This window comes from Anarhichas minor, unplaced genomic scaffold, assembly GCF_050575085.1.
Source record: "Anarhichas minor isolate MPS153535 unplaced genomic scaffold, ASM5057508v1 ptg000014l, whole genome shotgun sequence".
Classification (NCBI taxonomy): domain Eukaryota; kingdom Metazoa; phylum Chordata; class Actinopteri; order Perciformes; family Anarhichadidae; genus Anarhichas; species Anarhichas minor.
Genome location: NW_027466460.1, coordinates 11,823,533 through 12,110,271, shown reverse-complemented (window position 1 = coordinate 12,110,271; position 286,739 = coordinate 11,823,533). Strand labels below are relative to the sequence as shown.

Below are 286,739 nucleotides of genomic sequence, written 5' to 3'. Positions count from 1 at the left end.
AGCGGCTGAGGGGACGCAGACGCACGGGGAGCCACCTGGTTAAATGTAACTTTACTTTTCCCGGTTATTAAAACTTCTGCGCCACATTCTTCTCTAATTCCCCCCCCCCCCCCCCCTCTTTTTTTCATCCACCCGAGTCCCGATTGACGGACTGAGTTTGGATATCGGCAGGGGGGAGGAGGCAGAGGACCAGCGGGTTGCTCTCAGATGGAGCACCAGGGCTCCAGCTCAGGGCGCACGGCGGACCCGGAGTGAATGACGCCGGTGGATGGACGCTGCACCCCGGTAAGGAAGGCAGTCAAAGTTTTTTTGTTTTTTGTGCAATAATATACTTTTGTCTTTGCTCTCCTGTCCCGTGCACTGCGCTTGGTGAATGCCCGTGACACAATAGAACATGTCCAGATCCTATGATGTCGCTCTTTGTCAATGGCGGTGTGTCCTCCTCATAAAGGAAGAAATTAAAATTAATTAAAATAATGTTCTCATAACCAGGTAAAGTGTTATAAGTTAATGGCCTTAATGTACTTTATGGTAGGCCTGTATATTTATATATATGTATACATATATATATATATATATATATTACATCATATAATATCACAAAAATTACTAGACGAATGCCGAGATGTTTGATTTTATATCATTCTACCGTTTATTCTAGGATTAATTAGACTATTTGCGTTTCAGTGTAATTCTGGGACATGCTGTAGCCTCATGTCGGTATCTGGAACTGGTTGGCCTTCAGGAGGATTTTTGTATATCACTGTATAACAATAATACTGAAAAGAAAATGTTTGAATTTATGGATATCTGTTGTTTACCCTGGTTTTACTGAGCATGACGCTGTTGTACATTTTTGGTTAAAAGATTAGGCAATTTATGCATTTGTGATGAGTGCACACTGCACAGTATGAAGGAATAATAAACTTAATGTGTTTCAGCGGTCTGATAGAGGTGTGAATATATTTTTGTTCTGGTAACTGGTTGAGAGGAGGATTTAATTTCCACATGGCCTGACTGTTAGCAAGGGAGGCTCATAATGAGTTTTTAAAGTCTTTTGAAAGGGCTCATCAGCAGGTTTTTAACTGTGCAGAAGAATGGCTTTCTTTTTTTTCAATGGTTGATTGATGTCCGCCCATCAGCTACTGTTGAATCACAACAAAAAGCCTTAAACTGTGCGGCCCTGGACCCCTCACTCAATTTAGGCAACGTGCCCATAATAAAAATACACAGGAAAGAAGGATAGTGGCAGATTCAATCTCATTATTTTCATCAAACGCACACACACAGAAACACTCCTGTCTACGCTATGAACTTGCATGCCAGCTCTCCTCTTGTCCTGTCTCACGGTAGGCAGAGTATAATGCCTGCACAGACTCGTGGTTGGCCCAGACTTCTGCTGTCCTGATTGTTCTTTATGTTCGTTTTCCAAATAATGCAGCTCTTGCTCCAACTTGACGACAAATTGGAAGCTTTGGAATACATTTTCCAGAATCTCAGGGGATCAATAAGCAATGGAATGAGCAGTGGGGAGTGTTTGCTGTGCACTCGAGACAACGTGGACTGTGTCACATGCTCCAACTCCCATCTTTTACTGCCAAACTCCACTGCATACTGTCCAATAAAGCAGAAAATGTGATGGAAATTTTAAACGGGAAATGAAAAGCCAAGAAATGAATCCGCTCTTGTGATCACGCTCTTAATTTAAACTGCGATTATCATTCAATTTGACATTTCCGACATGATATTCCAATGCTTCAAGAAATTCCTGTCAGTACTTATACAATTTAACCACAGGCTGTTGTAGCTCGACAAAGTCACTGCGTGTCATGAGATTTTATGTTAAATTATATAGCTCAAGAAAATATTATACCTCAGAGAGCTATAAGTAATCATCATGAGTGGAAAGTGATCGTAAATGCATGAAATACCCCACACTTTATTCACTTCACAGCAACATGTACAAGCCATCTAAGCTACTTTCTCTCACTGTCTGTCCAGATTGTTTAAAGCCAGTCTGGATTAAAAGCATCACCAGTAATAGCCTGTTGTCATCACTGAATTGTACAGCTGTAGGATTAACATTAAGTGGTCTAAGTGCTTCCTGTTGCCTGCGCTGACACTGTGTTTGCAACTTTGCTCACGTCCCTTCAGTTCATTCTGTTTAGGTTTTTGTAGATTTATATTTCCTGCACAGGACTGCTTGCTGGCTGGGATTCTTCCCCTGAAGGTCGCTTATTGTTTCAGACAAAAACAGAGTTTCTATGCTGCTTAGCTAGAGGGTAAAGGGTCTGATGGACAGGCTTGACGATCAGCGCAGTTTGTTTTGTGGAGCTGCAGTTCCATCCACGAGGCAACACAGCAGAATCATACAAAGTCACACGGACACACACAGACACATGCATCCATATGTCGCCTGTGTCCTGAACAGTTTGCCGTTGCCCCCTGCGCCTTCTTTTAGGTTCAGGCTGTTCACAGCACGGTGATGACGGGCAACCAGGACTCAGACCTGCATGAGCAGCACCGAGGACCAACGCAGGAGGAAGGGAATGAGGAGGAGGAGGGGGAGAAGGTGCATGTGTCAGTTGAGAGAGAGGAGAGGGAGCAGGAAGGGGAGGAAGAGGAGGAGGAAGAGGAAAAAGAAGAGCTGCCGTATCCCACTCTAGCACCAGTGGTTCTTTTGGCTCTGACCCAAACCAGCCCACCCCGCTCCTGGTGCCTTCGAGCTGTTTGCCACCCATATCCTTCACCGCCGGGAGTGCACCTGAAGCACTGAGAACTTGTGTGTGTGTGTGTGTGTGTGTGTGTGTGTGTGTGTTTCTGTTTAGAGAAAGCGAATGAATGTGAGAGAGACATTGTCTGTTTGTGTTTCAGCTCTGTACTCTCTCAAAGCTGTTGTACCTATAAGGCACCTCGCGCCGAGATGTTTACTTTAGCTTTAAACACAAGAGAGACGGGAAGAAGGTCAGTATTGTGCATGTCTGTGTGTGTGTGTGTGTGTGTGTGTGTGTGTGTGTGTTTGGAAGATCTCAGGTATTTCCTTAGACCCATTAGTTGTTGGAAAAGATGGGTAATATTTGTCCCTGATTGGAGGTTTCCATAGTGACAAGGCATAATGAATCTCCAGGGTTACAGCCGCCTGTCAGTAGCATTGTTACTGACCTCCATTTATACAGCAGGAGTCACAAACAGTAAGAACTCACGTCGCCTCCGAACCTCGCTCTGCTTCTGTCTTCATCCACTCACCTCCCATTCCCCTCCCTGTCTCTCACTCTTCGTCCTAACCTCTCTATCTGCTGATGACGTGAAGGTGTGACTGTGTGTGTGTGTGTGTGTGTGTGTGCGTGTAGTTATCAGCGCTGCAGCGCGTGTGTGTGAGCAGCTATGAATACTCCGAAGCGTGCATAAACGTCAGTAACACCTCAGGGATTTGTCAAGGGTTTCCAAATTGAATATTTTCCGCTGCTTATGACTCCATGTGTGTGTGTGTGTGTCGGTCGTTTGTGCACGTCTGTGGGTATCTGCCACTGTCAGCACTCTGTGTTCTCTATAAAATATAAATACATAATTGCTGAATAAATAAAATGTACACCAAAAGAAAAAGGGGGGGGGGAAACACTACAAATGCTATCGACAAAACTCGCCTGCTGTGTTGTTACCATGGTCGCATCTCAGATTATTGTACGCTCACTGTGTCAGCACTAACTTACTGGAAACACACTCACAAACACACACACACACACACACACATTCACGCACACACACACGCACGCACACAAACAAGCGTGTGAATGCCCTCACACAAACGAGGGATTCTCCCATGGAGAGGCACTTTAGAGGAATCACCTGGTTGCTTGGCAACAGCGTAGCTCTGCCCCGACGGCCCGGTTACTTCCGATTATTTGTTTGTTTTTGTGTCTGTCAGTCATCTCATCTGTTTGCGTGTCCACACGGCACGGCTATATTGGCATGTGTCCCATTATGTGATTAATTGTATATATGTCGATACGTTATACTTACGTGTGTGTGTGCGTGTGTGTGTGTGTGTGTGAGTGATCTGCGGGGGAAGTAATGTGGTTGGACGTTGTTCGACAGGGACATTAATGTGAGCACACTGGGAGGGGGGGCAGTCCCCAAGAGCTGCAAGTCCCATTTCTTTCCCGAGTTGACCCCTCCTTCCTGTCTGCCTTTTTGCACTCAGTACATATTACAAATTCATTTCCTATCTCATGTCCTTCCATTTCCTCCCTCTTAGAAACACAGTCATCCTCCTTTTGTGCCGTGTTGACAACATACTGTACATCTCTCCACGCTACAGCATGTCTATCTAACACACATTTATTTGGCACAGAAACAACGTTGGGTTTTGCTTATTATATAACAGTCTTTGTATTCCTTCAAAGCTACATTGATCTCTTTCATATCTCCTGTTTCTCTGGGAGGGGGAGACGTTAGATTCTAAGTGTGGAACAAGGTGCCTACTTTGTGAATGCTGAGCTTTTCCATTTAACATATGACACACATAGAAACACGCACATACATGTGGGGAGGTGCGTAGGCAACGCACACACACACACACACACACACACACACACACACACACACACACACACATATACATAATTTATTCAGCAGTGCATGAAACATTCAGAGCGTTTCCTTTTGTTCAAAGATGAGAAAAGCTGTATGTGTCATTCCTATACTAGTACCTTTCTCTGCCTGCCTTTCTTCTTCTGCGCGCTCTCTCTTTTCTTTTATTCTTTCTCTCATCCCCCTTTACTCAATATTAATCCCATGCCCTCCTATTTATCACTCTCTTTTCCTTTTTTTTAAACTGCCTCTTAATTGGGTTGTAGTGTGTGTGTGTGAGGGAGAGGTGGGTGAGACAACGATGGACAGGAGGAGGTCTCACTCAAAGTAGGGTGAGCTGTCATTTCAGCCAATTAACATGATTCCTGCACGTGTTTCCATGGTTACCAGCTGTCACACTCTGTGGGGGTGGAGCCAGAGGATTTGACAACTTCACAGTATCTTAACTTGAGCCACGTTCATTTCAGACACTCTCTCCCTCTCTCTCTCTCTCTCTCTCTCTCTCTCGCACTAACACACACACACACTAACACACACTCACACTAACACACACACACACACACACTAACACACGCACCCTCACACACACACGCACGCACACACTGCACATGACAGACTTTGAGCTTAACTAGGTTATGTTTAATCAAGTCTGTGTGTGGAGAGAGAGAAAGAGCATGAGGAAACTAGCGAGCAGGTTGCTCGTTACTATTATTCATACACAGTAGTTCACATTTTATGTTATTTCGATCAATAGGACCAATGGTGAAAGGGTCTATCAAGCCTAACCCGGTTCAATAGACCCTTTAACCATTGGTTTAGAATCGTATATATACCATTAAGATATATGATCATAAATCCAAATATTTGACTAATTAAACATTCAATGTAATGATGGTGCGAGATGAAAAGTCAGAGGATCACCATAGTCTTTAGCATAGATCCACTGGGTACAATTAATATGTTTACCAAATTGAATGTCAATCCATCCGGTAGTTGTTTAAATACTTTCAGTCTGTGGTGAAATGTAGTTCTTCTTAATGGTTTATAACTGATATACAAAGCTATAAAAGCTAGGGTGTCTTATTAGACAGTGGTACCACATTGAAAAATCTAAAAGCTTCTCAAGCCAGAAAATGTGGCCACATATTCTGTGTGTATCCAGATGGCCTGTGTGTCCCCATGGGTGATCCTTTTAAGTTAATGAACGTTGCATATGAAAATGTTCCAACATGCTGCTCCTAGCATGTGTATCCGAGCCAAGGGTGGAGGATGATGCCAGAAAGATCAGGGTGATGTGATCTGATTTGATTTATAATCTCTGCCTGACCTTTATTACCTGTGTTGGCACTCGAGGAGAGCGAGAGTTGGAGTGGGGGAGAGCACGAGAGACGAGGAGAAGGTGGTGGTGGTGGTGGTTCTTGGAGGCGGAGGAAGAACAAGAAGATGAGGCAATTAGGCAGACAGAGTCAGTTGTTTACACTTAAGAACTTGTATCGTCGGAGTGTTAACCTCTTTCATCCCGCTGTTCAGCTCTGCTTTTTTTTTATTTCCCCTGTTTCTTTCTCCACCTCCTCTCCCTTACTGTATCTACATCCCTATTTCTCACCCTGTCAGTCTCTCTGCCTCTCCATCCCTCTGACGATGTTAATTATTAAGTGTAGTTGTAGTTTATCTGTTGGCTGAGACTCAGGTTTATGCCAGAGAGACTAAAGCTCTGCCCAAGGGCAGTCCTTTGTGGAGATGTGGAAGGGCGTTTCTTAGAGAGAGAGATAGGAGCGTATGAGCACAAAAGATATGCAAGAAATGATACGGAATGAAGATTGGAAATTATACCGCGCTATACGAAGCAAGAGGGATACACGGAGATCAGGAGGAGCGGAGCAAAGAGAAAAATAATTGGGCCAAAGAGAGGGGAAAAGGGCTGTGGAGGAAAATGAGAGATGATAGAGGGAATGGTTGAGCGTGATAACAGATAAAGGAAAAGCAATGAATAGAGCGAGACAGAGGGACAGAGGAGAGGACGTTCCCACTGTGTCTCATCACTGATGGTGAATGATGGGCCAACACTGGAAATACTCCCGTCTCATCCATCACTCACACCTTGACCCTGCTCCGTCCCTTGTTATGCGTGTGTGTGTGTGTGTGTGTGTGTATCTCATAGACATTCATGGTTATGCAAGTGATGCTGTAACGTATACAGATGGAGCAGGATTAGATCCTCCTCAGCGTTGAGGAAATGAAGGATGGAGTTGCGCTGAAGGACATAATTTTCTTTTGTGTGTGCATGTGTGTGAGAGTGTTTATGTGTGTGTGTGTGTTTATGTGTGAGTGTTAATTGTGTTGTGTTCCAGTCCAGACAGGATGCAAGCAGTGAAACTCAGGAGTCAGTTCCCACGGTGAGATGGGGGTTCCCATGGCAACCACAGCAAAGGGAGGACACTGGATTACCCTCTCTCTCTCTCTCTGTCTCTCTGTCTCTCTCTCTCTCTCTCTCTCTCTCTCTCAGTCTCTCTCTCTCTCTCTCTCTCTCTCTCTCTCAGTCTCTCTCTCTCTCTCTCTCTCTCTCTCTCTCTATCTATCCTCTCTCTCTCTCTCTCTCTCTCCCCCCCTCTCTCTGTCTCAGGGGTGATAAAGGATTGTACTCTCATTAATTTTTCTGCCCTCTTGAGAGCAAAGTGTCCGGGCAGGGGACTCTATGTCTGAGCGTGTGTGTGTGTGTGTGTGGGTATGTGCGTGTGTGCGTCCATGTGGATGCTCCAAGGCTTTATTATTTACGCGTCCGTGGCTCTTGAATACGTTCCTGTCATCCATTCAGCAGTTTTCACGTTTGTGAGTATATGTGTGCATCTGTGTTTGTGTGACGCAAACACAATCTTTCCTTTAACTTTCTACTTCAGACTCCTTCCCCCTTTAAACCTCTCTGCTTTCCACTTCTGAGCTGTGCTCCTTCTTCCAGTTTGACAGCTACGAAGCAACACACATGCACAGAAACCCACCATAAGCAAGTTTATACTTAAACTGACTTTAAATGTCTTGCCAACTGTTTCATGGTAGCTGTCTTTCTTTTCTAGTTGAGAGTATTAAACATGTCAAAATGTCCTGTCAGACGTTGTGCTTATAAATCAAAGTTGATACATTTAAGCCTATTATAGCTAGTTTCCACCCTTATAGCAATCATTTTATGGTTTGGTACATTCAGTTCTGTAGCTTGCAAATTCGATTTCACAAGCTGTGAGGCGCAAAATTCAGAGTTGTGTGTGCTTGCTCACAGATCTTTTGTAAATTTAGTCTGGTAATGTTTTGTGCAGCGAAAGATAGACATGGCTGGACGTTTAATGTCTACCATTCAGTTTCCTCAGGGTTTCCCCTGGGTTACTGCAGACATTACCATTGGCTAGACACAGATGAATAAATGAGCAGGGAAACATAATATATGCAGACGATTCCACTCAGGGCACGAGGGTCACTGGATGGTTTAATGAGAATGAAAATGATCTGAATCATTTTCTATGGTCTTCACAGTCACCAGATCTCAATGTGATATTTTAGAGTGACATGGTAGACAGTGCTCTCCAATATATTTTGGAATAATGGTGTTTATTACTCCAGTAGAGTTCCCGACACTGGTAGAATCTATGACAAAGAGCACTGAGGCTGCCCTTGCAATCTAATCTTTAAGGTACGGTTCAGCCACAAATCAAAAACACATATTTTCCCCTGTACTACTTTTTATCAATCTAGATTGTTTTGGTGTGAGTTGCCTAGTTTTGGAGATATCAGCTCTCTCTTGAATGTAACAGGACTATATCGAACTTGGCTTGTGATCTGTTGATTAACTTGAGAAACCGGGTCATGATTTCGGTAAAGAGACATTGCTGTTTAGTTCTTCAAATTGATTGTCTTGTCACTTTGAGCACCACAATCCGAGTGCCATAGAGTCCCATTATATTTGAGAAAAGGCAGACATGTCTTTGGCCTATATCTCCAAAATTAGGCAACTCACACCAAAACAACCTAGATTGATAAAAAGCACTACAAGTAAGAAGAAAAATATGTATTTTTGATTTTCTAAGCGAGGACACCTGGGTGGAGCTGAAGTGGAACATACAAGCAGCAATCTACTCGGTTTGTTGTTGTTATGTCTCCTGTCAATCAACCTAATTAGCTAAATGCACCGCTCCATGAAATGTGCTAATATTGAATATTGCAAATGTAATCAATGTCCAATCTCTGCCGTGGTGTCGACCCTTAACCTTCTGTCACATGGTTTGAGCGTGTGAGCATTTTGGCCATCCTGCTGAACTGTGTGACTCTAGGGATGTTCCAGCCCTGTGACCACACACCCTTCCTGCTGCAGGTAACGCACACACCCGCACGCACACAAAATCTGAAATTACAAACTAATTATGTTCAGCTTTGAGACTTTATTATCAAGAGTCTGAAAAGTTTTTGCTTTAATTTTTTCCCCCCACTTAATCAGTTTACGCTAATCCTCTGTGTGTGTGTGTGTGTGTGTGTGTGTGTGTGTGTGTGTGTGTGTGTGCAGGCTCTGGATGATGGGATCTTTGGTTTTTTTGCCACGGAAATGGTAATGAAGATGGTGGCTCTTGGGGTCATAGGTCACAACGGTTACCTTGGCGACACATGGAACAGATTGGACTTCTTCATTGTTATTGTGGGGTGAGTGTTCAACAGACGCACACACACACACACGCATGCACATGTACACAAGCGCGTCTGACATTAAACATGAGCCAAAATTGTGTATGTATGTGTGTTTTGTGTAAAGCTTAGACACTTGTTTAATGCCAGTTAAATGTCAAGCGTGTGTGTGCGCGTGCTTAGATGAACCGGCGGAAAGTTGTGTGTGCGTGACAGCTCCGCAGAATGACAATGGCATCATTCGGTCCTGAGAGGCAGAGACCTCGGTGATTGGTAGTTAAAAGGCTATGTATCTCAGAGTCGGTGCACTGAGTTCTGCTGGGATCCCTGTAGACCGTCAGGGTTTGCCAAGGTCAGGCTGAGCCAGTGACACAGCAGTGGCTTTCCCTCTCCGCAGAATGCTGGAGTACTCGCTTGATGGACACAACGTCAGCCTATCAGCCATCAGGACGGTCCGGGTTCTCCGCCCGCTGCGAGCCATCAACAGAGTTCCCAGTGAGTTTTCATCCTTTTTTCTTCCAACATACACTGCACTCACAGAGCATTACGACCGTTTTTCATTGTCTTTCACCGTCTTGGCTTTGTACTCAAGTACACTGGCTTTTAAATGAAACAGTGACTGTGAGGGTAAAGTGCTGACTATGAACTTCTAGGAGTGTTCACATCTAGATTGGGTGAACAACAGTATAGGACTCAGCTAACTTTAAGACAATGCAGCAGGCCAAAGACTGTAAAGAGAAGAAGAGAAGAGAGAAGGCAATTAAGGGTTTTCTTTATGGCCAAAACGCATAACATTAATGGCTGCACAATTCACTGACCTGACTGCAATCCAACTCACTGTGTGTTTGACTTGGACCAGATTGAGACCCTAAACAACCAAGAAGTGAAGATGCAGTGTAGGCCTGGCAGAGCATCAGCAGGAAAGATGTCTCCTTAAGTCCAATAAACCTTCTGTCCCTTATTACGAAGCAGTACTGTATAAAAAGGGATTCAATTTTTACATTGTTCATCTGACATGGAAACACCTTCAGCTGAAAGTCAGCAATCACATTCATAGCCAAGACAATAAAAAATGTGTCACCGTCCTTGGCTGACCTGTAGATTCCACTTCATTTCATTGCTATTAGCGGCTCCTGCTTTCCTTTTGATGAATGCATGTTTAAAACAAATCAGGACACAGTGGACAAAGTCATGGAAACCATTGTGATTCTTGCGTTGTTCTTAACAGCTCGTTGCACAAACTGGCCAGCCAACTTACATTTTTTTACTACACTCTGTGACCTTAGCACAATTTACCACTGAGTGTGGTTGAAGTAGCCAAGTCTAAAAGCAGTAAAAAGGAAGACTTTGTATCTGTGCTCTTCAGTAGTGGAGTGGAGTGGAGGCCAATTATCACTATTTGAACTCTTAATTATTTGCCAGTCAATTAATTGCACTGCTCCAATTTTGAGCATTGTACATTAAGAAATTCCTCCTGTTTGGCCAACTCTTCCTGTGGCCGCCATTTCGCTAAAAAGTTAAGTTTACATGCTTGCTCGTATGTGCACAGTTGCCCATGGTGTTTATGCTGTATGTGTGTGTGTTGGCAGGTATGCGTATCCTGGTGACCCTCCTTCTAGACACTCTTCCCATGCTGGGCAACGTGCTGGCACTGTGCTTCTTCGTCTTCTTCATCTTCGGCATCGTCGGCGTGCAGCTGTGGGCGGGGCTACTGAGGAACCGCTGTTTCATGGGAGAGGATGTCAAGATGTGAGTTACTATAGTAACCGGCAGATGTCACAACAAGGGGGTGAATTGGCCTTTCAGAGTGAAACCATGTGTCAAAAGTTTGCTCACAACTGCTTAGCTTCTTTCACTCCGCTATTATTTCTAAGAGGGGATCGATACCACAAGATCTTGTTTGTTCTCTAATCAGCTCCGTCTGGGAGGAAGAAAATGTGCTTCTGGCTGGAACCTCCAGAATTAGAGATCACAAATCAAGGGAGTTAGGCAATTAGGAGGGCTAAGTGAATTTTTTGTGTCGCTACTCAGGGACTCTCAGTGGCTGTTTCAACACGAACCCTCAGAGTTTCATTGTCACTCCAGTTCTCTCCTACGTGATCCTTCATGTCATTCTCGATCACCATCGCCGTTACACCATCGCTACCGACCTCGCTCCTGCTCACATGTTCACGAGCACGATGGGATAATATCAGATAACATCAGACATCTGCATCATGTTCACCACCTGACCTCACATCTGCTCAACCATCCCGATTAGATAATAATCCCTGACAGTGGTGAATTCAGAGGTGGGGCTATGTCGAAACAGCCTTTATACTGTTGTACTGTTTGGAGTAGTCAAATAAAACGAATGTAGGTGCAGTTACTACACTAACTGAATAAGTACTAATAATGATAATAATAATACACTTTATTGAAATAGCATCTTTAAAAACAATATTTCAATATGCGTAACAAAGGAAAAACTACATTAAAACAAATCTGCTCCATGAGTACATAATTAGACATAAGTACAGTAAATAAAAAAAGAAAAATGAAACAGTAAAATAATCACATGAAATAAAAAATGTAATTGTAATTAGTATTTTATTGAATTGTCACATTTTGTTCAACAAATGAAATGACTTTATGTATGTATAAAAACACAAATCAAATGTTTATTCTTACAATAGTTTAAAAGCAACAAATTCATTCTCAGGCGCATAAAGAGTATGTAAGTGTTATGTACGTGGTGTGTGATTTACTTCAAGATTACATTAACAATGTATTCAAAGTATAGTCTCCCCACTTTGCCACACATTTCTCCCTCCTGTCCTTCAAGCTGAAAGAAATGTGTTCGTATGTTGCCAATTTTGCCTATACTCTGTGAACCGTTCATGGAATAAGGGCTCGTCTGGGTTCCTCCAGTATGATTTGCTTTCCCACCATTATAATGGTCTGAATAAAGTCTGTGACTCCGCAGCGAGATGTCATATGTGGATCACTGAGAAGATACAGCCTCGGGCAGAGCTCTAAATTGGTCCGGGTATTATTTATTATACGTTCATGAACCTTTAGCCAACAGTTCTGAATCATGGCACATTTCCATAGTAGGTGAAGAAGAGGCCCTTCAGAGTTGCAGCAATTCCAACAGTCAGCGTTGTCCCTGAGTTTAATCCTAAACAGTCAATAAATGCGATTTAGAATCTTAAATTCAATTAATCTAGAATGTCTCTTGATACCCTCCTAACGTTTTCACATACAGTACACTCACTGGCCACTTCATTAGGAACACTTGTACAATCTAATACAACAGCTCTGCCATGAATTCTACTCTTACGGAGCATATAATCATTCAGCTTTTGTTGACACGGTCAGAAAGGTAATTGTTCTACTTTATGTTTATGTAAATCAACTGTTATTGTCACACAATTGTGCACAGCACAGCACACAGTAAAATTTAGCCTCTGTATTTAACCCATCCTAGTTTTAGTACAGGGAGCAATTTGGTGGTCCGGTGCCTTGCTCAAGTACCTTTGGCACCTCTCCAGCTACCATTCCACACTCTGTGCTTAATCATGCAAGGACTTGAACGGGCGACCCTCCAGTTACCAAGCCACGTCCCCACGGATTAAGCTACTGCTGCCCGTAGTATTGAGGTCATAGTGGGTGGAGGTGTTGTACTGGGGTGCATTATATTGAAAGGTGATTCTATTATATATAGATATACTATATATATGTTAAATATGTACCTCTCATGTATGTAAATGGGGTAGCCAAAAAAAGAAACACCTCTCAATAAAGTGCTGTCAAGTTCAACACCACTGCAAACTACAACCTCAATAATAAACATGTAGTTAAATCAATATCTCTCAGACAGTTGCTAATCACAACTTTGTAAAGATATAATTTATGTATTCGCTCACATCAGATTCTACAAGCCTATTGAAGTGGCCGGCGAGTGTATATGATCGCACTCTTTCTCTGCAACATTAATGTTCAAATCTGCTGTCAGAGCATAAGATACAGTAACTGCCTGCTGCAAATTCATTGCATAATAAGTAGACGCCTCTTGTGCCAGACCCATAACCTTTATAGCCTGAGAGAGAAGGTCCCACTGTTGAAGTGGGATTCCGTTCCCCATAACATAGACTAGCAGGTGTTGGAGTAAAAAGATGGGGTTTAAAAAGTGATTGTGATTAAAGAGTGCATGAGCAAACTACTCAGTTATTTGGCAGTAATTCTCACATTGGAGAGCCGTAGACTCAAAGTAGTTCAGTTTATTATGACTGTAACACAGCAGTATGACAAAAACAGAAGCACTGCATTATTCTAATTGTGTCACTGAGGCAGGAGTATGTGATTGCATTCTAACATACGACAGCTGTACGAGGCTTTTATCTCATGTGGTCACATTAGCCTGCTGCAGAAGTAGCCAATACATCTTTACCCAGAGCTAATCCTTCTCTAGATTTCATTTTCAGTTAGCAATTTGGATTTTTTTCTGCTTCATAAACAAGAAAATGACCTTCCTCAATAATAAGTGAGGGAGTGCTGTTTCTCTGTGACCCTTCTCTACATCACAGATGATTGATTGCTTATCTCTCCACTGCACCCTCCCTCTCTCTTTTCTTTTTCCCCCTTCATCTGTATTTCTCTCTGTTTCCTCATTTCCTCCTCAAGGGAACTTATGTCTTTCTGTTTTTTTTCAGCAATCAGACCTTTTGTAGAAACAAAATGTCGATAACATTTTCTATCTTTCTAATAATTGTTCAAACTTTACCTGAATTTGTCCTGAAACATATTGTGTGTGTTTTGTTTTTGGCCGATTTAAGCAGAAGACCAATTCAATGTGTTCCTTATTGGACAAAAACCAACAACGAAATGATTTGAATAACAAGTATTATTTGTGCATCCAGAGTCTGATACAGCGTATTCCTCTGTGCTATAGAGCTCCATTGTTGTCCAAAATGAGTCAATCTCACATACATGGCCCTGTTGTTGTGAGTACCCACTAGTTCACCAAATGTCCAAATAATCCGTATCTGAAAATAGTCTGCAATAGACGTAATGTTTGCTCCTGCCTGAGTATTGACTGCCAAAAACAACAACAATGTCCAGCTGTTAATGCAAAAATGCAACTATATCTACATTTCTGTGATCCATTTTCAAAGATTCTTAAGGACTAAATGAAGCTTTGGGCTGAGTGCCCCAGACAGAAAAAAATAAGTTAAAAAGTTCTGAGAAACAGACTCAAGCATTGTTGGTTTTGGTCTTTTTGGAGGAGTTGTTGACAATAAGGATATACTTTTTTTTAATGTGTAATAAATAAAAGAATATATTTTTTTCAGGAGATATAACATCTCCTTCCTGAGTGGCTACTATCGGCCGGATGGCACCGAGGACCATCCCTTCATCTGCTCAATGGAAAGAGAGAACGGGATGCTTCGCTGCACTGACGTGCCTCGCCGCCGCGTGAGTGGGACTTCCTGCTTCCTGGGTGCTGAGGAGGCCCCTCCAGAGATGGGACTCAATGTAGATGAACAGGTGTCATGTGTAAACTGGTACCAGTATTACAATGAGTGTCGTGCCGGCGAAGTAAACCCACACAAAGGAGCTATTAACTTTGATAACATCGGATATGCATGGATTGCCATTTTTCAGGTAAATGTTGAATAATTTATATTAAGATATCCATCTTTAATCATTTCATGATGTTGCACACTGCACACTACATTCTGTGTGTGTGCTTTCATACAGGTAATTACTCTTGAAGGTTGGGTGGACATCATGTACTACGTCATGGATGCACATTCCTTCTACAACTTTATCTACTTCATCTTCCTAATTATTGTAAGCGATCACACACACACACACGTAAAAACAGCTAGACCACATACTGTATATCGTATACTGTGTGCTACAGCAGAGTGTAATGTGTACCTTGTCGTGACCAGGTGGGCTCCTTCTTCATGATCAACCTGTGCCTGGTCGTCATTGCAACCCAGTTTTCTGAAACAAAGCAGAGGGAACATGCATTAATGAAATCAGAGCAGCACGCCCGGCAGCTCCACCAATCAGCTTCCACGCTGGCCAGCGACAGTCAACCAGGAAGCTGCTACGAGGAGATGATCCGCTACATTGCTCACCTGGGCCGCAAGGCGTGGCGACGACTGTCCCGCTGCTACACTCAGAGACACACACACTTTCACTGCGCGTGCGCGTGCGGAAAGAACCGAGGAGGTGGAACGGCCAGAGGGAGCGGAGCAGGAGAAATGAACGGACTTGCCCACCGGCACTCGGGACACGTGCCCAACGACCTGTCGCACATTCATCAGCTTTATCATCACCATCACCAGCGTCATCACCAGCATCAACAGCCTCAGCTTGAGCCTGCTGTCAGAAATGGAGGGAATGGTTTTAATTATCCCTTCATATCGCCCCTCCTCAGTCACCTGGATGCAAAGGCCCTGGACAAGAAGAGGCTGGTTGCCAAGGAGGCCGTCAACAGGCTGCCACAGCTGGAGGTGGAGCATGGTGAGTACGAAGGGGTGTGTGTTTGTGTGTGATTGTGAATGTGTGAGTGCGAGTGCTGTCAAGGACATAGCTTGCCAACCTGGGCCTTACAGGGGTGGATGCTTAGATGTGGAGGCCCCCTGTATTCTAGCAACATTAGCAGTGATTTTCTTTAAATAAAAAGAGTCAACAGAGCTTTAATGTTCCTCTGTTTGTGTTTGTCAGAGTGATTTGAATAACTTTGCTTTATTCTTTAAATACTTTCTTAAAAGAAAACTAATCCTTGAGGTTCACTTCTACCAAATTACAACAGAGCGTATTTCTCCCACTCGCCCTCGGCAGCATTAAGACATGCAGATCACAGACGTCTGCCCCTCTGACGCAATGGAGGTGAATTTAATTTTTGCTTTTTGGTGCTCAAAGCATTATGATGAAGAAGAAGAGCTTCCACTTGCTAGAGTCTGCACATAAACTGAATGCAAGAACACTGTGGCGTATATTTATAATCAGGTAATTAGCCCAAAGGCAACACATCTGTCTATCCCTTACATAAGATCACACTTGGGGTATTGTAGTCACATGGGATTTGTGGACAACAAATATGGGGAATACGACGAATGAAGGGGAAGGGAAAAACACATTACCAGCAGCTGCATGCTACATAAACAAGGATGCTGTGGAAAAAAAAAACTGCTGAAAATGCTGTCATACCCCACAACACCAATGTTTAAAAAGAAAATGATGTCAAATAAGAGTGTAACCCTCAAGTCAAACTACTTATTCAAGCCTAAAGGTTGATGTGTCAACAATTGACAGTTGATCCAAGACATCTCTTTCAAACAACCTTTTGTCCAGATCTCCTCCTCTATGATTGATTCCCTGAAGTCTGAGTGGAGTTAAAGTTAGGCTTGGTAATCTTCTTTGATATTTTTGTTGAAATTCTCATTACATCCCAAAAAAAATCAATGAATCAAATGTTCTGACTAAAAAAGACATCTGGTATCTGTGGCTGTCGCAGGACTGTAATAAGCCAGTCCAATCATTTGGCCTGAAATGATTGGACTGGCTACCTGCCTGCCTGCCTGACTATATTCTGATGATGCACTCATTGGTCTTCACCAAAGTCTTCCACAAGCTGCTAGATTAACAGCTGTGAGTACCATGTTCATTGTCTAGGTTCATAGTGATCATGTTGGGGGAGCGCCTTTGGAGGGAGGCCTGAAGGGACGGGCTGTCATGTTGCCGACTTGATGACTTTCTTACTAGATTTAGGGACTTTTGGGGCTTGTGCTGACAGCTACTTTCATTGCAAAATAGTTGGCAACACTGGTCTGGGTTTTTCGTTTGGATCATTTTGAAAATCCAGTGTACTCCTGCTAGTTTCTCACGATTACCAACCTTAGCTTTAAGATGTGAAAGTTAGGAAGTGAGTATTCATTAAAATGATTTTCAATAGGATACTGAAGATAATGTCAAATTACTCCATAAAGGACTGCTACATGAAATTACTACATAAAGGACTACTCCATGAAATTGCACTTCCTTAAAATTGGGGGACTCACACTTCATGGAAACATAAAAGAGGATGGTTAAAATCAAAGCAGCAGATGCCAAGATACCCTGACTTTAAACCCCCGGTGTGCTCCAAAAGACCAACATGTCCTTCAAACTCTGTTTGGCTGAATACTCCCCGTGATAAGTGACCTTGATGTGTAAAATCGGTTAAGAGAAAATAATATAAAATATTAATACAATGCAGTTGTAAATCATAATTGTAGCTGACACACTTGCAACACAGAAACAAGAGAGTAGAAATTATTCAGTATGTGCTTACGTGCACTGGGCCAAAATGCTGAAAATTGAAGCTCCAGGTACATTTTATTTTTGCAGAGCAGAGCCATTTTCAGCAAGTCTGCCTGCTGAAAGTTTCCTTGCAGCTCACATTATCTGTGGACACACACCACAGAACGACTAGATTGGATTCCCTATATCGGTCTCCAACTAAACATGAATTTGTGATAATAATTGTGATGACAAGTGAACTGCCCGTGTTAGATTAGTGTTTGTTGGTATGTCATTGGAGCATTTCTCCCGAGATGCTTGCTAATGAATTCTGCTGAAATTTTACTCCCGCTTCACTCCACGCCCCTTCCCCCCAACACACACACACACACACACACACACACACACACACACACACACACTCACATCCCTGTTCTAATAAAAGAACTCACCATCTTCACAAAAGCATCCCAACTGCACAGTTGCTTCTATGTTATTGAATTTTTGTCTCCCAGAAATGAAATGAAGGTGCTCTCCTTTAGCAAGCAGAGAATACATGGAATGACAGAATGGCTGCAGGAGTGCAACATACAGAATCAGCTATTTACTGTTACCTTTGTGCTTGTATGATTTTTGTGGCCCATGTCTACATCACCTCCTCCTTGTGTCTGTGCAGGTGGGTGCACTGGGCACCCTGGGTTACCATTGCCAGGTGAAGTTCAAGGAGACTCCTCAGTATGCCCGTACTGCATTTACTACAACCAAATTAATGACAGCAAAAATGTTAATGAGCAGCCTGAAGACCAGCATCATGGGTACAGCAACTCATGCCATGGCAACAGCCCGTGTCATAGTAACAGCCCATGTCACTGTAGCAGCCCCTGCCACGGTGATGCACAGGTGTCTGAGCCAAGGAAAAGGCTGTGCGAGCGTTGCTGGGCGGGACTCCAAACTAAACTGGAACTCATTGTTGGCAGCAGATACTTCAGCAGAGGAATCATGATTGCCATCCTTATTAACACACTGTCGATGGGCATAGAGTACCACGAACAGGTATGTTTGTGTGTGTGTGTTAGCGTTAGAGGCTGTATGTTTGTGTATGCACATGCGTAGCCATGTGCATACCTCTTGCAGATTGGATGTGACTACAATTTGATTGAGAACGGATGTGCTAATCATTGTGTTTGTGATGGAGTCAATAAACTTACCCTTCAATCATCATTTACAGCACCGAGCATATGGGATCACGAAGTGTGTGTGTGTGTGTGTGTGTGTGTGTGTGTGTGTGTGTGTGTGACTGTGTGGGTGTGTGCATGCATGTGTCAGGAGGTGGAGAAACTCATAAGTCCTGAAGTGTTAATTAAAGCGTGACCCTGGGACAGAGAGAGTGAGCGGAGACGGGGCAGAGTGAGAGAAGAGAGCGAGAGCGAATGAGGAGGAAGAGGAGGACAGATCTGACATTGTGATTGGCTGAAAGGCAGGCGTAGACTGTGGGAGACGTGGGAAGATTGCGTTTGGCCCATTTCCTGAACAATATGACTGATCTGGATGGCTTTGACTTCTTGAATAACTAATGTTTAAGGATAACTCCAGCTTTATTTCATCCTTTTTTTACTACCAACAAATCCTTTGAAGAAATCAAAACCAACAGAGAAAGTGTACGAATGAATTAAGTGATATATGAATACGTTGCCAAAGCCCCATATAGCTTTTATTCCCTCTGTGCTATAGAAATCAATTGTCATCTAAAAACTATTAAGTACAAAGAGCCTTACAATTGCATTGGACTACATTCCCTCATTTCAGGGAAAGTGAAAAGTGCAGTTTAGTCTGAAACACCTCAGAGACTTCTTTGTTGATCTCTGGAGAGTAGCTCTGTGTCAGGCAAATGTCACCGAGCATGCTCAGAGGCATATAGTTACTTGTTTACAATGTTTTGTTGGTTTGAAGAGCTGGGAGAAGTAAACCACAATGTTTGTGTTCACTGTAATGAAAAAATGCCACCTAATGCGCCGGTACAAGGTGGCTCTTTTTAATACCATAGTTTTTTTTCCGACGACAGCTTTATGGTAGGGACTCACAAGATGTATTAAACTTTGGATATGCGGACAATAGACTACTTTTTCTTAAGATGTGTTCATAATCTTAAAAAGTAAAAAAAAAACTTTACGTTAGTGGTTCTCAAACTTTTCCCTGTCACGCCCCAATTTGAACTCAGAAGGCCTTTCAATCTTTCAACCACATTTTTTTTAAAGTCATTATCTAGAACTAAACATGAACTACTGTTGTGCTAATTGAAAATGTCTAGCTAAACGGGAACACAAGACACTTTCGCTTATTTGAAAGTAAACCTGCAGAGCAAGATTTTTTTAAATATTATCGGTGTTTTGCAGTTGGAATCAATCTTGATAACTTTGGTAGCACTCTTGTTGGACAAAAATCAGATTAACAAGCCTGCCCCTGCAGTTTGAGAACCACTTGTTTGAATAATATCAATAATATTAATAATAAAAGTGTATCACTCTCTCTATTCCAAAGGATTATGGGTAACCTGCAGCGGCTTCTCTCTCCATATCTAAGACTTCATTCTCCTAAACCTTCACTGTAGCCCCGATTAGCAATTCAAAAACTCCTAACATGTTGACTCTACTGCTCTCCTCACTGCCAGTCTGTCTGCCTCTGTTTATTTGTTCATTTTTGCTCTTTGCCTGTCTAATATCTGACCATCAATTTCTCCCCGTTTTCTCCCCACAAACACTGCTCCTCTTCAGCCGAAGGAGCTGACAGATATTTTGGAGATCAGTAACATGGTGTTCACGAGTATGTTCAGTCTTGAGATGCTGCTGAAGCTCATGGCTCTCGGGCTCTTTGGCTACGTCAAGAACCCCTACAACGGCTTTGACAGCATCATTGTCATCATCAGGTGGGTCCCTGAGGGGAAGGGGGGGGGGGGGGGGGGGGTCCTCTGACTGTAAGTTTACTCCAAAATAGGAATTCTGTTTATAGGTATTCGTTCTGTCATTTGAAAATCCTCACTGCGGTTACGTCTCCCAAGCTGTCACAATGGCTCTGCATCTGGTTGCAGTCTTAGTCCAAGGGCCCCTGTATTCACTCCATTGTGTTGTACTACAAGCTAAATTATGTATCTGTGCTTGAAGGGCTTTGCTTGTTTACCGTGCCAGTGCACACTGCTCTCACCTCTTTTATTGGCTGGTAAGTTGTAAACAGCATTGGCCCATATCTTCTTTTCAGAATCCACATTGTCGCTGTCAGAAAAATGACTTAGCACTTTTCCTACCTGGAAGTGAGGCTTTTTGTGGATGATATCAATGCTGACTTCAAAAGAGCTAGAGCTGCAGTTCAGTACATATTGATTCCTTCGGTTGCTTTAATGTGAATTTAACTTCGTGTTTATGATCTGCCTGTCATTGCTGTGTGTTGTAGTGTGTGGGAGATTGTCGGTGAGGCAGAGGGAGGGTTGTCGGTGCTTCGTACCTTCCGACTGTTGAGAGTTTTGAAGCTGGTCCGCTTCCTTCCCGCCCTGAGGAGGCAGCTGGTGGTGCTGATGAAGACCATGGACAATGTGGCCACGTTCAGCATGTTGCTTATGCTCTTCATTTTCATATTCAGGTATATTCTTTCTCTCTCTAAAAGCGATACTGCATACTGAGACAATCCAATCTGTTTTCTCAGCTTTAATTACATATTACAAGAATCAAAATCATTAGTTCTGACCTTTTTCTTACGTCGTTACAGGATATATTACTGCATGCATCATCACCTTTTGCACATACACAATTATTCACACAGGCATTACATATTCAAATTGAATCACCATTTAATGAAAGTAATATGTTTGCTCATTGTTTTGTTTGTGTGTTGCAGTATCTTGGGGATGCATTTGTTCGGCTGTAAATTCGGTTTGCGACAAGACAGTGGAGACACTTTACCTGACAGAAAGAACTTTGACTCTCTGCTCTGGGCGACTGTCACTGTGTTTCAGGTTAGACAAACACACCGACATGCACTCTCTCTCTCTCTCACACAGATACAGATATGAATGAGCAGACAAATAAGTACATTTCCCCATCGATTAATTACTGTTAAATGGTATTTTAAAATGAATTGGGATGAGATCCAAAAACAGCAGCTGCTGCTTTCACAAGTAGAAGCCTGGATGATGTTCTCTCTTATTTAATTTGCTCCAGTTTGGGAGTGCTCACACTCCATTTTTATTCCAACAAAATTTAAAAACTCTCCCAGTGGGCAGGTAAGATACGCTTCACAAGCAAAGTGAGAGGAAGAGTAATGAAACAAGCACTCCACAGGAGCTCATTCAACACTGATGAGCATAATTACCATTCAACTGACAATGTGATATTAAATGAAGAATCTGCTCCTATTCTTCTCTCTTCTTCTTTATCGTTCTAATCCCCACGTATCTTTGACTTCCACCGTCTCTTCCCATCTGCAGATCCTCACCCAGGAGGACTGGAACGCGGTGCTCTATAACGGGATGGCCTCCACCACGCCGTTGGCTGCCCTCTACTTTGTAGCCCTCATGACCTTTGGCAACTACGTCCTCTTCAACCTGCTTGTAGCCATTTTGGTTGAGGGCTTTCAAGCCGAAGTAAGGGCAAAGATGCTGTTTTATTTGAGCTACTTAGAGAATGAGGCAGAGAGAACGAGACTAATTGAGCTCTGTTGTGCTGATAATACCAAAGCTGCCTACAAGAGAATAATCTCCACCATCCTGCCTGTGTGGTCTCTCCCCTCTCTCTCTTTATCCATCACTCTTGTTCTTTCTCAGTTGTCCTCCCTTTCTCTATCTCACTCTCTCTTTCCATCCCCTTGTCTCTCTTTCTCTCCATCTTTCTTTCTCACTGACACGCTCACACAATACTCTCCAGGGTAGGATGTGTTTGATATCGCCTGCCATTCACAGCTGGTGAGCTTTTGTTGTTTAGTTTTCATCTTTTATCTCCAGCATCAGAGAGTACTTGCTTCCTCTCTCTCTCTCTCTCTTTCTCTCTCTCTGTCCCTCTCTTTCTCTCTCTCTCTTTTTCTCTCCCCCTCTTTCTCTCTCTCTCTTTTTCTCTCCCTCTCTCTGTCTCTCTCTGTCTCTCTCTCTAACACACACACACACATACAGAGAGAGAGAGATACCCTTTGCCAAAGCCGTCTGCCTCCATCTTTCTGGCGTGAATTTTAATTAAATTCTGTAAAGCTTTATTGGCGTGACTACAGGAGATCGCTGCCAAAGCCATGCACATAACTCAACTATAGAACACTGGAGACCCCCTTCGCCCGTCTGGCTTCCACTCTTTGTCTCTCAGTGTTTCCCTCTCGACTTAATCATATTTTTCACTTTTACAGCAGTCAACAGACAGTGAGAAAGGTGAAGGTGAGGCTGATGATGAAGATTATGATGATAGTGGTGATCCCAGTGATGTGTGTGTGTGTTTTTAGGGAGATGCCAACAGATCTGAGGCCGATGACGAGAGACAATCGCTCAGTTTCGAGGATGAGGAGAAGTTGAGAGAGCTGTACGCTGCAGGTACAAACTCTTAGATAAATTTACAACTGGACATGGAAATATCCACACTCACCTACAATCACCTTAAAGGATCTTTTTTGGATTATTGCAACTGGGTGCTATTGTTGTAGTTTTGTTCACCCTTCTTATCTAAACCCAAAATTGAGTCTCTGTCTATATGTGTTTATGTCTGGATGTCTCTCGATTTTCTCCACAACCGTTTATCCACTTGACTTCACACTTGGGTCGTCAGCACTTCCTTGCTGACGACCCAAGGAAGTGCAGTTTCGAGTGTGAGCCCTTGAGATCTATGGGACATAATTTGTGCTTTACATACACACTTCGTTGTGTTCTGAGAAGGGTAGGGTATTAACTGTTACACTGCCGAACGGCTCGCTCTCCGCTGTTGTATGTGTGTGCTTTTGCTCCTAAATGACCCATACATTTTTTAGCATTGGTCTGGGATACAACAATGTCATGGCACTTGCATTGCTCAGGACACAAAGAAGCGTAGTGTCGAGTATGAAGTTGTTTTGATTAGCGGTTCTGGAGAAAGCTGCAAGCAGCAATACATTCCGAACAGGCACATTTTGAATGGGCACGGCACTAGTGGCTAATAATAACATTGTACTCACCAAGTTCATTTCTGAGATCAGGGAAAAGCAGCTCTAAAAAGATGTTGGACAGGACAAGAAACACAAGCAACACAAGTCAGATGATCATGCAGGTTTTAAACAAACATGAACGGTAAATTTATAACCCAAACTGTCTAAACGTCACAGTTTATAGACCAACTTTGACCTGCCATACTTGTCATAGTTGTATATCACATAAGGCCAAGCAGCCCCAAAGATAATTTTGACGAAGCCCCAAAATTCTGTAAAATTGTTCCATAGTTTGTATTCAGTAATCATTGAAAAACAGCAGCCTGGGAGTACATTAGTAGCCGAGTGGTTACAGTGCATGCCATATATTTGCAGTGTCATCCCTCTCTCTCCCATTTCTACACTGTTAATTAAGGCGAAATGTCCCAAAAAGCAATCTTAAAAAAAACAAAAAACCAACAGCTGCACATCTCAGAGTTTCTCTCTGGGGATCTATAAGCTGTTTTCTAAGATTGTTATCTATTCTGCCAGGGATAGAAAATGTCAGTTGTTGAACTGTGGTATGTATTCATGGTTTTTTTTGGCCTAAAATTTACAACGTTTTTATTAAATAGTGTCTAAAAAATATTGGTATCTACATTTTAAAATTCCACTATGTGCATCTTTAAATAATAAAATGTAAACTGCACTTTAGGTGCTTAAATTCCAAAAACAAAAAATGTGGACATCACCTCTGTGTCTTCAGTGGTTGCTACAGCCCTGTTCATAACCAATACAAATGATGGCCAAAAATGAAAATAAAAAAAGTCCCAACTTTCAATAAACTGGAATCAACCTGTAAAGAAAGTTTGCATAATTGTGTGTGTGTGTGTGTGTGTGTGTGTGCGCCCGTGCAGAGCTCAAGATTCAGGCCATGATGCTGAGCCCCAATGGTCTCTTGAACCCCAAAGCCTCCATGCCCCATCACCTTCCTCCTGCTTTGCCGGTCATCACGCACACTGCAGCCACGCCCACCATAAACTACAGCCAGTCACGGCGAGCGAGCGGTGCTTCCATGGACATCCACAGCCTTGAGCAGAGGTCACCGGTGAGCCTTGGACGCGTGCCTCAACTTATATTATCACCACATTAAATATCAGTAATAAAGTTGATTAACAGAAGCACTCAAACTGAGAATGATGAAATATACTAAAAAGGAGACAAAGCCAGGCTGAGCTGTGATTTAGATATGATTGGAAAGAAGAATATCTACATTTTGAAATTGGGGATTTGTGATCGTTTTGCACAAGTTCAAAACCTACAAAATATCAGAGTTTTATAATCCATATGAGAAAATAAAACCTTCCGTGTTTCTCACAAAAAAACAACATCGTTGGCATTCTTAACACCTAACAAATTACTTGAATATATTTCCTTCCTCATATAACATTTGCAAATATCTTGCAACCAATATTTTCTCAGCCAGCCTGCTCTATTAATAAGTCATGTCTTGGGTCTGTGTGTCAATACGTCTCATACTCGAGTGGATCCAAGCAAAGTTACTATCAGCTCTGATCATGTGGCGTGTCAGAATCATCACAGGAGAGAAATGTGTGTTTTTAGGCGTGACAGAGAGTGTAACCTGTGCAGTGCAGAGAAAAATGATATGCATTGCTGCTCTTTTCAACCGCCGCTGCCTGTTAATTGGTGGCACGCTGCTGTCAGTGATGGTGTTCTCTCCAGCTGTGGATGTTTGAGTGGTTGGACGATGGGGATTTCCTTCAAGTTTTTTCCTGGCCTTTTGGTGACATTTCAGGTGGTTTCACTTATTAGCTTTTGCTTGCGAAATAACGTAGGTGTTTTTGACTGTCGTCACCCTCTTTGAATCTGGTTTCACACAGAACAATGCACATCATTTTTTACAATACTGCTTTTCTCAGAACTAGTGGTGAATGAATATATTTGACTTATTTAGATTAATGGTCCTGCTTTTTTTTTCTGTGCAGTTTGTCACATGGAGTAGCATTCACTTATGATTTGTTAATCCATCACAGAAATTAGGAGTGTTTGTTTTGATGCAACGGATTTCCCCGCTAATACAAACACGACAGAATTATTGTCACGTAAAAATGTGATCACATATAGGCCTGAATCGAGATCGTGATCGTATTTCAGTTAATCGGACAGTTTGTCCTCATGTACAGGCTGGTATTTGGTTCACAGCACTGCTACTGGCCAATAAATTCACAGAGCACCTTTAATCTGTTTAGAATTAAATCTTTATTTGCGCTTAAAGGAGTCCATTTAGAAATCCAACTAGTTGTTCCTGTTGTTTGAAGTTGCCTTCACAGGTTCCGTGGGACTGCGGTTCAGAGAGCCGTCGCTCCAGCTGGACCAGCATCGGCCGAGCCCCCAGCCTCCACAGGAAGAGTCAGTCAGGGGAGATGGAGTCCCTGCTGTCCGACACACACACAAGCTCAGACCTCAGCAGCAGGGAGCATTCGCTGGATCAATCGGAGTACCTGCAGGTGCCCATGCTCCACCCGCCCGACTGCAACGGCACCACCTTTCACCTCCCTGATGATGCTGCCCTGACCACGCTCTGCCACAGCGATCAGGAGGAGGAAGAGATAGAGGAGGTACAGCTCTCTGCTTGTGTTTTAGTTATTAAAATATAGATGTTTGTTTGTGTGAGCGGACCATGTTAAAGTTACAAGGAAAAAGCATTGTCATGATGAACCCCTTCTGTTATCTCCAGTTAAACCAAGTTGATAAAAAAAAGGTTTCGGTGTTTTCAGAAGTTCAAAAACTGCTGCTAATTATCTTGCGAAGGCATAAATTCCAACCATAGTACCCTTGGACTCTTATGTAACTTTGAAAATATTTAATTGGCTGAATTTAGATTATGAGCAGGGTGGAGGAAATTGATAAATTTGTTCTGTGTTGGAATTTTTGTGAGGTCACTACTGCAGTTTAATGTTTTACACCAAGTGAAACAATTTAAATTTCATTGCATTTATACAGCGCCTTTCTAGTCGTCCGACCACGGACAGCGCTTTACACTGCATGTCAACACTCACCCATTAACACACACAGTCATACACTGACGGCAGAGGCTGCCATGCAAGGTGCCAAACTGCCCATAAGGATCTAATCTATATGCTCATCCACACACGCACTCACACCGATGGCATAGCTTTCGGGAGCATTTTTGGGTTCAGCATCTTCGACATGTGGACTGGAGGAGCCGGGGGATTGTTGATCTTCTGATTAGTGGACGACCCACTCTACCTCCTGAGCCATAGCCACCCAATTCTGAATTATAACCATTGCATGATTAATGTAATGAGTGCACAGAAAATGTACTAACGTCAAAATAGTTTGTCAAAATTCTGATGCAAATTTTTGTCTGTATGTGTGTGTGTGTGCGTGTATGTGTGTGTGTGTGTGTGTGTGTGTGTTATTTTCAGAGTTTATGTAAGAAGCTGAAGAAGATTCTGGAGCCATATGAGCCTCAGTGGTGCCTGGAGCATGAAGAGTGGTCTCTCTATCTGTTCGCTCCACACAACCGGTAAATACACACTATACACACACACACAGACAAACACGCACACACTTACACGTACACACGCGCACGTACACACATAACACTGCCTCTAATATTCTCCTGAGTGGCCTAGGTGGCTTAAACTGCAGCGAACGGAAGCAGTTGATTGATGTCGAATGATGACAGTTGAAGTGTGAAGGTTACAGCGAAGGTTTAGTAATACAGTGATCACTTTTATCAATTAAAGCTGGCTGAGTTGAAACAAAAACATTATATTGACAAATGCAGTGATGTAGGTGATGTGTGATAAGTACAAACACTCATTTATTTCCCTCTCTCTTTCTCTCTCCAGGCTCAGGATGTGGTGTCAGAGGGTCATAGGTCACAAGATGTTTGATCATGTCATCCTCCTCTTCATCTTTCTTAATTGTATCACCATTGCACTGGAAAGACCTGACATACCGTCCAACAGCATGGTAGCACACACACATGCAAACACATACATTCACATGTTATTTTTCCGATACTTGTGGGGACCCTGACTGACATATTGCATTCCCTAGTGCCATCGTAGCAACATGCTTAACCCCAACCTTTAAAGTTACTGTGAGGAACTTAATTGGTTATGAAACAGTCTCAATTTAATACTGACCTTCAAAAGTAAACGAGACCATCGGCAAGACGTTTGACTATTTCTATAAAGTTAGTCCTAAAGTTATTCCCAGCGGGGCCTTTGGCAGCGGCCAGTCCGCTGCAGACAGACCCAGATCCAGCTTTGCTGCTGGCCGGAGGAGGAGAGCTCCGCGTCTCCTCCTCCGGCCGGGAGCACAGCTTTGCCTCGCTGCTCTGCCGGCCCCCGCTGGGAGCCAACACTGCCAACACTCTGCTGGAGGCCCAGGTCGTACTACTGGGCCCACTGGAGGGAAGGGTTGGCACGTGAGAACCACGACTATCAGACAGCTGCTGCAATAAAATGAGAGGTTTTATAAAGGGATTCTGGTCATCAGAAACACTACCACTTCTGTCCACAGGGACGACCAAAATCAGCACAAAATGAAAGTTCCTTGTAGTCGCTTTTAACCTAAACTTAATGGTTGTAATTTTGCACTGAAATTGTATTCCATGTCTGGTCTGGTCTATTTTATTTTATTTTATCAATATCATTTTCAATTTGATTGTTTTTTTTAAATGTAGTTTTTCTATTCCTTAAAAAGCACCGTGTCCGAAAGATGCAATACAAATAAACTGGCCTCGCCTTAAGCTAAATCTGATTATAACCTCAATGCTAACATCCAGTCTAAAACCCAAACAGCCCTGTAAAGAAGTGAGGACTGGCCTCACTGTCTTATATCTCATTATCCATCCTCACATAGATAGAAGTACAAGATAACACACACACCCACACACAACACAACGTAACACAAGCTGTTGATTACAGCAGAGTTCATGTGCTTGTTGCTGATGTAACAGCAGTTTGGCAGCCATTTTAAGAACATGTGCTGTTCTGTGCTTTGTATTTTTTTTATCATGTTGTACTACAATCTTAATGGATTTTTATTTCAACTCACTACATAACACGCGTGAGAGTACTAAAGCTACTGGGAAACGAAACCCTTAAATTGACGAATGCGCTTCTCTTTGTGTGTCTGTATATAAATGTGTATGTGTGTGTGTGTGTGTGTGTGTGACAGGAGCGGGTGTTCCTCAGTGTGTCCAATTACATCTTCACAGTGATCTTCGTGGGTGAAATGATGATCAAGGTAACAATAACAAGACACGTTCCCTGAACGAGCACTTCACTCCGGATTCATTTTCTCATCTTACTTGTTAAAGGGCAATTTTCTTTCTGAGTGGGGATCAGAATTGCTTTTTAAACCTTAATATAATAAACCTCATATTATTCACCTCATATTATTTTATTATCTCAGTCATTTTGCTCTGTGTGTACGTGTTAAGGTGGTAGCGATGGGCCTGTACTTTGGAAAAGGTGTGTACCTGCAGAGCAGCTGGAATATCTTAGACGGACTGCTGGTGTTTGTGTCCATGGTGGACATCTTGGTCTCCATCGCCTCAGCAGGTGGTAATCGAATCTTAGGCATCCTACGTGTGCTTCGTCTGCTCCGCACATTGCGACCACTCAGGTAGGGTTACGATATTTTCTCTTGTGTTTACTCCATTAATACTATCTGGTGTACTTGTGTAGCATGTGTGTGTGTGTGTGTCGCAGGGTGATAAGTCGGGCTCCTGGTCTGAAACTGGTGGTGGAGACTCTGATCACGTCTCTCAGACCCATTGGGAATATTGTCCTCATCTGCTGTGCTTTTTTCATCGTGTTTGGAATCCTGGGAGTCCAGGTAAACATTTATACTGTATATTCCCTGTTCACCCCCTGTTGGTTAAAGATAAGCTTCATTCTTTAACTTTTTTTGTGCGCAAACATCCAAAGCTTGTTGTCCTTTCTGCTGCAAGAAGACACTGATCATCATTGTTTAAAATTAACGAGGTACAACTCAGAAAATGCTTCAGGTAATGAAATAGGGTGAGAAAAATTGGGAGGAAATGCAAATGAGCAGATTATGCGCCTGGAAGTAATTAAAAATACAATGGTTCAACTACAGAGGGGAGTGTGCTGAAAATGTATTTTTTTTTAACTGGATTTCTATAATATTAATTGTATTAATCAATTAATGTTGTTGCATAGTAATTTCAGGCAATTTGGCCATTTTTATCATTTATTTATTTATTTAATTAAAAACAAACATAAAAACGTACCCAGTTCTACAGGATATAAACGGATCCATAAGATTATCATGTTATAAAACAGTGGTTCACCATCTGGGGGCCAGGACCCTCCATGGGGCCCACAGATACGAAGTAAAGTATTGATTAAAGTGTACAAAAATCATTTTATTTTTGACTAGTAATTGATTCTTGAGAAATACTGGATAGTTTCTTCTCTTCAGGCCTTGAAATCCTTCAAAGATCCTTCAAAGCAGAGGATCGGTGAGGGTAAAATGCTCTCGTGTTGAACTGCTTGTACCTCACTTACGCATCGCTTCATTTTAAGGGGCGGCAAGCCAAAAAGGTTTTTAAATATTTATTCCAATGGTATTTTGGAACTAAAAGTCATTCACTGTAAAGGCCTTCAGTAAACTCTGCGGCATTTGCTAGTTTCCATTTTGGGAAATATTCCTGGAAATATTCCAATGAATGCTTGCACAGAAAATGATGCTTGATGAATGGTGAAGCTAATCTTACCACACAGGCATATATTTCTCAAAAACACACTTCCGCTGAATCATCCTGTAATGAGGACACTCCATGCTGGAGTGTGTAATAGCTGTGAAGCAGACTGGACCAGATGGTACTTGGATGTCTTAGCTGCAACATACAGTATGCCTGCAGGCGCTCGCAGAGTAATTCACTGTACAGTAATACTCTACGAGCTTTGTTTACATTACCTTGAGGTCACGGTGTTGTTGTATGTGTTTATCTGTGTGCACACATCTGTCTATGAATACAGCTGTTTAAAGGGAAGTTCTTCCACTGTGACGGGCTCGATGTGAGCAAAATCACCAATAAAACGCAGTGTCTGGGGGCAGGATACCGCTGGGTTCGACGAAAATACAACTTTGACAACCTGGGACAGGTTTGTCACACACACAAACACACTAATAGGGCTGACGCCTACTCTTACAAACTGATTGACAGCGTGACACTGATTTATGTGTGTCTCACTCTTCCAGGCACTGATGTCACTGTTTGTGCTGTCATGTAAAGACGGCTGGGTCAGCATCATGTATGATGGACTGGATGCTGTCGCAGTGGACAAGCAGGTGAAGGGACACACACGTTCACACACACATACACACACACACACAGGAAGAGAGGGGTTGTGGGAAGTACAAGATAAATATCAGGGAGACATACAAACCAATCAGCCAGTATATTGTATTTTACTGTGTTTTGGTCATGTTTTTTGTCAGCCTCAGGCACCATCTGATGTTGTTTGTTTCAAGTGGAAAGGGGAAATATTTCAGGAGAGAAGAGAGGTGTAAGGAAAGACAAAAGGCAGATGGATAAATAGATGTGAGTTGACAGTGCAGTGCTGACTCAGGATTTACATTGTCTTCTTATTTATGCTCTCTCCTCTTCTTCCTCTCCACTGCTTCTCAACCTCTTTTGTCACTCCTCTCTTTGTCTTTTTGTCCCCATGTTACCTCTCGTCCTCCTCCTCCTCCTGTCTTTTTCCATTTTCTCTCTATGTGTCTCTCTGCAGCCAATAAGAAACAACAACCCCTGGATGCTGCTGTTTTTCATCTCTTTCCTCCTCATCGTCAGCTTCTTTGTGCTTAACATGTTTGTGGGCGTGGTGGTGGAAAACTTTCACAAGTGTCGCCAGGAGCAGGAGGAGGAGGAGGCGCGGATGAGGGAGGAGAAACGTCAGAAACGAATGGAGAAGAGGAGGAGAAGTGAGATAACGGGAGGGGATGGGGAATGACAGACGTGCAGTATATGGTCAGAAGTGTGTGGACGCATGAACATTACACCCGGATGTGATCATAATTCCAAAACCACTGGCACTGATATGCTTTTAAACCAGCCCCCACTAGGAAGGCTTCCTACAATATTTACGTATTTGCCTAGATTCATACACAAGAGCATCATTCCCAGTGTCCAATTTGTGTCCGTTCTGGCTACGTTGCAACTACCGGAGGCGATTTGCTGCCATTAGAACCAGTGTGTCAATGTCCACTGGACCCGTGACTAGGGCTTCTTACTCACGGCTTATGTGTGGTGTTTTTTATCTGCTTTGTTGTGCTTCAGGGCTCTGAACTGTGAAACTCATAAATGTCTATATTTATTGACAATTTGCATGAATATGACGTGTAATGATGCCTGCATTGGCGATTAACTTTGGTGATTAACAGAGATATCACACAAATGTTTTTCTTGTTTGTTTTATGTCACTTCCTCTTCAATGTTTGTCAAGGAGGAGAAGTAATGTTGCGTTTTTATCATTTATAATATAATACAGGCACAAAATGAAAATAAGACGGCAAGCTGTGTGTAATGTATTACAGCCTTAAACACTTCCACATGCAAATGTGAAATCATTATGCTTGTAAAGTACAACACAAACTATTTAAGTCAAACTGCTCTCAACAATATTGAAAAGGCTTCTAAAGAACAGACCATTTTTAAGACTCTCCCCCTTTGAAATGCTTCCAATGAACATTGGAAACGTGACGGAGCCGTGGCGCAACCAGAATATGATGCAGCTTCATCGAGTGTGTATCCAGGATTAGTGAGGTCTGGTATTGATGTTGGGCCATAAGGCCCGGCTCTCAGCTGACGTTCCAGTTTATTCTATGTTTCATGGGGTCGGGATCTGGGCTCTATGGAAAACCATTTCTTCATGGACCTTGCTTTATGTAGCAGGACATTGTCGGGTTGAAATCAAGCCTTCAAGAGTAGTTCTAGGCTTTGATGCAAATTTTATATCGTGGCCAAACTACCAAACTACCAAATATCCTTTCTGGGTCTGTCATGTGATGCCATGGGGACCAAAAATACTTTTCCCCATAGACTTACAACGGGAAAGACACTTGAATAGCCCTTATTTAAATCATTAGGTCCTACAAGTTGTAAAATGCACTGATAACCCGAAACCAGAGTTATTTCCTGAGAACAAGGCTAGACCGAGGGCTGGAAGGCACTGTTAAAGGAAACGCTACTGCCCTGCAGAAGATGCGGATAATTTTATACTCGGAAGTCAAGCGTTTTTTTTGTTTCATGCGCCACTGAGCAACTTTCATAGGGATGAGTGGGACGCTGCCTTCAATGCTGTTCCATTGTCTTCATGCAGCCAAGTTTGAAATAGGAAAGGAACTTCCTCAAAGTGTTGCCACAAATTTGCAATCACACTATTGTCTAAATGGTCATTGTAGGCTGCGGCATTATTATTTTTCCAAAGTGGGATCCCGAACTTAAACTTCGGGGCTAGGCCCCACCAAACATACAGGGACGTCCACATACTTCTGTCCATTTACGGTAGCTGTAATTTTAGACACACGATAAACCTCTTCTCTCCCCATACATATTGTACAAGTACATGGATACTTTCTGCCCATATTATGCTCAGATACACACTTCTACAGCACACACTTTCTCCCTCTTTCTCTACCTCATTTCTGTCTCACTCCGTCCTACTCTCTCTGCAGTGCAATCTCTAGTAGTGCTTTCCTCTTAGTCAGTTAACTGTCTGGCAGCAGGCAGCGAGAGTTTTTGCCCAAAGACACCTTGAGGTGCCATGCAGTGCGCCTGTGTGTGTGTGCGTGATGGATAGGATTGAATTCCTGAGGTGGCACTTTTAGTCCGAACACACATATGCTCACTCACACACACACACACACACACACATGTGCACACTCACATGCCACTTGGCATCCACTTCATCAGTGACTTCATACACCATATTATGCTTTTCTTTCAGAAGCATTTAATGACTGTGTGTGTGTGTGCGTGTGTGTGTGTGAAACGCAGGGGCCCAGGAGAAGCCGTACTACGCTGACTACTCCCCACTGCGTCGATCCATCCACACCGTGTGCACCAGCCACTACCTGGACCTCTTCATCACCATCATCATCTTCACAAACCTCCTCACCATGAGCATGGAGCACTACAATCAGCCTCAGGTAACCATGGCAACACCTTCTACCACCTGCCCTAGAACCATAGTAATGAAGCGGTGTGTGCGGTCGTACAGTACAGCGACAGTGGGCTTTGTTTAAAGTGTGTGTCTTGTGTCCTGCAGTACTTCGTGGAGATACTGAAGTACTGCAATTATGTCTTCACGCTGATTTTTGTCATCGAGACAATCCTCAAACTCACCGCTTTCGGCCTGCGCCGCTTTTTCAAAGAGAGGTATTCAAGCTCTCGCATCAATACAAAGACACTCACAAACACAGCTTCATCCTTACAGGAACTGAAATTGTTTGTTTGTGTGTGTGTGTGCGTGTGTCTGTGTGTCAAGATGGAACCAGTTGGATCTCGCCATTGTGTTGTTGTCAATCATGGGAATCGCACTGGAAGAAATAGACCTGAATGCTTCCCTCCCCATCAACCCTACCATCATACGCATCATGAGAGTCCTCAGGATAACAAGAGGTACACACACACACACAGTGACACAAACACAAACACAAAAACATGATGATATGTGGCTGATGAGAGCTGACACATTACAATGTTTCAGTGTTGAAGCTGTTGAAGATGGCGACAGGAATGAGAGCTCTGCTGGACACAGTGATACAAGCTCTGCCTCAGGTAAGAGGCGGCACTGCCGCTGTGAAATATACTGTGTCTCTTTAACTCTGAGCCTGGTTTCCAGATCTGAACCATTGCAGACAACTTGTTTTATTCAGTGATTTATCAGGCCTGGCACTGACTGCCCCCTTCATGATTTACTGACATTCCCCCAACAGACTGTTCAGTGACACTAAATAAACCGCCAAACAAGCGTGACGACATCCTCATGTTTAGCCAAAGGCTAATGGTTGATGCTTAAATGTATCAGTGTGGCTGATAAATCACCAGCTCAATCATTACTTTATGGCACATAACTTCATAGCTGCTTTGGTGCGATTGTTTTGCGACTGAATGTCAGTGAGGAGATAAAATATGAATCAGAAAGTCCCGTCTGAAAGCTTATCATCACAGAGACGCCGCACAGCAATTTATTCTCCTTTTAGGCAGGATTGTAAAACTCTGTCATGTTGTCACAGCAGCAATATTTCTCTCCACTTAGTTGCTTGTGAGGTAAAGAGTAAAATTAGCCACATATTCTATACCAGGTATGGATAATTGCATCTGGTTGGCGAAAGCAGAGCATTTCCAGGTGACATTGCTCTGGGATGCGGCAGAAGTGATTTATGAGGCCTGATTCAAGCTTCTTTTGTTGTCTCGAAGCCTCTACGATGTCTCATTCAGGATGCTGCTTTTTTGTTTTGTTGACACAGTGCTATTGTTGGTGTACAAGAGACTTCACAAGCAAGGACTAAACCATCAGCTGAGATACACACGTAACTGTCTTCAGACACATTTAATGGCTTGATTGCAATGTCGTTTGGTCGGTCCACCTTTTTGGTCCAGACTGAAATATTGCAACTATTGGATGGATTGTTATGAATTGTGTACAGATGAGCATTGTCCCAGGTGGATAAAGCCTAATGACTATAGTGAGCCCCTGACTTTTCCTCTAGCGCCAACATGAGGTTTAATATCTGTCCACAACTACTAGATCGATTGTCATGGATTTTGCTAAACGCATTCATGTCTCAATCAGGATGAATTGTGATAACTTCTGTTATTCCTTAACCTTTTATCTAGTACCATTATCAGGTCAAAATTTGAATTCGTCCAATATGTTGGTCCATGACCAAATACCTTCAAAACAATTTGACTATTTATTTTGTGTTTAGTGCTAACAAGCTAATGTTAGCATGTTAGCACACCAAACTAAGATGGTGAACATGGTAAACATTACTGCTAAATATCTTTTCACAGCATATTGAAATTAGCATTTAACTCAAGCTGCTATTGTGACTCTTAGACTTGTTTATATATGAAAATGTGAGAAAAGTAATTGGTGAGAATGATGGATGGGATGATGCGCTCTGGTGGAAGGCTTCAGGAAGGATCTACCACAGCTCCTGGGCCCAGTGGACCCTCAGGGGACCCTATCAGAAATGAGAGAGTAGAGAGGAAAGGGGAGGGAAGGTGGGGAAATGAGAACATTTATGCTGGGCAAGTAGACATTTCTAAACAGTTTGTGTTCTTGCTCCTGAAATGCAGCTACATTCTAACCACTTTAATTTTTTCTTTTAAATTTAAATGGGTAATTCCAAAATCATAGCACACGGAGCTTGACAGTGCTTTCACGCCTAGATCCCATGTTCATCTACGTATGTTTTCCAACAAACAAATCTCTAGTGCAGCAAAATACCCATGATCCTTCACTGCCTTCCCACACACGAATAATGCCAAATGTCTTTGAAGTGACGGATCATTGCAGGGGATTGAACCCAGGTCTTTGCACTGGTGTCCAAGTGAACTTCATCAATAGGTTTAGCCGTCATCTAATCAGACATCTCCATACCTCCCACCATGGCGGTAGGCCAGCCAAGTCCCCGTGAAAGGCTTTATTATTATATCATTTCTTTATTATTAGAATAAACAGGCGAGTTTGTGGTTCATGAGGACTGGATCCAGGGTATGAAAGTGCACTTCTGTTTCTCAAACTAAATGTTTAGGTATGATTCAACTCCAGGTATCATGACGGCTCCTAATGTGTTTTTAAGACGTAGGAAACCTCATTGCAATAAGGTTCAGCAGCCTCTGTCTATGGCCTCTCTCTATCTGTTTGCATGTTTGCGTCTCTCTCGGTGTATACTGTACATGTCCTTTTTTCTGTCTATCATACACTGTATATATCTGTGTGTGCGTGTAATATGTCTGTCTAGGTGGGGAATCTGGGTCTGCTCTTCATGTTGCTGTTCTTCATCTATGCAGCTCTGGGAGTTGAGCTCTTTGGAAAACTGGGTTAGTGTGTGTGTGTGCGTGTACGTGCATGCATGCGTGTATGTGCCAGCATGCGAGTGTGTGCATGCATATGTATCGATGTGGATGCACAGATGTGCGCGAGAGAGTGTGTGCCTCAGCTGACTCTGGTGAGCTATCCGTAGATTACGTAACATGCATAAATTTCATTGTTACATACATTAATTATGTCTATTCAGAATCAGTGTTCTAATGAGCGCTCTAATCTACACAAAGTTGTCTTTCTTCTCTTCCACAGCCTTCCTCTCTCACACTTCCTGCCTCTAAGACTCTTTTCCTCTTTTCATCCTCTTTCAGAGTGTTCCGATGAGAACCCGTGTGAGGGTCTTAGTCGCCACGCTACCTTTGACAACTTCGGCATGGCTTTCCTCACACTCTTCAGGGTGTCTACCGGGGACAACTGGAATGGGATTATGAAGGTTATTTTTCTTCCTCTCGTCTGTTTTTTTTTTTTTTTTTAAAGAAGATGGATAGACGAGAAAGTCCATGTTTGTGTCTGTGCATATGTGTCTGTCTCAAAGCACCGGTTCTAAGACAGGCATTGTATTAAGCAGAGAGAAGATCACTGTTTTTATGACAGAATAAGAGCTGCTGACATTAGAGGTTTAGGAGAGTGTATTATTCTTCTGTGACAGGCTCAAGGTCTGTTCACACTCAGACCCACATCTCCCCCTGTCGGAGAAGAGAGGAAATACAACAAAGTGCATGAATATATCTGAATATCACTTTAAATCACTTTATCTATTTTCATTTTTCAATATTGTTTAATAATCTCTATCCTCTTCTCTTACCCCCGGCGTCCAGGACACGTTGCGAGAGTGTCGCCCACAGGAACGCCACTGCCTCACCTACCTGCCCCTGATCTCTCCCATTTACTTCGTCACCTTCGTCCTGACGGCTCAGTTCGTGCTGGTCAACGTGGTCGTAGCCGTTCTCATGAAGCACCTGGAGGATAGCAACAAGGAGGCGCTGCTGGATGAGATAGAGGAGAGGAAGGAGCGGGAAGAGATGAGGGAGAGGGAGGAGGCCAGCCGTCGCCTCAGCACTGCGTCTGTGGGCGGAGACCTACTGCCAAATGTGGGCACACCTGCTCAGGTAACGGACAGAGTTTGTGTTTCTTATTTCTGCGTGTGTGGAGGGGAAGGACGGGGACAATAACGTTGACAGCGGTGATGGTCTTGTGTGGCAGGTGCAGGCTGAGGACGAGGATTGTTCCCATGGCAACCTGCTGAGCATAGGACGCATGCTGTCTCTCCCCAGCGACAGCTACGTCCAGCCACTCAGATGCTCCCCTTATCCTCCCATTTGCCATGAGGCGTACTCCGGCTACAGCTACTCAGGTAATTTGGTTGTTTATAGCCAATTAAATTAAGGAACATTTCACTCACTGTGCTACAGCCACTAACTGATTGCTGTAAAGGTTATTGCTTCCATAAATAGCAGAGAGGGCTGTTGAGAGCAAGAGGCACTATTATTACAGACCTTAGAGAGAGAGACGGTTATTTCAATATTAGTGACAAAGTGGTCGAACCAGCAAAACACTGAGTTTTATTTATGTGCACAATATAAATGTACCGAGATTGTATGAAACAGTGCTCACAATCACAAAGGTGCAATGTATGTAGTTTGTGACAAAAAACAAAACGCATTTAGAAAATATTCATTAAATGGCAAACTATTCCCCAAAACAGCAGGGCTACTTACTCGTACAGGAGTGTAATTGATGCGGCCTATTTTCAACTGTAGATTAATACATATTGGGTGCTCTAGTAGTGAGCATTTACAGCAGCAGGACAGTGTGTGTGTGGGATTGACTCAAAATATACTGCAGTGTTTATGTTCATAGTAATGAAGTCACTCAGGTGGCTCGTTGATGTATTTTTAATAGTTCTTGGACAACTGTGAAGCTCTATGGCACAGAAGAATAAATGATATCAGGCTTTGGATAAACAGAATGAACTTGTTAATAGGATCAGTTGATTTTTGGTCTTGTTTTGTGATTTGTTGACTGTAGGAAAAATATAGAATATCGCCAGTAGAGTGAATCTAGAGTGAATCTGTGCATTAGTTTGAAAAAGAGTCATTAAATAATCTGGTTACTTTCCGTCTTGTATGATTGTTGGATATACAGTATAGTATTTAAGTATATATTTGGAAAACATCATCATTTGAACTCTCGACAATTCACATCTTCAATAAGACTCCGCTCTTTAGAAATACTGTATTCTGTTTTTATGCTGCCGTCCTTCTGGACAATCCATTCTCTTGAACGTGATAACTCAGACCTGGCACAAACGTCCTCCTGGACTCAAGGAAGAACTGATTCGATTTTTGGTGGTCAAAGGTTAATGTCACTGTGAACTCACGCATGTCCCATTCTATTGATATCTCAGGAACGCCTCGAGCAAATTCCTTTAAGTTTGGCACAAACGTCTACTTAGATTAAAGGCTGAACTGATTATATTTTGGTGATCGAAGGTCACTGTGACTGAAAAGTCTATCCCAATCTTGTGAACGCCGTCACTCTGATGAACAATTAATCAGGCAAACTGCACTACTACCTCCATTCTGCACTATCACCTTAATTCCATGGACACTGTTGTTGTATAGGGTTATGTTCATATACATATATATATATATATTTTTTTTTTTCATGTTTATTTGTAAATTCTGTGTATGTACGTGGAGAGCAATGAAAAACCGGAGTCAAATTCCTTGTATGCGTATGCGTACATGGTCAATAAAGCTCATTTTGATTCTGATATCCCAGGAATACAGATAAAATGGTGACATTTTCGAAAGACATGGATATAAACTGCAACATAACTTTTTGGCAGAGGCATACAACCCAGGGTGGTTCTTCTAGTTTTCTTGTCATCAATGTATCCATGTGATCTTCGCCACATTGTTTTCCGTAGGCTCCGTGTCATCTCTGGCCTCCAGTGGAGGCGGCTCACTGCTGCAGGTTCCTGGGGCTCTGCCGGTATTCAGCCATGCCTCACTGGGGACCGGACGCAGCTCGAGGCCAAAGATCTTCCTCAGCACGTCTCAGAGCATTGACAGACACCCCTCACACAGACTCAGTCCAGCTGACAGTATTGAGGGCAGCAGGTTTAGTCCGGCTGACAGAATAAGCAGACACAGACTCAGTTCAGCTCAAAGTATAGATGGATGCAGGTTCAGCCCGGCCCATCGAATAAACAGACACAGACTCAGCTCTACTCGCAGTATGGACGGATACAGGCTCAATCCAGACCACAACACAGACAGACCTAAACTCATGTCCAGCCACAGTATAGACAGAAATTCCTCGCTGAGACTAAGTCCCACCCACAGTGCTAGCAGACGTCCTTCTCAGTGGCTCAGTCCTGAAGACAGTTTAGACAGAAACAAGCTGAGTCCCTCATACGTTCCAGATAGTTCAATCGTGAGGAGACCAGCATCCTTCCACACTGCAAGCAGACCGTTACGGAGACAGGTGTGTTATTATCACCGCTTCTTCTTCTCTTTTCTTATCTTCACACAGTTTTTATTTATATTTTACCAAGACATGACGAGGTTTGTATCTTCTATGTGTGTTTGTGTGCACGTCTTGTGTCTGCAGGAGGCCGTGCGCTCTGACTCTCTGGATCAGAGTGGTTCAGCTGACGATCTGGCAGAGTCTCACCCCACTGTGGCCGCTGTGTCTTCCACACCACCACGCCAGCGATCGTCCAGTGTACACACACTGAAATATACACACCCCCAGAGGGTCATCTCATGCAGGAGCCACAGCCGGAGCCCCAGTGAAACCACTGGGCAAGAAGATGTACCTGAGCAGGCCATCTGCGCTTCGCAGCCAGAAACAGGTGTCGAGACGAGGCCCGTCAGCCTGCAGAGGCTATCCAGTCTGAAGGTCCCCAGCGGTGAATCCGTCTTATCGGACCCAGGCCCCGAGTTGGACGACGCAGACGAGGAAGTCAGTCGTATTACCAGTTCTGTTGAGGCACACTCACACACACAGCTCCCTCCCAGCTCCTCACACAAAAGCAGACACCTTACCCCGAGCCCCGTGGAGCACAGGAGCCGCCCTAGTCAATCAGTGTCTCCGGTGTCGGGCAGGAACAGGAAGCAGAGGATGAGCCCGCCACCAGGAGAGGAGCCGGTCACTATGGCTACGCAGCTGATGGACAGCAGTGTTGAGCTGAGAAGGCGGACTCTATCATTTGATGCCACAACCATCTCTCAACCAGAGGAGAGTTCTGTGGACGACTAAAAGAACACAATGTCGGTGGATTGGTTATTCTGTTAAAGTGGAGGAATCTGATGTGCACACAAGAGGGGCGGGAGCCGCAATCCTAAAGCAGGAAGGATACCTGTTTTGGGACCTGCCCCTCACCTCGTCCCATCCAATCACAAGATTTTCACCGGGTGTTCGAGAAGAAATCCTTCGGACTGTGTGTGTACGAGTGTGTATGTGTTCAAAGACTCTTACCCGTTGTGCTATTTGCACACAAGATGCACACAAGAAGACGTTTCCTTTACTTCTATCATAGTCCTAGCTTTAGTTCAGACATAGTAGTCACTCCCCTGCTATATTTACTCAAACATTAACCTTCAGCTTGCTTGCTGTCTTCCCTCTGCCCTCACTCTCGTCCTTTTCCTTGCACCTCAAGCCTAGGTCAGAGGACAAGACAAATTGACCCATAAGTGCAGCACAGGATAAGTTACTGACTGATCGACTCATGTACAGACATCATGACAAAGAGATAACACAGCAGCTAACGTTTATTTTAGTTATTGAGTAATTTGCAGTTTATTTTCTTGATAAATCAATTCATTTCTTGGTCTATAAAACATTAGAAAGATTTTCAATTCACGATGATGTTAGAAAAGGAAAAGCCTAAAATCTCCACATATGAGAGTCTTGAACCATCAAACCATGATGATTGATTAATTGTCAAAACAACTGCTGTCTCTGTTCTGAGTCGAACCGTTTTTCCAGTTTGAAGGACAGCTTCTCATCCAGTCTTATAATAACTTTTTTATTTGCCAGAACTGTTTGCTTTTCAAAGATTCCTTATCATCATTCTCTGTGGTGCAGAAATTACAGTTTGTTTACAAATGAAATAGATTTTTAAGTGACAAATTCACAAAAGTTAAAGCTGGCAAAGACTTTTATATATAAATGCTTAATTTGTAAATGCACGCTTATGTAGATTGATGCAGGCACATTTTGTTCGAGAAAAAAAACCAAATTGTACAGCAGCTCGTTATAAGTGGAGCAAAATGAGAATGTTATGTCTAACAGAGTGAAAGTTTTTGTTTTTACATGTCACAAATTTTTTCCTACCTCTTAAACCTACAGTAAACTGCCACTGGAAGTTGCTTGATCATTCTCAGATTGCAGTATTTTCCTGGTCAAATCAAACATGGACATCTTTTTGATGTTTGAAAAACCTTCCCCGGCCTGAATCCAATCATCCCTGACAGTTGGTAAAAATCAATTTGCGCTTAGAGCCTCCAAGTTGAAATGGTGTAGTGTGACCTTGGCTTTAGTAGTTTCTACCTCTCTTTATTCCTGATCCCTCCCAATCGAATGTTCAGTCAGCTTGGTTTCTCACCCATCCAACTTTCCTTTTCTGTGTCTTGGTATTCTCAGGGTAGAGGTAGGTCACACGCAGGTGAGTATGAAGCATGTGTTCACAGGTCTGCAGAGTGAGATTGCCCCCTGCTGTCTGAAGGCAGAGCTGGCCCGTCTCACCTGACGTTTGAAGAGAGTTATTGTTCGGGTGCGGGGTCAGAAGCAGGTGTACAGAAGGGCTTATTCAGGTGATATAACGGTGTGTAAAACTTTGTAGAAAAAGCAAAGATTATATTTTATTAACACAGCAGCGATGATATGAGAACTACAACGGTGAATTTCTACATTTTTGAATGTCAATTTATCTGCTGGTGATGATGAGGATGATTGATGATGATGTCAGTGTAAGAGGATGTTGATGATGATAACGATGATAATGATGACTCTGGGTGATGCAGTTCATGATATTGTAAAATGTTCCTGCAGAAAGAAAGCAGGGAATGATATACAGTAAGCTCACCTGCAGTAACATGATTGGACAGTGCTGGAATAAAACCACTTCCTGTCTGACTTTCATTTGACTCCATCACCTTTCTTTTAAAACTGTCCTGACCCTCTTTATAAAGATATTTTAAAAAATCTAAAAACTATTGGGTGGTAAACTGGGTGTTTTAAAATGTATTAAAAGGTAATAAATCAATTTAGCAACAATTAATGCACGTAAACACCATTTTAAGAGGTATTACATTTTTGTAGCTTGTTTTCAATACGTATATTTATCCAAAGAGGTAGAATGCTAAAGTTTGCGTGAATTTAATCGTTAGGCATGTGCGTAGTTTCTGCGTAGTTTATTTTAGGAATCCTGCTAGATTTGACGTCATCTGAAAAGGACAACCCTTAGCTTGCTCACAAGAAGAAGGGCTTGCAGGCTACACGACACAACTCGCCCCCCGAGATAACGTCCAGGATTATCGTACTTATTTTAACCGTGACCCGCTTCCTAAACCTAACCAAGTAGTTTTTGTGCCTAAACCTATCCAAGGACTTTTCTGCCGAATTTAACCAAATTTCATATCGGCGTATCATATAGTCGGTGAGTCCTGTTGTTGACATGTCTTCAATTCGCCTACTTATAGTGTCATTTGACAGAGGTATATTTTTCAGTTTATCCGCTGCGGATTGATCCAACAAACACCGCTTCAGTTTTGACGGCTTCGCGCTTTCTTGTGCCAGAACCTCGCTGCACAAAACACATTGAGGTTTTTGCCCTCTTTTGTCCTCAATGTAAGAAAATCCATATCTCATGTAGTCGGTGTCGTACTTGCATTTCACCATGCACAATTAGCATATGAAAACAAACTTTGTGGGTGTTCTTCTATACCAGGGGTATTCAAGTATTTTTTCGACATACTGTACTATGACTTTTATTTACTGTTTTCAACATACTTTACTTTGACTTCTCGCGATATACTATACTATGACTTTTTTCGACATACTATACTATGACTTTTTTCGACATACTATACTATGACTTTTTTCGACAGACTTTACGATGACATTTTTCGATGTACTTTACTATGACTTTTTTCGACAGACTTTACTATGACTTTTTTCGATGTACTTTACTATGACTTTTTTCGACATACTTTACTATGACTTTTTTCGACATACTTTACTCTGACTTTTTTCGATAAGGACAAACAAGCTGCGAGACAGCAAATTAGCATTTCAATCCTTGCCATCCGCTCTACAGACTGACCCTAAGAACAACATGTGCTGTTGGCTATCCTCTGTGAACCTTCAGCTGCTTCAGCAGCTACTATGACTTTTTTCGACATACTTTACTCTGACTTTTTTCGACATACTGTACTTTGACTTTTATTTACTGTTTTCAACATACTTTACTTTGACTTCTCGCGACATACTATACTATGACTTTTTTCGACATACTATACTATGACTTTTTTCGACATACTATACTATGACTTTTTTCGACAGACTTTACGATGACATTTTTCGATGTACTTTACTATGACTTTTTTCGACATACTTTACTATGACTTTTTTCGACATACTTTACTTTGACTTGTCGCGACATACTATACTATGACTTTTTTCAACATACTTTACTTTGACTTCTCGCGACATACTATACTATGACTTTTTTCGACATACTTTACTATGACTTTTTTTGACATACTTTACTATGACTTTTTTCGACATACTATACTATGACTTTTTTCGACATACTTTACTATGACTTTTTTCGACATACTATACTATGACTTTTTTCGACAGACTTTACGATGACATTTTTCGATGTACTTTACTATGACTTTTTTCGACATACTTTACTATGACTTTTTTCGACATACTATACTATGACTTTTTTCGACATACTATACTATGACTTTTTTCGACAGACTTTACGATGACATTTTTCGATGTACTTTACTATGACTTTTTTCGACATACTTTACTATGACTTTTTTCGACATACTTTACTTTGACTTGTCGCGACATACTATACTATGACTTTTTTCAACATACTTTACTTTGACTTCTCGCGACATACTATACTATGACTTTTTTCGACATACTTTACTATGACTTTTTTTGACATACTTTACTATGACTTTTTTCGACATACTATACTATGACTTTTTTCGACATACTTTACTATGACTTTTTTCGACATACTATACTATGACTTTTTTCGACAGACTTTACGATGACATTTTTCGATGTACTTTACTATGACTTTTTTCGACATACTTTACTATGACTTTTTTCGACATACTATACTATGACTTTTTTCGACATACTATACTATGACTTTTTTCGACAGACTTTACGATGACATTTTTCGATGTACTTTACTATGACTTTTTTCGACATACTTTACTATGACTTTTTTCGACATACTTTACTTTGACTTGTCGCGACATACTATACTATGACTTTTTTCAACATACTTTACTTTGACTTCTCGCGACATACTATACTATGACTTTTTTCGACATACTTTACTATGACTTTTTTTGACATACTTTACTATGACTTTTTTCGACATACTATACTATGACTTTTTTCGACATACTTTACTATGACTTTTTTCGACATACTATACTATGACTTTTTTCGACAGACTTTACGATGACATTTTTCGATGTACTTTACTATGACTTTTTTCGACATACTTTACTATGACTTTTTTCGACATACTATACTATGACTTTTTTCGACATACTATACTATGACTTTTTTCGACATACTTTACTATGACTTTTTTCGACATACTATACTATAACTTTTTTCGACATACTTTACTATGACTTTTTTCGACATACTGTATTATGACTTTTATTTACTGTTTTCAACATACTTTACTTTGACTTCTCGCAACATACTATACTATGACTTTTTTCAACATACTATACTATGACTTTTTTCAACATACTATGACTTTTTCTTTTAAATTTTTCTATATACTGCACTGACTTTTTATTTTACTTTTCTTGACACACTCTACTGTAACTCTTTGCCTGTACTATACTAAGTCTTTTATCGACTTTTTAAAGATACTATACTGAGATTTTGACTTATTTGACATACTGTACTTTGACTTTTATTTACTGTTTTCAACATACTTTACTTTGACTTCTCGCGACATACTATACTATGACTTTTTTCGACATACTATACTATGACTTTTTTCGACATACTATACTATGACTTTTTTCGACAGACTTTACGATGACATTTTTCGATGTACTTTACTATGACTTTTTTCGACATACTTTACTATGACTTTTTTCGACATACTTTACTTTGACTTGTCGCGACATACTATACTATGACTTTTTTCAACATACTTTACTTTGACTTCTCGCGACATACTATACTATGACTTTTTTCGACATACTTTACTATGACTTTTTTTGACATACTTTACTATGACTTTTTTCGACATACTATACTATGACTTTTTTCGACATACTTTACTATGACTTTTTTCGACATACTATACTATGACTTTTTTCGACAGACTTTACGATGACATTTTTCGATGTACTTTACTATGACTTTTTTCGACATACTTTACTATGACTTTTTTCGACATACTATACTATGACTTTTTTCGACATACTATACTATGACTTTTTTCGACAGACTTTACGATGACATTTTTCGATGTACTTTACTATGACTTTTTTCGACATACTTTACTATGACTTTTTTCGACATACTTTACTTTGACTTGTCGCGACATACTATACTATGACTTTTTTCAACATACTTTACTTTGACTTCTCGCGACATACTATACTATGACTTTTTTCGACATACTTTACTATGACTTTTTTTGACATACTTTACTATGACTTTTTTCGACATACTATACTATGACTTTTTTCGACATACTTTACTATGACTTTTTTCGACATACTATACTATGACTTTTTTCGACAGACTTTACGATGACATTTTTCGATGTACTTTACTATGACTTTTTTCGACATACTTTACTATGACTTTTTTCGACATACTATACTATGACTTTTTTCGACATACTTTACTATGACTTTTTTCGACATACTATACTATAACTTTTTTCGACATACTTTACTATGACTTTTTTCGACATACTGTATTATGACTTTTATTTACTGTTTTCAACATACTTTACTTTGACTTCTCGCAACATACTATACTATGACTTTTTTCAACATACTATACTATGACTTTTTTCAACATACTATGACTTTTTCTTTTAAATTTTTCTATATACTGCACTGACTTTTTATTTTACTTTTCTTGACACACTACTGTAACTCTTTGCCTGTACTATACTAAGTCTTTTATCGACTTTTTAAAGATACTATACTGAGATTTTGACTTATTTGACATACTATGCTATGACTTATTTGACATACTATACAATTACTTTTGTAACATACTATAGTATTCATTTTCTCAACTTTTTTCAACATACAATACTTTTATGACATAATTTACCATACATTTTTTCAACATACTATACTATCACTATTTTCTTTCTTTTTTGACATACTATTCTATAATTGTTTTTTCGACAGACTATACTGAGTTTTTTGACATACTATGTTATGACTTATTTTCGACTTTATTCGACATACTATACTCTGACTTCTTTCAACATACAATACTATGACTTTTTTGACATATTATTCTATGACTTCTTTTTCAACATACTATACTATGACTTTTTTCGACATACAATAATATGACTTTTTTTTTTACTGTTTTCAACATACTGTACTTTGACTTCTCTCAACATACTATACTTTGACTTTTTCCAAAATACTATGACTTTTTTTAAACCATTTTTTGACATACTTTACTATGACTTTTTCGACATACTATGACTTTTTTCTTGGCTTTTTTAACACAATATACTATGAGTAAGAAAGTCGACAAAAACTTATAGTAAAGTATGTCAAAAAAGTCATAGAGTGACATTCATTTTTTACGCAAGCTTTAGTATGGCATACTTTAGTATGGCATACTTTATCAATTTTGTTTATCACACACATACAGCGTGTTGTTGAACGTAACCGGGTAAAACCCTGTGTAGGCCCCTTGACATTATTCGTTTAATCCAAAAATAAAGTCAACATACAGTACAGCTGTTGCCTGCTGCTGCTTATAAATTCAAGCACACTTTCTAATTATAGTCCTCCAGTAGATGTTGATTAATATGCATAACACATCGTTGGATCTAGCTCTCAATACATACTTTTACTAAAAGAAGTTTCTCACATTGCAAGAAGCAAAACGTTTAAAGTTGATGTGAACAAAAATACTTTCACAGCTCTGATAGTGGTGGCGGATAGATTTTATTTTTCATATTTCACTTTACCACTTCAGCATATCACAATAAAATATTTAATCACATGAATATTTCACACTGAAACACTATAGAATTCAGAATGCATTAAGCTATCCTGCCTTTGCTTTCTTGCCAAGAGAAATGTAACAATTTCTGCCAACCCCGCACTAGTTTCCTTGCAATCTATTGGTCAAGCTGCCATTCAGTCTCAATTTCATCTGATCGGAGGCCACATCTCTGCAGGGCAGCTTGTGATGGGTCAGACTGACTGAGGGCAAACAGAAGCAGATAAACAACGCTCCAGGGTCCTTCATATTTTCTTCACTAAAGACCTTGTATCCCTTTATAAGGCAGATGGAGCATCATCACAGATCTATATCTATGTTATTCTGCATCTCTCCACACAAACATGCAGTCAGGGTGCATGTGTCTGTGCTTCCAGGTGTGTGTGTATATATATATATATACACACATAAATGTGTTACATAAATGTGTTTCCACTTGTACACATATATATCCAGGTGTGAGTGAATACAGCTGTCTTTGCGTGCATCAATGTGTGTGTGTGTGTGTGTGTGTGTGTGTGTGTGTGTGTGTGTGTGTGTGTGTGTGTGTGCAGAAGAAGACAATTCTTGACACAGAGTTTCTACTAACTAAGCTGAGCCAGCAGTTGCCATGGTGAAAACAGATCATACATCCTCACATGACCCAAAAAGCCCACCAATCCCAGGAGAGGATTGAAAGCCACTAATCAGCGAGGCAGGACATTGTCTGTGCCCGCGTCGAACACAGTGTATTTCAACACACACCTCTTTCTGTCTGTCTCTAGAAGGCAGGAGCCACAGGTCTCTGCTGTGTGAGTTTCTGCGGGTCCAGGGTTTCAGTGAAAGGGGGCGCTTGATAGGGGTTGGTGGTTACTATGGTAGCTCCGTTTGCGATGGGGTACGGTGTAGCTCTAGCACTGCCGAGGGGAGGATCCAGGTGTTGCCATGTGAACAAGTTTGTGTTGCTGCCAGTTAGGAAGCGCCGCAGTGCACTCAGCGTCAGTACAACCTGTTAGTAACACACACACACACACACACACACACACACACACAAACAAACACGCATTAGCAGAGGCTGTTACTTACAAACTGATTTGCATTGAAGCCACTGTTACAGCACTTATTCTCAGCAAGACGAAGAATCTAGAGCCATGTGGGGAACAGCAGTTCTTTGAGCTAAATGCTAACATCAGTATCCTAACATGCTCTCAATGACAATGCCAACATGTTGTTAAGAAGGTATAATGTTTACCAGGTTCACCATCTTAGTTTAGTGTGTTAGCATGGTAACATTCGCCAATTAGCCTTAAACACAAAGTGCAGTTGGAGCTAATGACAATGACATTACATTTGGAGGTATTTGGTCATAAACCAAAGTATTGGATGAATGGAAACTTTGATCTGATTATGGCCTTAGATGAAAAGTCAGGGCATCAACAGAATCAGTGGGATTCATCCTACAGAGATTATGAATTTCTGAACAAATTTTATGGCAATCCATCAAATAGCAGTTGAGATATTTTTGTCTGCTATCACAGAAATCAAAAACGTATACAACCCATGATCCAGGGATTCCCAAAACATACATTTTTTGTAACCTTTTGAGGATTTGGTTCTGGGTCCACTGTATACAGCATTTACAAACTTGAAGTGTGGAAATACAAAAAAGCTGGTCAGTAGCCAAAAATAGAATCCAGCGTGTCTAATCACTTAGCGTTTTTTGCAATATTCTTCACAAGACCCAATGTGATCCTTAACTTTTCTTTAATCTTAGTTTAATCCTTCTAACCTTTTTCCCTGCACTGTTTGGCTGTGTGTTGCAATCACATTTCTGCCAGAAATCAAAGAAATCTTATGGTGCACCCTTTCGTTGTTAATCTCTGACTCCAGCTGTTTATGAACAGGGTTCTACATTTCTGGTCTTTTTTCTAGCATGATTGTCCTATTTAATACAAGGTTCAATGGTGGTTCATGTTATTGTGTTCGTTGTCCTTGTTGTGATGTAAGAACGCACATGCACTGACGGCAACTTCTGAGGGTTCCTAGAACTGGAGCATTTATTATAATCTCCTGAGTAGTGCCTGAATTGAGTTCCAGGAACTCATCCCCAAAGGCAACAAAACAGTAGAAACAAAAGCAGATACCATGATGATGTTTACAAGTTACATTACATTTTAGCAAGTTACTGCAGTGGAAAAGAGCTATTAACTTGGAAATGTGCACAGTTTAGTTAAAAGTGCTGTCACTGTGACGATTGAAGATTGGAACAGAAGGTCACTTGTTCTTTAAAGAAAAGTTTACAGATTTAGTATTATACTTTCATAACGTTGGAGGACAGAGAAGAGATCAAGGTAGCAGAGGCCAAGATATCTTGACTTTTGGTCCTTAGTGTGTTAAGATAATGCAGCTTGAGAGCATCTTACTGTATACTACTACTGTATGCCATCCATGCTTAGTAAATCGCCCTCTTTAAAACTCCATTCTAAGGCAGATTGTTGCTAAAGGTCAGCAGATGAAACAACCCTAATGCAACACTCAGGTAATTTCCTCAGTTGTTAGGAAGCCAGAAGACATTAGAAGCGAGGGTCTAAGGATAGAGGATGTTGTATGCTGTACAGACTGTAAAGTGTGATGTAGGGCTGTATAAATACCATTGACTTGACCTGACTTTATTTAACAGTTTTCACATGCTAAGTTGAACTTCTCATGACAGTAAACCAGCTTTAATGTGTAAAATCAGAAGGCTTCCCCTTAGAGTCCAGAGCCACAGTCACAAGAGCATTCGGCTCTGTGTCACATGCTATGAATCCTCTATGAAGAATGTTGGAACCAATTACCACAGAACTATTGGAGATAAATGATGTAGCAAGCTGAAAAAGGGGTCTTTTGCTACATACTGTACATATTTGACACAGTTACAGCTTAACCTCTTTACGCCCTCTGACAGTGAGAAAAATGGCTGCTTTTAGTTTGGCGATGAAATTGTTTTAGCATGGCCCGTTGAGTTGTCAATGGATAATAAATCTGCCGGTCTCTGTCTGTTCTCTGGCATTGCAAATGTTTTTATTTAGGTTTCGCTGAGAGCAGCTTCCTTTCAAGAACACTCTGTTCACATCCCCACCTCGAAACTGCCCAGTGGAGCCGCAGTCTGAACTGTTGGCTACTGAGCAGCTTAACTGATCAGTTGGGGGTTAAGATCCCTACTCAAGGGCACCTTAATGGTTGCAAAGAAGGACTTGCAAGCACTGCTCTTTCACTTTCCCCACCGACATTTATCCCTGCTTGTCAGTGGATCGAACTCAAAAAAACTCTAACCTTTGGGCCACCAATCTGTAGTTTAAATGAGTAATTCGAAGAAAACTGTACACTGTTTGTTTAACACATAAGAACAGTGGATCACAGCATCGAGCATCGTTATGATTAATACTGGAAAACCCCTACTCTGAATTCGCCAATTCTACTACTTAACTAGTATCCATAAGGGAAACCCGAACCTACATAACCTTCCTCAATATACAAGTGTGTGTGTGTGTGTGTGTGTGTGTGTGTTAGACTAGAGAGAGGGTGGGAAGGCTCTTTGGTAAGAGGCTTTGCTTGTCCTCCATGAAGGAAATGTTCTTAAATCTGTTCATTGCCAGCAAACACTGATAACCCTGAAATACACACACATACAAACAAACAAGATGATGATAATGATGATGATGATGATGATGATGATGAACACACACACACATGAATGTACACAAAAACAGAGGACAGGTTTTAGACAAACAGGTATAAACATACGCACCCAGGTCAGGATGGAGAAGAAGCAGAAAGCGATGGTGGCTCTGGCAGCGTCTGAGCCCTGGGCCAATGGCAGCTCGTCTGCTGAGGTAGCCTGCCACTGATTGGCCAGAAAACAGAAGCCAACAAACCACAGGAAGCTTGCAAGACCTGGAGGCGGGACACAGAAAAAAAGGTAATGTGCAGCACCAATCTCTCGCGCATACCTGTGTACAACACTGTAACATTGCAGCTGATAAATAGTTAATTTGAACTATATTTTTTGGGCAGCGTGTAAATTTTCTTCCAGGGGATCAATCAGGTTTTACCTTAATTTATAATATTACATCCTAATTTATTTGTAGATTATATTGTGTATCATTAATCGGACTCTGCAAAGTAACTACTTACTAAAGTTGTCAAATGAATTTTGTTCAGTAAAAAATAAAAATATTTGCCACTGAAATGTCGTGGAGTAGAAGTATAAAGATACCAGAAAATAGAAAATACTCAAGTCAAGTACAAGTACCTCAAAATTGTACTGAAGTACAGTAAGTGAGTAAATGCACTTAGTTATTTTCCACCAGTGTATCTGTGTGTATATTATGTACCAGAGAAGCCGAGGTCCAGCATTACAGCCCGTCTTCTGTCCTTGACGCTGCTGATGGAGGGGAAGTAAATGTCCAGGATCAGGAAAAAGATGCTGCCCACAAAACAGGCCACGCCCACGGTAACACCATAGTTACAGGCATCAGCGTTGTTGTTAAAGACGCAGAGCAAGCGCTCGCTGCCGATGTTGATGTAGCCCTCGTTCACGATGCAGCTGAACACCACCATGGAGAAAACCTGCAGGGGAAGACAAGACAAGTGAGCGGTTTTATTATTGTAACAGGTAGAAGAGAATGAACTCACACTGGTGTTTGAATGCCTTTCATTCCTCATACATACCACACACAGACACACCAGTACAAACACAGCTTCTGTTCAAGTGTGTGTGCTGTGGACTCGGTTGTTATAAAATAGTCATCCAGTCATCCAGTTTGGTGAACTGGGGATCAAGCAAGATTTCTTAAAGGGTCAGTGCACCCAAATTAGAAAACATTCTCCACTTGTTCTTACTGGTACAGGCATGCAGACAGTTTCAGTTTTATTTGCAAACATTTTGAGATATCCTCAAGTAACATTGTTTCTGTGAGGCCTCATTGCATTTTGAGTTTTTTAAATGTACAATAACAAAAAAAAAGGGGGCCTCAATGCCGAATGCCCTACCCTCAAGTTAGTCTAGTCGTAATTTGATAAAATGCTGATTCAGATTAAGAACTATTAAGACATCACATTGGGCTTTTTGGAAATCGTGAAGGACATTTTCCACTCTTTTTTTGTGGACTAATTGAGAACATAATTGGAATTTTAATTGATAATGTACACAACTGTTAGTTTTAGCCCTACTTGCCATTTCGGAAACAAAAAGCGGAACATATTAACAAATACATTTGCAGAGATGAAATTATCACAATAATATTTGCCAAACAGTGAACTTTGGGTCTTTGAGCAGTTGCCCACTTGAGCAGTTGTCATTTACCTCGGTTGTATTTGGTTGATAGCAGAAGTATCAGTGTCGGATGTCTCAAAGTCTTATTAAATAGAACATCTCACAAACCTCAATCGGCAAGTGTTTTGCAATTTGGGTGAACAGATTATTTTAGAAATATGACTATTTAATCCCTTTAAGAACTGGATGCCATGAATCAGACACCAACCTAACTGCACAATATGACAATGAAAGACAAAAACATTTTGATTTAACAATCTTTAGATATCTCTGTTAGAGCTGAAATGATTAGTCGAGTAATTGATTGAAAATAATCTATTTTATAAACCGATTAATCTTTTTAGATGTTATTCAACCAAAAACTGCTAAACATTTCTTGGTTCCTGCCTCTCACTTGTGAGTATTTGCTGCTTTTCTTTGTTGATTTAGGGCATTTTTTACTCTTTTCTCACATGTTGTAGACAAACAATCAATCAATCAATAGAGAAAACCATTCCCATTAATAATTGATCATGAAAATAATGGCTCTTCACAGCCCTTATCTCTACAGCAATTCATTTTAATGTATTTTTATTATTTATTGTACTGATCTGATCCAAGTTGTATCGGTTTGGGTTTGCTTTATTTTACTTTGTTTCATTTAAGGAGCACTGGCACTAATGACAAATAATGTTGAACTGCATTAAATTATGAAAACAGAGACTGAAAGAAAGAGACGGGTTATTATGGGCTTCTGTTAACTTGCTATGCCTCCTTTAAATCCAAATTGTTCCTTCAACGCACATGCTGTATGGTGACTCACAGCTGCACAGCATCGCACCAGAGAGACAGAAAGAGAGGTGTTACATTCTGGTTAGGGGGCATCAACATCCAAAGCGCTATCTAGACACAAAGAGGCTCCAGATAAATATATGGTAATCAGACGCTGGTCCTCGAGCTCCTGCCACAAGCTGCATCTCTGAAATCATTTCTATTTATGAGACCGAGCTGCACAACAGATATCTAATTCAAAGGTACTGAGCCTTTTACAAAACATTAAAAATATATATGAATCCCGACAAAAAAGACACAAAGGCAAAGCGCGAGAGACACAAACAATGTGGATGGGAGAGAGACAGGGGGGGGGGGGGGGGGTGCAGGTAGGCCTGTCCATTGATGTTAACCCACACGTTGCAGAGGAGGCTTACTCACCCACGACATCAGTCTGAGGATGGTCCGGGGATGCGTGAAGAAGGCGACCGGATCGAAGGGGACGCTGCCGGCCTTTCTGGCGCCGTACGCTCCCGCTGGCTCCATCCTTCCGGCAATGTGCAGCCTGACGCCCGCCGAGAGAACGAGAGGAGACGGTCAGAGAGCTGCGCGGAGCGGCGGCGTCCTCCTCCAGCCTCCGTGTGAAGTCACACCGCGTCACTGCGAGCGGATCAGAGCTGCACCGCAGAATTTCAACTCTCAATTAACATTGCGTTATTATGACGCGTTCAACCTTTTTTAGATGTTAGGCTGATGAAGAGGAATATTTTTTTTGTCCAAAAAGAACGTATAAAACAAACCTATAATTTCCCATATCAGGCTTTTGTTATGTGTTAGCGATATTTCTATTTTTTGATAGATGATGATACAACCATGTGTTATCGTTTGACAAACTAACGTGTTTAACCAACAGATGTTAAGCAACATTATGATTAAAAGAGACTCAAGTTTTTATTTTTAAACACGCAAAGAGTTTTGACCAATGGCATATCAGCAGGGCTGTAACCAGGTGATAAGCCAAAAACCCAACCCCATTTACAGATTATATATTCAGTTAACTGTTGAATTAAAAATGTCTTTAAATTTCCTCTACATGAACATTTAAATACTCTTTCAAAGACACTGTAAGGAACAATTCACTCTGGTAGAGGGAGTCTTTTTAATTCATTATTTCAGGGCCTGAAAGTTATTAAATTCAAATATATAATATCTAAAAATGCTGGCTACAAGGACAACACTAGTTAGAAGGATCAGTGTTGGTTTTGGTCTTTGGTAACTAAAACAAAAATATAGATTAACATTTACCATAAACGCTGAACATTAACAAATTACTGCTTTTATGTGTTTTGTGTATTATATGTTTTTAGTGTGTTGTTTTATATGATCATTTTAAAGTTGAGTTAAGTGTCTTGGAGAATTATGAAAATAACTATATAAATATAATTTTGTATTATTATCAATCAGTTTGATAATAGTCCTTTACTGCTTTTTAATGGGACCAAGATATGAGCAGCACATTTGTCAGCACTCTGGTGGACAAACACGGAACAGTCTAAAGTACATCGCATCTTTGCCATTTCTGTGCTGCAAATTTTCGTTACTTATTGGCCGACATCTTAGCAAATACGATATATCCGAAGATAAAATCGTCCGATAAAATCAACCATGGTGATGTGTCGGCCAAGCTCTATATTTGATATTACTAATCTACAGTTCTGTCAAGAACCTTTTTACTTGAATAAATAAAAAGTCATGTAACCATCTGAGTTTTTAACCAAAGACATTTTATTGGATTTGATTGGACAGTTAATGACAGCTTGGTTGAGATAAAACCAGATCTGTGTTTAGAGAGTACTGACTAAAAGGTATGACACACACTCTCTCACACACACACAGTACTCTTTGTTTCTGTATCAAAGCTCATCTTTAGTTTTGTTGGCGTTTTTTGCCTCTTCAGCTTTTGCAGCCTCGATGTACTCCCTCCTGTCTTCATCCTCCTGGAGACACCAAAGAAAGACGTTTATTTTTAACATAGAGATAAAAAAGGCAGCTCACAAACACACACACACACACACGCACACACACACACACACACACACACACACACACACACACAATCACACAAACTTAAAAACACTGCAGTGATGTTGTTGTTTGTGGGGCTATAATTTACCTTAACTCTGTATTTTTTGGCTTTCTCCATCTCTTTATCTACAAACTTCACCAGGTCCTTCACCTTCTTCTTACCAGTATAAACCACCACCTGACAAGAACACAGATATCACATACTGCACATTAATATCTCCATATATGTCAAGTCCACAGAGGGTAACACACATAATCCTTCATTTTCAGCAGTCATTCGACAATAATAATTAGGTTATTTTATGCATTAAACTCATGGGATATATTACAAAACAAACAAAGGAATCATTGATATGCTCCTTACTCTTTCAGCATATAGAGCAGGGAAGAGGCAGAGTGATGGGTAGCTGCCCTGTATTGACATGTTGATGTCATTGGCTGAGGCATCGATTCGAGCGACGACCACGTCCTCTCGCTCCTTCGTGGCCTCGGCCAACTCCTCCCACAGTGGAAACAGAGCACGGGACTCCGCACTGTAGGGAAGATCTGAAATACACAGTAAGTAGTAAGAGATTTATACCTATAAGCACAAAGAAAACAACAAAAGTTTATGATCTCAGTTGCTAGTTTCAAGTCTTCTTCAATACAGCAGGCAAGTGATAAAAAGTAGTGAGCAAGGAAGCATGAATTTGTTGATTTGAAGGTCTAATAACATCTATGTGCCAATTTTGTTTGTTGTATATTTAAATTTGCATTCATTTATTTTTTAAGCCACTGGGGACAACAGAACAAGCTAAAATCACAATATTCAGTGTTGATGACAGCAAATCAAAACAGTAAACAGCAATGAGCTGAAAGATGCTAAAATGCTCTCTGGAGTTAAGGGGAACTTAGATTATTGTAACTTTAAAGCTGGAGTGAGGAACTATAGTCTCCCCCTCTGGCAGTGAGAGTAATTACACAAAGCTGTGGATGCATGCTTCTGACGAATGCTTGAAGGTGAGCTTGCCATGTGATTCGTGTTTGTCTCCGCCATTGATCGTTTTTTGTTTTTTTAATACTTTAATCCTTAATCCGAATGCCGAGTTTCTTTTGATAATCTGTAGCACCCAGACACCTTTCCTGAACACTTTTGGGGATTTTTCCACCTTAGCTTCCACCATACTTTAGGTTCCACCATACTTCTAGCTGCTGATCCATTGCTATTGTCTCTTCCCCCTTCCTGCCCTCTTTACTAGCTCTGGCTGAGGTAAAACCCAATATTCACTGCGCCATTGCGGGAAAGTCGCCACAGACACCAGACAGCACATCTCTGGTATTCTGTGAAATACAGAGAGCTTTCCCTAGAGGTGATAGACCTAATCAGCCTTGTGTGAACTTGTTTGGCAAGGGATTGAATATAACAAACCTTCTTTTATATGTAAAAGTACCGGAGTCCAGCTTTAAATTACTATTAAAACAATGTTAACCTAAACGTTACGCTTTTAAACCAAATTTAGCCCAGAATGAACCTCCGTATCTAAGTGTCTATTCACCTGCAAATTCCCAAACATCAAAGCTAACTGGGTAGCTTTGAAATAAAAAGTGCATTTACATACAGAAGAGGACAAAAACAGTCTTGTTGGGGTTGAAGCCGACGTTCTCCAGAGTCATTCCCACCAGCTCCTTCACCGGCTGTTTGTCCCATCCTTCAGGTATCGGCTCACTCTGCATCTTAGGCTGTTACATTAACACAAACACGTTATTCATATCAGGCTGTTTCAAGCTGTTTCTCCAGTTCCTGTTATATGCATCGCACGCTGAATGAGAGTGAGCGTTACCTTAGCCTTGCCCTGCAGGTAGGACTGGCAGAATGTTTTTATGGTCTCTACATCCAGAGTGTCAGAGGGCAGGTGATAGGTCACATGGTCCGTCAGGTTGACCAGTCGGATCAGAGGAGCCTCGAAGTCCCGAACCCGGAAGTACTCCATCAGCCTGCCGTTACGAGGCTCATCCACGTCCACGCACACAAACAAAATCTGAATACACATACACATGCAAAGGTGAAGTACTCCATCGGCTTATTGTAATATTAAATAATATGTGTTTCAGTGCTGCTGTTTGAAATAATTTGTTTGGTTTCTACCTTCAACCTGAAGGCTTCTGCAGCACCATTAAAGGCAGAGTGGATCTCTTTAAAGGCAGCAGAGCTTTTGTTGACAAACAACAGGGCGTGGTTTAACACAGGGGATGCTAATATCTGAGTGGCTGTCTGCAAGAGAGAGAGAATAACATAAATACATCTCCATTAACAAGAGAATGTCATTTCTGTCGAATTAAATATCAGCTGCGTTGGGACACGGTGTCTTGCCCTGGGGAATTCAACTTGTTTCTAACATTTGGTAGCCTTACTTGTATGTTGCCAGAGTGGTTCTTCATAGTAAGATGAATGAAGACAAGGCCACAATATGTTATTTATGTCTACACCATAGTTCTACAGCAGTTTACATCTGGTTAGTTACACTGCTTGAATTCATGTTTAGTTTACAGTGGATTTCAATGGGGAAAAAAAATCAGTTTTAAAATATAAAAAAGGTCTACAGAGACCTCTCTAAGTTTCTTTAAGTGTGATCTAAACACACAAAAGTGTACTGAAGTTTTAGTTTACAATGATCCATCACAATTACATCCACCCTTCAGTCCAACAGGGAGTGAGCCTTTGATTATGAAAACAAAGATGTCGTACTACACTACACTACATATGTAATAGAAATATTTTTAATAAAAAATCTGCAAAATCAAGTGATTGGCCTTAAAAAAAGAGGTATTGGATCTGCACACGAACTGACAACGACAACAATTCTTTAATGTATTAAAAAGGTGAAGTAACCGATTTAATTAGAGTTTGAATGCAAAAAAAAACACAACCCCACAGAACATTTCCAGATTTGGAAGTAGAGCAGTTATACAGTATGTGTGTGAAAATGTACCATGCATCTAATACTCTACCTGTCCCGTGTACTCAGTGACTGGGTCCATCTGGTAGACGGTGATAAAAATGATCAGCATCTCTTTAGATGTCTCAGGCGTCATTTTGTAAGCCTGGATGAGCTTAGACTGCAGCAGACACACACACACACACACACACACACACACACACACACACACACACACACACACACACACACACAAACAAACAAACACAGGTAAGAAAGCAATGGATGAATTCATATATTCTACTAGCTTGATGTGATGGTTCAATTATTTAAATCCAATCCCTTGCATCCAAAATGCAAAGGACTGAGTCAGCACTAAGAAAACGCAGAGACAGACAAATACAGCCATCTGTCGGAGGCTTATGTTGTATTCAAAATACCTTTTTCAACATTAGTACAACGTCATGTGTGAGACCATATTTGGTGATAAGTTCATCGTTCTGTGTCACAGCAAAGTTTACATCAGGAAGGTTGACGGCTGCATTGTAAAACACCTGGACGTACTCGTGATTCAGCTCCTACACACACACACACACACACACACACACACACACACACGTAAAAGCAAACGCAAATTGTTATTCAGACAATTGATTGACACAAGTGAGAAGCTGGAAAATCAAACAGATGGTTTCACCTTAAAGAAGCCGACCACCGTCAGCTCCTCTGAGGCCTCTGATTGGCTAAGATCAGCGATGAGGTCAGCAGAAGACCCCGCTCTCCTTTTCAGCCAGGTTAAGATGGACGCCGAGCTCTGAGGAACTTCATCACAATCCAGGAAAACAAATCATTTTCATCCTTGATATTGAAGAAATAATCTATTGACATTTTGGAAAATCTGCATATTTGCTTTCTTGCCGAGAGTTAGACGACAATAATTGTTTCCCTCTCGTGTCCCTGTGTTAACTATTGAGCTAGATCCAATATTAGCTTAGCTTAGCATAAAGACTGGAAACAGGGGGAAACAGGGTTAGGGTTAGAGGGCAGAAGAATACGAAGCTCATTGGTTTACATGTTTTATCTCATTTGTTTAATCTGCACACAAACAGAAATGTGAAAACAACAAATTTCACATGCTGTAACTATTTCTTGGCAACCTGTAGCCAGGTGCTGCGACTTCCTGGAGTCTCTGTTGGTTCCCTGGAAACCTCACCTGACTAGACTCTAGGATTAAACAAACGAGAAATAAAATGTTAATTGTTGAGAGAGTCAGGCTAGATGTTTCCCGCTTGCCTTTATGCTAAACTAACCTAATCCTATCCCAGTTCTGATCGACGTACTACTCAGACATGAAAGAGGTTTCAGTTCTCTCCTCTGACTCTTAGCAAGTGTCAATGGCGGCGGGAGGGAGGGGCTAGCAGGGTCTTAAGCTCCCCCCCCCCCCCCCCCCTTCTAGAGTGCTATATGTGTTGAGTATTTAGACATACCAGGACAAGTCACAGGGTTGTGTTTATCGCCAGAAATGTACAGCCTGATCGTGGCGAGGCCTGTCACATTGAGTTCTTTGGCCAGGTCTTTCTCTTTTGTCACATCAACCACGGCCAGTCTGACCTCTGACCCCTGAAGCTCTGCAGCAGCGCCTTCGAACGCGGCTGAGATACGATGGCCTTCTCCAGACAGAGGAGCATCTACACACACAGAAACACACACAGAAAGTACATTCATTCCAGTACTACTTTACTTGTACATACGGAGCTTTTTACGTCACTACAATATTTTGATAACTTTAGTTGCTTTCCAGATTCAGATATATAATATTTTAATAATGCAAACTAAACACGCAAGTGAAATTTACAAGCTACAGCATACAGTTATATGTTGATAATTTACCACCTCCACCCGCTGCAACAATGAAGTGATGAACAAATAATTGCATCACTATAATCCAGTGAAATAATATATAAATATAAATATCATTCTGAAATGGGCCATTTTGCAAAATGAGTAGTTTTAATTTTGGTACTTTAAGTATATTTGAATGTTTGAATGTACTTTAAGTATATTTGAATGTGGAGTTAAGTCAAATTTGAAATGCATGATTTTTACTTTTACTTAAATTAGATTTCGGAGTACTTCTTTTACATCTGACGGTAAAAAGAATAAGTAAATAAGGATATGGTGAATTTGCTGCAATCCATAAGACACTTTTCAAACCATTAGGTAGCTCTTATGGTGTCATTGCTCACAGTCAATATATCAACGTGTAGGTCAAGAGCATGCTGTGTGTGTCTCTGTGTGAAACTTACAGAAGTGCACCAGCAGCTGCTTATATTTTCTCAGTGCCCTGTTGAAATTTCCTTTCTTCAGCTGTAAAACGTCATCCTCCTCGGGGGATGATTTGTCTGCGTGTTGCTCAGGTTGTTTGTCAGCGGCAGCAAACACACAGAGACAGAAGGCCGTCACCCCCAGCAGCAACAGCGTCTTCATGACTGTTCACCTACAGACTGACAAACTGGACACTCGAGCAACCTTGACACAAAGGTATGATGGGAGTGGTGAAATGAAGGGCTGATATGCGCACGTGTGTGTGTGTAGGTGTGTGTGTGTTTGTGTGTGTGTTTGTATGTGTGTGTGTGTGTGTGTGTATCAGTGCTGAGCTGGGAGTTGTGAATGCTTTTGTTATCAGCCGACTAGACCCACCAGTCTGTAGCTGATTAACTTCCCTATCTGAGCCCTGCTGTATCTCTGCTGTTGGCTGCCCTTCATATCAAGTATATCACTAACATCTAAATAACCTTTGCCTAACACTGTTAGCCTCAGCAAGGTCAAAATGGAAGCATGCACTCACCAAACACACATGCTCAAGCATATGAAAAACTCCACAGACGTTACGAAAATAAAACACCTTGACAGCGTCATCAAAGTAACCAAGACCATATTTATTTCCCTATCAACATGATAGAATGATAAATAATAATATGACAACATTTTGATTAAAAAAGAAAAGAAAAATAATCAAACTTGGCAGGGATACTGAGTGTCACACATTACTACAACGACAGGGAAAGCAGACACTTTAATCAGTCATTGCGTTGGAGTGCATAGACGCAGCAGCAGCACAGGCGCCACACATATCCTTCAAACACAACCCGGTTTTCACGTCAGGTCGATTTCACAGCATATATGAAGGGTTGCACTCCAGCGAATATCAATCAAACTGCATTTTGTGTTTATTCATTTTAAGAATGGCCTGTATTATATCAAGTCTATATCATTAAAGGAATAGTTCACCAGTTTAGGAAATATGCTAATTTGCTTTCTTACAGGGGTTTAGATGAGAAGATTGATACCATACTCTCATATACTGTAGTATCTGTCTGCTAGATATGGAGCTACAGCTAGGACACGGTTAGCTTAGCATAAAGACTGGAAACCGAGGGAAACAGCTAGCTTGGCTCTGTCCAGAGGTGACAAAGCCTGTCTGCCAGCATCTCTAAAGCTCATTAATTAATACATTATATCACATACAAACACTTTGTGTATCTCTGGTGTTAACAAACCTCAGAAATAACACAGAGTAAATCCATGACATGAAATTAAATTGGAAAAAAGAGGTTAGAAGATATAATATAATCAACCTGGAGCTGTGCATACGGTAAGTGATATACCAAAGTATGCATCGCAGCAATACAAACATAAAGACCCCCTCTGTATTTGTACAAGATACCTTTTAGGCACAGTGTACACAACTGAAGAATTGTGTGTTTCTCAACTCATCATACATTTAAATTATAAACCAATATGAGTAAACTTTACTGATGTAAACATTTTTTACAGCAACCAAAAATGTTGTTTAGTTATTGTCTTGTGTACCTCTTTGTATTAAAAGTTCTGTAAATCAATCTAAGTTGTTAGTTTCAAATTCTGTGTTAATATTTGACAGATTGTACCTTAAAGGCCCACACAGGTGAGTTCACTCCCTCTGGTTGATTAGACCTGCTAAAGCTGGGCAGAGCTGGAACTACATCAGGTCCACTGGCATGTACTAATAAAGTCTTATTTTAACAGTGTTTTAAGTCAATCACCTGTGTGGGTTTGTCTTAGATGTGCAGGGCCGTTAAAATTATAAATATGCAGAAAATTAAATTAGAGCATGTTAAGCCAATGGGTTTTCCAAAAGGCTTTGTTTGCGTCACCAAAGACAATCATGTCTGCTATTGAATTGAATTCATTAAAGTAAACATGAATGTAAGCTTCATATACATTTGGAAAAAGAGAAAGATTTTGTTCTTTTAGTATAAATATTCTATAGAAAATACAATTACATAAACACAACTATGACTTAAATCCCTGGGCTGGACATCATCATGTTCATCATAAATGTCCCCTGTGTTGTAATGATGTAAAGCATCCTGCACGCTGGTGCCGTGTGCACATGCAAGGATGGATTCAGTATTCTTTTAATGATGGAAATTAAAATCTTTCAATTTCCATTAAAAGATGGAAATTGTTTCCTTCATAGTGAAAAGCAGCAGCGGAGTTTGAATTCCCGCAGTTTTACAGTCATAAAATCTTCTAAAAACTTCTCAAACCGCATAAGTTACTCCTCTGTCCTATATCGATATATTTAGTGTGTACTGTATATATATATTAGATCACACACTTGTCATCACCTAAATACATTCTTGCTTCCCCGTGTAGATGGGTAGTGAGCTGTTTCCATTCCTAGCTTACGACAACATGTTATTTCTCCCTGTTGTGACAGAAATATGAGTGGTATTGGGACAAGAGGAGCCATATTAATCCTGACAGTGTCACCTTATGTGTGTGTGCAGTTGGTTTTTACACTGTGGGCAGGAATGATGTGCATCTTGTAGATCTTTCATCATCAACGGTATCAGACAGCAACCACAGATCAACCTGAAACAAACACAAACATGCAGATACACAATACAAGACGTTAAAGCTGGTTTGGCTCTGTGATGTTAAATACTCATGTACGTGTGTGTCTTTGTCTCACCCCATCATTGCGAGAAGCACACATGTGCACCAGGCGGCACTTCCAGGCAGGTATGTGACTTTAGTGGTGACAACTCTGTGGCAGTGTGGGCAGCGTACCACAGCAGGGACGTCTCCCAGATGTCTCGCAGAGACGGGAACAGGCGTCGGCTGCGTTGTCACTACTGCTGGCTGAGTTTGTCGGCTGCGGGCCGACGGTGCTCCACCAACTGGTATTCAGAAGGCACAGGACGGACAGAGGAGGATATCAGGGACAAAGACATAAAATATTATTTTCATCCACACAGTCGGTTTGTGTAATTAAGATTGATAGTAAAGATGTAGCTTTAATACTTTGTGTCAGTGGATGGATTATGGTTCCATAGTTGCGTGACGTCTCAACAGTTGGCACAGTCAGTACAGGAAAAGGATCAGGCTGGATTCTGACTAGGAAAAAAGAAATATGTCCACATTAAATTTGTAAAAGCATCTTTTTCCCTCACTCCAGATTAAGTTGTAAACTGTATGAAAACAACCAGACACAAACACAGTCTCTTCCCACAGGCCTCACTCTGATGAACAGCTATTCAGTCGTACAATGTCAATAACCCTCTAACACCAAAATATCTACTGCTGCCGTCAGAGATTATATCTTTACACTTTTTTTTTTACATGTTTATATAATCTGTGGCTTGTATGTAGATGTTTTATTTCTTATTTTATTGCTGTTCAATGGTGTTTTTTAAATATATTTTTATAATACTTATATATTCATCTATTTAAATAAAACTCTTTACGCAGCTTTATCAAGACAACCTCCAGAGCGTACGAATCTTAAAACTCCAATGTTTCAGGGGTAAACGGCGCAGGGAGGGCCGGGGAATATGAATATGTGTGATGTGTGGGATATCTGTGATGGCTCATTTTAATTGCACAGCAGTGCTGTTGTCATGAATCTGCATTTATGTTGATTTTGTCAGAAGACGTCTTTCTCGACCATGAAATAATGATTTGGTTCGGTGGGCTGTCTCTCCCACTGCTCACCAGATGTTTGCTGCCAACTGAAAAGAGGGCAAGGAAGAAGAGATTTAGTCGTTTCGTGTTGTTTAGGCGTTTCTCTATGGACTGACATCGCTACAAAATGTGGACGCAAAACATTTCCACACAAAAAAGGTGTTTTAAAATTGGGACAGATGGCCTGGTTACTTTGCTCATTCTCAGCTCCTTAGAGCTCCTTTCTGCCCCCTTCTGCTCTCTGCAATCATCTTTCATGCTTTTTAATTTTGAGATCTGAATACTGTATTAAGAAGGTTCAGTTTTCGGGTGAGAGAAATACAAATTTTGTGTGGACAGAGGGCCGAGACATAGAAACAAACGATGCATTTTCAAATTTAGCCGGCTTGGTGTGGATGAAATAAATGGGGAAAGAGAGATTTTATCTTACCTGCTTCTCTATAGGTGGGAGGAGGTGTTGGGGGTGAGTGCAGGGAGGCGTGGTAGTAGGGGGGAGGGAGGATGTTGAATGGTGCTGTGCCCAGAGCAGGAGGGTGTAGACTGGCCTCCTCATACGAAGGAGGTTCCATCAGAAGATCATCCAGTCAAACAGGAAGCTTGATAGAGAGGAGAGGCGGATAATTCACATGTGGTGAACCTGATGGTGTTTACTTTAGTAAAAACCTGTAGTTACATGTTATTTACCTGCAATTAGTCTTCATGAGGATGTTTTTTTACTTTTTCAACATCGTGCACAATATTACTTACTTTTCTATTTTACTTTCTATTCGGCAATGGTGTTAGTTTTACTTCTTATACACGTTTTATTTTCACTCTTGTTTTGAATTTTTTGTTGTTGTAATTTACTATTTCTATTTTAGTTATTTTTTTACTTTCTTTTACACTTGATAATTATTTCTCTATTGTTCATATATGTTTATATTTATATTCTATTGTTTTTTTGTTATTCTTCTGTTGAAATCTTGGCCGATGTTATTCGCTCAGTTGTCAAAGAGATTGAATTGAGACCGGAATTAACAGCTGTCTGTGAACAATGAAGCACCGCTGGTCACAGCATCCACTCGGAGTCAAAGTGATAAAGGAGTCAGTGGACGACCGGAGAAAAACCATCTTCATTCACCAGATACTGAACAGGGCCTTTGAAAAGGAGTTACAGGCTAGGAAGTTAAGATCATTTTGTCAAACAACAATTTTTGTCAAACATTTGTTTTTTTGGTGGTGTAGATCCAGATCCAGAATTATTTTAAGGATTTCATTACATTGTAGGGTGTCTTTGAACATTTTACTGCTTTCTAATGAAGTGTTGCACTCAGTTAACTGAAAACTATCACGTGTCACATCATGTAGATCCGGACTCTAGTTGCAGATTTTCTATTTAAGTGCTCCACCAAGTGGCGGTCGCTGCCATCTTTATTGAGCTCCTAAACTGGCAAAAACTGCTTCTGTTTACCAGCCCAGTGTATGTGAGGACAATGAACTAGGCAGCTCGATTCTGTTGTGGGAGTAACCGGTATCAACAATAGAGAGAGGCACGCTTGGGATCTCAGTGTGTTCACCGGTCTGAACTGGTGAGGTTTAACGTGACAGTGTCAAAACAACACAGCACGCACATGCGGCATTTTTGTTTCGTCAGTACGAAGACAAAGTAGACACCCAGTTAATGTTGTCTCAATTACTGAAATAAACATTGGCAATTTCATCTCCTCGTCTGGTGCCAATACTGTACAGACTGTTTTAAATTCAGAAACACTTTATATATACACAGATAGAAATGTTGTAAAGTAGATTCAGAGAGACCATATGTTTTACTCTCATTAGGTTTTCATTAGTTTGCAGTAGTGGAATGTACTGAAGTAAACGTAGTGTTATTTGTTACAAGTAGAAGTCCTGCATTCAAAATCTTACTTTAGTAAAAGTACATAGGTAATAGCATCAACATCTACTTTAAGTACCAGAGTACTAATTATGCAGAATGGACCATTTCAAAATAATACCTATTATTTCACTGGACTATTCTGCTGGGTAGCTTAATCCATAATAATACATCATCAATTGTTTGTTGAATCTACAAAGAAGCATAAAATGGAAATACTCAAGTACCTCAATATTGTACTTACTGTAGTTACATTCCACCACTACATTAAGTATTACTACTTATTATTGTATGTCATACTATGATCTTAACACAAACCAAAAGCTCAATAAAACACTCAATAGTTCAAAGAACTCAATGTTACAATAGTATGAACACAGTTAATGCTGAGTCATGCGATTCCACATCACTGCTTATCCAAAATATGCTTTAATGCCAATACGTCTCCTAAAAACAAAAGTATCAGTATGAAACTCACGTCAAACCAACAGTATCAGCCGTCAAACACACCTGCTGAATGCAGCCAAGTACATTTAGCTCACATGAGACTTTCTTTACTTATGCAAACAGAGCCAAAGCCGTGATCTGATCCAAACACGAGCAGACCTGCCTCTGTCATAAACAAACCGCCGGTTGTACGTGCGGTCGTACGTGTCCGCCGTCGCTAATTAAACAGTGTGATGTGTGAGATGTATCAGAGCAGTGGTCTTACCTTGGATATATGAGGACGCTCGGCTGAATCGTGTCCCATGTTGGTGACAGTCGTGACGGCAAAGCCTGTTGAACCTGTTCTCCTCTGGAATTAGAAACATTTGACTTCCCTGAAAACCAAACCCTGTTTACCTGTTTACCTTGGACAAACTCACCTTCTTTTCCTCATATGGATCTGCCACCTCATGCTCTGGTGGCACTTCATTTACAGTACAGCAATTACCAAGACATGATATGATAATACTTGCTTAGAATATTATAAATGGTTTACTAATAAATTAAATGGAATCAAAACTGTGGATGTAAAGGTATTGACAGGATATCTATGCAGTAATTGTTTGAAAAGCTACAAGTGAAAATAAAGAAATAACTTAATAGCTCTGTAGAAAACTTGAGTATAAACCAGGCATGTCCAAAGTCCGGCCCGCGGGCCAATCACGGCCCGAGGTCAGATTTTATATGGCCCGCACCTTCTGTCTTAAAATGCATTATTTATGTCCCGCCAGCACAGTCAAAACGGAATGAATAAATCATACAAATTCAACATGCAATTCCTCTTTTTACCTCATGGTGGCAGCACCACTCTGTAACTGTCTGGCTGTTTGAAATTGGCTCTGACCCTTGACCTGTCATGGCTACGGCAAGTAAAAAAAAGGAAAGTCGATAATGAGGGCCGCCGCTTCCAGGAGAGGTGGAGATCGCAATCATTTTTTCACCGAAAACCGAAACAACTGTGTCTGCCTAATTAGTCATGAGACTGTTGCCTTGTTTAAGGAATATAATGTAAAGAGACACTACGAGACCAAACATGCTAATGCTACAACAAGCTATCAGAGCGACCGAGCTAGAAAAGTGAAGCAACTCCAAGATAACGTGGCCACACAGCAGCGGTCCTTTTCACATGAAAACATCATCAAAGTAAGCTAAAGTGGCCATGGCAATTGCTAAACATGACAAAGTTTATCAAAGACTGTTATGAAAATAGCAGAAAACATAATTGCCCCGAGAAGAAGACCGAGTTTGCTAGTGTTTGCCTGGCTCGTAACACTGAAGAGCTATCATCAGATACTAAGAGACAACTTGATTTGTTTCGTTAGCCTGTTTCATGTGTGTTGAACTTAAATGTGAGACAACTTTTCATTACCCTCACTAAGTCATATTTAAGATTGTCTTGAGGTGAGAATATTGATCGGTTTCGATGTAATTAGCTTTTAGATGGCTTGTTCTTTGTGTTATCTGACTTTCAAGATGTGAAAGAAAGGCAGAATAGTTGTTGAGATGTGTTCATACATGAATGCTTACATTTAGTTACATTGCTATTTGCTGTCATTGAAAATAAAATTATTAAATAACAATGGATGTATAGGCTACTTGTATTGTTTAAAATAATGTCAGCAGGGACTGTTGGCCCTTGGGCATTTTGACATTATCAAATCTGGCCCTCTTTGAAAGAAGTTTGGACACCCCTGTGGTAAAATAACAATGTCAGGAAGTAAAGTGACATTTTTTTATCAACCTGACAAAATTACGTTCTTGTGGGAAGAAAAGAAAAGAAAAGGCAACAATGTAACTTCTTTACATTCTAATAGAATGTAAAGAAGTTACATTGTATCAGAATGTAACTTTTTTACATTCTAATAGAATGTAAAGAAGCTACAGTGTATAGAATGATTCTATTGAAGTTATTCCTTTTTTAAATGTTTTAGACGAGTCACTAATCACTTTAAAATAGTGATTATAGCTGATTTAACTTACAGACATGAGATTGATCTTCTCATGTCACTCTCTTTATACAACGATATAAATTCATCCCCGTTTTATCTACACGGCTACTTGTATTGTTTAAAATAATGTCAGCAGGGACTGTTGGCCCTTTTCACATTATCAAATCTGGCCCTCTTTGAAAAAAGTTTGGACACCCCTGGTATAAACCAATGATTACCTGAGTCTTTGCATTTATAGCGGCTACATAGTAATCACCAAATATTCACAGTATCTTGGTTCAAAAAAGGTATAATGGGAGTTATTTAACCTATTCTTTATGAATTGGTGTGCTAAAGACTTTTTTCTTTTTACATGGTGAAAGCATAAAAAGACATCAAAACTTCCAGCTCTTTACTTTAACCTCCCTTATTTAGTACGATGTAGTTATAAGCTGTGGAAGCCCCAAAGTCTTCTAAATGAAATATACAAACGGATAAATAAAGATTTTTAAAACTCAACTCATTGTGAATTGCAATTTCATCATTCTTATTTTCATAACAGACTTAGGAGTTCACTTCATATCAAAATAAAACATTTATTTTTATGAAAATGCTGATTTAACCGCCCTCTCACCCTTCAGGTCATAATTAATCTTTTTTTTCTTTGTCATATCATATAAAACGTGACATTTAAGAAAACTGTCATTCCCTTGTAACCATTAGATCAAATAGCATTGTGGGCCTGTTAGCATGCTGATGTTAGCGTTGAGCTAAAGGCCTCACAGAGCTGTGGACTCTTACAGTCTCATTAGACTGTATCTTGGTACTCACACTAGGTAGTAACGTACTTTTTGCTAATTACCATGAATACATATTAAAACTGTCATTTGTTTGTCTCTTCTTAATCCATGTTCGACAAGATGTTCTCAGAAAATGCGAAAATGCTCCGTTTTGCCGACGTCACTTGGGAATGAGAGACACAACAGTGTTTATATCCTTCAATCTACTTCCACCTGAACAAAGTCACTGACTGATTTTGAAGATCTTTGCTTCTTTTTCGTGTTCCACTCTCCTTCCATTTGTTTCCATCACCTTTTTAATCTCATCCTTATCAGCATATTTTCCCCTCTTGTTTGTTTTTCCACTGCTGACTTTCATGGCACATGTAGATGTTTCCGATTCATTTATCACAAAACTATCTTGTTTGTTAAACTTACTTGTGTTTTTCATCACTGTGAAAAGTCAGAAAGAGTCCCAGTCAAACAATGTCTTGATTTTTATTCATGACATTTAGAAAAACTAAATGTAATATTTACATACAGTGACGATTGTGCTGTAGAAAATCATGTCAAGTATCAAGACAAACCGAAACAGAGTTTGAAAGCCATTCAAAATAGTAATGAGTAGCTACATATTGATGTGTTTAACCTAAATTCATTTTTTTAAGAAAAATTGTAAGATACTGATTGGTCGAAAAAACCAAAGTGACATCACAGCTCATCCTTAGATGTTGTGTTGGTCGGTACCTCTGCAGACTCGGCAACCTCCTGAAACAGAGAAGAAGAAGTAAATACAATGAGAGACTGGTGAGTGGATTATAATAAAAAGAGAAATATATAAGGTAGCGGTAAAAATACAGACCTCATCACCACCACCTTCCTTGTCAAACTCATCTTCCTCCTCATTACTTTCAGTAGGCAACACTCCATCCTCCAGGAACTGAGAGAAGGTCTCCAGATCCCTGTTTCCAGTGTAGTCGACCACCTAACAGAGAGAAGAAGAAATGATCAAAAGCTCTTTGAGTCTGTATGCAGCGCTTGTGCTCTGAACATGTGTGTACGTTTGAACATGTATGCTACCTCTTTGCCATCAGCTGGGAAGTATTTGAGAGTTGGGAATCCCGAAATGGTTAACGACTCCACCTCGTTGGCAGTGGCATCCATCTTGGCTATGATGATGTCATCTCTGTCGGAGTACTTTTCGCCCAGCTGTTCCCAGATGGGAGTCAGATCCTTACAGTGTCCACACCATGGAGCATCTACACACACACACATATATTTATAGTGCTGTTAGAAGAAAAAATACAGGTAACAGTTTTCATTAACGTGTTTTTCTGAGTATTAATATTTATTCTCAGTATTGATATTTGTTCTCAGTATTTCCTATATTATACAAAGGCAGCACGAACACGCTGGCTGTTGATTTCAGATGCAGCCAGCGTTTCTTAATTAGATGAGTGAGTGAACACTGAGCAGGACATCATTTCAACTCATTGTTTAACTCAAGAGCTAATGGTTTCATGGTCGAAAATGGAGAGGGAGAATTTAAAATTCACAATAATAAAAGATGAGTTGATTTAGCTAATTTCCAGTTGAGTTTTTACAGCGCAGACTGACAGACAGACAGACAGACGAACTTACAGAACTCCACAAAGACGTTTTTGGTCGGGTCCAGAGCAACGGACTCAAAATTCTTTCCCACCAGGACTTTGACTGGTCCTTTATTCCAGTCCTCTGGGATCTCCTCAGACCGATAGTAAGGCTGCACCACAATGACAACATTATTAGTTATTGGGTCTAATGCTGCAGCGTGACTGAATATCAAACTCATGTGTGCTTGTTATACCTTGGCACTGCCGGCAGCAACATCCTGGCACAACTGTCTCAGTGAATCTATGGAGAGATCGCCGGCAGTGATGCTGAACTTCTTCCCTGTTTCCATGTCGATGAGGCGCACGGTGGGGGCGTCTTTCTCGGACACGCCGAAGTAAGTGAGCACATTATCCAAAGCTGCTGCTACGTCAATCACAACGAACAGCATCTACATAACACACACACCGACATAAAGAGGAGACAAAAAGGTTACATTGAGATTTATGTCAGCGACTTTCCTTCAAAGACACTTCCCTAGCTAGCCCCCCACACACACACACACACACACACCTTGCCCTTGAACTCTTTGGCAATGGTCCTGGATTCGTCCACCAGGGCTGTCTGACTCTCCACAGCGGAGTTGATGAACAGCAGGCTGTGCAGATGGATGCCAGAGTTGAAGATCATCTCTACAGTCTGAAAACACACACATACTGTATAATATCATTTTCCATTTAATTTGAAATTTGTAACAGTGTGTGTGTGTGTGTGTGTGTGTGTTACCTCCGGGCGGAATGAGATAACCAGCTCCAGGCTGTTTTGCTTGATGAAGGTGGTCAGATTTTCTGGGTTCAGCACTCCTTCTTCTGACAACGGAAAGTCCGCTCTGCCTTCGTCAAACTAAACACACAGTGAGCAAACAGTTGCTGTTTTTCCTGCTTTTCTCTGTTATATCCCTCCTATGTAAGACAAACAAGTTGTTGTGCATAAACTGAAGCATGACAAAGTATGAAACACAAACTAATTTAATAAATAATATATAAAATAATTCATTTCTATAGTAGTCCTGGCTATTTTCTGAAATTGCATTGACTAATTGAAATAATAACTGATGGATTCCTACATAATAATAATAATAAATCAATACAGTAGTGGCAGGCCTAATCTTTTTCTTTACCTTTGTTTATATGGCTAAATGTATCCCTAAACCTAACTTAAGCCATGTCAAGACTGTAAATCCTAAAGTTAGAATTTATTTTTTAAAGAAGTCAGAATCAGCAAAATATCCTCATCTTTCCATCCTTGTGAGGACATTTACTCCTCAAAAAGGAACACACTGTTTGCACTAGATGGCAGCAAAGCTAACATCGTCTCAGCTTCTTGTATCTTGGTTCAGTCTTTCTATAAAACACTTGACTATGTGCATCTCAGTTAGTATCACAACATTTTCGTACCTTTTTGAAGAGCACCACTGAGTTGGCTTTAACTTCATACTTCAGGAAAACCTCTGGACTCGCTGACAGAGCAAACTCTGTGTCATCAAAATTGAGAGCAAGCTCCTTGAACACCTTGGCCGCCTCACTTTCCAGGTTCTGATAAAGATACAAATGAAAATATAAATGTGAATGTAAACATAAATATGTGATCATGTGATTTATTACTAAGGATAGATAAAATAGATAAACGTACGTCAAAGAATCCTACAACAGTGACGTTATGGGACTCGATGAACTGAGCTGCAGAGTCAGCCGAGTCGAGCACCGGAGCACCGGGGCCTGCATGACGCTTCATCCACTGGATTATTCCCTCTTTTGACCTCTTACCTGGAAAACACACACAAACAAATTAAATCACGTCATAGTCATGTAACACATCAAGATGTAAGATAGAAAGAAAAACAAAAGGGACTGTGTAGCTGGAGCTACAGACTGGAAACAGGTGGTACCAGCTAAACTCTGTCCACAGTTCAAAAACACCTGTAAAACTCACTAAATAAGACATTTTATCTTGTTTGTTTACTTCTTGTGCAAACAGACATGGCTTACAGGGGGTTTGGTGCTGCTGGACTATTTCTTTGCCCTTGTGCCTCACTTTAAATAAGTTGCTCTGATGTTCTTAAGTGGACACAGATTTATGTGTCAAAAAGTCATTCATTTTCACATTTGTAACCCTTTAAATACTTTGTTTGTTTACACAATGCCACGAAAAAGAACTTCTGTGTACTAAATGATATGGGGATTTTTTTTTTAGATTGAGAGTCTGATATAAGAGAATATTTGACTGTGTACTGTAATTGTGGTTTTAATGGGTTTCAATGGGGACATGTTGTCCTTAAGTCTGGGTGTCTGTATTTTGGCTACACAGTTTATTATTGACATAAAGGTTGAAACTTCCAAAAGTCCAAAAAAAAAATATGCATTAACACAGCCAAAATGATCCAACAATTAAAATGTTCCTAGTGAGGTGCAATGGTTAAATGTTGAGTCCCCAGTTCTACCTGGGCCATGACAATTGCTAAAATTTACAGTTGATAGGTAAACTTTCCACACTTTCCACTAAGCTAATGCTCTCCTGAAGCTTCACAGTTAACACACAAACATGGGAGTGGTCTCAATGAAAATAAATAAATTATCAAATTTCCCCCCAAAAAAATCTTTAATTAGATGTGAAAGGAAACATAAAATGTAACTAGATGAAATAAAATACAGTTGATTTGCTCAAACATTAAAGGTATAGAAAAAACATTGATCCAATCAAATAACCTACGGTCATTGTGCGTGTGTGTGTGTGTGTGTGTGTGTGTGTGTGTGTTTACCAGTGTATTTGATGGGTTTCTTGCGGTCTCCGTTTATGAACAGTTCCAGAACAGGGAAGCCTTGGATCTCAAACTCCAGGGTCAGCTCAGCCTCCTCTGTGGCCTCCACTTTGGCCAAACGCATCGCCGATCCCTCCTCCTTCAACATCCCAGCAACCGCAGCGTAAATAGGCTCCAGCTCTTTACAGTGGCCACACCAGGGAGCATCTACACACACACACAAACACAAACATGTAGTTGATGTGTTTATACAGCATGGAATAAATACTGAAAATCAATAATCAAAGCAGTAGACATGCAGCTACTCTGTTCTGTTCAGTTCTCTTTTTGGTGCCATCGCATGCAAAGATACACATGTAAATAAGCTGCTGATAGCAACTGTGGCAGTTTGGCTCAGCCTTTATATCTTTTCCTCGTCCAGTCCTCTCCACTGGCAGGGCTGAGCTCAACTGTGGGAGAGTTAAACCAAGTGAGCATCTGGACAGGAGAGGCCACGTGTTTGCACGTTCTTAAGATAACGCCTCAGTGCTCATGAGGGCCAGAACAGAGAAAATGACATTTATACTGTGATAAATACTCTAAACTCAAGCTCTGAGCTCTTCCTGAAGCTTTCAGTTGTGACCCATGTCCTTCTCCAGCTTCATTTGTGTTCCCAAGGATAAACCTCCATGTGTATTTTAATCAAGTTGGCACCTTTTAACACAAAGCTGGTCAATGACGGTCCACTTTAGCCAAACATGATGTTTGTGCTAAAAAGCATCACAAACGTAATATAAATGTGACTACTTACAGAATTCAACCAGTAGATATTGATTCTCGCTGAGAGCTCTGTCAAAGTTGATGTTGTGGAGAACCATCACATTGTTCTCCTCCTCTATCTCCGTTGTTTTCTCTTTTTTTGTTGCCTCTTCGGTTTCCCCCTCCTCTCCTGGAGTCTCTTCTGTCGTCTCCGTCTCCTTCGATGAGTCTTCTTGTGTTTCTTCTTCTTTGGATTCTGTGTCGCTTGCCTGGGAGCAGGAGGCCCACAGCAGCAGGCCCAGCAGCACTACGGTCAAAAGAGTGTGCGTCCTCATGTCTGCGTTTTCTCTACCTTACTCTGGTGCCTCCTCACATGTGTCACTGAAAGTTTGTACCTTTATGTGTCCAAGATGGATGTGTGTCAAAATGTCACTGGCCTTCCCTCTCAACCAATCAGATGGTGCGCCTGCAGGGGACTCATTCCAGTCTGAACCAATCAAATACTGCCCTGTCGATTCAGAATTGGGAAAACTGACTGAGCTCTTACTTTCTGGAACTCTTTCTCTCCTCCCACTTGATCTTTTTCTTGATTATTTTTCTTTATTGCATCTTTAGCTTTCAGACCCCGACACCCGCCAGATGTTAGCATGTACAGGTGTATACTTCTTTAATTTGTCACTCCTCTCTCTGGGCCTTATCAGACCCGCGTTTAACTAAAAGCATTGAGAGCACATGTGGATTTTTATCTCTCCCTATTTTACATGTCTCTTTTATCTCACTATTTCTGTTTTAAACAAAGCAAACACTTTCACCTCTCTCTTCTCGTTACCGCTTAACAGAAAAGACAGGACTTGAAAAATCCAGACTTGAGGGCTATTTGGAAATGAGCAATGAAATTGTAAGCAGATTCATGCTACATGTTGCTCCAGGGATGGTTATGTATTTTAATCCCATTTAAAGGGTCTGTTAACCCAATGTAGTGGTGTCTGGTTGTGCAGATTGTTTTGGTTGTGCAGAATGTGCTTAAGCTTTGAGATATCTAGCTCAACTGCCCACACTTCAAAACAACGGAGGTCAAATTAATTATATTTGTGCTGCTCAATACAAAATGACTGTAAGAAATACTTGAAACAAGTTGATTTCAATCAAAAAACTTGGTGAAAACAGATTTTTCTTTTTCTACTTATTCTAAAATTATACATTTAAAGGAGTACTCCATTGTGTGCGCTGGTGGCCTAGGGGGGGTTCAATGTCCTGACCATAGACCGTCCCCGGCTTGACAGTGAGAAAGGACCTACTATTTATTCTCTAATTTAAGGCATAAAATGCCCTGAAATGGTTTTAAAAACAGCAATTAAGTATTGCACTTTGAGAGTTGGGGGAGTAACCGGAGGCTGTAAAGGGTTTCACTGCCCTCTCCGGTTGAGCCTGTTTCCCCTCTGACCACGCCCAGCTTTACTGGTTCTTCACAGAAAACCTGTAACCACACCCGACTGTGACGTCAGGATGTCCTGAAGTACACCTGTACATCACAGCAGCAAGGTGGGAAGTTAAAGCACTGAGGTCAGCAAAAACTAAAAAGAATAAGGCAATTTTCAATTCCTGAAACAATTAGATTTTGCTTCAACAGCGTTGAACTGTCTGTATGATTAAAAACAACTAGAGGTAAAAAAGAAAACATGTATTTTGTAATTTTGGGAAACTGATCGTTTAGAATAAACATCAGATAAATGATAAGCTGCAGTGACAAGCTGCCAGAAGAAAAATGAGCACAACACATATTGATTTGTTTCTGTTTTTTAAAACTTTTTTATTAAAATGTTTACAAGTATCTATCAAAGTTGAAAAGGATGTGAATAAAGCCGTTGTGTTTAATGCTGCATGTGTGTGTTCTCCGTCAGTGTGTGTGTGAGCTCTGGGTTTGGATCCCAGTATGCCAGCAAGTCACTGAAGTCCAGCTGAGTGTTTTCGAGTGCGTGTGTGCTGTGATGCGGGATCGGGTTGCAGTGCGTGTGTGTGTTAGAGTCTGTGTGCGTGCTGTCCTGTGCAGGTGTGTCACCGTGTGTGTGTGCGACGTCAGGTGTGTTGCTGAAACTGACCAGAGAGCAGCAGGGGATCGGCTCAGTCCAGAAACTGAGCGGGAGAAGCCGCTTGATCATCGGTCGGCTGCGGCCCTGACTCTGGCCCCTTTGGTTGAACAGTTCAGCTAAGGGCCCCAAACTGCTGTTGCCCTTCGCAACTCCAACTCCTTGGTCGTCAGCACAAGTCACCGCGCTGTTTTCTTGCTCCTCTGAGCTTCCCGCTCTTGCAATTTTCAGCAGGTCATCATAGTAACGCAGGCGCCCACTGGTCGTGGCGGAGACCGAGTCGCTGTAGATGTCACAAGCTTCTTGATCACCAGAGCAGCGGCCGAAATACCGCTGGACGTCACGGCTGATGAGATCCGCAAACCTCAGCAACTGCTTGGTCACATCCAAAGCGTAGTTGGCAGGATTTAGGAAAACCTCCAAGCATTCCTCCTCTTCCTCCTGAGCTTCAGATTCTTCATCCTCCTCCTCCTCCTCCTCCTCATCTACCTCTCTTTCTTCCTCATCTTCCCTCATCTCCGGTTTTTCCTCCAGCATCTCCGCATCTTTGTCTTCCTTGCATGGAGAGTGCTGAAAAATCAGGGGGAAGTAGGCTGGAGTCGGGGCCTGAATGAGGAAGTTTCTAATGACGCCTGCCGCCATGCTGGCTTCTCAACACTGAAGAGTCAACTACAGAAGAAAAAAAGTAATAATAGTTTGTTGTTGGCAGGATAATGACTTAAAATTGGTCAAAAAAAGTTAAAGTTGTATTACCGTAGCTGCCAGGTTCAGGTGAATCTGTGTTGAAGTCCGAGGAAAGGTCTGTCCTGGGTCATTGATGGATCCACTTTTCTGTATGTGTGTTTGCATATGTAATACTGGACCGTCAGGCTCGCCACTGTATATATACCTCAGCACACAGCTGCAGACGTGTGTGTGTCTCTCGTAGGATGAGGTAGCTTCCAGAACAAACATTTGCATGCCGGATTGGCCAAACACACTTTGTTTACTTTATCACTGGGCAACCGGGGAGGGGGTCCAGGGCTAATGGATCCTCTGCTAGGAGATGATGGAGAGTCGTTACACACACACACACACACACACACACACACACAAAGATCATTGCTTTTTTCCTTCCCTGTTATCAGGCTAGTTAAAGGATAAAAGAGCGTGAAATCAAATCATATGCTGTTTTGACTTCTAAAGGGGAACACTCTGAACCCACATCAGCAGACTGAGATACGGTACAACCTGGTCGGACGTGGCTCTCCTCAAAACATGACGCACTATAATGTTCTTTAAGTGGGAAGCATAACGACACAACATCAAACAAGGGTCAACCACGTCACCCTTCCAAAACTGACAATCCTCGTCTTCAAAAAGAGGATTGTGTGCTCAGACACACTCGTGGCTATCGACTGACTTGGAAAAACTTGAAAGGGCTGTTCGAAGACAGACTCAGGTGCCGTTGGATGAGGTGAACAAAGTGCCCTCGAGCAACAAACTGCTACGGATGAGCAGGTTAAAACTTTGCATGGCAGGGCGGGTTGCATCATTTTACTTAAACCCATTTAGCAATAGTGAAGGGCAGAAAAAAAGTTATTTTTATAATTGTTGTTTTTGTTATTGTCAACCATTTTTGTTAATGATACCAAAACCTTAAATGTGTTAGCCGCCCTCAGCACAAAATCCAATTATTTCAGACTGAAAAATCTTAAAAACAGGTGACAAATATTTAATTTTATCTTTTAAAAAAAGGCCCAACCATTTCCTAAAACAGGTGGAGTTTTAAGCAAGCATTACTCAAACAGGGGTACACAGTGCATTTGTTGGGGACTACTTTCAGCCGTGGAAGAATACACATTTGGCGCTCCAGTGAGTTTTTACAGAAGCAAGACGGCGTGTGTGGGATCGACACAAAATAACAGTGCCTGTGTTTTTCATAATGAAGGAACATGTCACTCATCAGAACAGTGTGGCATTGCTGTGTTTTTAGTTTTAGTGTTTGGGCAATAATAGAGATCTATGGCACAGAGGAATAAGTTCTATCAGGCTCGCTCTCTCTCACACTCACACACACACACACACACACACACACACACACACACAAAATACGTAATAATAATACTTTTTTTTGCTGACAATTCGAAAAATAAAGAATGTCACCTTTATCATTTCAGAGTCGTACAATATGATGACAGGATTTCCCAAAAACAAGACACGGTTTTGCCTTAAAGTTATAGCTTGAAAGTTATAGAAAGACAAATAAAATCTTGACATTTCAGGATTATAATATTTCCAAACAAAAAAAAGAAACTGACATTTCGTAGGGAACTTTACAAGGACAATTTATTTATTACCAACTAGCGGGGAAGGTGTTAACATTTTCAATTTATTCTATTTTTTGTATACGTTTTGGGTGTATATTACAAGAAAAAATATAGACAGTAAACTTCCCAATAATTAATAAATATTACCTTTTATTTTAACAGGTAGAATTAAGTATAGTGGATTCAGATTCAAACTTGAATTTGTGTTGTCAAATATTTGTAAGTGCCATGTTGCTTTTGGGAGATAAAGTCATGCTGGTTGACTTTACTGTAGATAACACAGAATAAATTAAAGTTAGTGTGTTACTGTATGTACAACACGTAAGTGTACTTTTATACAACGTGTCAATCATGAAAGCAATGATTTAATGATTTTATGTCTCGCCGATTAAGTCCTGCACTATATCAGATTTCAGCAACCTTCACAGACATCTGTAACTCTGTAAATATGTGCATGTGCTTCTGTTTATATGTGCATGTTGCGCATTGATTTGTGTTTGTGTTATCAGGACACCCTGACTCCCTTGGCCTGCCTGTCATCAGTATCCAGGCTTCTGTGTTGATTTTAGGACTAAAGATCAATAGCGGCAATATGTCAGCTCTCAAGAGCCTGACAATGAATTACACACGCTTTTAGGCACACAAGCACATGAAGACACACGTGAACACACACACACAAAATGAAATTCATCATATAAATACGAGAAAAATCATTCCAGCTACAATAGTTAACCAACATTTTGAAATTTTTGAATATAGTTCACGATGTATAGTTCCTCAGACATGATGAGTAATGTATACTTACAGAACAAATTCAGTTTGTGACGTTATAATTTAATCTATTAAACTAACTTTTCATATCGACCCTTTTTGGTTAACTGCTGTCACACAAATTGTATACGTCATCAAAACGTTCATACGTAAATACATAATTTCACACTATAGGTACTTTGTTCAAGGGCTTACTGACGTGAACTCACTTTTGCTTGGTCATTTTAGATAAAAAGTATGCATTAACTGTCCCCAGTTAGAGCATATAAGGCTTGTGCAGCTGTAAAGCATCCCAGTAAATCAGACGGATAGGCAAGATGTAGCTTATTCCTCTGATGTTAAACAGGATAAATATGCCCTGAACTTTGTACACCCAACTTACACCCTGAACCACCTCCCTATGTCACGGTGTGCATAAATGTAGCGCTTCAATGGCTAGAGCGAATCGCTCGGAGTTCCTCACAAAACCTAATTGACAACACAACAAATTAAATGTGCAGAAATGTCATTTTTAGAAGGCAGGGTTGCCGGGGAAGTACGCATTGGGGAAACCAGGACGGGATAATGGGTTTAAAGAATAAATGGATGGCTACAACAGATATTGAGCAGGCCCAATTTATGACCAAAGACATTTTATTGACATTCATCCAACTGAATTTAAAAGTTACAGATAAAAAAAAAAAAAGCTGCAAAGTAAAACTTAAAAGTCCACATTGTCAAAGCGTACACAGTTCCCATTATCAGGCCTTTTAATAGCCGTTTTCAAGCTGTGCCAGAATCTGGGGATCTGGTCGTCATCATCAGGCCACTCCAGGTACGTCCGATAGTTCATGAGCCTCCGCAGCTTGCAGAACTTTTTGGGAATTGTCTCTTTATCAATGGGCTCCAACAGAATCAGCACAACTGTGTCGTCGTTTTGGTCAAACACTCTAAAATGGGTGTAGTCCAGCTCATACTTGCACCATTCACTGCTGACAAAATGCGGAGAAAGGACAAACAGAGTTCTGTGACTCTTCTCTATGGCGTCCATGATGTTGTCCAAGATCCAGCCTCCGGGAACAAAGTCTCTCTTGTGGAGGCAGAGCCGGAGAGGTGGCTCGGTCTGCTCCAGCTCCGGGACCAGATGTGCATCCACCCAACCAGAGTCCATTTCACTGTAGGACACAAAGGCGTCATACTCCAGCTCTCCCTTTTTTAACTTTGGCTTCCTCTTGGCCCTCAGCCAGTACCAGGTCATCTTCAAATACCACACAACGCTGAATTTGTGACACAAACCTGCGACGAGCAGAAACACCACCAGGAAGCCTGAGCAGAGTAAAGAAAACGCTAAAGCCGTGTGGCACTCAAACACTGACAACCTCGCTTCTGACACACTCTTTCCTCTCACGGCGTCAGGGGAGTCACAGACGTACGACTTGGAATCATCTCCAAATATGACTCGAGAACTCGTCATGAACGCTACAAAGTCACATGAACAGATGTACTTGTTAGCACCAGCCTCCAGACTCTTCAGACTATTATAATGATTCAGAGTTTTGCTGCTGAACGTCTGTAAGTCGTTGTTTGGAATGGAGAGAAACGTGAGACGAGGGTATAAAACCCCGTCTGGCAACGTAACGATCTTGTTGCCAGAGATGTATAACTCTGTGAGAAAAGGTAGTTTGACGTTGAACACGGTCAAGTCATTGTCTGATAGGTCGAGGATTCTTAAACTCACCGGCAAACAAGTGGTTACTTTTAGTAAATGTGTTGATGAAAGGTTTAGGAACTGGAGACTTGGCGGCCAGTAACAAGTCTCAGGCATACTATGAAACGCATTTCCACTCATGTCGATGTTTTTAAGCTTACTTAGTTTGGTGAAGAGCTGGCTGTTGATCGACTGAAGGTGATTCCTGCTGACATTGATGGTTTGCAGAGTCCAAAGACCACCATTACCATCGCACATCATTTCGCCGAAGGCCAGATCACTAAGCAAGTTGTCACTGACGTCCATATACTCCAGATTTGAGAAATCAGCAGAGTACTCACAAGGCCAGAGGAAAAACTTGCAGTTTAGCAGTGACACTCTTCGCACCATGCCCACCAGAGGCCCCAGGAAAAAGACTGGGAAGTTGTAAAACTGAGGGACAGCAACATTTTTGAAGACAACAGCCTCCAAACGGTTAACGTGTTGGGGATAGTCAATGCTACCCAAAGAACTTAGGAGGAATTTAGTATCTACAAGTGCCAACTTAGTCAAATTAGAGTCCGACATAATATGCAGAAATGCCATGGTAGCCAGAACGGTCATAGTAACATCTTTGAAAATAACACTTGTAGTTCCGCCGCGGTGGGCCATTTTCAATGGGAGGATTTGATCCTCTGTGTAAAACCATGTGTCAGTGAATGTCAGGGTTGTGTTTTGGTGTACGACATCAGACAGTATAGCTTCTACGAGCGGTTGATTTCTCCAAAATGGACCATTCAGACCAAGTGTGACAAATTTGAGTGGCCCAATTTGTCTTAAACTTCCTTCTTCGTAGTACCGCAGATTCTTTCCATCAAAAACAACCTCTTCAAGAACACCGAGGCCAGACAAGTCACTTTTTCGGACAGATTGAAGGTCAGGGCCTCCAAAATGTAAGGTCCTTAATCTCTTCAGCGGCTGGAAAACGTTGCCTTGACCCAACATTTTATATTTGTTCCCCAAAAGATTCAAGTGACGAAGAGAAAAAAGGTTTTCAAACCATCCAGCAGACAATGTTTTCAGTCTGTTAAAGGACAAGTCCAACTTCTCCAAATTAGTCAGCGGGAAAAATGCTTCGTCGTGGATCTTTTGGATTCTGTTGTTATTCACGATCAAAGACTGCAGACGGGAAAACGCAACAAAGTCATTTTTCACTATCGTCTGCAGTCTGTTGAAGGAGAGATCGAGTTCAGTGATGAGCGTTGAAGGAGCCTCGGGGACCGTCGTCAGGTTTTGTCCCGAGCAGTTGCAGGATGTTTGCTCACAGCTGCGACACTGTGCTCTGGCGAGTGAGAAGCTTTGATGCATTAGCAGCAGGACGAACGAGAGAAATGTCAGGATTCTCATCTTGAGTTCCTATAAAACACAGAAGAAAAGAAAACCGACCCATCAGGCCTTTCCTTGCATAGTGTTGTCCCAACACACTCTTAGAATACAAACTACAATTGTTGACTGTGGCTAGAACTGACAAACTGTCCACGTGGTCATATTTATCAAACGGCCCCTCCATCATCTGAGATACATATTAAATAAAACACATCTAATAAATGACTTCCCTCCAAAAGGCATTTTGGAAATTAAAAACAAAGAAAAGCCATATATTTTGGGGGGAAAAACAGTGTTATTCACTAAATTATAGGTGTTTTTCACAGCAGATATTTTCACCTGTCATAGTAGGAAAAACACAGGAGCTACCAATACCATTAATGATGGCTCTGTGTCCCAGTAAGCCTCGACAGTGCGACAGTGAGCCAACATGCACAATACCAGGACCCTAAATAGAATCCAGCAATCATTATTTATACTATGCACACCTGGGCTTTTCTTACTGCGACATTTCAAAATGTCGTCCAGGAAAAAGACCAATTATTGAGTGTGACTGAAGCTGTTTTATGCTTTCTCAGTGTTTAAGGGATACCGACATGTTGTACGGTCAATTATATCGACAGAATTTAAATTTAATTTGTGTTTATCAATGAAAAGGTATTCATCTATTATATAGTACTTGTTGCTCAAATAAAAGACCCACGAAGGTTCTTTGAATGCATCCTTTTAACTCAAATTAAATAAATACATTTTTTAAAAGCCATTAAAGTACATCACCTATTCAAGAAATCTTATTATTACTCCAGCAGCACACTCCATAAAACATGATATAGGATTGAAATTAAAGAGAAAATACCCTGAGTCTCGGCGTGTCACAGCTGAAATCACTTCTCCCTCTTCACCGTGGCATGACAGAAAGATGCATTCACCAATTTAAATGTTTTCACTTCTCTACTTTGCTAAATACTTCCCACATCTTAAAATATATTCTGCCACGTTCAGAAATACAGCAACAGTAATTATGGGAAGTCGTCTCTTTTATATGAACTTATTTGTCAAAACGCTCGGCGAAAACAATGTAAACGCTATTGTATCGAGGCTGAGAGAGAAATAGTACCAGCCTCACGAGATGCATCAAGTTAGACTCTTAGCTGTCTGTAGTTGTGAATATGAATTTGTCCATACGTGTTTTAGGACTTGTGACCTGTCCAGAAGGTACCACCACCCCTCGTCCAATGACAGCTGGGGAAAGCTGCAGCACCCCTTTGACTCTGCACAGGGAGAATAATTATAAAGCATCGACTGATGGATGTACACAGTATTAAGATACTATGGATGAAACTCGCTCTCTCCGATCGGATTGGTACGAGCATTTTCCCACGCAAACGTCATTTGTTTGCTAACGAGGCCTAAGATTAGTGATGTCCGTCAGTCCAGAACGAGACAAAGTATCTGAACCACTTTCCTTGACCAAAATGTATCTGGACAACAAACAGCCAGTTTGCTATGAAATTTGCTGTTGATATTCCCCTGAGGATAAATTACTCCACAATCATCCCTTTTACACATCAAGAGCATTTCTGATGTAATGAATGTAGTTTAAAAAACACGGCCTTTCACCAGGCAGAGAGACGGTTCTGAGCAACATTATTGAAAATCTTGGCTCGAGTCTGTGCTTTTTGGTTCTTATTTCCTATTTAGTTTTCTTAATATTTACATACATACACACAGCCAGTGGTGGACTATAATTACCACCTTGCTGTTGTACCAGTCAAGTTGCAGCTGCACGACAGTCCAAAAAAAGGTCATCATTTTATCTAATTACACATTTGTGTGAAACTGTCAGTATGAGCATATTAATTATTGAGTTATGGCCAAGTTATGTGTGAGGTCACATTGACCTTTGACCACCAAAATCGAATCGGTTCATCATTTAGTCCAAGTGGACGTTTGTGCCAAATTTGAAGACATTCGTTCAAGGCCTTCCTGAGATAACGCGTTCCTGAGAATGAGACTGACGGATAAAACAACCGGAAGACATAATGCCTCGAACGCGCCGAGTGATACGAAGGGCACTGGCTGCATGCGGTGTGGCACCAGCGAGCAGAGCGTTTTCTATCATGTAGGGCAGCCGACATGGCACTACGTCACGTCTTCTCCACTGGAAGGACAAGGGTACAAGCTTTAAGCCCGTTTTCTGTGGAAAATAAAGCAGAGGATGAAACTAAAACGACGACACATTAATGGACTTGTGGGCTCTGACAAGTGATTGAAATGATCGAAGAGGTCAGCTAAGAAAGAAAAACGGAGACGTCGGTAGACAGATAAAGTTAAATGCTACATTAACGTAATTAAAGAAATCCTGTTGAAGTACAAAACCTTTTTTTTTATTTTCTATGATCAAAACTGCAAAACATCTAGAAAAATATACAACAAATGCTTAACCTTTCACAACATTTAACATTTGAAAATGGGAACATAAAAGAGAAGGAATATTCACATTTTCCCCATTAATGATAAAAGAACATTCATTTTTATTTCCTTTCTTTTACATATCAACGTTTTTTTATATGTTTGCAATTATCGTTATGGTCTGCTGCTTTGTTATTTTTTTAATTTTAAACATCTCCACAGTAGCCAGAGTCGTTGGAGAGTTGCGAGTTGGAGCTGCGGTTGGAGGAAGAGTTCCATATGTCCAGGTTCATGTGGGGGCCGAAGGGGTGGAAGCTGGAGTACTGGATCGGTGCGCACGTCACCTCTGGCTCCCGGGAAAAGGGAGATTGAGGCGGGGTGACGGGGGACACGGGGGACATCGGGGCTGATCGCTCAGGTTGGAAGTGGCTGTGGTAGGGCTCGCTCTGAGGCGTCCAGATGGACCCAAACAGACTGGACATGGGGGAGAGGCTGCGGGTACCCGAGAAGTATGGCTGTGGAGGGCGGAGAGAGAGAGAGAGAGAGAGAGAGAGAGAGAGAGAGAGAGATGATGTTAGCTGTTCAACCACTTGTTTTCCCTGATATTTGGAGCTGCTTTGTGTGCTGTCCAAAGTTGTATCCCAGTATTGGACATCCGTGACATATTCTGACCTTACCTGTCACTGGGCTCCGCTACCGTGGGGCCACTTGGCTGTCTGTTCCCTGCAGTGATGAGCTGGCTGTCGTTGCTCTGCTTTTCATTAGCGTCTCTCCTTTTCAGCTAAAGTAAAATGACCTTCCCGCTCTAGTTTCCCTCAATCCTCAGCAACAAGAAAAAGGCAATCTCTTCAGGAGTCGTAGTGACTCGCGGTTAAGACGCATGCCGGGTAACGGCAACGTCTCCCGTTTGATTCTGGCTGCAGAGCTTTGGTTTCCTGTCTGTTTCTACACTTTCTAACACACACAAACACAGAAATGTCTTTGTTGTAAAGACACTATAAGTAGATGTTACATGCTACTGTAACATTTGGAATTCAACAAAGTATTGTCTTGAGCAGTTGTTTTATGAATCTTTGGATAGAGGTACTCGCTGATCGTGGTTTAGTTTGAGGTGTGTTTTTAATCACAGCACTACAACTATTACTTCATGGTATTAGGATTCAGCCTGTCATTTTAAGACCAGTATTTGAGAGTAAAAAATTCATTTTTTTTTTTTTTTTTTTTTAAATCTGACATCAGCTACCTTTTATTTAACACGATCCAGCATCCCTCAATTTTGGTTGAACTGATTTTTTCCCGAGACAGTATATTTTAAAGTTGTCAATAAACTTCGACTGAAGAAAGCAACAGTAAATATAATACTTCATTTTGAAAACCACACTGAACGAGAAATTAAGACAGAAACAGCAATAAAAAATGCAACAAAAATGTATTAGAATAAAATATAAATAATCAAAAGGTACTGTAAAGGTCTGCTTATAGGACAATCATGCGCTGCAATTTCTTTTTGCAAATGGGCCAACGTGCACACCGATACCGAGCGTGTATCTTTAAACAACAGTTGCACAAAAAGGAGAAGCAGCAAACGAAAGAGAAGTTTATGGAAACCCACTTTCAGTCAGACCGAGTCGATTAAACCGGACGATTTTGTTCCTCATTTCTGCTCTGACAAGTAGAGCAGAATGATGAAAGCACAAGAGGAAATTACTTCCTTCTAAGTCTCAAGAGAGATGCCACTTTTGTCTTTGTGGTGTGTGTGTGTGTGTGTGTGTGTGTGTGTGTGTTGCTGTTCAAAATGACACAACAGCAGATGGAAACATCCAGTTTTACATTAAATGTGAATCACAGGTGCTCTGGTGCTCAATAACATTCTTTGATTGTAATCACAGGTTTCCGGCAGCAATCTGCTCCCTGATTGGCCCGGTTCATGTTGCACACAGCTTTAAAGTAAGACCAGTGCAACTTTTAAAGATTGTTATTTCACTGTGTTTCTCCATTTACGTGTAAACCCACTGCAGGGATTTATTTCATCACACAACTTTAACCGCAAGTTAAAGTTGTTGTTCAGAACATGCAGCCTGTAAGACCAGCAAAAGTCATTTTACCTGCGCCACAACATACTCGAGCTGCAAAGAAGCTCGGGTATGTAAAATTAGAGCAACCAGCAAGAGTATGCTAACTCTTTACCAATTAAAGTAGCTAGCAGACACTGACCGCCCGACCCTTCAGGCCTCCCCCTAAAGCCACTCCCCCAAAATGATCTGGCTGACATGCCAGAATGACATGGCTGTTGTTAGCGAGCAGCTTGTAAAGAGACTCTGGTGACCGGGCAGAGAGGGCTTTAGAGTGCACGCAGGCCGCTACACCGTCACATCATTTCATTCTGGCTGAATGAAATGATTATTACAGTTTTCCTTTTTTTTTTTGTCAGAGCATTTGATTTATTGCTTGCTGTCAGGATGTAATGAGAATTTCAACAAATTGATCGACAGAAAATAGATCTGCAATTATTTGAGAAATCATTAATAATTTTAGCCTTATTGAAGAAAAAAAAATGCCAAATATTTGGTGGTTTCAACATCTCAAATGTGAGGATTTGAAGAATTTCTGAGTCATTGATGATCGTAAACTGAACAGTTGAAAAAGAGAAAAGCTTGTATTTTCGAGGGCTGAGTGCTGAGTCTTTTCTACAAACCCGTTATGTTGAACTGAATATCTTGAGATTTTGAACTGTTGATCGAACAAAACAAGATATTTGAAGATATCCCGAGGGTTCTAGCAAATTACACTATGACTATGATTGTTATTATTCAGCTGCAGCAGGAGAGCAGCCAGACCACTTGGTCCCGATCAACCCCATTTGAGTTTAGTGTTGCGACTCCTCACCTTGCTGCCCACACAGGCTGCTGTGTCCCAGGTCGAGGTCGATTCCTGCGGCTGCTCCTCACTCCAGCTGGTCTGATTGCTGTGTGCATGCTGGGCCTCCTGACTGGGAAAACCACTCTGAAATGTTCCATTACCTGCGAGATGAGTAGAACAAACACATGCTTGTCAATGCTTGTTCCAGTAACCCAGTGAATACGTTTTAATTGCACCGAGTGAGAGAGGAGTATATAACTGGACTACACAGAGTGAGAGAGGAGTATATAACTGGACTACACAGAGTGAGAGAGGAGTATATAACTGGACTACACAGAGTGAGAGAGGAGTATATAACTGGACTACACAGAGTGAGAGAGGAGTATATAACTGGACTACACAGAGTGAGAGAGGAGTATATAACTGGACTACGGTATAAGAAAACTCCACGGCATGACTTTGTACCTATGTAGTTGCTTTCCTCACAGTAGGTGTAGGGACTGTTGCAATGGTTGTTGGCACTACTCCAGGTAAACCTGCGGGGAAACAAGGAAACATTTGATCCAACGGTTTCAACAGGGAGATAAAAAAGCTATTTTAAGCAGTTATAAAGCTGTTTAGACAGAGGGGGGAAGTGGCATATAAGTAACAGAGTTTTCAGACGACTGCACACAGCAGCCGCCATTTGTATTTAGGGGATTCATTTTGCACCAAAAAAAGAGGAACAATGTTCTGTCCAGTTGTTGAACACTAACACATTCTCCTCCTATGATAAGATTAGATTCTTGTTTGTTGTCATTGCAGAGTAGTTATAATCGTATAAATATGGTAAAACAAACGAAAACCAGAATTCTTCCCATACAAACATCTTGTCCCGTTGCCGACAAATTCTGCATTGAAATGCAGATATCTGTTTAGTGAGACAATATATACAGAATAAACAGCTGCAAGTATGATAGGAATACGGTGTATACACTATAGGTCAGATATACAGAGTATAGGCAGTAGTTTCTATATGAATGACACAAACAGTGAACAGTTAGAGTTTTAAACAACGTTGTTGTGACTAACAATTTCCTATATTCATATCTAGCAGACACAACAGCATTAGTATTCATGCACGCAGGCAGGAGTCATGTTTCTGTCCAGCGTTCGCTCTCTTATTAGCTCCGTTTCAGTCTCCACCCCCTTCAAAGACAATATCTGACCTTTCAGATCATTTAATGTCCAACTTTCTTCTGTTCCGAACATGCATTTGTGCAGTTTGGTGATGAATTTCTCATTAAAAACCACCCTTTTCACATTACAGATCGTTATTTGATTCATTGCCAATATAAATAAAAATTGTTATGTTTAGAATTTGAACAAATCTGCATTTAAGCACTGACCCATTGTACGACGCGGTGGTTGCTGGCTGAGGTATGTAGGGCAGCGCTTCGGTGGCGTTGTATCTGAACTCGTTGGTGAGGGGGATGGATGGAGCTGACCACGTCTCTTCAGGCAAATACTGACCCGTCAGGTCTGAGGAAGCAAACAACAACCTCTCGTTAGAAATCAGACGTAATGCACTAATACTACTTGTTGAAGACGTGGACAGGTGTTTATTTTAGACTCATAACGTATGTATTCACTATGAATGTCTTTACCCATGTTCCGTTCTACTCCTGCAGCAACAGCAGCAAAACTTGGGGCAAAGCTGGACGCTGTGGGATCGGGGCTTTGGCACGTGTCTTTGCGGTACAAACTGTTCATGCTGAACAGGAAAAAGGCACAAGTTACAAGTTAAACAGGGAACAGATGAAAAGTTCTCTTCAAACAACACTCATCATAATCTGACATTTCTCATTAGTAGCCTGACGGCGGTGCAAAGTGGATACACAGAAACATCAGATTTTACTCTTTTATACACAATGTTAGTCAAATCTAACACCGACACCATTTTGTGGAAATAGAAACACTAATAGAATAGAATGAATACATAGTTGTGTAACATATGACTGTATAATTTTAGAGCATATGTTTTGCTGAGGTACCTGAGAGCCTTGTAGTTTGTATTCACGGTCTGGTAGCAGTCTCTCTCTACTGGGTAGACGCCGTACTGCATGGAGTCCCCTGTAAAAAACAATAAAACAAAAACCTGTTTGCACCAATGTCAAAATAATGTAGTTGACCCTTCTTATCTGTGACAAAACTACAGCTACAGTCTGTTAACCATGATGATTATGCACAAGGGTCCCTTACTTTTTCTGGATGAGGTAGTGCAGCCGTGTGTTCGGGCATTGGGGTCTTTGTCTCCCTCTATGCTGCTGGCGCTGCTCCAGCTGCCCCAGCTTCCTCTGCTGGCCCGCACACTGCCTGACGAGCTGCCGGAGTCCGAGCCCGACTCACACACTCCACCACCGCGCCGCTCTGTAGCACACTTCCGGCGAGTACGAACAGGACACACACCTGCCGGACATCAACACGGCCAGTGAGATTAAAATCAAGTGCTCGGATGTTGGTAAAGCTGCAGAGAAGTGTGTGACGGGTCAGGGTTATGCCCACCGTTCTGCTTGTGAGGGCTCTCAACACACAGTCCAGGCGTTGGTGCTTCCGACTTGGAGCCGATGCAGCAGCGGTTCCTGTTGCGGGGTCCACTGAGGTTACGGTCCCCTGTTTTCCATTCAGGTTCTTTCTCCCTTTCAGGTATCACTACCACATTGTGCTCAGGAGCACTAGGGCAGTAATCAGACACAAACAATTATAACACATCGTATCTTACCGTTTGGTGCTTTATAACAGCGTTGGTCGCAGTTAGTTTCACTACAGTTCAATGCTCTTTGCTCACTTTTTAAACAATACAGAACAAAGACCTGAATTTTAAGGTATTTTACTCTGAAGTATCAGAATAGATATGAATTGATTCATGGATGAAAATATAGGTAGAGTGAGGTCTACCTGGAGACATTTTCTGTCTTCCTGCGACTCCTCTTTCCCTTATTAGTTCCTGATGCAGTGCCAGTCTCTGCGCACTGTGCTTTCTTTTTCTGGCCTTTGCCATCTTCTCTCAGCTGGAGACAGAAGAACATTAAGTAAAGATGGTCATTAGGATAATTAGCTTTGCAAAAGACATCAAATCTTAACGAATACAGGCACGGTGCATTTCAGCACCTTCCTTACCTCCATTTCAGATCTGTCCCTTTTCTCAGAGCCGATCTTCTCTGCAGAGTGCTCAGTGCAGCTCTTCTCTACAGGACTGCACAGTAACAGGCCTGGTCTAGGTCCTGGACCCACTATGACGTTATCTGGGAAACAAGCAGGAATTTCCATGGGAAACATAACTGCTGCTGGCACTCTATCTTCTACAGTGCTTATGGGGTCTTCCTTAAAGTCTGCGGATGTCTTTTTATCCAGCACACTGATGAAAGCTGGTTCGTTGTTGTTGCAGATGTCAGGGTCTGGGGTCAGAGGAGGATCCGCTGTGAGGTCTTCATGGTCTTCATCCATCATCATAGCATCAGGCACTGCTGTGGACGAGCTTGCCTTGTATTTGGTGTAATAGAGTGAAACCTTGTGTTTCTTTTGCGGTTGGGACAGGGTGATTAAGGAGCCTCTCTTTGAGGATGGTTGAGGACGAGGGGTGGGGATGTTGGCCAGGGCTGGAGAGCCACGCCCTTTACCTTTGTCTGAGGTGTGACAGATGTCCACATAGCTCTTACAGCTGCCCTTTGCTTTACTGCACAAACAAGACACAAAAATTACAAATTGAAGTTGTTTAATCCACTTGCAATAGTTGTCTTTATGCAAAGAGTTTCAGTCTCACAATGTGCCTAATACTACTGAAAGACACTTGGACTTACTTCACTCCATTAGGTGCCATATTATTGACTGGACCGTTATCCCGCGACAGGACAGAGTTGTGGTTGCTCCTGATGGTGGGTGTGGAAAACTCACTCAGGATATACTGGGCCTGATGGAAGGCCATCAGACACACACCAAACAGGGAGAAGCTGAAACACAAACAGATACAACAGACAATGAGTTACACCTCCGATACGTACCCAAAAACTAGAAAACATTATGACTTATTACTGTGGATAGCTGTTCTAAAATTTGAATAATCTAATAAAAATAACTGGGACCTTAATCTGGCCCCTTCTTAAAACAATACTTCTGATTGATATGTGATGGCCTTTGACTATCACTTTTCTTCTTGAGTCCAAGTGGATGTTCGTGCCCTCCAGGCATTCCCGACAGACAACCTGAAAACATAATACATCCGGCCACGGATGTATTAAGTAAAAATGACTTAAAAGGTACTAACCATGTGAAGATGAGGGTGATCATCCAGAAAGTTTCCTCCCAGCTGGGGCCAGGAACCACCTGAGCGCAGAGCGGCAACATGTGGTGGGGCAGCGTCACGTTGAGGGTGAAAGGGAAAGAGGTGCCGCGTGATGTCACCAGGGTGAGGTCCCGGATCACCCAGGATGAGGTGAAGTCTGGGGTGAAGCTGAGGACACAGAGAGGTAACCAAAAGTAAAAAAAGAGACATAACAACAAGATATAGAGGAGGAGGAGGAGGAAGGTATAATGAGGAAGTAAAAGAGGAAGAGAGAAAGCAGAATAAGAGATAAGAGATGTGGGGACTGCCTATGGTTGAATTATATATATAATACTAACAAACAGCCAAAAAACCTTTTTCCATTTGAAGTCATTTTCCATTTTATATATAGCAATGAAGAAGTTAACTGACATTATTCAAACACTAAGTGACAACTTACGCGATGGTGATCTCAGAGGAGGTGTTGTGGTCCAGGCTGAAGGGGCGACACTGCAAGACCTCAAAGCCGAATCCCTGACACTTGTACCCGTTAATATTCATTGACATGACCGTCAGAGGAAGCTCTCCTGCATTCTCCACCCGGAAACTCTTTCTGATGGCGAAAAGCGGCTTGTTGCTGCGCAGGCCTGGGAGAGACGAGCAGGAACGTTTTACTTTTGTTCGTTTGTTTGCCTTATCTTTCTGTTAAAAGTGACTATGTACCAATAAAGTTTATTACTAAACAAGTCGTGTAGTGATATTAAGGTTAAACATTAATCTCACCGCCACTACATTCCATTAGAGTTGATTGAGGAACATTGAAGCGCAGAGAGGCTCCTGGGCCGGGCAGTTTGCCTCCAATTCTTAGCAGCTCTTTGGCCCCGTGGCCCTGCACCGTCATCATGTCAAACACTGTTAGGTTGTTCCTGTAGCCGGGTTAAAAAGGCAAACGAAGACCATGGTTCACAGAACATTGCACTCAATATGCTTGATAAAAACATACGTCAGTAACAAAATGAAGTGTTCCAGATATCGCAAAAAGCCCAACATATATTGGTGATGGTCATTCCTTTACAAATCCCATTTAGCTGCTTTAGTTTCACGGTCCTGGTGCTGTGTGTTCCTGCTCGTTGTCATGGCTTACTGGGAAACTTGAACAGAACAGAGCCATCGTTACAGCTCAGGTGGGTAATGTATTTAAAAAATAAATTTGGGTTATATTTGTTAAAAATCTCATTACAACCCGACAGCAATCAATCAAATCAAATGCTTTGACAGAAAAGCCATCCAATCATTGGAGCCGAATGAGACGTTTGGACGGCCCACCTGTCCGTCTACCTGCCTGCCTGCACACTCTGCTAGCTAACAGCTGTAAGTACCAACAGTAGCCATGTTTGTTGTTTACGTCCATTATGACTATTTTGGGGGAGTGGCTTCAGAGGGACGCCTGAACGGACCGTCTGTCAGTTTTGACCACTTGGCAACTTTCTTGCTAGATTTAGGGACTTCTGGAGCTAGTGCTGCTAGCTACTTTAATCGGAAAAGAGTTGGCTACACTTTCTTTTCAGCAGGAAAATGTAGTCTACTTTTGCTGGTTTCTTTCATGTTACCGAACCAAGATTTAATGTTATAAGTAACACCTGTGCACGATGACACCTCAGTCAAAATGTCTGCCGTTAAAAAGGTATGAAATTCACAACTATTGCGAATATCTCTTCCAAAGTTCCAAAATCCTCCGCCAGTACATAACCTAAATACAAATATGAACAAACTCATCCTACTAATATGAATTAGTACCTGATGATGAGAATGGTGGTGGTGGGTTTGTGTTCAGAGGGAGTGAAGACCACAGCAACTTCTCTGGCCTCCCAGGGCTGCAGCAGCAGACGCAGGACACCCTCTCCTGTTATGGCCTTCATGTTTTCCCCCGCCTGCACACAAACACACAGAAAGAGGGGAAAAAGGTTGAGAGGGAAAGCACAATAGGCAACACTGAAGCACAACAAGAATGCCAAGTAAGATAAGGAGCCAAAAACCAATGAGTAAATACGAAAAAGAGCACCAGACAAAAGTGGCACAACTTTATTTCCCGGGAACATTCTCAGGACTTACCTTGGGGGGAGAAGCCAAGAGAGAAAACTCTGTGGTGCTGATGTTGACAGAAAGGGGGCTGATATTAAACCTGTCGATCAAAACAGAGAAAGCAGTTTGACAAATCATCTCAAGGGATGTGCTGGAGGAACAATGGTACAATACTACAAACAACCGAGGCACAAAACCACTGTGGTTGAGCGTACCATTTGGTTAAGAGGTCCAGAGCCTCCAGCGGGGCCGGGTACAGGGAGAGGATCCGAATCTCTACAGAAACCACTGAAGACGAAGGATTCTTCAGCATGAATGTCTTCACCTGAAACAGAAACATTTTTATCTTTTTGCTGCAGAAAAATGTTCTAAATCCAGCTTTAAATATATATATGAACATCATTTTTAGTGAGGAGTCATTACGTGTCACCCACCTTGCTCTCATTGACGGGTGTAGCGCCAAAGTCCAAAGGAAAGGACGTCTCTACGGCGAGTCTGGGCAACCTGAGAAGACAAAAAGATTTACAAGATTAATGATGTTAATGGTGTGTAATGATGGAGTATAATACACATAATGGCGTGAAAAAGGAAGCTGCGAGTTGCGTTTAAGACTGACCTGCAAGACAGTTTGTCTTTGTGGCTCTGCCATCGAGAGCAGAGCTCAGCAGCCAGTTTGCTGTCTACGGCCCAAGACGAGGGGGAAAAGTCGGGGAGGAGGGTACGCTGCCAATCTGAAAGCCCTGATAGGATATGACGGAAAATTAATAATTAATATATGAACACTAATAACGAAAAACAATATGACTTTTTCTCTCAAAACTCAAGTGGCATCCCACCTGTTTCAGACAATCTGACAGGGCAAGGACGTCCACAGTCAGGTTCACCCTCAAACACCACTTCCCCCTGCTGACAGAAACATCATCTGTTACCACATCTGATCCTGCATACTGGTCCACAACCCAACACACTACAGTGGAAGACCGCTAACTGTGATCACTGTTACAGTGATCAACCGCTTATATGGATTAAGAAGCTTGGAAGAGAATCATTCCTAAACAAATGCTGTTTAAATAATTTGCTTGTAGTAATCAAGTAGTCCGCTTACACAAGGTTTTATGAATCTGAATAGTTTTTGGTGTACTTGCATTTCCTCCTTTGAACGTACACAAACATTTAGTGTGGACCCTACGCACTGTTTTATAAATGGGACCCCTGATCACTATAATCTGTTTCCACTGTACTAACTACTGTAGCTACTGGGGCTGGTGTTTTACCTTGAAAGGAGAAGAGTGGAAGTAAAGGGGAATGTGCAGGGCTGTGCCCAGGCTGGTGTCCAGACTCAGGGTGAACACCTGGTTGACGGGCAGGGCCCTGCTGAGCAGCTGGAGGGACAGGATACGCCAGCAGCCCTGAGGAACCGTCAGTGGAGCGCTGAAGTTCATCACCTGACAGACGGGGGGCAGCAGAGACATTCGTGTCAAGTCCTGCTCTGAACTTGGGATCCTTATAATAAAAGGGTGACGTGTGCCAGAATACACTTAGCATAAAGTAAGAGAACATTAAATGATCATCATTTTATCATCGTCTAATCAGATCTGCTTCCTATCATTCTTCGAGGCAACGATGCATACCTTCATTACTCCCCGCAGGTTCTGTGAGAGGCTGACATTCATCACAGTGACGGGTAAGAGGAGGGAGTTGGTCAGCCACAGATCCACCTGCTCCGCATCTCTTTGTTTCACCTGGAACAGGCTGAAAAAATCCCCCACGGTCCTTCTGCAGAAAGAAACAACAAAATGATACCCAGTATCACATGTTAATGGCTCTTCCCGATCATTTACGCGTTTTAACTATTTCTGTAACGGATTTATCTTAATTACTATGTGGACACACCTCAGACAAAAGGTAAGGGGCGTGGCTATCCAGACAAAAGTTGTCATTGGCTACAGCCACAGTGTTTTCAAACAATCAGGCTTTGGCAGTCAAGCTCGGCTTTAATTCTAACAGTTTCTTAGCAATACTTGCGTGTGAAATGACATTACCTGTGTGTGATATGTAGTCCAGGGAAGCTGTAAGTTGTCCGGTTTCCCAGAATCTTTAAACTGATATGATTCATGCATTTCCCGTCATGGCCCGGCGATGCACCTGATGTATGAAACAGAACTGTTGTTGACAAAAAAATTCCTGGGCATTTAGGTTAAATGCAATTACCTCCACCCACCATTATAAATGGTAAATAGACTGTACTTGTACAGCGAGTTTCTTGTCTTCCGACCACTCAAAGCGCAACGACACTACATGTCATCATTCACCCATTCATGCACGACCATGCAAGGTGCCACCTGCCCATCAGGACTAACTAACCATTCTTACCAATTCATAAACCACGGGAGCAATTTGGAGTAAAGTGTCTTGCCCAATGACACATCGACATGCACTAGCAGAGCCATGACCCTGCTGTACCACCGAGCCAAAGTCAAATTATGCTAATTGAGAAGAAATTATTTGACTTGAAATGACTGGTCACCTCTGCAGGAAAGTGTCGCCACTTCAGTGAAGTTTTTGGCCTCTGGTCTCAGAAGAACCTGATTAAATTCCAGGCTGGCCTCCACTTTTGATAGCACCTGCATGTCCTGGGGAGAAAATAATCCTGTCAAAGCCTATAAATTGCTACCTATAAACCCCATAATATAGCAAAACAATGAAAAACATCCCACCTTTACACAGAGCTTCTTGCCTCCAGAATTTAACATATAAACTCCTATTTTTGGTTCCTCTGTAAAAAATAAAAAATAAGTCATACAATTAAAAAGTGTACATATGTGCAGTATGACATACTAAATGTATGGCTTGGTTTACACAGTTATATCTGATCCTGATGTATGTACAAATCTACATTTCCTAGTATGGAAAGGTCTCCCTTACATCCTTCATGAGTCATTAAGAGAACTTGGCAGAGACCGATTTCTTGAGCAAAGCTATGATAAAAAAGTGAAAATTAAAAATGACCTCCATGGTCACATAGTTTAGCAGAAAGTTATAACGAGACGATACAACAAGTCACCATCTGCTGCTGACAGAATTAGCCTTGTAAGAAGCAGCAATACACTAGTGTCAGCGCAACACTGGCACCTTCCCACAGCTAATTTGCTTTGGGTCAGACTGGTCAAACCAACCCACCTACTGCAGCCTGCCCAGCAGTGGGGGCCATCAGCAGCACCGAGATGTGCTCAATGACGTAAGGCTTGAGCTTGTCCAGGTCAGTGGGCCGGTCACCGTGCGCAGACAGATTAATCTGCAGACTGAGGCGCTCTTCGCTCTGGAGGCAGGACCCCTGGGACGGGACAGGAAAGACATACCAGTCATGCACCAAACAGAAGGACAAGCATGATAACAGAAGAGGAGTCGTTTGAGAATGAAGAAATTCAGTAAACAGGGAACAGAAACTAACAAAGATAAAGAAGACAAACACACAAACAAAATGTGTTGTTTAAGAGACAAAGAAGAAATACATTTTTTTTTGTGTGTGTGGAATAAACACTGGCCGCCAGAAGTGTAATGTATCTGAGTTGGTGATTGACTGAGTCACAACAGACTACAGCCAATGAATAAGCAAAGATGTTTCCTCTACGAGCACTCTAGCACACCAGAATAATGGGAGATATCCAGGCGTGACTCTAGCCTCGCTGAAGAAATACATTTTACAAATGAACGAGTGGTTGAGGAGACGGTGGAAAGAAAACAAATAGTGATGGAAAAACGATTTCTTTTTTTCTTTCTTTGCCGTGACAGACAGAGTAACCAGATACCTGCTGTACATTGACAGACAGAAACACGCAGGCAGTAACTTACTACTACCCCGCACCCTGTGACTAACACCCTCTTTAAGCTCACAAGTCAGTACTGGCAGAGTGAAAATCTCCCCGAAAACCAGGGCTCATCTCAGTGGACGAATCAGCACTTGACGACCTGTAGACGGATACCCTGCCTTGGTGCCACCGGGGCTCACGGATGCAATAACGACCCTAATCCCTTGAAATCAAGCCCACTGCTAACTTCCTATAAGGCTCATTTAATCTGAGAGCAGTATCGACACACTGACCAAAGGCCAGTTCTCAATTATACTAGCGTCGTCTTGAACATTAACGGAGGAGCAGGTGTTGATCTTGGATACACTCATGCAGCACAGCGGCAGAATGATTTCAGTTTGTATAATTATGACAATATCGTTAGGTTGTCTGCAGCCGCCTTTTGCATCATACGATTGCGCCACATGAACACTGGGAGCCCTGCATTAATTATTATTTATTAATTATGCGTCTCTGGAGAGAGCAATTAAAAGTCTGGCATGGAATGTCACCCTCTTCAGGGGTCCTGGAGGAAACCGAAGGCGCTCCCGATGACAAGCCCGGCTGTCTGTTTAAGTTTCGGACTAGCTGGCCTTCTGCTCAGAGGAGAGGGCGTGACGACAGCAGCGAGAAATAATCACTACTCACTACAAAGTAGTAACGAGCCGAAAACTGTTTCAGGATCATACATCACAGAAAATAATCTGATTAAATGCTCTCCTTTGTACTTCTGTGTTTTTCCACCAAGTCTACCCTCTGCCCGTCCTTCTCATGCTCCGACTGCTCACAAAACGTTTCATTAACAAGTATAATTCAGAGAAATTAATACAATTCTTGTTGTTACAAGACTGTGGAGCATCGAGGTGAAATAGTTCCTCTCTGTCTCAATGACATCACAACTAGTTTGTTAGCCAATTGTGGTCCAGTATGCAACTTACCCAACTTACCCTTCAGTGCACAAACACTGAGAATTGACTTTCCAGCAAAGTAGGAGACATATTGTGTGCAGCAGCTAATATTGTTGAAATGAGTAATTGTAAGAATTTTCATGTGACATTTTTGGGTGTCAAAACCATATAAGACACAAATAACAAGTCCAAGCAGAGTATTTCAATACATCATAGAACAACTTTGAATAAGTACCTGAGGAATGTTGAACAAACTCTTCGGTAAACTGCACTCCAGGAGGAGACCCAGTATAGTGATGTTGGAGGCATCTTCCTGCAGGAGAAACAGCATGACAGACCATCGGGGGTTTAAAAGATTAATGAAAGCATTAAAGAACAATATATATATATATATATATACACATCATCAAGTTGGGTGGACATCTTATTCTATTATATACAAGGCCTTTAGTGATCAGTAGCTATTACAAAGCCACACATGACTGAACTCTAGTGGTGCTAGCCATGCACTACAAATTATAGGAATACAATGAAACAGCAGCTTTGGTCACTTATTGGACAAATTAAAAGAACCAGAGTAGCATCTGTCTTAACTCACAGGTCTGCAAACACAGACCACAGACCACTGGACACTGGGGGTGTCAACTCCTGCAATTTTTAAACGTGGTTTAAATACTGTGCAGGGAATCCCTAGTTCCAATGCGGGTCATGGTGGACCTCGCAAGGGGGGTATATTGGATTCACATTCAGTACATCTGCATTTAAACTGGCAGGCTGTCAGGTGTAACACTAAAGTCTCTACCACATCGACAATAATTCAAAATTCAGTAACATCTATTAGTAACAAAATTAAATGAAGTGCTGAGTTTTATATGAAATAAAACCCCACAAATGTACATGACTGCACTTTTATCAGTCAGTAAATTAAATGCTTTTATACACTATCTGTTGATTCTGGTCCCATTTTATAGCTATTTTCTTCTTCGCGGAGAAAATACAGTAATTCTGTTTGCTCGACCCCCAAAAAACATGCAGCAATTCATTCTAGATATGGTCTGTGGTTATTATGGCTGCTCAGTACTTAGTTCTAGCATAACTGACATGGTAAGTATGTCTAAAGTAGGTTGAGCTTTCCATTTCCCCCTTTCGTTTTGAACTGAACACCAATAGAGGGACTTCCTCTTCTTTCAGCTTCATAGTTTGATCACACATCACAACTATTTTATAATAACTTTAAAAAAAGAAATCCTACACACAGACAAAGCCTCGTCATCAGCCTTTGTGGAATAAAACATCAGAAATTATATATTGATTCAAAATATATGTTTAATGAAGCAGAAATGTAAAGATGACAGAAAACTGAAACAGTATAAATTTGGAGAAAGTGTACCAACTTGATCATAAGTATACTGTAAAGGTGGAGGACGTTTTGTTGACTATATGTTGAAACACGGGGAGCGTGGTGAGATGACTAAAGACTGCATTCAGCATAAGCAGCAGTCTGAGTGAATATGACAGCTACAGTCTCCCTGCAAGCTGACATTTTGCAACTGCCAACCGTACTTCCTGTTGTGGAGGCGAGGCCTCCTTTCAGACAGCTTCTCACACTTTCAGTGCTTCTCAAACCGTGCACGAGTTTGTCATTGGTGTTCAGTGTTTTTTTGCATGGCTTTGAAACATGTGTGCGAATGAATCATTGTACAAAGCATGAGTCATTTAAAATGGATAGTTGGTGGTTAAAAACAAACATTTACATTGTTAAGCATGAAAAAAAAAAAGGGATTGTTTGCGTGACTTCCTCCATGCCGACTGCACACACATTCAGTAGATCGACGACAGCAAGAGCTTGTCAGTGTGTATCACAAAGCCTCTGTGTGTTAGTGTGCAGGCGTCTGTTTATCAGGACGGCAGGAAAAGGGAAATCAGTTGTTTCCAATGACGAGCTGTTAGTCGCTACTATGCACGGACTGCACAAACAAAGACGTTTAAATACATACCTGAGTTTGGGTCAGCTTAATGCTCTGGATGTGAGGGAATACTAGCTGACTGTCCTTTCTTTGGACAGACTTTAATGAACCCTGGTGAAATCCCACACCAAATACCTGGAAAAGGAACAATTCATGCTTAGAAAAAGGATTCTCAACAGCATGCACATAACAAAAGTAGTAGTGTTGTTTAGTGGTTCTTAACTGAGCAGTTCGTAACATGGAAGCAGATATTTTGTGATTATGAATGAAGTAAAAGTAGGTAAGATGCTCATAATGTAGCAGCAGAAAGGATTTCCCCAAAAAATGCATTTGACTGGTTTTCATCTGCTTTTTAAGGAAAAAACAAATAGAGGGTGAAGTTAGCACATTACAAAGGACTAACAAATGCTACATGGGACGGGAGAAATTAAAAAGAAAAAAAAACGTTTTGCACCTTTTAACACTAGCATGTCAGAGTATGGTGACGAAGAACCATACTAACTGTATTCAAGATATAAACTGGCCTGCATTTAAGCTGAATAAAGCATAAATGGCAGACATTAGGCCCTACAACTCTTGCTTATTCATGTAGCTGATCTTTCCTCAGCCATTAGCATGTGTCTCACCACAGTACTGATCACAAAATTCAATTCAAGCCATATAACAAGGGGTTTATAGCGCATTTATTACAATCGTGCAGAAAATGGAATGGAAGGAAAGATAATGACTCTAGTCTATATGCGTGTTGAGAAAAATGCCCACAAGATTTGTGTTGTTGGTTTCATTGGCAACATAAATACAACAGGCAAATGACGGAAACATTTGCATGTCTTTGAGGCGCGTGAAGGGAGTGGCACTGCTGGAGTCCAAGTGTCTGCATGGCTGGCCGTGTTTGCTTGCCATTTATAAGCTCTATGTGAGAAACACTGTAGTGCTCGTTGAATGCGATTGGCAAAACTCACCACGACAACAAAATACACAATTCAACTGTATTTGGAGCAAATCTCTACAGCTAACGGCTGAATAAGATAAACTAAGTGGTAGCACAACCAGCTAGGGTTATGATCATGCAGAGAGCATGAGAGCAAGGGCAGTTCATTTACATGATTTACAAATACCCTAAACAATGGCGTTTTTTGACTTCCTTTCTTTATGAGTTTGTGCACGTGGGATTGAAAGTGAAAACAAACATGGTGGATGCCAGCTATGTCCTGAGCAGCAGTCTGGCATGACGCTATTTTGGATCACAATAGAAAATAAATCAAAGTTTGATGCGATTAAAGGTTTCTTTTGTAAACTCTCGTCATAGCAAATTGAGGCAACGCCTCCAACATGCGGGTATCTTTCACTCTAGTATCTGGAGAGAAGAAGGACCACGAGGTGGGATTTCACCACATTATCCCAACAGAACGTGATCCGAGACTATACAGCAGGAGATGTATTAATGAAACTGACCTGGTATGACAGTAGCCCATGGGCCGATGTGTTTATAAATAATGTGTTTTCTACATTGCCCTCCTCAGACGGGAGGAAAATTAGTTTTAAAGATGCCTTCCCTCTGGGTGGGATCACCTAAGACAGAGAGGAAAGAGTTATATCAGACATTTCTACAAGGACCGAGGCACACAGAGAAATAATACTTGTGAATATACAGTATAGTGCAGCTGCGCACACACACGAATGCATACATATACACTTACTCTTCTGTGAAAGAAAGGTATGTAAAACTGACTGCTGGATGTAAACATTGACAGCAGCGTCACAGGAACTTCCTGGCTGGGGTTGTGTACATATATGGTCTCAGCTCTCGGCAGCCCCAGCGGCCTGTAAAGAGACAGAACAGCATTATAAATAACGGGCGCTCAACGCAACCTTTACCCATGAAGCACCACGGCACGCTTTGAAGGGAACCATATTGTAAATACACAATTATCTATGAGTTCCCTTATTCATGAGGCATCCAAGGAGCTTATACCAAATTGATTAGATCCTTCTGCTGCTCATCAAGACCGCAGTGGTTGTGGTGGCAAAAAATTACATAATGAAACTTATATCCACCTTAAATCTATCTTTGTGTCAGTGTTGAAAGGTTGGAGATTAGCAAAGTAATTTGCTCACTGCAATACATCATCCGAGTCACTGAATAACTAGTGTTTTGCATTATGTCAATATTCGAAAGCCAAAAGAGGAAAATCAGACACTTGCCTCTTTGTCAATAGATGGGAAACAAATGTAAAGTTAATCTGAGAAAGGCCCCAGTGTCAGAAGTGAAACCACATATTCAAATAAGGACATAATGGAGGCTGTGATAAAGCGTTGGGTTACATCAGCACACAGATTAGCTCTCTGGGTTTGGCCACTGCTGCTGTAATCTTTGACAGTGACATGTTGCCACTCAACATATTTTGCCTGGCGACACCCAAACTAACCTCTGGTCTAGACCGCAAATGTCATGTCAGCGCCGCTTTCGAGTAACGACAAGCGCTCACGCAGCGCTGAAGCAACGGCCTGTACCCGTCCCGTCTGGTCCGAGCATTTCAAAAGAGACAAACAGCAGAGGAGCCTTTCTGTGCAGCGTGCACTTTTCTTGAGTAAGGCAACCAAGTATTACATAATCTGCACATACATTTATGATTTCATTATATTTCCAAATCAACTAATACATCTCTTGTGTTCTCGCACAAGGGGAATATAATAGTTTAAACGAGTGCCCATGATTATGAAGGGTGTTTTATAAAAGTTATAATCGCTAAGATTGCTTCCCTTTAATGTGGAGTACGGTCAGTTCCATTTGGAGATCTATATATAGTTATCCACAATGTACACTGTACAACAGTACACTGTAGAGTGTAATAATCTGAAAATAAAATTATATAAAGATGCAAGTGCAAATTTCAGCTGTAATTTGAGAACTTTATTTAAATAATTGGTAAACCAAAAAAACTTAAATTCATAAGATCTACAACACAACACATTCTTGACATTTTCGGTTGAGGTGCCTCAACTGATGCTTCTTTCACTTCCTGTTTTGTCTGTGAGACTTTCACCTTTCTTTCACTTAAAGCCACAGAGATACATGCTCACCAGAGCAGAGCAAGAGATGGTCTAAGGTCTTAGATCAGAGGAGTCTAATCAATACTTTCTACTTTATAGTTCCCAGCTATCAGTCTGGTCGAGTGTGCAGCGTTGCAGAATAAATGTCACACTGCATCGCTTCTGCCTAATCGGCACAAACACATTTTTGGACATGAGCAGGCAGGATCTGTTCTTAACCACATCATAACGCAGTCTGCTGCAGATATCATCTGTAAAAGAACTCAAAAAACACCAGCAAGCCAGACCGACACAGTGGTTTGCTGTACATTTAACTTGACCTTTCATACAGGTTTATTGTGTAGTGTTTAGTTACATACATCAGCTGTATCATTGTAGATCTTTTAATATTTAGTTTTTTATTTCTATATCCGTGTTTTTCAATAAATGGAACACATGAGACACTTCAGTCAGATCTTCAGGATTACATGTATCATATACTTACTGCTCAACACTTCTGGTGTAGTTGAATAGTGTAATAAGACTGCTCACGTAGGCACAGAAGAAAGGAAACCACAGACTGACGTGGAGGATGTTTATATTCATATTCCTGTTTTGAGCTTAACTGCAAATGTCCTGAAGCTGTATTACAGTCTCAAAACATTTATCCAGTAATACGAGGAGTGTTGGGGATTAGCCTGCTTTCTACGTTCCAAATGTATGACACAAAGTACTATAATAGGAGCTCCTTGTGTTGACTGTTTGGAGCAACAACTGCAGTCCAACCACAGTCTGATATTCTTTCTGTTTTGGCAGTACGGTGGCAAACAGTGACATTCTTAACCCTTCTGACTGGGGTCAACCCGCTCCAGTATGTGTCTGGATGCTGGGAAAGGGAGCGTACTGCCATACTTGGATATCCTGTCTGTTCTTTAAGGCGGAAGGGCCCCTTGCTTTATGAAACCTTCCCTTTCTGCGGCATTCATCACAGCGACAGGTCACTCGCTATGACGCCCGTCTTATTTTAACTCAGTGGAGTTTTCCACATCACTCCAAGACAGAGATGGTGAAATGAAGTACATTTTGTTAATGGGGCATATAATAAAGGGTTTCATCATTTCCAGGAAACGAACAACACCTATGCTTGTTGAGGCTCGACATATTAAAACTAGGAAGTGAGAACAGAACTTACTGCGTCCCAAACTCCAACGCTGGGGGCTGAAAATGCAAGGGCCTCCCATTCTCCCGTGTATATAGAGAGGAGCTGGTGGAGGAGAGAAAGCACAAAACATGAGTCCAAAGGAAAAGTATTTGAATGTCATCAGTTTCATTATGAGAAGAAAAAACATCTGTAACACCTTAATAAGACAAGAACAGTGTGTCCCCTTTCCCACCCAGCATGTGACAGTGACGTGAGACGCAGCCCGGGGAAGGAACAGTTCTGACTGTGAACTAACCTCCCTAACAAAGGGACGACGATCATGCCAGCACAGAAATGAGATAACCATCACACAAAAAGGGGAATCAATAATTCAAATGAAGCCTTTGCATATGAAAGTTATTACAAACTTGCAACCACAAACAAATGGCTCAATTTTGTTACATAACACTTAATTTGACACGATGACTAATATTGAACAAATCATCAAACAAGGGTTCAAGGGGCCGGCCTCAACATAGTATGTCATCATTTGATTTTTAACGTTACATAAATACCCACAGCGAAATACTGTCACCCTTCTACATTTTCTAAAAATGTTTGCATCATGCCTACACAGAAGCGCAAATGACTGTCGGCAAGTTGAGGCGCTGCCAAATGCCAAAGTATTAATGCGAGGCAGTGACTCTCCAGAGAAGTCAGGTAAGAATTCTGCAGGATATTGCTGATTCACCGTTTGCATGCTAATAAAGTAGCACGCTAGTCAGCTCAGAATTTGTGTGCAATGCTTCTTGCGGCCGACACGAGCAGTCTCCGTGTATGGGTGCTCAATCCAAGACAAATAAATTAATATTCAGATTTCTTTTTCTCAAAAGGTCTTGAAAAGGGGGTCTGGATAAACGCCTCAATGACTGTTGACAACATTGATCAGACCATCGGGGCAGACGTATCTGACCCGAGGGGACCAGAGCTGTATGAGCTGGTGTCTCAGTTCATGATGCATGGAGCCTGTGGGACACCCAACCCTCACTGTCCCCGTGTTGTCAGTGGCATCTGTTCCAACTTGGAAAGGTTGGAATGGTTTTCAGGGAAGATTTGCAGCTGCAGCCAAAGACACGACATTGTTGGACTTCTTCAAACTCAACAGCAGTGAGACAATATCTCTACATGGAGATTCCACAACACTGTGGACTATAAACAGCACAGAAGAAAACCATGCAGATTGAGAAAGGGGTTATTTTTAATGAGTTATGAGTTGGATGTACTTAACCCAAAAACAGGCTGATATCACTGTCATCTAAGGACCTCCCACTGTGGACCAATATAGCAGGTGCATATACAATCTATGCTGCTGTGCACAAGATATAGGGAACGCTAAATACAAGCAACCAACCACAAGTCAGTGTTAAAACAGGAAACTCTCCTCTCCGATGTTTCTCCAGCAGCTACTTTTGGAGCTCCACTGTGTTTTATTGGTGACTGTGTGTGTGTGTGTGTGTGACACATCCTGCGCTAATGAGCTCTGGGAATTGGTGCCTTGAAGCAGAGAAGCAGCAGCTGATTCGAGGTTTTTTTTGTGTGTGTGTGTGTGTGTGTGTGTGTGTGTGTGTGCGTGTGTGAAAGCAAGACTGGACCGAGTTGACAGAAGACTTGCACAGCTGTTGACCAACCGACGAAAGCAGGTTGGAGGAGAACAGCTCAAGAGTTCATGTCGCCATCTTTCAGGGGATCACTTTTCTGTATGTCTTCACTAGCGCTTCACAGGACTCAATTCTCTGTTGTGTTATATTTCATTCTATTCCTCGGAGCCTATATCTTTAAATGGCTCCTTGCCCACTTCGACAGCGACAGCCCAGAAAAAGACAACCTATTGTAAAATTAAAGAATGAATCAAAACTCAGGATTATCAATGAAACAATCAAGCCAAAAAGAATCTACACCAAACTATCATCTGAAAAAGGACTAAAAGGTTGATCAGCTATAACGTTGAGCTGTTTTGATAACATGTTGGGTCTTATTGTGGCCTTCTTAAAGTAACTTACGGGGAAATTGATTTAATTCAAGACAAACTGACTGACTAACATTCCCAAAACTAAGACTCTGCTGCTAACAATTAAAAATATACCAGAAGACAAAACCAAACTGGGTTTATAAGTGAACGGGAAAGAGAACCTCAGCGCTCAAAGACTTAGTTCGGCTGTAAGGCCACATACAGACTTTTAAGTGATTAGGACTCCTGTCAGCATTAACTTCCAGCTCTGGATCAAAGCATCATACCAAGTATCAAGTTAATCTTATTTACACAACATACAAACTCCATAACAAATTGCAGTGAAAGTGCTTTTTGTTTCCCTCATTAGACACAAAGCGTCTGTTGAGCGTTTGGTAACATGATATGCAAGCTGTGTAGGCCTAGTCTTGTAAGCTTGCATGATGACCAGTAATAAAGAATTTTGTTCAGAAGCCCTAAAGGGCCTCACTTTACACAACACATCTAATACATTGATTAAATATGCCTTCTGCCTGATGTTAACCCTACCGTGACATATCCAACTTATATTTTAGTTTTGTTTATTTATTATATTTGAAAATCAGCTAAATGTGACTATTCTTATGGAGCATTTTACAGTTTCTACCATGAATATAAACGATTCGTGACACGTTCTCCCGCTGCTGGGGACATGTCTCATAAAGCAATTCCTAATAACTGGAAGGAAGCAGCTGTTGGGATTTGTAAGACTCTAAATGTGAAACAATGAATCTGTTATCGGACCAAGCGCAGTTAGCCGTGAGCTAACCAGTGGGGCACGCTCACGCGCACTGAAAGGTATGTACGGCCGACCCGGCCGCGTCAACAAAACACAGAGAAACCCTGATTACAACACACAGAGGGAGAGCGACTTCATTCTCTGCTCAGGTGGACATTACTCCACTATATCTTTACGTCGTTAACAGTTGTTTGCTGCTATATTGACGCTCTAAATGTCGAATACAGAACCTTTAACATGCACACACAACACAGAGGAGTACGATACAATAGTGTACCTTTCCTGTTACGGCAGCAATCTAAATTTGCCAATCTTATTTACAATATTTGTTGTGGTTTCCCAGAAATAAACATTCTTACGTATAATAACCCTGTTTGCATACATTATATAACAGACAAGAGCTTGATAATAGCTGATAGATAGTGTGAAGTCAATGTGCAGGATATCAGACTGATCTCAGTTCAACCTGTGAACAGCGGGGACAGCCAGTTTACAGGAAGGTCTGACGGTGTTGTACAGACATGTATTTTCTGTGTTAGTTAGTGCTTAACTCGCCTACAGCTGGGAGATAAAATTAGGAACTTGACATTCTCAACGGTTGAAAGAAATAGGACGCGTCAAGCACAATTAATTGTGTACGGTTCTGTAAACTACCAAAGAGGACACTTTCATTAGTGGTGGTGCAGGTTTCAGAGGAGAGATATTTCTGCAGAGGAAAGCTAAAAATGGCGACAGTTTACTGGTTGTATTTTCAGTTAACTACACATAGTTAACTCACCACCTGTGCCAAAGCTCTACTGAACCGAATCACTTTCTGAGCAGCAGATCAGCCTATGTGGTAAATTGACTAGGAAGCAAAAAAAAAAAGAAAAAAGGGGTCAATGCTGAGTCAGCAGAAATAAAAAAATAAATGAAAAAGGATTGACAAAGACTAAAAAACCCCCCAAGCAACCCTTTATCTACCTTCCAATCGGGCCAATCAATGCTTCAGTGTCCAAACAAGTATCAAGATAATTAAGAATTAACAAGTAACAGCTTCTCCAGGGTATCTCAGTTAATTGAGGTTGAATCTAGAGTAAGCATAATTATGACAGACCGGTAGATCACACAAGCAGTGTAGAAGTAAAGATGCTTTTATCTGCTTGTTTGAGACGGATGCATTTTAAATATTTGATGACATTTTGCTCTTATTCCTATTAAAACTGAATAAAAACATCAAAATCCTTTGCAGCATCTACGCTAACCTCTCCGGGAGCCGCCATTGTTGTTTTGAACAAACAGTCGCCTCTCTGTGTCGTCTCGCACACACCTAGCTCCTAGGTTACTTATAGCCTGACACGGTGGGTTTTTGTGCGATAGGCGATTCCGCTGAATCCAGCTGCCGGGCAAAGCAAAGTGAACTTAGCCCATGATAAGAAATGCAATTCTACAACACAAAGAACAAATAAGCTGGCCGTGGTGTTTGATAAGAGAGACGCTTTTCTATTACACAAGTGCTTCAACTGGTGAGCGTATGAGGGGTCGAATGTGAAAGGGGAGATGAGGTCGTCTGCCTCTGCAGAGGTGTCCTGTGTGATGGCACACAGTAAATAAAAGCAGATTTGGCAATGTTTGAAATCGAAGGTCAGCAGTTTTAACATCACATAAACACTTATCTCAGTCAAAGTAGATTATAAATAAAAGACAGCATACAATACTTCATTTGGATATCCGGTGTCAGGTTTAAATGCAGAAGAGGGCTTTCTCTGAATTCAACAGCAGCTGGCCTTTCTGAAAATGTTTGCCTCAGAACAAGCATGCCACTGAGCTGTGGTCCAAGGGGTTCTGTCCACAGGCACAGCACAAAAATAACAAGTTATGTTTGGCGCTATTTGATCCCCTGGATCCAACTCAAATAAAGTCAATGTCAGCAGTGACCTCAGCCGTGCTCCGGGGGAGAGTTAAGGTCAACTGGTTTCACCAGCGTTTGTGGAAGACAAGGAAACAATAAGAGAAACTCTGAAATTAACACCATATGTGTCACAGTATTAACACTAAAGAGTAAAGAGGTGTGTGTCAGGTAGATATTCTTTAAAGCAGCAGAATGAAGGAACAAGGAATTAATTTGGTTGAGATTAAAATAAAGAAAAGGAGCTTAAAAGAAAAGTAAAGCCAAGACATTTTGACAGAAGACTAAACTCAGACAGGGATATCATGAACCTCCTGTATCTGCTTTGCTCTTTGGGCTGGGTGAGAGTGCTGGCAGGCCTGCCAAGTGCCTGATAACCCTGGCAGGAGAGGCCTCACAGCCCACAGCTCTGGAGGTCAACCGGCACTACGAAGCCTCCTTCTGCCTCTCACCTCCTTAAAAATAGCCGTATTCCCACACTGTTCAGCAACAGCTGGCTGCATGTGACCCAGATGAACTTCATATCAAGACTGAAAGCTTGCCACTTCAGAGGAGCACTCTGGCAATTTAGTATTGCCCTTTCATAAAGTCGGGGGAATAACAAGAGACAAATGTAAAAAAAAATGGGTCACGCTCTAAAAACACTGAATGCTACCTTTCCCATAATAACACAGCTTAATATCACATTCATAACTGGCTAGTAAACAACCACATTTTTAAACTCTGCACCCCTAGATTGAAATGCGGGCTTTCTGTCTCCAAACCCAAATTAAGATAATCCATTATTTTATTCAGACTTGTTCAGTCTTGGGGTAACACATTAGTAAGATACCATTCAAATCAAGCACAGCAATATGAGATTGGGAGCATTTCTATTGCCTCTCAACATGGCGACGCGGATTGTAGCTAACGAGCGGCCAAAGTGCTGACAGAGCTCACAGTGTTTACCTGACGGGTGACATCGTTATAAACTGTAAAGTATCTGGATGTGGGCAGTGCAGAGCGGCGGCACACGTAGACAATACTCCACTATATCTTTACATAACAAATAGTGGTTTGCTGCTATTAATGCTCTGAGTGTTGTATATTGCTCCTTTAAAAGGGTATGAACCTCTAGGCCAGGAACACTTGAGTTTTGGGAACATATGGTTTAGGTATTTAAAGGGCTGCGTTCTTTCTTTCCATTACTGACATCGCTTCTCCAGAAAGATAAACAAGGAGCAGAAGAAAGTACAAACGCTAGAATATGTGTGCCTTAAAAAAAAAAAAAACATTTAATGATGGATAAGCAAGCCTTAAAAGGTCGCTCTGTTTCTGAGCAAGCTTGTACTAAATAACACCATGAATTCTTGTTATTTTGCTGCAAACGTCTATTTTCCTAACAATTTTTCTGCTGGAACAAAAAACAGCTGGGGAGAGAGACAGACCGACCCTCCTTTTTCTTTCAAGGAGTTCTAAACTTAGTCAGGAATTTGGTTCTGTGCCTCTCTAACACACGCCCCCAGAACTCTATCCGTCACACACCCCCCCCCCCCCCCCCCCCTCACTCACTCACCAACACAACATTGCCTGCATACAGGGGAAGACTTTTAAAAGCCTTTTTAGAAACCTTCAGTCCCATTAACCTGAAACGCCACCTCTCCCTTTGTCTGTGTGAATACAGAAACATGCCACCCCACAGCTACAGTTGTGCACATCCAATAAACCACTTACCAGAGCTCTACTATAAGCTGTAGTCTGTTGAATATGTTGACATGAAATTAAAAACTTCTTGTCTGTACTATAGCACACAAGCCCACGCCACAGCCCTGCTTTCATTCCGTGTATTACAGTATAATTGTAGTCTGCACTATACACGAGAACACACTTCGGTATGATGCAATCCGTCTGCTGGTTTGGGGTTTGTTGGTAATTATGTGGCTTGGTGGAAAGTCTCTACGAATTCCCATCCCGTGTGCCGCTCGTGAACAGGTGGAAACCTTTCATTAACTTCATTCAACTCTAAATAATCTTTTTGAAACTGCTTGATTCACGCGCGGCTTTCTCTCTGACCACTATTTCAACGAGCAAAGTGAGGTTTAAATTCCACGACACCTTTTCATCTCGGCTTGCTGTCATGAATGTGTAATACTTTACAAATGTGTGACAAACCTCAGCAGAAGAGAATCTGTTTGATGCTTTCACCACAGAAGAGTTATAAACTAAAAAAAAAAATAAGAATATGCTTACCCGTCTTCCAGCGGAAGAACGTCTTTTCTTCGTTCCTTCTCCACCTGAAATGAAAATAAAAATACTCTTTAGTCAATATGTTCAAAACAGCAAACTGCTCCCTATTTATTCTGCACTCACTCTGTGGCCTAGAGAGAAGAACACCAGGAGGCTCTGTGGGTTGCAGGTCTACTGGTGTGCCAAACTGCCTTCTGACTACTACGATGATTGTAACACCACCAACTGCTCTGATACGCTTCACTGTGCATCTGCATTTTATGTTTTTGAAAAAGTCAAAAGGTTTTATTTAGCATAAAATCGAATTTCACTGTAAATAAACCAGGGAATCCAAGCAGATAAGTGGAACAGCCTTGGGAAACTCAAACGGGCATTTCATCATTTCCATCCGGACTCCACGGGTTGGACAGCAAGCAGCGACTTCTGCCAGTGTTGGCGGAGTGTCTCAGAGTAAAACATTCCGTTTGTTGTACATGATCTCAACACTGTGCATCGAGGATTCCTGACTGAACATCAGTGACTACACAAACAACTTGCTGTAATTGGTATTCAGGCTACAATTTGCACCGCACTAGAAAACGTTGATATGAAATCTGTTTTTTTTTAGGTACTTTTTATGCACTGTATATAGTATGTTCATTAGTTAATGATATAGTAGTCTGCTGGTTATGGTGCTGTGAGGACAAGAACTCCCACAGCATTATTGCTATTATTGACAACTGACTGATTCATTGCCACAAGTGCGTGGCTTGGATCAAACCCTGATTTGTGCGATAATGGGATGTAAATCTTCTCCACAGTTTCGTAATAAGGCCGGTCTTCAAAATGAGGAAGTCCTTTTTAAACATTTCAAAATACACCCACCAGCAATACTGCATCAAAACCACAACCAATGAACACAAACACAGCTTTTTACTGAGCGTGGATTACCGAGTAAGTGACTAAATATTACAATACAACAGTGCAAACACTGTTACCCACGGTGCAGTCGGTTATGTGCACCATGCATGGTCTGCAGAGATAAGCTTCGGTCTCTTCACATGCAGAACATACAGTTTCCATAGGAACAACCTGGGGCCTTGTGGCTTCATGATGATGCAGATTTGTCAACCAGTGAAGATAAGATTGTTTCTACAAAAGGCAGCGACTAACTCTTAAATGTCATTGGTTGAATTAAGCCAGTGCAGAACATGGCAAAAGTTACAGGTTGTAACTGGTGTATGCTTGTGTTATCCTGCGTCATATCCTGCATTTCCCCCAGCAGCTTAAAAGCTCGGTATGCTGATGGCTTAATTGAACGAGACAAAATTGATTTTCCAGCTAATTAAGCACAACAATGACAGAACATATGCCGTTGCCGCAGGTGAGCCATAAAAAAAAAGCACAAGGAATATTCAAAAGCAGCACCATTTGTAAATGAATTGGATTCTAGTTGCAGGGACTTTAAAAACCCATTGCGGGGATTTGAAACACGATACAGGGGCCTGTATACAAAACAGGATGCTCGAATGTGCAGAAGAAAGAGATGAAAACCTGAACTACAGTAATCTAACAATCACTAGGAGACTGGAGTTCACATATTTAGACTTGCAGCCACATGATCCTCAAATCAAAAACACAAGTAGGAGGCATGAAATGAAGATGGCAACAATTACCAGCGTTAGTTATGCACACGACATCTGCTCAATTAGGATTTCTGCTGCCCAAATTTGCTATCTGGATTTGTATCTGTCTCCTTCCTCACCACTTCAGTGTGCCTGCAGCAACATACAGCAGACTACTTATCCAACTGACCCGGCAGCAGCACTGGGATGCAGATGAAAGACACCCATGTCATGCTCTATTTCACACAGCCCATGTAACTGAGACAGTTACTCCATTCACCACTGCCTATCTAAACATGACACCTAACAATGTCAACAATTCTGCCATCTATCAATTGGGCCTGCAGTGTAGAAATGAGTGGGGACAAACAAAACATGTCCAAACACTGGCATTTCAACCAATCCGACAAATAAGAATGATCTTCGATGGTGAATCCACTCCTCGTGTTATCTCTGTCTGGGCATGTCTGTGGTAATTACTGCTGTGGGCAGATTGCAAAATAAGTATTTCAAAAACTGGGCGAAACATAGCAACGGAAATAACAAAAGTATTTTTGTGGAAGGCAAACCTGACTTTTATATATATATTTTTTAAAAAGCCTACCATTCATCACACTATACTTTACTTTACTTATTGATCAAACCAACTTTGGTGAAACATGCATCATTATATATATATATATATGCGTTTACTTATTTTCAAAGTAACCTAACAATCAAGCTGTTTGTTTACAAAGGACTGCAGACAATGCCACACCCCCCTCAGGTAGCATGACAGCCAGCTGGTGACCTCATAACAGGTTATCAGTAGAAACTCCTACTGTTTGTGTTTGTCTCGCGCCATGACTCACAGCTGCCTACCTGAACATGTTTAGGAAATAACTCAGATCTGAAAAAAAAAAAAAAACATTAAAAAAAAAAAAGCATGAAACGCATAACATGCAGGCTAAAGAAGCTGGAAATAATTTAAAAGTAGTATGCAGGAAAGAACTCCAAAGTAGTACTAAAATACTTCCTCGTTCCTAGCACGCGCTCAGTGTGTACTACAGACTTAACTGCACAATGGACACCATGTACGAAAGAAAATAAGGAGGAGCCACATGGCAGGTGGCCTCCCGCTCTGCTTTTTACTTATAAACTAGTTCGATAACTACAACATTTTCACATTAGTATAACCACAATAGTCGTGTACATTCACTGATATTTCCCTCACATGTAACAAATGTAATATGCACAACTGGCTGCAAAGTGGAGCCAAACACAATGGGGATGCACCAGCCACACGTGCTCCATACATATCTGGCACATAAATCCTCCTCCATACAAACAGCAAGACATGAATTATGATTACCTGAAGTTGGACTAATGGATCTGCATCCTCCGCTTGCCAGACCTCGACCACGCTGGTGGACATCTGACTCAGGGCTTTGTGGGAGCAGAGAAATACAATTTTCAATGAGCTGTTGGGTTGGAAATTGGGCAATATGGGGGGGGGAAACAACAACCGCTTGCAAATGCACCATTTTTTTTTTTTTAAAGCAAGAAAACTACCAGTCTCCCGTTTTTACTACGGGTTATAACAAATTAATGGACGACAACCACACAGACAAGTGAGGAAATGACTTCGCCTTGGCTCACAAAGGCTGAGTGCTAGCTGCTTCACTAGCAGGAAGGTTAGCTCAGTGGCTAACGAACTTGGAAAACATCTCTGCTGCTGCAGCACACACGGCACAGTTCACCCAGCTCACAACAACGTATAGCTTCACTGCAGAGGCAGCTGGAACCGGGAAGTGTTCCCGTTAAAGCCCCGGTAATACGCCATTTCTCCCCCTGAACGAGGTATTATTTGGTTTAACCAAACAGCAGAGGGAACTGAAAGCTAGCATGAACTAGCAGGCTGACAAAACATTACCTCTCCCATGTTGGTAAAAACATAAATATGCCTCGAGTCGCTATTTAAAAAAAAATGCATTATTAACATGTTCCCCCCCCATTTAAAAAATACAAAATGTGTACAAATTAGCTTGTGCCACTGTCTTGTCAAGTCAGACATATTTATTTTTTCCGGTCGCGTTAACGTTACACCCCCGAAGCGGAGAGAAAATAAAAAGGTAAAAGCACGAACCTTGCAGCTGAGCCCCTCCGTGCTGTACGCAGGGTAAAAGTAATTGCAGTATTCCGAGTAGTACGTTGATCCACGTTTTCCTGTGACAGTGGAAGTCCTGAAGCCCCGCCATGCTGCCCTCTCAGCCTGCAGCCTGCCTTGTGTTTCGCTGTGCTGGTCTTTCTTTCTCTCACCCAGCAGCAGCAGCAGCAGCAGCGCCCTCCCTCCTCTGTCCCTCCCTCCCTCCCTGCTCACACACATCGGACAGGCAGCACAGGCAGCACTGACACTTGCAACAATGCTGCTATCGTGTCTGTTGCTGAAGGTAAAACAAAATAAAGCCCCATCATGCAAAGATATACATGTAATGTATAACGTACCCGACAGTGGTGGAAAGTTACTGAACACTCAAATGTGAGGTACTTACTTTACATGAGTATTTCCATTTCATGGTACTTTATACTTTTACTGTACTTTTTACTCAAAAACACATTATATGCCTGTATTATATGATGCATTACTACCTACTACCACAAGTACAATTTTGACATACGTGTACTTTCTATTATATGCTACTTTATACTTGTACTCTACTACATTTCAGAAAGACACATTGTACTTTTTACTATAACTTTTTCTTAGAATAAAGGGTATATAAATACTTTGTTACAGTAGTATAAGTCCTCCATAAAAAATGCAATACAAACATAGAAATAACTTAGTTACTATTACTACAAGTCACCAATCGGATAATTTATAGTATCAGTACAGTATCTCATACTTGAGTAAATGTACTTTGTCACTTTCCAATACTGCTTAGTTACCTTTTACATATATGCTACTAATAATCTACATTTGCACTTTGAAAGAAGCCATTCTGCATCATGACTACGTTTACTTTTGACACTTAAAGTACACTTTGCCAATAATAATTCTGTACTTTTCAGGAGTGTTTTTAGACCATGGTGCTTCTGTGTACTTAAGTAAAAGATCTAAATACTTCCCCAAACAACAGCACCCTACAGACTTGAACACAGTGGTGGAAGAACGCAAGCACTTGTACATTTTGCTACTATTTTATAATCTTATCATTATCAGACACTTGGGCCCTTTTTCTGCAGGACCAGTACTTTCACTTTTGATATTTGAAGTACAGTTTGCTGACAATACTTTTACCAAAGTAGGGTTTTGAATGCAGGACTTTTTCTTGCATTGTTGTATTGGTACTTATAATATACTTATCATTTTGTAAGAATCTGTATTTACCTTACTTGAACTCGGAGTATACCTTGCATGCAATATGTATGCACCAGTTCAGTGTAATTTAATCATACGTCTTTCCTTTAGGCCTATACTTTAGGCTGGGTGAAAGTCTTTACTTGGCCTAATGATGGCATTGTCGATCCCAAGACACGTTCACAACCCTCTAGGAGCGCTTCTAACATTCAGCATGTCAAACACATGAATCAGTGAGGACAGGTTGGGCAGGTACACACATGCACATACACTCGGGTTGCTCTCCTGTGGGTGGGGCAGTTACAGCTAACAAAACTGCAGGTAGGCATTTTCAAATTGTTTTTTTTCTGGATCATTGTTGCTCCAGTCACCAGAACATTTCTAACAACATGTAAGAACACTGCACATGTTATCAGTAGATTATCCTTATCCGGATGTATAACCGATCTTATGCATTTGGTAGCATTATAAATACTATATACATGCAGTATGCTTTGATGGCCTGCAGATAAAAAATAACTTGCGCTAGGCAACATCATAAATAAAAGAAAGTCATGACTCAACGGTAACTGGTGAGTAAGACGAGAAGAGCACATTTGAAACGTAAATCAACAAACCCAGACACGCTGGCCTTGTCAACTAGGTTACTGAGTAAACACTCTGCATTGGGATCTGGTTTGACGGAGAAAAAAAAAGGGAGGAAAATAAGCGACGCAATAGTCATTCTCGACAAGTCATGACAACAGTTTTCCTCTTTTTGCCCACAGTGCGTAGCTCTGAAAAGAATGTGCCTTTGTGACACATTTGGTGATGTTTCAGTGGTCATTTCTAAAGACTTGAAAGCACAAAAGAAAGGAGGCCTGGTGTAAATACATTTGTAAACACAGTAAGTTTTAGAATGAACACAACTGCAGAAAACGGCTTGTACAACTCAAAAGGGGACATTTTATTTGCGGCACCACAAAAGAGGTTCTGCAAAAAAAACGTAAACGTACTTTAAATATTTACAGCATTTGTACACATAACACATCCTGTGCAATTTAATTATCCTGATCACTTTTTGTAAACAAAGAGGACTGGATGTTGCTTAAAAAGCAGTTTTTCCTTTTTCCTCCCAGAAAAAAGAAAAGGTAGAAAAAAAAAAAGAGCACAAGGATTTGATTCCAAACCATCTGTTTGAGCCATTTAAATTAGACCATTGGCTACACAGATGTGTTAGGTGTAGATTACCTTCCATCATCACAGTGGGGCTCTCAGTTTTCATGCCAACAGGTGTCCCAAAAGTCAGGCTTACTAGGTTGTGTTCCTCGCAGAAGCCCTTCACCCTTCACAGCCACTCATGCTTGGTGCTGCTCTTCTCCGGTTGCACCAAAGCAACATACCGGCTGATAAAGTCCATCTGCCACGGCAACATTACGGATATCCGTCGTTAATCAAAGCCCATAAAAAGGCCTGGTTTTCACTCTAACACACAGAACATAAACTATGACTGCTGAGACCAGCTACACTGGCTTCAAACTGAAGCTTTAACACGTATTATTCAGCTTACTGAAAAAAGCTTTTAGTCCATGTAGTCAAAATCCTCCGGGATCCCAAAGGCTTTATCGATGCGGCTGTCGTCAAAGGAGAACTTCTTCTTCGTCCATGACTTGATGGCAAAAATATTGTCTGAAAACAGAAATGAAAATCTTTGGATGCAGTGTTACAGTATCATAGATAGAAGCGTCAGTCCGGGACGGTTGAGTCAAAGAAGAAATCCTCGGTCTCGTGGCTCATTTGGTGAAAGCCGAGTTATTTTTGACTAAAGATTTGATTATTGCTTTCTGAACACGGGACATTTCCCACCAGTGACCATTTAAAGCGATTGGGGGGGGATTGTGGTCGAAGGCCTAAACGAGATCGGGGCATTGGATACCAAAGCAAAGTGCACCAGTAGTTTGCATTAACATCGTGCTCAGTGCAGACTTGATGCCGTAGATCTGTCAAAAGAGAAACTGAACTGTTGTGTGTTGAGAAAGATTCCTGTTTGAGACTTAATTGCTGTTTCATTTTCTTTCTTTATTCATTTCTTCAGTTTCTTTGATTCAACCAATATCCTTGATGATGAATGCATGTAATCAGCCACGGCTCTTTCCTGATACACTGTATGAAGTGTGTACAAAGCAGATCATTTAGAGTACAATATTTGTTGAATTTGATGATGTATGACGGTGAATTTACCTCGATGTATCCAATATAAGTCGAGTCATACAAGCATAAAACTTCAAAACACAGTGTATTAAGTACATAACCAATCTCATATTTCAGTCTATCAAGTCTACAAGTAGCCTAGATAACCTTCATCGTGGCTGTAATCAGAAATAACGCTTTGTTTTACGATCTAACACGAGTTTCTCTGCCGCGAGTGGAGAATCAGGAGACAAGCGGAAAGCTGTGGACGCGTCACTCGTTTAAAGAATAAATCAAAAAGCTTCCTGTAGGTTAGCACGAGTCTTATCAAGATCTTAAGTCAATAGACTCTGAATTACGCTATTAGTAATGCCTTTCACTTGAGTCCTGTTGGATCACTGTAATCCAGCTTTGATATGACAAAATGCAGTTCAAGTGCAAGTGATTAACTGTGTGGGTGCTTGTGTGTGCGAGCCTGTCTGTGTGGGTGTGGGTGTGTCTCAGTGCGACGAGGCGTCGGGTTAAAGCCGCCCAACTTCATTTTTTAAAGTTGCAGCCACAGGCGGTTCGATACGTTTAGTGGGGCTGTGACTCAAAGCCTGCAGAAGCTGAAATAACACCAGCTACATAGCAATTATAGCTGTGCATGTTTAATGTTTTATATGAAATCACACAAAGCCACTCCCTCCAACATGAACAGAAGATTAAGCTTTGCTGTGTTGATTTTGGTGAGAATGCACCAGTGTGTTAAAAAATGCAGCTGATTGACACACAGCGGATGCCATTGTGCTTTTAGTGGTAAGTGACAGCTGAGGACATTACAGCTTCTACTAAAAGAAGTACACATTGTACTTGTTCTACGACAGCTGTTGTACAAGGTGCTGTTAGGAAACACTTCTTGTATTTGTAAAGTCCTGTTCACCCTTAGACGAGGGAAGTACAACTCATGGAAGAGGCAGAAATGACTCATACTTTCTTTAAATGAGGATAATTCTATGGAAGTGAAGCAAACGTGCCAACGGAAACTGACAGCGTGACTTTGTGGAGCAGTTAGAGGCAGGGTTGACCCTAAAGAGTCAAAACACCACAGGCCCGGCTGGTTACCATGATCCCCAAAAGGTCAGCTGTCTTTAAGGTTGCCGCTCAGGTCAATGAATGCACACGGGGCGCCCGCGTGTTGCAGGGAGGTGACATTTTGGACACCGAGTGCCCTTACAGCTCGAGTGCTTTAAAGAGTAATCGATGCAATAAGACCTGCCAGCGCTGAATATTCAGAGGCAACAAGCCTGCAACTATTGATCAGAGCGGCGAAGATCATTAATCAATTAGTCCATCCACAGAAAACTAATTGTTTGAGGTTCGTTCGCAAGCAAATATGTTAAATGTTCACTGGTTCCAGCTTATTAAATGTGACGATTTGATGGGTTTGTTTGTCATTTGTAATACTAAACTGAATATCTATGAAGGAATCTGAAAACGTCATATTGTTTTCTCTTTTTGACATTTTAAAGCCAAAACGATTAATTGCTTCATGGAACAAATAATCTGCAGATTAGTTGCAGCACTAGTAATCATTGTTTAATCTGCCTGAATAGTTTCTTGATTAATCAACTGTTTGGTCTATAAAACAACAGGTAACAGTAAAAAATAAATATATATTGATAACATCAAATGTCTTCTGTTGTCTTTACGACAGTCCAAAATCTCAAATTATTCAATAACAAAACTAGCAAATTCTCACATTTGAGAAGCTGAAACCATCAAATGTTTTGCATGAGAAAGGATTTAAATGATTAACCGGTAATAGTTGCCGATCAAATGATTGATTAATTGTTGCCGCTCGATTGCAGACTCATTGAAGGTGCTTTACAAAGATAAGAGGACTCACCTGTCCACCTGGAAACGGCTTCTTTTGCTACAACATTTGACTTTCCTGCAAAACAAAACGTATGATCAATATGTGCATTATACAGTCTGTGTGTTCACGTTGCAAGAGTGAAATATGATTTTCACCAATGGACGGAAAAAGACTACAATTAAAATGTTATGGTTTCTTTCATTTGATCAGGTAAACGTACGGTCAGGTTTAGATTAAGGCATCGACTCAGGTCTGTGATTAAAGCTTAAAGACTCCTACTGGACAACGAAGCCCTTTCAAAATATGAACAGTAAAATGAGTTGCACTAAATTCCGCCGTGTGTGTAAAGACTGAAAAGAGTCGTGTTACAGATGAGAGAAACAGAGAGTCAACGTCCATCTTGTATGGCAAATATACAGCATGTGCGTGTTTATGAAAGAAGACCTGCATGCTGTGCGAATGTAAAAAAAGGCCAAACAAATAAGCGCTTAATGTGAAAGCCCAGCTGACAGTCTGATGACCTCAGAGAAGAAAATATGTTCTTGTGTAGTAAACTGAACACGGGACAGAAAACACACGGGGAGAGTGGACGTAAATGAAGCAGCAAACAATATCCTTTATGGAGGGAAGTGACGTGATGGTTGGGTAGCTACAGCCACACTGGATGAACATGTTTACTGTTAAACTCAAGTGGACAGTTTACAAAGAGCCCATCGAGAAACCTCACAGAGAGCCGAACAACGCGCTCTGACTGGATCGCTCTCAAGTGATTAAAGTGACCCTAGAACAACAGCAGGTAACAAACAAACAAGTTGCTAAGCACCTGGAACAAAAAAGGAAATAACGTTTATCAACGGACAGTTATTTGGCTGCTTTGCGACAAAGACTGGGCCGCCGCGTCCTAAAATCTATTTACAGCAGGTTTGGCAGATTTCTCCCCGATTTGTCACTCAAAAACTACAACCCATACATCACAAAGGAAGCATCAGAAAGGAAGGAAAGGAAAGACGATCGCAAACAATGTTTCCTTTGGTAAACAAGTCATGTAAGAATTCTAAATGCTTCCTCACATAGTGTCATACCTGCCGTGCACATGCCTGTGGCTGAGTGTTTTTTTAACTCCACCGTTTACCATCACCAGCTTGTTGGTATCGATGGGAGTGGCAGCCATCGTCAAACATTTTAAACCTGATGAATCCAACTTAAGTCACTCGTAGGAGCGAGCGTGACTCGAACCGACTCCGTCTGCAATGGCTACGACCACATGGAGTTTAGCACTGATGAGGATTTCCTACCCGGCTATTGGGTTAACGTGTTATTATGCATCACTGTTTGATATTTCAATGTCTGTAATTTCAACCCCCCCCCCCCCCCCCAATTCTCCTGGGGTTGGACTTTGGAATCCAACAGCTGTTGCAGTGATTACGCTCTGCAATAGGTTGATCACAGGCACCAGAGCTACAGCAGAGGGTCTGACAATGTGATCATGAAGTCATTTCTCTGGTGTTTTGGCACCGAGCTAAAAAACACAAAACATTTTTTACATATCGACCATACTGTGTAGAGAATATTTAGTCGCTACACATGTGGCAGCAGCTGTAGTTCACTTTCCATCTACACCTAAATCAAAGTCAAGACGTTTTATGGCTAAATTCTATGAGAGATTTTGGCCATAATAATATAGATGTACCGGGACAAATGCTCAATATACTGGATCCTTAAGTCCAGCTGCCTTCAGTGTAGTACTTACATAGTGGACTATAGAGGAGTCTTCATAGACTTATTTTACCATGTAAATTACCTGTAACATTTATCTTAACTTTGCCTACCTGAGCCACAAAATTAAACTTTATTTCAACTTATTTCACAAAGCCCAAATATCTGACTTGGACGACAGGAATTATTACCTTCATGTCGCCGTGATTGTCAGGAGACAAACAATATTCACGTTATGTTGGAGTGGACGATAACAGCAGAAGTGTGTACAGGCTAAATGCATACCTGGTGTAACATTAGGAGGTGCAGGTAATATTGTTTTATGACACCACACATGTCACATGTGTACACAAAGGTCAGCTGTCACATGAACTACAGGATTGTTGTGATACCGCTCCTAGCTGTGGGGCGTTGTGTGCGCATACTGAAGAAGAGGCGTGTCAATAAGTGATGGCCAGTGGCCTTGCCGTCGTCTTTTTATAAACTTTAAAACTCAAAACCCTTGAAGCTGAGAGGTCAGAGGTTGCACGGTTAACTTAGACCGCAATTAAAACTGACATGCGAGTTAAAGAGCACAAAAAAAGAACCGCGTCTCTGCGTGTCAGCAGGAAGGCTCGCGCTGTTCACACGTGCCGCCTTCTATCAACATGTAACCAGTGTGTGGTTCAAGCCGCCAGTTTAAAAACTGACACAGCAGCGCCCTTAAATGCATCTCCAGTGACCACTTGCGATAAAGTTTGCACTTCCTCCATTTGATTTGAACCGTGAGAAACGAGGACTCACGAAAATCATGTCCCGACCTGTGAGACACAAATGAACTATGTTCTCATTTTGCATTCACGTGATGACACTACATTATATGTGTGGAGTCACATGTTTTTAGCTAAAGGAATTGGACCCCGGCATCTCTTTATTGCACCTTATTCAGAGCTGTCTAAACATCCAAGATAACATATGAGGAGGGAGTTTGAGGCTATTTCCCACATCCTGCTTATGTTTCTTTTTTAGCACTATGAGAAGGTGATTTTGATTGGTGGCCATGTTCACTGTTTTACTGGTTCTTGGGAGGTTTTCCTGGTATCCTTTCCATTCATGTCCCTAGAGTACATGCATGCCAGTGCTGGATGATTAATGTGCTGCATACTTTATTTAAAAAGAAGAACGTTAATGTCGGCCTTGTACCCACGTCTTATTTTTATCACTCCTATATTTGACAGTTTGTGGGAGGCTTCACTGAAATAGACCAGCTCCTAATGCACAACTCTGTATTCATTATCGGGTGTGAAACCACACATTCAGGGTAGCTTGAGTCACGCTCAAGATTGTTTGTTTCTTGGCCGTTTGTCCAACTCTTTCCTCTGAATAAGAGATGTCACCATCTGCCTTTGTGAGCCACCTGATGTTGGAGTCCGGACTCCATCTTTTTCATTGACGAGTCTACCACTCTAAGCATTCAGCTACAGTCCCAAACTACAAGCTTACCGTCAGCTGACTCTATCGACTGTCAAAGCCTCAAACAAAACACATGTTACAGAACAAGCTTGTAGGTCCAGCGGCATCAATTGATTCCACCTCGTTAGATATGCACGAGACTAATGGTAATCACTTTGGTCAGTGATCACAGGTGACTTTGATGTTGTATCTGTACTTACTCATGTCCTCGATGACCTCGGGGTCACATTCTCTGTACTTCTCCACCTCGGCCTTCAGCTGAGTTCGCTCCTCTCTCAGAGCCTGCAACTCCTTCAGCTGAGAGCTTCTCTCCTTCTACACACAGACACAGATCATCTACGCATTTTATCGGTGTAATTAACATGGATTTGTCATTTTTATGTTTTATAACTTAATGTTCGAGGTGTGGAAGCATGTGAGAAATATTCTTACTGTATCTTGACGTCCCACTGTCGCTTTTTCAACCGCTTTCTGCACGGACAACTTCCGCTGCTTCGCTTCAGAAATCTTTAAAGTAAACAAGTCTTACACCAGTCAAAATGTAGCAAATGGAGGCTTTCCTGTATTCTCCCATAATGCAATGTTTGAAGGGAAAAGTGTTACAGTTACTGACAACTAATAATCTCCTGACCAGAGAGCAGAAGCCATCTTGCTTTTAAAGCTTAGAACTGCTTTATGCAACCTTAAAATCTTAATTGCTCACGACTGCTCACCGGTTCATTAGAGGTTATTGGTTTATTGACATTAAAAGCCAGTTACAGTGCAGTAAAATGCACCGTTAAAGCACGCTCTATGATTAATATGTCAGAAAGAAAGGAAGCTGTGTCATTCGTTTGTAAATTACATCTATAGAGCCAACAGACCGAAAGTAATAACATTCATTGATTCAGATCTACTTTGCGGTGTTAACAGGTGATATAATGTCAACCGTCACATTCCACCTGAGGACTCTACGGTTCATCCGATGATCATCTGCTGTGGCTCGTCCACTATGACTGTATATTGTAATGCGTTTGGTATTATCACACATCAGATCGCTGCTCTACATCATTTAGCTTCTGTCCCAGAAGTCCGGTGGCCGCGGCTCTCTGAGGAGTCGCCGCCCTCTCACCATCTGTCTGCCACCGAGAGCAGCGTCTCTCTCTGTGTCAACTCATCTCTCACAACACGACATGAGTCTCAGTTGTAAGCTAGAAATAGGGATCACTGTTTTGTTTTTGTATTTGGGAATGTCTCCGTTTATTTTGAATATTCAAAATGTGAAAATCAAATGAAAAGTACATCTATAGTTGAACCAGTAGCACTTCCCATTCTTCTCTTGGCTTTCTATTACCAGAAGCCCTCTCAGATCCGTGCTGGCCTCATTTACTGTAAACTACAGCGAGCCGTGTCAGAACAGAAAGAGAAAACGCAGCCTTTGGTGAAAATCTGCTTAAATCTGTCTGTCATAAAAATTCATCGTCCGCTCTGGAGAGATGCTGTACATCACGGGCTGTTCAGAGCAACACGATCTGCATCGAGCGTGTTTTCTTTGGCAACATCTGCAGCTGGAGTTTGTCACCTGTGTTTGCAGCGCCTCCAGTTTGTGCTTGCGAGCGTGCAGAGCCTTGCTGGGAAAGGCCCAGTAGTAGTTAGACGTTCCCACTCGTTCACAGTCCACCATGTTGTCGTCCACCAGGCTCTGCAGCACGTCCTTCACAGACATGGGAGCTTAAAGCGGCAGAGAGAGAGAGAGAGAGAGAGAGAGAGAGAGAGAGAGGAAGAGCACACCTCCTACATTAAACACCCACAATCCTGCAGTTGCTATTATTACACCTTGCCTTCCCAGCAGTTGATGCCATTTGTGGATTATTGATTTGTGCATGACCGATTCATAGTAGAGGTATGATTGTTATAAGCTTGGAGGACTTCAGGCGATGTAAAATGCATCTGGTGTTGGATACAATATTGCATTCTACTTAGGATCTAAAAACGACAAGTCAGCATCGGGTCTCATCTTTACTGGCAAAGCGTAGCACTCGAGCACACACACATCTGCAGCCTTTGTGGCCGTTTCATGCTCATCTGAGAGAACGCTGCGTGAGATGATGTAATAGAGCAGGAGCTCCATCTTGAACAGTGTCAGCGGTGAAATGTGATACTCCCACACGCTTTGCTCAGCCGGTCCACTGTGAAACTGAAAGAGCTTCTCTGCTGCGTTAAGAGCTGAGTGGAGCGGAGTCCTGAGAGGATGTTTGAACAGCAGCAAAATGAAAAACACTCTGGATGGATCAACCAAAGCCTGTGTGTGTGTGTGTGTGTGTGTGTGTGTGTATGTGTCTTCAGTTTTTTTTAATGGGATTCAAATAGCTTTTTTTGTCCATTTTCAACTTGGGCCTTCTAATGGCTGCCAGTGTGTTATTACGACTCTCTACTTCATTTAGCTGAGATCACTCCCACGGCCCCTTTTCCTCACATGTTCTCCTCTTCGACAGAAAAATGTGCCCATAACACAGATCTCTTGTCCCCCCCCCCCCTCCCCCCACCACTCAGTAACTACATCATGCCCAAGTAAGGGGGACAAAAACATGTGCTTCTAATCACAGCAACACGATCCAGTTTCTCCTGATTAATGTTATGTCCACTTTAAAACTAAAAAACCTTCTCAGTCCCCCCCCCCACACACACACACAGCTCTGTTCCTCTGAGGGTCTTAAAAATCCACATTTATTTATATAAATGTTCCTTCAATACTCATAATGTCTCCACGTTGACATCGAGGGAATGTGTTTGCTTTGAAACCAAAAGCTTTCAACTGCACTGTGAGATTTCTGCCGTTGACATGTCTGGTTCTGCTTAAACCGACTAAATACAGTTAAGATGGCAACCAGCTAACCCTGGCTGCCATGGTCATGTTGCAAGCATGTCACCACAATGTTTTCAAGAATGCAACAGTGTTGACACCGACTTTGTGGTCTTTGGAAATAAACTGATGGTATTTTATTTAAAAGACCATCGCTGGTATTCATCAACGTTTTACACACGACGGTTCTATTCAGAATGTTCTGAAAACAAAATCAGACTTTTTATTTCTATGAATGTTCACGTATTGAGGCAACACAGCTGTGTTTATTAGTCCTGAATGTTTTTATTTAGTTCATATCCTCTTAGTCGATTAGTAGTCGTTGTTTCATGCTGAATTACTTATTTCCAAGAAACGTATAAGCACATCTCTGGTGAACACAAGATTTAAACTGGTTCTTTTGTGCAATGTTAGCTTGGATTGAGCCCTTCATACCTACATGTGGGTCTTCTCCACGGAGCCCGCCGGGTTTCAACAGTAGCCCAGAATAGGCAAACCAAACACTGGCGCTAGCAAGAGCCTTTAGCATTTCTACATCACCTGAAAGCCACGTTAGTTCTCCCACATGCTTGGAAAGGGAAGCGTGAGTGGACGGGTATTCAGATACAATCTGCCAGCTCACCACTAGATGCCTCTGAATCCTAAACACTGCTCACGACTGTCAGTCGTGGCTGACACTTCAGGGTGTACAGCTGCTGACTTTTCAGATTAAAGTTCATGTTCAACAACCGACGTGTAGCAACAATAAAAGGCACTCAAACTCAATGACATGAGACCAGTGTGGTAAATGGGCTAAAACTGCAAGCAAAACAAAAACATGGAGGGAAAAAAAAGACTTTTTATTGCATTATGCTCCTGTTCAGACTCAACTCCCACATTCATGTTTTTCTTTTCTTAAAATAGAGAGATGTCTCTACTAACCTTTAGATTTATTTAATATATTTAGTAGAAGCCAGTGAGGGAAACACACAAAAAGGCCCATATTTGTTGGGCAGCAAACCTGAACACCGGATGCGCTGCACACAAGTTAACGGAGCATTTAAAAATTCTTGATGATGTGTTTCGACTAAAACGGTTGCTCATTACTCACTTATTCCCTTTGTTTTAGGGGCGATCTTCTCAATGTCTTTCAGCTGAAACACATCTTTCTACAAAGAGAATAGGAGAACAAATTAAAAATATATATTTATGTCTTTATCATACAGAAATAAACTATTTAACTTATCTCTAATCATATTTGTAAGTCTGTAATGGAATGCCTTTCCAAGTATTTTTTTATTCATTACCAACCTAAAATAAAATAAATAGTGCATTTCTGTACTTTTTAATTTTTGCCTGATTTTATCTAATTTTAGTGACACTTAGTGAACACTTTTTAACTTAGTTGTATTACTAATATGTTGTTAATTGATCAAAATGACTCTCTCAAGCATCAAGTCATTACAGGTATGTTTATGTTTTAGTAGTTGTTTGCATGTTAGCTTTTGTCTCCCTCACAAAAAGAGGGCTGCCTAATATAATATAAATATATATAATTCAATATTAGTGACATTAAAATCAATGCTCTTTTTTTTTCAAAGAAAATAAAATGCATAACAATACTGACTAGTGGGTATATTCATTAGCTTTTTAACCACAGTCACAGTGTAACCGACACAGCACAGAGGGGACATTGAGGCCTAACATTATGGTTTATATGGTTATTTTTATTATGGTTCCTACTTCAAACCTTCAGCTGGTCTCCTGCAGAGGGAAAACTCACCGTTTCAAAGAAAATCTCCATCATGCGAGTTCTCTTCTCCTCCAAACTAAGTCCTTTCTTCTTTGACTGTAACAGATTTAAAGTAACAGAAGGCCTGGTTAATGCCACTATATCACACAGCAATATAAACATGTGCACGTGGCAGTAAACACTGTGTGAGGGGTTGATTTTCCTAGATTTGCACGTCTGTGCTTCTACCTCATTGTTGTTGTAATACAGCTTCCGGCCACCAGAGACAGCACTGAACAACAATGTACTCGGCGAGGAAGATATTACATATATTGTATTAATATCGATACAGATCCTGAATTACGGTCAATATTGACCACGTGGCACGTAAGTGTATAACTCTAAATATCAACTTGGTGACGTTATTTACGGTTAGCAGCTAACTGACGCTAGCATTAGCTTGGAGCTAGCTTGGTAATGCTAGGTTGTCTGTGAGAGCACTATCACATCAACAGCGGGTAAAGGTGAACGTCTGCTTACCATTGTATTGCGTTGGCTGTGCCAGCAACGTCCACTGGCATGAATGGTTTGCTTTACAATATGTTTTATAGCGCTGTTTGTAATCCAAATAGGAAAGAAATAATTCGTCCAGTACTGAAATTCCCGCGGAAGACTGTCACGGGGCTTTTGCTGCCTTCAGTGATCCTCGTAAACTCCACAGCTCTCGTGTTGAGTATGGGAATGTAAGTTTATAACGAACATATTTTGCCACGGTGAATGTGCTCAGTTTAAATATTTTAAAAGCTAATAAGCACATATATTATTTGTGCTGAAATGTTCTGTAAGAGGGTAAAACAGTCACGTTTGCCATCGTTAGTGTCGTGTTCGCTCGAGTCATCATAATTTCCGACTGCAAATGAAGGCAGCATTACTTTAAGGGGGAGGAGCGATGTTTGAGTTCACGTCACGATTTTCTGATGCCCTCTGCTGTGTAATAAAAACATTGTTTAAATAGGGACATGACATAACAAAACCCTTATTATCGTATTCATTCAAACGTGATTCAAAGTGATAACTTTTTTTTTATCTGCAATTATTTTGAAAATACTGATTAATCATCACTGCAGGGAGAAATACCAGAACATGCAAGTTGCATTTCTGATATGATTAATGTCCGTCTTCAGATGCCATCTTTATTTTAAAAAAAAAGAAAAAGAAGCAGCTTGATATCATCTTAACCAATGCAGTGTTTTCAGCAGCTATGCAAGCTAATAATGAATGAATCTTATTATAAGATGCAGTAAGTACACAACAAAATCAACTACAATCACGATAGTCTTTCCTATGGGCACTTTAATTCCATTTGGCATTACAAATATAAACAAAACAATGTAAAACCAATCATTATTAAACAGGATCGTGTAGAAAATGGATGACCAAATTCAGTACTTGAGGATAAACACATTTTGAATTCTAACAGGAGCACAGTGCATTTTTTACAACACACACACCTCAACTGTTGAACTACATTTTGCATTTTTTGAGGATAGACAAATAGTTTGTTTTTTCACTGAAATACAACTCGTTAGTAGTTTTAATTTTCTTTTGAAAAGACATACGAGCATGTGGAAAGGGGTGAAGGTGATAATGGAATAAACCTGCATTGCAGCATGATGAACAAACCTTTTCACTGATGTGTCCGACGATTGACTTTATTTTCAGCATTTCTGCTGTTGAGATGTTTGCACATAATCACACCAAATTTTTAAGTCAACATATCAAGTGGCTTTTGTTTGGTTCCCTTAATTGAGCACAACACAATCACACTCGTCTTGCACACACAAACGCACTGTGTGGTTTTAGAAAAAAACAATTAAGCAGACGTTATCAGCTTACTTTATATAACCACAAGTTTATTCATTTAAATTGATGACGAATTACATCGACCAGTCATTTTCACATAGTAGATTCAAAGTTTCTTTAAGTGATTTTGTCAGCTTAAAACATATTCATATATTGTGCACAGCAGTATTTCTGGTATTTATTAGTAAAAACAACATGCATAGAGATGCCTAATCATGCTCTACAATACCCTGCTACCTACAGTGGGTGGAATATTTTTCTTTAATAGTGAACAGGCAAAATGTGACGACTCTCAAGAGCATTTAACAGGAAGCTGCAGTCACTGGAACTAGAATTCCCGTTAATTTTCAGGTGACTTAGATACGTCTTTACTTAAATTTCCGTCTCACTTAACAGTGTCCAACCGGGGATTTTTAGGAACAAGTGCAATAGCTTTGTTTTTTCCAGTTTTCCTGCCACATCACAGCAATTAAAAAGGTCTAACATATGTACAATACTAAAGCTTTATTTTTTTAAATCAGTGTAATTAAGATGGAATGTGAACAAGGTTATGAATGACCCCTCAAAGCACCAGTCAGCAGCCTCCATCTGTGAATATGATAGATCCCCTCACTTCATTCAAACCACAATTATCTCTAACACAATCACACAGATGGCACAACGACAGCATGATTCAAGGGTGAGTGGGTGGGTGAGTGCAAATCTGCCGGTCGCTCCATACTAATGAGTGCACGTGTGTGTGTGTGTGTGTGTGTGTGTGTGTGTATACACTGTACAGTTTGTGCGCTGAGAGAGACAAGGGCTACTGCAAGTAGCGGTAGACTTTGAAGCAGTGGTTGCCAGAATCTGCAACCACAACATGTCCGTCGGAGGTGAGAGCCAGACCCTGCGGGCCGTACAGCGGGTCTGCTGATGTGTTGATGTAGGACAGGAACGAACCGCTGCCATCAAACACCTGAGAGAGAGAGAGAGAGAAAGAGAAAGTCAGTGTTCTCTTTTTAATTTAATTATGTACAAAAAATAGAAGTGCATCAACTTCCATGTTGTTGCCAATCATTGGCATATTCTAGGCTGTGAACACTTTTTTTTTTTTAAATATATATATATATATATATATATATATATATGGTCGTTATGATCAGGACTGAAGTTAGTTAAAAGATGAAACTAAGTGAAAGTAGAAAATAATATATAACTTAATGGTAGTTTTTTTTAAAACTCATTTTTGTCCTCTATGGACATCAGAGCAACTTTTTAAAAAGGCACAAGAGTTAAATAATAACTAAATTCAAATGATATTTGTATGACATCACATTACACATGACGGTCTGCACAGTGTAGAAATCAGCCATAAAGACGCATACTGAAATCCAAACAACTGTGAATGCAGCAGGGAGGAAAAGTCTACCTCTGCTTTTCTCAATATTTCTTCAGGCGAGACCTTTTGCACTGACCTGTATCCGGCTGTTGCCCCAGTCGGCCACTATGATGTTTCCATTGACATCCACTGCCACTCCCGTGGGGGCGTTGAACTGGCCGTTGCCCTCGCCGTTCGAACCAAACTTCAGCAAGAATTCCCCTTCTGTGTTAAACACCTAGATTTTGGTTTTCCAAAAAAAAACAAAAAAACAATAGTGATACATCAACTAAATAATTGTGTTGATAATATTTTGATCAGACACTTAGAGGGGAAAAAAAACTAAGAATTTACAATAGAAGAGGAAAGTCTGAAAAGTATCATACAAGCCACCATTTCTAGTACTACAGTATGAACTAATCATCGTCTTTGCGTACTGTAACACACTTCCACCGCTCTGATATTGCACTCACCTTGACTGAGTGGTTGTGGAAATCTGTCACAATTATTTCATTGTTGTTGTTGACAGCAGCAAAGTGAGGCCCTTAAAAATAACAGACGGTAAAGTCTCAGATTTGTGCCGTTTGTCCAAATCAAACAGGCAGTTCGGTTTCGGAAACAACCTCGCAGTGAATGAATTTTGTTTTTGACATGCAAATGAATTATTTCCCATTTAATGATAAAACAAGACTAAAAATATTTTGTACCATGATCAATGTTAGAACATGCTTTTTTTGAGTACAGTTGAGTTATTACTATATTAAAGTCTATTATATGTTTTTAAGTAAAACCCCTCAGAAGTCAAAGGATAATGGGAACTTTATGGTTCCTGGTTCAGCATTCGTCTTCATTCCACATGCAGGTGTGAGCTGGTTGGAGTGAGACTGTAGCGGGGGAAGTGCACATATTACCATTGAGTGTACCTGCAAACTGCCTGTCGCCGTTGCCTCTGTTACCGAACTTGGTGACCAGCTTGCCGTTGAGCTGGAAGATGAAGACGCAGCAGGCCTTGTTGTCCACCACGATGATGTGGCCGTTTCTGTCCACCGACACGCCTTTAGGGCCCATCAGCTTCCCCGAACCAATCTTGTTCTGGAGAAGTCGCGGATTTTACATTTCTGTTTCAAGTTTTTTCTAATTCACATAGTTCATGGTGGGAAGCTCAGGGAGTATGATCGGAGTAAATGAGTATGTTGATACTTTGCTTTTCTAACTAAACATCAGATATTATAACACTTTGTCCTATCGACAGTCTTAGTATCAAATGAAGATGAAACATTCAATCCCGACTTACCTTGAACTTGCCTTCACTTGAAAAGATGCTGACCCACTTGTTGTCGTAGTCGGCAATGATGATGTCACCGTTTGGGTGGATGGCCACTCCGGTCGGCCGCTGCAGCTGACCCGGAGTCCTGCCGCGCACGCCAAAACGACTTTTGAACTGGCCGTCGTTGGAGAAAACCTGCATCACACAAAACATGTTAAAGATGTTGAAATAAAAACAAGAGATGTTAAAATGCATCCGTTTGGTGTTCATTGTTTTAAAACTAACAAGGCTCTAGAAAAGGCCTACTACAGTTTATGTCCAGTGAGATGGCAAAGTGCATAGGAAGCACTGAGTAAGGTAACTGAGCATAAGTTATAGTGCTCCACTATACATACAACATGCTGCTGTATCTGTAGGCTGAGAGCAGCTGCAGCACAGTTGTTATTTGTACCTGGACACACTGGTTGTTGCTGTCGGCTATCAGCACCTTTCCCAGAGAAGAGGTCGCCACTCCCTGCAGGTTAGTGAACTCCCCTTTGTTTCTTCCTTTTGTGCCTTAAAAAAAAAAAAAAAACATGAAATATATTAGTGGACTTACGGTAAATCACAGACTAGAATATATTCATGAACTCAATCAAGGTGCAATGTTTTAACCGATATGAATTTGTGCATACATGTCGATTTTACAGTGTTTGTATTGGCGTTTAGGTGAGACTGTATGTTTGCAGTTATTTAAATTGTTGGATATCTCTTTTGACACTGTATATACTGTTTAAGCTGTTCGTTCCTTTATTAGACTGAAGATGTGACTTGTTGGTTTCGAACTTAATGTCAAGCTTATATTAAAAATGTAGTTTTAGTTAAGTTACTTGCATGATGCAACAGTATGTAAAGAGATAAAAGTGACAAAATGCTTCATTTTTACACAAGCATCTTTTAGTAAACTGACTCAGTCATGCCTCTTGTCTGTTTGTCAAACCTGTGCTTAAAAGGCCATGAAAAACATTGATTTATTTCTGAAAAATTGTGTAGTGAAAAGCTGCAACCTTTTTATCCTTTTGTAAAGTCTACAAAATAGACCAAGAGTCCAGAAGATTTTAAATTTACAATGATGGAAGCCAGTTAATCCTCACATTTTAGAAGCTAGAATCAATAACAAGATTGCTAAATTTGGCAAAACTGTTTAAGGGCATGGTTTGATATTATTTTAAAGGATTTTAAACACACACAAACAATATACGAGTCCATATTTGACATTAAATATTTCTTACCGATTCTGAAGATGAGGTCGTCCTCGATGGGGTTCTCTTTCCTCCTCCCTGTGCTGTACATGCTGGCCGGCCTCTTGATGGCCTTCTGCTTGACGTGTCCACTGCCCGGAGACTTCAGCCTCTTCTTGACGCCGTCTGAAGTTGACGACACATCTATGGATTTGGTGGCCTTTATCTTAAAGGGGCTTCCTTTGATATGTTGGTCATATAAACGCAGCGATAAGTTAAAAGTCCCCTCTTTAGGGGCCGTGAACAGGTACTCGTAAGTGCCATTCTTGTTGTCCAGTATGTCCCCTTCACCTTTGCTACCATCAGGTGAGGACAATTCGGCGGTGATGACCGCGTTGCCCATTTTGCACAGCTCTCCGTCTTTGTCCTTGGTGGTTATGGTGATGGAGGTGGGGACGCCCACCACACTTTGTCGTAAGCCTTCACCTGTCGCCACGGTCTCAGAGGCCACTGCGTTAGTCGTTAGAATGGTGCCCAGGTTGTGGATGGACTTCTTCAGTCCCTCCGTCTCCACGTTGAAGTCCAGCTGGTCGTTCTCTCCCGGCTGCAGAGGAAGCTCCTGGCTGGCCAGCTCCTTGAGACGCTCGCTCATCTGCTTCTTCACCAGCAGCACCTCGGCCTCGGTGCCGTGGCTCAGGGCCTGCTCTGTGAAGTTACAGCTGCTGTTGATGCCCTCCTGGCCCTGCAGCAGAGTATCCAGCTGGGTTTGCAGCACCTAATACACACATACACACACCAGGGGGCAGCAGTGTTAACTTGTGCTTAGAGACACTGACAAAAAGCACCTCTACAAACAGGCAAATCAAGTACAGACGGTAAGTGAAAACAGGCAGATCAACAACTGCGTAAAAACGAAGCATACTGCATGACTTGGCACCATTACAGAAAGAGGGATCTGAGCTCATTTGGTTTTATGTTGGCGTAAACACAACTTCATGCGATTCTGCACGACTTTCAGCTGCAGCAGCTGCCCATGAAGACAGATGAATATCAGATATTATTATGCTATCCTGTGTTGACTTGTAGAGATTTAACTGTGAAATTACTGTTAGTTACCGGTGTAGTAGACACATTAACCAATGCACAAAGTAACTCATTCATTGATGATCCATTTAGTGTCAACTAATCACACAAACTCATAGTTAAATCACCAATTTATAACATTAGGAAGTGTTACCATTGTAGCTAACAATGAGCTAATACAAGCCACATTTAGATCATTAAATCTCTCAGTATGTCATACTTCTGGTATTCTTTGTTGCTAACCCTTTTTAAGCAGATTATCATTGTTCCCCCTCATTACTGGGACATCACCACGCCCTCTTTAAAGCACCAAAACACACTCACCCTCATCTGACCATCCCACTCCTCTTCTTCAACAAGAGAGGCCATTGAGCCACTTATCCCTGGAGTCAAATATTTCCCCTTCACCTATCTCGTTCTCTTTACACTCTGAAGCTGTGGAAACTGGCAGACTGTCCGTCCATACTGTGAGAATAGAGCTCAAGCTTCAGAGGAGGAGGAGTATAGAGGGTTTCCCATGAAGAGCAGAGCTGTACGCGGTTTCCTCGCTGCACATGACACACCCAGAGCGTGCATACAGCACACTGGCTCCATCTAGCTACCAACCACAACACAGCTGAAAGTCACATATCCGACTTTCCCTTGGGCTCCAGTGCTTTAGCTGCGCACCAGCCCGTGAATTGGAAATCATTAGCAACCCATGTGATGGAGCTGTGATGGAGCTGTGATTGGGGGGGGGGGGGGGGGGGGCAGCAGCAGCAGGCTCCTGACCAGGCTGGGTGATTGGTTTGTCTGGATGGGGGTGGTGCACCAGCTCCCCGGCCCCCCTACTGCCTATCAGACCGGCTACTGATCAGCAAAACCAGCCTGATGAGTAGCCTGTAATGGGTTAAAAGCTTTCCAAAAATGGATTATAATCAGGTTAATGGTCATTTCTATTGTTTCTTTCTGTATTATTTCCTTTTGTTATATATTCAAAAACCTCTTTATGAGAATAAGAGGTCGATAGTGACCGCATAGTGCTTGACGCCGAATAGAAAACTCAAACACTTATCATTTTAGGGACCAAAGTCTAAACCAAACATAAAAAGGCGCGACAAACACTCTGCATGTGTCAGCCGAATTACTTAGTTTCAGGCCGCGTCACCTCACCTTCTGCTTGAGGCCGTAGTTGACCTCCAGCTCCATCAGTAAAACGCTCTTGCGGACATTCAGGGTCTTCTGCAACTCGTCAAAGGTGGTATGGATGCCGTCCTCAATGGAGCCCTTTTGATTGGTCAGCTGCAGCAAGATCTCTGACAGCGTCTGCAGGGCTGAGTCGATCTCTGGCAACCTGGGAGCAACGGAGGAACGAGGAGGCATTTTTCACATACTGAATCAACAGTCACATGACGGAGCATGCACATAAAAGAGGACAGTGTTTGTTACGATGGCTGTTACTTGGGTGTAATGTGAAGGAAGTCGACATAATGCTGCTGTTGTACCTCTTCTTGACAGCGTCTAGCTGGACCTGTAACGAGGCCTTGTGTTGCTCCACGACGTCTTTAAGAGGCACAGTAGGGTGTTCTCCATGTTCACCACTCGTACACTCCTGACACATGGCCGTCTCACAGGGCGGACAGTAAAACTCCATGACCTAAGCAATATGACAAATGAAAGATTAGACTTAAATATTGGGTTGAGGCTGATGCCAACATTGGTCGGTCTACCACTCTGGTCCAGACTGAATTATCTTAACAACCACTGGATGGGTTCGGGTTATGCAGTGTTTGTGCGTTTAACCTAACGTCCAGCCATGTTCTGCGAATACCCAAAAGCCTATAAACATGTATACTTGACAAACAACAACTGGATGTTCAGATGTGATGACTGTGTACGAGTCTTACGTTGCCTCCATGGTTGGGGCAGGAGAGCAGTTGGCCTGTAGCCACAGCGGTGATGTTGCTGAGAGCGGCGGCCTCCTGGCTGCGGCTCTCCGGCGCCCGCTGCAGCACGTCCATCAGGTTGGTGATGAAGAAGTTATTCTGCAATGCCGCCACACCCTTCTCCGGCAGGATCGAGGTCTGGCGGCACACGGGGCACGACAGTGTGAGGCTGTGGGCCGGGATGTAATTCTGCAGGCACCTGGAGGAGGAGGAGAACGGGGGGGGGGGGGGGGGTTATTAAAGAGTGAGAGCATTCTGCAGAAATTTATGTGAAAGACACAGCCTGGAGAAAGGCGTGGGAGGTGTACAGTAGTGTGTGTGTGTGTGTGTAGGTGTGTTGCATTGAGAAGATATATAAAGTGAGTGATAATGTACAGCAGATATGCAGTTGTTACTCACAAAGCAAGTTAATGTTAATTTATCTATTTTTGAACAAGGAAGCCTCTTTTTTTCACAAGATACTTGGTCAGAATTGCAGCTCTTCTAATTTTATAAGTAATCTATTTACACAACTACCTTTAAAAGGAAAATAATTGAACAAACGCATTACACAATCTACCAGTTCATTATCAGTCATCATCACAACAAATGTTCTCTGTTCGGATCCAAAGAATTAAATGTGAGGTATGTAATATAACCATTTTCCTCTTTAACACTTCGGAAAAGTAAAATTATACTATAGAAATGTATGTGTGAAACAGATATAGCAGAAGAGAATCCGACAGCTCAATGGCTCTCCAGAAGCAGCCAGCGACAGGCCACAGTTTCTCTTTTGTGTCAGAAACAAAAGGCCGGTTGTCAGAGAGGATGGCACCAACACACCCAAGTTAACAGCAGAGATGCGCGTCATGTGAAACAATACTCAAATTTACAAAAGCATTAGACTATTGATTGAGTATTATTGCTGCATCTACTACCAGCAGCATCCCTTTCTCGCAGAAAACATGCTAATCGTACTTTTGAGTTTGAGACCTGATCAAGTTACACATCATTCACAGGATTAAAACAAATACATTTCCACTTAAAAACATCATGGTAACTCCACTCACCTCTCACAGAAGGTGTGCAGGCAGGGCAGTACTTTGGGGTTTTCGTAGCGGTCCAGACATATGCTGCAGATCAAGAACTGCTTGTCAATCTGGCGGACCACGGGGCTGGGAAGAGTGGAGCCTTCAGTGGCCATCCTAAAACTCTGACATAGGAGTCCCTCTTCCTCTTACCCAGCACCCTGCAGAGAGAAACAGAGGGAGGATGAGACAAAGCGAGGACACAGCCACAAGACCCGACGTATGATCAAACGCGCAGGGGTGAGCTGTGGAGGCGAGTGGAAATCTGTGTGGTTGTAAAGATCAAAGTTAGAAGCAACACGCCTTCCTCCCTCCGTCCCCTCACCGAGAGAGGAAATGCCAAACGCACAAACAGACGCACCGATCAGCGCCTGTGACTACAGGCTTCAACTCAAACTCATAAACACAGACGTATTAAAGTTAGAGACAGTGAAAACAACCCTTCAAAACAAACTGCTATGTTTTATTTAAATACTATATTTTACTCTCATCAGTCAGCCTGGGAATAGATACAACATCGGAGAGGTTGTGAAGAGAGTGAGAGGTCAAAACTTTGAGATTGAAAGTCCATTCTTGATCTTTGGAAACAATAATCTCACCCCAAAGTCTTTTTAGTAGCCGTCACCCAATCTTTACTCGGCAGACGGATTTCCATTCCTCTGAAAACTTTAAAAGGACAGACTGCTATGTCCAGTGTGTCCAGAGATGGAGCTCTTTTAACAGAGGATAAAAGGTTGTTCCCAAACTTCTTGGCTCATGGTGATTTCACTAAAACTGGTACTCTCGCTATCATGAACTTTTAATCCATTGAGAACTTCCCCAGAGCCTTAAAAAGATTTCTTTACTAGCCTGACGTCATCCCGACTCTACAGCTGTACCAATATCTAAAACCTGAAAACGTTTTTTGGCTTATACTCAAGCGAGCAAGTGATTGGCTACCATTTTATGCCTTTATCTAATAGTGGAGGTGGAGAGAGACATGATATGTGGAGAGAGAGAGAGTAGGGGAAGGACTCTCTGCTCAGGCCTGTTTGGCCCATGCTGTATGAGCCCGAACCACTCGGCTAGCGGTTCGCTCCTGACCAACAATCTTTCACTCTCGTATCCAGTTAAAAGGTTAATATATTGCCACCGTACAGCACATAAACAACAAAATGCAGTTGTAGTCCCCTTATGCTCCACAAGAAAAACAAAACTATTTTATGATGGAGTGTGGAGGATGAGGTGGAGTGGAGGAGTCTCGCAGCCTGAGGAAAAACAATCCTACATGACAAGAGGAAAGTCTGTGAAAATAAACATGGCAGGATTTATCTCGCTTGGCTCTCGACCCCGATGTCGGGAACCAGCACAGTAGCAGACAGCCGGAGTAAATCAGAGCTGCAGCTGTGGCTGGATGCTCCTCATGAAAAAGGCACTTTGAGTGATAAATATTTGATTATAAAGTGAAAGCCCGGCACTCTGTGTTCAGCACTCATCAGTGAGAGGCGGAACACTTAACCTACTAAACTAAACACTTTAATACCACCATGCTAACTCGCTCTCCGGTTTTATCTGAAACATCCATTTAATGGCTCCTGTATTTCAATGTCGGACATTTCTGTAACGTTCTCTGGCAGCTAACTTAGACACAGAAAGTCTGTCAGTGCTTTTATTGTCTCTTCGCATTCAAGACAGGCACAGAAACAGGCCACCTCTGCTGCTGAGAGGAAAGCCCTCAGGGACTGAACTTCTACGGTGCATGCTCTCACTCTCCTCTTCTCGCTTTTCTTAAAATCTCTTTTATACAAGCATCCTCCTCTCTTTCACCCTTTCTGAAAGCAGATACGAGAGCCTCCAACTACAAGGTTGTCATTTGGAAAGCCTGAAATTAGAGCGGTGGATAAAATTACTGTCATAATGAAGCTTTGATGCCGTCAGCGGGTCATTACCAACGTTTCCAATATGTCACATGGCTGGTATGTAATGTGTTTGCTGCTGCCAGCTGACAAATAGTTATGTGTCGAGCAGCTCAGGTCCGCTTCATAAAGCTGGAGAAGCAGAAACAAGTTGCTGTAGTGGCAGAGTAATGAGTTAAACAAAACCCCAACAATCACAATCTAGCCTTACATTTGAGCAGCACACAGCTAAACACCACATTCATAAATGTGTCATAAATGAGAGATTTGAGTGACAAGATGTAGCTGTACGTCAACACAGACGTGCACAAGCTCAGGTCTCAGGCTGCATGTCAATAATTCACCAGCTCCACGGGGCCAGATCAAGCAGATCAACAAAGCATCAAATACGACACCGATTATAAAAGTGAAATGAACAAATCCTGCAGACAGCCACAACAGAAGCAGCCCGGTGCCGACGGTGCAGAGGGCTGCAGGCAGCCTCACAACGCTCTGCTCTTACATAATCAGAGCCGCTCCAGCTCAGCGGAGCGATCCCTGCTGGATGGAGCCGTCATCCAACACGCAGCGGGGGAGACGTGAAACAGGCAAATTATGACTGGAATTGTATCCGTTTAGCATGAAATGACTCCAAGAGAAAATAAGTTATAACCATGCAAGGATTTTAGCTTGAAACAACACCAGATATTCCAAATATTTGGCTCATAACAGTATTAATTAAGACTTACAGTGCTGCATCTATAGGCCGATCAACAGGCGTCATCCACTCCAGTACGCAGACTGAACCATTGGCTCCACGTGACTGAAACACTCACTAAAATCCCTCTGAAACGATGCTCTGCTCCAGGTAGCAGCAACGAACCAAACGGATGTGTGTGAGAGAGACGGCTCCTCGGTGTGTGTGTGTGTGTGTGTGTGTGTGTGTGTGTGTGTGTGTGTGTGTGTGTGTGTGTGTGTGTGTGTGTGTGTGTGTGTGTGTGTGTGTGTGTGCGCACACGTGAGAGTAGTTGAGGAGGGGCGATTTAGCCAGATTGTGTTGTCAGTTTTTACATCATCTCTTCCAACCCCTCCCTCCTTTACTCTCCCGTCATTCTTGGCTCAGTCAGTCTCATCTCATCCATCCCTCTCGGTCTGAAATAAATGCTGGCTCACTGCAGTGCAGCGAGCATGTGCAGCATTAGGAGTGTTCGAGCGAGTGCTGGCTGACAGATGGTGAGCTAGTGAATGGAAAAAAAACAAAAAAAAAAACAGGGAAAAAGATGGGTCCCCGCCACGACCAATATAGTTAAAGCCAAAGGGATCTTTCTTTCTGAGTGCATGTTTGTGTATGTGTGTGTGTGCGTGCGTATAATGCTGACTCAGTGTACTTGCAGTGACAGAGCAAAGAAAAAAAACACAAAATATGGAAAGCCAGAGGCTGAATTTGAAAGATTAAATAGAAGCATGATTACGGAGTATAAGGTAATAAAGGAAGATCTGCAAAAACCAGAGGCACTCTAATATGTGCTGGCAGACGCACACACTTTTCACCATGTCACTGTGATATATCATACACGCAAGTCTAGTCTTAACAATATCGCACGTTGTTCGTCCTTAATAGTCTCTTGACATATCAATGAGGTGAAACTCTTTTTTTTTTTGATTAAAAGATAAAGATGAAGGCCTCACATCATTTTTCAGGATCTCAATCATCACACTGCTGACTCTATAACGCTTTCTATAGATCAGCTAAACAATGAAACAACAGCTTTAACCTTCAGACAACAGGGACCTCCTGATTGAAGCCAATTGTGTATATTTTTTGCATCATCCCAGCACACTATGCGCTGTATGGACACGTGTATGTGGTGGAGGCTAGTCAACCAACTGACTGCTTTAAAAAGTGCTCCGTTTGCACAATTCACTGTACATGAAAATACGGCCTGTTCTCATTTCCAGGGCGTCAAATAATAAATATGTTTACTCTTAATGGGGAGAATCTATTTAAGACATGAATGGCTTCAATAGTTAGACATTTCCAAAAACTAAAAACACATTTTAATTATATATTTAGTTCAAGAACAATCTGCTCAGAATCTTAAGTGGTTGTAGGGAAAGAAAGTAAAACATATAACTGGGATTTCTGCTGTTCTTTAATATTTCCTTCATGAGTAACACCAATGACCTCCTGACATAATGTAATTAAATAGGGTTTTTGTCCCACCAGTTTCTGTTTGTTGTTACTTGATTTAAATGATCTTATCTTTTCATAACGCTGAGTAAACGTTCTTCTCCATCCATCAGCGAATAACATAGGGGGAGTACTCGGATTCTTTTGATGCGTTTATACCTTTTCCATTTAAAGAATAACCTCAGTTGGTCTTGACAGAGTTTTTTTCACACATTTCATTATGCCCGGCAGCTTCGAGGCTGTTCCAGTGATCTCATGTCAACGCCTGCCAAACTCAGAGCGTCAGTCAGAGGAGAGGGACACAAAACAACCGTATGAACAAAAAACTAAAGAAATTGCTTCAAAGTCCACAGGATGCTCCACAGGACACCTTTAATGAAAGGTTACAGAGGCCGCCTTTAATTTGAGTAATGCAAAGAACAGAGCAACCAGCTTCTATGACACAAACACTTCTTCATCACGTTGTTTGTGATTGGTTAAAGGCACAGTCTGCAATCAGAATGTGAACTAAATTCCACCAAAAGATATCAAAACACAGGACTGGAAGCTGCTTCGACTTCCAAAAGTTGTAGCAACTAGATCACAGATATTAATATTTTCTGATGCTGTTGAAGGTTTTATTTCTTCAACAGTGTTTACAAAATAAAATCTCTTTTCCTGCTTTGTTTATATTAAGTTATTGTCAGTTAAGAAACAAACTGCTGATTTAGTACTTCATTGATTCAGTTCACATGCTGCTTCACTCATGTATATAAATGCAATTAAACAAAGCTAAGGGGTCTGTATGAGGGGCACACACACACACATTAACACACTCTGAAGAGTAAACGCGTCACTTTGTTGCTTCACTGTTCACACCGACATCATCACTGATGCATGAAGACACTTCAAAGACTGCAGCAAAGGCAGCATTTCCAACTGACTTAGTCGCTGTAATAGAAGAAAAACAAACGGCTCTCTCCACTCATCTTCCAACAAAGCAAACACACCGTCAACCAACATTAAACTTTAACTGCTGTCTGTAGAGAATCTAGGGCAAGCTGTCATTTTTTAACCAGCTCATTCCAGTTTTTAAAGCATGCTTCCATGTATATTTTGGTTTACATTGTGGCTGAAGTTGTTTGTTACTCTGGGTCTCCCTCTGGTGTCCATCCATCTTTCCAGAGCACTGACCTCAGCTGTTTTCACCAGCTCTCTGTTTCTAAACACACATAATGCCACGTCACTTTGGTTGGTGTCAACCGAGAGTCGAGTCACAGGACAGTTTATTGCTGCTCTTTTCACGCAGCTGCTTTGTTTTTAATCAGCAATTTGAAGTCAGATTTTATTGTCTGTGTTTTTTTTATTGTTTTCATTGCACTTTTATACATTGCTACGTGTAATGTTTTTGTTCTCCTTTGCACAATCGTATTTAATGAAGGCAAAACTCTTAGAGACGGGAATATTTTCAGATTGAAGACCTTGAGCAAATTCAAAGTAGGCTACAATGTTTGTCAAGGTAAGTTACCACAACATACGAGGGACAAAGACCGATGTGCTGAAAGGAATAGTTTGACCTTTTTAGGAAATATGCTTGTGTGTACCTATTGTTTTGGCAACCCATCCCACAGTTTTGTAGACATTTCACTCAAAACCACAAATGTTAACCTAGAGATGGCAATAGAGGAAAAGTCGTGGGGGGGTCACCAAAGTCATTATGGATTCATGCTAGGGAACCATGACTGTCTGTCCAAAATGTAATCCGTCCAGTATATTTCAGTTTGGCCGACTGACCAACAGACTGACGTTGCCGTCCCTCGGGTCATTCTGCTGTCATGGCTATAATTTGTGCTTCCAGAGGTTAGCCGGGTGCCGTTTCCTCCTTCCAGTCTTTATGCTAAGCTAGGCTAACTGCATTATTTAAACTTAAAAGCACAAGTATGAGCGTGCTATCGATGTCCTTATTTGTTCACATTTTACAGGCATCAGAGAAAAAAGGCTGCACTCTGAATGAATAAAGACGTCAATGAGTCACTTGGCTGTATATCTGCCAACCGTCCATTCTGGGTGCACAAGATTTATATTACTTTTTACATCAGGCAACAGTCATTCATTACACATAAAATCACCATAATCAGGAGAGGACAACATGAACTGCATGCTGCACCGACTGTGTTGACACTAAAGGCTAGAAACACTATATACACACATCATTATAACTGATGCAGTTTGTTTGTTTTCAGCAGTTATTGGTTTTTAAAATCCTCTCAGCACCTAAAGCCAGATGGTGCGGCTTATGTCCATGGTGACCCTGGTAATCGCACAGTCTCATCAGCGCTGAAACAGTTTCATAACAAAATACTTCAAATCTGAGACTACCATCCTCCAGATGATGTAATTATTTAGCAGCAGCTTCAATAAGTTACAGCTAAACAATTACCAACTTTAAACAGTAGAGTGTATATGTAGCGCCTTCGCATGCCTATAATGCTGGAGAGGGTGACATAACCCCCTCTCCTGAACTATACAGAATTCCCTACTATTCTTGAAAGTTTCATGTTTCAGAGAAAAAGGCTGTTCTCCGAGTGAATACAATTAATGTCACTGCGTCACTGGGTTATATATCCGTCAACCGTGCATTCTGGTGACACAAGATAAGGCAATGTCCTGTCTGGGTGCCTGAGTGTGTTAGCGCATGTAAGGCCAACATGTGCGAGCGTAGCGCTTTCTGTCAACCAACTAAATTGCAGTGAAAAATTGTTGCTGTGTTTTTGACTCAACAGCTGTAATGCAGTCAGTAGTAGAAGAGTTACCGGCGTTACAATAAGATAAATATGTCAATGCATAACAGTTTAATGTTGTAGCCATCCGTCATATTTCATCAGCTGATCATCAGCTTTTTATTGCTGTTTATTTTACCTCACACTGATAAATAAGAGACAAACACTTGATATGTACTGGATCAAATAACGGCTTTTTAACCACATCGAGGGTCTCCTACGGTATGTTGTACACATGTTAAAGCCCTTGGAGAAACATCTATGGGTTACATAATAAGCGTGACTTGACTTGGTTTCAAGACAGACCAGCTGAGGCCACTGAGCATGACCAACAGACAACAGGAAATGAGAGCAAAGCAAATATTTTCTTGCGAGCATACAGTGAAGAAAACACCTGCACTGTTAAAGCACACCTGCGGGGAGTTTTTCCCTTCAGTATGTGGACACATGAGACCGTGAACTAACCTGTATTTCTAGTATTAGCTCACAAGACTTCAAAGGTTATATAACCTGGAACATCAGAAGCATCTTTTGAGAAGAATCTTTTCCTGCTACAGGAACAGACTGAAAATAAAATCAATTCATCAACACTGTACTCTACGTAAGGACTTTCCCAAAGCAACATCTGTACAGTTTCCCCCTTCCTTTAAATATAAATCTTTCCTCATGTTATTGTTCCATCTACTACTCACTCTTTCCAACCCTCTTCTCCATCTTTAAATCCAAAACAACCCACTTACTTCAACTCCATGGCTGCTCCCCTCTCCTCCTCTCTTCTCTGGGGTGAAAACAAACGCTGCTCTCCGTTACCTAATCCTTCTCATCTCTGATGAACCGTAGTAATGTGTGCAGCGGGCAGAGAGGGCAGCGCATGAGAGAGGCCTGAGCTGCTACAATAATCCAAACAGACTGACTGGGAGCCACTGAGTGAGCGGAGACGGAGAGGGGGGGCTCTATGGTGGTGTAGAGGGGAAGCTCGGACCAATCAGAGGGCTTAGTGAGGCTGGAGGAGGCGGGGCCAGTGAGGGCAAGTGTCCCAGAGGCACAACAAGGAGAAACAGATAAGGAGTGACGGAGGATCACACAGAAAGAGAAGAGAAACTTTTAGAGAAGAGGAACTTTCCAAACAGGAGCCAAATTATTTTGTAAAACAAGGATGGCTGAAGTTGAACCCTGATGTCATGGACACAATTTTTATCTCCATTTCCAAGAAAGGCCCCAAGTGCTCATGAGCGTTTCCCTGCAGCGAGCTGCAATGACGTAATGTTTTAAGAAGGGCATCGGTCCAAATTGTCAAAGCCATTCCTGAGAGTTGCCGTGAGAATTAAAGAGTCGGCCAAAGTCACAGTAATTGAAACAAGATGGTCCACAATGAAAGCCACAATAACCATAACAATCCTTTGAATAATGAGTCATTCACAGAACACGAGAGTTCAAAGATTGAAACTGCAGTTATTCACCAGCTAAACAAGCATGTTACTGTCCTGTTCGCCCCCGGGGGACTCGGTGCACTGAAGCAAAGCTGGTAAACAAGACAGAGATGACGCAGCAGAAAGACTCCAACTACTGCTACTACATTACCCACAAATCACCAGGATAAACCAAAAACAACACTTTTTTTACATTTACTCAGAGAAATATAAGCATGTTTTCTACAAAAGCCTTTTAGCGAGCAGCATGGCTCTTTGGATAGAAATGTCGGTCGATCCACCACTAAAATATCACAACAACTATTGGATGGATCGCCCTGAAAGTTTGTACAGACATCCAGTGCCCCCAGAGGATGATACCTAATGGCTTTGGTGATCCCTTCAACTCTTCATTTAGCTCCAAAGTGAGGTCAACATTTTTAATTTCCCTAACGCCGAAAAAACACCAGGCAGCGACCAAGTGCGGCAAGCTGCAATTATTCCATTTTTCTGCGGCTGTGTTCTTGTGTTTAAGGCAGGAAGAAATTCTTTGTAACAGAGCTCAACATCTCACAGGAGTCACAGGACTCTGTATACCGATTGGCTGCAGGTTCTCTCGGACCATACTTTGCTGCTCAAAGTTAAACTATTCCAAACACACTAACCACCGCTTAATATCAGCATGTTCACATTGCCATGTCAGCTTGCTCAAGTTCGCTCAAAGCACAGCTGTGCCTAAGTGCAACCTAATCAAGCTGCTATCATAGTCCTGTTATAATCTAACACTTTTCTACAATGTTAATTGTACTCTTCAAAGGCAGTCGTGTTCTCGACCTTGGAAACAGCACTTGAGCAAACAATTTCACCAAAAAGGTCCAAGTGATTTTATCTGAGCACTTTAAAACAGGACTTAAGTGCTCACAACAATTCCACAACAACTGAGCAAACAGTGAAATGATCAAAAGCTCCAAAACAGCTTTTCACAACTGGCTGTTTATTAACCTCAAGAACCATAAGAAAAGAAAACCAAAAGAAAGAAAACGTCAACATTTCAATAATATGCTATGGACACATCATGTCAGTACCAAAACAGTATTGAAGTTTGGGCCTTTTTGCAGTATTTACAATAGTGTTCATATCAGTATCTCATTACTGAATGTTTGTAGACTCGAGTTAAAATATCTCAACACATGACGGCAAAATGAACATCATGTTCCGACACCTGCTGCCAAGAGAGCAGCCCTCCCCTCATTACCACATTTTTCATACTTCCATCTTGGCAGAGAAACAATAACAAAATCAATCAGTCTGTCTTTTAAGGTTGCTTACACACACACACACACACACGCGCACACACCTCGAGAGTTTCCCCATTTCTTGAGAGCTTTAATCTTATTGGCAGGCCACAAACAATGTTTGAAGTAATTATCCAAATGCATCCGTTTTCCCTCTCTACATCCACTCCCACTTAACCGGATTACTTACAGCATAGAAAATGGCTCCACGTGGACACAGGCCATACTATCAATCAATTATTTTTAAACTTATCTTTATATAATGCGACTGTCATTTGCGTAAACGTAAACTGGCTGAACATCTCCCTCTCCATTTATATATACTGTAAATATAATTAACTATACAACTATTAACCAAACTAATGATGCCACTTCGATCCCTTAGAGCATGAACAAACTAAAAATGAACAGAAATGTTTTTATAGTGCCTAAATGTGATGTTTTATGCTAAATTAACAATCCAGCAGGAGATAGTGTGATTAAGTAAAGGGAGTCCAATCATTAACAGTAGTTCAGTGTAAAACAAGAATACATTTGTGGATTTGTTAGTGTTGTTATAACTACTACTTCTCTCGTTCCCTTGAGCAAAGAAACCGAAGACAAGTTGCTCGACCTTGATGCAAAAGAACAGACATATCAGAGAGAAAACTGAAATGCAAACAGAGGTCAGCCTGGACACAAACACACTGTGCACACCAATGCTGGCTGTGATGAACAACCTGTTTGTGTTTGTTTTTAAATAAAACCAATCAGCTGAAAAAAAGTCATCAAAATCTGGGTTTGCTTCAGAAGCATCGTCGGTCCTTATGGTAATTATTTGGGTGGGCAATGTTCCTTTTGTGCAACGCTGATATCCCCTGCTGGCTGGAGCACGACATGCACTTTACATCGTGACGGTGCTCGTTAGAGAATGCAGAAACACTGAGCCGGAGCTGTGACGGACAGCACAGGAAGTATTTGTTGCTATAAAAGGAAGTCTCAATTTAAAGCCAATTTATCAGAACTCGCATAATCGCAGCCTCAGTCCCAGACATTATAAAGCTGGATGTTACAGAATAATCAGTGTGTTAGTGTGTGTGTTGAGAATTTGCTGCTTTTCAATGAATGTGAATATTTGAGGGTTTTGGAAATTGTACTAGCCGATTTTCCGCAATTTTACATTTCATAGATTAAATGATTAGTTTAACATTTTTGGGAAATACACTTATTTCTTGCCAAGAGTAAGATGAGAATATCGTTACCAAGTAGAGAGCATAATACAACCAACTACTACGTATCTCGTTTTATTTAATGTGTTGCAGAGATTTCTACTTAGATGAGCATGCTAACCAGCTAGCCCCGGACCGTCCTGTCTTGTAATACTACTTTTACCTCGAGAGGCAGCAGTTAGTCGAAGAAGTAGAGCCGTCCCGAGGGCTTGTCAATCACGTTGGAGGTACAGGGTCTGTGTACGTTTTGATGGTTAGTTTATTGGATTAAATACAAAATAGCAGAAAAAAACCAAACAAACTTGTATTATCTTTCTGCCCTCTCCACAACCAGGAGACTACTTCGGTGGGAGGAGGGTGGGCGGAGACTCCGGGAGACAGACCTTCAGTTAGCGGTTAGTTATAGCAACAAATTTTAGTTTTTTTAATAACCGATGACTATAAATTTTGATTGTATGGACCCAGTAGTAGAGATGAAATGCTGCCCCCCAGTACATCTTTAAACAAAAAGAGAACTGACTTACTCTGGCACTCTGTTTTAATCACACTTGTGAGTTTTGCTACAGTTTGTGCAGTATCCACCAATTAAACAGCTGTCTAAGTGAACATGTGTCAAGCCCTGAAGTTCCTATTGTGTTTTGCAGTGAATGTTACAACCCTTAACACACTGTGGCTTCTCCAAACACTTCAGACACTGAGCTACTATTCAGTCAAGCGTGGCTAAACTGGCTGATGACCAATGCTAATCGATTAGCTTCAACCAGACACACGTCGCTGTAGAGCTCACAGCACCGATGCCCATTGATCCTGAGAGGTTAAAGTGTCACAGGCCAGTAAGGCGGCAGGCCCTCCAGTCACTGGACGAGCTGAATGAAAACATCAATAACAACACCAGTCGACATTTGCATTTGTTGGCAATATGTCAGAGAAGCCTCTGACCAGATACAGTTGGTGGTGATTATTGGACTGGAGGTGTTTACTTAAATAACCTGAGCAGCCTTTATGTAGGACATGTAATGCATTGTGACAAATCAGCCAAGTATTGTATGCAACAGTGAGGGGTAAATGTACATGTTGCATTACTTCAGTGCAGTGAGTCATCTTGGCGGCTTCCTAGATTAGCAGGAGAATACTCCCACAGTTGCAGCGCTGCAGCTGCAGCACAGCGTACTGCAGTGGTGGGAGAGCTATGCAGCCTTTACTGAATCACCTCTACTTCCTGTTAGCAGAATCACTCACTGCACTCAAGCACCTCTAATGTCACAATGACTGAAAGAAACAGCTGCGGTAGGAAGACGAGCACTCAGACATGAAAAGGAGGAGACGGACACTCTCACACGCTGAGACAGAGGAGGGAGCAGTCAAATGTAATGAGACGTCAATCCACTTTAAGTTCATCCATGAGGATGAATGGAGCCATCTAATTACGTGAATATGGCTCGGTGATGTGCCAACAGTGCTGCAACTCAACATTATCTTTATCGAGTGATGCATAAAGAATTGTTCCGATCAATTATTCATGGTTATTGAATAATTATCCAGTCTAGAAATCATCTTTGCGGTGTTCACTTGATAAAAGTGTTCAAGCTGAAAGTTAACAGTTCAGCATTTTGGTATAACTTGCAAAAAGTTAGATGAGAAGGCCCCACTTTCATATTTAACTACGAAGAACCAGGAGTTGATTAGCCTGCCTTAGCAGACAGACTGAAAGCAGAGGAGTGTATCATCCAACGTGTCTACTAATTCCTGTAAACAGCTTTTTAAAGCACTGGTTCCTAAACCTTGCTCACCCTTTTGGAACGGAAGAGATCCCCTGCTGAGACTAAAAACATGACTAGCTGACTTTGATTGAATTAACATCATCAAGAACATGAGCAGCATGTTTATTTTGAGGAATGTTTCGACAGTTTTTACAGAGACTGCTACTGTATATTGATCGTTAAGTCAAAAGCAAGATACAGACTTTTTGAATGTTTGTTTGTTGACGAGCATCAACTGCCTTTCCTTTCTCACCTGTCAAGTCTGTCGATGTTGGATTATACATGACAGACTTAGTTTTGCTGGCCTTGCTAGAACCAAAGCACTTATTTTCCAGAATGAATCAGACTCTCAGCCGACAGTTTGACCCGTTGTTGCCAGAAAAAGCAATTTAGCTGCCACAAATTCAAGCATTCAAGTAGCTCAAATGCAATAATTATTCAGATTATTTCACTTGTGTGGAAAGCTGTATTCAACTTTAATATCAAATCTAATTGCACTTACTCAAAAGTTGAATTAAAAGTAATAAAATCATCACTGAAGACTAAATATCCCTTCTTAAATAGCAAGAAAACATACAATTGCTCTACTTCCACCTTATTTGCACAAGTAACCTTACAGCTGAAGTCTCCTTTTGTGACATTACATCTGAATATTTATCGACACCGAGTGCATATGCACATGAAATAATGCATATAAAACAAAAAAACACCAAGCCATGTGACGCACAAGATCCAGTTTGACTCATAAGTCATGAAGTGCATCAGTACAGAGGTCCATTCACGTTTCTACAGATTTAAGATGCTGACACACACACACACACACACACACAAGCCGGCTGCTCATCATGCTGCAGACATGTACCGGGAAAAGACCTGCTGTTGCTGTAAATTGGATGATTGAACTCCTCAATTTGCACACAACACAGAAAGTGTAGCACTTTGTACGATTGGATGCATATTTAATGTTAATCCAGAAATGTAATTCCGCATTTTTTGTTTTAAAGTTCCTTCTGGCATGTGCATTTATCCAAAAGTCCCGCATAGAATCAAGTGGACGTGCATTCAGTCTCAGGTCACGTTTTCTGAAGAAAGACACGCATAACGATGCGATTCACTCACCTAAATGTTATTTTATCCGCCGGTGTGAAAACTACAACGACGCATGCGGATGTATATCAGATGACAGGCGGTGATCCTTTCTGGACTTTTCCCAGTTGAACTGCTGTGGTCGTGTCTTCCTCCGCCGTCCTGTCTGCTGCTCTGCACACACAAACTGAAGCTGACCTGAGAGCCGCTTTCACCTCACTTATTAAAGGGATCCGACCCGCCGACAAAATAAAAGGGAAAGGCACCCGCAGCCGGATGCAGTTAGAGCTAATCCAGTCACGATAAAAGAAAAAAAAAGCTCATCAATATTACATCCACGTGTGAAAATAGCATTCGTAAATTATTTCTGTTTTTCTCCTTCAGTGGTTTTACAGGCCGTCTGTGTCATGTCCTGTTTGATGAAAGAAAGAGACCTGCTGATGTTCAGGTGTTGTGTGTAGTTAGAATTTGAGAGAATTTAGGATTTCTCCTGTTTCTGAGGTTTTGCTGTTATATATTTAGCGTACATTAAGTCTTTTACCCATTTATAGTCACCACTGATGTTTGGCCTTTTGTGCACGTCTGACCTCTGACCTCTGTCTGTTGATCTTTACCTCTTACCTCTTTTTACCTCCAGGCTAGCTAACCCACTGGATGATTGTGAACTCAAGGTGAAAATAGTTTTCGTCTTAGAAATTCCAATCTCCACCACAGACGTAGAAATAAAAGATCAGAGTAGAAGAGACTCTTTGATGCTGCTGCCGTGTGTATTGTATCGTTTATGTGCATGCTGCAAATATGAGTCCATTGTTATTATCATTATTCAGTGGGTTTTATTTTCCATTTTATGCGTTCTATGTATTTTATTTCGTCAAATTTTTTATCTTATTTACCCAATTTCTATGTTCATTCTAAGTATAGTTCTAAGTATATTTCCCCTTATTGTAAAGCACTTTGTGCTGCATTTCTTTTATGAACGGTGCACTTCAATAAAGTTTATTATTATTGTTGGTGTTCCAGACAGTGAAAAATAATAGTTCCTAAAATGTCAAACTTTAGCTGAGAACAGACGCACGGTGTATAAAAAATATAATCACAAAAATATCTTTTATAAACAAGAACAAATTATATTAAAAAAAAATCGTTTAAAATTACAAAAATTGGTGAAGATCTCTACTCCTGATGGGACGTCCCAGCACCAGTATAGTAACTGTGGTTTCCAGTCAAGCCCCTCCCCTAGCAGGGAAGATATTGCCATGACAACCCTAGATTATGCAGCAGTCCATGAAAGACTCTTTTCAGATTAAAAAAAGAAAAAGAAAAGACATGAAAGACAGAAACAAGTTATTTGCATTCCTTTTCCATTACACATTTCGTCTGATAGAAAAAAAGGCGGTAAGGTCTATTGTTTGGACGTGTGGGGGAGGGAGTGATCGAGACGCATCTGAAGGCCTCGCAACTATTTAAGAAAACTAATGTGTGTGTGTGTGTGTGTGTGTGTGTGTGTGTGTGTGTGTGTGTCACAGTCAAAGGACACCTGCTTAGCATGCAGTGCACAATCACAGGCTCGGTGCAAAGATTTCTTTTTTTCTTTAAATAACTCAACAGGTACTCTGACTGCTATAGAACTCAAACTTAGAGTCCAATCAAACAGCTTAGACGTGCAGATGTTTGCTCTAGTTTAGAGGATTAAACAAGATAAATGAAGCTGTGAAGAGACAATACACATATGCTTTAACTTCAAAATGGGAAACAAACCAATGATGTATTTTGCCTTGAGTGAACTAGATGAAGAAATCACAGCATCAAAGAAACAAGATGTAAACAGTCAATGACTCCTGCACCTCAAGTTTCACAGATGTGTGGTGATCCTGCAAACCCGGCTCCGACCTACTCCAGAGTTTAATTAAGGACAGAACCAGAATATTCAGAGCATAATTTGAACATCATTTCCTGCTGCTCCGGTTGCAGCCGTCTGCAGCTGCTGCTGTCATTAGTCCAGCCGAGCATGGCGGGATTAGCAGAGAGAGTCCTGTGAATGGCTGCTGAATAATTGACCAACTTCTATTGTCTCATTCATGCCGTTTTGATTGAACATATGTTGACAGCCAAATCGCAATGAATGTTTGATGTGGGAATGGCACATTACAGTGAAACAGTTATGAGGAAGGCTGCTGGTAAATGTACAGTACTACCTAAATGAAGCGACTGTAACCAGGAAAAACTGCAAAATATGCAGTTTATTTGAACTAACTCTACTCTTAATTTACAGTGATGCGATGTTCTGATAGCAGAACAGGAAACTATATTTACAGTAACACAACCTTTGTGCTATATATGAGACTTATTATAAAATTGGACCTTGACTCAGAGAATGCGCTGATACGGAGGCTTTTTACCTTTTAAAAATAATTGCCGTGTCTAAGAAGCTTTTAAAAATTCAAGTATAAAATAAATCATGTCTTCAAACCGTACACTGGCTCCTATGTGCTTTCAGAAACCACTTGTGATGCAATTAGTGGTACTTTAATATTCCATTTAAATAGCAGCAGTGATAATGTGTGGAATAAACGGACAATAATTTGACTGTAAATCTCAATATTAGAGCTAAAGCCAACACTTATTCTGATTATATGCTGATTATCATATTGTGTATACAACAAAAAAAATTCAAATTCTTAATACAGAACCCAAAGATATGGCACATAAGCAGCAAGTGATTACATTTCTCAAGCTGGAGCCAGAAAATGTTTGTCATCTTTGCTTAAAAAGGACTGAAACGATTATCAAAATAGTTTAAAAAGCTGCAATAATTTTACCAAACTAAAGAAAGAGACAAGATTTTCAGCTCTGTAATCCAACATAAGAAAGAATGTCCAAACAGGAAAGGGAAGCAGTTCATCACATGAACTTTTAAATACAACTGTATGTGTCTCACCCCATGTCTACTTCCTCCAGTTGTCTCTTTCTGTCTCGTGTCTCTCTCAGCGTCTCTGGGGTCAGTTCAGTGTCCTCCTGACTCTCACCAAGTGTTCATGTCATGTAGATCTGAAGACAGAAGGAAGAAGGCGTGGACAAGTATTTTGAAAGTGCGTATCTTTATTGGATGATTTTTAAAAGGTACAGTCTGCACAGTCCTCTACAAATAGCCCGTTGTATTTGAATTGGCTGCTAATCTCAGTGGTCTTTTGTTGATCTCTCACTGATAATCCCTGTAGCTGTAGTAGAATGAGTCCAAGAAATCCCAGCATGTTGGCATGTATTTATGTATGTGTATAGTGTACTTTAAAGGTCAGAGAGATTTGATGGGACACTCTGTCCTTTAAAGCGACAGGGGGTTAAGGTCATCAGTGGGACACTGCGGTACAACTCTGAATAGAGTGTCACCTGATGTTACAAAGCAAACCATCTCTGAAGAGTGAACTCACATGAACTCAAGATTACAGGCTTACAAAAAAAAAATGCAGTAAAAGGTCAGAGTCTCATTTTCAGGGGCCATAATTTAATTTTACAATTTTGTATTTTGGTTGCAAATACGCAAACGTTCAGAGCAGGAGGATTTGAAAGGGACCAGAAAAAGATGTTCTTTTTTGTTTCTAAACCCTCAGAAACGAACTGCTGTCGTGATAATTGCTCATAAAACAGACAGAAGTTGCGACTCACTCTTTCTCGGAATGCTGCTGCTGAGGCCTCCCTCCTGTCCACGTTGTTGTCCGATCCCACTTGTCTGCTTCATGCCGTACTTGACGAGCAGGAGAACATGCTCGAGCTGCTCTTTTATCCATCGAAATAAAAAAAAATAAAAACCAAGCAGATGTATGTTGTGGTTGACGTGTAAAAAGGGAAAATACCCGTGAAAGTAAAGATCCTGCTCCTCAGATGTCCGGTTGAGCTGCAGGATAAAGAGGGATTGAGAGGAGCATAATCCCTCACACACAGCAACTTTGATCTGGAGATAAACAGGCCGAGTCACCAGACCTTTGGCATCTCATGCTATACATTACATGCTGCTCAATGCCTCTAGCATATAGCTTATATACAGTAGACATATCATACAACAGTATGCTTGGTATTCTAGCTTTTTGTCCATTATATTAATCATTTATTTCTACTAGTTATCAAGAAAGCACGTGTTCCTTGAGGTTCACTGGTCTAGTTGTAGTTTAGTCTCATTGTTTATATGTGATTTACTCTCTCTCTCTCTCTCTCTCTCTCTCTCTCTCTCTTTCTCAGCATCTGTTGTCTGGTGCTCTCCGGAAACTTCAGTTCTGCTTCTGGAAGAGAAAATCTCAGAGGATTTTATTAATTCAGAATGAAGAGATTGGCCTCGACATGGCTGAATGAACCAGCTCAGGAGAGAATGAAAAGGACAAAGGTATGTCCTGCAATTTTATAAAGAAACTGCAAAAGGCCAGAGTGACTTTTTTGTAATTGAAAGTGGTTAACTTGTCTGTAATGACATATAAATATAGAAGGTGTGAAACTCCAGATCAAACCTTCAAATGCAGCTAAAGTCACATCTATCCATTCACTCAGTCCAACATGATGATATTGAAAGCCTTATGTCAAAAACTGTATCCAAAAACAACTAAATTACATATTATTGCAAAGTATGCAGCTGCTAAAACTGCATTTTAAAACCTAAAAACAAATAAGAGAACAGGATGAGGGTCTTTAACGGGTCGGCTGACACTCGAGATACTCTGCTGCACCCTGGTGGTTTCGAGGCCGAGGCTCAATAATCAAAGTGGTTTTGTTCTGTTCTGCTGTCAGAACCTGTTTTACTATAAATAACTCTACCGCATACATTTGGTTTGTGTCCGTCACAATATCAGATTCATGCTACCGGATTATTATGGCCAAAATAATTAATGATAACGATACTATTGTAATATCTATAGGAAATTAAAAATTTTAAAATCAATCAAATTCATCTTTAACTAACTGCAGTATGAATTATACTCAAAATAATGAATGACATATTTATTTAAATTTTACATATTCATTATATACATTACACTACTTGTGATTTGAGGCCATTATAGTTTGTCAAAACATGTCTATAGTCAGACAACATTCAGGATAAAGTAAAGCCAACAAACAGTTTTCTGTTTACACAGCGACATGTGATTTTTATTCATTTCTTAGACGTCATCATCAGAGATACAGAGGAGCAACGTCACCATGTGCAGCGCTGCGGTCTGGCGATCAGAGACGATCGTAGCGATCAGTGTTTTCTTTTTCATGGTGAGACTTCAGATTGTAAAGGACCGAGCAGAGCGGTGGAGTATTTACCTCAGGTGTGAAAACTACAGCGGACACGACAACCTTTCTCCTCACAGAGTAAAATAAAAACGAGTCATTCCTTTTCAGTGTACAAAAGACTTGCTTGGGGATAAAAGAATGCCAACAAAAGACACATTTAATCATTGGGTGAAAGATAAATGGAGGGAATACATGTTTATACTACTAGAGAATCAGACGCTCTGCAGGTAATGATTGAAAAAGATTCACTCGAAATAACAGAAAGGTTTGAGTAGAGGGACGTGAAACAATATCACGTGACAAAAGTTTGCGGACGCCATTGACCTTTCAGGTTTACAGGGCCTTCGGTGAGCAATGGTAATTGATGTTTGGACTGCTACCACAGTAACCATCCCGTAACAAGGAAGCGGTGGTGAAAAGGGTGAGTACGTATTCAAATTCCTCAGCAGCTCTACTGCTGCAGGCCAGTCAGACGAAAAGTAAAAGGGCAGCCATTGTAATGCTCGGGGGGGCTGTTAAAAAGGTGGCAGCAGGGTGCATTGTGGGATACACAAAGGAGGACTCTGAAGAAGTGCAGAGGAGCGACATTTGTGTCCAGGTTGGAGGAACAGCATCTCTACAGCTGTTCAAGTTGCAAAATAAGGTGGTGTGTGTGAACAGCCTAATGCAAGTGATCCAAGTGTAAACAAACGTTGATTCAAGTAACTAAACCTTGAGACAAATGTTGAGGAATTATTCCTCGGTTTGAAATGATTGTTTATAAGATTTATAAAACTGTTAACAGAGTAGATTATTTTCAACAATCTTTGTGATTTTAAGAATATTTTGAATGGGTATCACAGTCTTCACTTAAGGTGCACTTACGAGCTCTTAATCGTGTTAAACGATTAAATTTATTTCAAGCCAAGTAAAAGTCATTACTTCAGAGCTGAATCAGAGCTGTATCAATTAGCAGAAAGAAAATTAGTACATTTTGACAACATCAAATCTCAAATGTGCTTATAAAACCAGCAAATTACTTCCATAATGAAAAATAAAATGAACATATCTTTGGGTTTGGACAAAATAAGCATCTTGAAAATGTCTACTTGGGCTTCAGGATGTTATTCTGTGACGGGCAATTTTCACTATTGTTTTTGCAGAATCAGGACCTTTAGGCCACACACACACAGTGGCATGTCACACTGGGCCTTTTGTGTCATCGGCTCATCACCTTCATTTGCATCACAAGGAACAGGAAGAGATCCGCCGCATGTCAACACACTCCGATAAAAGATACGGATGCTCGGACCATTTTAAAACATCTGTGCGCTCGCACACTTCAGTCTTTTACTCTTCATCTTTCAATGCTATGTAAACATATTGATAGTCAGAAAAATACTATGTCTTTACATTATGTACAAAGTGTAACAGGAGTTGCTGCTTCAGCTCCGTGCGATGGAATGTAGTAACAGTTTCTACTCTCCTTTTACAATCGAGAAGTTTCTACTGGTGATGGGTCGGCTACATTAAGCTTTAAGGCGACGCACTGTTGTGAGTGTTGCTGCCATCAAGGCAATGGCACAATGCAGTTTGAAAGGCAAGTGGTGTGAAATGATCAACAGGGCTGAATTTCAGCTACAGTTTGTGCCTCTCGTGTCAAACCATAACATACGAGTAATGGAGCTGAACATCTTTACAAGATAAATAATGTACATTTCTCATCCAGGTAGCAGGAAATGATAATAGCTCTTCCTCATTATCAGACTTGGGCACAGCGCAGACATTGCACATTTGTGTTCGCACACCAGAGTCTATTTTATTTATTGTTTTGGTTTTATTTTATCTATGTCTTTATTTATTGTGAATATTTAAATTTATCTTTCACATTGCAATTCCAATTTCTTCAAGAATTAAATGTTCATTACATCAGTGGCATAAAATAGTCTTAAAATGGCAATCATTTTGTTTATTGCAAATATTTCTGGGACAATATATCGTCCAACAACACAGTTTCCGCGAGAGACATAAACCAGTTATTTTGTATGAAAATATAAAACAATACGATGTAACATCAATATGCACAAATATAACTGATAATACAAAAATTCAATTTCCTGCTACCATCTTTGGATTGGGAAACATTTACGCAAATGTATGCGTTCATGCCCAATTTGTACGAATCTATAACCTTATTTTCATACAAAATATCATGTTAATATAACTCTTTAGTAATTTCCAGCTACCTGCATAGGAAATGTTTTTTTATCGTGTTTTTAACAGATAGATTCTATTTTCCTCCACGTGATTATAAGAGAGTCTGGAAATACCTTTTTAAACAGCTGTAAATGTTGATTGTTTTCAGAATAACAGATGTTCTGTGACTCATATGTAATGCAGACACACGAGAGACAAAAGCTGGGGCTACCTTGAAGTATGACCAGTTATTGTTGACCTGGAGAAAATACGAGACGACGACATTCACAGCAGACAGTCAAAATAATCACATGACCGATGATCATCTCAGTGTTGTTTCAGACGCGTTCGCTGCTTTTCCCTCAAAGCATTAGCGTTGATCGTGTATTAGCCTACAGCATACAGGAAACGTTTCCTACGTGCACGTCTACCCCGTGATATTACGGAGGAGTTCTAACACATTTACAAGCTACTGACACTTACATACAAAAGGTACAACAAGTACCACAGTCGGTATACACTGGCTTATAATCTGTGACTTTATATATTGTAGTAATATTAATATACCAGGGATTTGTAAAAAGTGACATTGCAGTTTAAACCAGATCTACATCTTCATCATGCAGAGCCAAATGAACTAACTCTTAACTCTTCTGCTGGTACAAGGCCACTGAGATCTTTATGAGGTATCAAGCAAAGGAACCAAAAAGCGAACAGAAGCGATTCTCTGCAGGAGAAACAAAAAGACATCGTAACAGCAGCAAGATAAGGTACAAACAAATCCTGTAACCCTGAATGAAACGGACACTGAAACTCAGTCTCAAATTGTCGGCGCTAATTAGCAGCATCGTATCGTCAGTGGTGTTCAACGACAACATCATCACAGACACTAGCGTATACAGTTACTAGACAGCTAAGCAGGCTAAGAGGCTCCTGGGTAAAAGCAACAATTTGCCATTTGTCAGTTTAGTTAATGCCCCCCCTTTGATTAAAAAAGGGGAAGATGTGAAAACAACAGCAACAAAACAGGAACATGTGGAGCAGTTCATTGCATCTTGCTCTTTGCAATATATACAGAATCTACTGGAGGAACCTTTAAGTGTGGGAATAGCTTAAAACTTGTTTTCAGATTCCCGTCTTCTGCACGATATGAGAGGATACGTCTGCATCGTAGAAGGCGAAGAAGAGCGGAAAAAATGTTTACATCACAGTGTCTCTTTCTTCTGGTCTGTTTCCACCACGTTGGCTTCATTTCCAGCTTGGTTTAGCGCCCCTGCTGAACGTCACCAGGTCTCTAGAATGGACGGACTTTTCAGAAATGCTACTAGTCTTACGAATATCTTCCCTTGTTGGAGGTGGTGGGGGAGTCCCGCTGCGGTAGGCGCTGCGACTGGTTGCTTTCACGCTCTGCACCCGTCGCAGGCTTGTCCCGCGTGGCCGCTCCTCGCTGGTTGGAACCGTGGGCGCCAACTTGTTCTGCTTCGCCGGGCTTTGTCGACCTGGAAGCGAGGGGCTGCGAGACGGGGTGGAGGGGACGGACGGGGCCGCCAGCTCTTTCTTGGTCCTGGAGGTCGAAGCCACGGTGTTGCGGGCGAAGCCGGGGACGTCGGATGTGTTCTTTGAGCTGAGCGTGGGACAGCTGCTGTTCTCGGAGGAAGCTCCCCCCTGAGCCTGAGCTTGGGCCAGCGCTCTCATGGTGGAGCGGCACATCTTCTCCTCGGGCGCAGGCTTGGGGATGTTCCTCAGGGGTTTGGCGCTCGGCTTGTGGATGGACGCCTTTCTCGGAATCGAATCGCGTGCCCATCTCGAAACGCCGCCTGTGATGCTGCTTCCCCTCTGATCTTTCGACTCATCCGGAGGCAGACTGGAGTGTCGAGGAGGTCTTGTGGTCCTCTCGCTCCTTCCTCTCGCTGGGGTGCTCTGGTCACGGAGAGGCCGGCGCGACCCTCCACTGTCATGCGCCAAAGGTCTCTCCGCTGCCTTGCTGCCACCTGTCCTTGTGAGCTTGCTGATGGGCACAACTTTCCTCATGCCCTGGGTCTCGCTGCTGGTCAGCGTTCGCACAACGTGACCTCCGCTGCTCTTCGGCGCTTTGTTGGCTTTGCTCTTTGTATGCGCTGGTTTTCTGCTGCTTCTCTGCGCATCTTTATCCGCGCCTTGTTTCCCCTCAGCCGTGTCACAGCTCTCCGAGTCCCACTCTTCTGTGGTAGCAGACGGGGTCATGGATGCTGCGTCCACAGATTTGGGTGCCGAAAGCTCGTTGGTTGAGACGGACTGGTCGTTGGGCGACATGGACTGGCTCTCCGGATCGGTCCTCCTGCGGCCAGTCGTTCTGAAATGAAGTCCTTCTTTCGTTAGAGACGAGCTTTCAACCTCAGAGTAATCAGAGGTGACAGAGCAGTCCGTTTCTGTGCAGTCTGGTATATAAACCGTTGGTTTCTTATTGGATACAGGTGGATCTAATGGGAGGGGTGTATCGCAGGTTGTTGATGAAAATGTGCTGTTGTCCTCTTCTTCTCTCTCAGGAAAGACGCCAGCCTGTGTGGGAGGATCTATTTTCCCTCCCCAGGCCACCTTGGGATCTGCTCCTCTTTCTAAAACGCTATCATGTAGGAGGATGTCCAGATTTACAGGAAGGGACAGTCTGTCCTTTTCCAAATCAGTCACCACGACATCCCCCTGGTTGACAAAGTGCATAGGATTACTATTGTTGTTTGGACTAGGTAGGTCGAAAGCTTGAGGACCTCGAACTAAAGCGTGCATCTCTACACTAACGTTCATGTGGCCGCTAATCGTTGGGTTGGGGAGATGGGAGGACTTCTGAAAAACACAAAAGGGACGAGGCAGAGCGCTGCCCTCTGACACAGATGAGTAATTATTGCTGTATGGTTCATTATCACTTAGCCCAGAGGAGGAAAACCTGGCCAGCGGGCTGATAGGCTCAGTTTCAGCACGCGGAGACGTCACCTGTCTGTCGCTGTCCAGCTCGCGGTTGTCGTCCTGGGCTAAGATCCAGGGGGTCGTCCTCCGCTGCATGGCGCGGCCCGACCGAGGTAGGCTGTTAAACTTGGAATAGTCAGTGGGATTCCCAGAGCCTCCGAATAGCTCCAGGTATCCTTGGAGTTCTCGGTCCGCTATGGAGGTCATGGTGTGACGGTGGCGGCGGGCGCTGGCGGAGCGTCCCAGCGGACTGTGTGGACTCTGAGACCTCTGCTGGAATAACTCCAGCAGGCCTTCCTTGGTGAGCATCTCCACGTCGTTCTCGCTGCTGCTCCGGCCAAATCCACCGCTCTGATCTGCCCCCGACCAAGCGAACCGCTTTTCCTCCAACTCCCGCAGACGACGCTGTCTGGCCGCTTCCTTTAACTCACGGTCCGTGTTGTCCTGGGAAAAAGAGGAACGTGGAGAAATGTTTACAGGCGGGCAAGAAGACAGGGATGTTACTTTCTATTCATCATATATTTATCATAATTATAGTTTTCGCTGTGGAAAAGTTGGTTTTCTTTTGACTAAACAAAGCCAAAACATTTTGTTTATAGCCCGGCTTCCTATCGTCTACGTTTTACTTCCTGTTGAAGTGGAACAGTTCGGTTACAACGCATACTTTGGAAAAATCCAACGTATCCGTGATCCGATGGCCAGCAAATCCAACGGCCACAAGGGAGCACTGGACCGGTACAGTACGTCGCTCAACCTCCATTGTAATAAAGTACTTCTAGTCTGTTAGTCCGACAATGTGTGTATGTGTGACATAATGGCGAGATCTGGGAACGACGTCACAACAACAACATCCAACGAAGTCTGATTAGACAGGTTGTAAATAAGTAACACTTTAGCCAGTATTTAAACCACGTCATTTGGAATTAAAACCTAAAGTGAGCCCACAGGAAATGTCAGTAAGTATCCGTAATTGCACAAGAAAATCTATTGAATGAGGAAGTAGACCTCTTTTTACAATGCTGTGTTCCCTGATACAATGTGATTATTACCCGCTAGAATGAGGCACGACTCTACAAAAAGCTGTAAACCAATCCAGAATTATCATGTCACTAAAACTCACCTTCACAGCCTTCTTGAACTTGATGCAGAAGTCCTGAAAGATGCGGAAGCACTCGTCCAGCTTAAAGGTGTCCTTGTCTTCACAAAAGAAGTCGATGAGAGCGTTCCCCTCTTTACGCAGATCCAGCCTGCGCCTCTTCAGGTCCTGCAGCGTCCGCGCTGAACTCTGAGACATCAGGCACATGCATTTTTTTTTATCATTACACTTTTATGGGTGTCATTATTTAAAGCACTTGAGTCAGCAGTGCCAGAAATGTACAGTAGCCTGGATCCAACTTTCTGTGTCTGTGTATATAAAGCATTTCATACTGCTGCTGCTGCTGCTTCACCTGCAGAAAGGGTTCCAGCTGCTGCAGAAGCTCCTGGTCTTCTTGAACTTTCTCCTCCAGGGATTTAATCCGAACATATAAGGAGGAGAACTCCACCTCGATGTTTTCCACTGAGATTCTACATGAAAACATTACAGCAGGGAAATTCAAATCAGGAAAAATGTGCTTAGAGACAATTCTGGTGATTATCACACGGCCCTTATAATACTGCTGAGCATGGCAATATTTGACGACTTTTTCCTGAACCCACTATCAGAATGTCATCCGTTGAAGGTGAAGATATGACCACAGTGAGAAAAACGTTCACATATCCTGAGGGAGGGAGGGAGGGGTAATCTGGTGCAGGAGCTGTACCGTCTCCACACAGAGACGACCTTGTGAAGCTGACGTAGCCCGACAGCCACCAGCATCACACTGCCTTCTAAACATGGCTCTCAAAGTACTACATGTCCGCGTGTTTAAAGAGGCTGGATGTTGTTGTCACTTCAGCAATAAATACAAATGTTAAAGCTGCGGTTTTGATCAAACGGTTGTACGACTTTTGGCCACACGGAAATAAAACATAAAATAACTATAGGTACTTAAAAAGGTACTTAAAAATTCAGGTTACTGCATGTAAAAACATTAAAGAGAGGGTATTATGGAGAATATAATTAATCTAAACTTACTTACTGGTGTCATTAAATAGTACATGAAGCTGCTTTAAATGTGATGGGTCGGGTGCAGGACGAGTCGTGCGGCAAGCTAACCACAGTTTTTTAACGATACCACAAACCAAATTAAGTTTGTTGAAATTAAACAACCTTTGGGGGAAAATATTCTAAACTTCACGGTCATAATAATGTAATGCCATGTAATGCCTCTTTTGTTACGGCTACGTTTGCGACTGAGTCTGAAGTTTACCTGGCGGCGCTCTGGACATCCTGAAGTTTCTCTGGAAACTTGAGCAGCTTCTCGTCCTTTTTCTTTGCCTCCTGCGTGGAGAGAGGGAGTGAGACAGATCACACAGTTTACATCCAAACTGATTTGTTGCCGAGCATGATGACTCGGCATCATTGCATTGTGAAGGCAGGACCGCTCTTTGTTTGGTTATGTAAGTGCCTGGCCAGCCTCTCTTGGCTCTGATTGTCTGTTTCCTGTCACCATCTGCTGTCCACTTGACCTCCTGCAGTCTGTTTACTCATCTACCACTGCTGAGAAAGATTTATACAAAATAACTTATTTGTGTCTGACAGGTGACTATTGGACTAAAATATGTGTCTCAATTTACTTTGATTTCACACAATAGAAGGTATGATATTCAATCTAGTAAAGTATATAGAGTAGAGGTTTGACTTAATGCATCCCACTAAATGAACCTGCAACAATCAATAGCGTTGTAAAGCTTTCAATATTAACTTGTATGTTGACATTGTTTGTCGGAGAAGTGTTTACGTGGTCATTTTCTGACGTCCCACTTTGCCGTATCGTCTTCGGTTACAGACGATAGTGCAGCTCTTAAAAGGTATTGTGTGCGTCATATTGTATAACTGAAGCCTTCACTAACCATGGCGACAAAGTGCAGCAGGTTCATGCCCGGCTTGTTGGCCTTGGTGTCGGCCAATGAGAGGAGGGATGACAGCTTGAAGCCCACAGCATTGCCTGCGTAACCGCCCTGAGAAGCACAGAAGGACCAATCAAAGATCTCACAGAGACACAAGCAAGACGATGAAGGAGAAGGCTGGTGATATTCTGTATTTCTTCTCTGCGACAAAGATTACATTTATTTAAAGGAATAAGTTGATATTTTGAGAAATATGCTTAATTGCTTTCTTCTCAGGAGTTAAATATATATTTCCAGCCTAATCCTTTAAATCAGGCCGATAGGAGAATGATGTTAATGTATTAGGTGAACATAACTAGTGGACTCACAGCGTTCATGATGTTTCCAGCTTGCAGCACCAGATGCAGGATGGCATGAAGCTCCTCGCAGCTCATCAGCTCTATATGATGAGATCAATACAAACTCACTTAAAGAGAATCCAGAGCAGATCTCAGCAGCCCATCACACACTACTTCACGTTAGCAGCTCCACACAGAACGACTGTCAGCAGGAAGAATGACTCCTACTCATAGAAAGACGACATTAATGTAATTTCGACCAGCTGCCCTTTTAGGACTATCAGAAAGGGTAAATAGTACATACCGTTGAAAGTTTTAATTAAATGGTGTCACAAAAGTTGAACTTAATTTGTCCCATGCGGTGTTTAACTGATGGCTCTGCATTGCAGGGAAAAGGTCACAGTACTGTAGAAGAGGGTTGAAGAAAACTCCAATAAACCACAGAGCGGCAGGACAGTCTGACTCAGCTAAAATTACACCGGCTCAAGGAATGGTTGCAACAAAAAGGCACTGTTAAGTATTTCTAACAGTTTCTTGGTCAGTTTATAAACATTCAGAAAATGTTTGAGGGTACAGATAAAGTTGTGTGTGCTCTCTGTGTGTGTGTGTGTGTGTGTGTGTAAATGTGTGTCATTTTACTGTAAATTACAAATTGAACAACACATGGCATTTTAAGCATGTTGTTGTAGCTCAAGGGATGCGATGTTAGTCGGTCAGACTGAAATACAACTATCAGACGGATTGTCGTGAAATTTAGTTCAGACGTTCAGACTGTACTTTGGTGAACCCTTAACTTGTTATTCAGTGCTATCACCGGGTCAATAGGTCCAATACTTTGGTTTTACCAAATACCTGCAGAATGAATAGCATTCATATCAGCATTAGCCGTTAGCATACTAACATAAACTCAAACTGGTGAACACAGTAAACATATCTGCTGAACATCTGCATATAGAGACACGTCATACTGTGTACGCCCCCCCCGGAGGGGAAAAACAATCAGCGCCACAATATGCAACCAAGGGCTGCTAGCATGGCTGTAGACTCCGAGTCTTGTTGGGTCATGTTTAATGTACAGCATAACATTAGCAACGAGATTGATAAAGACTGAGGTAGTGGGGAGATTTGCAGTATTACAGCAGATAGTGCTAAGAGGCATCGGTAAAAAAACTAAAGTATAATAATTTAGAATACAAACTGTTAAGATATAATAAATAAGTGTCGTAGACAGAATGATCAGACCGAATGTATTATTGATAGGTATTAAAAAAATCAACAGTACAAAGATGACACAGCCTCGTCTTTCCATTCTGTCCCCACATCACTGCATCTCAGGTGACCCATTCCTACTTCTTGTTAAGCAGCTCAAATATCTGGGTCACCTGTCTGAGCACATGTGACTGTGTGTGTGTGTGTGTGTGTGTGTGTGTGTGTGTGTGTGTGTAGGCAGCAGAGCCGTGTGTTATTACCTTTAGTGGCGACGCGGACGACATCGATCTCGCGGCTCATCACAGCACAGGAAGGGACGAACTCTTCGCGGAGGACAATGGCCTCGATCCGAACGACGAACCTGTCGGAGACAAAGCCGTTAAATCTGTGATCTGAGGAACTGGCTATGTTTCTGCAGAGAAGCCTCAACATTATTTCCACTGTTACATTTCCAGTATGATGGATGGGGAAACAGGAGGGAACATTATCTACTCGGGATTTTCCAACCTTCAAACTTCATGCCCTGTTTTTGTTTTTGCTCGGATGTATTTTAGGAAGCCTTTTGTAACGCCTTGGCCAGGGACTACAGATTAATTAATAGCCTTTCATGGCATTTTTTTTTTTTTTTTTTACCATGTGTATTAATCAATTTGCACTGTTCCTTCTCTCAAATGAACTAAACTAAGTAAATAATAAAAGTAAACTAAGGTCAGTGGAACTTTATTTTAGGCTAAGTGGCAGTGGGAGCTGATGGATGCACCTCCTGATACTCATGACTCATTTAAAAAGTAGTTAATATTATTGTATTACTTCTCAATTATTCACCCCCGTAGTGACTACAATTGTACTTTAATATGTTATGTGTTGTTGCAAAAAAAAATGTAAGTAACTTGGAGAGACTTAAATCTTTGCAGGTAATTGTAACGTTTTGGGAAGAGCTTACAAATGCCAATCTTTGCTAATTCTGGTGCATTACAGTTTAAATGCACTGTCCCAGCTAAATAAATGCATACATACAAATACAAAACTTTTGTATGAACACATGTGAATGAGGGACAAGTTCGTTGGAAAGTTCCCACAAAATGCAAATCCTTACTCCCAAAATTTACACTGGAACCCCTTTTTTCCCTTTGACTGAATGACACTATGTACACACCATTTAAATCAACTTACCGAGGCACCTGGATCAAGAGGAACATAAAGGAATCAACCAGTGTCAGCTTGTCCGGGTCTCCTTTAAACGCCTGAAGTTTCTTGATCTGTTGCGGGTCGATAGAGAAAGAGGAAGCTCAGCAGGCTCTATTGTCTTCCATCTACATTCACAGTCTGTTATCACCAGGTTTGGTCTTTTGATTCAAAAAAACGTCACACTATTCAGAAGTTGCTAAAAAGCCACACAGACATTCATAAACACAAACCTCCTCTACGTCAGGCAGGAGCTTCAGCAGGTCTCTGAGCAGCTCCGCTCCGTAAATCTTTCCCTCTCCTAGTCGTATGTCTTCAACAATGGAGCGGTTGGACCTGAAACACATTCACGTTTATTTCAATTAAACTCACTGATGAACAGCACAGGTGCTCTGTGTTTACAAAGGGACTAAACAAATCCCACAAAATACTGACAGCGACAATGTTCAACTGTATATGCGAGCATTTCTTTGCTCCTTCTTACTCCACGATATTCACAGTTCAACACGTATTTTCAACCACGTCTCATTATCTGTAGTGACATTGATCTGTGACACACCCAAGTCACCAGTGCTGCAACACAATTCCCAATTACATCACTGCTATAAACAAAAAAACAAAACAATATCCAGTAAGCTGACACTTCACAATATGACGTAACCCGATGCGGCGGCTCGGTGATAACCTTTGAGGCTCACAATATTCAACCCTTGTTGTGTCAGATACATGTTTATCCAACTCTTCAGGCCACAGTCGGACTCAACAATCATTGTAGTTGTAACTTTTGGACACTATAGATTCTCAAACTGGCACAGCACAAAAACTCTTTTGTTACTACATAAGAGTTGCAGGCCGTGTGTTATTTTTGAGCCTAAATACAGGGATTGTTGCATTATTGATTCTCATGAACTGATAAGAGAGAATAAGATATTAATATTCAAGTAAGGTGATTGCACACTAATGAAAACAGTCATGGATATTGTATTCCATTTCTGCCGATAAACCCCCCCTTAATCAACACACTGCTGAATGGCTGGAAGAAAAATGTATTAAATGCTATATGACGAGTTCTGTACTTTGAAATGACATCGTGAAAACTGACTCAAAGCATTAATAGGATAGGATAGGGGATACATATATAGGAAAGAGGATAAATGCATATTAGAGATCTACAAAAAATAAACACTACTAGTGATGAGGTGCTGACTCGGTGCAGTATGGCTGATATTCAAATGTCATTAAAATACAGTGGGGAGCCATGCAAATACACCGCCATGCAAAAAAAAAGATACCGAAAACACTTTTTGTTCTCTGCTCCACACGACAGACAGAAAACACAACGATCAAACACGTCTCCAGATCTCCAGATCTAAAATACCTTTCTGAAAACATTTGATGTGAGATTTAGACAATGTAGTAACAAAACCGTTCATTCATATTTGATCAGCGCTGCAGAGTTTGATAGTTTGATCGGAGTTCACGATCAGTGATTGACAGCTGCGTTAGAGACTCCTCGGCTCTGATTGGTTGGTTTTCTTCGGGGGCGTTAAAATCTCAAGAGCACTGAAAGGAGGCAGAGGAACCTGAGTTCAGTCGCATGTACTGCTGTCTGGATGTAGTGACAGGTTTAAGCAAAAATGCCAAAAAGTAATTTTTATTGAAGTTAGCTTTAATGTTTTTTGAGAGTTTTTTTTATCTCATCCTAAGCGAGGGCGTCGCATGTTGTACAGATTGTAAAGCCTGATTTGTGATATTGGGCTGTATAAATAACATTGACCTGACTTACGGGGGAAACAGAACAGTGGCATTTCCCATCAAATTGATAAAGCGCACTCACATTTCAGTGTTCAGACAGTCACCGGGTAAAATTCATTCATGAATAAAATGAGGACAAGCGATCGACAGGGTGTGCTGCATGTTTTGGCTCTTTCACAGTCAAGAGTTTGTCATCCGACACATCTGCCCATACGACTTCTGGAGCATTATTTCCAGTCATCGATGCGTCAACTTTACAAAAGTCAAACTGATCATATTTGCTCTTCAGATCCGCACAAACCAGCAACTGCATGGTCATCAACTGACATGCGGGAAATAACACAAAGCTATGCGAAGCAGTCTTTGGAAAGCACTCTCCACCGCCATCATTAAAACACCAGTGAGGGAATAACAAGTCTTATTAGACTCCAGAGAGAATCCATAACAAGGAGCATCACAGCTGCTTGAGGCTTACTAAGACATTTAAGGCTGCGTTTATTTTAATTTGCCTGAAATCTGTAAATACTCCACTGAGCTTTATGGAAGCAGCTCTTCCGTCAGGTAGTGAAGCAGGTGGAAGACTTACTTCTTGAACTGCTTCAGGAAAATTCCCACATTCATTCCCCTCTTGGAGTCAAGGATGCTGATCTGAAAACAAATGAGAGAAGTGATTCAGGAATGTGCCGCAGTTGTGGTCAAACACCCAATGAAACACACATATGAACCCACACCCCTCCCTTCTTTTAACCCCTCCTGATTGTTGTTGCTTGCGTTACCTGGAGTACATCCACCACCACCACCCATAGTCACACTATGGGACACGGAAATTCCACCGGGCCACACTTGGTTCACGCCTCCTTCATCAACAATGGCAACAGGTGACAGTACAGTATGTACATTCTTAAAAAAGGCTCCCTCACAAGACATAATTAGGGCTTTTAAATAGTAATTAGAGACTTTTGTGGTTTGAATGAAATATGATAAAGTACAGGTGAGGAGGAGGAAGATGAGTGAAGAAGAATAATTAACTTCAACCTAAAGATATGTAATATAGAGCTGAAATGATTAGTTGATTGACAATAAATCAATTGCCGACAATTTAAACTGTTGTATGTTGTATGTACATAAACGATAATATAAACAATTCATTTTTGAAGACATTTCAGTTGGTAGACCTTCATCAGGAGAGATTCAGGCCTGACTGTGACTGATTTCTGGTTTCTTCTCAGTTTACAGAGTTTTCAAGAGACAATAAGGATTAATGGTGTGCAAAACCTTTTAAGAATTTTTTTTTTTTGTTATATATTAGAAGAAAATAATATAAAAACTAAATCTGGAAAATACTTTCCTCGAGTTAAGCAAGTAAAAGAACTTGTGAAAGCATTGTCACACATCACAAATAAGAGCACTTGTGTAATAATCTTATTGGTCTGAAGTAAATCCAGGGAATTATTTACCAGACATGGGCCACTTTAATTCTCAGAGGATTGATGTATAATCACTGTGTCAGCACTCTTAACTCCACCGTCACCTGTCGTCTTTGGTCATGAACATTTTTTTTCAGTGTTGCTGGTGTCAGCACACTCACCTCATCCTTGCTGCTCTCCTTGAAGGAGCGAGTCCTGGAGACACGGGTTGAGGTTCCAGAGGCCGGCGTCCCCCCACGTGCGCCTGTCGCCGTGTCCTCCTGCTGCCCGAACAGCTCCTCCACGGAGCGAACATCGATCTGATACTGCTGCTGCCGCACCGCCATCGTCCAGATGTTGGGCTTCCCGCGAACCTTCTCCTCCGGTATCGGCTTCCAGAAGAAGCTGCGGACGCGGCGCTTCTTCCGTGCGTTGTGGTTGGTGAAGGTGGGGGGTGGGGGCGGAAGGGGAGGAGGTGGGGGAGCTTCGTGCTTAGAGGTGTGAGGGGCATCGCCGGCGGAAGGTAGGGAGGTGTGAGTGTGTCCAGACATAGAGGAGGGGTCAGAGGTGGTGATGGAGGAAGTGGTGCAGCTGCTTCCCTCGCTGCTGCAGCTCTCCGGCTCATCGGTTACGGATGGACAACTCATAACAAGCATCACAGGGAGAAGCAGTCAGCATATGAGCTGTGGTTCCTCTTTTTTTTAAATTATTTCCAAAAGATTTCCTTTTAACTGCGTCAATTTGCTCTGAAGAACATCAAAATGCTGCAGTGTACATCCCCTCACTGCCGGAAGAAGGTAGATGTCCCTTCATCTGGTCACAATGAAGGGAGCACATCCTTTGATTCTGTCCATCTCCATCACTCAGCTGGTCATCCATCGTGCTGAGCAGAGCCTTTGAAGGTTACCCTCCCAGAGGGAGAGGGCGGGCGGCAGCGGCGATGGCCATGGAGCTACGAAAGCTAAAAAAAAAAAAGAAACAGCATAGGACAGGATTATACAGAGGTAGTCATGCGTGTTGTCATGGACAATCTGAAATTTGGGGGAAATGAAGGGGTGAGACAGATCAAAAGAGAAGGGGTACACAGTCAAAGGGGCTCACAATGAGGGAAATGGCAAATCCTATTTTTTCCTATTTTTGAAGGGCTTTGAAGTCGGGCTCTGGTGTGTGTAATGGTCAAGAGACATTACACCCACAGCTTAGCTTCTGTTACACAGTTTGGTATCATTTTCATTCTTAAGGAGTGTGGTGGACAAATGTTGTACCCGCTTTGCGTGACTCTTTTGATGCTGAAATAAAGAATACCAAAAAACCAGAGGTTCTCTATTGTGTTCAATCATCACAACAGAATGCGTATAGTCTCAGTGAGGAAGAACCAAGAGAAAAGTGAACGCGCTTTCTTTATACACAATGAGCAAAGATGGGGGCCGATGGCCAATGTTACAGACATTTCGGTCTCAGACTGATAGGAACAACAATGACAAACAAACGGCCAGCAACCACAACAAGCGGCCCGAAGGCCTTGGTGCTGGAAGATTCTCATACAACACTGTTAGTTATCTTTGTGCACAGGCAAGGGAGAATTCTTCTTTTGCACAACAGAGACACGGTGAAGTTCAACAAAGTTATATACTAAGTAAGTATATACTACGTAAAAACAATACCATTACAGGAGTTCTCATGTAGCGGGCCACTAAGAGAGATAAAAAAGTTATTGCAGGTTAAAACAAAAAGTCTCATTTAAAAATGTTATGCAGCACAAAGGATCTGTACTGCTCTTGCAATAAAATGTCTGTATGTCTGTTCAATTATTTCTGGCTGTTTAGTGTTAATCTAATTTATTTCATTAATTTATTTCTCGCAGTATAAGTGTAACCAAGTGAAACCCAACAATTACTAAAAACCAAACCAGACAGATTTACTGATTTAAATCAGAGGAATGGATACTGGTGGCCATTCAACATTCAGGACTGACTGTAGTTTAATGGGAAACAACCAGCGGTCTCTTATGTATTCAAACCATCTGCTGCCATAAGAGCCTGTCACGTATAGTAACACCATTAACAAACAACACAGGGCACCAGAAAAAAAAGTTGAAATTGAGTCGAACTTTGTCAGATTGCTCTGCAGGGTCACCCTTGAAAAGAATGTGACAGCAAATCCCTCCGAAGCAACTGAAAAGGACATTTATGTCTTGGTACCAGGCCAGCAAACAATAGCACAGCTTAATCTGTAAACTGCACACTATTAGAAGATTAAACCTCTAAAATGTGAGTCATTCTACAAAAAAATTCTAGACTAGAACAGTTTTTCAAAAACACCAGAGGATAATTTATTTAACTGGTTGTTGATAATGTGGTAAAGGACAATGGGAGAACACAACCAGTCTTCAACCTCACAGAACAAAAGGAAAGGAAGTACTTCCCCTCTCTCTCTCTCCCTCTTTGTCAACGGTTGCCCTGTAGCTCTCGGTTGGAGGGAAACCGATTCTGTTTCAGGACCACGCATCACTCACTTACAGTGATCTGATACTCTTCTTGGCCTCAACAAAGAGATAAGTGGTGCTTCTGACAAAAAAAAAAAAACAGGAGATAAATCAAAGGCATGGTGGTGGATGGGGCGATAATTGCTGTCAGCAGGTTAACAGAAATAATTTGGTCATTTTCTGTCTTTGGGATGCGTTTAGATAAAAAATAAATAAATAATTGGTACAAAACACTGCATGCATGACCACTTAGTGGTTTCTAGAATCAACTCTCATCTTATAAAACGTGGTAATATCTTAGTAGGAACCTCCGATTCGGTAGCAGCCTTTTCCACCTGATACCCAAGGATGATGAATAATTAAGAAAGCACACGTCACATATGGCCTCATGTTGCTGACATCAGCCTGCACACTCAGCTGTCCCGTCCTCAGAGCTGGACCACACCGTCGCTCATGTCTAATTCATAAGACTGTGTGAGAACATCTGACCTCACACTGAGTCATCTTCTTCTGTGGTGCTATAAAACGTGGCTACATCTAACAGATGCAGATGGACATGGAGAACTAAGGAACAAAGAGTTAAACTGTCCCGTCTCTTTTGTTACCTTTTTTCCTCATTATTCTGGTCCTCTCAGCTGCTTTAACAGAGGAATAGTTTGACATTTTAAGGAATAAATGTATTCGCTGACACTCTCACACACACACTAAATAGAAAGCTACAGCTAGGGGGTGGTTAGCTTAGATGAGCTTAATTTAGCAGGCTAGAAACAGTGTGAAACAGTAAAAAAAACAAAAAAACATCTAGTTTACTAACATGATTTATCTTGTTTAATTAATCAGTACAATAAATCAAAGTCTTGAGACTCCAAAGTCACTGCGGCTGGGCAAGAAATAGTCCAGCACTTAACCATAAATGTGCCATAGACGTGCACAAATGCTAACTCATCTCCGGGTTTAAGGACTCATTCAATGCAGCGCTTTTGTGCTCAGGCTCCAGGTACATTAATCCTGCCTCTCTAAAGAAATCAGCTCTGTGACAGTGAGGGATTTGTGGTATTTCACAATTCATTTAATTATATTTCAACCAACCAACAAGGCTGTACCTGACATCCTTTGCCTAAAATGATTTACAGAGGAAACACACCTGTCAGTAACTCTATACAGAGAAGCCCTGAGGGAGAGGAAAGCAGTCAGTGAGTCCGGATTCCCCACATCCACCTGCTGCCGTGAATGAACATAGATTGTGGGGCTGAAGGCCCACCTGTCGTCGACCCCGAGGCATTCCCTATCAGTCTTCATTAGTGACAAGAGATAAGCCCAGATCAGCAGGTCAAAGGTAACATTAATGTAGAAATGGACAGCAGTGGTCTCAAGGAATCAAAGACAAATCCAAGGTCGAGGTTCTGTCGGGTACACTTACTGAGACCAAACCCAGGACCCAAGACGAGCCAGGAGAATTATTGTGTCTGGTTAGGGGACCTTTCTATTGCTGTTTGTCTCGTGTTGTCACATTTTAGAGGTTGAAACCAAATTATTTAAAATGGTTCGCAGATTAATTATCTGACTATCAGCTAATGAATAGGTTGAGGAGTATGAAAATTATGCAATAGCTTTTGGAGTCACCAGATCTTAATCCACCCATGTGAGATTTTGGGTGGACTTGTCCAAAAGCACCTAGTGAGCAAATATCTTTTAAAAGAATGGTGTTCATCCCTCCAGTCGAAGTCTAGAGACTTAGAGAATCTATGCCAAATCCACTTCACGCGGCCTCGTACTTTCATTTGTCACCCGTCTTTAGTTTCATAATAAACAAAAAGTGACGCACAGAGACCTCTGACTGCCGGCCGGATTATTTTCCTTTTCTTGTTCTATAAAAAACTCCATTCTGAAAAAGTGATTTTAAACCGGAGGTAACTGTCAACAAGGTTCCAGGGAGCCACCTGGTCCAAAACAAATAAAATCCGCTCTCACTCACAACTCTGTAATGCTGAAGGTCGAGGCGCCACCGGCTGCTCTAATAATCCCCTGCTGCTAACTTCCAGTTCACTTTGCTGAGGGTCAGTGAACACCCCGCAGAGCCGAGGTCTTTCACTGACCCCGGAGGGGCGAAGAGGTGCGTTCGGTAGGAATTTGCCCAGTCGTGCTCCATCATCATTACCATGGGAACGCTCGTTAGCAGAGAGACGTTTTGTGTGGGGCTCAGTGGGTTGTCGATGTCAGACCTGTTTGTTTTTGATCTCTACTTGTCCAAACGGTGGTGAGGGGGGGTGGCACTGAGATGTGTTTCAGTGCCCAAGATGACATTCTCAATTGTCTTCTTTTGTCCAAAATTCAAAGATGTTCAGTTTAAAAAGAAAAATACAATATAAAATATTAAGACAATACTCACATTTTTTGATTTAATAGTTGACAACTAATGGATGAATCGTTGCAGCTCTTCTTCACAGCGCTGGCTTATCTCTCTGATTTCCATGTCTTGTTTACAATAGAGAGGACACACAATAGAGAGACAGAGTGGAGCATATTCTCAGCAACAAAACACACACACAGCCACTATTGCTCAGAGACCAAAGACAAAAGGACCGTGCTGCCAAAAATGCTCTTTTCACACACAGAGGATATGAAATGACACCTTTGAGGTGCGTGTAGCAAACAGAGCCAAACGTTTACAGTACAGCGGTTCTAGGCAACAGCAGAGGGACTGCAGTTCACCATTCAGAAGGTGACAGACTGCAGCACTAATGTCTTCAAGCCATATAAATCTGGTCTGTTCCATAAATCACATTTGGCTCCCGGCCTCTTCCTCAGACACGGTCAAATAAAGTGGACATTGCTTCTGTGTAAAATAATTGGACAAAATGTGCTTAAGTAAGCCACTAAATATCAAATATCTGGTGAACTGCAGGTCACTCATTACCTCGTGCCACTGGTTGTGTAATGCACCACACTGTACCAGAACAAAACGCAGCAGAAAAAGTAGTCCAATCGGGAAACGCTGTGGACAAGGAGCCTATTATTCAGGTAAATCCTGGATTTATCAAATATTTTGAGAGATTGAGCGCTTGGTACCGTTATGACTGTGTTCTCTGAGTGAACCCTGGCAAAACCTGACAGAGTAAATTATTCACGTCCCCATGAATAAAGTAAACCCCTCTCCGAACTTAAACGCTGCTGTCCTGAGCAGAGACACACTCAATGGAGCTGACCCAGGAGCAAGTCACCTGTGTGTATTTATGGCTTAGTGTAATATTTATGACGCAGGAAGCAACCTGTTGTTGAAGGGTAAAAGAAACTCAACTTCTGGGTCTTATCGCTAGAAAATAGACATGTTTTCGGCTGTGTCAGGGTTTCTGCAGGGTTCAAGACCTTAAATTGAAGACTCTTACATGATCATATACCAGTATGACGATATGGATTAAAACCAGTAGGGGTGATATGACCAAAGTCTTATACACACCGTGTGTAGGTGGATATTTAACACATACGGACTAATTAGCTCCATATCACCTTTTAAGGGATGAGTCAAAACACTTAAGCTTTCAGCCGGACTCCCTTGACACAAAGCAATCACGTTTTGGACTATTTGAGCAAATACATCAATGAGCATGTCAGTCCTCGGTCTACAAGCCGTCAGATCAGATAATCCTCATCATGGGAGTCTCCTTCATTTCCTCTACTCACTGCAACCAGTGTGCTTAGCTTTCAACTTTTGTTCAACCATTAGAGTTCAAGTCATTGCTCCTCCCAGGCTCTTTGTTTCCTAAACCATCCCTAATTTAATCCATGATAAAAGCCGGAAGTCATTATTTAGCACCAAAGAGGGAACTCTGGTTAAATCTACAGCATGTGACGTGTAACTTCAGACATGACGCTGCAGAATGAGTCAGGCTACATCCAAAAACAATGATACAGTGGGCTCGACATGGGGGATTAACGTGGCTCGAGCTAAACTGAACAGTTTCTTCACTCTCAAATCTGCAAAACTGGTGTTAAGGGGATTAGTACATGGTGTTATGTGTCTAGAGTGAGGAGGCCAGGGTGCAGTACTTAGCACTTCATGCCATGTGAAACTAAAGCTGCCATATTGAAGAACATGGATCTCTGCATCACAGGTTTGTCTGCTGAATGTCAGCAGAGGATGATCTCTGTCTGGCTTGTCACCAGTAAGTTCATCATTGTAATTGAATGAAAAAATGCTCCTTAAAAAAGTGAGACGTCTCCTGCAAACAGCATCTTTTTAAAGTCTGCAGTGCGCTGGCCTCTTAAATTAGTTAAAAAACAATTAAGGTGATCTTGATCTAACTTGATCTTCAGAGCAATTACATTTTCCTTAAAACTGTCCCTGATGTTCCTCTGCCTTGGTCTCAAAATTGGCACACGATTCACAAGCGTTACTATAAATAGGCCGCAATCTCCCTTCCATCTCTCTCTGCAACAAAGTCCCATTCAGTGTGAGAGGAAGGCCGTCAGCTGGAGGTGACAGGGCTGTCTTGTCAATTCGGAAAGTTTGGTAAACAGCAAGATTATCTCCAAATCTCAATTATCTAGTTTGTTTTTTTACTGTAATCCAGCAAACGATGCTGGAGGATTAAAATAAACGACCCCGTGGGTATTTTTAATTTTTTTTTATTAAGGATAATTGGACAACACTGACTATTTTCTAATCAAGTTGGTAGAAACTTTAACAACAGAGTTATAGCCATGAGTTCTTATGGCAGCAATGTGGGTTTCTGGGTTATGTAGTGCAGTCTGGAGAGTAGGAAACACTTAGTCGGCTATTTGGGGCTTTTAAAGTTCTGATTAATGATCATGTCAAATAATTATGGCATTGTGTTCTGCTGCTGCACTGAGTCCTGTTGAATGAGTCATGAAATGCAACCGTTTCATCTACTGACTGAGCTCCTCTTCATGGGAATGACGGTGCTCTCAACTTAAAAATACTAAATATAGTGTGTGATAAAACTCGCATGATAATATGCATTTAACAGTAATTTCTTAATTAAACTTAAGGTGCCACATCATTTACTGCCTTAGTATTTAAGTCTTAATCGCTAGTTTTCATATTATTTCTCTTGAGTTTATTCTGACTTTTAGTCTTGCAAAATTCTATCGTTGTCTGTTATTTATTTATTTTATTTTATTTTTGTCTGTGCCGTTTTAATTTTGCCCTTTAAAGGACTTTGTGCTGCATGATTGTATGAAAGGTGCTAGAAAAATAAAGATGAGTTGAGTTATTTACTTTATCTTATATTAATAATATGAGATGTATTGGAATTAAAAGCTGGAGATCGGCTGAAACACAAAGACTGCCAACACTGTCACAAATCATATCATATCTTACATCAGCTCTGCATAGCACCATGTAATAAATGCCGAACAATCTAATGGAGATGCATATTGACAAAAACCCTTGACTTCAAAAAAACACCCCAAACTGTCTTGTAAGTGCAGTCGCTTCACTCTGCCTCGTCTTGCTGCACACACACCTGCAGAGCCAGAGAAGGAAGGATTTTGTAAAGACTGTGTGCAGATGCAGTCGCCCCCAACACAACATATCCCCCAAGCTTAGCATAAATCTGGTAATAACAGCCTGTGTCTGAAATGAGGTTCTCAGATTTTGAAGATTAAAGCTGCCAGTTTGCAGAACACGCGATGCTGCTCCGGCAATGGCTGTTTAAACAGGCTTAGGACGGGTTGAGCTAAGACTAATATTGAGGACTATCTCACCTGTAACACCGGTTACAGTCAGCTAACCTGTAACTGAGGAGGGAATTCATCTAATCATAGAACCAACAGTTAAACCTTTCTAAACCTGATTCAAACAATCAAGGAATCTGTACGTATCCTCTTAACGACTGACCAGGCAGAAAAACGTCTCACTCGTTACAGTTTTGTTGGTGAACAGCTGATAATAACAACCTCAAACGTACTTCTATTAGGCAGAAATGTTAAACATTTGCTGGTTCCAGCTTCTCAAATGCGATGATTTGCTGCTTATCTCATTTTTTCAGTGTCGTGAGCTGAATATCTTTGTGTTTGGGGCTGTTGGTCAAACAAAACAAGCGATTTGAAGACGTCACCTTGAGCTCTGGCACATTGTGAATGGCCCTTGAAACTATTTTTCTTACATTTTATCGTCTTGCCGAGTGAAGGAAAATGTATGCATGTTTTTTTTAGGTCTAAACAAACGTCATCAGACTTTATAGACTAAACAATCCAGCCATGAATACGCAGGTTAACTGATAATGAATTCACTATGGTTGGGCATGAGGATCTATATACCATGAGACAGCATAAATGTGTCAATTGTCAGACATTTTGCTACACCATAGTATCTAAACTCAGTGGCCAGTTTATTAGGTACACCTGCGTAATACTGAGAGGTGATTCTAATACATCTTCCATATTTATATCCATGAGAGTACTCTGAATATTACAGACTAGATATGAAACACCTGATCATGAAGCTGAATCAACACCTCTCTCAGTTTAAACAAAAGCTGAACATTATATCCTTCATGAAAGCAGTGAGATCTTTCACAGGACTGTTGTATGAGACTGCATTTCTTTTGGCTATGGAGTCTTGTGGCTTTGAGGAGAGCGTATTACTTCTATGTTTTAGTATTTTAGTTATCATATATTCATTACAATGCGCGTCGCAGAGCATCGCACCAGAAAACCGCCATCGTTTGTCCCAGAAATGGTTATAACATTTGCTACTAAAGACAAAAAGCCAGATGTTTGGAAAGAGGCTTAATACTATTGGATATGTTAATAATATTGGAAACAGAGTGTATATCTTAAAAAGGTGTTCTGACAGTCCGTACCGCCTCCCCAGCACGACAGACTGACACAATTTAGCATTTAGTCGCTAAAGAGCCAGATATTTCCCACAGGTGTTGGTGGAGACCAAAACAGAGCTAAAAGGAGTGAATATTTAACTCCAACTCGTCAGGTGGACACAAAGAGTTTACTTTAAATACTGTTATCACAATTAAAACCAACACAGAGGAATTAATCCATATGACCCACTTCTAATAGGAACGAAACTGTCTCATACATACATTTTCCAGAAGTAATTTACGCTTCAGATCATAAAACAAACACTGAATCGCCTGATAACAAAAATACAAAAGGCATTACTCACCCAGAGAAAAAGAAACCCAGGTGAAACAAAACCCACTCAGGCGAGGAAATGACAGGAAGGAGGGATGAGATGGGACAGAGTACACCATCTGCGAAGCTACGGATCAAAAACAGAGCTTTGACTCTTCTCCCGTTTGTTCTTTTGTGAACAGGTGATCGGTGTCTGGCCTGCAGCACACCACTGCGTCTGCATCGCCTCTGCCTCGGCTCTGCAATTGTTGCTCCAGCAATCTGAGCCCGGTGCCAAGATCAGCCTTTAGGCAAATCTCGCCGTACCTCTTGTGGCTTTCACAGTCTTGTGCAGCATTAAAGCAACGTCTGCCACGGAGGATTACAGATTAATCGCACAGTTTGCATCAGAAGAAACACGGTTTACTTCAAACTCGCTTAAACCAACAGATCCTGATTAAGGTTAGGACGATAGGTGACAAATAAGGCAGGTGTTCAGGTCACCATGGAGACAACAGCAGGGAAATGCAAACATGTTTACATGGCGGTGGGGAAAAGTGTTTGCCCAAGGGCCCAGAGACACAGCAGGCTTCATTAAAATACAGTTTAATACCTACGAAATATTACTTACAGGCACTCAGGTCCCATTGCAGACTCTCGCAAAACACAGGAGCCACTAAGCAGTGTTCATAAATCCCCAAAACAACATTTATATTTCTATTTTTTTTGCCTGAAAAGCTGCGTCAGGTGTCGACACTTTTCTTACGCTTTATTTTGGGCTTTATTGTCTTTATTAGAACGTTTGTAGCTGAGAGATCGGGGTGGTAACAGGTGGGAGTTTGGGGTGTGACATAAGAGACAGGCATGCAACCAAGATCACTTTGATTCTGTTCTTCTTTTGTTGCATTTCTTTTTTTAACCTCTTTTACTGCTTTTTTAAGACAAGGACAGATTTTTCAGGAAATAAAGACCACTCGAGTTGACCCAAGTTGGCGACAACTATTTAGCACTTCTCCTGCTCCCACAGAAATAAATCAAGCCCCCCCAGAATCTTCCTCCCCGGGGGTGACGTCAGAGAATTGAGTTTTCCGTGTTACTCTCGGCTTCCACAGCAACCGGGGGGGTGGGGGGTGACACCGCCCACACCGCCCTCTCCCTTGACCTGACCCGGGGAGAAACCCTTTTTTTTTTTTCCATAGGGGTATTGTTCCCAACACTTGAATGGACTGCCCTCTAATTCATCTCAGCATGTATAGTAGTGTACAAAAGCCAAGGAAGCCGGGGTCTGAGGTGCAGAACAAAACCAACAGGGGCAGAGTTATAAAGCCAGACTTGCTGAACTAAAAGGGCTGTAAGTTCCGTTAGTGAATCCACAACAACCGCCACCAACTCTGAAACACTGCCTCTTACGCCAGCAATCGCTTTAACGTGGGATAGAAATGCCCATCGAACATACAGAGCTGCGTTTAACCTTTTGTGGCAGCAAACAAAATCCATCTCAAGCAACCATAAAGTGTCAAAAACTGGAAATTAGCAGCAAATGTCTCGATAGATCAGAACACAGAGTTTTGTTGAATTATTTCTTGGTCAGATAGTTCCTGAAGTAAACTGTTTTATTTAGGCAAAGTTCTCGTGTGATTGGCAGTGAAAAGACATTTAGAAAGTGAGAACTTTCTAAATGTCTTTGGATTAATTAAAACAAAAGATTTTTGTAGGAAAGTATCGGGAAAAGTATCACATTGTTGTCAAATACCAGAATATATAATGCAAATATTGAAACATTGAAAAGTATATCCAGCCAAAATACAACATGTATGGATCATGCCAAACATAAAAGCTTCAGTCATCTGCAAAAAGAGACTCTTTATAGAAACTGTTACTCCAACATGGAAAACTATTATATTGCGAGTATTCTGGCAATGACGTGTTGTCTTTTTCTGTTGATCAGTGTGTAACACAATTAAACATGAAAACTCCCAAAGGAGATTATTCTAGGCACCATATATCTTTTTCTTTGTGCGTTTACCTATTTTAAGTTACAATGTGGTCGCTTGAATGACATTTACACCTTTAGGTTGAAACAACAACAACAAACCAATGTCTCCTCTGTGTTTACATTGCCAATGTACAATAGTGCAACAGCTTCAGGCCTCAAACTACACTAAATCTTCATTATGATGTAATTTTGGACCTCGACTGCATTGCAGGACACCTTCTGTTGTCCCCTTTAGCTAAAAGAGACAGTGGTAGGAAGGTCAAATGCTCTGCTTGGATAAAGATTGAACGTGCAGACACCACTCTACAATGACTTTTCTTTGCACAGTTGCAGCAGGTCGTTACATAGCTCACATACACGCACGCACACACACGCGCACGCGCGCGCGCACGCACATACACACACACACAGCGTGATGCGGCGGTGCCGTCCTGCTCGACTTACCGGAGGGATGAGAGGGGCTCGCCGGGACACGTAACGCGCTCCGACACCGTAGGAGTTAGTGGTCGATACTTTTCAGAGGAGAAAATCTGCGCTGCGTTCCAGGTTATCAGCCGGTCAGGTGAGCTGGTGCTGGCGTCCTGCAGCACACACGGGGCAGAAACACTCAGCAGCAGCAGCAGCAGCAGCAGACGGCGGTGTTGTGAGCTTCCTCGTACGTGATAGGGCCAGGTGGAACAGGCGCGTTCACGTGTCCCATGCGCGCGACCGGCTTGTGACCACTGGTGCAATCTTAAGGCTAGAACCAGTGATATTAGGTGAGTTCATGTATTAAGGTGCATTTAATAAGGTTTGAGAAGTACTTTTACTCAAGTACAAATTTGAGGTACTTGTGCTTCCAATTTATACAACTTTACATTTCTACTCCACTGCATCTCAGAGGGACATATTGTGCTTTTTACTCCACTGCATTTATCTGGCAGTAGTTCAGATTAGCTCCATCTTGACCAACTGCAACAGTAAAATGCTGCGTTTACGTTAATGCATCTGTAATATTAATCCAATAATATATATAAAGTATAGCTACCACTCTGAATGGGGCCGATGTGCATAACGCATGCGTTTCACTGTTGAATGCACAACTTAGACTTGTAACAGTAGAATTACTCTGTGCTATTGCTCTTTACTTCAGTAAAGGGTCTGAATACTTTTTCCAGCACTGGTTTTGAGATATTAGCATTGTACTTACATTTTTAGCAAAAATCTACTTTTATTACGCCACATTTCTGAGAGAAATATCGTACTTTTACCACATTTCTCTGAAGGTTATCCTTTAGAAAAACAGCCTTGTTTCAGCTCGATGACATCATGCATTTTAGACATCATTGCGAGAGGTTTGGACTATTTTACATTTCTTTCTGTCTCTCTTTATTTTGTCCATCGTTATGTTTATCCTGCTGTTCTTTCCTCCATCACGATTTTGACATCCCAAAAATCCATCCAAACTTGGAGATAAAACAGCAAAATATTGGATACTTGAGAACGTTTTACTGCTTAAACCTGTTCACTTTTAACTAACAATTTCAATTTCTAAAAATCGCTACTTCAGTTTCTAAGGAATAAATGTTGTTTTACACGAGTGACAGAAGGATGTTGATCGCTGCTTAAATATCATGATTTAACAACTGATGATTTTTTGAAGTCCACCTGTTGATCGGCTGGAGAAGAGGGGGTTCACATATTTGCCCAGTCTTCTAAATCTTGTAAGTAAATAGTTCTATTAAGTCTTCTTTTTGTATTTGATTTTGCATTTGGCAGAACCCGCTGATTCTGTAATTGATAAATTATCATTTAGCACCATTCTGATCCAAATAAAGCTCAAAATGAGACAGATTAAGTTCTGCTGGTATAAAATAGATTCACGGTAAATCAAAGAATTAAACGCTGTTAAAAAATTATTAACTAGACAAATAAAAAACTAGATTTAAAAGTACATCAGAACTTTTTCTTTTCATTCACATATTTGGGACAAAAATATACATCCTCCCAATTTCTGCACAAATCACTCAGCTACAAAATAAGTTTAAAACAATTAAAAAGTGGAAATAGTTATGTTACTGAATTAAATGCATTTACTAATAAAGCATTTGCATTTTTAAATTTCAGTTTGACTTGAAAACTTAAGACTGCAGCGCTCCGTTCATTTCCACTGAGAAACATTAACCTGCTGCTGCAAGTCTGGTTAAAGGAAATCTATTTGCTTTGCCAGATTTGATTGACAGAGTGAACGCATCACCTTGTCTGTGACCAACATCCTCAAGGCTTTTCTGAGGATTAACCAGATCCTGTCAAGTGTATACTCGAGGGGTGTGGTGGGTTTGTGATTATGACAAGCTAAAGGGAAACCTAAAAGCACCTGGGCTTAAGTCAACACAAGTCACTTTGAATCCACGTCAGCAGATTATAAACCACTGCTGACTTTCTGGACCGGAACAAAAAACAGGATGAATGCAGAAAAGGTTTACTCGAAATATAATTGTAAAATGTCATGGGGCGTATCATAAGCTTTTCTTGGCCCCTCAGTGAGAACGTCTGCATCTCTTTCTGCTGTAGCCTTCTGGCTTCACATTTCTTTGTTGGCCCCTGGTGGTGACTTCTCATACGAGCTGCTACTACAAACACCACGAGATGATAAAGAAAAGAAACTTTAATCTTCCCAAAGAGTTTACACAACATTCGCAATCCTTTTCTTCACCCAACATTTGTTAATGTTTCATCATTACAAAGGTAAAAGACCCACTAGCACATCAGCCCGTAGGTCTTCAGGAAAAACAGACAAAAACAAAGCCAAATGGCAGCATTGGTCGTAAACTACAAGGTGAAATAGAGAAAATTACAAATATATATCCATCTATTTCAGGGAAACAATAGATTGTTGTACAAGATTCACACACTCAAACTGCTATGGTGAGCCATAGGAAAAGTACAAATCAACAAAGTGAGGACGCGACAGCTGGTTATCAATAACAGCGTACAGTATGTCCTCTTTGAAAAATATACTTTTATGTAGCCCAATGAAACAAACTGTGAGCAGCTCAGACAAAAGATGCTTCTTTCAAATTTACAAAAAGTTAATCGTATTTTGGTTTCCCCCTCACATATCATACAGTTTTATTTAATTAGTCTCAAATGCATAAATGTGCATATGTGCAATATGGATAAATATCTTTGAAATCAGCAAGTCTTAAAACATATTTAGACTTTCTGAATGTTACTGGAGTGTGTTTTTAACACAGCTATCGTGTGTGTGTTGTGTTGAGTGTTTAAACATGTACAGTTGTACAGGCTCTAACTGTACTGTCCTCAGAGTGTGTGTGTGTGTGTGAGAGTGTGTTTGGTCCATTCTCTTCCTTCAAGAGTTGGACCTCAAAACTGGAAGTGAAAGCACCTTTTTCCAACAGCAAGATCAAATATTGAAGCGCGGCGGGGAAGAGAAGAACAAATTCAAGAATTCAAGGCACATTTAGTCACATAAGGCTGCTCCTTCATTGTCTCTGGAATCGAAGAGAATCAAACACTTTTACCCATTTAGCCAAATGCCAAACGGAGAATAATATCGATTAAATATAGCATCCTGTCAGCATAATCACTTCACAACATTCAGGATTTGTTGTGAATAGATGGATGAGGAACAGACAATAGGATTTTAACATATCAATTTAAAGAAATAGTTTTACATCTTGGGAAAGACTCTTATTTGTTTTTAGGTCGAGAGCTAGACGAGAAGATCAAAACCATTTTCATGTTTGTACGTTTAATGTAAAGCTACAGCCTGCAACTGGTTAGCTTAGCATAAAGACTGGAATCAGGGGGAAACCGTTAGCCTAGCTCTGTCCTAAGGCACATAACCTCCTTTAAAACCACATCTTTTTTTTTTTTACACTTTGTTTTTTTTATATTAGTGAGGTTATGAGGTGCTGGTAGGCTGAATTTTGTTCACCTTTGGAGAGAGCCAGGTTACCCTGACCGCTAACCGTTTTCAGTCTTTACGCTAAGCTAAGCGTCTGTCGTCTTATATTGAACAAACTCTCAGCAAGAAAGCAAATAAGTGCATTTCCAAAAATGTCAAACTACCACTTTAATCAGAGTTTTCTGGCCAGTTTGCATGCATGATCCATAAATCTGAATGCTGCTTCCTGATTAGATTTATCAACTGATAAAGAGTAAATTATGTGCAACAGGCAGTCGTTTTGATCCCGAAGCTGTCCTTACAGAGCCAACAAGTCTGCCGTGCTGAGATACAACATTCATATGCTGGATTGCAAAAGGCCATTTACAGTTTCCAAATGTGTTTACTGCAGCAACTCCTGTTCATCAGATGTATCAAACAGTTCAAAAGTGCGTTTCCTATGATTTCAAATCACTGCAAGATGAAAACGATGATTTAACAACAAGAGTAAAAGGATTGTAGGAAGTTTTTTTTCGATTATTTTTTTTTTTTTCATTTTGCGTATTGAATTAAAAGATTAACAATTGTGAAAGTTTGAAAGGCAGTGACAGTCGAGTTGAAAAGGGAAAGGGAGGGTCCTGTAGATTTTGACATTTCCTGTCAAACTGAGCCACTGGGGCTTCAAACGGAGTGATTAGTGCTCTTCCAGCCAAGATGGACTGTCCCCACCTGGCATTTTCAACTTGATGTGGAACTGCTCGAGTGTCTGTTCCAGCTGCTGTTGGTTTCCGGCGTAGTACGCAGCGATGGCATTGTGGAACAGGATGAGCTGGTTATGCAACACCTTCACCTGTTTGGGGATAAGAAATAAAGAGACGGTGAGCACACTTGGAACGTAAAGCCGTTATGTGGGTGTCGAGCAGAACAACTCTGAAGCCGACCTTGTTCTCTTCCAAGAACTTCAGCTTGACGGAGACGTCGTTTCGCATCCTCTCGTACTTCTCGCGGTAGATCTGGAACTGCTGCTGGGAGAGCTCGATCTTGGGCATGGTGGTGGCATCACGTGGCCCCAGATTCAACTCCTCCAGATCTGTACGGTACGCGTCATACTCAACCCTAGACGTGTGGTAATCAAAACGAACATCACTACAGCTTTAATATGCATTCATTCACATGTATGCTTAGAATATTTCTGTGCTGAAGTCACTGCTTGTATGAGAGTGGACATGTTAGCTTGCATTAGGAGTTAGTGGGCCTTCTTATTGTGAAGAAACAGCAAGTTATGTTTTCACATGAAGCGTGTAGTAAACATGGCGTTTGCCACTAAAGCCGTTAAATTGAAACATAATATCAACGCCTTTTCTTTATCACAAATAACACCCTTTGCAGTGCTTGAGGTAAGGACAGTAGAGTTACTCTGGAGGTCTTTAATCTGAGAAAAGATCCAGAGAAACGTTGTCTCCAAACGGTTAGATGACATTTTGTGGTTTGGAGATGGTGCCCACACATGATCATGCATTACCTACCTGGCAAATTCATACTGTTTGATGTTAACCAGGGTGTCTTCAATTGTTTTGTCCACGAGTGTGTTCACACTGGAGATGAAGGAGTTGATGGCACCCAGCAGAGTGTCTCCGTTTTTGGACAAAAGCTTTTGGGTGTCAGCGTTGTAACCAAACTCCTCCTAAAGAACAGAGTCAAACTAGTTTTAGTGAATTTTGCTTATTTGGAGCCGTTGTCTGCAGTGGCTACTGCAGGTGCCAACATCATACGATATATTTTACAAATATACAGAAGTGATGGTGGTTATCAAAACTATGTGTGAAACAATGCTTGCATCAATCAAACACAAACATTTAATCTAAATGGATCAATTCCTGGTTGTTTTCCTGCACAGGTTTGCATCTATGGCCGTCAAAAGAAGCGTCATCACTTGATCATTTTATCCCATTAGACATTTGTGTCAAATTGTCATAATTAGTATTTGAGTTATGGCCATTTTTTTGAGGTCACAGTGACCTTTGACCACCAAAATCTGATCGTTTCATCCTTGAGTTCAAGGGGACGTTTATGTCAAATTTGAAGAAATTCCCTTCTGGTGTGCCGTGATATCGCGTGCACAAGAATGGTCCGGGCATATGGACAACCCAAAAACATAATGCACTCACTCAAAAATGAAAAAGAATGCACTTGTTATTTGAATAATGGAGCAATAAAGATAAATCATCTAACACAATTAGAGGACTCAGAGGAAGCGGAGAACCCAAACTTGAATTATGCAAGACTCTTTACTGCCTTTTAAGCCATTACCTTGTGATGCTTCAATAGAATACAGATTAACAGTAATCTAAGGGATCAGAGTAGATGACCCACAAGTCAATACTGCATTATTTTATGACTCTTTGCCGGGACGCTGTGCGAGGATGATAACACGCCCCTTCCCGTTTATCCAACCCAATCTGATTGATTACAAGGCATGGAAATATATGGACTCACGTGCAGTTCTGGTGACTTGAGGCTGAGGTCGGCGAAGGCGTCGCCCAGCTGCCTCTGCGTCTGCATTATCTGGGACAGCTGACCGGACAGAGTCTGAGCCAGCTTGATTACATTCTGGTACTTTCTCTTATTGTCGCGGAGGACTTCGATTTGAGCCTCCAGCTCCAGGTCCACGGTCCTCGAGCCCCGACCCAGCTTCTCTGACAGGATCTGCCTGGTACACTGCAGAGGACAGAGCATTTTGAAACATTAGGAGTGACTGGAGGGAGGGAGTCGCTACAACACAGTCTAAAACAAGCAAGGATATCAACAGTTTGTGTTTTTTTCAGTTTGGGGCATAGTTCACTTTTTCTGCCAACACCCTAATGAACAGAGAGAAGATACAGATTGAGAGCTAAGAGAAGAAGCAGGGTGAGGAGGGACATAACAGAATAAATCAAGGACAGAGAGGATTACTTTATATGTGTTGATGCTCCACTTCCTCACTAGGTCCAGTTTTTCCATGGTTGGGCTCTTTAAGTCATCTGAAAGGACCACCACGTCACTCTTTGGCTCTGTATTCATCGCGCCTGGACAATTAAAAGTCATTCACTTAGTGGGTGATTAAGTTATTGGGTTTGCAGGCTAGAGAGCTGTGGTGAAAATGAAGGGAAGTACAATTTAAAGTGTTACAATCATCAAACAGCGTGATGAGGTTGTCATGTTAACACTGAAACTTTAACATTAAATTTAAGGCATTAGGAGGACGCTGATGACATCTATGGTTATTAAAATCACAATGAACATTAAAACACAATTAGTCATGACTTACCATTTTCAGAAAACAGTCACAGTAAAAGGGATGAAAAGTGCTTTATTGTGGTTTGGGCACAAGAGGGGAAATTCTGGAAGATTTTGAGTGCAGAAACTGACAAAATATAGATAAAAGGATATCAGATAAGTAAAAAATATAGCTGAAATAATCATAATAATATTGTCAGTTGAAGGGCCCGTGTGAAGCATTACGGGGGATCTATTAGCGGAAATGTAATATAATATTCATAACTATGTTTTCCTTGGTGTAGAATCACCTTCATATTTACACAGGGAGCGGTTCCTCTTGACGGAGTCCGCCAGGTTTCTACAGTAGCCCAGAATGGACAAACCAAACACTGGCTCGAGGGCCTTTCACGTTTATGTGGTTGCAATCTGCAAGCACACTGTTAGATGCCACCAAATCCTACACGCTATCCCTTGTTTTTTTGATTTTATTAACCAATTGGTAGTAAAGGATTTTTGTCCTCACCAACTGAATGAGGGTTAAAAGCAGAGTGTAAAAAAATGATCCATTGATGTATTCTGTTCTATCTTTTACTAGTCTGACAACCTTTTGCAATATTTGTCACTTTCAGGACTCCATAGTGAGAGACTGGGGGAGACTATGGGTGTGAACTTTTGCAAGGACAAAAGGTTACAAGCAGGAAAACCCGCTGCGATTAAGTGTGAAAGCAGTTGTGTTCCCAGCCAAGCAAATGCTTTAGGCATCAAAAGGTTTCATCAGACCGAGAGATCCTGAGAAAATGACTCTAAGGGGTGTGTAACAAGGCATTTCATTAGCCACGGCAAAGCAGAAAACTACTTCAGTTAGCCCAGACTTATGCAAAGACAAAGACTGGAGAACCAATAAACAAGAAAGGAGAAGAAGAAAGGTCTGATTCTGAATAGAGTGCAGCCTGTGGGAACAAGGAGCAGGTAAGAAACTGGTGAAAACCAAGAAAAGGTACGACAGGCCTGCGGTTAATTCAGTGTGCAAATGGTGACGATTCAGTATCATCTGATTCATACTCCTTTCGCTGCTGGTACCTTTCTCAGCCTGACTATCGCTGGAAGAGCGCGCCAGGCGGCTAGCAACAGCCGAGCTGGGAGCTACAGGTGTCACGGGAGACGCGGGCAGGCTTGCTGACCCTGGGAGATATTCAGAGTTACGATTCATTAGTATGTCACCAACCAGCCTACACAAGCATAAAGGGGGGGAACTTCTCATTGATGTTGGTTTCCTGTGCGTGTTTTTTCTTATCGCGGTGGCTCTCTCCATGTCGCAGGATGAACGTGTTAATGAACAAAAGCCTACCTCAACCAGTGTCAATAACATGGAAAATAGCCATGGCAACATGGTGGCAGACGGGCTACAACAGCTCCCCGCTCTATGGGGAGATTTGCATTTGTAACAAGGGCATGACGATGAATAGGAGAGGAGGGTTACAACGTGGAGATCAGAGGAAACTCATTAAATTCAATTGGATGTTCACCTTTACAAATTCAAATGTCTGCCTTTCAAATTTCACTGAGATTAAAATCCAAAAAGTGGAGCACTGTGAATGCACGGAGAGAAAGATCGTCTGTAAACACAGAATGCTGCAAAGCGATCAGATAAACGGTGAGTAAGGAAACGGTGCAATACACAAGAAGGAGAGATGTTTTACCTTTGTACGGTCCTGATTCAATGATGCCTTCTGTTGTTGAAGCAAAGTTGCTGGAGGTGACACAGGACTCTGAAAGGTTTAGGGCCCCGGGGCCACTGGGGTAAGAGTCCTGTGAAAAATTAAATCAAACAGGGTTTATATCAACAGTTGATAGCAGACAGGGAACTTTAAGTACTTTCTGTATGTGTGTCACCAAACATTTAAAATTTACACACAAATAAGTACAATAGATTTAGATCAGCTCATCAATAAGAGCCTCAATAATCTCTCTGAAAGTCTTTTATTGTACGTTTACTTCAGTAAAAATGAATAAACATGCTCTCCAAACACCTGCTCCCTCCTGTCTGCTAACCTTTACTCATTGTTCAGCCGCACTTTGAATAAGTGACGTCTGTGCTTTCCCCTCAAACGTAAATATAATTGTATTATTTGGGGGAAATGCTTGATCGTGTAGAAGCACACATGTCCAGTATGTCACTAATGATTGACGTTAACTCACTGCAAACCTCAAGCAGTGAGCAGCAGCTGTACGGTGCACTGTCGATAAACCTGTGTATGCATTTTTACAATCAGTGGCTGATTTAACATCTTGAAGCTGCACACGTTCTTGTGGTTGTGGCGTCTTCCCTGCCACAGACTGTCAGTGTGACTGTGGAGCCATTAGAGGTAAACAGCAGGCCATCTGGACGCACACTGCCTGCTCAGTCAGATGGATGAGGACGAGCGGGCACCCTGAGGTCTCCAACTAAAGCACTTCACTGCAGAAGGATCTGACCTAGAGTGTCTGAGAGTGTCCCTGCTTCACAGAACAAAACCTATTTTGTAGATCTGACAGACAACCTAACAAGGGTTATGTTGTTTATACAAACACAATCTTTCAAAGAAAGGACTTTGAAGACCTCGTCAAAGTTTTTGTTTAAACTCATATTGACAATTACACAGTTTGGAGAGATGCTGTTCTCAAGACGAAGCCCTTACCCTCTGGAACAGGGTCTCAGGGCTCTGATCCAGGTCTCCATTGCTGGTGACTGGGATCTCAGCGGCTGAGCTTCTGTGGGACTCTTCAGTCATTGTGGCTTCCTGTAACGAAGAGGGCGAAATGAAGCCGGTTATTCCTTTAAAGCTTTCCCAAACAACTTCAAAGACAGAGAGAGAGAGAGAGAGACCGCCGTTAAGAAAAGAGGACTCAGGATCCAGGACACAATAGTTGTGGGCTGCCATCTTGTGGACACGGCCATGGTGGAAATCGGCAGCTCAACATTGATGATAAAAGTTGTGGGTTCCATATAGTGATGACAGGATTGAGAGTGATATCTGGGCAAACACATTGGTGACAACAATTTGAAAGTTAAACACATACAATACAAAAATGAACACTGATTTCAGCTAAGCTGTGCCACCCCAAGAAAATGTTTGCAATAAACATGCCTGTATTCAGGTAAATACGCCCTCTTTCTGTGATTTTTGTCATCAATTTTCAGGACAGAATGAAGATCTTAGTGAAGTATAAGTCAGTTATGTTGCAGCATTTAGCAGGATAGCTGAGGTTCTTGTGCAACAACTAGCATCAATTTTCGACACACCCCTATTTTACAAGACTGTTTCTGTTTAATTACTAAACACTGCAGGATGGAATACGTTACAGAGTGCATTGCACCATCGTCACTCTTTACATGCATACATTTAGTATCGTAAACGCATGATCTAATGCGTCATAAAGGTTTAGTGCATCATGGCTCCACCCATGGAAAAAAAAAAAAAAAGGGAATCAAGCCGTTATCTCTTAACATCTGCTGTTCTCCAAAGCAATGTTTTGGACCGACAACATCTGGTTTCTCATTGCCACGTTCATGTCAGTGTTTCCTACGTTTTACAGTGACATCAATAAGTTCAGACCACATTAAACCCCGTGTGTCATGTTTTATAACTGGCCATTTTGTGGTCAAACTTGGAAAGATCCTGTGATGCAGCAAACACGCATTGAACAAAATTCTCCTTGACGTCGAATATAATTACCAAACACAAGGAAAGAGCTGCTATAATCTTCATGAAAACATACAAATCATGGTTCCTCCTAATTGTGCCTGTGGATAAAAATGACACAGTGGCAACATCAGTTTTGTTCAGCCTATAATAAACTAGATGTCTGAAGATTCAGCTGTGTTAGTTTTAGTACAATTTATGGCCTAGTCACTGTGGACTTAGGAAGTAGGACACTGACTTAACACTGTAAGTGTAAACGATTTACATGCGAGAGCTCTGGGAGGTCTGGTCGGGTAAAGCTGGTTAATGTGGATTAATGACACGCCTGGAAAAGAGGCCAACACAGAAACAATGTATTATAAAGCAATAAATCGGAATGTTCATCTGTGAACAAGCTCCTTCAGCTATAGGCGGACCTTGACGAAGGTCATAAATAATGCAAATAGCTACCAGATCACATGGTAACGAGATCTGGGACTGACTGACTGGTTTCACTGTGTGAGCAAAAAGGTGAGTTTAAAATCATAGGCTTATATTAATAACACATTACATATCAAAGCTAAAATGATGCATTTACTGACAGCAACAAGCTCATTCTATTAAAGAATGCTAAACTTAAAAGAGACGAAGATTTAAATGTGAGGTCCTTCTAAAATAAAGTAGTATATGACCATAAGCTGTGTGGCAGGAAGTGACCTCAGAGACAAAAAAAAAAAAAAAAAAAGAATTGATGACAACGTGTCATCTGATACTGTATGGGTTAAATCTCATGTAAAGAACCTGGTGTGTTAGGAAATCCTGCTCTCTGGAAGTCAAACCCGCCTCTACTAAAGCCAGAACCAAAAGAAGTCCTACATGCTCAACCAGAATATAACATATTAAAAAAGACCAAAGCGTTCATGTTGGCATGTATAACAAAGACTTTGTGTCATGTGACAGACACATAAATACTTAAAAGGCCATATGACGCCCGCATGCAGGCAGATCAGCACAGACATGCACTGGTGGGCTTGTCCAGCAACCTGCTGCAGATAAACCAGACGCCTGCCTGATAATCCTCCGACATCAAGTTGAAACAGGTTGTCTGGGAGAGACACATCACGGATTGCATGCATTTCTAAAACGGGGTGTAAATTAAGACAGATTGTCATGACATTTGCTGACGAGCACCGTTTGTTTTCTTATTATTTAGCTGCGGTTGTTGCAGAACTATCTCAATTTAAGATGCATCTTATACTGCAACAGAACCGATTCAGCCGGGGAGGACCAGGGGTCTCATAGCCAATACGACCCAACCCAACATCTGCAAACACTCTGCAAGAAAGTTTGGGAATAAATGTCAGCCTGCTGGAGCAAAGTGGCTGCAAATTAATCAGGCATATGAAAAGGCATTATACATGGCAAGTCATCGTGTGCCGATCCCTACAGTTCAGTCTCCTGGATACAAGCTAAAACGACGTGGGAGGAAGGGATAACAACAATATCCTAATTGTCCCAATTAGCTGGGTCAGCTGAAGAGGAAAGAATCATGGCTTGCCTCTCACAGTACAGAAGAACGTGACACAGCCGTGTTGCACAAAGCCGGGTTTAAGCTGCAGAAAGGACGGAAAACGTATCTTAACGTGAGACCCGACTACTACTGTGAGGCATACTAAATGAAGAGAAGATGATTTGAAATTCTTGCAATCTGACGTGCAATACTGGCACTTAACCCAAAAACGTGAATCAACAGCGCGAGGAGTCACACATTCCAGCAACACAAGAGTTGTGGGACTGCCAAGAGAATGTGCAGTCAGGACCCAAAATCTGTTTCACTCACCCAGTCACGTGTTTGATGGTATGTAGAATTTAAGAGCTCAATGTACCCAACTTACAAACAGGGAACCATTGTGAGGAAATGGTGTCATTTGCACATCATGTACACAGAGTCACTGTCCAAGAAAACAAGGCAAAATGTAGAGAAGTGTATACTTACTGACTTGTACTTCATAATAGTATACTGTACATAGAGATTGCATGGTAATAAAGAACAATAAATCCTTCTCAACAATCACTTTGAGATAAGCCAGCATTTACACAAAGCAGAGGAAATGTACGAGGCCTTGATCGTCCCCAAACACGAAAGGCACCTCACAGAGAAGCACACGAGTAACAGAAAGCAAGCCACCAACGGCACCATCAACACAGAGCGACAGCTACACATTCCTAAAACCTCCAGCAAAGCACAATCAAATGTGAGATACCTCTACCGGGGCGAAGCAAATATGTTGAAGCCTCTGATGATTGTATTATAAATAGGAAAGAGACCACCACCATCACAGCAAGTAAAGATTGGAGAAGCAACATGAACAAGAGCACAGTAAGGAAGCGCTTAAGTGACGGTAAACATCACCTTTGTTTCAGTGTGAGACTCTCCACTTTCCTCGGGTGTTTCAGCGCTTTCAACATGACGATTTGTCTCCTGTCCCTCATGCTCTACGCTGTCAGACATGTGTGCAGCATCGCTGTCACTGCACGTCACTGCACTCTCCCTCTGAATGCCCTCATCCGCCTCCAGAATGGCCTCGTCACCGTTTTCTGCATTTTCTTCAGCGCTGTCAATATTAATGTCATACAGCACATCGTCTGTGTCATCTCTTCGCCTACTGTCATCTACACTCTCCTGTTTTTCATCCTCACTCAAACTCTCTTCCGATTTTTCAGCCCCCTCACAATCCATCTGAGAGTCCTTGGCTGAGGTCTTCCCCGATTCAGCCTCAAGACTAACTTCAGACATACCTGAAAACAGACAGATAGAAGGGTATCAATAGGTCCTACCGAGCCATCTGACAGCTTGTAGTAGCACCAAAACAGTACAATAAAAGGAGTTCAAAACAAACCAACTCACAGTTTGTACCTGGACGTGAATATTATTAGTTATTGGTTTATTTATTTGGATTGTTGAATAACATTTACTGCTACTACTGTTTTTTCTAAGCATCTGGAGCACCAGGACTGGTAAAACAGGTTTCTACTATTCCTGCCACGCTATTTTTAGACGGTAGCTGGAAATTACATATCTCCTTGCTAATTTTGTACAACACAAGACAAATATTAAATACATTATTGTGAGTGAAGGTATGTAGTATAGATAGCCTTAATTGTTACCACGGACAGATAATAGACTGATCATTTTGGCTCATGTCCTGCAAACCAAGCAAAGACTTATTTCCAACAAACACCATTTGTATCGCTTTGTAACTTGCCTTAGTTTGTGATTTACAAATATAGACTAATTGATCTGGCCTTCATTAGTCAGACATATACAAACAAGCACATATCAGTTTGAAAACACTAAACCAACCTTCGCCTTGGACATATATACACACACATGCGGAGCTCAGTGCTGGCAAGGCGGGGCTTAGTGCTGGCAATGCTAAGGTGTGAATTTCCAGGTTTTCAGCACCCTGCAGGAAGATATGAGCCATTTATATGTCGATTGCTATGTGAGATTGGGTACTTTAATGAAGAAACGACGTGGATGCCATTACTCGCACAGTTAGACAGTCACAACTGCGCAGCTGGTGGCACAATTAGCCTACCTGTTGCTGCACACAGTCACGTGACTGGCAAGGGCGTCCAAAAGTAATAAAGTACTTATAAATGCTGGTAACGACACATCATATGAGGAAGTGCCAGTGTTATATTGTAAGGTTAAGGTTATTCGGAAAGCAAAACACTCGACAAACATTACGGTAGTTTAGCTTTAGGACGTCCACTAATTCTAGTTAACGTGTATCAGAGCAGCTGACGTGTTTGCTAACGTTAACCGAGCTAAACAGCAGACAACGAACCTATACTAAACTTAAATAAAGGCACTTTAAATGGCCGTTATAATACTATTTCGCCAAGATGTGCAACTCTAAGGGAATGGCGATGCTCAAAACTTTTGGTCAACATTAACTCACCTGTCTGCGGTCGTGTGGCTAACTGTGTAGCTGCGAACGGTTAGCCGTTGTTCACTGAGATCCTCGGTACTGTACTGGGCGTCTTTTTTGAAAGGCAGTGTGCCTGATGCTAATGCAAACGTTGCATAGATATACTACCAATGTACCATCGATGGTCCTGGACTCTGCTTAACACTAGGCTTGCTGTTTGAACCCCGGAAAGACTGACCCAATGTGCGGGCCCTCGGCTGTCATCTGAAGCAGAGACCGCATCGTTTGCAAATCGCTGCATGCGCTCTCCCCCTGCTGTTAAAACATGCTACTTGCAGTTTGTGTCCAAGGTCTAAAATAAGTTAAATTAATTTTATTCATTCATTCATTTTAAAATTACCAAATTTTGATAAAACACGACAGTGAACAGGCTAATATGCTGGTTAAGTCTTGCTCAAAAATGTGTATCTCAGCTACAACGGTACACCTTCTTCCACTGTAGCTTGCTACAATGTGATAATACACAACAAACTCCATTTCCCAGAAGCCCCGGGTACGTGGAACGCACAGTTGCGTTGCAACGCAAACTGCCAAGTTGAGGCAGCACAGCTAGAGGCCATATTGGAATCTATGAAGTCGGGTTTTGCACTCTGATGGAACTGAGTGTCTAGTCGTTTTGGGGAGTCTCTAAATCGCTATCCCGGACTTATACCAGAGTGATCGCGCCAGCATTCCACTCGAGACCCTGCCAAGTGTGGACGGCACGTTGTCTCGCTTCTTTTGTGGAAAAAAAATGAGTCCAACCGATGCTAAACGAGGGGCTAAACGCAGGAAGAACAAGCGGGGCGGTGGCAGTAGTTGCAGTGCTGTCTGCAACACCAGCGGTGGCAAGGCCGGGGTTGCCTCGGCCCTTGGCTGTGCGGGAACAGCAACACCTGCCTCTGTCGTCAGTTTCTTAACAACTGGCAATACGGGCAACGGGAATATCGGGTCCATCACGGGCATAAACGGAGAGGTACGAGTGTCACGCGTTGTAAACCGGTGGATGTCAAAAACGGGGTGACTAGCTAGCAGCGCTATCAACGACACACATCTGATTTGGGCCCGACACTGATGCGAGGAGGGCAGCTAGCGAACTAACGTATGCGTAGCTGGACATTAACTGGCTTAATTACCGCTAATGCTGGTTGTTGCGCTTTGTGGTGTGCAGTGCCAGCTAGCAAGTCGTCTAGCCGTGTAGTCAAACCGGCCTCGGTATATGGTATTACACTGTCGTAAACATTAGCGTTAGGCTACGTGTGCCGAACGCTGTGACTACCATCGTTAGCTCAAGTTAAGATATCACAGATGAATCGACAACAACTTAAGTCACTAAGAAGCGTTATTTATTAGCAAATGCAGTCCAGGTACGTTGGGTGGAGATTACATGGGCTAAACAAAAGATTTAGGAGAACCATAAGGTTCAACACAGTTGGACCATAAGGCTGCTTTTACGCAGATAAACATGAATGCTAGCTAATGCTAACAGTGAAGAGTACTAACAACTTCAGCCCCGTCAGGCCTCGATGTATACGAGCTGACCTTCCATTTTTCTTGCTTTATAAAGAATTTAACCTGGTTATATTCACCAGATAATAAGCTAAACAGACTAACCGCCTGCAGATATCTAAAGTAGCTTAGTTTTACGACATTGGCACAAAAAACCTTTAAGTTACAGGGACACCATAAGATGTTAGCTAATTTCTTTGTAACTGGCCTGTGTTTGAAAGTTAAACTTCAAGATGTAGATTCAAAAGTTCATTGGTTAGTTTTGGGGTCAATTAAGTCGATACGTTTTTACACAAATTGCCAAAAGAGCTAAGAAACCATAAAGTAGATATTACTAGGTACAAGTGGGGCCTGAACATCGGCTATGGACACATTATGTTTATATTGTAGTCTGTGTCTTTCCTGAGCAGGCATGACAGTATCACTTAACACATTTTAGAAGATTGTAAACTGTAATCTAGACTTCAAAACGTAATAATTACCGGTGCACTAACTCTGATTAATCAAGTGTGTCACTTCTATGTAAACATTGAGCTGTTTGTATCCCTCAGGTAAGCAACAGTGTTACACCACAGTTTACGGAAGGACCAGTGAATGCTGACTTCTCCGGGGTCCTTCAGGTAAGTTCACATCAGGTGTTTCAGACGTTTATCTGAAGCCACAGTTAGATTTATCAAAAACGTACACCTTTACGCCAGAACCATAGGCACACTAGAAGGGGAAGCACACTACAAGAAGGCTTTAAGTTGCTCTTTGTTTATTTGCCTTTACACATAACATTTTAAACGTTTAGTGTCTGAAGTGATATAACTGTCACAAATATCAAGAATATTCAATTCTGATGGGGCACCAAACGGTCTTGTGCTCTGCCACAGCATGACATCAAGATGGTTCAACATCTGTAGTTGCACTACACATCTGGAACGTGGCTGGAACCGGTGTTGTCGTTTTGTGACAGCCCGCCCTAAGTGATCAATTGCAGCAGTGATTTCCGTCTCTGCAGCATTTTTTTTGACAGCGGTGTTAGAAAGCTGCATATGTGTTATCAGCACTATGTTAGCATCTAGCCATATGTAAAGTGACTGTCATTGAAACATTGTCTTGAATGAAAAATTTGACCTAAACCAAACTTCATATTGTCCTGTCGTTAAGATCTTGGACAGTGAAATCAATATTCACAAACATGGATAACCAGCTGAACTGAATGTCACAGCATCGGGACGATTAATGGCGATATTATATCCAAATGAGTGCTTTTTGAATGTATGCCGTACCGCATATGAGGGACTGTGCCCATATCCCGGTAAAGTCTCTTGTCAAAAAGCCAAAATGTTCTTTAAAAACTAAATTAATCTCATTGACTGCTCTAACAAAAGTATTGACATGTGCGTTCAAATATGTTGTACTGCTTTTGTGCATCAATGTAGTAAGTAACCATTAATGCTGTAACAATGTGTTTTGCGTGTATTGTTAAGAACAAAATATTTTATTCAACACATACAACAAATCCAATGATGCACCCTGCGCGTGTACAAAATAGCTTTTGCTTTTATTTTTTTAATATTGTGTTTTTGTTATGCTGACAAGAAATTACTCTAAATAAGTCAGGCAAAAAAAGTCTCAATTATAATACTTAATAAATTGAAAGTCAAAATATGAGGAACATTGCTTTTTTTGTTGTATTCAATTGTGACACAATTATACTGAATTGAACCAGATTATTTTAGTTGTTACACCCCGTTTGGCCTTTGCAGTTTACCAAAATATACAGTCAAGATAAGAAATCCCCAGAAAATACCACTGCTGGAGGAGTGAATCAAGCTGAGTGACCCACAACTCCCACAGATTGAGAAACTCATGGAAACTCCTGGTACACCTATAAACTGTTGCTGAAATAGATGCAAAGCAACCTTTTCCTTTTTTTAAATCCCCAAATGCATTTTGCTCTCTGACAAACTGCACCAATATGGAGATCATTGAAACTCCTGTCTGGTAATTATGTGTTTGTGCCACGCTGTGGTTCACTCACTGAGGAGGCTGCACATGAAGAAAAAGTTTCGGTGTTTTAATGGCGGTTTACACAGCTGGTGTACCCAGAATGCAATGCCTTACAAAGGAGGAGAGTGTGACCTACCTTGATATCAAGCAGACATACTGCATTGCAGACTGGTTCATCCTGGAGACAGTTATTTTCAATTTGCACATTATTTTTTAGTTTAGTTTGACAATCCATATTGATTTTCATGTTTTTTGAAAATTATCATTAAATATTATAATTATTATTTATGTGAATGTTTGTGTGGCCGGGTACCTTATGATTTATTCTTCCTCCTACTAAATACTCGCCACAGACCCCGTTCACGTTCGGCTTGAACCAGCGGGCTCCCTACACAGCTGGCGATAGCTGCCTCTTATGCCGATGTGAGCGCAAAGACAGTTGCGTGCCTCCAGAGGCAGGGATCGCGGGCCAGAACGGTACGGCACAGCCCAACAAGACACCCAGCGCCCTCCAGCTGCCTCTGTGGGTGTGCTCCGACTGCAGGCGCACAGTGGAGAAGGAGGACCGACACACTGCTCTGGAGCAGTCTTTGGGGGTAAGACACCCGGGTAGAGAGAGTTTTGAAGGTGTTGGAAGTTCAAAGATGACGGGCAAAAAGTTTGCGGGTGTAGTGAGGAAAAAACTGCGGGTCCTGTAGTTCTTTGGAGTCCGTGGAATCATTCAAACATCATCCGTCTCAGCAGTGATACATCTGCCGTTTAACTCGCACAGCTGCAGCCAGTCTTTCAGGGGATGGTGTAGCTCTCGTGTTCATATCCGTTTCTTTGCCAGAAAAGCAGAGCAACCAGAAATAACAGCTGTTAAAAACAAATAACAAAAACGTTGCAAACATTCTCTAATTTCATATTTTGACTTTGCTTCACTTTGAACTACAGCTAGTTAATAGTAACTAGGCCATAAAATGCAAATGATGTCAAGTTCTTAAAACAAAGGAAAATGCAGTGGATCAACAACGACTATATTCTTTTCAGTATGTGTAACCTTAACTTTTGTTAACACTTTGTAGTTGAATTAGCTTTACACGTCAGAGCATGACTGTAATTATGCTCTCTGGCCTATGTTGTGTGAATGCCACGATGTCTGAGACTAATGCCTCTTCAAATACAGAGCGTCTTTATGTTAGACAGCCTGGCTATGTGCTCAGCTTGTGTCTTTGTCAGGGCAACACCAATATAGAAGTGGAAACATCTTGTGATTAAACATTGAATAGTTTTTACCTGTGTGCTTTGATTAAGTGCAAGTTATGAGCAGTTATTTGTTGTATAGACTCGAAGCAGTAGTTTCATATTCCATATTTCAGTTTTTTAGCAGAGCCAAAGGCTGACTGTCGTCACTGTTTACACATTTCTGCTGTGTTGTGTGTTCGCTACATTTTGGTTGTGTGAACTGAGCCTCAAGTAAACTCTTGTCAATCAGAAATAATGTGTAGTCATCTCTGCCGACTACAATTATTGTATTTACACAGAGGTACATTCTGCGTCATTTTGCTGCTTGCACATTGATGACGTGTCTCTTGAGTTCTGGGAAGTTCCTGAATCATCACTCAAGCACATACTTAGATTAGGAAACCAAAAATGTGAAATTAAAAACGGCAAATAGGGAGTTCCATATTGTAGCAGAATTTCAAAAGTAACACGTGCGTGTTAGGTGCAATATTTCTTTACTACAATGACACATGGGCTCAAAGACATACACTGCCTTACTGACCTGTGATTCAAAGTTATACTACGTTTACACTTGTACATATGCAAGTCAATTGTTAACACTAGTCAAAGTTGTACAACTCTAAACCGTATTGAGTACCTCGTGCGGTTGTAGCTGTTGCATTGTTGAGCTGGTTCATATACTATACTATAAGGCTTTATATTAAGGCTGTCAGGTATGTCAGAGCGGTGGGTTTCCTTGTTGTGGGTGTGCCTTGGCTGTCTGGCTTGGGTTTGGTTTCCTCATTAATGTATTGTTCCTCTGCATCCTCACAGCAGTGGGGTTGATGCTGACTCTAAATATCATGGCGCTGTAGTAAACCGAGCCAAACCACTGGAAAGCTTTTACTGTGAAGCAGCTGCAGGAAGATCCGAAATTCAACATCACAGCTCCAGCAGCTTGTCCATGATTAGACCAGCCCAGCCCGGCTCCTATCGTAGTTACATAGGTGTGTATCTTAATAAGGGATTCAAGTAAGAAACACTTACCCCATGACGTTCCTGTTGGGGCACAAGACTCTCTCCTTGGATTGGCCGATCCCAGCTTCTGTGCCTGGACTTCTTCTGTTGTCGGCTCACAGAACATCTTTCTTCTTTGTTGCTGCCGTAGTGAACAAGGAGGAAAATAATGCTGAGGTACTCAATGTCCAGACGTCTGTGACGTTCCATCTTCATACAGATATTACTCCTAAATACATTATATTATGCTATGCTAACAGTTACTGTGTTAGTCATATGATGTGTCGTTGCAGCATGTTTTGGACTTAAGACATCAAAAGCTCCATTATCTTAAGCTGCTTATCATGTTCAGGTTTGCGGGGGGGGGGGAGACGTGGAGAACATGAGGCAAAAGTGCCAGCCCACTACACACCACTGTGCAGCCCACATCAATCAAGAGAAATAATTGTGACTTGACAAACAACGCAGCAAGTGCTAAATTGAGGAAAGCATCAAACGTGTTCTGTATCTCAGTGGGCCGTTTGTGATATTTCCCCACAGAGCCAGGACTTCCTTTTGCACATGCCCGTGGGTAACGGAAACCTGGCCCAGGAGGCAGCCACAGGGGACCGACTGACCACTGCTGTGCCGACACTACCCATGCTCCCTGCCCCGGACCTCACCGCACCAATGCCCGCTGATACAGTGTGCAGCTGTGACGCCTGCAACGAGAGACGGTCAGTTCAGAGTGATTGCCATTCGAAAGGGAATTCAATTCTAATGCACTGTTAAATCTTTATTTCAAGCTCTTAATGAATTCATGTCCTGAATAACAGGGAGATCTCTGCTGAATCAGAGAGGGAGTCACAGCAGCTACAGAACCACTGGTCGGAGGTTCGCTACCTGGTGCGCTGCATCTACCGTCAGACAGGAACACCATTAGCAGATGACCATGACCAGCCCCTAGAGAGAGACAAGGAGGGCATGAAGGAGCTTGTCGATCGGTAAAACGACTCTCTTTTAGGTGTTTGTCCATTAGGGGCCGCTATTGAACTGTGGATGCATTAAATAAGCCTTTTGTAAGAACAATCAGGCCTGACAGCCTTTGAAGGGAATGATGTCAACAAGTCGAAACTACTTCCATCTCGACTGTATCGGTCAGATTAAAAGCCCCATCAAATCTCATCTTTATGTCCTTGCTTTTATTCCCCCCCCCCCCCCCCGTAGACTCTGTGAGAAGGACCCTTACCAGCTCTATCAACGGTTGGAGCAGCAGGCGCGTGAATACGTTTTGGAAATGAAGGTGCGGCTACTGAAGCACCTATCTACAGGACCCAAGACTACAGGACCAGCGGGGACTGTGGCTGCAGCCCTGGGTCCTCCTCAGGCCTACCAGTTCATTTCCCTGCTGCTGGAGGAGTACAACGCCCTCTGTCAAGCTGCACGCACCATCAGCAGCTTCCTGCTCACCCTGGTCAGTTTGTCTTTTGTGTCGCTGCAGCTATACAGAGATAGTGTGGTAGCTGTCCTGCAGGTGGCATCACAGGCTGACAATGATTTCAAAATGTTTTTTTCTCCTCCAGGAAAATGAGCACCTTCAGAAATTCCAGGTGACGTGGGAGCTGCACAACAAGCACCTTTTTGAGAATCTGGTGTTCTCTGAACCGATCTTGCACAGCAGTTTACCTGCACTGGTTGCACAGCTGAAGTAAGATATAGTTGTACTAGTGTAATGAAAGATATCCATCATTTTCACGTAATCTGATATTCCTGACCCAAATTGGACCGATGTGCCACATTCAGTGTTTCAGAAGTTTGCTTTTCAAATGAACAGTTGACCTTTGTGAACACACATTCTACACACGTCTTGTCCATTAAACCATACAAGTGTCTTTGTCTTATTCTGCCTCTTTTTTAAAAAATGTTTTTTAGACATGGCACAGCCTCTCACGATTCATACAATGAAGATATGTACAGGACCTTGTTAGAAAGCTACCATCAGCTGCAGCAGGAGATGGCTTCGGTGGCTACTGAATGGCAGGAGTGTGAGAAGAGGATTGATGACTATGTAGATGAACAGGTATGCACATCCTAGGCAGAATAAACCCATTTGATACAGGAAATAACAGTACTTTTATAAAAAGGTGGTACTTTGTGAAGATGGTGTAATTAACGCTCTAACGATGTGACTCTTTTGCAGCTGCTTTTTAAGGTGGAGGGTCAGAGTCTCACCAACCAAAGAACAGAGCCACACAAGTCTTTGATAAGCAAAAACGTAAGAGACTTGAGAATGACGTCTGAACACAGTCAAATTGTAATTTCTTTCATTTATGAAAGTTCACGCTCTTCTGCCCATTTCCAGACTTTGAAGACGAAGCAGCGAATGCTGAAGGAGGACTGGGAGTTCTTTAAGCAGAGAAGATTTATAGAAGAACAGGTACACAACAATATTACGGAGCCGTCGTGGCAGATTTTAAATGCGTGTAGTTCTGCGCCTCAGAGCAGTTTCTAAAATTGTGTTCTCTTTATAGTTGCCCAACAGTAAGAAGCCCCCCACCGGAGAACACAACTTCACAGACACGATGAGAATGCTCTCATCTCGTCTGAGTATTCCAGACTGCCCAAACTGCAATTATCGAAGAAGGTGAGTTTCCACGACTCATTGGTTTGTCTGGACTGAGATCACGTCACTTCCAACAGCCAGCGCTTCTCCACTATCGCGCCATTAAGAGCTAGGGCCGTCTTCCAGCCAGATGTTGTTGATGGCCGCGTGGGCCTTGAGGAGCTAGAACCAAAAACCTTTGCGTTTCTACTATTGCACGGATACTCTCACATGGTTTCCCTAAAACCCACCTAGAGTTCGATGTTGATGGATAACTGTTGATCTATAACTGTTACTAAAACGATTATCCAAAGTAAGGCCACTATGAGCTTGACTTTATCCCCAATATGTGAGGTTCCGCAATAATTTGTTCATATTAGCTTTTCTTGATATTGTATTATGTCAACAATCTAATTTTGAGATGTTGTAACTAAAACATTAAGAGACATGAGTTTAACTCCGTGTGTCACCGTGAATACTTAACAACAAATATTCAGAAAATACTGTCATAAGTATTGCAATATTAAGATTCTGTACTACTGACTACCAACAGGTGCACGTGTGATGACTGTAGTCTCTCCCACATCCTGACCTGTGGCATCATGGACTCTCCCATCGCCGAGGACCTCCACATCAAGCTGCCCCTGCAAGGGGAACCTCCCCGCGACTACCTGGCAGAGGTGCACCCTCCCAGCCTCTCCTCCGGCAGCTCAGCCTCTGGCTCCAACTCCAGTTCTCCCATCACCATTCAGCAGCATCCAAGGCTCATTCTGCCCGAAGGAGATCCCAACACTTTGTAAGTTAGCCGGTCGCTGTCCCATCAAAATGGTTGTAACGACTCATCTAAGCACAGTTCATTCAGATCATAACTGCACACCGCTTCCTATAAACAATAATTCCCCCCGCTGTCACTTTCCGCTAACACCACTACTCATTTCCCTCTTCTTTTAGTATTAGTGATGATGACGAAGTGCCTCCGTTGTCCAGTAAGTTCGGGGACATCTACCCTATGACTGGTTATGTGGAGAACAGTGTTGTGACCGCTGCTGTGAACGGCCTCCATAATGACATCAATGGGGAATGTGAAAATGTGGAACTAAAGGCAGGGGTGAGTTCTGTGCTCGCTGTTTTATATTACTTTAAAAAAAAAGCCCACGATTAGTTGTGAATTTCCCTCCCGAGTTTCTGAATGATGAAACTGACGTTCATTATGAGTGGGCTACCGGCTTTTGTGTGCTGTTCCTCACCTGTTTCCTAATTGGGTCTTCTCATTTCTGTCTCAGTCTCCTCACAGGACCAGCAGCAGCAGCTCATCAGAGGGTGACGAGGAGGAAGTTGATGGGGAGCCCAGAGGCCAGCGGGAGGAGCTTTCCTCAGGAAAGACCATCAGCCCTCCACCTTCTTACAACCACCAACAGGTGTGGTAACACCTTTTAATAAGCTTTCATTGTTACACAGTTATGCCTTTAAAGTATGATTTCATAATGAAATGAACACTGAAAGCTTGAAAGATTACTGAAATGATTCATGGATTGACGAAATTGCTGCTGATAAAATCTTCTGTCCAACGACTAATTGTTTCAGTATAAATATAACTAGATGATAATCTTACAAGGGCAGGGTAGAGGAACACACACCAGAATAAACGCACGCGACATATTTTAAATTTGTCTTCCCACTCTCAGGTAGAACAGGTCCAGCATGCCTGCGAATGCCACGTGTGCAACCAAGACCCCAGCTCCTCCACCCTGGGCCCTGCCACATGCCTGCCCCCTAGTCGCCTCCACGCTGCACCTCCTCCCACTGTTGGACACCAGTTCTTCACAGACAGCAAGACAACCCCTACCCACCCTGCCCTCCACCTCTACCCCCACATCCACGGCCACCTGCCCCTACACAACTTCTCCCGGCCCCTGCTGCACCCCACGCTCTACCCTCCCAGTCCTCCTCTCACACACAACAAGGTGAGGACAAGTACAGCACTAAGGCCACATATAAATGATCTTCTTCCTGATTACTTTCTTTATCTCGTGTGTATAATTATAGATATGAGAGTCCCTTTGAGGGAAATGTATTCATTTCCTTATCACTGGGGATTTTTGAAGTTTACAGGAACAATACTGAGCTTCATTGTATTCTAGTTTCACTTTGTCATTTTAATTCTTCGCCACCAGGGGTCAGGCTGAACCCAGTCCAAGTTGAAAGCAAACCAAAACTGTATTCTCCACCAGCTCAAAGCAGTTTCTCATAATCCCAACCTAGTGACATGATTTGTTTTGTAATTTATTTCTTCTTTCCTTTAAGCCTTTGCCCCCAAACCCCACATCAAACCACTCAGCGGCCAAGCAGCCGGCCTTCAGCCCGTCGTTACCGGAGCACGTTTACCAGAACTGCTTTGGCGGTGCATGTGGAGCGGGCGACTGGAACAGCTCGCTGCAGTGCCTCTCGCTCAAGTTTGAGAACCTTTGGGATGCTGCTGTGATGAAGAGCTGGAATCCATCTGTCCTGTTGCCAGAGTCCCTTCCAGGTGAGCCTCTCTGGCACTGCAGAAATAATCCATACAAAATGCAGCGAGTCAAACACTGTTAAAATCACGAGGTTGTCTGATTTATTATTTATCAACAGGTGACATGCTCGGCCCACCCCTCGCTGACATGCCCCTCCCCCCAACATCATCGATCGGCCCCCAAGGGGAACACCCCTCGCTGCCCACCCCTCTGCCCCCTTCCTGCTCCGCTTCCTCGTCATTGTCATCGTCTTCATCATCATCTTCATCGTCGTCATCATGCTCCTCTTCCGAAGCCAAACAGCAGAAGAAGAGTGGCGCCAAGAAGAAGTGTCTCTACAATTTCCAGGATGCCTTCATGGAGACCAACCGAGTAGTGATGGCCACCTCCGCCTCCACGTCCTCTGTGTCTTGCACTGCCACCACTGTCCAGTCAAGTAATATCCCACCCATCCACCTAGCATCTAAAAGACCCAACTCTTTAGGTAATATAGGCTGTAGGAGCAACGCTTTGGGAATTACAGTTTTGACCACATAACACAAAACAAAGTTCAAGGATATATTCAGATTTTAAACAAACTTGTTTCTTTCAAATATGAGTGCTAGTTAATTCTCTGATATTTGTTGCTAACTTTTCCTTTTGTGTGATAACTTTGTGATTAACTGCATGTTTTTAAGAACAAAGAAGAACAATGCTCTCATCCAATATATCTTTTGTCTCCTCTAGACGATGTATTTCACAATCTAGGTAAAGAGGACCATAGGCAACCCGCTCCAGCCCCCCCTAGAAACTGTCCCACAGGACTCACCTCCCTCCCTCCACTCTCCGCCCCCACCCTGCCCCCAGCACCCACCACGCACCTTCCCACAATGGGATCCCAGCCCTTTCCAAAGATGGCTGCCCCAGCCCCGGACTTCATGGAGACCCACCAGGGTTTGTGCCTCCCGCCCGCTGAGCCGCCGGCCTCCTCAGCTGATGGTCCCGTCAGTGCCCCACCCAGTGTCTGCAGGTAAGACCACCACCGTGTCCTACAAGCTCATAAAGGACATTAATCAAGCATAATTGATTGGAAATATGATTTTGTCGTTTGTGATGAAAAGAAGTATCTTTTGGGACCAGTTTTAAGTACAATTCTTTTCAGTGATCCTGACTGTGAAGGCCATCGCTGTGAGGGGAATGGGGCGTACGAGCACCAGCCGTACGATGGGGAGGAGAGTCAGGACGAGGACAGCTGCTCCGAGCACAGCTCTTCCACTTCCACCTCCACAAACCAGAAAGAAGGAAAGTACTGTGACTGCTGCTACTGCGAGTTCTTCGGGCATGGCGGGGTAAGAGGCACACAGTTATTACTCACTGAAGTTATTAGCATGTTCACCTCAAATTTACATGTTTTTTTTTTTTGGGGCGGATGCTGATTTGGGTACTTTTTGAATTAAAATTCTGCATTCAGTTTGTTTCAAGCTAAGAATCTAGTGAATCATAGAGTATTAGCTTAATGTAATCATTTATTTGATCATTCTGTGTTTCGTTCACAGCCCCCAGCTGCTCCTACCAGTCGAAACTATGCAGAGATGCGAGAGAAGCTGCGCTTGCGTCTGACCAAACGTAAGGAGGAGCAGCCTAAACGGGAGGAGCAGCAGCAACCAGTGATGGAGCGAGATGGAGGAGTGGAGGACCACAGGCGGGTGGAGGACTTATTGCAGTTCATCAATAGTGCCGACAATAAACCTGCCTCCAGTTCTAAAGCAGCCAAACGGGCCAGGCATAAACAGAAGAAGGTAAACGTCCATCCCAATTACCTAAACAGTAGCAATGACCTCCAGTGTATCTCTGGAAGTACTTAATTCTTGGCTCTTTGTTGACAACTTTTGGGCCGAAGTTGTTTTAATGCTGAAAGTATACGTCTCTGTGTGCTTCAGATGGAGGAGAAGGCCCGTCTGGAGGCAGAAACCCGTGAGAGGGAGGAGCAGCAGATGTTGGAGGAGCAGCAACGACGACAGCGGCAGGAAGAGGAAGAGGCGGCGCTTCAAAAGGAGCTACTCCGGCTGCAAGAGCTGCAGCATCATCGGGCTGCCAAGAAGAAAAAGAAAGAGAAAGCAAAGGAAAACACCGCTCCCCCACAAAACAACCCACAGCCCCTCAAACAGACAGCTCAGAACGTCTTAGATAACCTACAGAACGGAAAGTCACACTCACTGCTTCAAACCCTAATCAGGCTCCCTGAAAAGAAGGAACCCAGATTAGACCCCGCACCCCGCCCCAACACACAGCACAGCCCGAAACACACTAGTGAGAGGGGTTTTTCTACTGAGACCAACATCCCCAACTGTCATGCCATCCTCCACAATGGCACTCCTACATCTCAGCTAGAGGTCAACAGTAAAGTAAAGGCCAAGCAGTCTGCTAAAGTGGGCACTTGTGTGGCTGCTGTAAAGAAAGCCCCAGAGCTACCCAGGAGCTCAGATGTGCCAGCAAAGCTAGCGAACGGCACCGTCCCCACCACTACACCAGACATCAAAGCAACGCGAATCAGGCCTGCCGAGGCCCTGGCTCCTCTCCTAACCACTACACCAAGGAGGGAGGACAAGTGTAACGCTGGAAGCTCCAGTGGGAAAAGGCAGCATCAGCAGCTACAACAACCGCTGACCCACATAAAGGAAGACAGGCACAGTCCACCTGTGTCAAACCCTTCCCCGTCACCCCCTCCAGCCTCCCACACTGAGCAGAATGGCAAACCTCCCAGTGCAGAGTCTCCACAGCCCAAAGGCAAGACCAAGAAGAGCAAGAAGAAGAAGGGGGACAAGATGAACACCTCAATAGGTTGGTTTTATGGGTCACAATTCAGGGGATAGATAATATTTTCGACAATCTGGTATAGAATCTGCTTAATGTAGAAGGAAAAAGATTCCGTTTGTCTCACTTGTGGCTGGTAGTGTGCGGGAGTTTTCCACTTTTATTCCTCTGACAAACCTGCCTACATTCAGATGTGTAGCGACTCAAGCGCCATCCAGTAGTAGTAGTATCAAAGATGCGTATCTAAGTTCTCCTCTGAGACATATTTCATAATACACTTCCAAAAGTAATTCATATATTTAATATCGCAGCAATTAACATCCATTTATGTTATTTTCTTTTAGATGACGTATTCTTGCCCAAAGACATCGACCTGGATACCACTGAAATGGATGAAACGGAGAGGGAGGTGGAATATTTCAAAAGGTATGTGTATTGCAACATCGTCATAAGTGGATAAAATGCACAAGCACAGTTTCCACAGTTACGTGCTATTCTGTTGATTGACAGTTGAATAGCAATGAGGTAGATGCACATTGATTGGCCAGCAAAGACGAGGAAGAAGAAGACAACCGCTAGCATGCAAACAATGAGGGTTTCAAAACCATTCAAATTGTCTTCTTGCCTTCCCTAATAAGAAAAATCTCTTTGAAGGAAATTGAACACTTTTATTATACCTCAGAGCTACACAAAATGTGTGTACAGAGTACCTTTAAACATGTCTTAGTGTGCCTCTTCAGAAGGTTCATGTGTTTTTGTTTTTGTCCTGCAGGTTTTGCTTGGATTCTGCCCGGCAGACCCGCCAACGGCTTTCCATCAACTGGTCAAACTTTAGTTTGAAGAAAGCTACGTACGCTGCACATTGAGGCTGTTGGTCAGTGACTGTCGGGACACAATCAGTACCTTAACAGCTGTTCCAACCCCCCCGCCCCCTCCCTTTACCTCCACCCAGCTGTTGTCCTCCCAGAACTTCTCTCCTGCTGTGCCCAAATCACACCCACGCTGCCTTGCTTTGTTCCTGTCGCTGTGTGGTTCCAACACAGACCCATCTGGATCGATCCACCTGCAGAACTAAAACAAAAATTAAATTAAATCACACAAAGAATCACAAAAATGCTACTTTTCATCTGATTAATTTTCCTTGCGTGCTTGTGTGCTTTTAGTCTGAGTTGGGCATTTCTTTTGACTTACAAAGCCATGGTCTGAAATGTTTTTTTCTTTTAATGGCTTACCTATAGTCAAAAGATGCTTGCTATGTCTGGATGGTTTCCTTCCAAAAAAAAGAGACAATGGAAACTGCAAAAAAAAGAAGAGAAATGTAATGAATTAAAAGCTGTATTTGAGATATTGTGGCTTAATATCCCATCGTTTCCCGTTCCTAGCACGGCATCTCATCCACATGATTGACAAGGGAATGGGCTTGGTCAGCTGGTCTCTCCCCCCCAACCACCACCCCCCCCCCCCCCCCCCCCCAACCACCCCGTTTCACAGAAAGGAGGAAAGCGTAATACTTGACAATGTTCTTTTTTGGTTTTTAAGTTCTGTTTAACAAACTGTTGAGTAAAAGTGTACCAGTTACAGTTTGTTTTCTTTATTTTTGACCTGTAGCCAGCTTGTATCAGAATACTTTCAGAATGAAATCGAAAAAGAACAATACTCACACTATCAATCTGTTATAGAGTGTATATTGTATTAACACTGAAGCCAAACTGGCTACTTTTAACATATTGTTAAGTAATATTAAATCTTGTCTTTCTTTTTTGAAAGATGGAATACAGTAGTACGGCAGGATTATGCGTCTTGTGTCGAATCTTATTTCCTACATGCTGTAGAAATTTCCATTAAAAGGGCCTGGACACTTAAAAACTACACATACATGTAAAGAAATCGTTTTGGGACAGAAGCGCATTCTCAAAGCTCACTAATTTGCGTGTCGCAGTGTAACGAATGGCTCGTGAAAACGACAGTTTGCTGTTTTACGGACAATTTCTTGGTCGGGATTAGGAGCTTCTTGCCGTCTGCGCTACTTTACCCGACAAACGTTTAGAGCCGGGAAACGGTCTGGCACATTACCTCCTGCAGTTTTTACACTTCCTTCTTTTTGTACTGATTAAACAAACGAGATGTAGCGTGTTGATATGTGAGTTTTAGAGGTGACGGTTGGCAGATGTTACCGTTGGACAGAGCCAGGCTAACAATTTCTCCCTTTTTTTTTTTTTCAGTCTTTGTGCTAAGCTAAGCTAATTTGCCGCAACTTAATATTCAACAGAAAAGGAAAATTGTATCGAAGTTACTCAAATCTTAAGCTTATTTTCCAAAAAGACATTCATTCTGGATTGGAATTGAAGTTGTTTGTTTTTTTAAATGTGAGAAAATCCCTTTCAAGTTCACTTCCATGTGTTGACGCCCATATGGGACCGTTGAATATAGCGTGTACTGCTTGTGACCGCGCAGGAATTTCACCCATTGTTGCTGCTCTGCATGTCTGCATCTCCACAAAGTTGCAGGGTGAGTCACACCCTCAAATAAATACGTGTTCCTTTTGGGAAATCCACTAATTGACAGTCATAATCAATCTAGAAGGCCACTGTGACTGTGAGTCATGTAGATCCCGAGCTTCAGTTTCAATTCCAAAGGTAGGGCTGCTTCAGGCATTTACATAAGCAGCCCCGATGTATGCACATGAAGCTCTTGGGAAAATAGACTTGAGGCAGTTTTGAAATCAAGTACATTCCCTCAGAGCAAAAGTGAGCGTGAAATGAGGTCATGCTTTGGCTTATCTAGATGTAGATGAGCTAATGCATGCATTTTACGACAGCACTGGCGGGACAACAGCAGTAAAAGCTTTGTGTTTTTCCACAAACTTGAGCTTCAATTTGCATTTCATTTTTGTTGCTAAAACCTCATTTTATATCTATTTCCACAAATGCACAAAGCTAGAGGTGGCCTAAAATTAAACCTAGAATAAGTATAGCTTTTGATTCAAAACAAAAAGTTAAAATATGCTGTGAAAGTACAGTATGTTCATGTTCAAAGCCAAATGGATGTGTAGAGGAAGTGAGTTACAGTTATGTTCCTCAGACTGCTTCCTCTCAACCTCTTAAAACCGAGGGATTTCTCAATGAAAAATTACCGCTCCTATAAATTTGATGATTGAGAGGACTGTGGTAAATGCACTTCATTCAAGGGAAGACAAAAGGTTTTAGTTTGTGAGAGCCACCAGAGCCCATCTGACTCATAATTTATTTCAGGTATGAATCATGTTTGTAAGGCGCGCTCGCTCTCAGTCACCAGTGATGTAAGATGGGATCTACCACATTTCAGCAAATGCCCCGCAAAACTACGCTAACGTAGACAAGCCGAAAAACACCGAGCAAAATGTCTTGAGAGACAAATGTGGGCCGTGATCTAAATAAAACATGTCGATTTGTGTTTTTTTTTATATGTGCAGAGATAAGAGCTACTTAAGACAACCCTTTCCTTCAGTTAATAATAGATTTATAAGTCAATTTCCATCATTTGTCCTTTCAAAAAGGTTTCCTTATTTTGACCTTTGCTGTATGAATTCTGGGTTGATGAGGGAAAACACAATGGTGGTCTCGGAGCAGTCTGACAATGACGGGCGAGCACCAAAAGGATTATTAGAAGGGATCACAGCTGCCTTGTAGCTTGTAATCAGAATGCTGATCTTTTCATTGTCGACTGCCTGGAGCGCTTCAGGATCACATACACTTCCAAAGAGGGAATCCCCCCCCCCCCCCCCTTCACCCCTGTTGTTCCTGACAACATCTGCCACAATGCTGATTTTGATAGTTACAACCCTGGACTTTGTTACAAAATAAAAAAAATCCTTTCCCATTCAACATTAATACCAATTACCTGAACCAACATACACTAAATCAAAAATGATCGGCTCAAGTCGACAACGCTCTATTTTCAAATAATAAACTTTTGGGAATTCCCTCATGATGGCGGGAAATTCCCGTTCTTTTAGGATACACATACGATTAAAGGCTGTAGTATATCTATCCATTCTGTATTTGTCTGGATAAGTGTCAGGCTGAAGTGTTTTTCTCTTTGTTAAAGTATACGACAGCAGTACATCCTGATGCTTTGAATCTAGTTTCCAACAGGAACTGATCTTCTGCTGTCACCTGACTTTTTCTTTTAAATTCTATTGTTTCTTAGAAAAGTTCCCAGACACTCAGGTGGGGACTTGTGACCTATTTCTTTCCACTCTCAGATGGGTGGGTAGAGCGTTTTTTTTCTCTGTGGAAGTTCAGTCACTTATAGACCCTGTTATAAATGCGTGTGTGGCGGGGGGGGAGAATCCCCGCAGACAGCTCATGGCCTTTTTAGGGGCTGTGTGCATTTCTACAAGGCTGCATGCAGACAAAGGCCTACAGACAAGTTACTGCAGTTGCCCTTTAAAGCCAAAATAGGAACCAATCGTTGAATGAATAATGAATTAGAGCCATATGTAAATTAAATACATTTTCAAATATCTTCCCCTGTTAACTGATGAGTAAGTTAGCATGTGATGCTGCCTGGTGTCATTTAAATATTTGGCCTGTCGAACCGCTTCATTTTGTTTTCAGAGGTAGGTAACACTATTTATTTTAAACATGTTTCTTAAATAATAGCTTAATAACCTCTAGTTTATTAGTAAATTTGAGATTTACATAATAATAATGCTATATTTTGGGAAATACAGGTTTTTTTTGTGACAAAATGCGGCTTCCGCTCGCAGCTAAGTTAGCTAGACAGCTAGCTCTGGCTTTGTCCAATGTTACAAAATCCTGCTACCAGCACCTCTAAAGCTCACTTATTAACTGTTATATGTTGTGTGCTTAATCCGTACAGACATGTGCCAATGATTCTTGTTTACCGTGTAGCTGTAAAACATAGCCAGCCCCCCCCCCCCACCATAAGCTTTGTGCTAAGCTAAGCTAACCGACTGCTCACAGTAGCATCATATTTACCATACAGAGAATGGTAACATCTTCTGATCGGATTCTTGGTAAGAAAGCAAATAAAGCAATTACATTCAATGATATAGTATTTATAGTGAGACTGTGCAACTTTTGTTAAAGAGCAACCACATATATCGTTATCCCATAAATGATGCACAAGACTGACTGTGACTCAAAGCAATATCTTGCTAGCTTGCCAACATTAGCTCATGCTGGTAACGCTGTAGTGACAAAAAAAAAAAAAAAAAAGATTGTTTTGAATTGAGCAAGAGTAGTGTTACTGCTCATGGATTCAACATTTCATTTGTAAGAACAACATGTTGCTTCCTTTTTAAACAGTTTCATATTTTTGCTTTAAAGTAGTTCTTTGATCATAATGTGTCTTGTGTTCACTCACACTCAGACACCACGGTGGTTTGACTGAGTCTTTTCTGTGCACTGCAACAGTCTACTTCCTTTTAAACAGGGGATGTCCAGCTTCCTGTGCTTACTACACTAAACCCATGACAAGTGAATCACCCAAAAGGTACTATTGACCTAAATGTGTCAAAATGATACTTCACAGACACCGACTGTAGAATGTTTTGGTCACCAACTGATCCGCAGGCGGTTGTTGGATGTAACTTGAGCTACAGTCTCTCTCTGATCTTCTCAGTGGCCCTGTAGTGTTTGCTATAGCCACACAACAGCTGGGAACATGGCTGTGACAGTACAGCGTGCCCATTCAGGCAACACTCAGAAGGGGGTTTCCACCGCGCACACAAGCACATACACGTGACACAGATGGACAGACACACACACACACACACAGACTTAGATTAAGTAGCGCCAACATTTTCGTGGTTAGGCTGTGATCTGTGGTTACAGCTCGAGGCTGCAGACTGTCAAGAATTAAAATACACCGCATGATAATGTGGCATACTTAAAGCTATATAAATCACCATAAGATAAAGTGTGGGTAAACAGTATTTTATTACAAAAATAATGTGCCAGCTCAAGAGAAACCGCACAGGATTTGTCAGTTGGGATGCAATCTTTACATACACTGTTACAAAAAAATGGATAAAACATTTTTTCCAGTTAGAATGTATTAACATTTTTGATCCTAAAAGTGTACCAGAAAACAAATATTTCATGGCTTTACCTTTTCCAAATATTTACGCAACATGAATAAATATTAATATAGTTATATATTTTAAATCTCTTATTAAGAATGTATAATTTACAGGACAGAATATGTAAAGTTCAATCGAAAATAAACAACTAATAGCACCACATTATCCAAAATAAGAAGCTTATGCGTCATGAATGTCTTAATCGTACGATTGAGTTTTTGGCTAAATGTCAAGAAAGTGCAACAGGTTTGTAATTTGACACATTGAGGTATATGACATTTGATATATTGCATTGACATCCACTTCCCTACCACAATAATCTCCTGCATTTCCACAGGAGAACACTAAGAACCTGACACTGTTCACAATGCAGACTTAGAAAAGCCTGATCAACTCATTTCTCTTGCAACAGGGGAACTTTGGGTTGTACAGTTTTGCTCCACTATGTACAAACATCTCAAGTCAGTTGTTTCATTTGTAGTCAAGTCTCTCCGAATTGGAAACCCCACTCAGGTTATTTTCTGCCGTGTAGTGCTGCTCTTCAGTGTTCGATTACTGTCAGCAAGTAATAAGTGTCTTTTTTTTTTTTTTTTTCTTCCAAAAACGAGTGTTGTTCCGTTTATCTTCTGGCACACTCTTCACAATGGTTCAGGTACTCTGCGGTGTCCGTGTCGCTGAAATTGACGAAGCATTGCGGGCACTGTAGCTCTGACAGGCCCGGGCGTTCGTTCCACGCGGGGCGCGGTGCTGCTGCTGCTGCTGCTGCTGTAGCGGCGGGCTGTTGCTGCAACTCAGCCGTGGTCCTCAATAGAGGCTCTGAAGAGTCCTTATGTCGCCTTGAGGTGATCCTGTGCCCTATGTGCACACGACACATGGGAACCACTTCTCTGCTTGCTCCCTGCTGAAGGCAATTATGTACATACACGGTTAGGATTGCACAAGCCAACACAAAAAATATATGGAATATAATGCAAGTGTTTGAGGGCTGTCGTCTCACCTGTTTGTGTAGCTGCTGTTTTAACTGATAAATCTGCTCCTTCAGGTCTTGGATCTGGCCCTGCGCTCGCTCCCGGTCGGCACGCTCCGACTTAAAGTCATCTGCGTAGATGAGGACCTGATTGAGGAATAGAAAGAACTTTTTAGTCTTCTCGTTTCTTCAAAAGTCAGTTTTCAAAACACATCAGAAGCCTAAAGAGCCGATTGCAGTCCAGTTCTACTCATGAAATCTGATTCAACGAAATGTAATATAAAGATCATGGTGTAGCACAGACCTGCTGCTCCAGAGTCTGGATGCGCTCTTTGTCGTGCCTCCTCAGCTCCTCCACTTCACTACTCAGCCGCGCACACTCGCTCATCTTCTCCTCGAGTAAGCCGTTGAGCCTGGAAATCTCCTGGTGAAGCAAACCGGTGCTTATAGAGCCAAGCCCAGGCATCAAGCCCTGCCCAGAGGTCTCCTTTAGCCTCCGACATAAACCTCTGGTATAGTCCTCCCTGCTGGAGTCATACTTCTGCCACTGAGAATTCAGGTTTTGGACCTAAAAGAAGAAACAACAACAATAGCAAGTTTAATATATTTTCTTAAAAAAAACAGCACCACCTTAATATCGCGTAATATCGCGTATAAATGTACAAGTATAGTCATTGACGACAACTTGTAAACTTGGTGAAGACTTACATATGCCACTCGCTGCTTTAGCTGTTGATTCTCCTCTTGAAGTTGACAGATTTGGGCGTTAACACCACTCATGTCAGAGGAATCTGTCATCTGTAGAAAAATGGTGAAAGAGATGTTACAACAGAGCCCTCCAAATATAAATACAGTTCCAATGCTGCATTTAAAAAGGTGGGATGCGATACATTCAAATATATTCAACACAGAGAAAGTTTCACACAAACCTCCTGAGACTTTTGCTGCTGAGCCACATCCTCCACTTCTCCTCCCCCCTTCTTATCTTTCTCCAGCCTGGCCAGCAGCTCCTGGCACACCTTCACTGTGGTCCCAAGCTGGCTGCGCAGCTGGTCAGCCTCCTCCACCAGGGACGTGCAGAGTACGGCTCTGGTGGCCTCGGACCGCTCCCTCTCCTGCAGGGCCGCCCGCAGCCGGTGGATCTCCCGGTCCTTCTCGTGCTCCGGCTGACACCTGACACTCTCCAACTCCAGCTCCTTCTCTCCGAGCTGCACAGTCAGCCTCTGGATCTCCTGGGGAGGAAGACAGAGAGAGAGAGAGATCAGTTGCATGACCACATCAGTTCTTAATGTGTAACCTTTTGACATATTTATTATTCATACAAAAAACATTTATAAAATAAAATCTGTCATTCTGATTATTGCTGCCAATATTTGTTCTGGTAGATTTCTTTTTAATCATAAGTCTACTTTGAGGAAGTTTCAACATATTTGAGGTAAATACATTAAAACAATACAACATCACAATAATAAAATCAATAACCACCAGCATGAATATAGAAATATGGACTTGAGGAGATTTAAAGCGTATTAGTTATTGCCAAGAGACTATTTGTACCTACATGAAACGGACCTGTCACTGTACTAACTAGCTCCATTACCTACAAAACACTCATCTGCATGGATCATCAAAAGAAAAGCATTTTGAACGTTATTTTACCTCCGTTTGTCGAGATGCCTTGAGCTCCAAGTCTTTCCTCTTCTGTTTCAGTTTGCATATTTCGTTACACAAGTTCTCCAGCAAAGACTTGGACGGCCCCATGACCACGGACTCGTTATCTCCCACAGCCACGTAGATCCGCTCATATCTCCCCAGCCTCGCTTTTAAATCTGCAATAATATTGTCCTTGACGTAAATCTGTTTGTTGAGAAGTTCGACTTCCTGCAGCGTCTCATGGTGCAGAGTATTCAGCGTGCTGCAACTCCGGAGTTTCACGTCGTTCTCGGAGTTCACGCTGACGTTATCCATAGTTGGCTTCGTAGATGTTTGACAGACGGATCGGTCTTTTAGTAATCCAGCATTTGACACCTCCGCTATCAGCCCTGTGACTTTACAAATGGACCGAGGATGTCACTTGTGTCGAGGCTGTGGCGCAGAATAATATCCCCGCACAGTCTTTAGGGGATTTCCTATAGGGAACTTCCCCGCGGACTTTTTTTTTATCTTCGTCAAACTGAGCCCTGCCTGCTCTCAAAGATTCACCGTCGGCCGTCATTTGGGAGGTGAATGGGGTTTTATAGCCTGCTGGGACAAATGGTAACGAAAACAAAGACACAAATCTTGAATACAAGCTAAAGAAGCTCTGTTAGAAATAGAAATAGTAGCGCTGCCTTCAAAACAGTCGTAAACTTGAGACTCTTGAGGCGCGATTTTTTTTTTAACGCACCCAAGCTTTTGAAAGCAATTGCAAAAAAGGTTCCAAGAGAAGATTTTGTTTTATTTTTGTAAATTGTGTCACAAAGCCCGAGTGTGAAGAGGGGGGAAACAGTTATTTATTTCCCACCCTCGCGAAAAGACAGTATAGCTTCCAATACACATTGACATAAAGTTCCCGAAAATAATGAGCTAATATTTTGTATGGAAATCCCAAACAATACTATTTCAACAGCAGGAAATTTTCCCAACGGTAGTTTACAGGGTTTCCCCGCATCCTGCCCCATAAACGTCACATCAGCACATTTGGAGTGTCACAACAAATTCCACCTCTAGAAGTGTTAATTTCCCCATTGTTATGAAGGCATCATAAATGCGGTTCTCTTCCCTTCACTGCGATGCACTATAACGTAATACAGTCTGGGTTGCGCAGTTACGGACTCACCAGTGTGCGTAATTGTACTGTAGCAGTCCAGACCCGGACCAATAGGCTGATGCATACATGATGACTGCCATTGGAGGCTCTTAATAGTCCTGTGGGGCATTTCCATACATTTCTGCTTTCGTAAATATTGGGGAAAAAAGCACCATTTCTGTTACCGTAACAAATAAACTAACTTATTAATATTAGTAATTAGCCTATAGTGCCACAACGATACTTTGCATACTTTTTACGTGAGTAGAAATCTTGATGAAACACATATGACAGTAGGCCTACAGTGATGAAAACAGTATTCAGATACAGATACTAAAGTATCCATAAAACAGTGTAAACATACTGTTACAAATAAAATTATTTGTTATTTGACTGAAGTAAAAAAGTCCTCATTACGAATAACGTCCCCCGAGTATGTGGGTTGGCATATTGTTTCTTATTAGCAGCATTTTAATATTGTAGTGGGTCGAGGTGGAGCTAATTTAATTTACTTATATATACATTTAATAACGTGATTGCATGTTTTGTATGTAAAATCTTAATTTGCAAAGTCGATATAGCTCTCAGGTAAATGCAGTAAAGTGCAAAGAACAACATGAAATGAAGTGGAGTAGAGGTATAAAGTGGCAGAAAATAGAAATACTCAAGTCAAGTTACACACAATGCATAATAATTCACAATCAATGAGCCTAACTTAATCTGGTCAGGGTTGGACTACACAAACACTGTACTTCTAATCATTGTCAGGTCAAAATTAAACTGCTGTCTAGACTGTAGGTGTACAAGATCAACAGCATTCTTTTAAGAGGCCTCAGTTGTACTGGCCGGTGGAGAGTCCCAGGTATTTCTGGGCCAATCATTCCATAATGTCACATGACGGCTCCAGAGGTGAGTCATTGAGGTCACATGGAAGTCGTGTAACAATTGTCAGAGCCACATGAATCAAGGTGTGAAGTGTGTAAAACCAGAGAGTAGCTTCAGTAAAACTTCCCTAATCGATCAAAAAGACAATTATTTCACAAGTTTTCTGAAATGTTTCAATATGCAAATGCAGCATTATCTTATGAAAGATGTGCTAATTTGCATTATACATTTTGAAGACACTACAGGTAAATATGGTAAAAATGTTAAAGAAACGATATCACAATGAAACTTCCCTAGTTGATAGCTTACATTAAAAACAAGTATATTCTGTATTATAAATTTTCCGAAATGTGATGTTTAAATATGCAAATGAGGCATTATCTAACGCTAACGTTTGGTGAATTTAGGAGAAATATGAGGACCCAAATAGACAAAGTGTAGTAAAATAAACCCCGAAATGTCTATTTCAGATGTTTTCTTTCCACTAGTCTGAGAGAAGATGCAAAAATATGAAAGCAAAATAGTCCAAAAATCTCCAAACGGACAAGTCCCCCTTAACTGAGAATTAATCACCAACACTTTTGATACTCAGCAAATACATAAGCAGATTGATTTGGACATCTAAAAGAATGAGGTTTATGGCCTAAATTCAATAAATGTGCCTCTTGGCATCTTCTTCCACAGTAAAAAGTATACATGTAATGTGTTAAAAGCCTCAGGCCTCATTCAGATTCACAGTAAGTGAACAATACAAGAATTTGCCACAGTCCTCCAAGTACTGAAAAACAAATGGCCATCAGGAACATAAAATAAGTGCCATGCGTTTCTCAAAAATGATTGGTCAAAAATATAAAACCCTTTGTTTGAAAATACAGGCAAGCATGAAAAGCGTAGATTCAATAAATCATTGAATGTACACTACGCTTACAGGTCAAGCTTCATGTAGCATGATAAGCCTGGTATTTCTGGGCCAATCATTCCATAATGTCACATGACGGCTCCAGAGGTGAGTCATTGAGGTCACATGGAAGTCGTGTAACAATTGTCAGAGCCACATGAATCAAGGTGTGAAGTGTGTAAAACCAGAGAGTAGCTTCAGTAAAACTTCCCTAATCGATCAAAAAGACAATTATTTCACAAGTTTTCTGAAATGTTTCAATATGCAAATGCAGCATTATCTTATGAAAGATGTGCTAATTTGCATTATACATTTTGAAGACACTACAGGTAAATATGGTAAAAATGTTAAAGAAACGATATCACAATGAAACTTCCCTAGTTGATAGCTTACATTAAAAACAAGTATATTCTGTATTATAAATTTTCCGAAATGTGATGTTTAAATATGCAAATGAGGCATTATCTAACGCTAACGTTTGGTGAATTTAGGAGAAATATGAGGACCCAAATAGACAAAGTGTAGTAAAATAAACCCCGAAATGTCTATTTCAGATGTTTTCTTTCCACTAGTCTGAGAGAAGATGCAAAAATATGAAAGCAAAATAGTCCAAAAATCTCCAAACGGACAAGTCCCCCTTAACTGAGAATTAATCACCAACACTTTTGATACTCAGCAAATACATAAGCAGATTGATTTGGACATCTAAAAGAATGAGGTTTATGGCCTAAATTCAATAAATGTGCCTCTTGGCATCTTCTTCCACAGTAAAAAGTATACATGTAATGTGTTAAAAGCCTCAGGCCTCATTCAGATTCACAGTAAGTGAACAATACAAGAATTTGCCACAGTCCTCCAAGTACTGAAAAACAAATGGCCATCAGGAACATAAAATAAGTGCCATGCGTTTCTCAAAAATGATTGGTCAAAAATATAAAACCCTTTGTTTGAAAATACAGGCAAGCATGAAAAGCGTAGATTCAATAAATCATTGAATGTACACTACGCTTACAGGTCAAGCTTCATGTAGCATGATAAGCCTATATGTTCAATGGTATACGCCACTGGAAAAAAAAAGAAGCTATGAATACAGTGTGTTGCAAAAACATCACCACCAAATGCCTTATATGCATCCAAGTATTACCAAGACCAGATTTGACTGACTTCCACTAGATGGCGGTGTTTCATCAATAATACATACTGTCGGTTTATTTTCATTATTCAAACTGACAATGATTAATTTCTTTATTTGAGAGTGTATTGATTTCTTGCCACACACACACACACACACACACACACACACACACACACAATGAAATGAGTCATTTCAAAACATGATGTTGGCAGCTTTTAATAGCTGGAAACTATACAAGAATAAAAGCAAGTATTTGATATTTACACAGTAATACTTTCAAAAATACTTTTTACATTGCACACACACGCACGCAGGGCCACTCGATTATATGCGCCTAACAAGTTACTGCTCATCAAATCAACGCTACCAACCAAAACTCAGATATTCATCCTCTAATAAAACCAAAATAACAACTTGTGTCACTCATCAAACAACAGCGTGAAGAAGAAAACCCAAACTCAACATAAATGTTTAACTGAAATATGAAAGCCTGGAGTAGAAAAATATTAAGTTTTATCATACTGGGGTAGATAAGTATGCAGGGACTCAAGTACAAAAATATTACCAAGAGTATTAAAATGAACAGGAAGAGAATATAGCCAGCTATCTCTCGTTTTTTGCTTGAGAAAACGGTAGGAATACAAAAACACTAACATTATATTTGTCTTTGAACATCACACTACACACACTGGGATCACAACGTCACTTACTATGCAGCACACAATATGAATCATTAACTATTTATGTTGAACTATGACTTCAAACTCATAGTTGTTTAATCATTTAAGGCCTTTGACCCTTGTGATGTCATTTGTTCCTTTTAGGAGTTTTACATGATCCTTAACAAACAACTGCTGATGATTTCATCTTGTTTGAGGAAGTCCCCATAAAAAAATAAAAAAAGTTTCATCTTTAGGTTATGATGAAAAAAAATCCCAGGGAAGAAAACGTTTTAAACTCACCCCCGGAACGCAGGAATTAATAGTAAGCCACATCTGCCAATCGTTTTTTAATCCTGAATTCAAAACTCGGCTAGTTTTCCCTCTAACCATGTAATTAGTGATCCTTTACACCTTGGATGCCAGCTGAGTGCAATTAAGGAGGTGACAGCAAAGGCAGCTCCCCAGGAGAGGACGCGCCACTTTTAATACGGGCCACTGGGGGTCGCTCACTACTCACTAAGTGCAAAATGAATGGGAGTCAATGGATGAAAACAAAAATCTCATATTACTACAATTTAAGGGACTTTTTTTTTCTCCTACACCATACTCACTTCTGTACCAGATGTAAATGTGTGCCCTGCTCAGAAGAAGACATGGCCAATCTGTGTGATTTAGCCACTTAAAGATTAAGAATATTGTGGCCTCAATGGTGAATGTAGCTTGAATGTATCACCATGTCACCTTTCGGAACATGAAAATCCAAAAGAATTTTAATTGTAGAGTTTTTTTTTTACCAGCAGACATGCTTTATATTGCCAATTTTTTGGAAGTGGAACAAAGAAACATCTTTGCTGGAATCTAGATAGGAATCTATGAACCATAATAGCAACTTTTGTGACAACTGGTGCTTCCTAGCACTGCAGCTTGCGGATGCTGCGGGAAATCCTCTTAAACTCTCGCTGTCCCTTCTGCCAGCGCTTCAGCGAGGTGATGACCAGATGGCCGTCCATCTTCTGGCCCATGACCAGGTAGGCAGCGTGGATGTCGTTCATCTCCTCACAGATGCACTGCAGGCCGTCTTTCAGCCACAGCACCGTCTTCCTCAGGTCACGCTCCGTCACGCCGTTCAGCTTGTAAATGGTCTTGCTCTTGTTCTCCGGCACTATCTTGGTGTCCCCGTTGATGTAGGAGATCTCTTTAACTTTGATCTTCAGAGCTTGGTGCAAGCAAGAGAGAAAATTATTGGATTTGTTTTCACAAAATCTGTGTGAAGATCATCTTTTTTGACTTTTTTGAGCCCCATGAGAAGGCCTATTTATGGTTTAGTGCTAAAACGCATGCCATAGTAAAAGGTGAATAGAGAAATCCTGGTCACAATACACATTCTTTCTTTGCACTTTTTAGTGAATGAAACACATTTAGCAGTGAAGTTTTCCTGAAACGTCCTGGAACCTCCATTCATGACCTCTTGGGGCCTCTGAGCTCCACCTTGAACTAATGAAATAGGTGGGGGGGGGGGGGGACTTACCAAAGTCATTCTTACACAGGTTGTCAACAATTTCGTTGTCATTTTCATCCGTTTCCTTGCAAGCGTCACACACCCTGGGCACTAAAAGAGAAGTTAGATTAGGTGAACATGATATCATCTACCACATTTTAACCGTAAATTACCTAAATAAGTAGGACAGACACATCCAGATGTTACCACAGTGGACGGTGGTGCAATAAATGGACGGATAAGCGAATTATATTTATACACCACGAAATTAATTTGGCATTTACGCACAATACTTGGGGGGCCAATTTGCTCCTAAGACACAGTTTAACGAAACCATACCTTCTTTGGTGGCTGGCACAAAGTTGTCGATGCCTGCAGGCGGTATGCACAGGTCATTGTCGAGTGGGAAACGGTCGCAGTCCAACATCTTTGGCCAAGGGAAGCCGAACGCGGACATCACGGGCTCGCAGCCGTTCTTGACGCTCTCGCACAGAGACCTGCACGGCTGTATGGGCTCGTCCAAATCGTCCAGACAGACGGGAGCGAAAAGGGAGCACAGGAACTTCCTCGTGTCGGGGTGACATTGCTTCTGGACCAGAGGGATCCAAGACGAAGCTTGCTGCAGAACTTCATTCATGGTTTCGTGTCCGAGCAGGTTCGGCAGGCGCATCTCCGTGTACTCTATGTCGTTGCACAGGAGGAGATTGGCCGGAATCGGCTTGCAGTTGCTCTTTTTGTAGAATAACTCATGCTGTCCGAAATTGTACAATCCGTGGATAGCTTCCATGCAGGGTATTGTCATCACCCACAACACTGTCACTGTCGAAATAAAGGCCCTCATTGTTTTGCACGTAAAACCTGCAAAATGTAAACGCCTAATCAGGGCTGCTGAGCATCAGTCAGCGTGGATGGAGTCTCTGTCAGTGGCCAGCAGCTACTGTAACAAGAGGTTTTCTTCCAGGCATGTCTGGGAGGAGTCTGCATGCTGTGCGTATAAACCGTTTCTCCATTCAGCACTTGGTTTCCTCATATCGGGTGAAGATAAATGTGTCTCCTTAGTCCCCCCCCCCCACACACACCAAAAAGGCCCAAATTCTCGCGTGTTGCTCCTCTGGGTCTCACAGGTATTTTATTTTGATTTCTAATTATAGCTCATAGTATTTTATCACCAGACGTTTTGTTTCCCCCCCCCACAATTCCCCCCTCTATTTCATCTCCTGCCCCTTCGTGGAAATCACAACAAAACTTGTCTGACAGGTTTTCCTCATTACGCCCAGATCAACAGCAATATATCCTGAGTGATCCCTTAACGTGCTGCTTTTAGCCCCGTGCTGTAAATAGTTGGGAGATGTTGTCAGAAGGGGCATTTAGCTCAGTTCAGTGGAGCGTTAATTTTCCATCATTAGGGGGTTCAGCGGGGAAATCCTCTGGGCAGGTCTGCAGGTTCATGAAATATTGTTTGCCCTGGTGTGAGAAGCAGACCTCCACTCAGCACACCCAGGGGTGAAACCAAATCTGCAGCTCTGGCTCCTATCCGTTCTCAGACCCCCTTGAGCTACGGTCTGGTCTGCAGACAGCAGTGTGTTTCTTCTCAGGATTGACCCTCTTGCTCTAAAAATGAGCACTTAAATCACGCATGTGATGTATGTGGAATTTCTAGCTAAAAGGGTCAGTTCACCCAAGTTACAGAAACATATTTTCCCACTTACCCCTGTGGTACCTGTGGTTTCTAGATATTCAGATAGTTTTGGTTTTACTGACACAGATTTAGAGACATGTGTCATTGAGACTTCTGCTGCCACGTCCAACGAAACAAAAGCTACATTATATCAATTGTGGTTCTATTTTCCAGAAGTAATGCATTGATCAGCATATTCTAAAACTCATCTGGAGTGAAAAGTATAGCCTCACATGTTGATTCCTGTATCATAAGTCTCTCAGAACCTCCTCAGCTGTTGGTTCAGTCATTCACAAAGGTTATGAGTCACTTGTTTTCAGTAGTGGGTGAAAATAATTTGAATAGAAAGCGCAGTTGTAGTTTATTTTCTCTGAATTAAACCTGTGATTAGAGTTTATAGCTCTAGGTGTGCCAAATTTCTTTTAGCGGAACTGAACAAAGACGGTCGTTTTGGAAAGAGGCCTGGCTTCTTTTTCTTTCCATCGGAAAACAAGCCAGAACGTATTTTTTAAAGAGAAGATTGTGAACCTGGCATATAAATGGTGTTTTATGAATAAAGTGCTGCACCCTGAAATGAGGTGTTTGATTGTTTTGTCCACGTAGGTACGGTAAGTGTTTCCTGACTCCTTAACAAAGGAGCCTGAAGCATCATCTCATGATGAATCAACCTTATTGTCTGTTGACATCATCATAAATATATATTGCTCACACCCAGAGACTGAGAGGCTACTGTACATGAGAGCAAAACAGCAGTAAGAGTGCATGTTGTAACGGCTACAATACTTATTTCCAGTATGACTTTGACTAATTATCTTCACCAGGAGAATCATGCCATCATCATTTGCACGCACGCGTGTCCGTGAGTGAGTGTGCACCTCTGTATCTGTCCACGCCTAATCTCCAATTCTGCTGCAGCAAACACAGCATAATATTTTGGGGTGCCTAAAACAAGGCTATGAGAGCAGTGAGACTGAATCTCAGTAGAGTTGCAGGAGCGTAAGAGTTGGCAAAACTCATGACTTGTGAGTGTGACGTCTTTCACGATGCACGCAGTGATTTGATCCACAGGTCATCGCTTCGAGAAAATGTCTTCCAAGCTTAACCAGGATTGAGCTGGCATTCAGAGCGAAAAACAAGGGGCTGCGTTGGTGGGGGTTGTGTTGCTTCAGGTCCTAGCGAGACATGAAATACGATCCAGGAAGTGCAGCTTGAGTGACAGATCCATGAGTTTGAAGGATTGTTAGATGCCAAAAACACTGCACAGCGGTTTGTAATACTCTGAGACAGAATGATGTCATTCTGAAAAGTTAATGCGGTGGCAATTATCATTTGTCACAATGATTTCCCGCTGCAGCACCAGATCGAATGAAATGAATGCGGATGAGAGGGTCTGAATGCGGCCTAAGAGCGCTGGAGGAGAGACCTCACTGGCTCTTCAGTCTGTGTCAGAGGTTTAACTTGTTTTTACAGGGCAACTCTCCCCCTCTTATTCCCTTTCCTTCAAAGTGCGCTAATTCTATTCAGGTCTCTGTAGAAACACTTATACGGCCATTTAAGGGCTCGAGCCCCCTATTAACCTGCAACTGGACTCCCTTTAGCCGAGCAGCGGGTCAGCTGGCTAAACTGTGGTGTGGCAGGTCACATGCTAACCTTTCTTGGGCCACTAAATGTGATCAGCTGTAAACACACTCTTGGGCTGTGTGTGCAAACTCTTTTGGGACATGCATTGGGGCGTTATATATTATATATATAAAACATTTGTGGTAAGGTAGTCGGAGTGATAGATCCTCCGGATACTTCAGCTCATCTTTTATGATTACAAGAAACAAAGACTACAAATCATGGAAATAGACTGCAGCTAGGATTGGATAAAGCCTTACCAAGCTTAAGGTTTTATACCTCTAAACACAGATAACATCCAGTTTTCATTAACAATACGGTTTCACAGACAGTTAAGGTCCCGGGATAGAGGTAAGCTGATCCTCGGCCTGTGCCTAAAGTCACCCCAGCAGGTTTTCATTACAACTCTGTGTGAAAATGAGACGCAGCTTGTCGGACCTAGTGGTCCATCTGTTGCCCCTTCGTTCTTTGTCTTTCCCCTCCACTACCATTAACCCTTCACCCTTTTCTTTCATTTTTTTCATAAAGAAATCAAGGGCTACACTACTGTCAAAAACAATCACAGGATGTATGGTGCAGGTTTAAAAGAAAGCCAAACCCAAGTGGGAATGTTTTGAGGAATCAATATATTAAGACTCATCGCTCAGTATGATGATCATCAAAGCAGTCTGCTATAATGTAAACCAAACCATCTCTGTTTTGTTTGAAAGTCTTGTGTCTTAGCAGATTCCCCATTGTCCCATTTGTATGCAGACAGGCTACCCAGCTCCATGCAGGATCTTTGGATGATTTGGACAAAATGACATTTCATAATAACAGATTAAAAGACAGGTCTGGTGATAGTCTATGTTTTTCATAGTGTCAACAAATCCAAAACCGACAATGAAGTGAACGAGTATTGTCTGTCTGGTTTAATCTTATTCCTCTGTGTTGAACTGTGAAGACCTTCATTCTTGAACAAAAACTATTAAAAACCACAATGTTGCACTGCGTGAAATGCTCCTTCAATGCCATGAATATGGACACTTTAGTTTATTTTGAATCAACATATGAAATCCTACTGCCATAAACACGCTACTGCACCAAATGTGTATTAATCTGCAAATGAAAATAGTCAGAAATACACAATCTAATCCTGTTTGAGTAATGTTGACTAAAAACTTCAGTGTCCAGCTGCTTTAGAAAATGACTGAGCCTCTTTTAAAAATACAACTACATTTTTAAAGATAAATTTCTTCAGTATGAATGAATGGACTTTGGGCTGAGTGACATAGTTAGGCTAGAAAAGTCGGAGAGCATTGAGAGACAGAACAATATAATGTTAGTTTTGGCTTTTTAAGTAAAATATAGAATAATGCCAGTCTCAACCTATAAAGGAAAAACTAATTTGCAGTCTACCTTCATTGGTCTGAGATCTCTTAGACGTGATTGTGCTGAATCACTGCCAGGCTATAGGACAGACTCCGTGAAGATGGTACCTTTACAGAAATGGTGTTATCTGCCTGATAATAGGGATTATTTAGTAGCCCAGAATGGAAAAAGAAACACAATCCTTCACTATTAGGACCACTAGTCTTCATCTTCCACGGCCCCTTGACTGCCAACTAATCAATCATACAGCTCTGAACATTGTCTTGAAGTGCACTAATGAGCTTGTTAACTTCAATCACTCCTTCTACATGGACATTTGGGAAAGAATGTATCCCATCCAAGAGGAATTAATCTCATTAGAGCTCCAGAGACATATAGATTGTGCCTGCTTGGCGTAATTGATGTTCCTATTGTACAGGTCTAATTGACTCAGTATGGGGTTTCAGAGCAGCTGTGGGACACGTAGACGACTCTACCAGACTTGGGAAGAACCACATGTATATTAGAGATGTGGGGCACTGTACGTAGCAGTGGACAACTATGTGGAGAGATGTATTCTCTGTAATGTTAGAAATATTTAACGTTAAGTGATCAGCCATTTAGGCGTCATGGAAAGCAATAATTTGACATAATGCTTATTTGGATTTATGCAGAGATTAAGATGAAAAGATCACAGAGGTGGAAGAAGAACTCAGATCTTTTACTGAAGTAAAAGTAGCAAAACCACAGTGTTAAAATACTCTGTTACAAGTAAAAGTCCTGAATCCAAAATCTTACTTAAAGGTGCTCAATACTTAATTCAGAACATATCTGTTGCCTCACATGGCACGCACGTAAACAAAGCAAAGAGAAACTCAGATAACAACACACACAGAGGGAGAGGGACTTCATTCTCCGCTCAGGTTGTATAACTCTTCTATAACTTGACAGAGCAAATAGTGCTTTGCTGCTATATTAATACTCACTTTCCAATTTAGCCCCTTTAAAGTACCAAAAGCAAAAGTTGTCATTACGCAGAATGCCCCATTTTCAGAATAATATATGTAATGGAATATAATTAGTGATGCGTTGATGTGTAAGCATCAAGAATGTTGCAGCTGCTAAAGGTGGAGCTAATTATAAATACTTACTTTAGGCTACTGCTTGGTAGATAAACTTATAATAACACATCATAATTTATTCGTTGATGTATATGTACAGTATAATGTGGTGGAGTATAAAGTACAATATTGGCTTCCAGAATGTGGAGTAAAAAAATAAAGTAGCATCAAATTGAAATACTCAAGTAAAGTACAAATACATAAAAAAATTGTCCACAAGTACTTGAGCAAATGTACTTTGTTACATTCCATCACTGGAAGATTGATACCACTCTCATGTTTGTGTGATAACTATAAACCACCAGCTGTTAGCTTAGCTTAGCAGAAATACTGGAAACAGCTAAACTGGCTCTGTCCAAAGGTAATACAATCTGCCATGCAGCATCTCTTAAGCTCACGAATTCATTAATCGTTATATCGTGGTTTTTTAAATCATGCAAAAAATTAAGTGTACAAGCTACAAGTTGCGGTAATGTCCAAGATTAACCTGAAGTGATGAGACTTCTGGAAGTTACTCGTTCCTTTTTTTTGTTCTGTTTAAACAAACAAGATATAATGTGCTTAGCGAGCTTTACTTCTGTGAGATTGGTATCAATCTTCTCATCCCACTCTTGTGAAGAAAGCGAATAAATGCATTTCCCAAAATGTCAAACTAATTATTCTATTGGCTGGTGCGACCACCACTACAGCGAATAAGTATGAACAAAAGCTCAGTATTACAAGGCTTGATTTGTGTTACGGGATCCAAAAACAGTGTGTTTGTACCATAAAACACAGCAGTGAGCCAGGCAGGTTTATGCTTGCAGGATGCCCATGGATCAGTGTGACAAGGAGATCCTTCTGTAGGGCCCTGCTCTTTGACCCCCGACCGAAACTGAAGCTGGAAGACTCACACTGTGAAGGGCTCTCGGGGGATATTTTACGACTTAGACAAATGTACAAGCAGCTCTGCTTGTAAGTGTTTTCTGAATGACCCGTACCCGATCACCCCATACGGAGCAGGGCACCCCGTAGTCCTGCCCCTCGTCACCTTCACACATTCCTCTCAAAAGAGATGCTGCTGTTCTCCACTTAATGAGTGGATGAACGCGAACTGAATCTTTCTTGAATGAAAACCAGAAGGTGGTGTGAACTAAAATATACATTTATCTTCTGTGAAGGGAGTTTTCTGCTCTTATGAGGAGGTTTCAAGTCCTCTCTCACAAACTTTATTTATAACTGCTACAAGTACAATTCTATAGAGATATAAAAGTAAACGTTCTGTACTTTTACTCCAAATCACAACCTTAAGAATTAAACCTATTGAAGTTCAGTTAAGAGTAGATCCTAAATGAATGCAGCACAGAAACAGAGGTGATTGAAACCCTCTGAGAAAAGGTTTTGGAGTGATGAATAATATGTTAGCTGAAGCAATATGCATAGTTTAGAATTGATTGTTTGTTTGCCTTTGATTTGAACATTTGATATGATGTTACGTTGCTTTTTGTTCTCTTTTTTTTATTAATCAGGGGCAGAAACCGCATGAATGTAGAACTGATTATGTTTGTCAATGTCCTACTAAATTCTCAAGTTTGGTTTCCTTTTTTAAATAAATATATTAGAATGCTGTTGATTAAACACATTACTTGCTGATGTTGGCATGAAGGACTTTGCACGAATAAAATGAATGTTTTAAAATTAAGATTACATTGTTTTTGCAGAATTTTCTGGAGTCCTTATTGTCTGTGATGGGCTTTTCCTGCTCTGAGCATATATGCATTATATATGTATTATATATAAAGTGTATAAATGACTACATTTCACTGTAAGTGGGGGCTTAGTAAATGTTTGTAATTCTTAACACTCTGCAAAATGTTAATAAATTGGCTTTTTACAGCATTCTCAAGTGTCATTTTTAAGGGTTTTTAGGGAAGTTTGATAAATGTGGGTCCTGGATCTCAATCTGCAACGTTGCACTTTTTGTTAATAGTATTGTGCTGTTGGACCTTGGACGGTTGGTTCTTTTTGATCTCATTTATGATTAAATATAAAATAGTTTGTATAACAATTTACATGTTTATTGGAAAAATAAGAAAGACAAAGTATTTGATCTTTAAACACGTTTAAAGTCAAATTTTCCAATAAATTGACTTCCTGCAAAGACAAGTTCTCCGTGACAAGAACAAATTACATTTGCCTTTTGACAGTTTATGTTGTGAAATATAATCTCACAAACCTTCATCAGAGGAATTTGTGGGTTAGAAAAAACTAAAAAGAAAAACCACCCCTCTTAATTTTAGCGATGGTGGCAGCGGGTTAGCAAGTGACCCACAGTGACCCCTGGAATACCAGACACGGGCTCAAGTGTAAATAAAGGTTTGGTATTCATTCACAGTTGTGACACCACAACAAGGACACATTTAGTTTGGTGGTAGAACTGAGAAGAGTGTGTGTCAACCTGAACAAAAACAGACTTTACAGAAGTGCAACCCAAACTCTGAACAACCTCTGCTCACTAAACTTCCAAACAGCCACTCTGAACCATGAAACAAGATTTGACTTGAGTTGGTTTCCACAGTTCCAAGAATAGTACAAAGCCATTAAAACATCTATCTCCATACGAAAACAGCTCTCAAAGGTAATCATTTTGTTTTTCATTATGATTTCTTTCCTCTGACACTATCAAATGTTCCAGTTTCTCCCAGCATAATACAAGTAACACTGATAACTCCATCCAACCTACTTAAATGTAAATAGGAGTCATTTTATCTTGAGAACCCAGACTAACTACACCATTGGATTCATGGCAGAGTTTCATGACGGAAAATGTCCATATGCTGTTACCTTTTAAATCATTTCTCCAGCATGAGCCACTTCAGCCTAAATATGCTGCTTCCATTTGTCACCAGCACAGTCAGCTGTTCATGTTTGTAATTCATGATGACCAGCGTGCATGCGTGCAACAAAAGTAAACAGCTCATCATGAAAGTGACAAATGGAAGGCGTGTATTTTGCTTAAGATTATAACAAATATGTCTTCAGTGAGTATTAAATGCCAAAGGTTACATTATTAGCCCTCCGTTGCTAACAAGACCAATGGAGCTTGACTCAAAAGGAAAAGCTGTACTATTTAACCCAATCAGCCTCAAACAAGCTTCATTTTTTGATCTAGTTATTCATATTGTTTAACTACTCTGTACGTCATCTTTTTATATTCCATCATATAATGCCTGGCCGTCTTATTTCACTACTCTGCAGACTTTAAGTTATATAGCTTATTTCCAAAAATAGACATTTTCTCCTTCATAGAGGTAAGTGCTTTTGTAATAATGCCAACTATAAATGTTGAGTAGTCCAATGGACCCACAAACAAGTTATTACTGCTTCCCTGTTGCTTTCATAAGAAGGAGGCAACATTAAAACCCCACATGCTGAATTCTCTGACTGTGGTAGCAGACAAACACCCTAAATGCAGTGAGAGGGAATCACCAAGCCCTTTATGATTCCTCAGTGGACTCGTGTTCGCGCTGTCTAACAGTAGCGTCACTACCTTGTGTGTGTGTGTGTGTGTGTGTGTGTGTGTGTGTGTGTGTGTGTTTCTGTCTAATGGCAGATGGAACAAGCCGGAGGCAGTGGGCATTAAACCTGCAGAGTCCTGCTGAGAAGAGGAGGAAAAGATCCTGAGTTATCCTAAACATTTTGGGGAGACACATCAATGCACACACTTAAAAACCGGCCTCACATTAACTAAATGATGGCTTCCCTGTAACGCAGGCTTTTTTTAACCTCAAACATCCAACAAAGCGACCTCTTCCAGAGTGCTCCTGCTGTAATCTTTTGACATTCTGCTTGCATTTATCACAGAGGGATGAAACAGAAGCTCTGGGAAAGTGTTTTAGGGTCATCATCACTGCACCACAAGGCACACGACCACAACGTAAACATGGCCATGCTAATCTTTTACCGCTTAATTAAATCTTTGCAAATCTGTGCTCGACAGTCCTGGTTATATTCTGGTGATGGCACAATACGGAGCGACCACGTGCCAACCAAAACATCCAACCAAGCCTCATACAGCCAGAAGTTACGTAGGCCCTATCAGATGACACATCCAGCGTATACAAGCTGAAATATTACATTTATTCAAATCCATTCCATGCATGATGTCTGAGTTTTAAAGCTGCTATTACAACTATAATGGGAACCAAGAAGTGACAAACTCTCTCAGTGTCAAGATGATGTGACTGCTGGTTTTGACTTTTTTTTTGTGATGAAAATCTTTTGTTTCTGCTGCTCTGCCAAAAGAGCATGAAATATCCCATTGTTTAAAGGAAATACTAAAACCAAAAGCTTCAATCGTATCCTGATAAAATCACACCGGCATTCAATACTACTCCAGATGAAAATGATTTTAGGTTGGTGTGTAGGGAATGTAAAAATCATTCTGAATAAATCATATAAGGGGCAGGCAAAAATCCAAGGTCAAAACAGGCAGACAGGGTCAGAACAGGCAGATCATGAACAATATAACGATACGCTGGAGAACTTGGCAATAGCACACAAGACAATCTGGCAGGGAACAAGTGCACGTGAGGGGACCTAAATAGTGAGGGCTAATGAGGGGATGGGCTGCAGGTGAGATGGGTGTGGAGGGCCAGGTGATGGGAATGAGAGGTGATCGGGTGTGAATGGTAGGATCTGAAATGACAGGAGAGTTAATTAAACAAGCAGACAGGATGAAAACAAACTAATATGAAGGGGAATTCGTGACATTGGTGACCAACTTAGTTTGCTCATAAGTTCACACTTGGCAACACAACTGACATATTAAGGCTTAATGTTACACGCAAGCTCAGATGTGACCTTCATGACCTCTTTTCTGTTCGTTAATAAAAACTAAAAAATGATGTATTCTGGTGGAAGGGGAGCATAAGAGGAGGCAGAATAATTTTAGCAAGTTTTGTTGGCTTGATTTTTAACAATGGCTGTTTTTGCTGAATATATACAGTGACTTTCCGGGACAGCGAGTGTTAAGGAACCAACGGGACCAGATTATCTGACCCCTACACACTTACTCAATGGCCAGACATTCACACACCTGATAGAGGTACCAATCGTGCGTAGAAAGAGAAACCGAGGGCGTAAAAATCTTTAGATGCTTTTTACTATCTTGCAGAAAAAAAACGATTCTAGCATCGGCAACAGCTGCCAACACTGCAAAGCAACCCGAAAAACTCAGTCTTGCGATGATGTTGCAAGTAGTTAAGCTTATCGATCTTCTCATCTAACTCTTCGCAAGAAAGTTGATTGCTTTCCCGCTCCTGAAGTATCATTATGAACATGACAACATAATGTACTTGCTAATAAAAATGATGGTATTATGATATAATACTGGCTCTCAGATAACGGAGATGATTCACAGCTCTGCTGCAGCCTGGCTTTAAGGTTTCAATTTGACTTTTAGATAAACACTACAGTAGGTTCGATAGACAAACATAACTAAACTGAAGTACATATAATCAAAACAGGGAATAAAAGGTAAAAGAATACTTGTCCTAAAACAACTGTATGGTCACTGTGCTGTTTGAAGCTGCCCGTTTCTATCGTTTTTGTTCATCTACGGTATATCTTTATTTGTATGTTTTTGCACTGCATCTAAGTACATTAAGAAACAGACACAATCCTCGCATACGCCAGTTGCAACTACACAGTTGAAATGAACACATGCTTTGTGCTCCTACACTCTGCAGATTATCCTCAAAATGAAGGGTCAAAATGAGCTCCACATGGAACACTGTGCATAGTCCTGCACAACCACTTCCAAAGGCCTCGGAACCCCCAACACACACACACACACACACACGCACACGCACACGCACACACCAAGCTTTTCCTCCTGTCTCCCACATCTGTGTCTATGGCCCTAATTATTTAATACCTTTCCCTTCCAACCTCCTGCAGCCGAGGCACTAATAGGCCCATCAAAAAACTGCCGGGGCCTCTGATTCTTGTTACCCTGAGCTAACCGATGGGGATTTCACTGGTCAGTGGATGAACTCATGCTACTCACCACCTGTGTTTATTCCACACGGATGTTGCTGCTGGATTGCATATACGAGTGTGAGTGGAGGATGGTAGAGTGGTTTGGGCGTTGCTTCTTCAGTGGGCTGAGGGAGAAAAATAGTTTCTGGTCTGCTTGTTTCAGTCTGTCTGTGCTTAATTTATGCATGCTGTTTATTTTTGCTCTGTACATTACATTAGCTCTCCGTTGCTGAGCAGGGACTTGACCCCGAAAGACTTGACCCCGAAATGTGTTTGATCCCCTCCATCCTCCCGATGTCCCCGCATACAAAAATGGATGGACTCCTTTCGTACTAGAAGGGAGGAAAGCTGTCATTGCCACCTCGTCTACGCTGTGTCAGACGCAGCCATTTGAACCTGAGGTTGGGGCATAAATCTCCGCTCTCGGGCCAGCCTTGACATTCTGTTCCCAGATGGTGCCTCCCCTGCTGTGGACTCTGCCCCAAAGGGGTCTGGCATCTCAGCCAGACCTATCCATCACAGGGGAACCAGGCCCCTTATACTGGGAGCAGAGGCCCCAGTAGGGAGCACCTGCCCGGTTTTCACCCTTGTGGCTAAAACAACCCCCACCCTCCAGTGCACACTTCATCCCCCGCTGCTTTCCTGAGGGGTTACAGGTCACTTGTGGGTGTGAAACAACTTTGCATGTCCACAACCACTCTTTTAAGGTGACATTCGCACTCTAAAATCTATTAGGCCTCATATTACCAGCAGGTCAAAGGGTGAGATATGTTAACAGAAGGCCACACATGCTACAGACAAAACATGACTCAGTACTACAAACGAATGCTAAGAGTGAGTACAAAACAGCACTTGAAAGAAATGCCACAGTATGGAACATGAACAAATAGACATTTTAAGAAAACAAAAAGGAACGCTGCAAAGCACTGATCAATAGCCCTAAAGCGAAAAAGAATGTTACTTCTTCACTCCAAACAGCTTACATACAAAATAATTATACTGCTCCCATTTTTGGTCCATCTGTTTTATATAGTGTGGCCAAAAAAACATCACTGATTTGATTGGACCCAAATGTGATGCTTGAGGCTCCTTCATACATCCAAAGCCTTTTTGACCCTCCCTTCCCCTGCCCTCCACCAACAAAGCTTTCCTCTCCCCACTGGTCTCGTTCAAGGGGCTCCAGGCCTGTCGATGTGTGTGTGTATGTGTGTATGTGTGTGGTGTGTGTGTGTGTGGAGGGGGGATGAGGAGTCTGGTTCCAGCTTATTGGGTTGCCAAGTATCAAACCACCTGTAGGCTTAAAAGGTGGCTCTGAAAAGCTTTCATTTGACGCAAATACGGTTTCATTGTCGCATGCAAACATTGTAGTGGCAACTACATAAACAACCAACCAAAGCATTGGACAAAAGAAGCAACAGCTGTTGCGATAGTTACCTCAAAACCACAAATGCCAACCTCATGATGGTAGGCAACAGACATTTCATGGCGATCCATTCAGCATCTATTAGATACAGATATTCAATCTGGACCAAAGTGGTGGACCAACTGACTGATAGTGCCATCCATAAAGTCATGCCCTTAGAATGGCTTTAAAAAGAAAGTGGATTTTTATGTTTCTGGACATTTTCTACACTTCTATAGCTGTGGAACTGGATTATTGTTAAACCTACTGTTTGTTGGGTTCAAGATTAAAATTGACAAAGAATATATTTAGGATTTAATCTGAACATATCTGAGCTGTTTCATTCTAAAATGACAGCATATTTTAAAAAGACTGTCTTTATTACACTTGGGCAGACTGAAGAATAACAGAGGAATAGAATATCATGAAACCACTTTAAAAATAATATTATTAACTGGTGGTAGAGAAGGGTCTTTTATTTAAATAAATGTAGCATTGCCACAATGTCAGGTACTCAATTACAAGTTAAAATCTTGAATTGTATTTAAGTACCGAATTATTACCAGAAACATGTGTCAAAAGAAACCATACATGTAATGCTGAATGGATTCTTGTTATATTACATTGCATTGTATTATAAGATCATTACTAGTGATGCATTTTAAATTGTAGCAGATCACGGTTTGGTGTATGTTTTGTATCACTATATCTTTACATTGCAAATAGTTGTTTGCTGCAATATTATTGGACAGAATATCAATTTTAGCACCTTCAAATACTTCCCACCATTGCTGTGGTTCACTGTCGTTAATATAATATAATGTTTGACATATTCAAGAGGTATGGAAGTTTTGTTTTCCTTTAACCAATGTACTTTATGGGGTTTTGGAATGAAACAGTGAGTTGATAAGAGCCTGGATAAAAATCTACCGGCAACAAGCCAGATTCTACACTCTTCAAATCCGTGTTCCCAGCTCTGCTCAGCTTTCCCACATCATGTCTGTGTTCATTTCCATCAGGACCAGGCACAGCAACGCACTCTGGCATAAATCATCCCACACACTTGTCAAACATCTGAAAGAAAGATAGAAAGGACGTTCCACATGGTTCTGATAAAACGGAGGTAAGCTGGTCAGCGCAGTTTACTTGTTCTCGTTTTGGGATTCTTTTGTGAAGATTGAGGGAAAACAGTTGTATAATAAATAAATGTTCAAATTGTTCCTCGTTTTTAATAGATCATAACATTTCTCTCTTCTGCAATCAAATGTGGCCTTTTGTTTCAGGACAAAAAAAAAAGGAAATTGAGAGAAAACAGAAATTATAGGATTGTTTCCAGCGTGCAAATGAAGCATGAAGCGTGAAACATGCTCTCCGTGTGACCATGTTTACACATCTTTCAGCAACACAACTTAGATGAACTTACAGATTTATGGAAAATATCAAGACTCTGCACATATGTTGATTGTCTGGAGTCAAAGGGCCCAGTGGTAATTTATCATACTGAAGAAGGTGATTTATGTTTTCGCCACGAAGCTGCTGACAGACTGTAAACAGATTCTGGTCCTCCTCTAAACTAAAAAGGTTCTCCTGCAATCGCTTACTCTACACTGAAGAAAACAAACAGAACTGTAACTGTGTCGATCCTTTATTGAATAAAAAGTGGATCATTTATTGTTTGTGTCAGTTAATTAAATTCCTTACACAAAAAGTGTCTTCTACAATCTCAAATATGGAAATACCAGATCTCCTTTAAGACTACAAACTTGAAAATGAGGATAATCTGGGTTTAGAAATAAGTGGGTTTACCAGACCTCTGCACTAGCTCGTAACCGGCTCCAAGCAGATCAAGGCTACAACTCATTTCTGGGTTTTAGGACTCATTCAAACTGCATTGTGGTTTATGTAGGCACCAGGTTTTTGACAAGAAAGAAGAATTTGTGGAATAAAAATAATCTTGCCTCTATTTTGATCCTTTTTTTTTTTTTTTAGAAACTTTCAAATGGGATTCTGTCAATACTATAGAAGTTCACTGCTAAAGTTGACTGTTAATTTGTCAAATATTTTATTTATAACCAAATATCTTCTAAACTAGTGACATTTCCTCCTGCTTCAACTGTCTTGTCAATCACAAGGTAGCCACGCCTTTAAGCATAACCTGCTTTATTGTTTTATTGTATTTGACTCTAAATGGGACCATCATTTACTAAATGAACATCATGCTGTATTGAAGACTTGAAACTAGAGATTGAGACCATAAACTCATGTTTACTGAGGCAATAAATCAAGTGAGAAGTAGGGTCATTTTCTCATAGGCATCTATACAATCAAAGTTATTTTTGCAACCAGAGGAGTCGCTCCCTGATGGCCAGTAGAAAGAATGCTTTCTTAAGGTTAAGGCACTTCTGCATTCGCTTCACTACACAGACCAATAAACAGTTGAGGCTTTGATGGGAGGAAATGATCATACTCAAGGACTGAGTTGCATAAAATACAAATGCATGTTTTTTAACCTTGAAAAAGTATAAAATATGCAGAAATGAAATGTCTTTTGAAGACCAGTCTAAGTTTAGTCTCTAATCTATACCATCTTTCATGTAAGAGGACTTCAGAAGAGTTTCCAGAGGCTCTTGTTATACCTTTACTTACAGGTGGAATCTGTAATCTAAAGCACATGTCGCAAATCTGCATCACATATACATTCTTTTTTACTGTTATTCAGGTGAAAGTCTAACAACCCACTGTACCTCTGGCACCAGACACAACAAACCAGGATCGGACTGCTGCAATTTAGTTTAATTCCAATTTACATTCGTCAATGTAAAAACCTCCAGTTCAGCTAAACACAAATGTATAGTGAACTAACACACAGTAAACACTAAAACTTACCACTTTTTTTTGTATTTCTTCAACTCCATCAAATCATATTTCAGCGGATATGAAAACATTTTCAAACAAATTCTTATTATTATTATTATTATCGACTGTCACTACGACTGCACCTTCCCGCTCTCCAACCCGTTTCTCCGCCGAGTGTATCTAACCTTAATTCCTTCAGTGCATCGCAGCCTGAGGTTCCTTGAGAAAAACAACCACAAACCACAATGCAGAACTTGTTTAGAGGCCAGTACATATCTCAGCAGAACGCAAACAGAGATAAATGTGAAACTCAAGCCAGGACGAGAACACAGCTGTGCTGTATTTGTCAAAACGACCTCCCCTTCCAAGTGCTTATCAGATCGGACTAACAGATGATAATCTTTTCTTCATGGGGAATCTGTGAGCTCACCCCTGTGATGATCTACTACAGATGAGTATACATTATTGTGGAGCTTCGAGATCCTAATTTGACTGTGCTTTTTTGACACTGTTCTGTCCACCAGTATCATTTACTCAGGTGAAAATGATGTGCTTGATTACAAACTTGCCCAAAGTGGAGCCCAAGACCCCTCTGGGCTACGAAAGCCCCAGGGTCAATGTGTGCCAACTGGTTTGTGGTCAATTTGATTAATTGAAATAGAAAATTTAGTTTGGTAATATATTTCAGACATGATAAGGGCCTTAAGGTTGTTTCTGCTTTAATGTCGGGGCCCTGCCTTGACGAGGGTCCCTGTATCAGCCTGGTTCAGAACCTCTAAATTCAGCCCACATTTCCCATTTGTTCAGTAATTTGAATATATTTCTCTTTTTATTATTCAAACTTCTAAAAACAGTAAAAAGTAGAGGTTAAAACAAAACGTGCAACTGAGTAACTGGGATCTCAAGACACTTGTTATTTGTTTAAAAGAGTGACCTTCACTGAAATTTGGCCTTTAGAACAAGCTGTCTTTTTTTATATATACATTTTAAATGATACAACAAAATATTACATCTTCTCACCTATACAAGGCAATTTGTCATCATCCAAGTACACCCGTGCCAACCCATCCTGAAACACAAAACAACGTCGTCACACCTGTTAACAGTCACTAGAGGGCAGAAAAGCTAGATATAGATATAGTATAGATAATAGTCGTATATTTTTGGAGGCGCTGTTTCACCCCTTGCATATAATTAAGGAGACCCCGTATTCCCCTTTGGGTGACAGATGTCCCAGCAGCTGACTAGTAAACAACCTGTGCTTTACATGGGCTCTATCTTCGGACAGTCAAACAAAACCAGTTCTGGAATTGTTTTGAATAAAATATTTATTTTCATTTTTCACTTTCATATAGATTTTGATATTTGAGGTCTTATATTTTTCAGTTTCAGATTTTATATTTTCAGTTTCAAATCTTTTTTTTCGGTTTCAAATCTTTTTTTCACTTTCAGTGAAGGGGGGGGGGAGGGGGCATCAACTGAGAGGGGCATGTAATCATGAGTGACAGCATAACAAAGAAGGCTGAGGACCTTCCGCAATATGGTGAGAGATCTCTTCCATCATCGTAATCCCGAGGCCAAGGACCTGCTGAAATCACAAATACAGAGGAGCGCAGAGCTTGTCAAAACCCACTGACGTGCAGAGGAGAGACTGAACTGAGTCAATAAATAATTGGGTACCGATCAGTGGCTACATGCAGGACACACTTGGCTGGTATCGTTTAGGGCCTGGCTGTTTATTATCTTTCATGAAACTATCTGATAAAGAATTTAGCTCCTCAGCTCATATGTTCCCAGAGTCCAGCACATTTGGATTAACTGCAGACCAAGTGGAGCCATGTTCAATCACTTCATATTTCTTTACTTTTCTTAGATAGGCAAAATTCCTATATTCAGATCATTGTTACAAGCATACAAAATTAAAGAATCTCAATAGTGGGACGAATCTCCTCAGCTATTTCAATAATAAATAAATGAATTGAACCAATACTGGATGGAATTGATGAAGAGAACTAATACTGCATGTAAGATTTTATTTTAAAATGAGCTGCAATGATACATCGATAGAAAGGAAAAGTGTAAAATTATTTAAAAAGTAGTAAAATAAATATGAAAAAAATCATATTTCACTCAAGCATGACTCAATGAATCTTCAAAACCAGAGTGCCCATGAAAATGTTTTCAGAACTTTGACGCTACTTAGGACGATTAGACGAAAGGAAAACATCAAAATTCACGAGGTTAAGATCAGAAATGTAATCATGGCATTCCCATCTGCTGGTATTTGAAATGCAGTATGAATTGCTTCACTTTGGATACTTGTTCAGAAAAAATGACAGAGTGGCCATGGGAAAAATGAATTCAGGAGAAAATGCTCATTATAAGTAAAATACAATTATATGATACATTTTAAAGAGACAGTTCAATTCCAATATTTTATGTAGCAGTCAGCACTCAGCTGTGTGTGGCAACATGTCCTTGATCTACTAACCTGTTTTCTTTGTTCTTTTATTTTCCCAAAGTTAGGAAAACTCTGAATTATTGTTGTTTACATTAGTAAATGTAATGTACACTAAGAAATCCTGTCTTTGAATATAGCATTATACACATACATGCACTAATTCATTGTGAAAGACAAGCAGTATCACAACACCATTAAATACTTAATCCAAGAAAAATTCAAAAGAAAGTTCCTTTATTGCTAACTTGTTTGCAAATGTATTAATATTTAAACTCATACAATTCTCTGGAAATTGTACATAAAGTGCTGTTTATTAACAGGGTGTCTATAGTCTACAGTTAGCACACACAAAAGCAATCATGAAGGGAACAGACTACTTCTGTTCGTGACAAAAAAAAGTAAAACAGCCAGAATCTGGAACTGGTTTATGAAAATCTGCTATAATGCTGACCAGTGACAGGACAATGAAATCCAATTTATTGAATCCGTACTGAATTAATGTCAGTGAAGAATCCCTCATATTTTTTTTGTTTTGTCTGCACTAGTCTTGACTTTTAAAGAATTGAAAGACACAATATAACATAAAATTAAGAACAGTCGATTGAAGGAAAACAATAAGTTCTGTTGGACAAGCAATTTTACTGGCAGTTTATTGACAAAACATATTAAAGAAGAGGGAGGCAAAAATGGGTCTGTATTTAAAATCTTGTTTTTTTACGATTCCAGGGAGATTAACTACAAAACAATATTGCCTTTCTTTGCTTATTAAACCAACCTTGAAAGGTTTCCATTTAGAAGCTGCAACCAACCACATTAATAAAGTGTTTCATTTTCTCCACAATAAACATGTTTACAATAAAACATTCAATAATTAATTGCCAACTCAAACAACTGCTCTTATTCAAAGTGCTGCATTAGAAGAATGTAATGCAAAACTGAGTTCAGGCTTTTCCAGATATACATTTTATTACAGAATTGAGTTATGAAATCAACTTCAATGTTATAGTAAGTAATTAAATGACTACATTATGTTAAAATTACAACTTTGCCTGATATTGCCCCTTTCAGACTAAACCCATGACACCCATGAATCTAAAACAATAACGACGTTGTCAATAAAAACAATTGAACTTAAATTGTGTCCCTTAAAGTTATTTAAAATACTAAAGGAATTACCTTCAGATGGCAAATGAAAGATTATTATAGATAAACTTGATCAAAGTTTGTGTCTATACCTGAATTTCTGCCTCTAATAGGCTTGCAGTGAGGGGTCCTGAGTCAAGCCTGATACCCCCCACCCCGGTGTCAGAGACAACTGGTGAGGCACTGGGGGTCCTAATGGTGAGAGAAGACAGTGATGGGGAGAAAGTGGGTGTCATGGCTGAAGGAGTAAGTCCTGTGTTCCTGGCTAAGGGGGAATACGCATATTTGGGGTAAGAGGGCTTCCTTCTCAGACTTGGCATGCGCCCCAGCTTTCGTGGAGGAACAGTCCGAATGCCAGGCTGAGCTACTCCTGTTATGAGAGGTGGTGGGTACATGAGACAGGTTGCCTCTGCTGACAAGTCCTCGCGGCCGCCTTGAAGCTCCTCGTCAGGGAGCATCCCGATATCGGTGAAAACCGAGGCCAGAGGATGGAAGCTTGGCTCCCAGTCCAAAACATAGTCCCAGTTGTAGCTGCCCTGCATCTCCTCCTCAAAAGACATCAGTGAAGACAGAGAATCTGCAGAGGCGTGGGCTTCCGAGAGGGGAGCGTACCCACTTGTCCTCATGCTCTCCTCTAAATCCCTCACCCTGAGTATTGCAGGAAGTAGCCCCTCACCTCCTCCTTCCTCTTTGAAGTGATGGAGGCTTTCTGTGCTGGCCATCCCTGTGACTAAACGTTTCTTGACAGATAAAATGTGCTCTGGCCTTACATCAATAGAGTGGCAGGAGATATTGTCCCCAGGTAAAACAGATTCTGGAAGCTCAGTGGCCTGGTTGCCTTGCACAGATTTGTCTCTTTTACGGCAGGGGTACTGATTAATCCACTTGATCTCCTGGTCCTCAGCTGTCTCCCCTTCTGCTGATCCACGGCCGCTTGAGTCTGACTGGTTGTATGGGATCGATACGTCACACTTGGTCACCAAGATGCTGGGCTGTTTCATCTCCTGCAAAGAGATTGCACTTTGGCTACAGGATCTACCAAACGAGCTTGTACCATGGTTCAAGTTTGTGGTAATTGCAGCAGCCTTTTTGATTGCCGCTTCCTTGATCTTGTACCTGAGAACCAAGCTCACAAAAATGAGGAGGACAAGGAGGAACATGATTAGTGAGACACTCAAACTGAGCATGTGCGCATCAAGAGGCACCCCGGTGAGTGCTTCTGCTGAGCTGGAGATATTGACGAAAACTAGGCAGGCGGTGGTCCTGGAGGCCAATTTGGGACTACCTGCAGACACGACCAGCTCCACCATGTCCTCAATGGCATGGCTGCCTCTTCTGCGATATACAGGACCTGACACGGAAATGGCACCAATTGTTTTGTTTATTGAGAAAAACGGCGATGGCCTCACAAGGAAGTACTCCACCAGCCCGTCCACCCCTCCATCATGGTCCATCGCCATCACGTAACCGACTGTCCCTCCAGGCCTGGCGTTTTCTGGCAGTAGGAAATGGTACCGCTTTTGGGTGAAGACGGGACTGAACTCATCCACTCCCTTGATGGTCACCTGCACTCTTACTGTAGCTGCTTTGTCGCCTTTATCCCTGGCCTCCACTACAAAGCAGTACTCAGTCTCACGTTCGTAATCGAAGGTCTGTCTGGTGTGAATGTCGCCGGTTAAGGGGTCAATGGCAAAGGCCTCCTTCTTCTCAGGGCTGCCACTGCCATAGTCCATGAAGCAGGAGGACACAATAGAGTAGGAGAGCTGGCCGTAGATGCCTAAATCATTGTCAACAGCATGGACAGTACAGGTGTGGGTAAACGCTGGGAGGTTCTCCAGCACTGAACAGTTAACAGTAGGGAACATGAAGTATGGAGTGTTGTCATTTTCATCCAACACTGTGATGAAGACCACTGTAAAAGCCACTTTGCGTTGTTCAGATGATTCAACACCATCAGATGCTCGGATGGTGAGGGTGTACTTTGAGTCTTCCTCATAGTCAAGCGAGTGGTTGACCACCAGAAGGCCAGATTGACGGTTGAGCTTAAGGTGACCTTTGCTGTTCCCTGAGATAATGTCGTACCGCAACAGGCCGTTAGTTCCCAGGTCAGGGTCCTGAGCACTGACCTGGACCAGCCTGTTACCTACATGGCTGTTTTCACTCACCTGAGCGTGGTATCCTGTGCTGGAAAAGACGGGGGCATTGTCATTGCAGTCTGTCACAGTAACCATAATAACAGCAGAGCTGTTCAGTGGAGGCATTCCTCGATCTGACACGCTCACTGTTAGTGCGTAGCTCTCCGTCGTCTCACGGTCTAAAGGGTTACACAGAACAAGCTTTCCTACATTTCTCATCTGATTCTCAACCTGAACCATTTTTACTTCGAGACAAAATCGCTTTTCCTCATTTCCTCTGATGATGCCGTAGTCCAAGTGGGTGTTTTCAGGGCTCCAGTCTTGGTCCTCTGCAGACAGCGTCAGCAGAGTGGTGTCCGTGGGTGTGTCCTCTGGGACGGTGAGCGTGTAGATGTCCTGGTGGAACAAAGGTGCATGGTCGTTGGTGTCCAGAATCACCACGTCTACGGCGGTGACAGTAGACTGCACAGGTTCGCCTTCGTCTCTGGCCTCGACCAGAAGATGGATCAGGTTGCTGTTTGTGATGGCCTTCAAGGGCTTATTGGTAAAAACAGACCCTACAAGACAAATCATGTGTTAGTGAGCGAATAGATTTTTTCTAAAGCTGCAATAACCATTTTTTAATAGCACAAAAAGGATTCAATGACGTTGCAGTGTGAAAGTTGATGATATAGTGACAAACACCACAAACAGTTAACACCTCAGTTCTATGGAGGTTTTGGCTGGTTTCAGCCAATTGTTGTTGTTGACGGGAGGGGAGCATCTAGCACCCTACATGCTCCACCATAGTCATCTAAAGTTAAATTTCTCTCAGGAGTTGGTAGAAAATAAAATATAGCTAAAAAATGATTGACTAATGTATTTTTTTGTATTGTTAGGTAGTAATAGACATGACTCCAAATGAATGCTGTCTGCTGGATGTGCAAACAGTGAAACTCCTTAGAAAGACCTGACATCTGGTCTCACCAATGTAAAGCTATAAAAGTCTTCTTGAGTGATTCAACAGATGGTTTAACAAATACACTGATTGTTTCTGGTTAGTTTCTTTTTCGAAAAAGTAACTATAAAACATGTCTGTTTGTATGACAATATACTGACCGTTAAATCTAAATTGTCCTTGTTATTAGACACCGCAATGCAACATAATTTCCTGCGTGACTATTCTTTAATGACTTCCATATGCAGACTGTAATAGCAAATGTTCTATTTGGATGACAATAAAGTGTTTGTCCATTCAATTTATTGTTCCACTTCATTGCCACTTAAACTTTTCTACATGGTGACTTTATTAATTCTGAGGCTCTACTCTAAAGCAGCACCATTCATTGTCTGTGAAACAAATAGGTATGGAAAAACTGAGAGGCACCGCACCACAAAAGCACCATATTAAAGTTCTGGATTTAGAGAGCTTTAGTCAACATTGATGCAATTTTCCCTTTCCATTTGAGCTCCTTACGGCAAAATATGGGCAAAAACATTTCTTTGATATTAAACTTTGGAGTTCAAACATGACAGAAGCCCATAAATCACACTTGAGTGGATAGGACTGGCCAGAACTGAGGAGGGGTGGTTCCATTTCAGCTCTGTGCGATTTATCTTCTTTCTTTGGTTTAGACATTTTTAAAAGGAAGATAATAGGATAGGCATGGCTCCTCTGAAGCACTTTATCTCAATGCTTTCTAATTGCCTTCTCTGCTGCTTCTCTCTCCCCCTGTCCAAGGAACTCACTCGCACATCCAAGACTATAGAAATATAAACACTGGAGAAATGCTGCTGGCAGAATGACAACTCTCAGTAACCCTTGATACTGTATGCTGCTCAGAATAAGACAAAGTCTTTCTCTGTGCCCTTTTCTTTGGCATGTGCCCCTTTAACTATGCCAGAAAAACTGATTTTAATGGCGAGAATAAGAGGGATGAATATGAAAATCAGACCACCAGACAGTCATAAGTCATACAACTTGTAAAGCTTGGGGTAATGCGTTTTACAGAAGAAGTGCAATATATCTTGGATCATTGTTTTATCCCTCTGCCGACTTCTTAACCTCCAACTTTTCTATATATACTCTACATACATACAGTGAGGTTCTACTGTCAACGAGACATTTATATCAGAGCTATTGCAGGATGTCTTTTCCATCAGTGGAGCTGTTCTTACCATTGTCTGGCTCTATGTAAAAGCCTTGTAAAGGAGATGAAAGCAGTCTGTAGGTGATCTTCCCATTGAGTCCAGAGTCGCTGTCGGTAGCAGACACTGTCAAAACTAACGTATCTGCTAAAACCAACTCCGACAACTCCACCTTCAAGAGAGAATAAATAATGATTCACATCTGCAGCAAGATCATAATGTATGTTCTATATATCCAGTCAGATACCACTTTCTCACACGGTTAATAAACATTTATTATTGCTTCATAACTCTGCATTTGAAGAACAACTTTTGGGTTGCCAAGTTTGAAAAATCTCTTCAGCAGAATTTGTCTATAGTTAACTCTTCATTTTATGACCCCTCAAATGTACAGTCCCACTCTTAAACTGAGTAAAAATACTGCACCGAAAATCTGGAAAAAACTTCATAATTAACAATTAAAAACTTCAACTATCAAAAGTGGTGGAACCCTTTGTCAACGATTTACTAAGTGAGAACCGTGTGACCTTTTATTAAAAGGGGAACTGCGATCAATTTCCATTATGTGAAATGTAGCGTCCAGTGTTTCTGTAGATTGACCCACGCAAGGGACTAAAAGTCAGGATATATCAACCTGCTCTGCTTCAATTTGGTTTATTCTTTTCTAAATCTGCCTTATGTGCATTCTCCAACATTACGGAAATGACTGACCAAGTCACTAAAGCACGTCTTTAAAGACTTAGTTTCTAATAAGCCATCAAGTCTGCAGTTCATGTTAGTAAGTCATCAATAAAGGATTATGGTAAAAAGACAAAAATACTGAGAGAGTACATCAGGCACTTTTACAACCTTTCAACCCAAAAGTTCTTCTTAAATCACTTTAATAAAGCATTAACAAACAACTTAATTGACAATGTATAAATCCTGAATAAGACATGCCTGTTGGCCTTGAACCTTTTGACTGATAAATATCTCATCTGTACCTGGTAGGAGACCTTGGTGAAGACTGGGGCGTTGTCATTCACGTCAAGCACTTCAACTTTGACCTCTCCGGTGGTCTGGTGGAGGGAATCAGATGCCCAGACTGTCATCGTGTACTCTGTCTGCTCCTCATAGTCCAGGGCTCGAGTCAGGGTGACCACGCCAGTATATCGGTCAATAGCAAAGGGGAAGTTGGTGCTGCTGTTGTCTAAAAAGCTGTAGGTGATGGTTGAGCTCAGGTCCACGTCGTTGGCAATCACCTGGGTGACCATGTAACCTGCCGGAAGATCTGAAGTAAAACAGAAAACCTCGAAATAAGTCCATAAAATAGATAAAGAACATAGACGGTGTTAATCATGGCAAGCAGTCAGAGAACAGAGGGGGCTGGTCTTACTCTCTGCTATAACCACAGGCTCCATGGGGGGGATGGCAGGGCTGTTGTCATTGACGTCCACCACTTGGACCCTGATGATGGCGGTGCTGCTGAGAGGAGGGTTCCCCCTGTCTGCTGCCTGCAGAACCAGCCTGTAATGTGAAGGCAGAAAACAAATGATGCCACTTTGCATAATATGGATGGAGTATCATTGTATTATGCTGGGCTGGAAATGTATGAATTATAGAGTCCCAATAATACAATTACTGAATTGACTGTTGCACTGAATTACTTTGAACTACATTCTTTTTAAAAACAAAGAAATCTGTCAGACAGCTTTCTAATAAAGAAGATATAGCCAGTGCCCTGTCATAATAAAATTGCTCATTGGCCCATTTCATCAAATTTGCAACACAAGATCATTTCCTCTCACTAATTTACAGTAGAAAAAGTTTCACTTATTAAACTAGTAAACCATGGATGAACCTGAAAGAGCCCCGAAGAACTTATGTTTCTGCAATTTGAGAGCAACAATGATTCGTCAAACATAATAACGCTGCAGCCATTTGCGATCTGCCCGCAGTGCCATAATGGCCCTCTCACTGTGACCACACACATTGACTTTACATTTAATGACTTCCCATTTAAACTTATTTTGTTAGCACTCTACAGCTTCCACAGCTGAGCCAATGGCAAAGACTCATGGGATGCGTTTGCTGAATGCAAACAATATAACTGTTGTTAAATGGCTTGATGATTACATTTAAATATCCGATAGTATACCGATTACTTGGAACACGGACAACAATTTCCCAGAGGCTAGCTACGACAGGCGTAAGTAGAAACTTACAGATCTACTTTGGTCTCAACCATCATACATTCTAGAAATGTTTCCATTATACTTTTTAATACGTGACGTCGGCGTACTTGTACGAGGAGGCGATCTCGCGGTCGAGCAAGGCTTTGGTAGCAAGAATCCCACGAACAGAGTCTAAGGCGAATGCTTCGTTGGGGTTACCGGACACAATGGAGTACTCAATCTGCCCGTTTATCCCGCTGTCAGCATCGGACGCAAACACCTGCAGAAAATACATGAAGTGATCAATATTAATAAAATCTTATCAGCAATAAACACAACTGATTATATGACATACCGGCACGGTATTTCCAATGTCAAAGAGGGCATACATATTTATAGTGTCTACCTGCATGATGTAGGTGTTGTGCACTTGCCCCTCCCAGACAGCTGTTCTGTAGTTGCTGTGTTCAAACACTGGCGCGTTGTCATTAATATCCAGCAGGCTGATGGAGACCCTGCAGTGAGCCGTCTGCAGTCCGTTGTCAGCCAGCACCACCAGTTGGATCTGAGGGCTCACCTCATAGTCCAGAGAGTTGTCTTTCTGCACACGGATCTCACCTAGATGAGAGGAAAACATATATGGCACTGTAAATCAAAAACTGGGCAAACACCGCATGAAAGATTGGTATCGCCCAACGTATTTCAAGTTTTTGTTTTTTTAAATCAGATCAGGGAAAAATGAAGTCACAGTAATGGAAAGAAAAACATAACTTTTCGTCTTTAAAAAAAGGTGTTGACAGAAGCACTTTTAAGATTTTTTGGCAACCCAAAAAAAGTATTTGTTCTGTCCGTATAATAATGTATATTTAAGTGTAACTGTGTCTACCGCATTACTTTATGGGAACATAAATCCAAAAACAGAGTTTGGGGTAAGAATATGATAAAATCAGGCAGGCAACAATCATAATCATAATAAACAACCAGATGAAGCAGATGAGCTGAAAGGACATTTTGAAAAGAAACACGGAAAATAACAACAGCTCAAAATGAGTGGACTAGAAAATCTTTTTGGCATAAATAATTGCGAGGACTGGAAATGAAAAGTTATTTTCTGGATGCTTTTGTGGAAAATAAAATGGATGAGTGAATGAGAATTTGTGCTATGAGCATAACTCAATTAATGAAAGCATGCATGACTTTCTTGCAGATACATAACAAGAGTCCCATCAGTGAACTCAAGAACAAAGAAACAAAAGCAATGTTTTTGTTTTGTTTCTTACCCGTGTGACGGTTGATGGAGAAAATATGATTCTCATTGCCACTAAATATGGTGTAGGTGATCCTTTGTCTGCTGTTGGTTTGGTCACTGGCCTCCACTTTTGCAATCCAAGTGCCTTGACAAAGAGAGTAAAATGGTCGATGAGGGTTTTTAATGGCGTCAATGAACACAGAAGGAATAGAGGTGGCAAAACCTACCAGCTCTGCTGTTCTCCTTGATGGTAGCATTGTACACTTTGTTTGTGAACTGTAGTCCTTCGTGTTCTCCCTTCAGATGAATGAAAACCAGGCAGGTGGAGGTTAAAGCAGGTTGTCCTTTGTCTGAAACCACAACCTGCAGCTTCCTCCCAGAGAAACCTGCTCTCACTCGTCTTCTCAGTGAAATCTCCCCCGACTCGCCGTTGATGTCAAACAGGTTTTCCTCATCAGACAACATGAACTGTACAGTCCCATTATCACCCTGGTCACCGTCTGTTGCCGTCACCGTTGTAACTATCTGGTTGGGTAGAGTCCTCATGGAAACCCACGCGTTGATTGGATTCTGCTCACAGACTGGCACATTGTCGTTCACGTCCTCCACCTGTATGGTCAGCGATGCCACAGAGCTCAGTGGCCCTTGGGTGCAGCCGTCGGCAGCCACAGCTCTGAGGGTGTATTGCGCCCGACTCTCTCTGTCCAGAGACCTCGTGGTGCGGATCACTCCGGTGAAAGCGTCCACTGAGAAGGCCCCCTGGCTGCTGTCCTCTGTCAGAGAGTAGGTCAGGTCCCCATTGGACCCCTCATCGGGATCAAAGGCGCTAACACGCAGGACCTCTGCTCCTGCAGGTAGGCCCTCGCTGATAGAGGCGTGGTAGCTCTTACGGGTGAAGGAGGGAACGTTATCGTTCTGGTCCAACAGCACCAGCTGGAGTTGGGTGGAGGACCTGAGCTGGGTGGGGCCATAGTCATGGGCCTGTATGGTAAGTGTGTAATTCTGCCTTTCCTCACGGTCGAGGACTTGTGTGGTGCTGATGGCACCTGTGTGGCTGTTGATGGTGAAGCGACCTCTGTAGTCCTCGCCTAAAGACAGAAATTAATTACGGTAACATTTAACTCACCAAAGTAATGACTGAGATCTTAACAACATTGTGTCGTTTGACACAAGTGGTTGTAAAACAGAGTTTAGCAAAATGATCGAAACCACCTGAAATGTCCCTAATAATGCATCACTGCACAGACAAACTTTGCACGCACAACTATTGAAAGTATGATTACTCAAAGTTGAACCAGTAAGTTATTCTGTTAACTGCAATAGATGTTTACAACGGACACTTTGGGTAGTCGTTTTATGATTTGCCTCCATTTTCTCTTCCAAATGAGTTTGGCTTACCTCAGCGTTTGTTTAATAAAACCTATATGATCGCTTAGTTTCTTTCCCCTTTTGGACTTCTTTTTCACAATGTCGATGAGTTCCCAGATCTCAGCGATTAACTTGGTGGGAACAATTTTATTACCGATAGAAATGATAGCCAAAACTACCAAATCATGATCCAAATAGCTTGATATACAGAGCACTCTCCGGCGCACCTTACCTAAAATGGAGTAGTGTATAGTTCCATTTTCTCCGTGGTCTGGATCAGAGGCCTGAGCAGTGTGGACCACCCCAGGAGGAAGGTTTTCTGGCAGGCTGATCTGGAAGGAGGACTGCATAAACTCCGGAGGGTTGTCATTGTCATCCAGCACAGAGCAGAGCACTGTGACCGTACCCGACAGAGGCCGCGTGCTGCTGTCACGAGCCTGAACTGGAGACATGAATCAAAAGGAATTCACACCTTACGCTCACTGCAGAAATCTCTGTAGAATTTGATCTAATTTTGACAGTCATGGGAAATCAGTAACTGAACCAGGGACATTGCAAAGACGCCTCTGATCTATGGTTCTTATTGACTTCCTGGACTTAAACACAAGTGAATTAGCAAAAATGTCAAAGAGTCAGAGTCTACAGTCATGCCAGCAGCTCTGTGAGGCTGTTCATGCTAACAATGCTCCTTTTAAAATGCAGACGCTTAAAGGGTATAATGTTTAACATTAAAAAAAAAAAACTGACATTGGTAGAAATGACATCGGTGTATGACCAAATACCTGCAAAGCATAAGTATTGGAGACCTGATGATGGTGCTAGAGGTAAATTCAGGGGGTCAACAACGTCTTTAGGATCTATCCTCTGGGGAACATGAAGTTTAATGAAAAACCCTCCAAAAGTTAAAGAGATATATTTGAGTCTGGACTGACATTGCCATCCATAGAGCCATGACGCTAGCACGAATAAATATTAAATGAAAGTATCGGTAAACAGCTCGAAGAGGCCACAGACTGTTATTATAATAGGTCACTAAACGGTTATTTAATGTATATATTGCTGTATGGAAATATACCGTTTTCCTCAGCAGTTTCAGTCTTGAAACACCACAATGACTGAACTAATTTTTAATAGCAGTACAGACTCTAAGAATAAAAAAACAATTCTGTCAACATTACATAAACTGCTACAGCTTTTTATACTGGCTGAAAATAATTTCCATTTCTTTCCAAATGAATTTGCCAGCAGAGAAAATTGTCCCCACATATTTCAATATTTCCCAATAAGCCTTGCGTGATTCTGGCACAACTTCAAGACCTTCATGCTTTTCTGTTATTATATTTAATTGTTCATCATACTGCTGACTGTACAAATATTATGATAAAACATCTGAAAGCAGTTCATCATTAAACACGGCTGAATAGCTTGAATGTAATAGCTGTGTGTGCCCACGAGAGAGTGAAAGCAAACACTTCAAAAGGCAGAGGGAGCAGTCAGTGGAGGTTAGATATACTATACCTCAGCTCTCTAAAGGTCTACTGTTTCCTTAACATAAATCAATCTGCTGAATTATGTTGCCGTCATACAAAAGACCGAAGTCTTTATGACTTTGGCTGTGAAGCATGTCAAGAGAGAAGGCAGAGAATGAGAAACAGAGAATGAGGGAAATGTCTGTTTGATATAGGAGTTATATGGCAGCTATATATTTTTTGGGGGGATATTTTTATAACCCTTAGAATCACACGGCTTTCAAACAGTTGGTTGTCGTTGAGCTTCACACTGGAGAAGATTTTCATTAAAAGGACATTTTTCCTTCAGGAAATCCTGATCACAGCCATTGAAGCTACAGGTCTATAACTGGTCAACACACACTTACATCAACTTAATCTCTAAACCTGTGTCCATCTGGAGATTATGAAGAGTTTTATTCTTTACCTATTGTCAGTCACTACTTTTCCCAACTTGTAAAAACTCAGGACGCATTGCATCGTTAAAATTGTATTCATGAAACTTCCTATGACGCTAGCAGAGGCGTGCTTTATTTCAGCCGTTATCCTGCTATCTCAATGTCTTTTTGACTTTCTCTTCAACAGGGTTTCTGATTTTATGAAATTACAAGTGAAGTGACAAACATGATCGCTTCAAACTGCTTGCCAAGGACAAGAGTGTGTTTCAGAGCTCTATTTCCATCCACACTTGTGTGTCTCTCAGGTGTAACAGGTTTGTGTTTTACCTCTGAGAGTGAAGTGATGCTGCTGCTCTCGGTCCAGGTAGGAGGTGGTGGTGATCAGACCGGTGTAAGGGTTGATGCTGAAGAGCTCGTAGCCGGCGCCGGGCAACAGACTGTACCACACCACGGCATTCTCCTCTGGGGGAGGAACACGGTAGGTTAATGTTTGTTTTAACACGCCCTGTGAGCTCTGTCACAGACCTCAAAACAAAACCTTACTTCATAAAATGTGTGGAAAACTACTAAAATCATGTTTTCTTTCAATCTCAGCATTCACATCAGTCCCGAGGTTGAGTTTAGCACCTCATCAGGCGTGTTCATGTTTATGGCTGCTTCATTTTCAAACAGATGCCATATTGAAAAACAGAACCACGAGGTTTAGTAAATCACAGAATCACCTTTAAAAAAAACAGACAGAGGAGCGAAACCGTAATCCGAGAGCCCTTTGCTGCAGTAGTCCGGCCCCGCTGCTTGTACACGGCTCTTCTTCTGGCAGCAACACATTGTCAAGTTACATGCAAACTGTGGTGGTCATTGCAGCACAGAGCAATATGTGCGTTTTACATCATTTCAGTATCAGAGGAACTGTATAGAAATTGTACAACTGCCCTCCGTTTACCTGTACTGGACAATGAATGGATGCAGTGTTCAGGGATAAAAGACAATGTGAGAAGCTGGTGAGGAACAAGCAGGAGACAAAAAAAAGCCGGTGACAAATTTTTTTTTTTTTTTAAATACCTGCATCACGCAGTCATTGAGGCTTACTTCTCCTCACTGAGATCAGCTTTCAGTGGAACCACTTTCTCACAAAGAAATACTGCTCTCTGAAAACTGTTGCTCGCTCTGTGTTTTTTCCTGGATCTAAGTGAGAAAATGTGTTTTTTTTTGTAATTTGAGTAAACCAACATTACTGCCAGTGGTTCTATAACTGGATTGACTCCCATTTCATTAGAAACTGGGTTTTTTCAATGTCTGAAAATTGTGTTGTGTGACCCTTTATGAATGCCAAGAAGCTCTTTTGTTTACACAACTGTGAAACCTTTGAATGATGTTAGATATTTGATCATTTGTTAAGATATGGGTTGTATTTTTAATAACATTTTTGACCCTGAGGACAACACAGCTATTCTATAAAAATCCCTCAGAACATGTGAACAAAGTGAAATCCTGAGTACCACAAAGTTTAGCTGTCACACTCGTTGATATTGCGCTTCTCCTCTGACTGACTCCAACACATGGAAACTAGATACAGGGACTGACACGGGCACAAAACAATGGTCATCTTTGGGGAGCGTTGGTGGGGGGAAAAAAGCAGCAGAAATGATAATCAAATAAGACTGGTGGGAGAGCGGGCTGAGCTGCCAGACGAGGCGATTTGAGGAGACAGATGAAAACACGGCGCCTATTGGCACAGATGGCTTGGATTATGGAAATCATCATGAGAGGACCTTTTCAAATCTCCCAGAGGAGCCGTGTGCTTGCTGTTCTTGGACAATTCTCACCCCCAGTTCACATCAAAACCCCTCTTGTTACAGATCCTCCTGCCACATGCCCTCCACCTCCAGCATTTAAAAGGACTCACACTGTCAACATGACGGGATGAGGTGGGACTCAGGAGGCCCCCCGAGCACAACGTGTTTAAATAAACAGGGCTGATGTGTAGATTTGTGAATATGATTATGAGGTTAGATGAATGAGATTTGCTGGGATGCACAGTGAACGTATAGCACATGAAAAAGAAACAAATGGAACACCACATGAAGAAAAAGGGGGCAGGGGTTGGTTTCAATGAAAGCGTTAATGGAGTGAAACAAAACAGACGACAACCTTGAGTCACTGCAGCGCTGACGTTTAACCAAAACATGGCAGAGTGAGCTGCTGCTCCACTGTATTTGTCATGTGGTACTTTGCTTTAAATACAATAAAACTATTACTGAGAAATTTCCTCTTTTTACAAAGAGGAAATGTTGTAGTATTTTAAATATTACAACAGGTTTACAGAAAAGAAAAGAAAACACAACTATTCATGTCTTCATTATTTATGATAAAATACGCCATTATTTTTGAGTTTGGCTACTTTTTCATGTGTTGAATCTTATTTTTATTTGGCACTATTTGGTTTTATGCATATTGAGTCTGTGGTTTTAGGCCGTTAGGCCTCAAGGAGACAAGCTAGTGCTGCCATCTAGGCTCTTTGGAGGCATACTGCGATCTCCACTTCACAGAAGGATTTCAGGCTGAATTTGAATGCTACAGCTTTTAATCACATCATATTTCCCACTCAAAATGTCAGATTTTTGTTTGGAGATTTTCTCTCACATTAAAAATATATTTGGAATATTTGATAAAAATAAGAAGAAGGAGTCGATTAATTAATTAGTCTATCGACAGAAAACAACACCTGTTTTGTTAATTGTTTAATTGTTCGGGTAATTTTGTATTCAAAAAGGTTTCAGCTTCTCAATTGTGAGGATTTGGTGCGATCATTCATCTAATGTGATAATAAACCTAATATCTTTATCTTTATATGTCTTTAAATGTTGCACATCTGGACCATCATCTTGGGTCTTTGGAAATTGTAATGGGCATTTGTTTTTGACAATGTGCCAAACAATTATAAAATGAATTGAGATGATAATCTGTCTGACTACTTATTATTATTATGAACATATTTAGTGCGACTAGTGATTATATTTTAGTGTGTTAAACGATTAACTGAATTCTTTTCTCCCATTTTTTACTTTTATACGATAGCATTAACTCACAAACACATAATTAACACCCAAAATTCTGATAATTATTACCTGAATCATCGTCAGTGGCAGAGACCCGGATCACTGGTTCTCCAGGGTCTCTGTTCTCCGCCACGCTGGCGTTGTAGATGCTCTGACTGAAGACAGGTGTCTGGTCATTCACATCCCCCACCTCCACCGTCAGAGTCTGGGTGGAGGAGAGCGAGGGCAGGCCGTGGTCGACTGCACGGACGGTCAGACGGTGGAAACGTTGTGACTCGTAGTCCAGAGGGGTCGACAGAAAGAAGAGGCCTGTAGACGATGGAGGAAGATGAACATTGAATATGATGATGACGTCTTTTAATCTTGCTTTAAAGAGTAACATACAGCAAAACAAAACAGCATACCGGTTTGTCAGTATGTTTTTTTAAGTAACTTTAGGGTTAGTAATGGAAACACTGCTTCAAAATTCCCTGCACTGCAATTTCTTTTGTCTTATCCATCAACATATAGAGTAACACAAATATAACCATAGCTAATATCTGCCGATATATTGGCCCAGTCTATCTATAAATAAGAATCTCACCCGTTTTCTCCTCCAGTGTGAAGAATCCTTTCTTGTTTCCAGCCATGATGACGTAGGAGACGACCCCGTTTTCACCGAGATCTCCATCTATGGCCACAAAATGATGCAGCAGACACCCCACTTCTGCATCCTCCATCACCTGGACTGTGTCCGCTGATATGAACACCGGCCTGTTGTCGTTCACATCCAGCAGGAACACCTGAGCCGTGACCGACGTCCGTTTCCGCTCATCCTTCCTCTTCGCCTGGTCTGTGGCTGTTACAGTGAAGGCAAAGCTGGGGTTGGTCTCGCGGTCTAAAGGCGCCGTTACAGTCAGGCTCCCTGTGTGAGGGTTTATCTGAAAGGGGAAGCGGGAGGAAGACCTGCTGAATTCAGGGTCCAAGGCCAGGGAGTAGCGGAGGGCACTGTTAGGAAAAGTCCCATCAGCATCCCTGGCGTGAAAAGCGAACGCCAGCGATCCGACTGCGGCATCCTCCCGCAGGCCGAACATCACCAGTTTGTCGGGAAACCAGGGTGTGTGGTCGTTGACATCCTCCACTATCACGCTGACCAGCACAGACATGTTCGCTCCGGGAGAGAGTCCAGCATCTTCAGCTCGCACCATGAGGTGGTACTGCATGGCCGACTCGTAGTCCAGCGGCTGGTTGATATAAATGTCACCAGAGGAGCCGTCGATGCCAAAATGAATGCTCCCGTCGCCCTCAGAGATGGCATAGTGGACTCTCCCTTTATATGAAACAGCCGCAGAGCCGATAACGGTCGCTGGCTCAGTGTCCTCTTTCACCGTAAAACGCCTCATAATTTGGTGTTCAGAGTAGCCATACAGAGCCTCTAATCCATGAACCTGCGGATGAAATACTGTTTTAAAACTCACAGCAAAAATGCGACACAACAAGTCAAAACCACTGGGAAGAATTAGGTAGTAAGAACAAACAAAATGCCTGTTAAACAAAATCTCCAAGGTATGGTGATAACTTTGTGCTTTTGTTCATATAGTGGGTCATCATGGATACAATGGCTGTTTTGTTGAATCGTGTTGTCCCCTGAATGGAGGTGGAGCTGTTGTTTTTGTACAGTATGTATGCATACATTTAGGAGCCTTCAGTATTCAGAGTGTGGACACCCTTTCTTCTTTGGGTATGAGAAGAAAGCTGAGAGTCTTGTGGATCCAATGAGCCCAATTGTATTCATGTGAGATGATGTTAGTCCCCATAGTGGCCATTTCACATCGTGAGACCGTTTTTAAAAAACCTGACATCACTGTATTAAATGACCCGATAATCACAGCCTCACAAACCTTTACAACCACAAATTAGAGACCTCGGGATTCAGGGGATGTATGGCTTCCCTAGCTATATTGACAATAAGCGCGTTTCTGAGAAGTTTCCAGAACAGAAGTGCTCGCCATCCAACTGCCGAAAAGCGCAATTCTTGCAGAAATCTTCAAATATCAAAAGTTTTAGATAACAAATCACAGCATGACTCTTTCCATGGTGTTCCTCAAGATCATGGTGTCTTAATGGGGTATTTTGGAGGGATTTCTGATCATTTTTATCAATTCTAGAGTGGTCAAAAATGGTTACATTTAGCACCAAATCTGAGGAAGCCCAAAAATTGCTGGTGAAAAATTGTGGTGTCTATTGTTGACCTGCTATCTCCCCCGAGCGATGTCTGTACCTGTACATGAAGGACTGCAGTGTCCTCCAGAGGTGGGACTCCGCTGTCCTTGGCCATTGTTTTCAGAGTGTAGAACGACTTGGAGTTCTCGGTGAACAGCTCCGTTGTTCGGATGTCTCCACTTTCACTGTCAATCTCAAAGTGTCCGAAACCCTCAACCTGTAAATCAGCTGAGAGAAACACAAAATAGTGACACCCAGGAACTCATCGATAGCATTGTAACAGTGCAAGTGCATAATGTATGTAACTCACCTGTGACCAAAGAGAAGGTGACTGTTCCATTTTCTCCTGCATCTAAATCTTTGGCAAACATGTTTGTCACCAAGGAGCCAGCTGGTACACCAGCCCATATCTGCAATAAGTGAATTAGATTGGATATGTAACAACCTGTCAACCACATTGCACACTTTAAAGATGCATATCTGCAAGTTTGCTGATGTATTTTAATTTTATTTTTTTACATCCCTATGATCTCACCCGATGAGAATATTATTGTTACTCTTGAAGTCCAATATCCAGGTAGGATTCTAACACGTTTACCTGAACGTTAAGCTCCTTGCTGGCAGGCAGGTGTGTAAACTGGGGGGTGTTGTCATTGATGTCGGTGACCAGGATGTGAACGGTAGCGGTGGCATTGAGGCGAGGGTGGCCCTGGTCCGTAACCATCACCTTCAGACTATGCTGCCTGTGCTGCTCCCGATCCAAAGCCACCCAGTTGATAATTTCACCTGGAAGGGTACAGAGAAGGGACAAAAAGGTGAGGATGCACAGTAAAGCCTGATGCGACCTCAAGGTGGCACTATCGATGTGACTCTTTGGTTACACTTTAAACATCATAAACATACTTATAATTAGTTATAATCTGCTTTTAGCATTATATAATCAAAGTCATAAGCACTCATATATATCCATGATGCTGTATAACAGCAATCACAATACATTATAAAGCTTTTTATAATAACTTATAAAGGTCAAGTATCAATATATAGTGTCAAAGGATCATAGTGTATTATGATTCCCATTGTTGTATTACATTATCATCTTTTTAGAATGCATTGTAATGTGATTTTAAGCTACTCTAAGTTGCTTTAAGTAAAGTACAAAACATTTTGTGTTATTTTTGCATAGATTTAATAATTTTTAACTTTACTTAAAGCTTTATTTTATGCTTTATAATGTGTGATGATTTTTGTATAAAGCATTGTGAATAACAATGTTTGCTTATAACTATGATTATACAGTGCTATAAGCAGTTTATAACACATTGTCGATAGGGTGTCATAGTAAGTGTTACCAAATCTTTTTTACCTGTTTTACTGTTGATGCGAAAGAACTTCCCATCTGTGAGCAGGATGTAGGACAGCTGGGCATTTTTCCCAGAATCCTTATCCATGGCCTTGACGGTTCCCACCAGGCCTTGAGGCGACGACTCCTCTGACACGGTGAAGTAGTAGACCTCGCTGCTGAACACAGGTGGGTTGTCATTGATGTCCAGCACCAGCACTATCACCGTGGCTGTTGCCGTCACGTTTGCCAGCGAGGCCTCCCCGGCTGTGGCCAACACTCGAAAACGAAACGAGGATTCTGTCTCAAAGTCCAGATTGTGGGAGAGAAACAACCATCCGGTTTTTGGGTGAATCCGAAACGGAGCCGGAGGAAATCCGGCTTCTGCCTCCAGGGAGTAGGTGAGGCCCGAGTTCGACATGTGAGCTCCCCGGCTACGGTGCGCCCTCGCCTGGATGACCCTCGAATCTTTCCTGTAGCCCTCACCTATCTCCACCTGGTAGACTAATGTCTCGAAGGCCAGGCTGTCTTCAGCAGCGGTGCGGTCCACATTGACCATGAGGGTCAGTGTGGAGCTCAGGTAAAGTTCCCCTTCATCTTTAGCCACGATTTCCAGGCTGTACCTCTGCTGATGACCCACCTGTAAACTCTGATTCAATGTGACCGTCCCGAGGTTGTGGTCAACAACAAACATCCCATTTTTTGTACTTTTCAGGTGATACTGCACCCTCCCATTGGCACCGCTGTCAAAGTCGTGTGCATGAGCGATGAACAACACTGTGCCCGGGTGTGTGTTTTGAGACACTGTGATGGTGTCGCTGAGTTTGGGGAAAACGGGAGCGTTGTCGTTGATGTCGGCAATGGTGATGTTGACCTGTGTGGTGCTGTAAACTGGAGAGGTGTCAGTGTAGGACTGAAGGACCAGCAGGGCATACGGTTGCAACTCGTGGTCCAGAGGGTTTACGTTGCTGATCAGGCCGGACTTCGGGTGAACGGAGAACAAACCCTGAGGGTCTCCAGAGGAGATTCGGTAGGACACTGATTCTGAGTCTGGGAAGGCAAAGAGTTTGTATTAATAGATGATCAACAAAACAGTAAAGGGTCTGTTCTACTAAATGCTAAAGTACATTTATTTTGTCTAGACTTTTGAGATATTTCTATCTCCTCTCCAAAACAATGGAGGTGAATGGAAATTTTCACTCCATTTTTTCTTGTTTACAGCGATACAAACAGTATCTACTACATGTTACAGTATTTTACAGTCAGTATACAAAAAATATATTTTTTGTATTTTGCCAACAGGAAAATAAATAATGTATGAACCTGAATTATTTTGACTGCATTGGAGGGACTCACAATTTTTTCATCATTATTCTCATTTTAACATTAAAATTATTATGGTGTTATTTTTGCAGAAATCTGTAATCAAAGATGTTTTCTTCAGCCTGTAGAATAAGAATCAACACATCTCTGCACCACAACAATATTAAATTAAAAATGGTATTTTGAAACACATTTCATCTCCAGTGATTTGAAAATTGCAGTCGGCCGTTTTGCAATTTCGCTAAAATTAAAATAATATTTGCAGCCCTACACAAAACAAGCATTTTTTTAAATATATTCATATATTTTTTCAATTTTCCAGTGTGAACATACCACACACAATTAGAATTAATGAGCCGGATTAAATTGTGGAAGAGCTAGTGTCTCCATTACGCTGGGTAATACACAGACCACACTGTAAACTGTTTTCATAGCAATTATTTCTGTGGTAAAGTAGTTCTGCTGAAAACAGCTCATAGTTGGGTTGCTGATTATTTCTTGTGGAAAGAGGTGCTTATAATTAACATTTTAAAATTGTATTTATTCTTGCTGTGAGCATCACAAATAACTTTCAGCTGCATTGCTTTGGGGAAAAGCCGGACAAAAAACTCCCGAAACTATTTGCAAGACGAGTCAATGACAAAATATGACCGTAAGAACACCAACATGAACACACAGTAAGCAACATTAAGGGATTACAGCACAGCTCAGAAGATCTCATTAATCCCCTCCAAGTGTTTGGTGCTCTTCAACAGTAACTAACAAAACACTGAAACACGCAGAGAGCTTAAGGGCACCCGACCCTGTCGAACAGGCCCAATTCTGTTGTTTCCGTTAATCTGTTAATTGATCAGACAACCTTAAATAACTGTCTAGTGGAGTGGAGTGATTTAGCTGCTGAATGGACTACGTGGAGTTAGTGACACGTAACTAATGGACAATAAAGGGATAATCCTGGAGTATCTAGTTTATGTTAGATCAAATATTATGCAGAATGCAAGCATCTTTAGCTCCTCTAGTCTAGTCTATTTGTATTTATAATATGTGAAACTCACTTTTACCTTCAAACACATCAAGTAAACGCTCGCTAAACAAATGCTATTATGATAAACGCATTCATAATAACAATAAATCCTACACAGTCCATGTGTATATTTAAGTTTATGACTATCTTTGAACTCTAAGAATAATAATACAGAATATAGTGTACAATTGTCTTTGACCCTTTATCATCTGTGCATGTGGCTTAAGGAGGATTAAAGATTAAACCTCCTCCTTACTGCTGGCTTCTTCATGTCTGGAAGGAGATTTAAACAATGACAATGATCGCTCAATTGTGTTTGTCACGATCATCTGTCAGGACAAATCCTGCTTTAATACTGCATTCCTGCAACGTCCTGTGTTTGACAAAAGTGCCTTTTAAATCAGTTAGTTAACCTTATTTTATTATTTTTGTTTAAACTGGACTGGGTAAATACGGAAGAAGAAATAATAATGAAAGTAAATGTGTTTAACCTCTTCATATAAATTAATCATTAATCTTTTTTACCAAATGATATGACCTGTATCTCTTTGGACTGTAAGAGGAAACTGGCGCACAGACACACAAGGAGAGGTGACAGTGATTACAACTGTCTCCATGTCATTTCAGGATATTTACAGGAAATGGAACTCCAAAGAAAAAAGTTAATACTATTTCAATTAATAATATCCAAGTGCTTCTTAACTGAGGGAGATGTTCATCCACCAACACTCCTTTTAAACTTGAATTATATTGTCCTAGAGGGTCTATAAAATGAGAGATGCATGTTGGTGTTCTACAAACAAGAAGAAGTAGTCCCGCTGATTTGGGCCTGCTTCTCAACACAGTCAGCAGGTGGAGCTGCAGTAGAGGCTGGGACACAGCTCATGGAGGCAAATAAGGCCCTTAAAAACAGCGCTTGAATGCATTAATTTGCATCAAACCTCAAAACACAGACACGATAAACATAACTTCAAATTCAGTGTTATTTCAGGACAAATAATCATGCCCTCACCTGCTGGGTTTATGGCCTCCACTGTCCCCACAGGAGTCCCTGGCGGTGCGTCCTCAGGCACCGTAAAGGTGTAGCGAGACCTCTTGAACACAGCTGGAGCCTGAGCGCTGCGTAAAACATTGATGGTGATCTCTGCGGGCCTGACAGAGGTCCAGCCCTCCCCGTCCTGTGCTGTTATTGAGAGCTTCACACTGGCGGCGCCCAGGTGGGTCAGAGTGGAGGTCAGCAGGAGCATTCCTACAGGGACAGAAAAAGGTTACATTTATTAGTCACGGAGCTTTATTTTCCTTTATTTAACCAGGTAGAAGTTTCATTAAAATTAGCGCTAAGATTAGTTGATCTGCAAAATAACGATTTCAATCATTTTTCAAGCAAAAATGACTTTGATGATTTTCTTGGTTCAGCTTCTCAATTGTAATTTACAGATTTTTCCTATCGATTTCAAATATTTTTTCTTCTTTTTGGACAAAGAATTTGAATGCGTCAACTGACTGTTAGTTGCATCCGTCACTGAAAATAAAACTTCCTTATATAAAATAGGTAGCACATAAACAGGGTAAAGAAAAAGCTCAGATAGTCTCGTTAAGATACATCTACATGTATTTGAATGTCAAAAAACTGCCACGTAAATTTAAAACAATGACCAAGAGAGCTATTTTACTAATTCTTTAAAATAGACTTTGCAACATGCTGCACTGGAAATAACATTACTCAACACTTTGTTTACCGCGTTAACAGACGGACAACTGCATGATGACAGATGGGTCGGGAACGTGACTCATTTTTGACACCTTAATCCACCTTTCAATCCCATCACTACTTCAGAGAACCAGCACTTCTGCTCAGACAGTATTCAGTTTGGAAAATCATTCAGGTGCAGGTAGAACTACTTAACAATACACTCTTTTGCAAATGGTTGTCTTTTTCTACTTGTTTAAAATGCTCAGTATTACAGTGTGGCTGTGCGCAAATCTTCCGTTACTCTCGGCCACATGGGGATATAAAGCTTTGGGCCTTCTGCGTCACCCCCTGCTGTGCAGTGACACTGGCGATCACGGGGACTTACACAATGTAAGTAGCTGTTTATCCCTGAATGCTGGGACTGCCAGTCACACAAGTTGCTTAAGGACTAGTGAGTGGATCTTTGTGACAAGTCAAATTCAATAAATCTTTGTGACAAGTCAAATTAAAATTAAAAACTCAATTAAAGTGTAACTATCCACCTGAAAACCAGAATGTCGGAGTGCCTTTGTACCCGAGTGGTTAATAATGCTCACGCCATATAACCGCATCGTCCTGGGTTCAATTCAGGTCTTGAGACCTTTTTTGCATGTCATACTGCCCCCCCCTCTCTCTCCCCCCATTTCTATACTGTCCTCTGTTTTTTTTGCAGGGGGGTATTCACCTTTATTTGACAGTGTTGTGTAATTGTTGTGTTGATATGTTGGGCAGAGTTTTGATTTGATTATGAAAGGCTCATTGACTGGTGAAATGTCAAAGGTACGGTAGCCCAGAGGGGAAAAACACAACATTGCACTAAACTTAATGACATTTCTTAAATCACAGCATTTTAGAAAACATAAAAAATCTGAAAAAGTAACATTGGCCCAGGTAGTCAATAACAAACAAGAGTTATAGTCTCTACCTTTGCTGTTTTGTGATTTGTTTCGTTTTTTTAAGTTTTGTTAATGTGTTGCGTCCAGTGTTGTTGTGTTTTGCCCCCCAAACCACCAGACTTGGGACAGACAGCCTACCTGTTTGTTTATCCAGTGTGAACAAACTGGACATGTCCCCCGGAAGGACATCGTAGGTGACCTGTCCAAAGCTGCCAGAATCTCGGTCGGTAGCGATAACGTTGAGGATTTCTGTGCCGGGCTGTGTGTGGCTGCTGATGCTCATGGTGTACTCGTCAGGGTTGAACACCGGAGCGTTGTCATTCAGGTCTTCCACCTCTATGTGCACGTAGGTTTGAGCGCTCAGGCCCCCCTGACATTTGAAAAGTGAGGAAAGAAGAGAGTTTTGTATGAGAAATGTAATGCAAAGCTGCAGTTTGCGAGTAAAATGCAACCTTGTTGAGTAAATGGTGATGCTTCAAGTAAGAACAGTACGTCAAAACTAATTGCTCCTAAATGAAGTCCACTCACTGGATCTTCGGCTTTGATCAGAATGTCATGGACCGTCTGCCCCGAGTCTCGGTCGATATCCTGAGAGACACACAGCTGTCCAGTCCGTGGGTGGATTTGGAAGAGAGGGTGTTTGTCCTGCATGTCAAAGCCGTCAGACAGAGAGTAGAGCAGTGTGCCAAAATCGGGGCCGTCTGCATCTGTGGCGACAACCTAAAAAGTGGTAAAACACCATTATTAGTGGAGCATTAAAGAAAAAATACAAGTATCAAGAAGAGGGAATCCTATGTAATCTGAAATAGATTTCACTCAAACATCCTGTTACTGTATTCAATGATTTACTTAATACAAATAGTGGAAAGAGACATTCCCTCAAACACCTCACTGTGGCCAAATGATTGTAATGATGTTGTATTATGTGTTTTTATATCTTTAAAGCCAAACCAGGGACAATGTCTGCTAATTAGCTACGGCTAGTATTCCTACATACAATGCATCGGTTGTATTTAAATGTAACAACGTCTTCATGTATTGCCCATGTTAAATAAATAATGATTTTGGAGTTGTGCGACTTGTCTTTGTAAAATGACGGCCAATGCCGAAACTTGTAAAGCCTTATTTGAGGGTGTTATTTACTGTGAGCATCTGCTGTTAAACGTGGATAATATTTCACGTAGTTTTGTCTTCAAAGAATAAAGTTTATGTCTGCTAAAGCAGCAGTGGTCCACCCCATTACTATTCACATATACATGCATACTGTGTCAAGGAAACAGACAATATTTTAGTTGATTTTGTTGTGGTTTCTTTTAAATAGCAGGTAGATTAACAATACCGATATAAAACAAGGCTTATAAAAATATAGTATCAATAATCTCAAGACAAACTAAAATGCCTTAAAACCACAGAAACTGCGACTTATATTATAATCATCTATAGATTTTATATTATTGTATATTTTATAGTAGTAGCGATGACCGCGTAAGTCTTTTGTGATAACGTTCTTCACTCAACAGGGTGAAGAACGCTTACTAGCTTTTTCCAGAGCTTTTGACTGTGTCAATATACATTTCAATATCTTCCCCATGTACATTGTTAAATTAAAACGTGTCGTCCAGTCATTGCACATCTGTTATCAACAGAAGAGCCGCCCGCACTGAAGTCAGAGTCGTCTGTCAATGTTAAGGTTTAATAACCTCCGTCGTAATCGTGAATCATAATACTCGTCTTGTTCTGCCAGAGAAGGTCAACATAATTAAAGCATAAAAAAATCCTCAGAATCAAAGGGTGAAGAGTATCATTGAAGTGGAAGACAAGAGGCGGCCAAACTGCAGAGTAAAGACCGGACAAGAATCCTTTCATGTCTCACCGTGGCCCTGACAAGAGACCGGATAGAGCGCTCACTTTCCAGCCATAAAGATTGATATCATCTCAGACTTTATGAAGTCTGATCAGAGGGACTTTTACAGACACGGGTCAAGGTCTGACTAACAAACTGACTTTCGAACCAACTTTATATCTTTTTAGGACTGCCAAGAAAACTATTCTAAATTATTGTAAATGTATTATCTTTGCATTTTAGACTGTTGGTAAAATAAAAATAAAAATCACCTTAATCTTTGGGAAATTGCAACAGGCATCTGTCACTATTTCTTGACATTGTATATACTAAATGGTTCATCTGAAACTAAATCTTAATTGATTATGAAAGCTGGTCTAGTTGCTTTCTTTCTCACTTCTCACGTTTATCGCACTTCTCTGCCGTGATGAAGAGTCTGAGCTCTTTCATACACCAGCTGGAGATCCACTGTTGGCTATTTGTTGCACAGTAAGGGCGAGTATGCTTAGTCTGAGTTCTTCACTTTTAAAGCGGAACTAAAAGTAAAGGGATTAAGTGCGTATGCAAAACAACACACACCCTTAAACTCAGGCGTATAAGTGTCCTTTTTCAGTCTAGTGGATAAAGATTTAACTTTTTTTGCAATTGCCAAAACACAAAAACTGGTAATTGTTGAAACAAATAACTCATGCTGCCTATTTATTGACCAGGTTTGCTAAACCATAAGCACATGTTCTGCTTTAAGTTTAAAATTCTAAAAACACACTTTTTGCAAATAACTCCACACTTTTATCTCCATTAGACACTAAAAGCACACTCGTTATTTTGTGAAAATGTTTTTCGTGTGTAGAGTTTCGACAAAGAGGGCCCTAGTTTCAGTAATTGCAAAAATATTGATATACTCTATATATAGTCAATATTCAGTCTGTTTGTTATGTTTACAGGAAAGGCATTGGTAAGTGTATCTTTTGTAATGGGCTTCAGCTTGTGCCAGGCTGCACGAGTGGTACCAGGCATCACAACTGCCATTAAAGTCACAGTGCTGAACTGGAAAGGGTGTGTTTGTTGTGTTCTGTGTGTTTAGGACGAACACTGGTGTCTTTGTGTCGTCAGACTGAAGGCTTACTTTTGTCTGTAATGTAGAAAAGAGACAGCGAGAATAAGATGTTGAATGATCACACTGGAGACTTTTTTAAGTTGCTCATGGTTTGCACTCAAATCCTGAACTTTTTGTAAAACCAAACTAGTCGGTTCTCTAGATTTTTGCGACGTGACCCTTTTAAAATAAAGCAATGTCTACTTGTGTCGTTGTGAAAAATGGCAAGAATGATTTGAACATTTTTAGAGGTAAAACGATCCAGCATTTCACAGGAAATAAAGCAAAGATTAGAGACCTATTTCAAATATCTGTGCTGATGTAAAAAATATAACAACGCCTCTTGTTTGTCAGAACAAGTCCTTCATCTCTCACGGTTTGTAGGCCTGAACATGCCAGGATGAAACTTGACTGAGTAGTCTTCAGTCATTCAGCTTATTTCACAATAAATACTTCTAAGAGTATGTTCTGTGGATTCTAAAGAGTAAGCAGGACGGAGTTTCTGGAAAGACACATCGTTGCTGAACATTTAAAGTATAATTTTTTAGAGCTTCGACCACCCAAAGTTAAATTCTGATCACTTAAATCCTATTGGGTGTGAGGCATCGTGGCGGCCGAAGAGTTTCAGACTCTGACCATGTAATTCTCGTGTCCCCAGTCCGACTGGGTGCCTTTGTTGCATGTCATTGTCATTCCTCTCCCTACATCTTAATTTCCTGTCACCCTTCGACGACACACTTTTTAATAATGGCTTAAAAATGACCCCCAAAAACTTGAAAAGTGTACTTGTGTGAAGGCACTACTACTATTCACAATGTGGTAAGTGAGACATTTTTTTTTTGTGCACGTCCTTCACTTGTCATTCTCCAACATACTTGTAAAAAGCAGCTCCCAACGTCACTGTGCTCTGGTATGGACACGTTGTACAGCTGCTGCTGGAACACAGGCTCGTTGTCGTTGACGTCCTCCACCAGCACAGTGACTGTAGCCGTGGATGACAGAGCCGGTTCCCCTCCATCAGCCGCCACCACCAGGAACCAAACCTCCGTCTGCGTCTCTCTGTCCAGAGCTGCAGCTGTTGTGACCAGGCCCGACTCCGGGTCGATGCTGATCAGGCTGTCCTGGTTGGACTTGGGGATGGAGTACCTGACATCCGAGTTGACGCCCTCGTCAGCGTCTCGGGCCCACATCTGGATGAGGGAGCTCCCTTGAGGGGCATCCTCGGAAACACTGATGATGTACACATCCTTCTCGAACGCTGGGTGGCAATCATTGGTGTCAGTCACCCTCAGGAGGAGCACCATCTCACTGCTCAGAGGTGGGCTCCCAAAATCTGATGCCAGCACCTTCAACTCATACAGGTCCTGTTCTTCCCTGTCTAGCTCTGCATTGACGCACAAAGCATACAGAAAATCATCCGTTTGCGTCAGAGTGAACTTCCCATCATCGTCCTCAAGCGTGACGGTGACCCTCTCCTCCTTAAAATCAGGGTCTGACACTGAGATCCGGGCAACGTAGTTCCCGATCGCCGAAGCCTCCGACACCACTGCGTCTCCCGTCTCGCTGAGAAACAGCACGCTGATGGTGGGGCTGTTATCGTTGATGTTAAGCACCTTCATGCCCACAAACGTGCTGCTGTACTCAGGCTGGGCCCCGTTGTCTCTGGCGCTGATGATCAGCTCGTGAAAAGCCTGAGTCTCATAATCAAGCGGCTTGTTGAGATACACCACCCCGCTGGTTTCGTTGATGGAGAAGACCTCGTTCGGGTCACTCTGCCGCCTGTTGATCTCATAGGTGATTCTGCCGTTGTCGCCCAGGTCGAGGTCGGTGGCGTGGACCTGACACACAGCAGACGTCACTGGAGCGTTCTCGGGCAGCAAAGCGTGATATTCGGTCTGGTTGAACACGGGAGGGTTGTCGTTCTCATCCAGGACGTGGATGTTCACCTGAAGAGTCCCCGTCCTGGCCGGGACGCCACCATCAAAGGCCTCAATGGCGAGGGAGTAGAAGTCCTGTGTTTCTCTGTCTAGTCTGCTTGTGAGGATGAGATCCAGGCTCGGGTGGTCCTCAGATCCACTGCGATACTCCAGGTGGAATAGCTCCCCCATCCCACGCTCTGTGATCCTGTATCCCTGGGTACCGAACTCACCCTCATCCTCATCTTTAGCACCCTCAAGCTGAAATCGACTCCCCGGGGGGCTCAGTTCTGAGATTTCCAAGTCAACCTCCTCCGAGGGAAACACGGGAGAATGGTCGTTCACATCTTTCACCTCTAGTTTCACTCTTATCATCTCCCCTGTAAGAGTGGCTGCCACAAACTCGTATTTATCTCTGCTCTCTCTGTCCAGAATCACCGCCGTGGAGATGATCCCCGTGTCTGCGTCTATTTCCAAGTCTCTGAACACGTAAGAGTCTCTGCTCTCTGAGATGAAGAATCCAGTGCTTGGCCTGCTTAACCCCGCTCCCAGATCTCCAACGATGGTTTTAGCGGGCAAGCCCTCTTTAACAGACAGCGTCAGGTTGAACACCTGTCCGAGCGACCGCGCGCAAAGCAGCGACAGCGCGAGCGTCCGAAGGAACGACGTTGCAGCACTTTGGCGACCCATTGCTCCTTTCCGCATGGCTTTAACCTCTATTAGTTTGTGAGTAGAAGTTAGGCGACATTATTTCCGTGTCAAAGTCACGCTCCTCAACAGGTAAACGCACCGTGCATTTTTGCGCGCGGGGAAACAGCCAGCAGTCATTCTCCATCACTATATTTCAGCAGCTTAATTGCGTGATTTTGAAGGCTAGATATCCACGCATCTAGCAGCGCAAATCCCCAGGGCTGCTTTGTCACACATCGTGGCACTGAGTGGCCACAGAGCACCAACTGTGCGCACTGAACACACCTCCTGGCAGGCTGCACGTCCCACGCTGGTCGGCTCCATCTGTGGCCCTGATTGCTTAAGATTTAATGAGGCCGAGAGATTACCTCCAGTGCCGCGTGCTGAAACGTGCCATAGTATCCAGAGTTTGCCCTGTTGAAGATCTTCAGGTGTGCAGGTTAAGTAGAGGAACTCAAGATGAAACTCATCAGAATCAGCTTTATTGGCCATGTACGCATACAAGGAATTTGACTCCGTAAATACACAGAATTTACAAATATACAGAAAAAAAAAGTAAAATATATTTAAAAAATAAAAAACAGGGACAACAAAAAACAAAAGTGAGCAAATACAATCTGTGATTCAGCCCGCCTGATTTTGGTGAAGTGCTTTAAATATATCAGATAAATAAACCGTTTAACGAGGTTCAGTTTTGGCATTTAGTATTGGGGTGGCACCCTCTTCTGGTAAAAAATGACAACTGCAGGCACTGCACTGTGGAAGTTGTTGATGCAACACAACCCCAAACAGACAAACAAGCACTCTTTTTTATTCAATATAGTTCACCTGGACAGTTATGGACTCAAATCATGGATGAGTTACTGAAAGGCCCAGGGCCCCAAAGTGTTAGGCCCCCCCTGACCTTCACCTACAAAATGTCAACTCAAAGAGACGCGTACCAACCAGGAGGAGACTATTGACCACAAAGAAGGATTAAACAACTACAAAGAGAAACAAAACAACCACAAAGAGAGTTGCAGCCTTTGAGCCAGGTCGTAACAATCTGAAATGACTATATGGATACAAACATCCGCATAATAAAACATGAAGCATAATACGAATATAATCCAAAAATATAAACTACTACATGTATAAAGATGTAGACATAACATATCATCAACCTATTCAACATGAAAATCACGTTGTGATTGCTTTTTACTTTTAAATACACATACAGTGTTTTTGTAACATTTCAAATCATTATAAATGAAAAAAAACCAGAATATATTTTCAATAAATCAACTGAATTACAAATACAATTATTTCTTTTATTATATCAAGTTTAAAAAAAACCACAGAACATGGAAAAGGTTCAGGTAAATTGTCAAAAGGTTTTCTCAATTATTATAAAATATACTGAAGAAAATACACTGAAAGAATAACAGGGATTTAAAACCATAACCAAATAATAGGAATCCTTCCATTTCACATTCATTATTTGGTCATGTAGCTCTATCAGCACCTTGATCGTCGTTGCTCAGCCCCCACTGGTCCTGCGGGGCTTAGTAGCCATCATGGAGCCTCCCATCGGTGTTTGCCAGCACTGTAACCAAGCGACAGAGGTAACCTGAGCTGTATACCCGAGTAAACAAGCAGCATAGCTACAGAGTCTCCCTTTGTCTCAGTTCGTCCAGCAACTCCAGAAAACTCCACCACACGAGCTTCATACGGGAGTGCTTTCTCGCAGACTTCAGCAAAAAACGAGGGAAAATGCCATCTCACATTATGCTCTCCTACCAGTGGGATGACCAGGCTCTGGTAAGAAACATATACGCCCGCCTCAAAGACGACGGTCTGCCAGTGTGGATGGATATCGAAGGAGGGGTGATGGGGAACATAAACGACGCGTGAGTACATAGGAGTCATAACCACGGATGGGATGAGTTAAATGTATGAGTTGGATGAATCAAAACACTTCTGTGTGTGTTTTCAGGATGGCTGCAGGTGTGGAGGAAGCTGTGGTGATGTGTCCGTTCATGACTCCGGCCTACCAGGCGTCCCGCAGCTGTAAGAAGGAGCTCAACTATGCTGACACCAGGGAGGTCATCATCGTGCCGGTCATGCTGACCAACAACTGGGAGGCCAGCGAGTGGCTGGGGCTGATCACTGCAGGCCTGCTGTGGGTGGACTTCAGGTGAGGAGGCCTTATTTAAAAAAATTAAAAAAAAGGACAGGTGATGCTCTTCATCCTCTCACGAAAGGTTACATGGATGAAAACTGATGTTGCTACAAAGATATTTCACGTCTTGCTATCAACGGTGTCCTTTTAGAAATGCAGAGAGGGACGAGGAGCACTTTGAGGTGTGTCTCAGGTCTCTGGAGGAGGAGATCATGTTTAACGCCGGTCACCTCCTGGCAGTTGAAGAACCTCCAAGAGAGGTGGTGGATCAACCAGAAGCATCGAAACCTCGCCTGGAGAAGAAACCGGGCCGAGGGTTTCGCCATGCTCTGTCAAAGCTCTACATCCACGAGTCAGGTAATCACTAAATATGATAGGAAACACAAAACAAACTAGAATAACCGCCTTGTTAGGCATGTGTGTGGAGTCGTCATAATTAGCATATCGGTGTGATGCTGACTCAAACAGCTGGATCAGATATCATTATCTCAATAAATTACAATTCAGTACATTCATATCTAGGTGTATATTTGTTAAACATTTAGTTTGACTAAGTTAGAACAGCAATGTTTTAAGTCAAGCCTGATGTTGATTTACACAAACGAATGATCCTAATTTAACACCCGGAGCCGAGGTGCCTGTATCGTTATCAGAGCCACTACATGGCTGGATAGCACTTAGTGTATTTCTTGTACTTTGGGTTGAACCTCTTTAATCTTCATAGCATTAAGCCTTGCACCTTGTGCTTCACAGGTGAGCATGATGAGCAGATAATCCACCCAACTGGTGACACCAGAACCACAGTGGGGCTCATTGAGACACCTGGAGATCATTGTTGCTGGGTGGAGATCAAGGCCAACGGCTGCAAGTACTACAGGAACGTCGTCACCAACAGATACCTGGGTAAGTACGCAAACATGTCTTTACTGAACAAAGAAAACAAAACAGCAAAGTATGTGAAAAATGTAGTTTTTATTAAAGGGAGCGAAAATAAAAATCACATTGCAAACCAGAGAAAAAGGGCACCGTTTGTTTCAGTGTCTGTAAAACCTGCACATTTCGAAACACACCACATGTCCTTCTGCAGGCTTTGACCCCAGCAGGAATCAGGTCCACTCAGAGCTCAGTCCGTCTGCGAACGAAGAGTGGCTGATGTTGGTGGATGAGACGGACCAGAGCCATCAGAGAGCCGTCATCATCAAGAACAAACACTCTGGGAGGTTCCTCGCAGTTAAAAATGGCGACTTTATTGGACTAACATCGTACAATGAAGACTGCAAATGGTTTTTGGAATAAAAAAACGGGACAATGTGGTCGCTTCAGTCAAAGACGCATTCGCTGTTATGAAAAAGCAGTAGCAAGCAGAACTTGACGGGCGTATTTATCTACAACAAGAGGTTTGGTAGAAATAAAATTTCAAACAATGTTACTGTGATGAGAGGAGCAAATAGAGAACGATTAAAATCGTTTTCTCTTGAGGATTTCTGGTTTCCAGTTGACTGGATGGCTTTCTTCCGTCTGCAAAAAGGAAAACAAGTTTTTAAATGATCGATCTGCTGCCTGGGAGCCAACACTAAAATATAAACTTTAAATATCACGGTACAACTTACAGCGGTGTCGTCCTCTTTGTATACTTTGATGGTCTTGTCGGCCTCGGCGGTGATCAGTCTGCTCTCCGAGTTGTCGAACATGCAAGCGAAGATGCCCGACTCGCTGTCCAGGGATCCAGGCTGCACAGCCGCGTGGATCCGCTGGAAGTTGTAGCCGGTTCTCCAATCCCACATGTGGATGGTTCCGTTGTCGGCTACAGAGAGAACAGAAATGTGGATCATCTTAATGTGTTTCTAATCCAGTACTGTAATCACCTGTGACACGAACCCAAATAAAAAATAAATCTATTATTCCGCATTAAAAGTTGAAGATATTTTTTTTTGAAGACAAAACAAGTGCCGGTGGAGCTCGTCATGAATACCTCCAGACACCAACACGCCATCAGAATTAACAGCCAGAGTGTTGATGATGGCGTTGTGGCCCGACAGGTTCTGGATGAAGTTGCCATCTGGGAACATCCACTGCTTGATGTTGTCCGCCGAGCCAGAGGCAAAGGTGTACCTGTGGGACACAGGGAGGAGGATGACAACATGGTCAGCACTTTATAAACTCCTCATTTGTTTTATTTTATAAACTCGACGGTCAAACATCTTGATGTTCTTAATAACTCAAAAAAAGGCTTTGATCAACTATCATTTTTTATTACTGATTTATTTTCCGATTAGGCTTTAAGTCTGTAAAATAAGAAATTTAAAAAACAGACAAATGGCAATAAGTTTTCAGAGCCCCAGAAAAGTTTTTTTTTTCTTTGGAAAATTTAAAGCCCCAAATTTATTACATTAAAAGATACAAAACTGAGAAAAGCAACAAATCCTAAAAAATGGAAACCAAAGTTTAATAACAGTTAATCAAATATTAACCTGTTGACTATAATCAACGTATTGTTTCAGGACTAACTGAGTAAGTTTTAGTGGCCTGTAACCTACTTTGAACTTGCTACATTTGCCATTTATGATATTTGCCGGCATTAACAGAAATGCTCTTTTATCTAAGCTCTATGTGCGCGGTTACGCAGGAGGGCAGAGGATTAGCAATGGAAAGACACTTCTGCCTATGATGGTCTTGAAAAAGGACTAGATTTACTCTGGACTTGGTCCTGACCTGGTCTCGAATGGAGCTGGTGTTGGACTACAGCCCTGCTAACTAATCAAAACACCAAATGTCCGGGTTATGTAACTTACTGTCTGGGGTGCAGCGCCAGAGTTCGGACGGATTTCTTGTGGTTGGTCAGAGTTGCTCGGGTTTTCCCGGCGATCAAATCCCACAGTCTGATGGTTGAGTCGTGGCTGCCTGCAAGAAGGTAACCAGTTGTCAGACTAGCAGCTAAAAACCAGCCAATCAGCTGCAACTTTCACCATGACACAGAATAATTCCGTTAGGCGTTCAATTTACCAGTGATGATTTGTGGCTCTGCAGCCTGACATCTCACTGTGGCCACCGTGTTGGTGTGGCCGGTTAGTGTGTGCACGTTGGCTTTTGACCTGATGTCCCACACCTGCAGGGACAGAGAGGTTGAATGAATTGATCCAGCAGACGCTGAACTACTTATGAGAATGAGATTCGGATGACTTGGCTAAATCGCTCGTCTTCCGTGCCTGCGCAGGGTTCGGCGGAGTGAGAGCGTGAGACAGAGCCTGAAAGCTTGAGAGTTGGCAACAGCTGCATTCAACAGCGAACCTGGAGAGTGTGAGCTTACCCTTGCGGTGGAATCTCTGCTGCACGTCACCAGCACGTCGATAGTTGGATGCAGGTCTATATCATACACAGCACTGAGGTGTCCGTGGTAGTGCCGGATGACCTAATACACAAATTGACATCGTCAGGACCATACCAACCACCGTAGAAATCATCTGTTTTTATGGTCTTTTAAGACTTAACTGACTCCATCACATTAACCTCCTTCCCATTACGTCATACCTTGTTGTACTCCAGATCCCAACACTTGACTTGCTTGTCTTCTCCACAGGAGAACAGGTAAGGGCTACGGTTGCTGACCGCCACACCACGCACTGTACTGATGTGTCCAGTCAGGGAGAGTTTGAGTTTCCCACTGGCCAGGTCCCAGATCTATCAAGACAAACAGCAGTCATGTTGTAGTGGGAGCATTATCAAACATTTGCAGAAGTAGTGTCTCGAGGGGGACATTACAATAAACGCTGAAAGAAAACGTGCGACATGTAGCTGTTAACAGGAGCATCATTGTACACTCTGTAATCAAACATTCCTGATCAATCACACCGGCGATTTGTAAAGATTAAATATAGTGTTATTACATAATTTACCAGGGTAGGGGAGGGGAAAATATACATTTTTAGAAGGTGCTCAGACATCATATTTGTTTTTCGTTGATTTTCATTTCACCATATCAGAGTCTTGATCAGTGTTTAAAGTGTCTCAGTTTTGATGACTTCGTGACAACTGAGCCAACTTTAGTTTGCTGATGAAGACCATGAGGCGTAGTTAAAAGCTCTGGAGTTAGAAAGAAGACTTTGAGTCACGATTACTTTGTCAAACTACTGTTCACATGGTCGAAAAGGAGCTTTATTGTTTCTATACACCAAGACAAAGAAAAGGATAAACCTTGTGGATTACATGTGTTATTGTTTCCGATATTGTTATTCACAAAATAATTGAAATTATTAAAAAAATGATGGTGATTTTCAGCTTTACTCACCTTTATGGTTCTATCAGCAGACCCCGTGACAAACCACTCGTTTCCAGGCTCCACCGCGATGGATCTCACCCAGCCGAGATGACCACTGATGACCTGCAAGACAAAACACACGACTGCTGAACATAACGCAGAGGACACATCCCAGACGCAGGCCTCGTTTTGTCATCGGTGTGTTAAAGTTAAAAGTGTTTGTATTTACCCGAAACAGCTTCCACGGTGGATGCCACTGGGGTTTAGGCATGGTTGGTGCTTTCCTTGCGAGCGTAGAATTTCTGGTGCCGCCTCCCTCCAACAGCGACTAAAAGAAACAATAGAATTATGTGTCCGCTTTGCACTTCTCTCAGGGATCTTACAGCACGTGTAAACGAGATACATCTCATCAAGTGGGAATACGCTACAACCTACCACAGCAGTCGACTGGGGGTGAGATCTCTCTGCTCCTCCTGCGTGTCGATGGATGTCACCAACACTGGCTGCAGTGCGGCTTACGTCCTGCCTAAAATCCAACAACACGTGGATATTGTTTAGAAATATGAGAAACTTCAACTCGAGTGTTTACGCCAAATTAGGACCAGTAACTTAAACAATGTGGAAAAAAAAAAAAAAGGTTTACCTGGCTTGTGATGGTGGCAAAGCCAGCGCCATGGAGAGGACTCCTCCCTCACTTGGATTCCTGTGCATCTTAGTGTCGGCAGTCAAGGCCACTCCTATTGAAAGAAAGGCGATGCTATAAAAACACTCAAATAATGCTGACGCAGTCCAATGAGCGGGCTCAGCACAAGTACATGCATGCAGCTTGGTTCAATTAATAGCACAGTACTTACCAGGTCCAGAGGGATAAGCATGTGTCCCGGTGATCAGGTATTCTGGGTCATCCCCTGAAACACATTGGGGGGGGAAAGAAACAGCCCCTCAAATGAGCTTTTGAGCATCAACAACAGGGACGTTTGCTTAAAATCGGTCCAAATAAATAACAAAACCTCTCGAAACTGGAAGCGTGGGAATAAAAAGTCTGCATGGCTGTATTTCTCCATCATCAGCTGTTATCACACTGAACTCACCTGGCTGTGTGTAGCTCTGGTGGCCGAGCATACTGCCAGGAAGCTGTGACACCCTGTCCCCTTCTTTCAGGACAGGCATGTGCAGAACTGCATTGTAATCCGCTTTCAGTTTCACACACATCTTCATCTTGTGGCTGCAAATACAAGATACGAAATTGTGCATCATTTTTTGACCGATGTACTGCACAACAATACACCGTTGATTGCTTTGAACAGTTTACTAGAATTGGGCAATATCGATAAAATCGTTATACTGATATACAATAAAAAAACTATTCATCTGTACTGGTTAAGCCAGATAATTAAAAAACATCACATTAAAAGATCAATATTACCATTAAACAGTCTCACGATATATTACATTTATATCTCGGACAACCCATTATTTTACAGGTAATATTGGACAAATGTCCTTATCAATGATCTTTAAGGATATTGCCCAGCCCTGAGTTTAAGTGGCACTTATAAACTCACATTATGTGTTAAGTAAACAAACATTGAGGCTTGTAGAAAACTGAGAAGGGACATCTTATTTCGGTCCATTCTCCCTTGTTACACATCTTTAAAATAGCTATCAAACAGCTACTTTGATAACTATTTCGCTGAAGCATAAATATTATTAGAAAGGTACTTTTTTTTTAATCCAGTTTAAGATGTATGAATAATAAAATATAACACTACTTGTAGTAACAGAGGAAATGGAGTTCAAACAGGTATTAATTTCGCCGAAATTACCTTTCTTCATCCTGTGCGATGGATTTCGCATGGTCGGACACAAACATGTCGTGCGTCCTTTTGAGAGATCTGAAGACCAGAGTGTGGACTGAGTGCTTCTGGACATCCTGTACAATGAAATAGTCATATTTTATAACATTGTATTTTACTTACACAAAACCGGCAAACATTTATAAATGGCTCTACTCCAAAATATAAGTTATACGGGCAATAAATCGTATCGTGGACGTAACGCTATCCAGCAATTAGCCGGGCCCGACACGGTATACGTTCTGGAGAGGCCTGAGCGGGAGCAAAATAAAAAGCCAGCAAAAGACTTCCAACCTCGGCTTACCTCGGCCATCGTGGCGGTATCAACACGGACTAAACACCACAGCTGAAGAAACTACTTTTCTTTTAGGATTATTGTTTGGTCGCTCTCAAAAATGTATCACAATCCTGAAAACATGGCCATCAGCACAGAAGCCGGTGACCGTAAGCCCCGGAAGTAAACAGTACCAACCGCAGCTGGAAGTTTGATGGCGCCACCTGCCGGCCAGGAGGTGTAAGCCAATGCAATTTTGCAAAACAACCAAAACAAATTAAAAAAAACTACCACGCTTGCACAAGATAATGTAATGACATGATTAAATAAATCCCATTTAGTTTTTTTCAGTAATAATCATTGTGTGTACGTTTTGATACAATGAACGTAACTTGCAGTGACAACAGGCCAAAGTTTGGTTTACCTGCCTCTTGTACCGAGCCATGTTTACCTAACAGAGTAGGCCTACATTGAAGGTTATCCAATCCTTCAACGCCCAAAAACTTAACGTAGTTGGTGCAAAGTGTGTGAGTGTGTGGGTGGCCACGGCGTTGCATTGTAGGACTATTACCAAACAATCTGGTTTAGGACAAAAATTATTTTTAAAAAGTTTTTGCAGAGTCAATTCAGACACATGTAGCATTCTCGATTATTTATTTTTACGAGCAGCTGCTTGTCATATGAACTCTACTGGTTGTGTCAACTGAGTCCAAACTAAGGTCATGCTGTAACGACCATTTTAAGAAAATACATTATTTAGTGCTAAAAACAACACTGAGGACAAAAAGAGTCCATCTACGTCAGATCAGTAAAACATGCACAAGCATTACACATCATGAAGTCAGAAAGGTTCCATGGAGATATGACATTTCAATTAAAGGGAGAGTTTATCCCAAAATCATGAATACATATTTTTCCTCTCACAGGTGGTGCTACTTTTCAATCTACAGACCTTGTTGTGAGCAGTTTCATGGAACTTCACACATTAAACTGCTCACAACAATGTCTGTAGATTATCTTGAGTAACCAGGTCACGATTTCTGGAAAGAGACATTGCTGTTGAGTTTTTCAAATACATTCTTTGGCACTTTGAGCATCTCAAGCCGAGAGCCATGTAGTCCTATTAAATTCGAGAAAAGGCAGAAATCTCTATGGCCGATATCTCCAAAACTAGGCGACTCACAGTTTTTTTCACGAACAATCATTGTGTGTACGTTTTGATACAATAAATGTAACTTGCAGTGAGCACAACAGGCCAAAGTTTGGTTTACCTGCCTCCTGTTCCAAGCCATGTTTGCCTAACAGTAACAGAGTACATTGATTAATGGTTATCCAATCCTTCAACGCCCAGAAACGTAACATAGTTGGTGCAAAGTTTGAGGGTGGCCACGCCGTTGCATTGTAGGACTATAACCAAACAATCTGGTTTAGGACTAAAATTCTTCTTGCAACTTTTACTGTGATTAACGTGAGACCAATTTTGAAAAACACTCTTTGACTTAAGGGACTTTGGAGAGTGAGGGGGGGCCCCCAAATCAGCCTTTTTGCACAATTACACTCCCCTGTATTTGGCCATACAAAGGTATTTCTTAGTTGACACAACTGTTTACTCCAAAGATGGAATTTGGACTCCACATGTAGTTATTGAGGTGAGTGTGATGATGCATGAGGACAAGTACTACTAGTACTCGATGCAGAGTACATGAACTGTCCAAATGTGGCTCAAAATAAACATGGCATGCCCTGATGTGAACTTGATGTCCTGAGTGATACTGAAAGTTATATTGACTACCTGCAGTTAGTCTTCGAGGGTTGGCCACAGAAAAGTTTATCTATTGTGAATGTGGTCGCAGCGTAACCTTAGGGTATTAATGAGGAAAATAAAAAACAACCCTCACTAATTTGTCTTCCAAATAAATAAAAGGTCAATGCTGAGCAGCCCATTACCCTACGTTTAAACGTTCTTTCAAGGAGAAGTTTTTATTTTTCCAACGAAGAGTCTCTTTGAAGAGCACTTCAGTTTAGATAATTAAATTACATACTTCCTAAACTTATACTGGAATTGTTTCAAGTGCCCGTTAAAAGCACTTTGAGGATCACTCCCTCGGTCAATATTTTTCAATTATTCATTTTATAGAGTGAATAGGCCATTGTTTGTGTCTTGTTGCTTATAAAGCAAATTGATTTTAGCCATATGCTTCCTTTAAACCTGTCATTTAATTTGCTTAAAAGGTCCTCAAGCAAGATCAATAATGCAAAAAGCAATACATTTTGATGTAAAGCAAATACGCTGTTTTCCCATGTTTATGTGTGTGTGTGTGTGTTATCTATAAGAATATAAGAATAAAATCAGAAAGCTAAAAAACCCTCTAATTCATAATGTTCTCATAATGTAAATACTACATTTGTGAAACTCTAATCATTTTAATAGTTGCAGTTAGTTTAATAGTTAATATTGACACTGTACCACAGTGGTGTTGAATTTGTTGTACAGCAAATGAAGCGGACACATTATTTACATGCAAGATGGTATTTATTTCAAGACTGTTGTATTGTACATACATGCAGGTGTATATATCCGGTTGCTCTGGTGCACGATGACAACGTTTTTACAGAGTCAATTCAGACACATATCTTGTAGTATTCTCGATTACTTCTTTTTACGAGCAGCTGCTTGTCATATGAACTCTACTGGTTGTGTCAACTGAGTCCAAACTAAGGTCATGCTGTAACGACCATTTTAAGAAAAGACAGTATTTAGTGCTAAAAACAACACTGAGGACAAACAGAGTCTAGCTACGTCAGATCAGTAAAACATGCACAAGCATTACACATCATGAAGTCAGAAAGGTTCCATGGAGATATGACATTTCAAAGGGAGAGTTTACCCCATAATCATGAATACATATTTTTCCTCTCACAGGTGGTGCTACTTTTCAATCTACAGACCTTGTTGTGATCAGTTTCATGGAACTTCACACATTAAACTGCTCACAACAATGTCTGT

The 286,739-nt window shown here is 41.6% G+C and overlaps 16 protein-coding genes, 1 long non-coding RNA gene and 1 other non-coding gene across 40 annotated transcripts; 3 read left to right on the top strand and 15 right to left on the bottom strand.

The window, feature by feature from the left end:
* The first annotated feature begins 255 nt into the window (after window positions 1-255).
* Window positions 256-41,779, top strand: LOC142950027 (voltage-dependent T-type calcium channel subunit alpha-1H-like). Its single transcript, XM_076091935.1, has 35 exons — window positions 256-285; window positions 2,462-2,739; window positions 8,854-8,947; window positions 9,137-9,270; window positions 9,650-9,747; window positions 10,842-11,001; window positions 14,586-14,898; window positions 14,995-15,087; window positions 15,192-15,771; window positions 18,209-18,585; window positions 20,304-20,455; window positions 20,977-21,162; window positions 21,418-21,535; window positions 22,007-22,162; window positions 23,002-23,089; window positions 24,570-24,760; window positions 25,992-26,291; window positions 27,123-27,223; window positions 27,552-27,675; window positions 28,891-28,959; window positions 29,156-29,340; window positions 29,427-29,553; window positions 30,723-30,848; window positions 30,946-31,035; window positions 31,479-31,671; window positions 33,746-33,897; window positions 34,017-34,126; window positions 34,236-34,369; window positions 34,458-34,528; window positions 36,724-36,802; window positions 37,118-37,239; window positions 37,625-37,915; window positions 38,010-38,160; window positions 39,739-40,298; window positions 40,425-41,779. The coding sequence occupies exons 1-35, from the start codon at window positions 256-258 to the stop codon at window positions 41,073-41,075; spliced, it is 6,684 nt and encodes a 2,227-aa protein (XP_075948050.1). The 3' UTR covers window positions 41,076-41,779.
* A 7,180-nt stretch (window positions 41,780-48,959) lies between these two features.
* On the bottom strand, window positions 48,960-54,912 carry LOC142950145 (synaptogyrin-3-like). Its single transcript, XM_076092046.1, has 4 exons — window positions 54,808-54,912; window positions 52,676-52,910; window positions 52,090-52,235; window positions 48,960-49,308 (listed from the first exon to the last, which is right to left on the bottom strand). The coding sequence occupies exons 1-4, from the start codon at window positions 54,910-54,912 to the stop codon at window positions 49,081-49,083; spliced, it is 714 nt and encodes a 237-aa protein (XP_075948161.1). The 3' UTR covers window positions 48,960-49,080.
* A 1,367-nt stretch (window positions 54,913-56,279) lies between these two features.
* LOC142949418 (protein disulfide-isomerase) lies at window positions 56,280-61,853 on the bottom strand. Its single transcript, XM_076091049.1, has 11 exons — window positions 61,673-61,853; window positions 60,854-61,054; window positions 60,064-60,188; window positions 59,807-59,944; window positions 59,440-59,547; window positions 58,577-58,702; window positions 58,272-58,469; window positions 58,050-58,170; window positions 56,816-56,997; window positions 56,540-56,629; window positions 56,280-56,363 (listed from the first exon to the last, which is right to left on the bottom strand). The coding sequence occupies exons 1-11, from the start codon at window positions 61,851-61,853 to the stop codon at window positions 56,280-56,282; spliced, it is 1,554 nt and encodes a 517-aa protein (XP_075947164.1).
* Window positions 61,854-64,180: 2,327 nt separating this feature from the next.
* On the bottom strand, window positions 64,181-66,465 carry LOC142950026 (lipopolysaccharide-induced tumor necrosis factor-alpha factor homolog). The gene is made up of 4 exons (XM_076091934.1): window positions 65,809-66,465; window positions 64,719-64,811; window positions 64,387-64,594; window positions 64,181-64,286 (listed from the first exon to the last, which is right to left on the bottom strand). The coding sequence occupies exons 1-4, from the start codon at window positions 65,945-65,947 to the stop codon at window positions 64,181-64,183; spliced, it is 546 nt and encodes a 181-aa protein (XP_075948049.1). The 5' UTR covers window positions 65,948-66,465.
* Window positions 66,466-71,092: 4,627 nt separating this feature from the next.
* On the bottom strand, window positions 71,093-75,925 carry pdia2 (protein disulfide isomerase family A, member 2). Its single transcript, XM_076092041.1, has 11 exons — window positions 75,643-75,925; window positions 74,853-75,059; window positions 73,727-73,860; window positions 73,492-73,629; window positions 72,821-72,937; window positions 72,608-72,733; window positions 72,291-72,485; window positions 72,086-72,206; window positions 71,525-71,703; window positions 71,307-71,429; window positions 71,093-71,212 (listed from the first exon to the last, which is right to left on the bottom strand). Exons 1-11 carry the CDS (start codon window positions 75,923-75,925, stop codon window positions 71,156-71,158), a joined length of 1,680 nt encoding a protein of 559 aa, XP_075948156.1. The 3' UTR covers window positions 71,093-71,155.
* A 1,535-nt stretch (window positions 75,926-77,460) lies between these two features.
* On the bottom strand, window positions 77,461-78,319 carry percc1 (proline and glutamate rich with coiled coil 1). The gene has a single exon (XM_076091850.1). The coding sequence runs from the start codon at window positions 78,317-78,319 to the stop codon at window positions 77,462-77,464; it is 858 nt and encodes a 285-aa protein (XP_075947965.1). The 3' UTR covers window position 77,461.
* A 3,037-nt stretch (window positions 78,320-81,356) lies between these two features.
* On the bottom strand, window positions 81,357-86,019 carry LOC142949691 (toll-like receptor 2). 2 transcript variants are annotated; one of them, XM_076091493.1, is made up of 2 exons: window positions 84,666-86,019; window positions 81,357-83,839 (listed from the first exon to the last, which is right to left on the bottom strand). In XM_076091493.1, exon 2 carries the CDS (start codon window positions 83,828-83,830, stop codon window positions 81,458-81,460), a length of 2,373 nt encoding a protein of 790 aa, XP_075947608.1. In that variant the 5' UTR covers window positions 83,831-83,839; window positions 84,666-86,019; the 3' UTR covers window positions 81,357-81,457. The 2 variants fall into 2 exon arrangements, with proteins under 2 accessions (XP_075947608.1, XP_075947607.1); XM_076091492.1 differs by having other exon boundaries at window positions 84,995-86,019.
* A 155-nt stretch (window positions 86,020-86,174) lies between these two features.
* On the bottom strand, window positions 86,175-117,148 carry tmem131l (transmembrane 131 like). Of its 2 annotated transcripts, none has more exons than XM_076091489.1 (34): window positions 116,989-117,148; window positions 116,215-116,288; window positions 113,263-113,306; window positions 106,411-106,482; window positions 103,886-104,009; window positions 103,641-103,757; window positions 102,216-102,320; window positions 100,454-100,531; window positions 98,643-98,796; window positions 98,180-98,238; window positions 97,990-98,095; window positions 97,505-97,607; window positions 97,094-97,238; window positions 96,737-96,907; window positions 96,299-96,368; window positions 96,079-96,202; window positions 95,897-95,966; window positions 95,678-95,787; window positions 95,493-95,562; window positions 95,178-95,311; window positions 94,164-94,306; window positions 93,841-94,027; window positions 93,384-93,569; window positions 92,920-93,069; window positions 92,240-92,795; window positions 92,018-92,130; window positions 91,625-91,794; window positions 91,322-91,528; window positions 91,114-91,192; window positions 90,727-90,833; window positions 90,469-90,601; window positions 89,546-89,616; window positions 89,108-89,241; window positions 86,175-86,736 (listed from the first exon to the last, which is right to left on the bottom strand). In XM_076091489.1, the coding sequence occupies exons 1-34, from the start codon at window positions 117,098-117,100 to the stop codon at window positions 86,428-86,430; spliced, it is 4,587 nt and encodes a 1,528-aa protein (XP_075947604.1). In that variant the 5' UTR covers window positions 117,101-117,148; the 3' UTR covers window positions 86,175-86,427. The 2 variants fall into 2 exon arrangements, with proteins under 2 accessions (XP_075947604.1, XP_075947605.1); XM_076091490.1 differs by having other exon boundaries at window positions 96,299-96,365.
* Window positions 99,019-99,150, bottom strand: LOC142950162 (small nucleolar RNA SNORA3/SNORA45 family). The gene has a single exon (XR_012954132.1). It is a non-coding gene; the product is annotated as a small nucleolar RNA SNORA3/SNORA45 family (small nucleolar RNA).
* Window positions 104,616-110,369, top strand: LOC142949702 (uncharacterized). The gene is made up of 3 exons (XR_012954065.1): window positions 104,616-104,776; window positions 106,997-107,079; window positions 107,253-110,369. It is a non-coding gene; the product is annotated as an uncharacterized LOC142949702 (long non-coding RNA).
* Window positions 117,149-119,125: 1,977 nt separating the features above from the next.
* On the bottom strand, window positions 119,126-130,866 carry mnd1 (meiotic nuclear divisions 1 homolog (S. cerevisiae)). Of its 2 annotated transcripts, XM_076091503.1 has the most exons (9): window positions 130,492-130,856; window positions 130,003-130,068; window positions 129,331-129,388; window positions 126,960-127,108; window positions 125,831-125,905; window positions 125,599-125,713; window positions 122,261-122,305; window positions 119,753-119,871; window positions 119,126-119,602 (listed from the first exon to the last, which is right to left on the bottom strand). In XM_076091503.1, the coding sequence occupies exons 1-8, from the start codon at window positions 130,492-130,494 to the stop codon at window positions 119,765-119,767; spliced, it is 618 nt and encodes a 205-aa protein (XP_075947618.1). In that variant the 5' UTR covers window positions 130,495-130,856; the 3' UTR covers window positions 119,126-119,602; window positions 119,753-119,764. The 2 variants fall into 2 exon arrangements, with proteins under 2 accessions (XP_075947618.1, XP_075947619.1); XM_076091504.1 differs by lacking the exons at window positions 119,126-119,602; window positions 119,753-119,871; window positions 122,261-122,305 and having other exon boundaries at window positions 125,608-125,734; window positions 130,492-130,866.
* Window positions 130,867-131,286: 420 nt separating this feature from the next.
* LOC142949693 (tripartite motif-containing protein 2) lies at window positions 131,287-147,493 on the bottom strand. 2 transcript variants are annotated; one of them, XM_076091495.1, is made up of 12 exons: window positions 147,298-147,493; window positions 139,716-139,894; window positions 138,628-138,865; window positions 138,226-138,377; window positions 137,894-138,074; window positions 135,710-136,433; window positions 134,890-134,993; window positions 134,466-134,633; window positions 134,083-134,263; window positions 133,645-133,715; window positions 133,269-133,409; window positions 131,287-132,769 (listed from the first exon to the last, which is right to left on the bottom strand). In XM_076091495.1, the coding sequence occupies exons 2-12, from the start codon at window positions 139,847-139,849 to the stop codon at window positions 132,617-132,619; spliced, it is 2,247 nt and encodes a 748-aa protein (XP_075947610.1). In that variant the 5' UTR covers window positions 139,850-139,894; window positions 147,298-147,493; the 3' UTR covers window positions 131,287-132,616. The 2 variants fall into 2 exon arrangements, with proteins under 2 accessions (XP_075947610.1, XP_075947611.1); XM_076091496.1 differs by having other exon boundaries at window positions 134,095-134,263; window positions 147,298-147,492.
* Window positions 147,494-161,082: 13,589 nt separating this feature from the next.
* fhdc1 (FH2 domain containing 1) lies at window positions 161,083-173,588 on the bottom strand. The gene is made up of 11 exons (XM_076091486.1): window positions 172,762-173,588; window positions 171,760-171,821; window positions 169,652-169,754; window positions 169,407-169,492; window positions 168,494-168,594; window positions 167,055-167,125; window positions 166,690-166,797; window positions 166,047-166,117; window positions 165,144-165,261; window positions 164,816-164,980; window positions 161,083-164,139 (listed from the first exon to the last, which is right to left on the bottom strand). Exons 1-11 carry the CDS (start codon window positions 173,233-173,235, stop codon window positions 162,004-162,006), a joined length of 3,495 nt encoding a protein of 1,164 aa, XP_075947601.1. The 5' UTR covers window positions 173,236-173,588; the 3' UTR covers window positions 161,083-162,003.
* Window positions 173,589-186,787: 13,199 nt separating this feature from the next.
* On the bottom strand, window positions 186,788-199,198 carry arfip1 (ADP-ribosylation factor interacting protein 1 (arfaptin 1)). Of its 4 annotated transcripts, none has more exons than XM_076091482.1 (10): window positions 198,933-199,198; window positions 197,378-197,763; window positions 193,981-194,082; window positions 193,003-193,111; window positions 192,383-192,484; window positions 190,997-191,109; window positions 190,541-190,762; window positions 189,571-189,728; window positions 188,986-189,160; window positions 186,788-188,894 (listed from the first exon to the last, which is right to left on the bottom strand). In XM_076091482.1, the coding sequence occupies exons 2-10, from the start codon at window positions 197,759-197,761 to the stop codon at window positions 188,739-188,741; spliced, it is 1,521 nt and encodes a 506-aa protein (XP_075947597.1). In that variant the 5' UTR covers window positions 197,762-197,763; window positions 198,933-199,198; the 3' UTR covers window positions 186,788-188,738. The 4 variants fall into 4 exon arrangements, with proteins under 4 accessions (XP_075947597.1, XP_075947599.1, XP_075947600.1 ...); XM_076091484.1 differs by lacking the exon at window positions 198,933-199,198 and adding an exon at window positions 194,169-194,316 and having other exon boundaries at window positions 197,378-197,590; XM_076091485.1 differs by lacking the exon at window positions 197,378-197,763 and having other exon boundaries at window positions 198,933-199,196.
* Window positions 199,199-199,513: 315 nt separating this feature from the next.
* Window positions 199,514-220,977, top strand: fam193a (family with sequence similarity 193 member A). 14 transcript variants are annotated; one of them, XR_012954060.1, is made up of 26 exons: window positions 199,514-199,917; window positions 201,002-201,070; window positions 202,802-203,044; window positions 205,212-205,387; window positions 205,487-205,654; window positions 205,878-206,124; window positions 206,234-206,358; window positions 206,583-206,730; window positions 206,851-206,925; window positions 207,013-207,087; window positions 207,182-207,294; window positions 207,806-208,048; window positions 208,204-208,360; window positions 208,536-208,670; window positions 208,938-209,216; window positions 209,557-209,779; window positions 209,878-210,243; window positions 210,486-210,768; window positions 210,901-211,087; window positions 211,295-211,537; window positions 211,679-212,579; window positions 212,897-212,978; window positions 213,325-213,426; window positions 219,683-220,199; window positions 220,358-220,483; window positions 220,603-220,977. XR_012954060.1 is itself a non-coding variant. In XM_076091472.1 (24 exons), the coding sequence occupies exons 1-23, from the start codon at window positions 199,696-199,698 to the stop codon at window positions 213,416-213,418; spliced, it is 4,854 nt and encodes a 1,617-aa protein (XP_075947587.1). In that variant the 5' UTR covers window positions 199,514-199,695; the 3' UTR covers window positions 213,419-213,426; window positions 220,603-220,977. The 14 variants fall into 14 exon arrangements, 7 of the variants coding, with proteins under 7 accessions (XP_075947587.1, XP_075947588.1, XP_075947589.1 ...); XR_012954062.1 differs by lacking the exon at window positions 219,683-220,199 and adding an exon at window positions 217,992-218,051 and having other exon boundaries at window positions 220,412-220,483; XR_012954059.1 differs by lacking the exon at window positions 219,683-220,199 and adding an exon at window positions 217,992-218,051.
* Window positions 218,479-221,837, bottom strand: tnip2 (TNFAIP3 interacting protein 2). Of its 3 annotated transcripts, none has more exons than XM_076091480.1 (6): window positions 221,267-221,834; window positions 220,537-220,839; window positions 220,316-220,405; window positions 219,912-220,175; window positions 219,638-219,754; window positions 218,479-219,538 (listed from the first exon to the last, which is right to left on the bottom strand). In XM_076091480.1, the coding sequence occupies exons 1-6, from the start codon at window positions 221,573-221,575 to the stop codon at window positions 219,260-219,262; spliced, it is 1,362 nt and encodes a 453-aa protein (XP_075947595.1). In that variant the 5' UTR covers window positions 221,576-221,834; the 3' UTR covers window positions 218,479-219,259. The 3 variants fall into 3 exon arrangements, with proteins under 3 accessions (XP_075947595.1, XP_075947594.1, XP_075947593.1); XM_076091479.1 differs by having other exon boundaries at window positions 218,479-219,541; window positions 221,267-221,831; XM_076091478.1 differs by having other exon boundaries at window positions 218,479-219,754; window positions 221,267-221,837.
* A 5,049-nt stretch (window positions 221,838-226,886) lies between these two features.
* Window positions 226,887-228,314, bottom strand: sfrp2 (secreted frizzled-related protein 2). The gene is made up of 3 exons (XM_076092040.1): window positions 227,813-228,314; window positions 227,504-227,584; window positions 226,887-227,191 (listed from the first exon to the last, which is right to left on the bottom strand). The coding sequence occupies exons 1-3, from the start codon at window positions 228,312-228,314 to the stop codon at window positions 226,887-226,889; spliced, it is 888 nt and encodes a 295-aa protein (XP_075948155.1).
* Window positions 228,315-278,300: 49,986 nt separating this feature from the next.
* On the bottom strand, window positions 278,301-283,915 carry plrg1 (pleiotropic regulator 1). The gene is made up of 15 exons (XM_076091498.1): window positions 283,763-283,915; window positions 283,429-283,535; window positions 282,694-282,827; window positions 282,457-282,510; window positions 282,246-282,339; window positions 282,038-282,128; window positions 281,832-281,930; window positions 281,633-281,725; window positions 280,876-281,025; window positions 280,655-280,756; window positions 280,351-280,453; window positions 280,140-280,248; window positions 279,320-279,459; window positions 278,958-279,151; window positions 278,301-278,865 (listed from the first exon to the last, which is right to left on the bottom strand). The coding sequence occupies exons 1-15, from the start codon at window positions 283,769-283,771 to the stop codon at window positions 278,806-278,808; spliced, it is 1,539 nt and encodes a 512-aa protein (XP_075947613.1). The 5' UTR covers window positions 283,772-283,915; the 3' UTR covers window positions 278,301-278,805.
* Between the last annotated feature and the right edge of the window lie 2,824 nt (window positions 283,916-286,739).

Excerpts from the sequence above, each read along its gene's own strand:
- fhdc1 (XM_076091486.1), bottom strand. The coding sequence starts at position 173,235 with ATGCTTGTTATGAGTTGTCCATCCGTAACCGATGAGCCGGAGAGCTGC. Across the intron at positions 171,822-172,761 it reads AGGAGAGCAGCAAGGATGAG|ATCAGCATCCTTGACTCCAA; the intron begins GTGAGTGTGCTG and ends ATTTGTTTTCAG. Across the intron at positions 167,126-168,493 it reads CGTCCGCGTCGCCACTAAAG|AGCTGATGAGCTGCGAGGAG; the intron begins GTAATAACACAC and ends CTCATCATATAG.
- LOC142949693 (XM_076091495.1), bottom strand. The coding sequence starts at position 139,849 with ATGGCCACTGAAGGCTCCACTCTTCCCAGCCCCGTGGTCCGCCAGATT. Across the intron at positions 134,994-135,709 it reads CGACCTCATCTTCAGAATCG|GCACAAAAGGAAGAAACAAA; the intron begins GTAAGAAATATT and ends TTTTTTTTTAAG. Across the intron at positions 133,410-133,644 it reads TCCACAACCACTCAGTCAAG|GTGTTTAACACAGAAGGGGA; the intron begins GTGAGTGCAATA and ends ACCAAAATCTAG.
- percc1 (XM_076091850.1), bottom strand. The coding sequence starts at position 78,319 with ATGGCGGCAGGCGTCATTAGAAACTTCCTCATTCAGGCCCCGACTCCA.
- mnd1 (XM_076091503.1), bottom strand. Across the intron at positions 127,109-129,330 it reads CCCTAAAACAAAGGGAATAA|CTCCCATGTCTGTGAAGGAC; the intron begins GTGAGTAATGAG and ends TGCCGCTTTAAG. Across the intron at positions 119,872-122,260 it reads AGCCGTTTCCAGGTGGACAG|ACAATATTTTTGCCATCAAG; the intron begins GTGAGTCCTCTT and ends TTCTGTTTTCAG.
- LOC142949418 (XM_076091049.1), bottom strand. The coding sequence starts at position 61,853 with ATGAAGACGCTGTTGCTGCTGGGGGTGACGGCCTTCTGTCTCTGTGTG. Across the intron at positions 59,548-59,806 it reads TTGTACTAATGTTGAAAAAG|TCTAAGCTCATCCAGGCTTA; the intron begins GTATTTTGAATA and ends TGTCTGCTGCAG. Across the intron at positions 58,703-59,439 it reads TCACTGAGTACACGGGACAG|ACAGCCACTCAGATATTAGC; the intron begins GTAGAGTATTAG and ends TCTCTCTTGCAG.
- LOC142950027 (XM_076091935.1), top strand. The coding sequence starts at position 256 with ATGACGCCGGTGGATGGACGCTGCACCCCG. Across the intron at positions 21,536-22,006 it reads CGACTGTCACTGTGTTTCAG|ATCCTCACCCAGGAGGACTG; the intron begins GTTAGACAAACA and ends TCCCATCTGCAG. Across the intron at positions 30,849-30,945 it reads ACTTTGACAACCTGGGACAG|GCACTGATGTCACTGTTTGT; the intron begins GTTTGTCACACA and ends TCACTCTTCCAG.
- sfrp2 (XM_076092040.1), bottom strand. The coding sequence starts at position 228,314 with ATGAGGGCCTTTATTTCGACAGTGACAGTGTTGTGGGTGATGACAATA. Across the intron at positions 227,585-227,812 it reads TGTGCCAGCCACCAAAGAAG|TGCCCAGGGTGTGTGACGCT; the intron begins GTATGGTTTCGT and ends CTTCTCTTTTAG. Across the intron at positions 227,192-227,503 it reads CCTGTGTAAGAATGACTTTG|CTCTGAAGATCAAAGTTAAA; the intron begins GTAAGTCCCCCC and ends GCTTGCACCAAG.
- tnip2 (XM_076091478.1), bottom strand. The coding sequence starts at position 221,575 with ATGGATAACGTCAGCGTGAACTCCGAGAACGACGTGAAACTCCGGAGT. Across the intron at positions 220,840-221,266 it reads AGGCATCTCGACAAACGGAG|GAGATCCAGAGGCTGACTGT; the intron begins GTAAAATAACGT and ends CTTCCTCCCCAG. Across the intron at positions 219,755-219,911 it reads TCCAGACTCTGGAGCAGCAG|GTCCTCATCTACGCAGATGA; the intron begins GTCTGTGCTACA and ends TTCCTCAATCAG.
- tmem131l (XM_076091489.1), bottom strand. The coding sequence starts at position 117,100 with ATGGCGGGGCTTCAGGACTTCCACTGTCACAGGAAAACGTGGATCAAC. Across the intron at positions 97,239-97,504 it reads GGACTACATATCACACACAG|AAGGACCGTGGGGGATTTTT; the intron begins GTAATGTCATTT and ends TTCTTTCTGCAG. Across the intron at positions 96,908-97,093 it reads ACCTGCGGGGAGTAATGAAG|GTGATGAACTTCAGCGCTCC; the intron begins GTATGCATCGTT and ends CCCGTCTGTCAG.
- fam193a (XM_076091472.1), top strand. The coding sequence starts at position 199,696 with ATGAGTCCAACCGATGCTAAACGAGGGGCTAAACGCAGGAAGAACAAG. Across the intron at positions 199,918-201,001 it reads TCACGGGCATAAACGGAGAG|GTAAGCAACAGTGTTACACC; the intron begins GTACGAGTGTCA and ends TGTATCCCTCAG. Across the intron at positions 203,045-205,211 it reads CTCTGGAGCAGTCTTTGGGG|AGCCAGGACTTCCTTTTGCA; the intron begins GTAAGACACCCG and ends ATTTCCCCACAG.
- arfip1 (XM_076091482.1), bottom strand. The coding sequence starts at position 197,761 with ATGTCTGAAGTTAGTCTTGAGGCTGAATCGGGGAAGACCTCAGCCAAG. Across the intron at positions 190,763-190,996 it reads GGAGCATCAACACATATAAA|TGTACCAGGCAGATCCTGTC; the intron begins GTAATCCTCTCT and ends TGTCCTCTGCAG. Across the intron at positions 189,729-190,540 it reads TCAAGTCACCAGAACTGCAC|GAGGAGTTTGGTTACAACGC; the intron begins GTGAGTCCATAT and ends TCTGTTCTTTAG.
- LOC142949691 (XM_076091492.1), bottom strand. The coding sequence starts at position 85,108 with ATGCTTTATAATTATTCTCCCTGTGCAGAGTCAAAGGGGTGCTGCAGC. Across the intron at positions 83,840-84,994 it reads GGTCACAAGTCCTAAAACAC|GAACTCAAGATGAGAATCCT; the intron begins GTATGGACAAAT and ends TGTGTTTTATAG.
- plrg1 (XM_076091498.1), bottom strand. Across the intron at positions 280,454-280,654 it reads GCAGAGATTCCACCGCAAGG|GTGTGGGACATCAGGTCAAA; the intron begins GTAAGCTCACAC and ends CTGTCCCTGCAG. Across the intron at positions 279,152-279,319 it reads TGGCGTGTTGGTGTCTGGAG|CCGACAACGGAACCATCCAC; the intron begins GTATTCATGACG and ends TTCTCTCTGTAG.
- LOC142950026 (XM_076091934.1), bottom strand. The coding sequence starts at position 65,947 with ATGGAACCTCCTTCGTATGAGGAGGCCAGTCTACACCCTCCTGCTCTG. Across the intron at positions 64,812-65,808 it reads TCCCACCTATAGAGAAGCAG|TCAGAATCCAGCCTGATCCT; the intron begins GTAAGATAAAAT and ends CTTTTTTCCTAG. Across the intron at positions 64,595-64,718 it reads AATCCATCCACTGACACAAA|TTGGTGGAGCACCGTCGGCC; the intron begins GTATTAAAGCTA and ends TCTGAATACCAG.
- LOC142950145 (XM_076092046.1), bottom strand. The coding sequence starts at position 54,912 with ATGGAGCCAGCGGGAGCGTACGGCGCCAGAAAGGCCGGCAGCGTCCCC. Across the intron at positions 52,911-54,807 it reads TCCTCAGACTGATGTCGTGG|GTTTTCTCCATGGTGGTGTT; the intron begins GTGAGTAAGCCT and ends CTTCCCCTGCAG. Across the intron at positions 52,236-52,675 it reads GCTGGACCTCGGCTTCTCTG|GTCTTGCAAGCTTCCTGTGG; the intron begins GTACATAATATA and ends TCCCGCCTCCAG.
- pdia2 (XM_076092041.1), bottom strand. The coding sequence starts at position 75,925 with ATGAGGACGCACACTCTTTTGACCGTAGTGCTGCTGGGCCTGCTGCTG. Across the intron at positions 72,938-73,491 it reads CAGTGGTGCTCTTCAAAAAG|TTTGACGAAGGCAGAGCGGA; the intron begins GTACGAAAATGT and ends CTGTGTGTTTAG. Across the intron at positions 71,704-72,085 it reads AAACGTCTTTGTGGAGTTCT|ATGCTCCATGGTGTGGACAC; the intron begins GTAAGTTCGTCT and ends GTGTGTGTGTAG.